General features: G+C 38.2%; 1 protein-coding gene across 1 annotated transcript; it reads left to right on the plus strand.

Annotated features, from left to right (window-relative positions):
• The first annotated feature begins 91,825 nt into the window (after positions 1–91,825).
• On the plus strand, positions 91,826–243,400 carry CNTN1 (contactin 1). Its single transcript, XM_066319035.1, has 23 exons — positions 91,826–91,874; positions 169,642–169,771; positions 177,059–177,188; positions 179,831–180,003; positions 181,946–182,041; positions 183,640–183,846; positions 185,106–185,202; positions 185,358–185,539; positions 186,679–186,803; positions 188,820–188,937; positions 190,569–190,719; positions 191,198–191,325; positions 193,873–194,048; positions 203,447–203,567; positions 206,682–206,840; positions 210,096–210,245; positions 213,278–213,348; positions 216,635–216,869; positions 220,036–220,139; positions 226,324–226,510; positions 227,985–228,097; positions 229,255–229,411; positions 240,728–243,400. Exons 2-23 carry the CDS (start codon positions 169,660–169,662, stop codon positions 240,805–240,807), a joined length of 3,072 nt encoding a protein of 1,023 aa, XP_066175132.1. The 5' UTR covers positions 91,826–91,874; positions 169,642–169,659; the 3' UTR covers positions 240,808–243,400.
• The last annotated feature ends 38,762 nt before the right edge of the window (positions 243,401–282,162 follow it).

Genomic DNA, 282,162 nt, shown 5'->3' on the forward strand with positions numbered 1-282,162 from the left:
GGGAAGGAATAGTTTGATTTCCAGTAAGGAGAGGGAAAATGGCCTTTGCTAGGCTATGCGGTCACCTATAGGCACAAATACTGTATGAAGAAACACAGGAAAACTGGTTACCCTGGCTATTAGTGAATACTATATCTTTAATTTTCTAGCAGTACACAAACACAATTTTTTGGTATAATTATATAACTTGAACAATTAGCCAGCAAGATCTTCTGTTTAGCTGAGATTGTTTTTCCTTCCTGTCCTTTTCACTACAGGTGCTTGGTTCCAAAGTTTTGCTTTAGTAAGGAAACAGCCTGTACAGTTCTACTACAATTAGGCAATGACCATAAATTTTATCAAAAGGGAAACTCATATATATTTTTCTAAAACAAGATGATTAATCTTTTTTATAGTGAGAAGCAGATGAGTCTTTAGTCACTAGCATTTAAGTAAAAATTGGCCACTAGAGGGAAGTTAGAATTGTTGGTTAGCAGAAGCTTGAAGCATCTTAAGTTTACATCCCATGTTAATGGATATAAGTGTGTGTGTGTCTATATATATAAAGGCACTATGAAATAATGGTTAAAAAAAAAAAAAAGACACAGGTTCATAATAGTTCACTTGTTTTGCATAACACATTAATTGTGTTTGTCTATGCAACGATGACATAATTCAACCATTTGTTATCACTGTCAATTGCAGGGACATTTGGGACAGAATTGGTATTTAAAAAGTAAACTGGCAAGAACTATGGGACAGGGATGCTTGGTCTAAAATTCGGCAGATAGCCCTGTCCCAAAGGCTTTTTTTGAGGCAGAATCAGAAGCCAGACAAACGTCATGCTAGGCTGTCAGTTCCCAGATATGTGTCTGTAGGTATGTGTGCCTGGCAGCTGTACAATAATAAAGATTTTAAAAATGGTGTTGACCTGGTTGGTGTGTAGCCAACTAGCTCAGCTTTTGCAATCCCTGTGAAGCCTGTGCTGCCTCAGTGGGTTTGGAAAAGCTTCTGCTGAACCTGTGCAACTGGAGGGAACAGGTTCCCATGAGAAGACCAGGAGTGCAGCCTGGCTGTGCAGTTTGTAGGGCAGTGGTTCATCTCGCTGCAGTACCATACTGGATCTGGTTTCGGGTGTGTCGGGACTGCCTTATGTCAGCGTCCCAGCAGGAAAGGCCAAGGCCTGCCGCAGGACGGGAACATCCCGTCGGGCAGCAGGTTGCTCTGTGGGAGGAGCAGGGTGCGGCCCCGGCTCTGACCGTCGCGGGCCGCTGCTGTTAGGGCGTGTCCGGGACCGTGACCACCGCGGAGTGTTTTGGTCAGGGCACGTTTTCAGTGTCGCAGCCCCAGGAGTCCCGCTGCTCTGAAATGAGATAAAGAGATGCTGAACTGATTCACGTTGTCAGACAGCATCATCTTCAGCGGGACTGCCCGCGGGAACCGGCTCAGCACGTCAGGGCCCATTCATCTGAGGAGGACAGCAGCTCTGCCCTTTGGGATTGGCATCACATCCTCCTTGTGGCGGCAGTGAGGGGTGCAAGGGGGAGGCATCTGCAGGGTGTGCATGGCTTTGTAGCTGGAGACTTGTTGCATGGATGGAGGCAGTAGAATAAAATAAGAAAGCCTGAGGTGTTAAGAAAATAACAGAAGCCTTCTAAACTCTACTACAGAAAAATCATCATATATCAGCATGTTACCAAACAGATGCATGCTGCTTAGAGATGGGAATACAGCCACAGGTTAGTGATTAACGCTGAAGAAAACGTAGCAAGTTTTTTCTTTTTGCTGGTGGTGAGAGCAGAGATGCTGAAAACTGGAACCCAGGACAGATGTTTCAGATGGAGCAGGCAGTCTCCACCCTGCCAAAGCCACTGAAGCTGATTTCATTTACACCAGCTGAGACTAGTGCTTGTGGCATTTTAGGCAGGTCTTCAGGCAGAGCTTTGAATATAATGAATATTTTTTAGTAAGTAACTGTCTAATAGAATGTCAGTGTCTCCACTAATGACAGCAGCCTCAGCCTCCAGTGGGGACATCACAGCCACAGCCACTTTATGTGCTGGAGATAGTAATCTATCAGAACTGTGATTTTTTTTCCCTAAATCACATATTTCAGCCTGCAACTGAAAAACATTCTACGAAAAATATTTAAAAAGCAAAATATTTTGACTATGTACCTAATTTTGGTGACATTATTGCTCATCACTTGTTCACTTAGAATTTGTAATGATAGAAATAATGTAACAGGCCCATTGGAGGAGCATAGTCCATGTTTTTATGAGGCCTGCTCTAGGGTGTACATTTTAATTCTATACATAAAAGCTTGGAGAGAATCACTGCAATATCCTTTTTACTTGTAGATAAAAGTTTCTGGTTTAATGGCTGGAATTTGATGTTCCATGTAAAAAATAAAAGAAGAAACAGGATAAATTTCACTAACACTCATAATCTTTTGTGCAGGTTCAGTTCTGGTTTGGTTGTGTGTCAGGCTTTTTTTTTTAAATACATCTAGTAGGATAGGTTTCAAGAGTGATTTACATCTGTTCATCACTGGATGATGAGGTTCAGAGATGTTCAGAGAAAGATTATTGTATACCATAAGACTGTCAAAAATCTGATGTGACAATCAGTGCAACCTAGTCCTGCATTTAGCAAGTCTTTCCCTGTAACTCAGATTTTAATGTCAAAGGAGCTTTCCATGTTAGACTTGAATTGGTAGTAAAATTACACAGATATTGAATTCGAAATGTTCAGCTAGTTCAAGTGACAAAAGCTAATGTATGAAACACATGGATTGTTCTAGTTCAAGACAAATGAAAAACCAGCAAATTATGGGGGAGTTAGGGGGTTGATTTCTATTGAAGATAACATAAAGTGAAGCATATGGGAGCAGAAATTATAGCCTTGCTGAAAGTCTTGGCATTAGTTTATGTCCTGGTCTCACATCAAGAGCTACAATTCCTGCACACAGCCTTAAGGAGCCAGCTGTGCTCTGAGGCAGGGCTCTCACCCAGGCGCAAATCCTACCACCATCCCAGAGAGGAAGAGTTATGGGGGAGCAAGGTCACTAAATGAAGGCTAATCTCTAAAGCACATTTGATTTTCCACTCCTTCAAAGTGCTAGATGAACCAGGCATGCACTGGAAACAGTTCCTGCAAACATGGTGGCTGTGGCCACTTGGTTTAACTTTATCTTCACAAACATTTTGTTATGTATTTTGAATTTAACTCTATAAAGAGCTGACACATCCTGAGTTATTTATACAAAAGGGAGCTATTTGAATAGAGAGTAAACCAAGGCTTTGTGCACCTTTAATTCAGGCCAGCAAATACAAATAGACCAGTGTGTAACCACATAGAAGATCAAAGACACACGAAGATGCCCACCTCAGTTGGCAAGATCATCCTTTTTCTTTACACAGGGCAGAGATTTGCACTAGCACAGAGATGAACATTTACCAAGGTTAGGAGAGACCAGCCTACCCAATGTTATGAGGCTCCTCATCGTGGGAATGGCCCTGAGCCACTTTTGCACACTCAAAGAAAGTGTGCAAAAAGCATTATTTCCAAAGAATAAGTTAATGTGTTTCCTTTGCCAGTATGGGAAGAGCCTGCCTGGTCAGTGAAAAAGGGGAAACCAGCATCACCCAGTGTCCAGATCTTTCTGAACCAGTGTGATGTTGGTGCTGGCAGTCAAGCTGTCACCACAGCAAGCATCCACTAACCCTGATGCAGGGCAAAAACAGAGGCAGAGAAGGATTTGGAATTATATTCCTGAATCCCTCCTGAATTACTCTGCCTGGAATTACTGATCACACGTGAACTGTGCTAATACCAAAACAGGGTATCATGGTTCCTGAGGGAAGGGCATGCTTTGGTGTGGAGAACCATGTGTCATTCTTGGGTTCTCTTTTGTCTTGGCATAGTGGTTAACCCCCAAGATGAGCTGTGACTTAGGTAAAATCAAGTGTCTACTGTGCTTTTTTGTTAATTCCCATTGTTATGTGTAATAAGTGTGGATGCAGTAGCTGTGGATAGGACAGACAGCCAAACTAAGTACTGAAAATGAACCCCTGAATATACTGTGAATAGACCACCCATTAGTGCTCCTTACGGATCTCGTGAAAAACAGGTTATTTTTACTCCATGTTACACTGTTGTGCTCTTACCTTGCATGCTGGTTAGCTGAACACATGGAACTATTCTGCTGACTTTTGATTTTTTTTTTTTTGTTCTGATAGAGACCCTTGAGACCCATGTAAAGGAGCAGGAATTTAGATATAAGCATGGATTTCCTAAGCACATTAACTTAACAGTAGATCCTGACCTCCAAAAAACCCTTCAGAAATGAGTACACATTTGACTAAATTAGAGTACACACACACAATTTTGTTGTACAAAAAAAAAAAAAAAAGCATTTGTCCTCACTGCATAAAACACTCAGAGAGCTAAATCCTGAGATAGCTTGTGTCATGCTAAATGAGTATATTCCTGAGATGCTGCAGATGGGTGGCTGTGAATCACAGTGCTGCTCAGGAGATCTGTAAGTTTCTCCATGTTTCATTGCTCGTAACAGCAACAGGTAACAAACTAAAAATGCATCGGTGCAGCTCTTCTAAAACTGAATGTCTTTGTGTTTTACCCCAGCTGGCAACTAAGTACCGCACAGCCACTCGCTCCAAATGGTTTGCCTGGATAAGTACGTTTGTTGAAAGGTTACTGTCCAGATTGAATAGCTCCAGGCATTCTGCTTCAGTTTTGGCATGAGTCCATGAATTACCCTTGCAGGAAAGGTTGTCAACTTTATTAATCTATCCACTACTTTTTTTTCCTCCTTCTAAGATACAAGCTGAAAACATGCCTCACCTTGAAGTGATAGCCCAAATCATATTTGGGCACAGATAAAATTCAAATATATACTGATTAAAATAAATTGCACATAGCTGAGCTGCATGTGGTTAAGTGCTAGTAATGTGATATTATAACTACCAATTGCACCCCTAGCTTTTCAACAGGTATTCTCAAACCACATTCAGCATGTATACATATTTTCACTGAAATATACATATACCCAGGTATTTTCAGTCATAATCTCTCAGAACATTCAAACCAGTGCTGAAGCCTCCCCTTGTTCCACAGGTTCAGTATAGCTTTGGAACATGTTAGTTTGCATCATTCTGCATTAGAGCAAACAACTGAAGCTAAGTCCTAATGCAAACATGCATTTAGAGTGTTTCTGACTCTGCACTGGCCTCAGTGGATTTGACTCCACTGTTAATTAGAACCATCTCTGGTCCAGGCTCAGTTCTGGGGCCCCAACCAGCCCCACAGCACTGCTGTCAGCTCATTATCAGGCTGTCTTGAAGGGCTCTGCAAGTGCTCTGTAGGGTCTCAGAGGTACCTACTCCCAGCGGGCAATGGGGACAGGACTGTGTGAGCTGTGGCTCACAGTTAGGATGTGCTACAGTCATGCTGCAGGAAGAATGTGATCCTGTACCACTACCACAGCTTTAGAGTTGGGGAGGGGGAAGGAGGGTCAGACTGAGCCTCAGTGGGGGCATCTAAACCCCTGCAAAGTGGAGTCTACACAGGGTTGTCAACACTAGCTCTGCGCTCCTTGGTCTTGTGGCTGTCATCTCATCCTACACCTTCTTTAATTTGAGGGCACACACATAGCTGCACTTCTCTGGTCCTGTGACAAATATGCCACCCTGAAAAGGGGGACAGGGAGAGAAAGGCAAGGGATCCTCCAGTAATAATTACTTTAAATAAAACACCCCAAAATTACCCAATCATATATTCTGAGAAAATAACTAGTTGGTTTAGAAAACCCATCTCTGCATGAGTACTTTTGCAAGCAGACTGGTGACCATGCCTATTGGAAAGCAAGATCAGACTGAGTTCACCACACTGTGAAATAAAATCCAGAGTGGCTAGTAGGGAGACTATTCCACTCTTCTGTGAGGATGATGACTCTCCCCAGCTAATGACACACTAGAGTAATTGATCTTGTGTGGCTGCGATATTTTACTGCAGTGCTCAGCTTTTGCTCTATGATCACAGATGAGTTTTATGACAGGTTAGTTTTCCAAGGCTGCTTTCTTTTCTGTCTCATATGTCATGATCTATTTCTTAAGATAATATGCAATTAAATTCCATTGTTTGCTTAAGACACAAGAAATCATCACTATTAAAGATGTCTATTTCAAGTTTGTTTCTCAAAATATTTTAGTTTTTAAGGACATGAACTAACAGCAAAAATGAACATGACAAAGTGCACAGATCAGAGAACATGCACGTATTGTATACATAGGGTGGCCAGTATGTATGATGTAGGTGTACACAATTTAAGGTATATTTCATTTATACACTGAATTAAGCATTAACACCCCAACAGAATTCTGGGATAAGTGCCAAAGAAGAGAGCATAGGAGGGGTGAGGATGTTGAGGAAATAGGTAAGCAACAGATCAGAGAAAAAAAGGCAGAGATAAGAAAAGTGTAAGTGACCAAAACAAAACTTTTCTGCTACAGATGTGTTTACTTCTGCAGCTTTGAAAGAAATGAATCTCTAAGATCTTGACGTTTTCTATCAATAGGCAAGAATAAATCCACCAAAAAAAAAAAAAACCAAAAAAAACCCAAAACAACTTTATTGCCACTAAGATATGAAAGATTAGTGAATTAATGGATGTTTCAAGCATTAACAAAACAAAAAGCAAAAAGCTGACTACCCAAGCCTAAAAGGAAACTGCCTGCCCATTGCTCCATGCACACTTGTGTGATGCTTTAAAATGTTTTTTTGTTGGAAAAGAACTATTTTAGACCCAAGTAATAGCCACTCTTCTAGCAAATAGTAGTTAATAAGACATCTATGGAGAATTGAGTTTATTTAAATACTTTATTCTAAAGGGTATTCAGCAATCATGTTCTCACTAAATGGATAATCAAATAAGTCACACTTTCCATTTAGAAATGCAGTCCATTTTTAGCAGACCTTATATCTGAGTGCACACTTTTGTTTCAGAGTCCAGCTCCCTTTGGAGGCTCACACTGTACTAAAACCTCCAAGCTGAAAAAACTCTGCTTTATGTTTTGGATAGTCAAAGCACAAGTGGAAGGTTACAGACAAGTATGTTATCAGCTTCAAGATTAGTAACTTCCTGAGGGTAATAACTTTAAGGATAAATTCAAAATTTATATGGCAGTGAAGTTAATGGAAAAAGATCAGATTTTTACTGTTCATTACCATTTCCTGTGGATTCAGCTTGCGGTTGAGCTGCCCTGACCACCGTGTGCCCTTCTGGTATTGAAAGAGAACAGAGCTACTCGTCAGTCCATGTCAAACTTCTCCCACTGAGTAGGACTGAAAAGGTGGAAACAGACAGATCCAAACTGCTTATGAAAATGAAAAACCAAGACTGTCAGAATTCAGGCAACTCAGGGAAGAGATCTCAACATAAGTCTCTTTTTACTACTCTTATGTCTGTGATTTTTCTCCATGAGATCAGATCCATCACCAGAAGAAATCCTTTATGGTTGTTATTATTTATGTTACAAAAGCACAGTGAGGCTTTCAGAGATCCCAGTCTGTTATGTGATTAAGTGATACTAAAAATGTGATCAGGCCCATTGTATCCAATTGAGGTTGCTTTAAAAAACAACTTAGCTTTTGACTTTAAATTAATCTTTATCCTCTCCAATTGTAAGTCGTGGGCCCATATCTTAAATCTTGCTAAGAGTAAAAATGCACATTATGGACTGGGAGAGGAAATGGAGACACAGCAGGACCCATGGGACTTGCCACTATCCACTTATTTCTCTAGGATGTTTATTTGGATCAGTCCCTCACAGCATGAGGAATCAGCTTAACTTTTTTCTTCCCCAAGAACTGAAAAGGTGTTGCTTAAGGGACAGATTCTTATCAAAAATATATTCACCTCCAGCTAAAAGCAGAAGTTAAGGTACACAAATTTCTTCAGCACTACTGTTTAGAGATCCCTGAGCAAGTTGACATACATTGTAGTTGTCACTGCAAGAACTGTGTGAGGGCTGGTGGAGAAGGGGAATATTGGGGGTGGGAAAGAGCTTTTGGAGGCTAAGGGAAAGGCTCCCACTTTCTTCTACCACCATTCTCAGATCTCTTCTCCTTCCGTGGACTCAGGAAAGCCCTGTTGTAGGCATTGAATTAAATGGGAAAGCTGAAAGCTTTTTGAATTGAAGTTCATTGCTGCAGTTTTACTGCCTGATTGCAGGGGAATTTAATTTGTTAGTCTAGAAATGGGAGTGTACTTTCAGTGTATTTTGAGGATACAGCCACAGTAATACTTTGGTGAAGGCTGGGTACGATATTGATTTGTCCTGTAACTAAAATTTTAGCAAATTAAAATGTTACAGTCTGGAAAATTAATAGAGGAAAACAAGAATTGATCAAGAGATTCTGGGTAGTTTACATTTTAAATAGGAACAGAAATCATGGGACTTACATGTTTTATAGAGTCTGGCTGTAGGTGCAATTAATTATTAATTTGGAATCAGAAAACTCAAAATCAGGAAGATAAATGGGAAACTGCTCAAAAACTCCACTTGTCCTTAAATCACAGATTCTGTAGGAAATCAAATCTCTGCCCTTGAAGAAAGATATTTCAGTCTGTTAAATCCTGGCAAGGGTGATTTGAATCCATCATGTCAGAAGTATACTCCTCCTGCTGGAATAACTCCAGAAATGAGATTAGCAGTTGCTCAAGCAGGAAGTAATAAAAGCAATTCAGCCTCCTCTGGGGAAAGGTAATAACACAACAACGTGATTTTCCTGGGATAATGCAGCATTAGGCTGGTGAATGAGTTGATGTCATTGATAAAAGGAAGCCTGGAAACTGTGGTTACTCCAGTGAAATATTTCATTCTAAGAGAAAGGGCATAAATCATGATATGTACCTGAAAAATAGTCTGACATTATGCCCAGGAAGATAAAATGCCTATGAACACACATGGGTATCATACAAAAATTTTTGAGATTATATTGATGGCAATAATCCATCACCCAGCATTTTAGTTATCAAGTGTGAACATCTAGATACCATCCAAAATCAAAAAATGGACAAAAATTAATACTTCATGAACCTTCTAGTTTTGCCCACACAGCTGCAGAAAGAAAAGCTGAACCCTGAATCTTTGGCACCCTTGGAGCCTGGTTCTGTTTGAATTGACATGGCAGAGAGGTGAGGTCCCACAGCCCTCTCCCGTGGTGGATCCAGAGCTATCAGTGATGTGATTTCAGTCTTGTACTGTGATGAATGGCTGTAGGAGATGTGCAAGTCAGCACCCTATCCTGCAGCTGGACATGCCACTGAGAAAAGGTATTATTTCAAGCAAATGCATGGTATCTTTTTAAATTATCATTCCTAACAGAACACAGAACACAAGAAGAAGCTGAGCCAGTGGGACAGGAAGGTACATACAAACTAAGAGTAAAAGCACTGATGGCAATTTGGCAGCCTAAGGAGTACTGGGGGGATGATAATGAATAGGAACTGTTTTTCCAGGCACTGAATACAACTACTGTGATTCAGATTTGGAAGCTGTATAAAGGTCTATAAAGAGTAGGAAAAAAAACATTATTGAGACTCCAGTTCTGGGCAGATCCTATGTAACCCCAGAGGTCAGAGCTTGGTGCTATGATAACATGTCTGACTGCTTAACTGGAATGTTTCCATAGCTACATATAAGATGATTTCTGGGAAGACAGACCTGCAGCTGAACCATTGTTTATGGGCTGGCTGGGTTCAGACCATGTCTCAGGAGAAAAGATGCTTCCTGTGGCTCTACCTTAAGTACACATATCAGAGTAGACATCCTTTACTCCATGACTGGCACTCTTTCTCTGCATTGGAAACAAAAAAAATCTGTACTCTGCAGTGTCAAAGGAGCCTTTAACACTCTCACTGGTCCAAAACAGTTCCTTTCGAATTTCATGAGCTGTACAAGTGCAGAAAATGTATGGGCCTCAAAAAGACTCCATTTCTACTGTAACAAAGACAACTTTCCTTTTTCAAGAGACAAAGAGATGGACAGAGATTTGATAGAACTACTAATATTTGGAGAGAAAAAAATATGAAGGGGGCAGAGGAGTGCAGCTACTGTCTGGAGCTGTTACTCTGATTCAGACAAGGGAGAGACAAGATGAGACACAAGTCTGAACAGAAAGAGGCATAAAAACTCACATAGGATGGGATACCAAGAAAATATATAATGGTTGATGTGCTGAAAGCAAAGAGAAACTGAGTTGGATGACACTATATTTCTTCTTCCATAAGCGTTGTAAAATCTGTGTGCAGAGAAGTTTCCCAAAGCAAGGAAAAATGTGGGCAGAGTGGCTTTTAGAAGCCTTCACAGGCGGCTCACTTGGTAGAAATGCAGAGGTAAGGGTGAAAAGGGGAGCTACATGGAACAGGCTGAGAAGTCCCTTTTGGAAAGGAAACATTAGATACCAAAATGGTAAAGAGGCCTTGGTATTTCCATTGCATACATACACAATGAAGATTCTTTATGAGTTTATGTGATAAGAATGGCAAACCCCCATTTACTTCTGAATTATTCACTTAATAGGAGTTTCTGCATTTTGCCAGTATGAAAACGGCAATGTAATTAAATGGGTGTATAAACTGAGTAGATATCATGGTCAAGCAGACATAACCTATTGCAGGGAAATGCCATTGAACTTGCCCCATATAATTAAAAACCAATCATCAGCTTGCTCAGGCCCTGCAGAGATGTGCTTTCATTAGCCTGAGCTGGCTATTGATAGCTTCCTGCATTTCCATCACCCCCTGGAGCATGAGGCAGCACTTCACACGTGTCTGTGTTCAGGAATGGTTGGTCAGACATGGGGAAAGACTGCTAGGGGCCAGCTGGAATAATGATTTTTAACAGCTGAACTACAGAATCCAAGGCAATTATATAAAATTAATTCAGTTTGTAAATCCAATTAAAAAAAAAAAAAGTTTTAGCACCACGAAAAGCAAAGCTTTTTACTGTAATTATAGAAATATGCTCATGCTAATTATTTTTCTCACCAGAATGCAAAACAATGTTTGATGAGTATAGTTCTGTATTATCAGCAGTTTACAAATATCACAGAAATTGTGCAGGTTTGAAAGCTCAGCTCTGTTTGTCAGAAATTAAGCAAGTCTAAGCAAGTTCCCACACAGAGTCAGGAATTGTGTCAGGCTTTTGATTTAGTGGCACCAGAAGTTACCAAAGGTCTGCAACCGGTGAGATTCTCACAACTGAAGAAGAAGCTCCTTGTTTAATAATTTTAGGCTGCCCATGTACACTGGCTCATAGCCACAAGTTTGAAAGTAAATGAGTGCAGCTTTTGTGGGAGTGCAGGAGTAGCTCCTAGTGACTGTGTGATTACTGGATTTTGGCATTCATCTGATATACATGATCATGTAGTCTAATGAGCATGTTAATGTCATAAAAATGTGATAAAATAAGCCTTTAGTAGGCCATCAGTGTAACAATTGTTTCTGTTGTAATGTGATATTACATATCTTTCAGGTTATCTATGTGGCAGCACAAAGAAAATAAATCAAAACCCTTTAAAATAATGTAATTTAACATTTCTATGAAACATCCCATTTCCTAAATTCTACAGGAATAAATACAAATTTATTATCCAAATCCACAGACAATCTTGGCAATCTCAACTTACATATCTTTTTCTTCAGTTGTGAGTGTAAGCATTCAGAAAGAGGGATGCTTCTGAAACAGGATACATTTTATTTTCAGGTAGCATGAGCAATATACATTGACCTGCCTTTCTTGAGGTTAAGGTGGCCTCTCTACCTAGATAGAAAAGATATAATAAATGAAGTACAGTTGTTAACTTTTCAGTGGTGTGAGTACATGATAAATGCATTTAAAATACATTGAAAAGATCCAGGTACTTGCTCCGGCATTTAGTTCCCCATCTTTATTCATCTGGTGAAATTTATGGCTCTTTCTGCCTTACTCAACATGGCCACAGTTGCTACACACAAGACACCAATCAGGTGGAAGACTGATATAGCCTTGGCTCCTCATCTTCACTGACTTTTTCTTCTTTGAAATGTCTTTTTATTGTTGGGCTTTCCACAATCACTAAAAATTTTGTATAACATCCCAATACCTTCCAAGTGTTTTTCAGTGTGCCTTCAGAGTCCTTACTAACTTTCACAACTTTGTCCCAGTACTTAACCTACAAGATTCAAACTGTTTCTATCCAAGTAAATATAGAAAATGTTTGACAGTGTTGCCAATCACTTGGTAGCTGAAAAACTGTAAGGACTCATAGGAGAGCTTGAGGAATGTGACACCTCTTGAGAGGATCATTGCATAGGTTGTGTGCCAGTTCTGAAAACTGAAGCAGTCAAACCCATGTTGTTGGGGTTTTTTTTAATGCAGCTGTCTAAAATGGAACTTGAGGTCAGCAGAGGAACTTACTTTTCTCTTGAGTGTTTTCGGAGAGTGTTGTTTCGTCCTGTGCCCAGGAACCATTTGAAAGTTTTGCCTCTGGGACTCCTGGAGTGACAGAGCCAATGGAAAGGGTACACCCACATCTGCACATGGGCTGCCTTCAGCTCTTTAAGATTTGCTGAAAATGGTGGTGGCATCTCAATCCTTCCAGATCTGGCCAATTTCAGGCCTACTCTTCTTTCAGTGTGCTGCAGTAATTATCAGATGATGAGAAATTCTCCAGACACTGCCTCCCCTGGCAGCAAGGCTGTCAGCTTCAGACAAATCTTGGCTGTCTTCCAGTGCAGGGCTGTGAGCCCGGACACTGATGAATGACCCTCTTCTGCCATATAGACACAGGACACGCATTCCTTTTGAAGGAAACTGCTGTGAGGTGAGTTGCTCAGCTGTCCTTGCATTTAGTATGCTAAAATAATGCCCTTGTGTTTTAAGGAGGATGTGTTATGGAGATAGTGGACTTGTTCAATATAGGTTCAAAGAAGCTAGGAATTTTGGGAACTCAAGGAAAGCAGGGCCGTGTATCCCATCTAAAGTGAGTTGATAAAACCCCCAAAATCCACAATTATTTCACTTTGCTATGTATTTACTCCCTGTTAAAAGCACTTTGCAGCTCCTTGACAAGCACTGTGCTAATGAGAACAAGATATCTATGAGGCCTAAAGGGTGCCCGAGTAGTTCCAAAATATCTCCTTCCAAACTGTGGTCAATATTCCTCTTACTCCATTAATTTAAATGACACTGAACTAACAACAGAGGTAACCAAGGGAGAGATAAATGTATGCAAAGAAACAATTTGCTTGGTTTGCATTTTCTAACTCTCTTTCCTCTAAAGAGAATACATATGTATATTGATATATGTTGAAATTTCAAATATACCATACCATGGCATACAAGTGCCACCTATGGTATTTACTTTGGCTGATAGAAGGTGAAAGTGCCAAATTTTTTTTAATCCTGATGTAGACCCTTCCTCATGTTTAGATGGTACTTTGTGAGCATCCAGTACTGTCAGTTCTGACTGAATCCTGGCATCTAAGGACTGTAGCTCTGCTTGCCACTGTGTCCTCCTCTGACTTTATTAAGTGTAAGATTAGGACTAGGTCAGCCTGCTGAGATGAGGGAATACCCAGCTTTATGTATCACTGGCATTTATGGGTTACTGAGATGGCAAAGAAGCTCATTCATGTAATACAGCCTGCACATTTCAATGTGCCTCAAGGGGAGATATTTGCTGCAAAGCACTGCCAAAAATACATGCTTAAAAATTAGTAGCTTTGGGGGATAAAAATTGAACTTGAGCAGCTATAAGGATGATTAGCTCCTTAAATCTCTTCTGTGAATCCCATTAAATCCAACTCCTACTGCCTGAAGAGCTTCTGTCCTCTCCCCCTGCCAGCTCCCTAGATAAAGGGAATGTGTAATGCTGGACAAAATATTATTCCAACAGAAGGCTCCCCTCATAATTAAAATGAAGAAACACTCATCAGTTCCCAAATTACATGGGATTCAGCTCTATATAGAGACACCATTTCTGACCGTTTCTGATGAGTTTTGCATTCCCTTTACTGACCTGCAGAGTTGTTCTTTCAAGTTGAATACTTGAAAGCTATTAACTTCCAAAACAACCTCGCAAGCAACCAAGGAGAATATTTAGAACCACTGCATTTTCAGAGTGCTTTGTTCTTGTCTCTTTGTGTAGAAACAACACAAAGTAGAGCCTAAAATTATTCCCTTTTTTGGGCTTTAAGATATTGTAGTACTGTACAATGGTCCAAATGGTGAGAAAAAGGGCCTGTTGCTGAGAGTATCTGCTCCCTTTCACAAAAGTCTGAATTCACTGTGACTCCATCATCCCTTCTATGTTTAGCTGAGCTATCTGGAACCTGAAGAAAACCTGGAATCTGGACTACCTCCAAGATGCTCTCATGCATACTCAGCTTGTCCTTGTACGCAACCTGAAATCTAAGATGCAGTTTCTCCCTGAACACACAGTGCATATTAACCCTCTGACCTTCCACTGGCACCTGTGGAGGCTTTCCACATTCATTTTGACAAAAAGAATAGACACCGAAGTGTTTAAGGCCCAGATTTTTAAGAGGCATGGAAATCCTTAGTGATGCATATAAATAGCTGTGTGGGGTTCATGCTGCATAGAAAATGACAAGAAGCTGGGATATGAAGTTGGTGAAAAGCACCTGGAAAAGGGTCTTGTGGAGCTGAAAAATGAATCCTGGGAAAAAAGGGCAAACATTTGAGAGAAAAGAAATCTCTGGTTTTAATGTGGGACAGACATTTTGAAAAAAATTGTTTGAGTGGTTATCAGTTGTATTGCTGATCTCTGGTATTTATTGGAAGCGTTTCTCATAAAACTATGAAGTTTGTCTAATTGCTCCCTTCATGAGCATGTGGTCACAATTCATTTGAATTTTAATCTTAACTGTGGCCATTTCTTTCCCAGCCTTGAATCAAGTGTACTTCCCCAAGCCGTGTACTGGCACTGTGTGAACCCCAGGAACACAGGCTGTTTGACTGCCAGCCAAATCCTCCTTAACCCGCTGACTATTCCAATCACATACTGACCAACATATCCAAAAGGGTCAAGGAAAATAAAGGTCAGGAGAGGGTGGTGGTGTCTGCTGATGATGTAAACCTGCGTCCTCACAGTGGCGCTGCAAATTCATCACTGCACCTGATTCAAAAATACACCAAGAGGTATGTGCAGTCTTGAAGAATCTACATTGCATTCTTGGGAGATAAGGGAACATTTTTTTAATGAGGAGGGAGGCTGGGTTTTCCTCATGATATGTGCATGGATAATCCATTTCTTATGGAATTGGTCACTTGCATTGTAAGACTGAAATAATCACCAAATGCCAGATGTGACAAAAAATGTAATCACCCTGGTTTTGACCCCATTTTTAATCTTGTGTTAGCTTTTTATTTAATACACACACTTACGACTGAGCCCAAACAATAAGGAGGTTTTATGCCATTGTGACAGAATGAGTACATATTGTGCCTCCAAATCTCATCATTTCAATAAGGGAACTGATGAATAAATAAAAGTCAATGTAAGCTCTGTATTAAAAAGTTGCCTCCTTTTAAGTCTCCTCTGACCTATTATCTCAGTTATGTCCTATGCTGATACTGCAAAGCAAAGGCTCAATTATATTCATTAGTTTATAGTCTATCTAATGTAGTATTTAAAAGAAATCCAAATCTCATCGGTATTTTCTCAGGTCATCACTTATATTTCCATGTTTAAAGCTTAGTGAAGTTTTGAGATAGTTTGACACAGATTTCCTACCAGAAAAGCAGGAAAGGCTGCTGGAAGATGGTCTTCATTGTGGATGAAACCAACGCTGAATTCCTCAGATCTGATTTTGCACAGAGGGTGGTACCAAACACAAGAGTTAAAATAATTTATCTGAAGGCAATTCTTTACAACTCTGAGCACCCCAGAGAGTCAATGAGTCCTTAATTTTACCATCAGACAGACAGTTTGTCAAATTCCTTTACTGTGTCTTGTACCAAACATAGAATATCTGCTGTCATTACTACTGAACAGCTCTCAGATGTGAGCACTGTGTGTAATTTACAGCCTGTCTTTGTTCTAAACTCATTTTTCCAACAGTAAAGCAACATGCTCTTCAGCATCTTATTACTACAGCTGTAAGTTGGTAATGTCTTCAGGGGCAAACAGAGCACTGCAACTGTACATGTGCCATCATGTACATATACAACTGTACATGTGCCATCAGGCTGCGTTCAGCCTGAAGGATGGTCTATGGTAATTTTGTCTGAAACAAACCAGTAAAAATGCTTAAACTATTTAAACAAAAATACTGTTAACTAAATTTTCAATTTCTAATTGCATTTCCTAGAGTGCTTTGACTTAGCCATAGTACCAGTATGCTCATAGCATCTCTGTAAAAAAAGGGTAAATAAATATTCATGCATTTTATCTTAAATATCCAGTCAGAAAATCTGTTTTAAATTGCACTGTTGACGTGGGAAAGACAAACACTAAAAGGTTACAAAGTGCTAAAATGAAACTTTACTGCTCAAGGGTAATTTGCCTTTTTTATGCATGGATCATAGTGATTTTTACAAAATAGGCATAGACTATTTTCTCCAGCAAGATGTTGTCTCAGTGAGCATATGCTAATTAGTATGCAGTGTAGCACTGTGGACTGGGAATGGGTTGGCATTATTTAACAGGTAATGTTATTCACAGAGTTTCAACCAGTTTTGTGCACCTGATGCTGTTCCCCCTGTCCAGGCATTCCTTGTGTCTCCAGTAGCTCTAACTGATAGCTCTCCGATGTCCCCCTTTAACCTGTCTGGTCCAGTACCACCTTGGTCAGCACATGAAACATAGCAGGTACTCAGTCAGGCTGCTTCTAACACAATACCAGGACCCCAAAATGAGAAAAAGGGTGTCCCGAAATTAGGCAAAAAAAGCAGTTTCAAGGAAAGTTTGGCTTGCTACAGGTAGTTCTGGGCAAACACAGATTCCCTGTTGCTCATGGAACTCAAGCTTGTTAGAGAACAAAGCATGTTCGTTTGTGAGGATGACATATAGGAGCTCTGAGGTCAAAGCTGTACTAGTAAATTAAACAGTCTTGGGTTACTGACGCTCACCTATCTGCACTAAGTGATGGCATAGTTTTGATCTGGACCAACTAGCATTCTGACAAACACTTCACTGGTACCATTCAAAAACTAGAACAGCCAGACACCTCTCCCAGCAGGCAGCAGCAACGAGGCCCCCCTGCTGTACAGAGAGAGATTATAATGATGCCATGGGCAATGTCAGCCCAGCTGGTCTCTGTACCAGACATGGCACATTTAATTTTTTTTGCCTGAATATATTTTGACTAAGTCATGCTTATTGTGCCCTGATACAATACACCTTTAACCTGTAAAACAGTGGCAGTCTTTACTCACTTGGGCAGTCATTTGCCTGAGTTCGACCAAAATTACAGAAGTAACAGTACAAAAACTACACTCCTGTCTAATGACAAAGACCATTTCCAAAGGATAAAGTTCTAGGGTTTCCTAAAGAGAAACATCAGCATTTTAGGAATTTGTTAAAGACTGTATTTGGGCATGGAAAATGTCAAGCTGCATGCCTAAAAACATCCTAGTTTGGCAATCACAGAAGCAAGTTGAACAAAATTTCCTGATGCAAATATAAGGTGACATTGATAGTACAGTTGCTCCAATAATGACACCTTTAAAAAGCTCTTTAGCATAAGGAATAGTAAGACTGTACATTTATTTTTCTTATTTCCACCAGCACAGCAGCAGAGAGCTCATCAGTCTCAGGAGTGTTGAACCTATAGGGTGAGCATCTCATCTGTTCTCTCCAGCACACTGCTGGCTAGTAATTTATATTTGGGATATATTAAAGCCTTAATTTTCAGCAACTTTACTTTCCTTTTGGTCAGGCAGAAAACATTGCATTCCTTCTCCAGAATCCCTCTAAAAGGTCAGCTCACCAAGAGGGGGCATTTGGAAAGCTGCAGGAATAGCATGTGGGCTGCCACATAAGGTGCACACAGCTGGTGTTCAGCAGCTGTGAGCTGAAAACCAGTAAAAAGCTCCAAAAAGACTGCTGCCAGGCTGCTAGCTTGTTGGATTTTGTGTTTGAAGTTTTTTTTTATATATATTTTACTACTTAACGGTGACTTTCTGGTCTTGATTTTTTGCTTTCTGTATATATGACTTTAAAATTCTTATTTGCTATGGGATCATTACTGGCAATTCCATCTTTTATGCTTTACTGTCAGGTTTGGTTTTATGCTTTGATGTCAGGTTTGTACACAGAAGGAGCCTTTCTGGCATGTAGCTTAACATTTTGTGAATATGACTGGGTTTGTTGGAAAGCATCACCTAACAAACAGCATGACAGGGTCACTGTTGATGCCTGAAATATGTCCTCATGTGTCTAAAAATCCTCAATGCAGCTGGACTTAACTGGACACTGCTAACTGGACACAGCTGATTTTCAGGTTCTGCTTGAAAAACAGAAACTGAATGGAGAAATAATGCAGGATACCCCGTCACACATGACCCTGGATCTGTGAGTGCTTTGGGGCCTGTTTGATGGTGTCTCACCACCGGCACTGCAGACATGGGCCAGAACAGAAGCAGCATGGCCACAGCCCTAAGTGTTCATCTGTATCTGCTTCCAAGGCAGTCTTTGTTCTACACAGCAACAATCTGCCTCTTGCTTCAACCTAAACCAAACACTGGGAGAATAAGCAGAGACTTTTGCACTCCCTTCTGATTTGCACTCAGTCTGTTTTCTGATCTTTTATTTGTTTTATATTCCTACTGGGTTATGGAATATCTCAGCTATTTGGGTCTCTCGCTTGGAGCACCTGCTTCTTTTGAGGAGACAATTTAAATCATAGTAAGGGGATATATTGTTGTTATCAGTGTTAACTCCAGGGAGCAATAACCCTGTGCATTCTGGGATCTGCTCATTTACCCACCTGCGCATTTGGCTTTTTGTGTCTATATTGTTTATTTATAATGCAATTTCAGTGACTGCAGTCAGGAGGATGTCAGTTATCTGGAGGTAACTGGAAAATAAATAGATATGCACATTAAATATTGATGAATCATTTTTCCTACTGTATTTAAAATGCTAAGCTGGAAATTAGGAGCTTGACCCAGCAAATTTCACCATATAGGTAGTTTCATTACCCTCACTAGGTTTGCGTGAGACAGTGAAAAGAAGGTCAATAAATTTCTCTAACAATGTCTGAATTTCGGAGCTTAGCAGTTTAGGGGAACTGAGAGAGCTTTATCTGTGATAAATTTTAGCAAAGCTACATTCAGTGTATTAATTTTTAAGAATATGCTGATATTTAGGAAATACTGGCATGTGCTGGCTGAGTAGTTCCAATGCAATAGTGTTGCACACCAAATTTACAAACGCTTCACACTGCAAAAAACATTTAGTATTTTTTTACAAGGAATAATATCTTTATTTTTTTTCTCCCATTTAGTAAGATTATGGGGTTTTGCCTTGGGAAATCCATGGAAACTTGCTGGGGAGTCAAAATTTCATGGAAAAGAACAGGAAAGTACTGTAGCTGTTGCAAAAGGAGTGGAATTAACTAGTATCTCTTTCTACACATTGTCTTTTTTCATCTCAATGAGTTCCAAGAAGCTATCTAAAAACATGTTTACAATAAAGCTCTAGGCACTGCTGCCTAACACCCTCTTGTACAGAGAAAGGTTCTTCAACCTGCTATTTCAGGACTCTAATGCATCTGGGTAATATATATTGAACTCTCAGAAATCTTCTTGTGATCCCTAGTTATTTCATTAACAGAACTCATTCTGTATTATATACAAACTATTTATTTCCTGTAAAACTTGGTGGGGTTTTTCAAGATAGCAAAAAGAAATACAGTCCAATGCTGTATATATTTTCTGGGGTCTGTGTGTAGGGCAAATTTCTAGAGGGTGATCTTTGTTCATCTTGATTGGCTTCTGTATTCTGGACCCTCAAGCAATAAAACAATTTAAAATTTACACACTTGAGGAAGCATTATCTCTAGTACCCCCAGAGCTAAGAGTTTTCTTCTAATTTTTCTCCTGCAAATGACTGACTGAGAATGATTCCAGCGCTGCGGAAGGTAATATTCAGAATGGAACTGGTAACTAAATGCTTCTGCTAAGTGAGTACATATACTGAAATCATTAGAATGGGATCTGACTGTCATAGGCAATCTGAGAACAGAACACTGTAATAAAGAGAGAGAAATATACTGAGGGCAAATGCTGAAGAGGAGCAGGTGAGAAGAAGAAAGAAGGGCACAATGGAATAGACAGGAATCATGGAACCAGTCAGGATGCCTGACCCTTCAAGGGAAGCTTTGGTAAAAATCTGTATATCTTGTAAGGCTTCAATGCTATATTGTTTAATTTAACACAGTTGTTGAGTCCAGAGGAAAAGAAAACTATGTGATCTTGTAGGAAGAATTTGATTTTGTAGAGGAAGGCAGGGTTAAATACTCAAACATTGATGCTAAAGAGTGCATTCTGTTCTTTTCTCAATTAAAAATAGGGTTTTACAGAAAAATCTAACATAAGAAAGGGAGACATTTTCAAGAAAAAAACTCTTAGGCGAGAAGTGCCATGCTCCTTCCTTTTAGATTATTCATAATGATTGAAAACACAATAGTCAGATAATGAATATGTAACTCTAGACATAGCATGAACCTAACCTTCACACTTCATCTGGAGAGCCCAAGGGAAGGAATATTAGGCTTTTCAATCTACACAGTCATTCTAATTCAAAATAAACACCAGTAGACAGCAGTTTCAATCAACAGGCTCTTAAGTTAAAAGCTATTTGCCCTGATTTTACATATTAATTCTCTGGTTTTAACATCATTTGCATGATACTTCCTTCTAACAGGGTCAGTCATTTCAACTTAGTAATTTCTACTTCCTACTTTTATCTGCACTGGACACTGTAGGAGTTAACTGAGAGGTAGAGTGAGGTCTTCCTACTACCTTCTCTTTCAAGCAAGGTCATCAGAGTTGTTTATCTAATACTGTTAGGTCAATACTATTGGACTCTAAATACAGACACACCAAACACATTTTTTTTCTTAGAGAATGAGGATATTTACCATGGAGAATTCTCCATCTGAGCTATTCATCAAGTCTCCCTCTAGTCAATGGAGAATAATAAGCATTTCTGTTCATCTCACCCTGATATAGACATCTTCAATAAGTCAAATGAATTGCATCCTAAAATTGCCTAGTTTCTCTCTTTATCATGAATGGAGATCAGCATGAGTTGTGTGGTTGTAGGCATTTATACAGCAGACACAGAAGGTGGGTGAGATTAATCACTGCCTTGGCATTACCAGCAGTCTTCTCTCTTTCAAAATTGACCATTGGTTATGGTACGGCTGAGCAGGTTCCAGGCAGGGTAATAAATGAAGTAGACACTGTTTGTGTTGCACTATCTTCTTATAGAAAGCAGCAGGTGTTTTTCATCATCATTTAGTTAATGCAAAGTAATAAATTTAATATTTAAGCTGATGCTTCCTAGTTGTAATTTATAGCCACTACTTCTTCTCTACTGTGGGCTTGAACAAGAGGTGAATCTCCTTCTCTTTCACCTCTTCCATAACAGACTGCTGTCAGGTCATCAGCTGTTCTCTAAGCTAAGCAATCCCATTTTGTCTGGTTTTTTTCATGCTACACAGTGACTCTTCTCAGCATGTCTCAGCTCTGTCCAACTGCTCCACATCCATTTGTTGTTATGTCCAAAAATAAACATGGTACTGTTATAGAACCTTGCCAGACCTATGGTGGGTGGAAGGATTGGCTTACAAATTGCTGTTTCTAAGTCCCAGTACAATGTGTGATTTTTCTTGCAGCACTATGACACTGTTTGCCTGTGCTTGGGAATCATCTCAGATAACCCACAGATCTTTTCCTACAGTACACTGATTTTCCTCAGATGGATTCTCCACTTGTCCACTCTACTTTGAAGTAACCTGTCCTCTGTCAAGTTAACTCACTGCCATCTAAACCATCTTTGAATTTATTAAGTGTGATGGATCTTTGCATGCATTGTTCCCCTGGCCCCTCACTCCCCTTCTCCACCTCTGATGGCCAATGTGGTTTGTCCCAAGATGCAAACACCAGGTGGGTATTGCAGGAGGAACCATCTAGGTACTTGCATAATTAACATGCTCCAGTGATGGGGGAGATGAAAAGTTTGCCATTTACTTTGGAGCTTATCAGCCTGCTATGGATATAAAATGCTGCTGGAGACTGGGCCAGTTGGGTAAACTGGTATCCTGAGGTTACAGGCAGCTTCTGTGTGGACTGCTCCCTCCACACACACCCCAGCAGGGACTCCTGCAGAGTGTGTTCAGCCCAAAGACAGGAAACACTCCTTGTTGTATGCATGAACGAAAAGCACCAAGATCCAGTCAAGCAGGAAGCTAAAATACTGAAGTAGCTACATAGATGTTTTGTTGATTTTAATTGTGAATTCTAAAAGGACAAAGACTGTGAACTTGTACGTTTCTAGCTGAGCCAGCTTATATTATAACCCTTCAGAAATAAACTGTTCACCAAATCTGAGACTAAGTGGACTGAGCCACACCTGGAAGTTTAGAAAGCAAGTGGGTCTCACTGAAGCTCTTGACTCAACAGGAGGGACCACAATCTGAGTGCACTATAACCCATGTAATAGATGATAGAGTTGTTATTTATATGCTGCACTAGCAAAATTTAGATACTGTATTAGCAATAAAGCTAATTACAATCATACACATAATCACTGTGTCCTACTTCTCGTGTCTGGCCGAGAGCCTTCTTTCCACTACTCTGCCACTGTAAGCCATGTAGTATTCCCTACTGCACCTCTCAACAATGCAAGTATTAACGCCACTCCAAGGCAGGCTCTTGTCACATCTCTCAGATACCTTCCCATTTTGACTCTGAGTCACTGCTAATTACCCTGAGTATTCTTCTCCACCTGCTTTTGTAGGCAGGCAACAGCATTTTTATCTAAATCATCCTCCCCAGTTTTCTCAGTATCTATTATAAGGAACTTTAAAAAAATCCTAGTATTTAACGTTTATCTTTCCTCAATATAGGTTAGGCTGCTGTATGAGGAGTTTAGACCAGTCTGTTACAATTTGGTCTTGACATATCTGCAGAAAAACAGACAGACAGGTTAACAAAAGGACCTAAGTGCCACCTAACTGTCATTTCAGATATCTAAGACTTGTATCATACAAACTCATAGCTTCTAGTAACTTAAATTCCCTGGATTTTATGTTTCTTGCAGGAAGTGTGTATTTTCCCAAATATAATCTGCACCCCAGTAACACTTAGCTCCTAATTCCAAGCAGGATTAAGAATCTCCAACCGAAGCTTTGTGGAAATAAATGAAGATTTAATGGGAGAGAAATAAAGAAGAAGAAATTATGTAATTTATCCAGGACAGAGACTTTCAATTCCAATTGCTGTTCAGAACAGTTTCTACATGTTCCATTAGAATGTCACTGGATGAAAAAAAACCCAAAACAGATGGATAATAGGCTGAATTTAAATTTTTTTCTTTCCCAACTATCCTTTGAAAAGAGGAATTGTGTGCATTGCAGTGTAACAATGCAGTTTGTTGTGATTAGTCACAAAACAGTTAGGAACTAGAGAGGCATTAATTGTCAACTGTAATTGTTGGGGGGTTTTGTCCCCTGAAGTACTGTATCTGCTAAGCACAATCACACCAAACCACCGAGGAACAAATCCTAACTTCACTGGAGCATTTTATTGCCTCTCCCTTTATTGCTTTACTTTTGTGATCTTTTAGAAGAAAAATACCTTGCTTGAAAAAACATGAGGGAAAAAGTATAATCTTTTGAAGTGGAAGTTTCTGGTCGAGTTTAAAGATTAGCCTTTTATTAGAAGATCTCAACTACTGAGCAACCAATTTGCATTAGTCCCATGAGAATTCTTTACATTAAGTTTTGTCATTTTTAGTTGAAAAGATTAAAGACTTTTTGGAGCTCAAAAAGAGCATATTTTATTGGATGAAAATTAGGACATAGTCTTTTTCATTATTTCCTTCCAGATGAAAATTGTTCTAAATTCATTTGTACACAGGAACATGCATACATGCCTGTATCTATCTCAATATCATCTCTATCTCTATCATCTATCTATATCTTTACCTATTTGCACATGCAGTCAAGACATGGTGAACGAACAGATTTCAGATATGAATGGAGGTTTTGGGCTTGCAGCCTTTTCACTAGCAGCAGCAGGTATGTGACAGAATTCTATGTCCCTCATGTGGCAGCTGTAGGGCTACAGCATGCTTTTCAGCATCTGCATTGTCACATAAAAGTCACCATGGCATTCACACAATGCCCAATCTTATCAGGACACAAAGGAAGAAAAGCTGTAGTACAACTTTTGAACCTGATAAAGCTGAGGTTAGACTACCTAAAACATGGTATTAAGAAAACAAAGACACAGAGAGAATGTGATATTTAAGCAGGGCTGTTCTGCAAATGAAATAAGAATTAAAACCAACTGAAGGTGATGGTAGTCTTTGGTGATGTATTTTGATGCTGCTCCAGTACATCATTTTGATACACTGGTGATCATCAGGCAAATGTGCTGGTAAGCAGTATACTTGGCTGTGTCTTTACCATTGAGCTGATACTGTGGTGGTATTGTTTTAGACATTTGAATGGTAAGATCTCAGATCTTCTGTTTGCAAGCATTGCAGCATTCCAGCCTTGACACAGATATGTCCCTATTCTCCAGCTGAAGACAATGGCAGTAACAAAGAAGCCACCCACTTCTGACCTTGATGGCAACTAACAGCAGAGATAACAGTAGACATACAATTTTTAGCACTAATCTTTCTCCCATTTCCTCCCACAATCAGGCAGGGCTGTATCAGCTTCTGTATCCTGTCCTGTCAGGCAGATTTCAGATAAGATTTGGGAAGTTAAATCCCACATTGATAATAAGCAACGACGAGCAGGCTTGGGCAAATATAAATGTACTAGAAGTCCAAGGCATCTGCCACACTTTAGGGGAAAGCATCCGATATTAATGCTAGAGTATATAATACACAAGTACCTTCTGTGACTGAGAATCTTCCATCAGAAATGCTCCTTCTAAAGAGCTTCTTAAAATATCATCAAAGAATTGTTTAATGCTGTTTGGAAAACTGGAGCATGCTGTAGCCTCTACAGATACGCTGAACCCTACTGCACAGAAATTCCTCTTCTTTGAAGTAAATTAATTCTTTCTTTTTGTATGTCTGATGAATATTTTATTTTAAAAAGTAAACAAAAAGTGACATAGAAATATGCATTATATATTTCCCTCACAAAATGATGCTGAAAGAACACAATAATCCAGAGTCCAAAGTAAAGATTATGTCTGCATTGTTACTGATGTTTGAATGAAGTGACTTTCTTTGAAATCTGTGTATTTGCTTGAGAAAGCCTTACACTGCAGCACAATTTCAATAGCAGAAAGTTCTCAAAAGAAGTTATCAAGACAGGAGAACTAAGCTCCATGTCTTTCACAGTCTAAGTGTTACTGTGCAAGCCACTTCAGTAATTTTTATTTTCAAAGACAGTAGATGTGTTCTTTATTCTCCATTCAACCAGCTTGAAGTGCCAGTCTCAGCCCTGATTTTAGGCAATCTTATCTAACTTCTCCTTTGCCTATAAAGAATATGGAAAATGTTCAGCATTTCTGAAAAAAACCAGGGCATCTAGTTGCTGAGATATTTGCAATTTATCTAGTGATTTCCACATGTTATTTCAAATCTTAGATGCATATACTGAAATGAAGATACTATCTTGTCATACCTGTGTCTTTGGAAGAATAGTTTTGAAAACAGGAATCTTGGAGAACATCAGGAAATGCACTCATGGTCACAATGAAAAAAGAAGAGGAATTTTTACTTAACACCTGTTAGCTGTAAAATATACCTGAATCAGTTGATTGTTTTGGACATAAAAAAATATTAGAGAGATGCTGTGTCACATATGTTCACTTTTTATAGTAAATGAGACACGAATTCTTAGAAGAAAACTCACTAAGCCCTTGCAAAACTCTAATGCATAAGATTAGGATGAGAAAACGAAGGTAACACAATACCTCTTAAATTTAAATACTTGCAATAGCAAGTACTCTTTTTCCATAGTGTTTATGCAGATTTTCACTTACACTCAGAGAAAACTGAAATATTTTCCCTATTAATGAAACTGTCAGTAAACTGCAGAATTTTGTGTTCATGAGATGATGGTCTATCACCTGGGCTAAATGAGTAACTGTGGGAATCAACAGTAATCAATAGAATCAACATCACATATGGAAAATAGCTGATACAGGGCTACACAATCTACTTTCTAAAAACGTTGGTTTTGTTTCCTCCTTTGTTTTGCTGTGAGAAGGCTGTGTCTATGCATCGGGCTATATGCATCCATGGAGTATGGACTGGACTGATGAATGATTGTACTTTTGACTCTGGAAAGAATCTGGGCAATTTCTGCTTCTCTGAAGTTGCACCCGAGTTGCCTGTGCTATGGTATCCTGGTAATCGCTCATAGAGAAAAGAATTTCAAGTGAAAGTTAAATATTTTCATTTGTGCATCGATTCATAGGAAAGTTGAGATCTGCCTGCTGAGAGGAATATCTAATTTTATATTCACCCAACCCATGACATGATGCGACTGCTTCTTAAATGAACTCTGGTGCAACTTTATAGCAACCTAATGACCAAAGTTGGACTGGCATCCAGAGCATATGGGACCAGTCAGTGATCAACAGAATGTAAACATATTATCATGTCATCCTCTCAATTTCTCTCCTGCTCCAGTTCTTTGTCAGTTATTAATATTTTTGTTTGTAAAAAACAAAACAAAACAAAAAAAAACCCACCAAAAAAACAAAAACCAAAAAACCAAAAAAAACCACCACAAAAACAAACAACCAAAAAAACCCACAGTCTGAGCTCTAAGCTACTTGTTTTTTTGCCAGACCTCAAGTTCTTAATCCCTTCTGAGAAGGGATATAGCGACCGTATTCCTGTTACTAGAATGGTTGAAAAAGTTGTTTTTCATTAAAAGTATCTAATTTTATCCTTCAGCATCCTCAAAAATGTCGGAATAATTTTCTAGAAACATTTGATTCATGAAAGATATCAAGCATAAGAAATAACAGCCTCAATGATTAAACTTCAAACTACTGAGAATAGACTCATATGATACAGAATCTAATTTCAACCTTAAGTTTTGCCGTATGTTCTATTTTAAGCTCTATAATTAAAATTACCTTCCTGATGTGTTTCATTCACTCTGAAAAGCTTGGAATTCAACAAGAATAGTGTTCAGCTCAGTTAAGTCTGACTCTAAAACTTCCTTTTATCTGAAAATATTTAATATCATGGGAAATATTTTGCAACATTTGCAAGCAATGAAAAGGAACTTGCATGTGTCAATTTCATGGATGATAGACTTGGGTATAGCCAGAGTTCAAATTATCTCTGCAAATATACATGTAGAATTCAAATAACCAAGGACTTTAAAATGGATTGTTAGCCTTCTTTCAGCAGCATAAGCTGCAGCAAGATTCTTCAAAGGAATACTCTTAATATATTTTAATGCATTACCCTCAACCAGGTAAGACTCCGTAGACACAGAGCTGAAGGGCAAATGAATTGTTTTTTATAAAATTTGCAATTGGAACATGACATTCATTCTTTGATTTTAGTAGTTTCCCAAGGCAGCACTAGAGTAACATATGGTCATTTCTGTATGTTTACAAGAAAAGCCATTTTTCAAATAAACAGCCATTAGCAAACAATAGGGGCTTCTAATCTCATTAATCCTCTAAAAGATTGCTGGAACTGAGTAGGGGTATATAAAGCTCATGCTGGCCTCTGTCTCCATTTTATTACAATAACAGAAAGCTGTTGTTCCTGCTTCATATTCCCTTCCCCCCCCCCCCCCTTCCTCCCATGGTGTATGCTATGAGTATTGTAAAAATATGAAGTGAGGTCAGTGGTTGCTGCCCCTCTGTAAGTGCTGCAGCTGAAGCTGTGTCTACTTCATTCTTATGTTTGGATCCCAAATGACTTTTGACTCTTTCTAGGGAGCAAATCCCTCACAGGAATCAAGTACCCAGGAATCTAGGTATGGGTATGGACAAAAATATACATTGATTGTAGGGAAGAGTGTTATGGAATAGTGAGCAACTGATGATTACAAACATACAGGGTGCTGAAAGCACTCTCCTGCTTTTTGTGTGTCTTCTGTTCCTGTTTTGCTTTACTGAGTCCCTGACTCTAGTGAAGGACGTTTGAATCAAGCGAAGGGAGAGACAGAACGTTCTGTGCAGTGCAGAGACACCCACTGGTCTATTTAAGTAAAAAATTACCCGGCTTCAGAATATCTAAGACAGCCATCTTAACTTCTGGCAGTGAAAATATAAACTGAAAACCTGAATATTAGGGAGGAACATCCTTCAGAGAGTATTGTAAGTGTTAAATGCACAGTGGCAGTATATAGCAGCCTGTGCTGTACATCAGAGGTGACACGTCACAGCACTTCTTCACCATCGCATCCTAGAGCTGACTTTGTGTTTTAGAGCTTCTAGCAGCAAATGCAGCCTGAGGCAACTGAAGGCCAGTTGTAGGACTGCTCTAAATCCTGGCATGGGCTGAAACAGTTTTATAGTCCTCACTATAAGAAAGCAGTTAAGGTGTCTAAAAACTGACGTTCATGTGAGGTCTGTGCCAGAGATTCAAACCTCACTAATGCTTCAAATGCCTTCTGTTTTATGACTATATACTATGCCAATATGCATAACCTGACCTGTTTACCTTAAGATGTTGTTCAGTCTTATTTTCCATTTTTTTCTGCACTTTTGCTACCACCCATTTTTCTACCTGCCATGTAATCTCTGTCCCTGCTGCTTTGAGAGCACACCAATGGTGACTGTGTACACATACAATGGTCAGTATTGGATTAAGACACAGGAATTAAAAGATCCAAGTCTAAATCTCCAACTCTGGAATGATTAAATGACAATCTATTGTGTTGGAGTTTTTTTATGAACTATCTTTTTTATTCTTGAACAAGCTTCTGATCCATATGGTTGTGAGAGTACGAGCTCACTGAACTTGACATAACCGTATTTGGTGCCATCAGCAAACAGTAAAGCCGTAAAATCAGTGCTATCTTGTGTTTTAGAGTTCAAATCCTTTCAGACATGTGAGAACTACCCAAGATGACAGCTGTAAGTGAAGTAGTCCTCTCCTTCTTACTTCAAGTGGCTGGAAAAAAAAAAGGAACTGCAGAAACCTGATTTTTCATACGCGGAAATGTATGTTGCTTTGTGTTACTCCCACCATAAGGATTGATCATGAAGAAACAAGGGGCCTTGGGCAGAGAGCCTTGGACTAGCTGAAGTTTTTCACTCTCTGGTCGTTACTGTCATGCAGGTGGTGCAACCTAGTCAAGTGTTATTTCTGCTGTGCATGCTAGTTACTGTCTTATCTGTCACTCTCTGTAAAGATAAAATGCCATGGTTGCAGTCCCTGCTACCATTAAAAATTGCATTTCATGTACAGGGTGAACTCATGTCTCAGAATTTTCCAGGTTTCATGTTTCATCCCTCATGAGTCCTTCCTTCAGCAGTTCTCACAAATTTGGCAGCTCATGACTCTTCAGTGGATCATGTCTCCACTTCTCTGGACCCATTTGCTTTCTACAAGGGTGTATTTAGCAAGCCCCATATTAGTCTTTTGTTCCCTCTGGGAGTTTTGATTTCTGCAATTTATAATGCGGGCTCAAGGGACAAGTAGATGCTTTCAAAATAAATAGCTAGTCTTTGTGGTAATGAAAGAGAATTAAGAAATATGGTCCTACATAGAAGATGCAAAGTTCAGAAAATAAATTGAGGCTGAAGACAAATCATATCATTTCAAAATCATACTCCTGGGGTGTATGTGAGGGTGAGGACTGAAACTTTGAACCTTGCCGAGCAATCCCTCGGGGCTCCCGAGCATCACGGACTCATGCCCAGCCTTGAGGCTATCCCGTCTCCTGCCTCTTTTTTGATGCGGTCCGTGGATGCCGGGGCAGTTGACAGCCAATCTCGGCGTAGGGGCAGCAGCTTAACTTGGGCTTCACCCGCCCTTTGGGCATGTGCAGCGCGCACGCCTGTGCCCGTGCGGCAGTGTCTGTACCAGTCTGCGCCCGTGGCTGTGTGTCTGTGACTGTGTGTGTCTCTGAGAGAGCAGCAGCCGGCGCCGCACAAGCTCCCTGGACAGCGCGGGGTGCTGTTCCACCTGCAGTCATGTGTCACGGCCAGCGGGACGGACGCGCACGGAGGGACGCCGAGCCCCCTTCGCCCCCGGCCCTGCTCACCTCCGCCCCTCCCGCTCTGCAGAGGCCCCTCATCCCGCCCACCGCAGCCAGGGCTGCCGGCCGGTGGGCGCCTCCGCCCCACGGCACTCCTCACTTTCACCATACCGCTTCCATCACGGCTCTCCTCCCGCGCCTCGGGAACAGGGGACACGAGCACCATTCCCGCTCGCTACCCCGCTCTGCCTTCATCTCTCCCCGCTCTGCCTCACCGCCCCGCTCGCGCGCGCTCCCGCTGGCTCGCGCGCGCACGAGTGACATCACCCCCGTCCAATCAGCCGCCGCCGCTCCCCGCGCCCCGCTCGGCCCCGCTCGGCCCCGGCGGCCCCGCGCGCGGCCGGGGCGGGGGCGCGCGGGCGGCTGTCAGCCCAGCCGAGCCGGGCAAGGGCGCGCCGAGCCGAGCCGAGCCGAGCCAGCCGAGCCAGCCGAGCCGTCCGGGCTGGGCCGTCCGGGACGTGCCCGCTGCGCAGCGGAGGTGGGGACGGCGCGGGGTGACAGCCCGGCCGTGCGGCGGCAGCGCGCAGGTAGGGCAGGGCTCGCTCGGCAGCGCAGCGGGGTCCCGCGTCAGGGCGGCAGTGACAGAGCGGCGCGGCCGCCGGCACCGCGGGGTCCTGGGGAGGGGACGCCGCCCCGGGTGGGTCCCCTCAGCGGCGGCGAGTCACAACTTTGCCGGTGCGGCCGGAGAAGCCCGGGGAGCTTGGGCAGGTGCGGGGCGGCGGGGCAGCCCAGAACCCCGCCAGGGCTCCGGATGGAGCCCGTTCCTTTGGGACGGCCGGGGGTGGCGGCCCTTGCCCGGCACGGGAAGCGGGGCGGGCAGGGGGAAGCCGCTCCCTCCCAGGGCGCCGGCCCGCTGGGTACTCGGCACCCCGGGCTGCCGAAAGTGGGCCGCCTGCCCCGGGTAATCCCCCGGCGAGTGCCGTCCTCGCCGATCGTGGGCTCGGCAGGGGGATGCTGGCTGGCCGAGGGACTGGGATGCTGCCGCAGGAGAAGCCTCGTGCGCGGTTTCCTCTCCGTTCCATACGGCGCACGTATGGATTTTGGCAGCGTGTGTAAAAAGGCATCCGTACCGTGGTCTTCCAGCGCATCATTTCAGCACCATGGTCTGTGTGCCGGAGCAGCCGCAGCTTTGCGCCGTACGCTGATCTGTCTGCGTTTTGGGTGTGTTTAGTGGTGACGGGCTAAAAAGGTTGTTGTTCGGTCTTTTCAGTGCACCTTCTTGCAGCAAAAATAATATTGTTTCACTTTGTTATCTCCTTGTAATATGCTAATAATGCCTTTTTTCAGTGCCGCATTTCCGTAGCTGTCAGTAGTGGGGAGCGGCTGTAGTAACCTGCTGGTGAGGGCAGAGATGCCATTGCTGAGCTCCGCTGAAGGCACCTGGAAGGGCTGAGCCTGCCCGAGGGTGCCGCGCCTGAGCTGCGCCTCGGTCAGCGGCTCTTTAGGAGTTGCAGCGGCTCTATGAAGCGCTGTTTAATTCTGCTTATGAAATCTGCGGGAGATTATCTATGCAGTTAATCAACTGTGCTCCATTTAGTAATGAAATAAACTGTGACCTTCGAGCTGCAAATGTTTTCGAGTGTTACATTCTAGCAGAGTCATAGTTATATAACAATATTATAATACAGTTATATTAAAGCACTTTAAAAAGGGTTTGTTAACGTTTTAAAAATAAGCCATTATGTAATTATTAGGCTGTACAACCTAGGGAAAAATATGCCGTTAAAATGCAGCCACCTGTGCAGAGATGGCTGTATCAAAGAAGGTATTAACAAGTATGTTATTTAGACTCTTTTATAAAGACTTGTAAACCAGTAAAAAACATGAACACAGGCCTTGAAATTGCATAAGATAGGGGAAAGCTCTCTGAAATAACTTGAAGTTATAAAAATTCTCAGTTTTTTTCATCTACTATTAGTAACTTCAAAATGTCCTTGTAGTGCTAATACTGTACAGATCTCTGTGAAAGGATGATCTTTGGCCAATGTTGTATAAATGATAATGCACCAAAATTTCTTTAGTAAGAATTCATTTTAATGTTTCTGAAAACTGTTGCTAGTATAAATCTTTTGTTTGGTCATTCACATTACCATACGTGTTACTTGTAATATGTTAGCAGTTTTTGTCATTAGAGATAGTTGACATAATAAAAAAAAATCTTTTCCATCTCTAAATTTTGCAAAAAGTAAAAATAACCTAAACAAAACACTTATGTCCTGGTCCATATTTGTATTATCCACAGTGCTGTTCTAAACCAGCAAGAGATCTCCAGTTTCACTTTTGAGAGGTGCTAAAAAGTAATGCAACCTCAACACAACTTCATGGTAATGCAAGAACCTACTTGATTTTATAGAATTTTAAATGGATTATCTTAAACATCTTTAGTAGAGAAATCCCACATTATTAAGGTTATGGAACAAGGAGGTTTTAAATGCCTTTTTGAGCATGTACTTCCGATACAGTCTTAATTGCATGATCACATACTATTTTTTTTTTCCACAGGAATCCTGTCTTTCACTGCATGGGATAGATTGAGCTCACTTAAGAGAATTCAGTATTTTTCATTGATCGTTGTGTGAGCCCATGGTTTATTTATTCAGTGTTACTCAGCTCTGCTTTGAAGACAGAACTGATAACATCTGTATGAGCTTTCGTAAAATGCTTATCATTATGTGATCAGAATGCCCCTCGAGGTATTAGTAGTTTATCAAACACTACCTAAGGTGAGACAACACTTCTACAGATGGTGAAAAAAGGCACAAAGAGGGTTAGGTGAAAAGTATTTGCTCATTTTTGGTGTCCAGTTCGAAATTTCTACAATTCTTGCAAATACGTTTGCTCAAGTTACACATTCTACTGCTTTTTGTAACTGTCCTGACTGCTCCATGTCTGTGATTATATCTACAGAATGGATGGGGAAAAAGAGGAATTTACAATTAATTACAAACTACGGAAGTTTTAGGTTAAATGATTTGTGTAGTGGTTTTGAAAGCAAAACTAGCGAGAGGCTCCAAGTCAGAAATACAATTTAATAGGAAGAAAAAAAAAAAAAAAAAAGTAAAATAAAATAAATGCAATAATACAAAACACTACTGAGAGAGTCAGAATACAGCCTGACACCCTGTTCGTCAGGGTGTTGGAAAAAGTCCAAAAGTAAGCCCTCTTGGAGTGGCAGATGTTGTCCTGTTGGAAGTAGAGATGGTCCTGTAGAGAAAAGGGTCCAGAAATGGGTCCAGTCTTCCTTTGGAAGTCCCGTGGGAACACTGGATGTCTGGTGACACTTGTGACTCCTTTTTATCTAGGTGGAAAATGGTTTGGCTCCTCCTCCCTGGGCAGAGCATTTTACAATAGTATGATGTAATGTGTGATGTCATTGGTGAGCTTTAGTGACCCATTAACAGAAGATATCCCCACTGGGGTAGTGGAAGAATGAACAGCAGTAACAAACAATGCCTCACCTGGTTTTAACAGCTGGCTTGTTATCAGAAAGACACCTGCCCCCTCCCTCCTGGAGTTACAACAGATAAAGGAAAAAAACCTTCCCAACTGGGTTTCAACAGATAGAATAGAATAAACTTTTTTTTGGTTAAATAACCCAAGACAGTTTGCTGCAAGTCAGTAAGGGGAATGAGGGAAACTACAACAGAGAGAATGTTAGCCATTCAAGTCTTTGTGGTGTATAACAGAGCCCCTGTCCCTTTTTCTTTCTTCAAGTTCAGTTCTTAAGTAGATAAAACAAGAGTCCTACCTGCCTTAAGTTCTTTATCATCTTCAGCGGCAAGGTAACTTTGAATATGAAACACATGTTTATTTAAGTATTGTGAAAAAACCAACACACTCAAGGGAAGTTAATTACGGTTGCACAGACAACAGTTTGTCATTTTACACTTTTTGAGTGCTTGATTTAGTAACCTTAATAATGTTCTTTTGTGTTGTTTGTGAAGTAAAATGTGTGTCCCATAAATGTCCTTAAAACCTAGAAAATTAATTTTTAGGTAACTAAAAATAAAAATCAAACATGCCAACAAACCCAGAAGATGTAGAAAAAACCCTCAGTTTTCCAAATAAATTTCTTATTGTTTTACTGTGTTGGACCTACAGTGGTTACAAAGAGAATCAGAAAAGTGTCATCCTTTGCAAAAAGCTCCTGAACTTTTACCATCATGAGTGATATTGCAAGAGTGCAGTCCCTTTTATGTACAGCAGTGGTAAAACAGAATGGCGTAACTTGTAGTGCATTTACTTGGGTAGTGGAAAAATGGTGGAAGACTGCAGTCCCTTGTACTGTAGGCTTTGGAATGTGTTGAGGTGTATGAGAGCTCTTTTGCTGGATGTCTGCAAGGACAGTCCTTTGCACTTCATCATTTGTATGTATCCTAATGACAGAGCCTTTATCATCCTATAGCCCGTATTAGTGTTTTAGGTATTCCTGGTCTTGACCATTACAAAGTTTGTTTTTGTATCTCATCCAGCCCTGTCTCCTTGCTTTTCTCCTGTCAGCTTTTCTTTAATTTACTTTGGTTTATTCCTTGGAGTCTCCTCATCCTGATTTGCTATGTCAGCCCAGTCTAGTCTCTTTTCCGCTGTCTCCAGTCACTTTTTCTGTGCTTTTAGCAGACATTGGTCTCAATTTTTATTCCTCTTCAGAGACTTTAAGACGGCTTTTGTTTGTCTCCACTGAAAAAACACAGTACTTTCTTCTTAGAAGTTGGTCTTTGTTATATTTTCAGAGATAAATGAAAGAACATAGCTTTAACTCGAAGCCTGTCTATGCTGTTGGCTTCAATACATAGTCACAAACATTTTTTTAAGAAAAAATATTGTGGTTTTTCCTCCATTGTTTCTTTTTAAAAATTGAAACGTTAAATTTTTCAATGTGGCATGTAAGTATATGTTTAATATGCACTGGCAGAAAGCAAGGACGCACTGAGCACTTTGACAAAGTTATTAAGTAGTAGTAAACTGTAGAAATGCCGAGCAACCTCAATAGCCCTAATTATGCAGAGAAATCAGCAATTCTGACTCTAGCGTATCCTGTCTTTTTGCTTAACTCAGCTAAGTTTTCATGGTGCTGGCAAATAAAATAAAAGATTATTTGGGTTTTGTTTGGATTCATACTGATTTCTTTCATTTTTATCTCAAGGATTTGTTACAACCTCTTGAGACAAATACTTAAAAAGATGATGTAAGCCTCTCACTGAACTGAGATCTGGATAAAACTGGTGGAGTTACTACAGCACCATAGTGGTTTTGTTTTCATAAGGTTGTCTTTTGGATGTGGTAAAATATTATTTGCAGTAACTTAGTAGGTCTTGTGCCTCAGCTATGCTTAGCACTATGGATAGAATAACTAACGTGATACAGTATGTTAAAGTGAAGATATAAAAAAAATTACATATTTGACAAGTTCTTTGCTTTTATTTATGTCATATTTTCATAACTGACACATAGTGGACAGATTATATGTTGTTCCCATGCAAATGAGTTAGCTTGGAGCACAAAGATCAGGATTTAGTCATGAGATGAGTGATCTTTTTATAGCTTTATTGGAAACATCCTATTTTACCATAGACAATTCAATTTTCTCCAGTTCAGCAGGAGTTGAACAGATACGTTACTATTAGTTATTCCTAGTCAAGCCAGTTCTCAGAGTTGTTAGACATGGGCTTGAATTTACTGCTGCATTAGATTCTGCATGAAATTGGTTTTCTTTTCCATAAACTATGAGTAATGCACTTCAGCCTGCCAGCTGCTAAATCTAATTTGTTTGTAAAAATCAGAGAGATGTTGATATGTTGAGTTTAGCATTGGAACAGGTTACTCAGAGAAGTTATGCAGTTTCTCTCCTTGAAAGCTTTCAAGACTGAAAAAATAAAGCCCCTGTAACCTGACCAAATGTCTTAGCTTTCAGCAGGAGGTCGGGCTACAAACCTCCTGATGTCCCTTACAATTTGAATTATCCTATGACATCCCTTATTCTGATTTCTCTTACAGCATGAAATATCCTATACGGTTATTTTGTAATTCCCGGTGTGGGAGGAGAAAGTCAATATACGATGTGAACAGTGCTTTCTGAAAGGATAGCTGTGCCAACAAACAGAATATTCAATGTGTGAATGAAATAATGGTACAGATTGAATTGCCTTTATAGTTTTCCTTAGTAATTGTATTGGAATGCACTACTAGATTTGCTGTGGATTAATTTTATTAGAGGTCTGTTTTCAGGGAGATTATAGCAGGATTGAGAAGCTTTGTCAGTTAACATTTATGTTGCAGAAAGTTGTAGTTCTTCCTCTGTAAGTTCATAGGAAAGAACATTCAAGTCTATTAAAACAGCTTTTCTTTATGAAAATAATATTTTTCATACAAAATCTCATACTCAAAACCTGAATGTAAAATAATATTTAAAATAAACACTGATGCTACTTAGTGGAACAGGCTGTGTATGTTGTCTCAATGTTGTTCCTAGTTGCACTGCTAATCTTTCTGGGAATGATTGCTGCTTACTGAAGGGGGAGATAACTAGGTGCCCTGTCTTAAGCTGAGGGTCAGGACAACAGAAGAGTGACTGGTTCTAAAACGTCAGCTTCAGTGAGATGGGAAATTTACATTTCCACCATCAGGACAGAAATCCATGTAATTTTGAATTTTTGTGTATGGTAAAAACATTTTTTTTATGCCTACTTATTTTTTTATTAATTAATTAATATGTGATGCAGTGATAAATATATAACTTTTTGAAAGCTGTCTTGATTTTATGAGTACCATAAATAAACCTTTCACATATAGTTTTGTTTTTCACTGTCTCTTCTTGAGGCTTTTCATGTTTTATATTCATCAGAGCTTTGGAGAAATAAACCAATTTTTTTTCTTCTGTGAGAAAAGAGAAGCAGTCATATTTCTTGATGAAGACTTCCTTCTAGATATCTGTATTTCCAACTAGAATGCTTTCTTTGAAACTAGGAATAAATGACTTCGTTTTGATAAAAGCAATCAGTTGTCCTGCCAGCTACTCACTGATAAGACCTTAAATAAAGTTAAAAATAGATTAAATGTGTCAGTGTTGTAGAGCAAGACTCCAATTTTCTTTACCAAGTATTATTAGTAAACTTTAAAAAGTGCTTAGAAGGATAACGCATCTGTTGATAAGGCTTGCTTTTTCTACAAGTGTGAACTCTTTGCTATTACTAGTAGTACTTTAGAGAAAGCATTGCATTTTTCCACTGTGGTCATTTTTGAGCAAGGGAAAAAGCAAATAATTAAGATAAATGAGGAAGAGCAACTAGAAATAATACTTTTTTTGTTTTCTTAATGTTGTCTTCTGAAGAATAAGGTCATCTCTCTTTTGTACTATTGCCAGAAGCCCAGCTCCCCTTTCATCAGCAGTCTACAGTTTACTTCTTTTACAAAAATGAACTTCGGAATATTGAACAGTTTCCACTTCAGATTTTCATTATAAAGGAGCTCCCAGGGAGACCAGCTGCCGTTGAAATAGATCTTGGGAAGCCAGGCATTCTGAAACAGTCTTTTTTTCCGCCTTCTTGTTACTTCCTGAACTTGCTTTGTCACTTCCTGAACTTGCTTTGCTCTGTATTTTTATTATATATTCTCCTTCTGACTTTCCCTGACCCTGCAATTTCTCAAAAAATTTTTAACATGTTTTGAAGAAGTATCCAGTTCTGCCACTTAGATTAGGCGTAGCCATGATACCCCTGAAAAATGCATAAACAGGCCACCACAATGGCAGAATTAGTCTACAACTTGACTGTAATAGCGATAGGGTGTTTGTGAAATAAAGTGAAAATTCAGCACTTACTGCACTTTAAAAATTACGTATATTTTTGATTTTGATTGCTTTAATTTCTTTCTTGACATAAGTACTCTGCAAGTATTGTAAAGCAAGCAGATAAAATCCAAACAAAACCATTGAAGGATAACTATTAGAGTGTACCAATGCTGACTTCCACTCTAAACATCTGGGGTGATACTTACACCTTGTTGTTTAAACATTTTCTGTTCCAGTTTTGCATTGGGCCTTGTTAGATAGAGTTTTTTGGATACTGTGGTTGTAGGTTCTTGTTTTAGTTGGTGTTTCTTTTTTAGTCGGTAAAAGTAGGAGTAAAGTACTACTCCTTTAGTAGGGGTAAAGGTTTATTGTCAGAATCTTAAGGGAATGCTGAATAAGGTCTGAATTCCTTTGCCTCATCGTAACAGTTCATAGCTTCTTTAATTTTTTGATGTTGATCTTCCCCATTCAAAAGTAGAGTTTTGCAAACTTTATTAATGTGTTAACTGTGAAAAATGCATGTATGTGGTAATTTCTATCACAGCCAATTTTTCTGATAATTCTTGTGTTTTTATAAAGAAATTATATGTGTAAGCATACAGGAGTTTAGATGAAGAAATAATTTCCTTTTAAATACCTCGTATTTATAAAATAAGTGTCTGGAAAGCATTGGCAAAGTCTAATTAAAATTATTTTAAAAAATTCTTAATGGAAAAAATACTTAACTGTCTTATTTGACACATTGACCTCATCCAGTCGCTATTACATTAACTTATATTCATACACTCAAACATATCTGTGTACAAGGTCTTTCCTCCCAGGCACTCCTATTTGTTTGAAGGTAATGAACTGAAGAAGAAAGTTACCTCTATTAAATACTCCCAAAAACAAAACGGAAGAGAAGCAGATAATCTCAAGTAGGATGATTTTAAGAATTGTGTTTAGAAGTTACTAATCCCATTATTAAAATGTCAGTGTAAAAATTACTTTGACTTAATTGCATTGTATTACTGAAATGAACAATTTCATTTCTACATCCTTTACTTTGCAGAGGATGCTTTTTATTTTTCTGGGGATCTTCTGTCAATATGTGCAAAAATGAGTCATTACTTAAGGAGTTTCTTGGACTGAAGTATTTCTCCCTGTTTCATCTTGGAAATTTCATATTGACTAAGAAACACAAGCAAGAACAATATAAATGCTCCCTCTGGGATAGTAGAGTGGGTAATTGTTTTAAAATATTAAGTAGCTTTTTGTTTTTAAAGTGATGGCTATCTGTGTTTTATTAGCTAAGAATACTTGAGATGACTAAAAGGGTTTGAGTGAAAAAGACATGATTGCATTTTTATTACTAGCGATTTTTCGGTTCATTTATTATTAGTCTGGGTGATTCCAAAATGTGATTTTGGGGCATAAAGTGATATATGTGAGAAAAAGGGTTAATTTGCACTTAACTCTATAGGTGAAACACAGAAAAATGCGAATTTGATTAAACCATGTATTTTTGTTGTTGTGAAAATGGATGTTTACTTACCTGCTGCTCAGAATGGCAGATATTGCTACAGAAACCTAAAAGCATAAAGAAAGTTTTGTAGTTAAAACAGCCTCAGGTTTGTAATAAAGCACAGCTGTTGCCACTTCCGCTCACATTCCTTTATAGTAATACATTCTGTGGCTTCTCTACAGACCAGCTGACCCAGTCTTAAATGTGGCTGAACCATAAAACCTGTTTTGTCTCATTTCTATGAGATCTTATTTGAAGCATTCAAAGGATAAAAAGGCTTTTTTATTTCTTCAGAAAGGTTAACTCCAGTCAAATGTGATGTTTGTATCTGAAGTTACAGCATCTTCATATAATCCAGACTTTTCCTATACATACACTGAAAGAAAGCAAAGAGTAGCTGCATAGATTTTATTAATTTTTTTTTTTTTTTTTTTTTTTTTTTTTTACCTAGGACAACTCTGAAAGAAATATACTTCAGTGAATTACCGTATACTTATGTATTACCTCAGTTTATTTACATTCATTTAGCAGGCTTTTGTGACCTACTAAATATTTTTAGCTGATCTTATCCTTGGCAGTGTTGCTAACATAGTATTTAAAGTGACAGTGATTAGATAAAGCCTGCAAACAGTCAGTAAGGTTTCCCTTGTGTGTGTTGTGTGTTTTTTTGTTTTTAAAAAGCATCAACAAACCAGCCTCCCCAAACCCAACAACTATCAATCATTCTGGTATGGTAGAAGTACCAAGATAAGAAAGGAGAGTGTGGAAGGAATATATGTGGGTTTTTAGCCACTGTTGAAAAAATTCTCGTATACCACACAAACCAATGAAAACAGGTCAGAATTAACTGTTCTGTGATTATTTAATACTACCAAAGCCCCTACGTATTTTATATAACAACTAATCAGCTTTCAGATATTTTTTCCAGACCAGCTTGAAGGAAAACTGGATTAATATAAAGACAGTGAAGGATATAGAGCACCTTGCAATGCAATTTCTATTCCAGAAGTTTGATACCTGTCTCTAGACAGCCACTTCTTAAAGTTAGCATGCTTCTAGGTACAACAGTTTTGATACTTGTTTGTGATTGTATAAACTAAAGCACTCCAAACATTTAGGATATTTTTGGCCTATTTTTCATGGACTATCACGTTTAATGAGGTATTGAACTTTTTTTTTATAAGTACCAAGTGTCTTTCTAGAAGGGTAAAACATTTATTGTGTAGGTACTGGCTAGATACTGTGACATTTAATGGAGTGTGCAAGCAGCCAAAGGGCACTTACTTGGCATTTGTCTTGGATCCATTGTCATCTAAGATAATAAAACAATTAAAAAGGAAATATGGTTATATGTGTAGCTACTAAATTAAATTTTTGAAGTTTTGGTCTACCAGCAGGCAAATTTTAGTTCAGCTTCATTAAAGTTCATAGGTAATCGTTCCAAAGAGTCCAGAGACTAATTCTTGCCTGTTCTGGGAGAATCAGTTGATAAAAACACATTCTCAGTATTTTTTGTGATTGTCAGTTGATCTTCCTCATCTGAAAGTTCCGTTGGAACATAAAATTCAGAATTAAAAATAGGTGAATTTAAATGACTGGACTTTTTGTTAGCTGCCTACATTAGTTCTTTAACCTTTATCATCCAGATGCAAGTTTGGGATTGGACTGAGCTCCCTCTGGGTGAAGATGTTTACCATAGTATAGAACATCAGTATTTAGGTGTTGGGAGTGTCTTCACAGAACACAGACACTTGTGCATCCTCCATCCTTCAGGATGTTGCTAAGCATTTACGTAAAAAGTGTATTTTTGTGGGTTTGTGTCTTTTAATCTTCAGGGTAATTTTATCGATTTTGACATCATTATTCCTGTTCTATGGGATCTTCATCTGGGAGTTTGTTTAGTACATATGAAAAAATGCCAGTCTGTGGATTTGGGTGACATTTTAAAACTTACTCTTCCTGAAAAATAGCAAAATTTTCTGTTGCTGGATATATCAGTCTGATACATTGTTTATACTCATGCTTGTCTCCAAATCCAAGTCTCCTTAAAACTTGAAAACCAGGCTTTCATCCTGGATTGTTCTTTCATCTTCCCTTCTCTTGATGGCCTGAGAACTTTGGTAGATGTAATCTCACATCTCAGGGTAGAGAGTGATGAGAAGCTGGGTCAGAGGAGGCAGCAGCTAACAAGGGCAAACACACATTTCTTAGTTTGCATAGCTTGTTCTGTTCTTCAGTGTGAAGTTGTTTGCATGAGTTTAAAGTCAGATGAACAATTTCAAAAAGTAGTCTGATTTTGCCATACTTTGGATTAGGACTGCTCGTAAATTTGCTGACCATGTTTTTTTCAGTGCAGTGGGATATAAAAGCAGAAATATTTGTTGCAGACTTTTAGAAATACTCTCTTACCGTTTTACAGATCTTTGCAAATGGTGTTTTGGTTAGATTGTTAAAAATTGTTTTATTTAATTTTGTTAATTCTGGCTGCAGAAGTGTATGAAAACATTGCTGTTCTCTCTCTGTTGGTCTAGTGACAGTTGGCAGGTGCTGGCTCCCAGTGAGAGCTGTAAGTTGCACAGCTTGGTAATTGGCATTGAAATTGAGTAAGGAAATTGTCTCCTTCTCTTGTGCTACAATACAGGCTTTCTAAGACAAGTTCTTTTCCTTTTTCACAGAGAATCAGCCATTATTAAATTTTCTCAAAGAAAAAGGGCATACATGTGGGCAGCATGAGGAAGAATTACTTGCTCTCTGAGTGACTTGTGTCAAATAAGAGCCAGCAGTTCAGTCTCAACTATATATCTGAAAACCAGTCTAAGAATGTCTGGAAATTGAAGAGGAAATAGAAGGCAAAAACTTCAGGGGTACCTGCGTGAAATGAGTGGCAAAAGACACTGCTGTACAAGGAAGAAAAAAGTTGTCAGTCTACAGTTACACAAAAAAAGTCTCCTTTCCCTCTCATTAAAAATCAGATTTCTATACTGTGCATCTGAAAATATGATTCTTTACTGCTTCATTTTTATTTTCTTTCTCTTTTTTTGGTTAGTTGGGATTATTTTTTAATGGAGGAACAGTGAAGTTAATAGCGAGTTATTTTGTGGGATATTACTGTTGAGAGATACTTAAAAGTGTAATTTTGCTTTGAACAGCGATTGGAGATTGTGACAGTGTGTACGGGTACAAATCACAGTGCACTTAAAATCACAATTACAGAATTCAGAGAAATCTGTCATTTTGTGAGACTAGTGGAGTCTCTTCATGCATCAGATGTGAAATCTGAGCTGATCATGTCTTGGAGTTTGTAGTACCTTTTCTTCTTAATGAAAGTGTAAAAAACCCATTTATTTGAATACATTTTCAGACACAAGTTGTATAAAGAACAAAATTACACGTTGACAAAATGATCTGTTCTGCAGGTGTTGTAATGCATGTCAGGGTATGCAGGAGATTACATCCTGATCTCATTTAGAACATCCAAACATGCTTGTAAATTTTCTTTTACCTGATAAGGGAGTGAGTCAGAGAGAGACAGATTCCAGTGAAAATGTATTTGAACAATTTTTATCAATTAAGCTTTTACTATGAATAGACTAAGGCTATCATTAAAAACAGATACTTGCACGGTACATTTGCTTTTCTTGTGCTGCTGTTCCCACTGCGCAGGTGCAGTGACACAGACATGGTCACACTGACACCGTCACACAGAAACTGTCACACAGTCACTGTCACACAGACACGGTCATACAGACACTGTCACACAGTCACTGTCACACACACCGTCACTGTCACACTGACACTGTCACACAGACACTGTCACACAGTCACTGTCACACAGACACTGGCACACAGTGTCACACCGTCACTGTCACACCGTCACTGTCACACAGACACTGTCACAGTCACTGTCACACATGCCATCACTGTCACACAGTGACTGTCACACAGTGACTGTCACACAGACACTGTCACACAGTGTCACACACACTGTCACAGATGCTGTAACACAGTCACTGTCTGTCACACAGACACTGTCACACGGCCATAGTCACACAGTCACTGTCACACAGTCACACCGTCACTGTCACACAGACAGTGTCACACAGTGTCACACACACACTGTCACACAGACACTGTAACACAGTCACTGTCACACAGACACTGTCACACATGCCATCACTGTCACAGAGTCACTGTCACACTGTCACTGTCACACTGTCACTGTCACACAGTCACTGTCACACACGCTGTCTCTCCCAGTCCCCTGTGGAGCCCAGCCCGGCTGTTGGCTGCCCAGGGCAGCTGCGCTGTGTGACAGTGACCCCCGGGCAGGTGTGCACAGGGTCCCTCACAGCTGCCCCAGCAGCGTGGGCAGACCTGGTGTCCCTGAGGGTGCACCTGGGATTGGGACTGAGCTGCTCAGCCCCTCGCTGGCACTGACATGCCCTGGGGGCCTTACACACCCGCCACAGGCTCTGGGTTTCTCATTTCTTGAGAAGGCAACAGGACAACAAATCTCCATACACTGTTAGTATTTAGTAGACCCCTTCTCAGTACATACGGTTCTCTTTCTAGTTTGCTCTTTCCTACTGAGTCCATTTAAAGAAATTCCCAGCAAGATGACCACCCTTGTACAACTGATACTTTATTGAAAAACTGCAATGGGATGTCACTGACCTGGGAAACACTTTTCTCAATTTTCTTTCAATATTCTTATTGTATTTGGAATTGAACTCAAATTAGTTTGAATTTCTGTGGAGGTTTTGTTATTTGTTCCACTGCAACCAAGTATAATTCCATTTTCCAATTGTTATAAAAATACTAACAAAAAAAGTGTCATGTCAAATGCATTTCATGACAGTTTTATCTAATCTTTTAGTGCAATTCCAACACAAATATATTTTTTATAACTGATTAAACTATTTCTGCAGAAGCAGTCATCTTTATTTTAAATTGTTCTTCCCCTTTCTCAATCACCAATATTACTTTTCCCTTTTACCAAACTTTTATATTTGAATTTCTGCCATTGAAACTTGTGTTACTGTGAAACTTCCAGTTGATGCTAAAAACGGAAAGAAGATGAATCTAGCGGTTTACCATAATTTAAGTTACATTTCACCCTCTACAGGTTTTCTACTTCTAGAAAAAAACAGAAGAAAGTTTTATGGATTTTCACTGTTATTAGCTGGTTATTAGGTCTGACATTAATCACATGTGGAAGTAAGCATTGGGAATAATTTAGCTGACGTCAAGGGAGTGGCACTGGCATAAAACTGTTTTTAATGAGCTTTGTCTACACAGAACTTTGAAGATGAAAAGTAATTTACATAACATCCTATTTTGTCCACAAAAATGTAGATGAATTCACATTTTTAGCTGCTATTAATTGGACAGCTTTTAAAGTACTGTTTGTTAACTGCAAATAAGATGAAAAGATCTGCCCTGTAAATGTTAAGAGCACTACAATTACTCTTCTGTCAGGGCTGTTCAATATTGCTCTATCAACTAACTTTACTACATAAAATTAATCTCATATATTACATTTCTAGATGCCTGAACAATATCCAAACTCACTCCTAGGATGATCCTTTAATAACCCACTGTTTTAGCTGCTGGGAGGTCATTTTAGGTATCAGGGTAGATTCTTTTAAGCACTGGAGACAGAACATGTAGTGATGATCATCATTATGATCACCATTAGATGATCTCCGAATTTTCTCATGTAGTACTCTTATCACTTTCCATGGATAGATATGTAGACCAAGGATGAAATTGTTTATGATTGTGCAAAAGCCAGTTCACTAGCTCTGTTTCCTATGTTGATTTGGCTGCAAACAGAATTACTATATTTGAAGAAGAATTTTTAAAATACTCTTTATGATCTAATACATTTCATTACTGATGAGTCATAAAAGCATCTCTAATACTTCAGAATGCAGATAAATTTAGGTTATGCTTTTCACCTCTGAAAAAAATTGAATTTCTTTTGATTGTTGGGAGGAGATATCAAGCTAGTTGGATTTACCATTGTGTAAGAGAATGTGTCTGCTTTTTCGTGTTCCTGTTTACTTAATATTTAATATATCCTGAGATATAGACTGAAGCATAGTGTGATGTTTTAATTTAATTTCTAGATTTTTAATTACCTGAACATTTCAGTTGGATCTGATATGTCCCTTTGAGCATATTGGCTGCAGAGTGTTCACTTGATGGTTTCACTGTATGGGGTTGTCAATTTAACATGATGAATAGCTCAGTAATTCTGGAGTCATTCCATACTTCGTAACTCTGAAGTGGGAATCCCATTAATTCTTAAAAAAATCTACTTCAGGTTCTTTCAGAATCACTAAACTGTATTTTTAAATGACATATTAATATCTTTGAATCTAGCATTAATTTTTTAAGAATTAAAATGCAAGTAAATGAGACAATTAGATTTAATGAAAAATAAAAGCTGTATTCTCTCACAGATGTAATATTTGTGTCTTACTTTGTTTTTTTAATTTTTGTTCTGAGTGATTATGTTAATGTAACTAAATAATTTGAATTTGTCACCACTGTTAATATGGACTTGTTATGAATAAGTATTTGAATACTTTGGGAAGAACACACTGATTCCAAACTAGTATCTGAAAGTGCAAATCTCAATGGTCCTTTAACACCAAGTTCCCTTAAACTATACACCAGTGTAATTTATCTCCTTTCTGTTGCCTCTGTAGCTTAGTTTAGCTCACAGACATGCAGAGTCTCACCACATAATCCCCTTAAGACAGTACTTGTATTTGTTATCTTTCTAGGCACAGTGTTTTATCTCCTGTGAACCCATTTGACACGGGTTTCTGGTCCTTGAGTGAGTGATAAACCAAATAATGCCCTTGTACATGCTTGCATGGAGGATTGTGAGCATGCTGTTTTTGTTGATGTCATGTATTTTAGACAATTTCCCCCCCTTTTTTCCCCCCCTACTTAAAGCTATTACAAAGTGTAAGCACAGCAAATAATAGAAGAAAGTTTGAATAGTTATCATAAATGTAAAGGAGGAGGAAATACACTGAATTTCATTGTGTGATGATAGGAAGATCTATTTCAGTTTAAATAACTGATGCTGCAGGGTTGTTTTTTTTTTGTTGTTTGTTTTGGGGTGGGGTGGGTTTTTTGCATAATGGTAGTTTTAGAATGCTTATTATGTTTAATTTTGAGTAAGTTTTATGTTCTGCTTGGGGGTTTTGGTAGCTGTTCAGACAAAAATATTCTCTGTTGACGTATTCAGACAGATGGTTGGCCTGTACAGTATGTGCAAGGATGTTCTTTTCTCAGGGACTAAATTTCAGCTTTGACTGTTAAGAGTTTGGGATTATTTTAATTTTCCTTCTTGGATTCAGATGCTGATGTAGCCCCTGGAGAGTAGTCTTCTGCTTATCACTAGAGGCAGTAAATGAAATCTGTAAAATGGAAGGAAGTAGATCATGGTTTATGTTCTGGTCTTGGGTTTATCACTAAGTGGAGTAATAGAAAAGTCAATGCATTTTGAAACCACAGGGCATCATTTGTTGATACTGATACTGTCACGAGGAGGAGTTTGACAGGTCACTGATTAAGTGTTTGCATGATTGGCTTTCATGAGAAAAGAGATGATGGTGTTTCAACTTTAATTTCTAGTTGAATAGAAGTGAGGGTTGCCTTTGACTTTCTCCCACTATGTAGACATGAAATTGATTTCAGTTTATTTGTCTATGAAGAATTTTCTTTTTAATAGAGATCGCCTTTTTAGTGACTTGGTAAATTCTAGGAAAAATACATTAGAAATCACTTTAAAAAACTGTCACTTTTTACAACTTATTACAGCTTAAGAGACCTCATTTAGAGATCCCTTACAAAAGAGAAAAACCATCCCTGGACTGCTGAAATGATCCCCTCGTAGAGATTTGTTGTGTATTTGTTGATACAAATAAATGTGGGTGAGCCATCTGAACAACCAGCAGTCTAGAAGTCCTGAGGCAAAAAACATGTCCCATTGAATCAAAACAGATGCATTGCAGAGTTATTAAAATATTACACTTAAATTTTACATTCCTTTTGAGTATTTGTGTGGAAGATGTGGAAATATATTCAACCTTTTTTCATTTTTAATAAATAGGAAGATTATTGGTTTGTTGTTTCAATTCCCTAGAAATATATTTGTCCTACTAACAACTGAGAAACTAAATTCTGTTTACAGACTGTGAGTTTCTGTAGGATTTAGCAAGAAGTACCATAAAATTTTCTAGAACATTAATAAGAACTAGTTTACTAAAAAAACATTATAATGAGTTATTTCCATCTTTGTCATAGTGATAGTTTAATGTTTCTCTTTAATTTAGAAAGACAAAAGTTTAAGGAAAAGATGATCAGAGGAGTATTCGGCAAATATGCTTTTACATACTAAAGTTTTAGGGGTACAAAAGATAGTAATCATACATTTGCTCATTTGAGATAAATGTGAATATGTGTTATTAATGACTCCAAAATTTAAGTCATTCCAGTTACTATAATTTAGAACTTTTAAGTATTTTGATTTGGCATTTTCCACCTGCTGATGCAGGTAGCAGTCATATATAAACAGATGTATTTTCAACAAATTCCATTTTCATTGAGCCATGAGAGAATTTATTAATATGTGTTAGGTTTACATGGCCAGATTTCAGTAGTGGGGGCCACAGGGGTAGTTTCTTTGAGAAGCTATCAGAAACTTTCTCTAAGAGAGCGAATGCCGACTATCTCTGAGACAGACCCACCACTGGGCATGGCTAAGCCCAGCAGTGACTCTTCATACCCCATCTCTGATTTGACTGCTAATAAATTAAGCTGATTTCCCTAAAGCTGAGCCTGTTTTTCCTGTGATAGTAATTGGTAAATGACAGCTCCCTGACCTTTTTCCATGAGCCTTTCATTCTATTTTTTCACCTTTGTCCAGCTGAGGAGGGGACAGGGCCAACCCACCACATAAACTAACTTCAACCAGCTAATTTTCTGTCTAAGCATTCAAAGTGATCATAGAATTGAAAGACAATAATGGAAGCTTGTTTGAGTTGGAAAAAAAAAAAAACAAACTGAATTTGGTTTCTGTGGGACAGTGTTGTGTGGAGATTTTCTGTTCTTATTTTGGATATTTGTTTGCGTGGTTTTGCTTCATTGGTTTTTTTTGTTTGTTGTGGTGTTTGTTTGTTTTTTAAAAGACTTCTGCATACTTCTTATCCTGTATTCAGCATAGATAGCAAGCAAACACAGATAACCTAACTTCTGTGTTCTCAACCATAAGACAGCGGGAAAGCAATGTTTTGTGTTCTTGCAGTTGGATTTCTTTGTTTACATTTTTTGGATATGTGTATCTTGAGTTGCAACTTTCTGCTTGGTATGAAAGTATTATTTTTTCATACTTTTAAGCTAGAAGTTATTTCAGTTACTGGAATTCACATATTGCATTATTAGTGTACTGGTTACAGCAGACGAATGGACAGAAATTTGGTATTTTTGTCACATGTAATTGGCAAGAGTTCAAAATACACATGCTTCCTAATAAAACTCTGAGCATGTTAGTATGATAGCATGCTTTGCTTTGAGCTGATCTCCTGTTTTGAATGATCTCTTAATATAATTTGCTGTTTTAAAAAATAAATAATAGGATTATCTTATGACGTTTTCATTTCCTCTTCAGTCTGAGAGTATTTATGATTTGTAGTTATGTGATTTCTGTTTCATAATGTGAGCTGTTGATCTGCCTCAAAAATTGGAAGAGTGCAGACTCTGCAGTGGTTTGTTAAATGCTGTTCTGCCACTGTCACAATTGGCTTTAATATGTAGCCCTGTTTTCTTGTCTTTCTGTAGAGTATTTGATAAATCGGTTTTTTCCATGTTTTCTTCAGGAAACTTTTAACCTGAGATTCAGCCTTTCTTTTTTGCTCTGCTGTAAGGCATTGTGAAGAACAAATAGTGCTGAAGGCAGTCTTGCCCCTGATATATTGCAGCTGTGTTACTTACCAAAGAGTGGGAACAGCCTTGCATGCAGCTATGGGTGTGATAAAGAGTGAGTTAGCTGTAGAGAGTTAGTTGGAGCCTGCTGCCTGTGCTGTGAGGAGGAAGGGACAGGAGGTTGTGTGAGGGACAGAAAGGGTAAGATGTTGTATGAGGAACATCTGGGGTTAGGTGGCCCTGCTAGGGACAGGAAGGAGTTAGCCTGAGCTTCAAAAGGAAGAGAGAAGAAGAGAAAGAGCAAGAGCTGTGTGGAGCTGCCCATGGGAGGCTATATAAAAAAGGTATGAGAGATTTTAGATAACAAGATGCTAATGCTTGAAGCCTTCTTTGATGTCAGTCGTATCTCCTCTATCAAGGCATTAGTAAATAGCTTGCCCTTCTGGTAATTGAGGCTAAGGGAGGGTATGAGAGCTTTCAAGAGATGAGATGAAATCTGGGAGGTATTTCAGAAGAGGGCACTCCAGGGACTTTGTTCTTAAGGGAGATGCCTGTGGGATCTACACTTTGCTGTAGTAGAGCATAGGGCATATTCCTGGGAAGCTGCTGTAATCTAACATTAAATGACAGTTTTTCATCTTCAAAGTACAGTTCTTTAATATTTGTGGAAGTCTCAGCTCCTTCAAATGTGCCATAAACCATGTACTTACAAAAATAGTTGTGTTTTGGTTTTGTTTTAGTACCTTACTTGAGAATAGCGTACTATTTGGTTCTTCCCCGAGTTGTGATACATAAACTTCATGCCTTGAGTCCTTCCAGCTGTATGCAGCCTGGCTGGCTGGACTGCAAGGGAAGAGGCACCTGAGCAGGGTGGCCAGGAACCCCCATAGGTGAGCGACCAGGCTGCTGGAGCAAGACAGACTACATCTGGAGGAGAGGCTGGACTCTGCTTGTGTGTGATGCCAAGTGTTTCTTACATGGAATTGCTTCTACTCTTTCAGATTTGTTTCCCTTTCATTAAGATGATGTTGTTCAGGTGAAATGAATCTTAACTTGCGTGCACCTATTTCCCGTTGTGGGACTTTTGGGAAAAATTGAGTGAAAGGGAATGCGAAGTTAGATACTCCAGGCCATGTGGATTTGCCTGACTTTTCCCCTCTGGTCTCAGTGGGCTCAGCCGCTCTCAAAGTTAGAGTGTGGTTATACCTATCCTTGAATTTCCTGTGCTTTGAGCAACAAATAACTAGTACTGTTCCAATGGCAGCTTTCCAGTAGTACTATGAAAGAAGAATTCCTTCAGGCTGAAAACTCTTCTCTAATGGTTGCCATGGAAACAGAGAACTGCATGATTATATGGATTATTATCTCAGCTACATGTAAATGTTCTGCAACCTTCTCTGCCTTATCATTTAGGAGAAACATCGATTCTCTAACCATTAGTGCTTTCAGCTCTGTTATAGTTTAGACTTGGGCCAAACCTTTAATGCAAAAAAATAGCTATCTATTTAACTAAATGGATTGATTTGAGTCATGCTGCCTGTTCATGAATTTAGTAAGCAACGCTGTTTTTCTGGTGTTGTTGCATAAGGTGCATTTTGTAGTTTAATTTAATATAAATAATTCAAATACTGTACTAATATCCAGGGGATATGCCTACTTTTTCCCGTCATTGCCCCTGTGACATTTCTGGTAAAAAAGATTCCTCAAGAATATTCCAGAGGATGTGTAAGGCAGGAGTTACAGTCAAAATGATCATAATTGCCTCAATATGCTCCTTGTTATTACTCGAGGCAAATTATTCCAGTGCATTCTGGTCAAATAGATGAGTCACCGTGCAGTGTTGGAATGTCAAATTTCTCTATCCAAGGGAGAATTATTATTAAAAAAAAAATTCATGTGAACCTTGACATAATGTCAGCTAGTTTATCTTTAGTAAAACTAAGTATTAAACAAAATTTATTTTTTTAAATTTTGCATAACTTTGTGACCACTAGCAGAATGACTACTGATCTGTTAAATATCTTCATTTCTGTGGAGTTGCTAACATGAAATGTAACCTTCTAAAGATAATTCTAGTCTGATCAATTTCTTTGTGGAATAAGGTTTTAATATATTTTTATTTTATTCAGATGGAAGAATTTTCACTTTGTTCAATAGCAGTGTAAAGGTACCCTTATCCTGAAAGAAAAAAAAGCCTAAAAATATCACTTCTATTCTTATTTGTCATATCTAAGTCTTGCTTTAAAATTGGATTTATTTCTCTAACTGCTGTCTGGATTTACTGAAGATTGCAGTGTTTCCACTGGCCATGCCAGCTCTTGCCCTTTGTACCTCTCTCCAACAAGCACCTAGTGAGTGAGTCTTTGTGGTTTGGTGCATAAGTTGGGTTAAAGTTGAAAGAAATTTCTTCAAGAATCGTAGAAGAAATTAGTTTATTTTGCTTTGCTGGTAACTGAAAACATATCCAAAGTCTGTTTATACTTGTTAGTTCTAATATTTATCCTGGTTTTGGGTTTTACTGTGGAAAGACCAGAAGGACTGTCTGTTGTGTTTGAAATGACATTTTGTAATTAAAAATTTATTCCCTTGTAAAGCTGTGACTGTGGATGAAAGTTTATGTTTACAGAGAAGGTGGTCTGGCCCAGATGACAAGCTCTTTTTATATATTGAGGACAATACATATGATAATGGAGTGTACACAGAGCACAATGACTTCAGTGTGGGGGTCCAGATGTGTAGATATATCTGTAGATATCTCTATACATCTGGATATGAGCTGTATAGTTCTTAGCTGACAATGTTTATTGTTTGTAATGGCATTGTAGTTAGTAATTCAAATGTTAGCTGCTTTTTCATGAGCTAAGAATTCATGTTGCCACTCGTGTCTGTATATTCATGCATGCATGTTGTATGAAAATTGCATATGCTTATTGTTTCCAGATGCTGTATAGCTTTAAGGCAATCTCAGCACTGTTAGCCAGAGTATCTCCACTTTCAAGTGTGGTGACTCTACTGAGGCAAGGTGGGTGCCAAACAAAGTCAGCATCTATATGCTGAGACCACATTGAGATAACATTCAGAATTTTAATGGGCTTTGTAGGTAAAGAAGAACATCTTAAATTCTGTGTGATTCGACTTGTTGCTAATCTGAAATCGGGCGTGCAGCTCCTCTAATGAACAGAAAAAGATGAGCATTTGATTATTACCAGTGAGATTAGACAAAAGTCTTAGACCAAAGAAAAACTGGAGTTTTTAAATGGAAGAAAAAGTACTTTTCACAAATAGTATCCAGACAAAAGACTCAGGGTGCTACCCATGCTCAGTTAGAATCACAAACTGTTAACTGCAGGATTTTTAAAGTACTGGTTCTGCCTAATATGTAAATGTGTAGGAGTAATATTTAGTCTTCATGCCTCTTCCTGTAAATAATCTTAGGAACACTTGCCTTGTAACTGTAGTATGCTAATCAAGAGAACTATGTTCGGCTGCTGGTCCTGCTAACTTGTTACAAGGGTTTCTTGCTGGGACATGCAGGAACAGTGCTGAGCGTAGTTCAGGAGCTAATATGGTCCCAAACCATTTCCCAGGAGAGAGTTTGTGTCTGCTTGGCTCTGTTGTATAAGGTTGCAGTACTGTGGATATGGGCTATGGCAGTGGAACTCTATGTCAGGTAATATGGTTCAGAGCATTTTTAATTTCTAGAGTAGACACAGCTGTATAATACAGATTAACTTGCAGAACCTACCAAATTCTAAAAAATTCCAAGTATTGCTTGCATTGGCCAGATATTTAGCAGAAGTGACATATATATGAAAGTCTTTAAATCTGATTTTGTCACTATCTTTTCCCCATCCCTCAGAACAATATATTTAATTATCTCTTCTTTTACTCTGGAAAACTTTTATTGATAATAAGGCTCTATATTATTCTACAGAAGGCGTTTCTTTGGGTTTGTTGGCTTATAAATGCATATGTAATATAGTGGGCCATCTGTGATTGCTTCAAGTTAATGGCTGAGACAGAGAAACATTTTCTATATTTCCAGACAAAATGCCTGAGCCTAGGTGAGTGTGGATTCATCTGTGCCAACAGCCTGCTAATCACATTTTTCTTTGGGAGTTTGTGCTGAAGCTGAAGAAAGTTGTAGTGACTGGATTGACAGATGACACTTGCAGTTAATCTTTCCCAAGGCAGATCTTCCTGTGTATAGAACAACTTGTTTTCTGATTAAAGAGGAAGAAGTCGTTTTGAGAAAGAAAGTTTGAGTTGTACTTGTGCTTCTGACCTAACCACCTCTTAAATTACTCAGTGACACTGCTGAAGTGATTTACAGGGCTCATGGCAAATCATGGAGTGTGGCATCAAAACATGTGACAAAGTCAAATCCATATCACATATGTCGACAAATTGATATGAGTAGTAGAGTTCCAATATCAGGGGAACTGCAGTGCATACAAAGAAAAAAGATGTGATAGTTGATTTAAGAGACCCTGTCCAAGGACAAACAGGGGAGCATAGTAGATCTAACTGTACTGATTGTGTCACTCAGTATTTAGATTCAGTGTGTTTGTTGGCCAAGCATACACTCTGCATCCGTAATGAAGGCAAAATGGCACATCCCCAGCTATGAGGAAAAAGAAATGGCCACCTCCTGATCTGTATGAACCACATGTCTCTTTTCAGCACAATCTGAGAGACTGCATCAAGTATCCTTAATATTCTCCAGCTCAAGTGGAGTGTAATTCACTGACCACATGCCAGTCATAGGATTTCTATGTATATAAAATAGGGTTGCTCTTAGTAGTTTAATTCCAGTGCAGTATCTTGTTCTTCCTTCCATGTGCCCACTGCCCCCGCACTTTCCTTCCCTCAGTTCTCTGAATGAGTAATTTATTTCAAAGTCTGTTATTTGTTCTGCTTACTATCCTGGAAATGTGTGGCTCCTAGAAAGCTACAGGTGGGGATCCTTTTGATTTAGGCAGTTGTCATCCTTGTTTTGGGAAAAAAAAAATTCAAATGAAATCCTGTGGAAACTCAGGACAATATAGGTGCATAACATCAGGTGTTTTTTCCACTGTCAGAAACATTGCTTTTAGCAGTCATAAACCTGCATGACCTAAGTTTGAATTCACTTAATTGGGTTAATTGCTAAGGAGAATGGGGCTCAACAATAGCGGCAAAATATGCCTGTGCTTCTGAAAAAATTCTTGAGCAATTAGCCAGCAATTTCTTTCACGCTACCACACTGATGTCAACAATGCCCCTAGATAGTGTATGCAGCAATTATAATTTTGCGCAGATCATGTAAGTAGTTTTAGAAATAGTATTATAAAATTAAAACATTAGTTTGTTATAAAAGGATGTCTTTTAACCAAAGCAGATTGGCAGGGTTTTTGCCAAGAACTAACACTTCTGTTTTGGCTTCATCTCCAGGACAGTAACTGCAGTAACTGGGACATAGCCACACAGATGTCTTGGTGACATACTCTAGTATTAAAGGAGGAGACAAGTACTGTTAAGTCAGCACAATTTTGCTTGTGAAAAATTATGGAGAAGTTCCAAATGAACATTTTCAGATAACAAGGTTCCAGGCTTTGTCATTAGTTCATGCAAGCCTCACCCACTAACAAACACCTCTCCTATCTGTGAAGTGGTTTTATTCTTTTTTCCTGTTCAGTTCAGGATGAATAATTCCCATATTGCGTTAAACTGCTCACCTGTGTCATTAATTGTAGTAGTTAGAACCTAAAGACTCTGGCTCAGCCTGACCCTACTACCTTTGGTCACTGCTGGGAAGAACTATTATGCCCTCTGTAGACCTAAGCAAGATTTAACTGTTTCCTAACACCAGATGGAACTTCCAAAACTCTAGCCCTTCCCTGAGTGAGAACAAAGAAAGTAGTCCTAAGTGGGACAAGGGAGTGAAGAGTTGCTTTATTGGTTAGACCTCTCTAGTAAAACCGTGGGGAATAGACTACTTCTTGTAACATATGAATGCTGTTTGGAGAGGGATGCATGGCTCTACTGAAAAGTGGTATGAAACCTTTTGCTCCTAAGGAAAAAGAAGATCTATAGTTTTAGAGATTAGGATGATTCTGGAGATAGAAGAAGAGAATTTTTGCTTTACGCTAGAAGAGGTATTCTGAACAGCACCCTTAATAAGCTGATAGGCCCATATAAAGCCATAAAAAAAGCTGCTATGGAGTAGGATTTCACAGTTTGCAGAAGTTTCTTTCCAGCAGCTACAGATTCATGACATAGGAGCCATCAGAGGACTGTTTGTCTTGTAACAATGTCTCCATAAGACTCTAAGAGAGACTCCTCTCCTAAAAAACTGATATAAGATTATTTTAAATGATAAAACTGACTGAAAATCACAAGTTTTGTCTCTTTATGTTGTTTGTAGGAAAGTAAACAGTTTGTGGGTGACAGAGAGTGCTTTGAAAGTCCCATTTTTGATTATTTTTTTCTTTTTAGTGTGTGTTAATAAAATCATCTGTTTACCTTTAAGTTTAAGCCTACTTTGCTTCTCCTGATCCTGTCTCACAGAGAAAAATGAAAGTAAACACTCAAATCACTACACTAAATTCAGCAAACAGAGACAGGTGAATGTGAAACCACTACAGGAGTGAAATAGGGTGGGAAAGGCAAAAAGGATAAAAAAACACAGGCAGCAATGGATGGATGTTGTTAGTGTATTGGTTGCTGCTAATTTCATTACAAATTGTACTAGATACCCTGCTTTATTGGTGAAGTGTCAATATTTGATTATTTTGTGAACTGGTTGTTGTTTATTGTGCCTTCTGAATTGTAAAGAGGTGTAATAAAAATCCTTAGCCTTGCTTTGCATTGCTGTGCATTTCATTTGTGTACCATTTATTGGTGTTCCTGCAGAGCTAAATGTTGTAGTAAAGTAGAACATTAGATTACCTAATTAAGTATTTCAGAGGGATATGTGCTAAAAATAAAACTTATGAGTGGTGGCAGTTTGCTTTTCTTAGAAGTTCTAAATGTGTAGAATATAGAAGACAACTTCAAGCCTATAATTGAATAGGATTTATTTTAGTAGTGTTACTTACAGTCTGCATCATCAGGGGCACTCTTTCAGTTATTTCTTTCAGAACTGGATCAAACCCAATAATGACTGAACCACTTACAATCTCCCAACACTTTAATTGTCAATTATCTCACTTATTTATGTGGCCTTCAGTCTTTACTGGCAGGAGAGTAGTGGTTAACCCTTCCAGAGGTACGATTTTCCAGTATGTTGCATGCAGCAGTCATGGCACAGCATGGCTCTCAGAGGACTCTCTGACATTTGTTTGCCAGCAGTGATAAACTGTCCATTGTAGTTCTGCTGACAATCAGCAGCATGATTATGGATTTATCTGGTACTGTAGAAATGTGTGGCACATTGACAGCTGCAAAAATGATTTAATTTTGGTTCCATAGAAGTATACAGCTAAGTGTTTAGTAACAAAACAACATTTATAAAGCAAATATTATGATGACTTAATGCACCCACAAAAGTGTAATTCATGTTTCTTGGAAATGAATGATGAAGGAGGAATTCTATCACATGAGAAAAAAACATTAGAAAATTATAAGATACAGGTAGATGAATATGACTAATACTTTTCTTGACTGAATACAACTTGAAGTTTACTAATCCTGTGAAAATGTGGTTGTTTCCTTCAACTAAACAGAGCTTCATTAATTGCATTTAATACTCCATAAATCTATTAAAGAGCTTTAGGATTTCCTTAACAGAGAGGAAATATGATGTGTTGTGTGTTGAAATGTTACTGTTATTTTAATAGCAGTAATCCAAAAGTTATTGTGAATTGTAAGTAGTTGAATTGGCACTGTTAAACACGAAGAGTGTGTGTACATGAACACACATGTATGGGAGTATGTTCACATGAACATGTTAAATCATGAGCTAGAAAAAAGGAGACCTTTTAGCTCCACAGAATATTCTAGTTGGAAGGAAGCCAAAAGGATCATTAAATCCAGCTTTCCTTACAACTGTGTGAAAGCCTACATAGCCTTGTGAGAAGTCTCTAAATTCATTTATCAATTGTATGAAATAATAAATGCCAATTTTATTAAGAAATTTTATTAGTGTTCAGTTTAGGTTTTGCACATACGTTCCAAAGCAAAATAAAATTTTCACTACTGTGAAAGATCTGAAGGCTTATAGCTCATACAAAAATACTTTGTGGTCTAGCAAAAACACCTTGCAGTGACTGACTTAAGAAGCTTAATTTATTTAGTTTAAAAAGAAGAGTTCAGAGTTGACTTAATCAAAGATTGTGAGTACCTGCACTGGGAAGAGAAAGCTACTGTTAGAGAGCCCTTTAATTTGACAAAATGCAGCAGCACTGTAAAAATGGAATTTGAAAATGCAAGAAACAGCAGTAAAGTGCAGTACACTGTATTTTTTAAAGAGAAGGGTTATTTTCTCTTAGATTAACCCTAACCAAAATGAACTATTTCATAAAAGCTGCATGTTAATGTTTTTAGAAGTAATGAGACCTTGATGCAAGAATTACTGATGATAATTGGTGGTATGCATTACTGTTACTATGGCCATTTTGGTCATAGAATCTTTATCAAGTGCATGTCCTAATGGTCCCCTTGTTGCTCAGTTTTGCCGTTATAGAAAACTAAAAGTGTAATTTGTGGTTTACTATCCTTAAGTGTTAACTACATTGTGTATCAGCAAGAATCCCTCTCTCTGGCATATATGGCTTTTCCTAATATATTATGGGAGTATATTGGCTGTTGAATCTGTTTTTTCAAATAACAGGATGGGACTGCTGGGGGACGTTTCCACGAGATTTATTGTGGCATCAGTCTCAGTACAGGGTGAGACGATTGAAAGATGGCAACAGCTCACCTCTTGCCAACTGCAACCAAAATTCTCTTTGTTACAAGGCCTAAAAGTTTTTTAGCCAGTAGGCTAGTGCTAAAATCTTACTAGTTTCTACTTAAGCCAACCAATAAACACTACATGTACACCTCATAGCAGACAACAGTTGCTTGTTTTGTATTTTTTGCAGCTCAGAAACTTTCTATGCTCCAAATATTTCAAGGCCTAAAATTCAGCTCTGTTTCATACCTTTATGTGTGTAAGCTTATTGCAATGCTATGAAAGTCCTTTGCTTTTTCAGTTTCCACTATTTTTCCACAATTGGCAAAGAAAATTACAGTAATAGTATGTTGCTTCATGACTGAGACATACAGGGAAAAGAACTAAACTTGGGTTTGTGGTAATGTTAATCCAAACAGAAAACCAGTTTTGGAAAACTTAATTTCTCAGAAGCATAAACTGTATAAAAGATTTAATGTAATCTATACTATATGAAAACAAATCTAATACCTAACAGCCTAGATTTTTTTAAGTGAATTATTTTCAAATCCTCTATAATGTTGTCTTACTTTACAACATTTTCATTATTTATCATGGAGTGATTAGTTTCTTTCCATGTAAGATTGCTGTAAAGTGTATTGATAAAAGCTTTAAGATCCTTAAATGATAGACTACAGAAGTAGAGAGATGAAGTGTTAGATAGAGGTACAGCTTAAAAATCATATGGAGAGACTTTTCATCCAAGATTGTTCAGGAAACCACTTCATTAAAACAATTCCCATTTTTCCTTCTATTGGCAGTTTTCCAGTAAAACAAACAGTGACAGTATGCAACATCCTCAGCATAGTACAATTTGTGTGACACAGCAAATACCAGAATAAAAGCAGATTATTTCAGAGTAGCAAGACAAAGCCTATAACCCATATTATTTACTGTTGTTCTTGGTGTGCTGTTACAGTTAACAATGAGTTGTAGCAGCTCATGAGAAGTTTTCAAAATAGAATCAGGTGAATTTATGAATTTCACCCAAGTTCTTGGAAGAACATTAGAGTTGTTTAGTCTTCAACCACCTAGTTCAGTAATCTAATAAGTAAGGAAAAGCCTTTATGCTGTAAAAATTACTAAACTGCATGAATCCAAATCAAGTTACTCTTATGTTCCAGTTATGAGTTTACTTGACTGAATAAGAACGTCTTCTCCAGTGTTCATTTATCTCCAGCTTTCCATGCCTATTAAATACTTTCATATGCTTGATTGCTTGAGAGCTGCAGTCAAGTACCTTCAGATCTGTATTCTCTTTCCTTTTAGACATACCCTTGCTCATTAAATTTGATCTCTTGAGAATAATATTCCATAAACAGGTTGGAAACAAATTATGTTAAATCCTTGGAAATATTGTGAAGTTTTTTTACCCCATCTAACTGGGGAAGTGAGAAAAGATTACTTCCATAGTTATGTTCCACAGATTCCTTTTCATAATTAGTTCCCTTAGATGATTTTATCTTCCTCTTAAAGGCAAAAGAGTTGTGTCAGCTGAGTAACAAATGCAAAGAATTTTCTTTTAGATAGAAGCTGAGAAAATCTGGACAGTGTCCACAGTATGGAGCCCCTGCTGCTATCTTTCCCTTGCTTGTGGAAGCCCTGCTGCTCTGCAGTTCTATGCTCAGGCCTTGGGCAGCACGGGGAAGTCTGGGATGTTTTCATGATCCCTCAAAATGCTTCCTTAAATATTTTGCTGATACACTCTAACTCAATTGAGGCATCTACAAGGTAGATATTTGTGTCTGAGTTAATCACTCAGGAGGAGTAGACATAGTTCCCTAATGATTCACTTAACCCAGTTTTTTCTTAACATGAGGTGAATGTAAGTGCCTGAGACCCATGTATTTAAAAAAAATAAATATGAAAGACTAGGTCAGAGGAATTCAAACCTTTTTTTCACCATTATGTTTTGAAATAATCTCTCTCAAACTGCCCAGTGTGGAAATGCATGATAACAATATTTGCAGTAACTGAGTTTACCCAGGTTTGCTGTAACAGTGGGCTGGATGATACTCTTCACTCCTCACTCATGATGAAAGGGAGAGGGACTATGCCAGAGTATGATTTAGCACTAGAAACTGAATAGGAAACACTCTTTCTCCAGAAGAGGGGTTCTGAAGGAAATAAGTTGGTGATAGGAGGTGATAAATGTGCTTAAATACATTGCATTACTTAAACCATTCAGTTTATTCAGACAGTTTATTAGGCTGAAAATATGCAGAAAGTCCTGTGTAGTAACAGTTCTACAACACTGAGTGAGGCCTGAAGCAGGTGTGCCTGGAAAGCAGAAAACGCACTTTTGCTGATGTCTGGGTGCATCTGTACATATCTAAAAGACTATTCCATAATAGAACCTGTATTGAAGGAACTTTCAGATGGATTTGGTTGTGCTCTTAAATCTGAAGTGGAGTGTAGTAGATTTTCGAAGAAGAATTGCTCCATTTGTTCCCCCACCTCACAAAAAACCCCCCAACCAACCAACCCAGCGCTTTTTTTTTTTTTTTTGTCTGCTGTAGTCCAATGAAATTTACAATCTTAAGTACATGAAAATGAAATAGAAAAAGAAATATGTTTAACATAGTCTGAACATTCAGGAACTATTCAATATGAATGTTCAGTAAATGAAGAACAGATATTAATTAATATCGTGGCTATTTGAAAAAACATGTTTCTGAAATGGTCTGCTGAAAGTAAACACAAGCAGACTAGACATTTGTGCATACCGATCTTGTATACCAGGTCTGTTTCAGCATTAAAAATTTAATATAGGCTGTCTTTTTTGTTTTACCCCAGTCAAAACTACGTTAATTCTTTTGAGATTAATAAAATTCAATTCCTACAGCACAAACAGGATGCAAAATGTTCTGCAGGTAAAACACAGGTCCCACTATTAGATGCACACTCTTTATGTTTTAACATTTAAAGCTGTTTCTCTTCTGAGTAATGAATCTGATGCTAATTTTATATCAACAAGGCATAAAAATCAAAGATCATATCCTCAAATGTCTTTTTATATGACACAAAACAATATATTGGCAGAAATATTTTTAGAAATTGCTGAGAGCATAAGGGACCGAAAAAGATCTCAAAAGAGATTATATTTCCCACTCCTTTTTGTATTGTTATTAATGTCTGTCCTCTTTTAGGGCAGCTTACTTATTTGATAAGCATTCCAGAATACATGTCAGTCTTTGTAGCCTGATAGTTCTTTTTGATAAAGTCTTTAGACTTTTAATCCAGATCAGTGGGTTCATAGCAGACCTGGGTTCACCTTTCATAACACACAGGAACCGTCTTAGCCATCAATTGTAGAGCTCTTTCTGTAGGTGGTGGTGAAACTATCTCGTGTTCCACACTCTGAAGTCTGGAGGGGGAGAGCTTCACTGAGATTCTCTCTTCTGCCTTGGATGTGTGATGAACAGCTTTCACCAGACCACTGAAGTATTTTGACTTCTGAAATAAAGACCTGAACTACGTATGGTTATGCTTGCTTTGTGGGTGAGCATTGGAAATTAGTGAAGCAGGAGAGGTATTTAATATTTTGATACTGTGATGCCAGAAATACGACATTTTAATTTCAAATTTTAAACTGATTTTCCAAATAAAATCCAGTGTTCTAAGCTTCTTCCTGGAATGCTTAACCTCATATTGGTGTAAGTGTGCAGTCACTGTTTTCCTATTTCCTAAATAGATATTATTATAAGAGTCAAGTAAACGTATAATTCTATTTCAAAGGAAGTTCATTATCATTCCGTGATTTCAGAAAAATGAAGCAGTTTGAACTTTATTTTATTTTTGATAGTAAATCCGTAAATGAGAAACTCTAGTCTTTGAAGCCTATGTTCAGATAAAACCCATGAAGAGTTTTCTACTTGCACATACCTTTATGTCAGTTTTCCACGTTGAATCTTCCTTGATAATTGCTTCATAATGAGAACAAAGATACCACTATGCTCATGTTAGTCACATGTTTGTAAATGATGAGCTGCCAGTGCCAGTGCTGGCTTTGTTCTGTGTTGATGAGGCCGTGTCGCCGTGCTGTGCAGCTTGTCCTGAATGTGCTTCACTGGTTCAGAGCAAGGCGGTATGAAGGGGAGACTCCTGCTCACACAGCAGACCTCGTGCATGGGGGCTGCCTGTGGCTCACTGTGCGGAGGGCTCTGCAGGAAAATGCAACTTTTCATCTTCAGGCTTGAGCGTGCTAAGTGTTTGATTTTTGGCCTGCTTTGCATGGTGTTTCCAATCACCTTGCTGTGCTATTTCAGGACTATTCACCAACTCAGTTTGGGAGATCCAGGCGCTGGGAGTCTGAATGTTCTTCCACCATGATCTGCAGCTTCACTGCTGTCCATCTCTTCTCACTGCCTTTCCTCCTCTGTTTTTCTCACTGAAGATTTCACTTAATGCAAAAGGACATATGACTAGTGGTGTTAGGAGTAAGAAGTACTTCCGCTCTACCAATCTTTTCTGGCTGGCTTTCTTTTGCATTGTGTGGTTATTGAGGTTTAAAATGTGACTCGACTAAGAAAGATGATCGGAATTTTTTCTGTGTGACCTGGTAAAACATTTCCTTACTGCTTTTCTGTGTGTATAAAAGGCTGCTGTACTTGTACTGCAATTAACATTTTGGATGTACTCCATTTTTTTTTAATTCAGTTATAAGGTGAACAGATATCACCTGCATGATAAATCCTTTAATAATTTTTCACTTAGTACAAAGAGTTTTTAACTATTTATTTGTGCAGTACTTTGAAATTGTATTGAGAATGTGGTAATGTAAGTACATAAGCATGCTTACGTATTACAAAAATACTGTCTGCATAAAAATAGTGCCTTATTAGAAATACATTGTCAGAAAATTAACTGGCATTTTAGAGAAAAAATTTAGAAGAAATATCTATGAAACATTGAGTCTTTTCAGAGCTCTTGCAGCCTGCTTTTTATCTCTGTGTTTTTATGTGATTTTATTAGCACATAAATTTTAGTCTTACAACATTCATGATCCAGAGTTTCAGGATAACGAAGAACCACTTTTAAAATAAGCTCAGTTAATTCACAGAATTTAGATTTCTTTGAAATTTCATTGATTTTTGGTTGATATAGAGTAGTGCTATGCTATGAAAAGGGAAAAGTTAAAATGTTATTTTTGTGAAGGTATTTTCTTTTTTTTTTTCCTTACTGTGCTTTTTGGAGTAAATAAGTTAAATAGTAATGCTTGAGGGTTTATCTGGCAAAGAAAGTAAATATTGTATATTATCTGTTAAAACTGTTTAAGAGCAGTAGTCTAAAAAAAAATTAATGTGCAATGCTTTTAAAAGTTGCTTATAACAGAGTAATACATTTCTCCCCATCAGCAATTTTTTGTTTAGAGTGAACAAAAAGCTCCCATTTTACCAAGACAAGTGTCAGTTACCTCAGATTAAATATTATGTACAAATGTACATAATAAACACATAAAAGCCTATTAGCATTTCTCTTTACTAACAGAAAATTAAACTCTGTGCCAACAATTACAGCATCTGGCTTTGCTCTTTTTGTTCATGAGCTACTATGATCTGGTTTTGTTCATATAATAAAAATTAATGGTAGAATAATGTTCTCTCTGATACATGTTGTCTATGTTGAAAGAATTTATTGGGTAGCTTCAGTTTGTGCTCTGAAGTGATAATGTCATTACTTTATGTTCAATAAGGCTGTTGGGTATTATACAGGACTAATTACTGTCTAAAACCAGCCTAATATAATTTAAAATATGGCATCTCCAAGTATGAGGTCATAATACATTGAAAAATAAATGGTTTAGAAAAACCTTACCCTGGTTATATTTAGTATGTGCCTCAGGGGTTGGTAAGGGATATGAAAAAGAATGCAAATTTTCCCAAACTGCATTCACTGCCTTTTTGAGTGGCATGCACAGTATGTACACTATTGGTAAAAATAATTCATATTTATCTTATCTCTTCTGAAAGTAAGTGCTAAAACTTACCATTTAACTAATTAAATTTCTAGCTGGTGGTTAGGGAAACATACTCCATTGCTATTTTTAAAGCACGACAGTTGCTGCAGAGATTGTGCACTCAATCACATTGAAACATCCTTGTAATTAATTGATTGCTATGAAAATTAGTCTTTTTTTTTATACATATGATCAATTGAATGAATTTTCAATATTACTAAATTAAGCAAACAAATTACTGGTTTTTTAGTGGTACAAGGGCTTGGTACAATGATTTTTCTCCCCAGCAAATAGATTAGGTACAAGTGAATTTGTACCTAATTTACTACACATTTGCCCACTCACATGGTGGCATGAAAAATAGCCTAGTCTGTGAATTTAAGGAAACCATTAAGGGGAGCTTCAGAATGAAATAGAGAAAATTAAATTCACTAATGGGAGTAAATGCATCTTCTCTGTGGGATGATCAACCCTGCATGTATGATTGCTTGCTAAGACAGTAAATGTGGGCTTGATGAGTCTCCTGCCTGAGCATTCTTGGTTACCCCTTGGCACTGAGGAGTAGGGTGAGTATAGTCTTTATTTACAGTTGATGCAAAAACCTAACAAATCTTTTTATCGATTTGAATAGATAAACTCGGGCACTAACAATGGAACATGGCATGAGGTTTACGGAGGGAGGGCTGACGCGTGACTTTTTTGGTCACTGGAGTTAAGGTCCTTAGTTGTGTTTCCGTATGAATGGAACGGAGTGTGGAGGGGAAACTACACTCTTGGGAAGAGAGGAAGTTGTTTTCTTTGGTCTCTCACTTGGGAAACTTTTGAATCAAACGGAGATAAAAAAGGCAGATTTCTGTACAGTAACTGGGAAGCTTGAGGCTTATGCCATGGGCAACATACATGCTTGTTTCATTGAGCTTTCTCATCAGGCTGAGGAAACTACCCTGTGTTTGCTGCTTCCTGTCGCTTGCTAAAGGGTCAGAATACTGAGACTAGAGTATCTTTTTTTGGATCTTTGAAGAGAGCAATTCCTTAAAGAAGTTGTCTAGCTGTCCAGTGTATTATGTAGAATACCATTCCCCCACTGGTACTTCTGTAAGCAGTCAGTATTTTAAAATGTGAATTAAGTGTAACTGATGCCATTGCGCTTGCTAAGCATGTGAAGCTAGATCTGCAAAGCTGCCTCGACAGCTGTTCTGCAGTATTGACTCCACTGCTGGTTTTGTAATTCTTTCTGTTTTCCTGCCTCTCAAAGTGTTTATTGTGCAGATCCAGCAAAGTGTTCATCATCTGTTCCCTTATTTTACTCCTTGGAGTGGGTGGACTTTGGAGGGACCCATGTTTCCCAAATTTTAAATACTATCAGTGGAGTCTGCTTGAACTGAAATGTTCAGAGGGAGTCAGCTACATCTAGCACATACAGCTAGCATCTCATTTTGGCAGTGGCCATTGTTGGAGGTGAAGTTGTTTGCAGAGTTGGAGTACTGGTGTTCTGATTGTCTTCCTGTGCCTGTATTTCCATGTGGTCCTGCTGGCCCCTGTGAGTTGTGCCGGGGCCATGCTCTACTGCTGGTGGTCTGCTGTGAGTTTAGTAGGTGCAGTCAGAAGGTCCTTGCTTTGTGTGGTGTCCTCTGTCTTTCTGGGACTAGGTTCATTCACTTTTGGCTGGAAATTCTCCTGGGATTTGTCACAAAAACTTCTTTATCTGAGACAAGTTGATAGCTGAATACTGTGTTCCCCAGCTGAAGAGCTGCTCTGTGGGGTCTAGCTGCCTACATCTGAGCTACATTTCTCCTGTATGTATGTTTGGATCGGTTTTTATTTTCTAGGTCATGCACCACCTACCAGCTGGTGTCCTCAGTACTGTACTTTTACAACTGGCTAACTGCTTCTCCCAAAAAATAGAGATGTAGGTTTTTTACTGCCTTGAAGAAATTGCAGTTGTACAGCGCCTTCATAGCATTGCTTGACCTGCTGCCAGCTTCCCCTGCCACCTCTCTTTACTCCACCCTCCATGAGGTGTGAACACTTGGACTGCTGGTAGAAGCACTGCCTCAGAGCAGGAACAGGGATTGCACTTCCAGCTGTTTAAGACATATGTGGGATGTTGCCAGTTCCTGTTCAGCTGCACCTTGAGAGTAATCTTACTGTCGCCGCCTTTCTTATCTGCTGAACTAATGTTAGTCCTGTGCCAGGTGTGGTTTGGACGACTTGTGTTGTTATTCACAATCATTTCAGATTTTGTAATTTCCTTAGCTTATAATTAAATATTTAAAATAATACACTTATTTCTGAAACTAGAGAGACAGCCTTGCAGAATTTTGTTATGCCTCTTATAGCTGATAGACTAACTGTGTAAGGCTGTATTTTCACCAGGACAATTTCTTCAGTGACCCAAACTCCTTTCCATTCTTCAGTGTCATTTTAGTCCATCCACCTGCTTAAAGCTCCAAGTTCTACCTTCCTGTATCTGATAGTGCTGATTCCTGTAGCTGATAATGATGCTTTTTAAAACCATCAGGATTGTTTTGTAGAACTACAAAGCTGAGATAACTATCTTTTGTCTGTGAAATAGTGGTAAAGAGTGTAATTATTTATAGATCACTGATCACAATCAGGTAAAATCATAGGATTTGAGTATAATTTTTGGCATCAAATATTATGTTTTAGTATTAGTTAATTAGCTAAACAAAACATCAGAAAAGTTATTAAATTATTAGAAATCACTAAGAAGCAGAATTTCCTACTTATAAGTGGAAACTACTTCTCAGTGAATTCTCTGCTTGTGCAGGCAGAAAGAATTTCTGCTCCAAAAACACTGAGAAAATAATGGCATTCTTTTTACTGTGAGAAGTAATTTTCTTTATTCTTCTATAAATCTGCTCTGCCATCAATAGAGGAGGTTTGGCATCCTCCTTGGTTTGAGCTGGATCTTCTTGTCCTCTGGCTTATATCTGTGTTAGCACTTGGAAGCCTTCACAATGATACAGATCATTGAACTGTTGCAGTTAAAAAGAAAAACAGTTTTGAAAAAGCCCATAGTGCTGGTGGCGACCAGTGACTCATCTAGATATTTAAGCAAATCTTAGTAATCTGAAGGTGTGTGTCCAGCTAAACTGCTGTTCTGTGCTTTCTCTGTAGTCAGCAGTGAGAAGGAGGCTCCCTCAAAGAAGAGCCTTTCTTCCAGACGTTCACCAGTGCAGATGACTAACTTGGATGATGAAGCAGACATCTTTTTTAGGCAGCAGCATTTAGATGAGAGCCTTGCTTTGTACTCAGACTGTCAGCCCTGCACTTTTCATAGTTTTAATACTTTACTTTCTTGAGTAATTTTCATTTTGACGTTACAAATCTGTAACTTGCCCAACTGAACAGCAAGTGACAGAAAAAGGAAATTTTTTAACAATTTGTGAGAAACCGTTTAGAGGTGATGTTCTGCATATTGACTTTTATTGAGTTTTAAAAAGCAGTGCTATTTTCTTTCACTGAATAAAACCATCTACTAACTGGGCTAATAAAATTAATATTTTATGAGTGACTAGTATTTTATTAGTGACTTCATTGCTAGATAATTACATATCATATTTTGAGAAAAATTAATGAAGTGAAGTAAGCATTCTGCTGTTTCAGTCCCCAAGTACACAATCAGAGTCATTTATGAACTGGGTATTAATAGTATTAATAATTCACACATGGTATTAATATTACAAATAATAATTAATAATAAAAGTATTTATAATTCATACATTGGTACTATTCCTGCATTCCTGCTCTGGAATCTTTGTACAGCTCATCATTTTTGAGCATTGCATCTACTGTCCAGCATGAAGAAAGTTATTATTTTATAGTTGAATGTTATGAATAAGGTGTGCTGATTGGCTCATGCAAATGAGGAGGAATTGTTCAGTATGGTGGGGACAAGTTCTGTTGGGGTTTACAGTTCTCTTGGTGTGTACTTTCATTGTTACAGTATAGTTTTGAACCCTTTTCTGTTCTCCCTTCAATCTCCCCTCCTCTTTTGTGGTCACTGCCTGGCAGCTCCAACTGACAGGGCTGTAGAAACATGTGGAGGAGGGAGTTTTGTAATTTTACTGGGTTCAAATTAAATGTTATTTACTTGTTCCCACCTGGGTTTTGAGTCATTTATAATGAGAATAAGAACATATTTTGCCCAATTTTGATATATAATACCTTGTCTAAGGAAATTTGACAAGTTCAGGGAAGATGCGGGTAGCCAGAAAACAATTATTTTATTATTTGCATTTCTACCTGATTCATTGTTAAAGTTTGGCTGTTTCTTGCATTTATACTCTGAAATACAGTAATTTTACCTTAATGGCTTTTGACCATAAGTTATTTATCCTTTTTCTACCTGTCATTATTCATAGCTCCTAAAGATAATTTAAATGAGTGGTTGCATTTTGCAGCTATTTTTGTGCAAAAATAAATATTAATTTAGCGGTAAAGAGATAACATAAGCAGAATAAGATGTTTCAGAGTTAATAGTTGCCCTCAGAACTTTAAAGGCTTTGCACGCTGTTATGAATTGAGTCAAGCACAGGGTACTTACTACATCTGTATCTGCAAATCAAGATAATAAACTGGTTAATTCTAATGTTAATTTATTTCTTAATCTTTTAATTTACTTCAGGAAACAGGCAAAAGAACAGATCTAAATGAGAGCTCTGCCTAATGGGCTGGGTGTCCAAATCTCAATCTCCACTTTAATAGGAGGTTTGTAATACAGTGAATATTTTCTCTGACTGATAATTCCCCAGGTTTCTACACTGATTTTTGTTCCATCTTCAAACATTCCCATTCTCTGCAGCCAATATATACCTAACACATGAATCACAGCCTGAAAGTGCCTGTCTCTCTCCACTTATTACATAATGAGCCTACACGGCATGGTGGCTTTTGTAACTTGGAACTCTCTGTGATGAGATGGGATGCATCTTGATTTAAGTATTGCTTTACCTAAATCCTCTGAAGTCGTCAGTGTCCTGCCTCTGTTCAAAGACAGAACATCTCATGCTTTCATGTCAGAGCAGACCTATGGCAAAATGCAGTATGGTCTCAGCTGTTAGATTTATTTTTTGAAAGAAACAACCTTTTACAGTCAGAGGATAGGTTAGCTGTCTTTTTTTTGGAGAGCACTAAGCAAGAACTGGAAGACCTGACTTTCAGCCCAGTGCAGGTGAGGATTTTCTGCCTCAGATGAGTTCCTTACATGCTAAGCTAAATTATGGGAATGTGCATATGGGGTGACTCCCAGTTTTGAAGACATGTTACTGAGTCAAAAAATAGTCATTTGAGAAGAATATGTAAGGTTCTTCTCTGTCTTCTCCAGTGATGAGTGTATTAATTTCTTGCCTGAGAATATGCAGTGCTGAAACATGGCAGCACAAGTGAATTTCCATTCTCTTTAGAGAGAATGTAGTTAGATGGACATCCATGTAGTTAGATGGACATCCAAATCCCCATTAGACAGTAAAGCTATTGCTTTTTCCTCACCTCTGCTTACCTCTGCTTTTTAAAACTAGGTCCAAGTCATTTTGGTCTGTTTCTGTACCCCACAGTAATTTTTTTTGCTGCCTCATGCAGAAAAAAGTATCTTCTTAGGAGCACAGCAGTACTATCTTGTTATGTGTTTGAAGGTTCTAGTTCACAGCAGGGTCAAGGTCTTTTTGAATAAGAAGAGAAACATGTGAGTTTTACAGTCACTGAAAGTGTCAGAGAGAAAGGGACCTCCTCATAACAGTGTTGCTGTAGTGTTTCCTTGAACAAAATAAGCAAGTTAGAAAGATCACTGTCCCTTTTACCATCCCTTGAAACAGAAGCAATTATCAAGTTATGATTTTAAAGAGATGGGAAGGTAAATGAGGAGGAAACAGTGTGAAGTGGGTCTTTGTAGACTGATGTCTTAGTAATTTCTGAAAGATGTAGATGGCTGGAAGGAAAGGGATTGTTTACATGACCCATGTCTGTTGTGTGAATGAACTGGGATGACATTTTAAGAACTTATTCAGGGGAGGTGATCTAGTTCTGATCACATAAAAATGCCAAATGGCATTTTACTCAAGGTGCCTTTGTCGTATTTTACTTTAAGGTGGAAACAGACCTCTCCACTCCACTGCATCTGCCCATTCTGTTACTGAAAAATTGGCCAAGCCAGGAAGTTTCAGCCAAATGCAGCTTATGGGATGGTTCAAATGTGTCTCCATGGCTAAGCCCAAAACTGCTTGGGGTGGGGGGGAGAGAGCCAGCAGGGCTCCAGTGGCGGTGTTCCACATCATCCTAGAAGCATGTTAAATCTCCCATCTTGATGCGTGCAAAATGTAAATCTTCTACCTGGAAAACAGTTTTCACCTACGTATTGTGCAGTGTGTCTTGTAGCTTTCTGTTTTGCATGTGCAGAAAGGTTTGCTGACTCTCTATTGATGCTTTGACAGCTGCCCATGAATAATGTAAAAAGAGCATTTAGTAAATACCAAAGCCCTTGGTTCAATACCTCTTCATACCATTCAGGGAAGATAGAGCTAAGACAAAGCTGATATAAAGTTACGAAGATAACAAATGGTAGTAGAAAGATAGTGCTTTTACCTTTTCCTGCTTATAACTGTAATGGAAGAAAACATAATAGGAAACTACAAATCATACTAAACTAAACATGATGACTAAGAATTACTACCTTTGAAGTTAATGCACAGTAAGCTGATGGACTCAAGTGACACAAATGAGGGAAGTGACCACTGAGGGGAAAAAATAATGAGGGATAAATAATGACGAGTAATGCTGCCTTGACATTTACGATCATCAGGCTTGAAGATAGGGAGGATGGATTTGTTGAAGAACTCTGCCATGAGTTAGCTGATAATAATCTTGGATTGAAAAGTAGTTCCTGGGAATCAGGAAACAGTTGTCCACTTGACGGCTTTTAAAAGTTTTATCAACTGGTAAATGTAATACAGAGTGTGAACTTGAACCACAGTCCATTCACATGTGGTGGTTGTTTTGTAGAATGACAGAACCTCCAAATAATTTGGAGAAACGCCTTCTAGAAATGTACAGGAGCAGACCTGTACTATATGACATGACAGGATATCTCAAGGTAGGGAGTCTATTCTGGGAAACCAGAAGTGAAGCATTATGCTCTCTCTCGCTGTCAGAGGAGCATTTTGAGGCACAATTAACAGCTGTTGCTGGATGAATTGTTTCAGTATTTTTCTAATACCCATAGCAACACCAAGAGTTGCCCTGAGGAAACAAATTAAAGTACAACTGAGCTATGGATATCACCACCTGTATCTGGCTGTCAGAGGGGTTGACAAACTCCTAAACAGTCATATACACCTTACTTCTGAGACTTTAAGAACTGTGTATTTTCTAGGGTTTTATTTAATAATTTATTTGTTAAAAATAATGTGAACTATGCAAGTTTTACAAGTTCTTTGCCACAAGTGACAAGACTTCATTAAATTTTTTTTGGAACTGCGGTATCTACACAATATATACTGTTTTCAGTTCTGCCCTTGAAATACGTCTTATGAGAGGCTTGCAACCTATGTTTTTTTCTTGTCAGATATTTAAATTACTTAAGTAATTTTAGATATTAAAAACTTGTGCTTTCTAATAGAATTGTCATGGTAGTGTCCTGTTTTAAGATTCAGTTCTCACGAGGGCTAGGCACTTACTGTAAGTTTAAAATTCATTAAGAATACTGCTCAGGGTAAAAAGTTAGTACTAATGAGTTAGGTGTGTTCATGGTAGCCTAAGCTACATACTGTACATCACTCTGGTTTTCTGCAGGTAGAAGTTTAGAAATCTCAGGTAATTTCTCCACTTGTACATTTTGTCACCCTAAGAAGGTTTTCATTGCTCTTAGTATTTTGGTTAATTTGCTCGCTTTGGTTCATTCATGCATTTTTGATAGATTTGGGCTGAGCCTTATTTTTTCATTTTAGTTGTCTTCATCCTTTTGGGTGTTTGATACTTGAATTCTATAAACAAGTCCACCCAGTTAACAAGGACAGTAAGTTCACAGCTTCAGTGCATGTAGTTTTTGTATTTAAATCTCTTTCCAGGATTCTTAGGCATTTGCTAGATCTCAGTAATAGGTAATATTTTAAAAAACATCGGGTTCCTATTGTTTATTTTTGCATCTTTTGCCTTACGTAGATAAATTATGCTGATTTAATAATTTAAAAATCTACAGTAAAAACCCTGTCAATGAAAGTTACTGAACAAGCACTAAATAAAGTCACTTTGCCCATTGCTAATAGTAAACATTAAGGGTAAGACTGACTGCTTTTTTTAGTTCACCTTTTTGTTAAAACAGATAAAGGTTATTTTCATCTGTGGCATTTGCTGGCTGGTCACTGTGTTCCGTGTCAGAAGCAGCCTTGAATAATCTCTTTGAAGGCAGTATTGAGGCAGAGAATTAGCATTCTCTCCAGCCAGACTCCACTGCACATAGGTTGATTTCTCATTTGTCGTGGCAGTGTTTTCATTAGGTCAGCTGAAAAACTGCCCTTCTCTCCTTCAGAATGCAAAATGAGCAAGGAATAGAGCAAAATGAAATTACAGCAATAAACATTAGATAATGTATGTCGATTAATATGAAACCATTGACATTTAATCTTAAACAATTTTTAATAATTTGCTTGAGCATTTAAAAAGCAAAACCACAGATGTTTTGCTCTGGAGTTAGTTTGTCTTCTTTTTGTGAACTGTAGAAAACAAGGCTGAATTCTCTATATGCAGTGAGATTAGGAAGCAAACTAGATGAGGAAGTGATTTATCACCTCTGTTGACTCTCTCCAACCCTCCAAAGTTGCTGCTAACACTCAGATTTGGAAACAGGGAAAAATTTGGAAATGGGGAGGTTTGATAGAAGTTTGATAGGATTGTGCAGAAAACTAAATAATAAAGATGTAGTAATTCCTGGCACAATAGTAATTTAAACTTTCATTGCAAAAACCTATCTTCACTGTTACATTTTCTACATAACAGCAATGGTACAATTCTGTGGGATTTTTTTGTAATAAGAACCCTCCACTAAAATATGGAGATGGTTGCCCCTTCTAATATCCTTATTTAGCTGATCTATGCTTTAAGAGTTCAGTTAAAATACACTGTTTCATTAATTTTGTAAAGAGCATTTTGGTTTTAAAATAAATACTTCACATGCAGGAAAAAAGTACACAGAAACATAATAAGAGTAACAGCTGACTAAGGAAGATCAGATAAGAAATTAGCAGTGTTTTCTAATTCACATAGGAAGAATTCTCTTAAATTTAATTTGTCTTGTTATAAAACTGGTCCTTTGAATACTACCTGAGTTGTTATTTTAAACAAACTATTCTTAGCTAGAAACGCATTAAAGAAACATTTTTCCATTTTTGTAGGAAAAAAATTCATCTTAGTATAGTCTGTGCCTTGGACCTATTCAGACAAAAGCCAGATCTCTACCACATGGTGGATTTTAATTTTGTAAATACTTCAGGCTTCTAAATTACATAAATAGAGCAGGCAGTTGTCAGCCTTGAAAATAACTCTTGCATTCAGCTGGTGGATAGGAAGATGTTTATTTTGGGTTGTACAATTCCCATAATGGAGAAGAAATTACTGTTTTGCTGTCCTATTTTTATATTGCTGATCAATTTTCTTTGCACAGTAAGGATACAGTTCTGATTCAGATTTATGATAGGATTTGATCAGTCTCTTCAAGACCAAAGAGAAAAATCTTCCACGTTACTATTTCATTCTTGGGAGTCAGCTGAATGGTTTAATATTCTTGCCCTTTATTTAGACACAGATTTTGTTTTGGTGTCAAAACCAAACAGATGCCCCAGAAGTGTAAGAGTCAGTGTTTGAGGCTGGAAACACACCTGTCTGCAAAACACCTGGCCATCAGTTCCAGCCACATCTGCCCCAGCTGTCACAGCAGCACTGGAAATGGAGGCCTAGAGCTGCCTGCCAGGGGAAATTTCACCTACCTTCTTCCCTGCCTCATAAGAGAAGCAACACTGACAGAGATAGTCAGCTTTTATTTAGAAAAAGCTGCCTCAGGGAGCTGTGGAATCTGCTGGTGTGGTGCTGCTCTAGAGTAAAACTCAAGCATGCTGTGCTCTCTCCTTGGCAAGGCTCTGTATGTGCTTAAGCCTAAGTATTTGCTTGTCTTATTTCTGCTCTCTGGGGAAGTAATCTGCCCCCTGTGAACAAAAGTGTGAAGAATTCATAACTTTAAAAATAAAATCTGTCTGATCCTATGTTTTAAATACAGTGCTTCTAAGATACCAGAGGCTCTGCATTTAAGAACTGTATATTTTAAAGCCTGCTGGCTTCTCCAGGTCGTTTCTCAGGCAAGAAGTGCCAGCCCTAGCTGTGGAGGAAAGCAGACTCCAAGGTCTGCCATCAGGAGCCATTTGTGATATTCTGTTAAGTCAAGCCTGGTAATTCCACCATTGGTTGCATGCAACTCAGTTGTCACTGAGGAAATAATTGCACCATCAGTTACAAGGGAAAGCCTCCTGAGTGAAATGCTCTTGATATCTGGAAAAGCAAAAATTTCTGGTCATTGTACTTTTTCATCAGAAATTACTAATTACACCTCCCTGAGGTCTCCAATGGACAGATTATTGTGACGAACTTTTGCACCATATTGATACTGAAGAGGATCTTTTTTTTTCCCTTGCCAAGTCGTTGAGCTTTATGCTTACAGGTGTTGTCAAAAGAGCATGTTTGGATGCAAGTCATGTTCCACACTGGCATTTGTGACTGCTAAGACCAGCAAACAATCAAATACTTCAGCCACACAGGGAAGATTGAAACAGGACTGAAAAAAAGGTGTAAGATACAAATTCCCAAGGAGCTTAAGGAATGCTTCACTTGGCTTCCTTCTGGCAGTCAATAACCAAATACTACTTTTAAGGCTTCATATAAAAAAACCACTGTCTTCTGTTTCTTATGTAGACTATAGAAATATCATGAGAATGCTGTGTGAAATTCAGTTACTACAGCACTACATTCACAAGATTCATACAGCTGTCTGGGATGATAAGTATAATTTGACTGCTTTTTCTTCTAATTTCTCATATTTCTCTTTTGATTTTTTATTTCATTTGTTAAATCCATGTGAGATAGCGTAGTGTCATTTATATCTGCAGTTTGCATAGTCCAATTTTTTCTTGCCTATTTTGAATCTTTGTGTGTGTGTGTTAGCCTTGTTGAAGGACCTAACATCTAGTTGCTTTCAAAGAAAGAGAATCGTTTACAGAAGTGCACACCAACATCTTTGTGTACCCTTTTTTTGGTTGTTTATGCTTCCAACACATTCTCCAGTGCACTCAGGAAGAGTGAAACACCAAATATAGGCCAAATTTTCTATGGAAAACATAGGCTGTCTTACAGTGAAAATCCAGTGGATTTCATTTTTATGTATGCATTCATTTGCAGTGACAACAAGGAGCTGAGCATTATCTTCATCATATGAATTCAAAGTATTTTATATCAATGGAGGAAAAATCAATCTTGTTCACATTTTCATTCTTGTAGGCTCTGGGGTAGTTGTGCTGTAATAGAACTGTCATACAACTGCCAGAACCAGCCCTGTAATTCAGGGCTGTTCTGTGTATAATGTGTATTTTGTCAGGGCTAAGTTGAGCAATGTTGTCAATAGTGTGCTATAAAAAAGCTTGTGGTAGCTGAAGCACAGGAGAACTGGAGGAGGGCTGGAGTAGCACTTGCCACTCTAAGGAGCAATCAGAAATAGTTCAGAAACCAAAGAATTTGACCCCACTTAGATGTGAAAAAGGAGTGGATAAAGAAGGACTTTAATCCCTCAAGTGTGATACGGCATCTCTGTGTCTGTGTTTAGCATATTTTGGGATTTGGCACCCTGTGTGTGTCTCTGTGGCAGGACTGGCTGGCTGCCCATGTCAGCCAAAGGCAGTGTAATCCTCCCTCTGACGAGGCACCTGCACTCAGGGACGGAGGGTCCTGCAGCTTCTGCTGCACCTCCTGGTGTCATCAGCCCTTCTTCCTCTCCACATGCTAGAAAGGATTTAGAAATGTGATAACTGATGAGAGGCTTTATAAGCCATTCTTGCCGCATCCTAAATTCATTTGTATTAGTTCATTTACCTGCATAGTCAAGTTTTTATTGCATTATTGAGCTTCTGTGTGAATAAAAGTCTCTGTATGAGGGAAGATACTGTGCTGTCAACATCACTGAAACCTGGGATTTGTGATATATGCCAGAGTCCTGGGAGTTCTTCAACTGGGGATGGTTTGGAAAAGCAGCTGTTGAAAAGAAAACTAAATGAAAATTCAGCATTTGTCAACTCTTGACTGTCAGAATTCAGAGATAGATAGTGCATTGTTATTTAGAACATCAAGAGTTCCTTTTAACAATTAATATTGTTCTGTGCTGACTGTATTCTTGTTACTATTTATTCCCTGTATTCATGGGGTTTTTTTGCAAGGTAGCTTGTGGCCTAAAATAGGAAGCTTTTCTTCAGCAATCTGCAAACTGATGAACCAGTCAGAGATGTAGAGCAGTCATTTTCATAGAAAATACTGAAGGAAAGTTGCATTCTCAGTCTCTAGTGACAAGTGAGCATCTCTTTTTTCCTTTGCATTAAAAGATGTTACAAGGTGATAGGAGACATTACTGCTCCTTTAATAAAAATGCTCTCGAAAAGTACTGCTGAGCATCCTCCTAGAATCTGCTTTTTCCACTTGGCATTCAGGGATGCTACACCTACACCAACCAGTTTATTTCAAAGGCCTGCACAACAGAAAACATACAGCCAAACATACCACAATTTGATATGAAAGTCTGTAGAGTAGAAGTTAAAGTTACAGGCAATTTTTACTGATTTTATATTGGCATTATTTCTACTTTAACTCAAGAGAGAAATAGCTTCTCATAATTTCTGGAAAATATTTAGGGAAAGGTGCAGGGTTACTAACTGAGAAAGGTATATTAGTTTCCTCTCCTTCAGTTGGAGAAGTATGTGTAGTGGAAAATTTTTCATGCAAAGTAAATAGAAGCAGAAGTAAAACAAAACAAAAAACACAGAAAGGGTTGTTTTTTCCAATAGGTTTTCAGGGTGAAAAATGAAAATATATACTGAAATATTTCTAAGCAAGACTTACTTGCCTTACATTCTGATTCTCTTCTCACTGAGCAAAAGTAGGTTTTCTTTTTTATTTAATTCAGATTCTGAGGAGTCGAATGAAAATTGTTTGAGCAGAAGCAGTGCTACTTGTATATATTTAAACTGTGGGAGGAGTTAAAATGCAGACTGTTAGGCATCTCTTGGATGGGTAAGGAATTGCAATTAAAAGGTATGAGAAATAATTTAGCACGTATTAGGGAAGTCTGTGAAAGCAGTTTTTATAAATTCCTATAAAACACAGGAGACTTTATGTGCAATTTTATGGAGGGTCAAGTTGGCAGCTAAACTAGTTAAATATGCTGCATTTAGAGCATCCAAAAGAACACTGCTGCAAAGCTTTATATTATTCCTCAGTGTTCATGGATGCGTTCAGTTGTTTAGTTGGATCTGTCAAAAGTGCAATACAGTTCAGCTCCCATCTATAGTTATAATCTCCAAGGAGATTTTCAAGACAGTCCTTGGTATAAGCAGTGAGATGAAGGAATAAAAAAAAAATTTTTTGAGAGTAAAGCAACTTTAGAAGAATCTTCAGATATTTTTCTATGTCAATTCCAAATCACTCGTGACAAACATAAGAATTTCATATTTGGGGTAGAAAGAGTTCTGGGGTCAAGAAGCCAAAGGTGATGGCTTTAGTCAGTAGTTGAGTTGAACTACACAAATGCAGCTCTGTTTTACAGCTTTAGGCAGTAGACTGCCTGGAATATATTGTCTGCTACTTGAGCTCACCTAGTATCAAACCAAAGGTAAAATAAAAAGTTTGGAGTATTGGTTTCCTACCCAGGTACCAGGCTATTTAGCATATTTCCTTATCTGAAAGTAAAACCATAATTTTGAAATATCCTTGGTTTTGAAAGATGAAATTTAAGGATGCTGAAGTTGCAGGGCCAATGACAACAGGATTCTAACTGTAAGAGTGAGTTCGTGAAATGCTGATACTTTTCTTGGATGACATTGCATATACTGAACTGAGCTCCAGATTTTGTGACATGTCTGTTAAACTGAATGTAGTATTTTAGGCCCTTGCTGTATTTTTCCTGGTTCCCAGCTGTCCTAGAACCTTATTTATTTGAATAGATTTAAGTGTGAAAAAGCCAAGTCTAATAAAAGCCATCCCTGTTGGATTATTACGTAGTTTTAGCAGTGAATCTGTCACTGTGTCCATCTGAATTGTGGCAGGATTTTTCTCCTATTTATTTTCTGCTAGACATAGCTTTCTTGAGAGTTATTTATTTGAATTTCAGAAATGTAGTTTGCTTGCTAGGGAACACCGTGGTCTAGCAAAATGATTTTCTGGTCAAGATTCTCTTAAAACCATACTGGATAGCTGTAGGAGTTGGGCAGTTATTTCCCTCCCTCATTCTCCAAGCTATGAAAAATAAAAAGCACAGCAGAAATTAGATTTGAGGAAAACATGGTCTGCTCAGTTTGATTTTTAAAGCTTCCTTAATAAAATTTTTAAAAGCAGTAAAAGAATAAGCAGATTGGACCACTCAGGCAAATGGAAACAAGCTTTTTTGGGGAGTTTTAACCAAAAATATATAAGTATGGGAGGTAGACTGGGAAAGAAAACTAAAAGCATTTCTTAAACAACTAGTCCTAAAAATAAGTAGGCAAGGAACATTAACCATCTGTACAGATCTTGCAATGTTTTACCTGTAGCAGGCACTTCCTTAATATTTTGTAAACCATTTTGATTTTCCAGAAATTCCCATAAAGTCCTCATTATCTTCACTTTTGGTTTATCCTCTTCTACCCCTCCTCCACTTTCCTCCTAGTGAATGTATAACATACAGGATAAATCTCCTTCAAAAAGGTTTCATTTACTTACTCAAAAAGTTGTTATGTCCCAAAAATCATTCTCCAGTTGGAAAACATTTCAAAATTGTGCCTTTTTTTCTGTCATGTGCATTATTTTTGAGAATTACAGCGTAAACAAACCATGGGAAAATAATGTCTAACCTAATAATCGGAGATCTGAAATAGATTGGAGGAACCAGTTCCCACTTGGAATAAAAAATGATATCTTGACTGTAGAGATGATTTCTTCCAGTATATCAGTTGTGTAAAGCAGTCCCAGTGTGAATAATGTTTCATAACACATTGAAGAAAAAATTCTCTTAGGTTTTTTTTGGGGGAAAAAAGCATGTTTCAAAGTCCATTAATATCTGGAACATGTGACATTTATAATATTCTTCTCTAATGCTGTTTTTGGCTTTTAGCCTTCTAAGTGGTGCAGTGTAGCCAGATTTCACAAGCCATCCAGTCATACCCGGCCATGGCTTACGGGAAGCTGTAATGGAAGTTCACCAGGTATGGTTCAGCCAATTGTGAGGCATAACTCAGCATTGACCCAGAGTTTAAGTTTGATAGGGGTGTAAACAGTGATAAGTTTGTCTTTTGGTAGTGTTTAAAGGCATATTATAACTTCTTTGAAGTTGTTTTGTCTTACATAACCTTTCATTTTGAAACTTAGCCTTGATACATAGACATATTTCTAATGAATGTGTGCTCCTGAGAGGAAAAAAGCAAGCAATAAATCAAATCTAGATTTTGCACATCATATAATCCATCATCTTTGGTTTATACGGACATATGCTCCCTGCTTTCAAGGGACCATGTTGGGGAGGGCAAGGTTCAAAGCACCCTGCTTGAGAGAACGTGAGTTTCCTAAGCACTGCACATCTGTTCTTGAAGTACTTTGGTAATATGCAACCATGAATGACCTTCTCTAAGTTTGTATTTTAAAGGGAAACTTAGGACCATGTGGACACTGTTGAGATTGTACAGTTATTACAGGGTGTTGTATCCAGTTTGGTCAGTGGAAATTTTAATAGTGATTTCAGTCAGAGCAGAATTTGGCTGTTATTTTACAAAGTCTTATCAAAGCCCAGATGGAAGAACTTATTTATTTATTTATTTATCTATTTATTTATTTATTTGCACAGGCTCTCTAGAAATCACTATAAAAGTAAGAGAGAACCTTGTAATATAAACATAGCATCACATAATGAAATCAACATTTACTTTTCCTTATTCTTACTCTCTATAAGATACAAGCACTAGGAGACTTTTCGAGACTTGTTAGAGCCATAGAATATCTGTAGTAAAGGCTGGAATACAGGCAGAGGATTTTGTTTTCTCTTTGTTAGGGAGAATCAGTAAGATCTGATCTCCTCAGAGGTAGGAGGGAGTAGGTGCAGTGAAAGGAATTGCCTTAATGGTCTCTTCTGCAGAAGAGGAGATACATTTACTCAGTCATCTGAACTGTCTCAGATGTTCTCCTAAGGTGGAGGTGAAGGATAGTCTGGGAGAGCTCCTTTCTGGGCAGATGCTGCAGGAGCCATTCAGTCCATGGTGGTAGTGAGTAGCATGACTTTCAGGATGGATCAGAACAGCAAACTTGTCCTCTCGTAAATGGGGGCCACGAGTCCACTCTTGACTTGTCTGTTTTCCCTCCTTCTGACATAAGGGTAAGTTTTTTTAGGATGTGGATCCGTTTTTTGTCAGAAATTAATACTCAGTAATGATGTATTGCTTGTTCTTTGTATTTTTTATTCCTTTATCCTTAACTAAGAGGAGAAGGGATGGAAAGCAAAGCAAAGGTAAATATTCTCTTAACGTGGTAAAGATCAGGGTGTTCTCTGGAGTTTAAAGAGGCTTTCTTCCCTCAGGTGGGCACTCATGGTGCTGTGAGCAAAGTAATGGCTGTCAACAAAGTAAAACAGCTGAGACAGAGGACGAAAACAGACTGGTAATTATTGTGGTTAATTGGTATAATTCATTAGCTTGTTTCTGAAAGCAGTCACAGAATATCTCCCTTGTGAGGGATGAGAGCAAACTAGGAGCTAAATATTCTTTCACTGCAATTCTTTGTAAGACTTTCCTTAATGTTTCATGATACATTGACTAGAAAATATCCCCTTATTATCAGAATAGTAGACATTTTATGGGTACACACACAAGCAAGTTAACTGCTATGCTCTGTGTCTTCATTCCTTCCCACCTAGCATTTGCCTGTCTTGGTTTCTTCTGAGTATGATATCTTGGGAGAATGAACACTGCACTTTGAAATGGCCCAGGCTGTGCTGGATCCAAGTTTCATGACTCATTGGCAGCTGCAGCAATGGAGTTTTAGCAATCCATGTGTGGATAGGAGGAAATGCCTCACTTCTGTCTTGTGCTGGCAGAGCACACAGTGTTGCCCCATTTGCAAGCACAAGAGAAGCATGACTGTTGGAACTGTGTTTACTCTTCAAACAACTGATCTGCATCTTCTGGATCAGGTAAAAAAAAAATCCACAGGCTGCTGGAGGCATCCCACAGGCTGAACTGTTTTGTGCTGCATGACATGACACAGATAACAGAACTCCAGTCTCTCTGGACTCTCTGATCTGACATAATATACATAATGTTAATCAGGAAAGCTCTCATAGTGCTTTCCTAACAATCCTAATCTCATTTTTCATTACATGGGCCCATTTAAATCCCTGAGAGCTTATCTTAGTTTTCTTTCCTGTTAGTGATGTCATCCAAAATACTAAAATTCACTGCTTTATTTATTTTTGTCAGTGGAGAAATCTGTTTTCTATGAATAGTAGAAATGGAAAACAGATGATCAGAACTTCAGCACAATTATTCTCCCACATTAACTGCCCTGTGCTTAGGAAATAGTGCTTATGTTGCCATCCTTCTCACTCTCCTCCAGTTTGGGGAAATTGTAACTGTGGCTGTAAGCTCTGCAGAAAAAAGATAATGTGTGTTCCATCCACTTTTTCTTTCCACCTATACTCACTCAAACATTGCCTTCCTTTGATATAGTCGGGTGTAAAAGCGTATAGTTCTGTCTAGTTTGTCTTGGGGCACAAGTCAGTCTCTTCAGCAGATACTTATTCAGGATCTTACATTTTATTATGAAGCTAATCATAAGTCCAAATCTATATACCATAACGGTAAGATACATATTTTGATGTTTGTATTGTATTGGTTCAGAAGGGAGATGACTCCCTGGTAGTATAAGACATTCTCTAATGCATTCAAGAAGTCCTGTGAGGTTCTGATCTGGCTGCATGCCTAATAGGTAGGTTTCTAACTCAGCTTTTAAGCCCAGCAGGCTGGCTTAATAGATAAATGAGGAGATGCACTTTTAGGCATAATGTAAACAGCATTAGCATTTTCTAGGTCTAGAATGCCAATTCTGCCAAACCATGAAATTATACATACTGATTTTACAGAGGAGACTTTGGTTGATGGGGCACCAAAATCATTAAATCATTCAACATAGAATATATGCTGGCCTTTCAAAAATTGGGGAGTAAGGAAAGAAAAAATATGTTTACTACTGATGACATTTTTAAACTTGAAACATTTTTTGTTTTATGTTTATTTTTAACATCAGAAAATGCCGGTATGGGGAAAGGTAGTTTGATCAGGGAGCACGTGATAGAAGAGAAATTACTTAAATTTTAATTCAAAGTCAATCTAATCCAAGTGATCAGTATCTGACTAGAATGAATATCTGACATTTAGAGATAGTAGTACATCTGACAGGAATTGATGGTATAGTTCATTTTTCAATGAAGTAATTTTACATAAAATTATACTTTCATTAGTTGATTAATTTCAGAGAATTCTTAAAAAGTGAAACTTTTTTTGCTTATTAGCCCAAGAGTAGCTGATTTTCTCTGGCTATATATCAATGTGAGGTTTACATGAATAGAAAGGTAGAAAAGCCCATTACACAGTAAGGATTTCATCAGTATCTAGTTTTGCAGAGAAACATTTAATGAAAAACAAGGCCCTGTATATTGTTAGCCTCTTTTTAAGGAAATGAGACATAGGTGACTGTACTGTGCACTCACTGGTGGTTCTCTGGTAACTTTTGTACCTGTTGCGTAATTTCTAATTCAAGGTTGAGGAAGAATGCATTTTCCCAAAATAACTGCAACTGACCCCAGTAAGGAGGAGTGTTACCTGACCTGTTGTGCTGGAAACACACACACCTGCAGAACTGGCTACAGCTTGTTGAGTTCTTAAATGAGATATGGCAGGTTGTGGGGACACCCAGAGGGTGATTTACAGTGTGGACATCTGTCATAAGTGCTGTGGGATAGTGGATAATTCTGTAGGGCAAGGGAAAGAGCTGAAATTCTTACTGAAGCAAGGCAGACAGGAGAAGTTGCAGGATTCGTGTATCTAAGGCTTCTTCAGTCATCCTCTCATGCAGCAACTTACATTGCTCTGAGTACTTAAGTAAATCCAAAGAAAATTTGCTAAGTATTTTCTGCTTCAGTACGCATAGGTGAATTGTTAAGCAAGATGGAAGCACAAGTCAGATATAAAAGGGGATTTTTGGTTGCTAGTACAGCTAGAAGTATATATTCTTGTGTCTTGTAAACAGGTACATTTTTAATGAAAATATCTCAACAGCATTTTACAAATAAAAATGAAGTGCTTTTAATGTATAATGCTTTTAGCAGCTCTGTTCGGTGCCATGCACAAAAAATAAGAAATAATACCCAAATACCTTATTTCCTTTTTTTAAATTATTTTATTGCATACCATTAAAGCACTAGTAAATTTATTCCTGATGTTTGATATTTGTGGTAGTGGTATTTTAAATATCACATCCGATTTTGCCAGAGAAACATATTAGTACCTTAAGGATAGCAGAATTATTAGGGATTTTGTTTTCTAATCTGAGTTCTTAGCTAAGTTATTTAGAATCCTACTACCTGACAGAAATTTTAAGGCAATCCTTCTCCAACTCCTACTAAAAATTTTTGGTCCTTTCTCTTTTCATAAGTAGAATTAAATCCAGATCTCTTTTTAGGTCTTGGGCATGCACTCACCAGCTGAAAAGCCTGTAATGAAGGATTGGATCATTTGTTTAATGAGTGTTCTGCATGATAGAAACAAGGGCAGATGCAGCTCCTTGCTCTTCCCAGTAAATCCAGGCCTGTGGAACATACTTTGAAGTAGTGACAGTTTTATGTTCTTTGAAGTAGAAATTAATTACTCTTTCTAAACCAGATGAATTAGGGTTTAGAAGGTAATGCAGGCTACCTCTGAAGCCCAGAAGTCGGGAATCAGAAAACTTAAATGATGTAGAACATGTAATTTTCTGCAATATTTCTTTCTATTGATTCCAATGATAATTAAATATGAACCTTTTGGCAGTTCCCGGAACATTTTTATCAAATTTTACAGTGATGGATTGAAGGTCTTCATGTCCAGAGGTGAACAGGGTTGTTAGCATAACTCAGTCTGAGCTGGTTGAATGCACTTTGCTAACATTATTCTCGAGGGTAAAAGATGATTTTCTTTTTGTGTAGGAGAAATGTATTACAGGTCTTTGACAACCCTAAATTTGGAGGCCCTTGATGAATTGTTTGAGCTTGGTTCACTCTGGCAAACCTTTTTGATTTGATGCTCTTGGTTTCAGTAAATGTTTCTGCAGCTTTTTTTTCAAACTGTCCCATTATCTTTCAGAGCAAATACAGTAGTGACACAATACATGAAAATGAGGGAGTCAGTAAATATGTGATTTTTTTCCACTTCCTGATGCATTTTGTGTGAAATAGGAAAGCAGTTTTCAAATCTAGCCTTAACTTGGCTGATAATTGCTCTGGTCAATGTGAAGAACATCCTTGATATTAAATACAGGTTATACCACCCTAAGCTGAAATACTGGTACCTCAGTGAAATTCTTTATAGATGTACCTTTATAATCACCTATTGCACAGAGTGATCTCACTTGTGTGGCTGTTACTGCTTCTTATGTGAATGAAACTTGTTCACAGGAGGGAGTCTGAATCAGCTGTGGTTGTGACCAAACCCAGGTAAGAGCTATGTTGTGCTTTAACCCCTGCAGGCCACTGAACACCAGCAGCTTGGTAGGGTGGGGGCTAGAATCAGAAGAGTCAAAGTGAGAAAACTAGCAGGCTGAGATCAAGGCAGTTGATAGGTAAAGCAGAAGCTGTGTGTGAAAGCAAAGCAACACAAGGGATTCATTCAGCACTTCCCATAGGCAGGCAGGTGTTCAGCCATCCCCAGGAAAGCGGAGCTCCATCACAGGTAATGGTGACTGGAGCAGACAAACTCCATCCCTCCAAACATCCCCCTCTTCCTTCTCCTTCCCTCAGCTCTATGTGCTGAGCACATCACCATGGTCTGGGATCACCCTGTGGTCCGCTGGGGTCAGCTGTCCTGGCTGTGTCCCCTCACCACTCCTTGTGCACCCCCAGCCTCCTCACTGATGGGTTGAGGTGAGAGGCAGAAGAGGCCTTGGCCCTGGGCAAGCTCTGCTCAGCAACAGCTGAATCATCCCTGTGTTATCAACAGTTTTTGCCACAAATCCAAAACACAGCTCCATACCAGCAACTGTGAAGAAAACTTAACTTTCCCAGCCATAATCAGCACAAAATAGAACAAGGGCACCTCACAAAATCTTAAGCATTTAATGCTCAAAGTATAATGTATAAGCAAAATCTATGGCTGTCCAAACATGCTCATTGGATCACTGAAATCCAATAGCTAAATTTTGTTCTTCAATGACCTTGCAGTTTTAAGGTACATGAATGTCACCAAAGTCAGAACTTGAAAATACCACTTAACAAAAAAGAGCTAAAAGTGAATTTCTCTGCTGAGTACAGAATAAAATTTACTAATTCTTGCAACATATTGGTTACCATTTAAATATTCCCATATTTTTTTAAAAAAATTATATAGTTGCCCAACTGTCAATAAATGGTATGTAGGTGGTAAACATAGCTATAAAATAGGAGGATTTTCTTGCTTTTCTGGTGCTTCTTCAGCATTAAAATAGTACAGAAATGTGCTTGCAGTTCAGAGTGATTCTAATTTGTTCCCTGCTAAGACATTTGGAATACTACATCTCACACCCAGCAGACATTGCAAAGAGACTTTTAATGTTTTCTAGTGCTGTGGTGTGTGGTAGGATGGTATCTTACATAATTAAAGTTTATGTTATCTCATGGTTTTTGGAGCAAAACAAGCTTGAAGACTCTCTAGAACAAAGGGTTGTTTAATCAAAAGAAACTTTGTCAAAAAGCAAGCACCTTTGGTTCTTGTTTTTTTACTGTCTTTTTTTGTATTTATAGCAACAGAAATTCATACTTACACTTAGCTTGCCACAGGGAAATATTTTTGGCTTTTCTAGAAGCCATTTCTATCTTGCATAAAGAATGGTTTATGCAGGAGGTTTTGAGCAGAATTTTTGAGCAGCATTGCCTAAAGTGATTAGAGATTTCTTAATACATGGAGGGGATCTCCTGCTGTATTGTTTGGAATAGACAATATACTCTTCAAATGCAAATAGTTTATATTATTTCAATAATACTTCAATATGTTGGAAATCCTCTCAGCAATACTACAGCTAAATTAGTGGTAGAACCATAATATAAAATGAATGACTTGCTATTGAAAGTGGAGGCAGCATCTGTGTGCTGTTTGTATAGGCTCAGTTTCTGAAGAAAGATTAAATAAGGTCCTGGTCCTGCCTGATTACTTACTTGAATAAAGTTCCTGATATGTAAATTTTTCTGGAATAAGAGCTTTTGTAATTTCCCAGGCAGGGGCCATATCTGTCTCTTTCCTTTGTGATACACCTCCAGTATGAATGAACTTTTAATACCCAATTTGAATTCCTTGCGAAAGCAGTGACTTAAGCTTCACCCCTGAGTTAAAATCAGAATAAACAGGGAGCAAGCATTGCAAGAGGTTCTTGGCACACGGGCAGTTGTTCTCTTTTGCACTGTCGAGTTGACTTTTTTATAGCCTGGGTGTGCAATGAGCTCATCTGTAGAAAGGTGAGACCTTGGATCTCCACTGCTCACAGATCTAGTTGCCATTTTGCTGACCTCAGTAACTAATGGAACAGCCTGCAGACAGTAGAAGATGATGAGATGTTGCCATGATGAACCAAAGCAATTTTAAAAATCGTTAATCTCATTGTTACTTGATGGTGGCAGTGGAAGTGTGTTTTTTGATGTCTTTGGTAGTAGCAGCTCTGCTGAAGGCAGGCAGGGCTCTAGTGCTCAGCCTGGGACTGCAGGGGCTGTGCCTCTTTTGCAGGGACAGAGGAATGCTGAGTGATGTGAGGGGCTACAGTTTATCTTTAGCTATAATCTGAACTTTTTAATCGACATACAGCTGTTATTTCAGTCCAGCTCCTTACAGTTACTGATACAGTTAATATACAGACTTTTTAGTGTGTGTTCCATTCTCTGGTGTACACTCACCCTTTCAGCATCCTTTTGAGTCTGCTGGTGACAATACTTCTTAAAGACAACGGGAGGGGCAGATAAGCGAGGTTATGATGAATCAGTAGCACATTGGTGCAAGGACAAGTGGCATGTTAATGGTGGGGGTCCCTTACGGCCTTCTCATAAATCCACTAAGAGACATTTCTACATGTTTTCTAGCATGGTTGGTTTACTTGTACTCTCTTAATTGATTCCCAGTTCCACATTGTACCTTTTCTTCTGTTTACTGCTGCTAAAACTGATTTTACTTGACTCAGTCCTTTACAATATGACTTATGTTTTCTGGCTCAAGCCTTTGGCAGTTTCCTGTGTCAGTGTTGCGTTACACTTCAGGGGTTTTTCTAGGGTTGTAGATAATTCTGTGATTTTTTACTTTCCATGACACTACAGTTAATGGTGTAGTACTAAAGTTTATGAAGGAGCTTTCTCAATATTTGACCTCTGATGATTTGAAATCTTTTATGCCAGTCCATATCTGCCTAGCCTTCAGCATATGAGGTGAGTTAACATCTGAGCTTAAGGAACACTTGTGTGACTTCTAGTGCCTTCTACACAATAGTCCCAGAAAGAGCTAAGCTACATAATGGTTTTTTGCCCCAGTTTTCAAGCCTTTTTTTTTTTTTTTTTTTTTTTTTTTGTATGTGAAGGATGTGTAGGAAAGGCTGTATGTGTGGGAAGAAGAAAAAGATACTTAAAAGGATTAGGTGGAAATGCAGAGGAGGGCTTTATGGAAGGGTGGGAAATTATTGCTAACAGTTTGACAAAAGCTACTAGAAAAATGTCAGAAGTCCTTACTGTTCCAAGTCAGTACTGAAATTTTTATGCAATTTTTACCTTTAGAAATGCTTTGTCTAATGGTTCGTACCAAGATCTTTTTTTTAGTGTGACAAACTAGCATATTGATTTTTCAACTGAACCTTAATATCTCTAGGTAGGCAGCAGGTTTGTGTGTCTTTGAAACATGGAATATCTAAGCTCCTGACCTGCACAAAAAAAACAATGCATTACTTTTATTTGTGCAGGATTCTGCATATTGTATTCCCAGCCAGAAGCCATTCTTAAGTAGATCATGGAGATACAAGTATCTTTGTGCTACAAACCATGTAATTGTCTTCAAGCTTGGTAAAGTTCTTACGTTTTCTGTGTTTGTTGTCCATGGGTAATGTTTTGCATGACATACTCCCTCTATGGTGTCATCCACAATGTATTAATATATGTGACAAGTACTACAAAAGGGCTTTTCTCTGAGTGGAAGTTAATTTATAATGGCCTTTTTTTACCACTGCTGTGCACAGCCAGTGCCTGGTGCTGAACTGATGGCTTCTTTTGATTAGCAAAGTCTGAAAGTGGTGTTTTCGAGGTCACCTTATGATTGCTTTGGCATTACTGTGTTCAGCAGTAATCTCTTCACAGCTTTCCCTCTTGCTTTACAGTGTGATTAGGGCTGAAGAAGGGAAGATGTTCTAAAATTAAGTGTGTTTTTCTATAACATTTCATGTACAGAGATTCACGCAAATCACTTCATTATCTTTTACAGCTCAGTGTGAATGAGAAAAGTAGGGTAAAACTGAAAAAATTATTCTGCTTATCTTCATTATGTTATGAGCTAAAATTGTCAAATCATATTTTCATGACACCTGATGCAGTATTGTGAATACTTGTAAAATCAATACGATCTCTTTCCCAGCAAACACAGTGGCTTGATTCAGGTGCCAGTAGATAGAAATACTTTGACTGCAGTGCTGTTCCTCAGATCTGAAAGAGGAATATGGTTTGATGGCTCCTAGAGTTGTCTGTGGAAGATGCTTATTTAGGCATGAGGAGTGAATGTTGCTGGAGCATGTCCTTCCCTTGCTGTGCCCTGGTATGTGGGCAGGGGAGCTGTTGAGCTTTGGGGACTAAATTTGCTGATTATTTCATTTACCTTTTGGGTTTTTTTCCTTCTTACATTGCACAGCAGTCATAAGATTTACCTGAAATAAATGAATGTAAATCTTTTAACAACAAGTGCAAAGTTTGGTGTAAAATAAAAGGATGATAGAAAATAATACAGAGAAAGTTATAGAAAGACTAGTAGTGTTAGGAAGTTTCACTGAATATGGTAGTAAATAGTTCTCATGCCTTTGCTTTGGAAAAATACATAACTAGCCTAGAGAAATCTAATAAGAAAATGCTTAAAATGCTTGCCATTTCAGAAAACCATTCAGAACCTTGATGCTGGATTTTTTTCTGTTTTAATTTATTTTCCAACCCAGCTAGTCAATTTTGAAGCAAGCATGTAAACCTTTCTTCTATTCAGAGCTGAAGGGATGACAAAATATATTGCATTATTTTGTAGTGTGTACTCAAGAACTTGTTACTCCAAGAACTTCATACTCAAGATAAATATCTTTCTAGAAAATCAGTTTTTAGACCTGTGATCATGGAAATACATACTCATCCAGGAAGTGAATGGAGCTTTATTCACCTAGGCATGGCAAAGTGGGTCTTTTTCTGTCTGTGGCTCTGTAAGAGTAGCTAAAATTACTAAAAGTAGTTTTATCCACATATTCTCTGTTGTAGTTTACAAGGAGGTAGAAATAATAAAGTTTTATAGATGGGAAATACCCTGATATTCTGTCCATGTCAGCAGCAGCAGAGCTTGGGTGTCTTAACATGTACACTAATGATTAGAAACAGGGAGAAGGGATGAGCCTGAAAGTACAGTCGTCATCATCTTCTCCCAGCACAGTGAAAAGTAAGAGTACAAGAGAAACAGAGTAACGAGCACACCCTGACTAAGCTACCTGCAGAGTAATACTCTGGAGCCTGAGTGCCTGGATTTTTTATGGCACTCATGGAATTAGCAATTAGACTTTATATATCTAAAATAATTCCATATCTCACATACTTAAATCGTTGATTTTTGGCTATTAACACAAATTAAAAATCCTATTTATAAAATGAATGTACTACAGTTCAAAATGAGGTACAGAGATAGAAGCAAGCTGAAAACCTGTTCCTTTTATGTAGCAAACTTCTGGAACGAGTTCTTTGTATTATACAATGGTTGGGGTTGCTGTAGGTCTTTGAATGCTTGAAAATTGCAAGTAGTGCTACTGTAGTGTAGTTTCTACCTTTAATTCCCTGATCAAGATGTACAGTGGATGTTACTTCCAAACTGCTAAGAGAGGCAATTGAGATTTGGAGGTAGTTTGACAGCATCTATAGCTGTGAATCAGGAAAAAGTGGGATGAAAAAGTCATAACCAAAGTTGTGTACAATTTTTTTTTCTGGAAAGGCATGCCAAAATTTGATGGATGGAGACAAATATAAGGAGAGGTCAGAAGAGACACCACAGAGAGAAGAATTATGTGTTAGAAAAAGCAGGAGTTTGCTGATAGTATGTGTCTGAGCAGGCATCTCAGTGTAATTAATTTACTTCTGGAGAGAGTTCTAGGATCAAGTATTTTTGAGAAGGTATTATTAACTTGGAAAAGTAGCTAAATCTTCACCCAAGCCAGTTTTTAAAGGTAGCCTATGATAGCTTGTTGTGAAGTAATCAGGAAAAATAAAGCCACACAAGTGTACGCTGCTTTTAAAGTTTAATTTTAGTAGAATTTTATGAGTATGTCCTATCTTTATACAAAAAAAGTGACTAACTGGACACCCAGATATTTATGAATTCTAGAAACATCTGAGAATAAATTAATTGTATAAGAACATTAAGAAAATATGCATAACAAATTCTAACAATTGGTGACTGAAAAACTGAGGATTGAGCAAACAACTGAACCCTGTTTTTATTCAATTCCAGATACTGCCTCTGGATCTGCAGTGAAACAGAGTCTACCTTATTAGAGGTTGGTGATTTTTATTTTTTCAGCTCTTACATACAATTTAAAGTAATCTTTCTGAGAGGCTGAATCTTGGTGTCTTTGACAAGCTGTTTTGTTGAATGTTCCTGTAGGACTTGACCCAAGGGATTTGTGTAATATAAACAAATTACAGTAATTCTTCATATTCATTGTGGTTTGGGATTTTTTTGTGAAATGCCTGATTGCATTTCTGTTTCACATACTGCTTCAGTTAATTGTAACTTAACAAACAAATTAATGTAGTTCAGACTTAAGTTTTTAGTCATCCTTAGTTAACCTGCCTGACAAATAGCCCCCAAATCCCTAGTTTTACTGTTTAATTAATTCTAATAGAGTCAAATATTTTTCTGGATCTTTCATCCATTTCCAAATTACTATGACATTACTTTTTGTATATATGACAGTATGTAGATTATACCCTGTTCATTAATATGTATGTATTGTATAGTATGACATGACTGTTCAATGCTAATGAAATGGCATACATTTTAGGAATTATTTCAGTCTTTGAACCTTGATTTATCATATATTTTCTGAGAAGAGCTAACTCATCTCTTCAGCTGTTTTTATTTATGTTCTGTAAAACTGGTTTCTTCATTAACAAAGATGTAAGTGCAGCTTATTAATAGCTATTTGTGATTCCAGTTGTCTGATCAGAGTTCTGGAAGTTTGGCAATGCTTTTCTATTTAGATTATGATTATGATATCATACCTCACTGTATTAGGTCATGTCCTTACACAGCTGTACTTGGCTCTTAGTATGATTCACATACAAGTGAAGCTTCTTATCAGCCAGATCTATTGGAGCCATTAGCATTTCTCAAACTTGCAGCAAATGCACACAGTTGCAAGTAGATGTTCATAGGGCTTCTGCCCTCTGTCCTTACAAGGGCATCTTTTTTCCCCGTGGAAAAAGTATTTATGAGACAGATCTTTTGTTCTTGAAACCTGTTCTCTGTTTGAGGTGAGATCCATGAAATTCTTCACATTCCTTTTCTGTTTGAGAAAAAGTGTATCCATCCTTGTTGCACTTAGTTTTCCAAGTACATGTTATACTTTCCTTATCAACAAACCCATAAATGGCATGGCACATGCTGTTGCTCTCTTATTAAAGAACTGCTTATTTTTCTGTGTGAATGAGCTCGTGATCCCAGAAGCAGCTGGTTATACCTGATGCTTTTTGTCTTCATTCAAAATGGCCACAGTATCCTGCTGTTTCTAATTTATTTCTGTCATCAGTAAAGATGAATATTACTTTTATTCTTTACCTGGGAAAAAAAAAAAGGAAAATGAAGAACAAAGATGCTTACAGAGGTGTGGAAGGTGTAAGTACAGAAGTGTGCACTTCCCTGCAGTGGAAAATGGTATTGCTTAATCTCTGCTGGGAGAGGGCACCTGCCTGCAAGCTCATCAGGTAGCGCTGTGGTCTGTGCAGCTGCACTGAGGTCAGGTGTAATGTAATTCAGTACTTTTCCCCAGGGAAGGAAGCAGCTGGGAGTAAGCCACTTGCCTCCTGCACAGCTTCTCCTGAGCTCCTGGGATGCAGAGAGGGAGCAGGTCACATGCAAAGCATATAGCTCTGATCACCATCTTGAGACAGTGCTTGTCATGTAAAATGACAAGAGAGGCTGGGGGTAGGGCAGCACAGCTGGAATGCAACACTGCAGCCTCCCTATTATTCTCTGACCTTATGGGATTGGCCAATGTTTGTAGGATCTGCTGGTCGTTGGTATTTTGTTCAGGTCTGGGAGAGATGCTGAGCCATGCTGAGCTGCCACAGAGGAGTACCCTCTGGCAGAACTCAGCACTGAGGTCAAGGCTGCAGGATAGTGGCACAAAGTGTCTGTTGTGTGCATCTCTCAATGTCTGACTGAGTCATGATTCTGTGATAAGACCAAGCACAGTGGCTCTCATGTATTTGAAGAGAGGGTTGAGATGCAAGTCTATCATTCTTCGGGTATTCAGCAGAAGTAATGGTGATGTGTTAACTGTTGCAGAAGCTGTAGACTCTCATCTAGAAGGGCATCTTTGAGGCATGCTATGAGCTAATTAAATATTCAGACATTCAAAACTACTGCTTTTCATATATAGTTGTATTTCTGTGAAGCAGTGCAGTCTCTTTCTCATTGCAGTGCCTCTAAGCATGAAAGATTAGATCTGTCTGGTTATAAGAGTTACTTCAGACTAAATACTTGCCAACAGTCTTGTAGAATTCCTTTTGGATATTTTCAAATTACCAGAAACAGGTCCAAAAAGAATTTCCCTGGAAAGGCCTTCATAGGATAGATTCTGCTTATTATACTTGAATTTCTATAACTATGCATCTGCCTTTTATATTGGAGGCATTATTTTCAAATTACTTAAGTGTTTTGAGATGCTCTTGGTAAAGGCCTAAGCAAAATATAAAGGCCAATCTGTTTTCCACATAGTAGATTGCTGTTCAAGAGTTTGTGCCAGCCAGTACAGAGTGCAATCATGTCTTACTCCTCTCAAGAGAGATGAATTACTCAACTGCCTCGGTTTCTGGTGCTCCACATTCTCAACCTTGTGGGAGTGGTCTGCTCCTCTTGTGGAGGAAACTGGCAGAAATGTAACAGTGCAGGATTGTGGTCTTGATAAAAGATCTTCACCTGTGAGTTGTTTCGCACAAGCACCAGTTTTCCCAACAGTGCAGTTAATTGTGCTTTTGAGATTTTTGTGTTTAAAAGAAAGTCAACAGATTTTTTCAGTAGCACTGTGCACAGCAGTATCTTACAAAACTGCTGCAGATTTGCAGAAATGGAGTTATTGATTGATACACTGATACATTAGAACAGGCCAGGTAATTTATCTTGCCATTTTTCTTGTTAAGAAAATTTTGCTTAGGACTATAATTTATTTAGGTATTTGACACAGGGGGGACTGTGAAAAGATGAAGTATGTCTAGCTAAGGTTGCCTGAATCAATTGTATTTGTGTCTTCGACTAATTTTCTTGTGAAATAGGCAGAACTGTGTGCCTTCGACATTTAACTTTTTAAGAGGTTGTGTTTACTACATGCATACTTCAGTGTAGTTACTACTGCAGTTTCTTAACATGCCTGAGTACTTTTCTACCCTGCTTGGAGTTAAAATGTGACTGGCATGTTACTGAAAGGCATCTCCCAAGTGCTACTGCCACTGTCGACAAAATCCTTTGACTTTGACTAGGTAGGACAGTATGGAAGCACATATTAGCTATTGCCAAGGAGTGAGTACAATCATTGTCAAACCAGCAGAAAATATTGAGTGTCAGGCATAGATATTTACAAGTTGGGGTTGTCCAGAGAAGTCTTTGCTAGAGTGGACCACAAAAGCCAGTAACCATGGAGAAAACACAGTAACTGAAGTAACAGAGATGGTGTATACAAATTCCCAAAATAACTCACAAGCCCTTCCTTTGCAAAAGAAAATTAAACTGTATTTTGCTCAGAAGAAGCACTCTCTACATAAACAGCATAATTTATTGCAGATTAGGGGCAGAATACTTGCTGATTCTCAGAATGTTTCCTTGTTCATGTGTCAACACTCTGCACTCCCTCGGCAGAGCCGGTGGGAGGAAGATCATATGGATATTTGTCTAGCCAACCACTGGAATTGATGCTGGGGTCAAACACCACCTCCTTTTCTTGAGGAAGCATCTGTGTTAGGCACTTAGATCATGGGTGTGCTGGAATCTATTTGAATCAAGGCAAGTCATTAATGCACTTTTATATGTTGCCAGTTTTACAAAGTAATTAAGAAGTGATTCATATGGACTAAAATAGTGTGCCAAATGGCCTTGCAGGACTCTGACATCTTTGGTATGTGACTTTTCACTTTGCATCAAGAACAGTGTGTGTTTTTCATTATGAAGAGACTACTTCTGAAAAACAGCGCTTACTGGAACTTCCAATAATTATGCAAAGCAGTTGTTACTCTCTTTAAGTAACAACTTTTAAGACCCAAAAGCAATTACTAGATAGTTGTAGACCACAGAGCCTTTCCTCTATACAAACATTAATTTGAAATGTATGGGATTTTTTTTAAAGGTGTCTCAGTAAGATGCTCGATTTGTTGATACTTGCGTTATTAAAAATGCTTATTCACGTAAAAGCAACTCAAGAGATCGCAGATTAATGTTTACACTACACATTTTTTAAACAATAAGCTGTATGAATCCTACCCAGAACCACTACATATAGTATGGAATCTGTTATTGTCTGCTGGTATTTGTGGAGTATACAATTTCATCTTAGCTTTCTTTTGAATAACCAGATGGGTTAAAGTTCTTTAGGTCCTGCCTGAGGTAAGTTTGTCCACTGTGACGAAACAAAAACTTTTCATTTAAACATTAAATTAATATTTAAAATTAATATTATTAAATATTCTTTTAAGGTGTTGATTCAAGAACTAAATGCAGAATACTAGTAATGACTTCACTAATATCATGTACTGTCCTAATTATACCAAATACAAAAGCATAAATTAAATATTCATTCTAAGAACATTTATGTGTTATTATATAATCCTGCTGTTTAGCACTTCAAGAATGACTAAAACTGCATACTAGAAGTGCACCTTCAGCTGGTTTCCTGGTCCTTGCTTAGTTTGCTTGAGAGTCTTTTGTGATATAGCTCTCTATTTTAAAGATAAGATTTCATGCTTATTCTTCAGAATAATACCATATGAAAATTGAAAAAGAATAGCAGAAGCATCGTACTTTGTAACTGAGAGCTGGACAACAATCTGATCCAAACATGAATTATAAATGACTGAATAGTGCATACCTGATTTTGCAAATTGCTGAATTACATATGCTCTGCTAATCCTGCGTCATGGTAATTTAAACAGCAGTGCTGCTAGCGATTCCTTATCTCTTTTTAATGTCATCTGCATACACCTGCATGTCTATACACACATAAATTAATGCATACACACAAACAAGAGAGGTTTTAATGGAATTGCTCTCTCCTGGATGATACCTGTTTTAGTCACTCCTGTGGATGCAGGAGGATGGGATATTTGATTTTTCTCACAGAATAAGCTTCAGAGAATCTCAATAATCTCCTTTGAAGTTTTTGGTTAATACAGTGTGTATCCTGGCTACTGTTTTAACTCTTGAAAGTTTCTCCAAAACTTACCAGCATCTCCCTTGGAATGCAGAGCATTGAAAAGACCAGAACAACATAAAGATTTAAGCAATTGCTTCTGCAAATTAGATTACTATTCACTGTGATACTGCTGAAGTAACATAGAAAAAATCTTATATTAGTTGAAATAATGGTGTGGAGGAGTTGAGCTTTTGGGTGTGCATTATGTGTGGACAGGAGAGAGACCATCTGCTGTCTACTCTGTGCTGTTCTGGTGAGAAGATATGCGTGGGGAAGTGATGGGAAAGCAGTGAGTCTGTTTTGGCAGCAGGCAGGTGGGCTGTTCTCCCAGGAAATAAGCTATGGGATAGATCAAATGGATCAGAAAAGTGGCTTCCACAGCTGGAGGTGATACTGGTGTTAGCTGGATTGGCTGATGTTCTTAGTAGACTTGAGTCTGCCATTGTCAGAGTCTGTAACTGCAGAGCACTTCTGGAGAGGCGGTCCCATTTTTCATCTGAGTAGTGGCAAAGGAAATCTGCTTTGCCAGAAAAATATTGCTAGAGGGGATCTTCTCTGCAGAAACAAGAGGGATGTGGGCTGCAGGGACTTCTTGTTTTTACTAGGGATACCTTCATTTTGAAATTTAAGTTTGTTTCTAGAGCTCTGTCAAAAATAGGTAATCAAAGTATGAAATGGTGCAAGGTGATGTATGTATACTGCCGAGGTATACAAACTGATCTAGATGGCCCAAGTGCTTCCTATTTCTATTTTTTCTGTTGATATTTTTTGTTTCATTCTCCTCCTTTCCATTTTACCCCATTTTTCTTAGCTCAGTTTTCTCTTTCTGTCACTGTTTCAATCCTTTTGGAGTAATTGCTTCCAATGAAATCCAATCAATTATCTGACATTAGAAAAAAGAATTTTAGGCCACTGAACTCACACCAGCTATTACTCTCTTCACTTAGGCTTGCCTAAAGGACGCAAAGACACTTTGGGCTCTTAAACCACATCTATCCCTTACAGATTTTACAGATTCCTACCAGCTTGTTCATAACCATAGCAAAAAACTACTGAATGCAGTAATCTTATAAGCAACAAGTAGTCTTCTTCCATAAAAATCACAGGTGTGGAGTACTGAGGTTGACAAACTCACCAGCTACCATCTCTCTACCAGGTCTGCACAGGGAAAAGCAAAAATGGCCAGCACATTGCTTTATGGCTACAGACTTGATTGCATCTTGAAAGTGTTCCTTCTTCTGTTTCACAACAGAGCTTGAGGATGAAAATATTCTTCTAAATTAAAATGTTCTCCTATAGCCACAACATGCATTGGAGTTAATAAAAGATTTAAATTAAACAGTAATAGAAACTGAGAACAATACTGTATGTTTCATTTCATGGTGGTTAAGGAAAGTCAGTCTTATTTATATTTTGAATTCAAACTCAGGTGAAAGCTGTGGCTTATGATTGAAGTCTCCTCCTTGCTGAGACTGTTGAGCCCTGCTCACTGTTGTGTCTGCATGCATGTCTTAAGTACGTTCCAGTTGTGTGTGTGTGACGTTTTTTTGTGGCTGCAATATTACTTTATAAATAATTGCCATTACTGGTTTTTGCAGTGAAATTCAGTTGAGCAATACTGAACCAGCTGGTCATATTCTTGTGTGGTGAAGTCCTGGAAGAGTGAAATTTTTGGTATTGGTATTTCAGGCCTATTGTTTAGGAAGCTCAGGTATTAAATTAGGTGTTTCAGTTTCCTGAGCTGCATTAACTTGCTGTCAGTTACTTGCCTCATGATAACCAATTCTTAGAGAAATTGTCTTGAAGATCATATTTCAGGTGGGAGATGCAACCTGTGTATTTCTGATCTCTCATCCTCTCATTTTATGGAAAATGAAAAACAATCCTTCTCAAAGTGAATGATGTTTGTGTAGGCTGGGAACACGTCTGTGTGAATTTGGTGTTGGTTCTCTAAGCAGCATCTTCATCACAATCTCTGTTTTGACAGGAGGCTTTCATTTAGCTTTGTACAGTCATTTCATAAGAGACATTTGCATGTAATAGCCAAACTGCGTCTGGGAAATTGTGACAGGAGCAATCAGACTATGGATGTTTTTACAGGTGAAACAAGCAGCTGGTTGCCAGCAACACTGCTCAGCCTCACAGAGTAGGGCTGGGAAACCTGGAAATTCCTCATGAGAAGTGCAGAAACCAGGAGGTGTCAAGGGGTTTTTCATAGGCCTTCCCTGAATGGAAACCACCTGAAGAAAACAAGGTGTCTGAACTGCTCAACCCAAACCTGGACTAGTTGTTTCTCAAGGGTGTAACTAAGAAAGGAATGAACAATCATGGCAGTTGTAGGAAGGAAATACTTAAGCAACTCTGGATCTTAAAGAGCAGAGCTGTGATTGTGGTGAAAGCCAGTCCACCTTTGGGGAAGGCATGGAAAAGACAGCAGTAGGGTGAGCACAACATGAATGCTGTTTGACCTTTACTTTCAATACAGAGTAAAACTAAAGCTTCTTTATATTCATCATAACATTTAAGCCAGAAGTAGAAGCTGTCAAGACTCATGAGTGAGTAGGTGACAGAATAGCTCTTGGAGCTGCCTTGTGAACTACTCCAGCTCCTTGCTCTGCCTGGTTTAGGCACAGCCCTTTGGCTGTGTTCAGATGCACCTGTGGTACCAGCCACTGTCAGTTTGTACTCCAGCTGCTCAGCCTTGGAGGTGTGCAAGGATTGGAGTATCTCATCACCCATTTAGGTTGATTTCTGTTTTGGTGAGAACCTACAGCTGAAAAAAAAAAGTCATGAATACAATTCAGATTCTTTTGGGGACTTATTTCGCACAAGGACACATCATATATATAAATGATGGTGTGCAGGGTACATATAAAATTCAAAATAAACATTTTAGGGTGTACTTTTAATGTATATTTAACTACATTATGGCAGTCCTATGTTACATAACTCAGTAAATTTAATAAGCTAATGAAATTTTCATAGAGCTTGTGCTGCCAGCACTGCTAATGTAATGGAACTTCAATTCGGTAAGGATTGTGCAACCGCTTTCTGCCTGTCAGTCCTCTACATCAAGTTTTGAACTGCTGTACTAGTTCCCACTAATAGGAGGGAGGCCTTCTGGAAACCTTGAAGAGAATTAAGTTCTTTATAAGTTTCACAGTGTCTGTGGCTCAGTAAAGAGGAAAAACTCAAATCAGTGCCCTCCTGAGTAGAAAGCTGTTATACATTTTACTTGGCAGCAATCAACATGAACATTTCTTTGGCCTAAGCACAGCAGGTGGTGTCTCCTGCCCAGAAGAGATGTCGGGAAGTACATGTGCTGGGAGAGAAGCTGGAATTATTTTGTTTAAGAAGCATGAGAGAAGTAGGACTTCAGTCTGTAGGAAATCTTGTTTCATTACATCTGTTAAGCACAGAAAAAATTATTACCTTTCTTTTTTTTAATTTCACCATTCATGTTTCAGTTTTCAAGTAAAGTAATTACTGAATTCCCCAACCATGCAGTTTTCGACATAAGATGTCTCAGAGATGAGAATGGGTGGAAAACTGAGTCTCTATACATTTATGCTCAGTGCAGCTAGAGCTATTTTGCTTCATATTATATCTTTAGAATTATTGTCTGTGAACCATTTTTTGTTTCTGTTCTCTGACAGTAGTGTGGAATACAGCTCAGCTGCCCAATGTACAGCTTCAGAAATACTTTTGTCCAGTCTGTCAATGGATTAACATTAGTCCTCATATGTCACTCCAAAAGACAGTTTTAAAAAACCACACTTCTTTATGGAGTCACAGTGAATTTAAATACTTCACATTATGTATTATTTTGGCAGCTAGTCGTTTATGTTTTTATTTTTGCTAGTGTCAATATATATACTTTTACTGTACTGTGACAAAAGGATTTGAGTCCTATGAATAATTTCTAAAAGCAAAGCATAATATTAGTTCAGAAGTTTTGCTTTTATAAAAGCTAGAATGGCCTTTGGCATCAAGCCAGAATGAAGAACAGGAAATCAAATCATGCACCTTATCCAGGAAGAGTGAAGAAAAAAGCCATTATGAGTGCTGTAAAGTTTGTTAAATTCGACCTCTGACTGGCAAGTCAGAGATGTAGATTCCCAGCATGGGGAGATGTGACTACCACTGACCTGCCCTTGTCCTCCTCGATTCACCTGTGTGCCAGACAGCTCATCAGAGAGCCTGTGGTAAGATAAGGGACACAGAAAAATTGGTATTGCACCTAGAGGAGATCAGTTTTAATAAAAATAAGAATACTTTGAACAAAATATGAAGATATAGTGCAAAGAAGAGGACCTAGGATCAAAATCAAAGGTATGTGATCTGTCAGCATAAAGACATAAAAGCATCTGGAACAGGTTAGACAATACCTTCAAAACTATGAATAGCTAGACATTTTAGAGAAATATTTTGATGCACAGATGAACAATTTTGCAAAGTAGTTGTTCAGGACAGTTCATTTTGCAGATGAAATACTTCCAGTGAAGAAGAGAATGATATATTAAATACTTCAAATTAATTGGAGAACTACAATTAGATCAATAGAAGTTGACCATCTGTATATAAAGTTCCACCTAGTTTTTCAAATAATATTAATAGTGACATAGTAATCCGATTATTTCAAAAGTATTTTAAAATTGATAAAAGGAAACATATTTTGCAAAATTATTTCTTGACATTATCACCACAGTCTATTCTATCTAAAGAGGTTAATAAAATTCTAAAGGACAGCCAAAAATTATTGATAGCCCTGATAAAGGGTGTAAGAGAAACACAGTTCTTTGTGTTTAAGGGTGTAAGGTTTGAAAAGATTAAGGACAAAGGTATTCATTGAGGAAATCCAAACACTTTTCTCTTTAGGGTCCTAGTTGCTGCTCTTAGGATGTTAGAGTAAGCTTTAGGATGTTGCATTAAGCTAAGCTTTGGATACCTGCAGCATTTATGCCATCTGTGCTATAATCCAAAATCCTGATCTTAGGACACATGCACACTCAAACAGTCCTCACCTGTCAGACTTTTAATTTACAGGATCTCCTTAAATACAACATGGCTTCTTTCCAGCCTTGATATGTTAGGAAAGTGTTGCACCTCGAGAGAAGAGCGGAAGAAGAAAAAGCAGTAAAGATAAGTTATCATTCAGATATCATCTCAAATTAGGACATAGCTGGAGCATAGCATATAATGTCAACACAGTCATAAAATAGGGAATGTAGTTTGTTTTGTATGAACCAGCCTATACAATGCCATGACAGGTTCAAGGTGTTTAATATGTTTGTGCCACCAGTATGGATGAGGGGAGGACTGTTAGGTAAACTCGTAGTGCAACAACCACATCAGGGCTCTCCCAGCAGGCTGGGGACAGGTCACCTGCTGCTGCTTCCAGAGCTGGCTGAGCACATGGCATACAGATAAACTTCATAGCCTAGACTGTTACGCTGGTTTTCTTCATAAAGCATTTGCGTCAAGTTTGGGAGCTGTATAGAAGTGCATGTAATTAGTGAAATGTTCTTCAGTGGTGGTGTGGGGGTTCTTTGCTTTTATTCCATTTGGTTTCTGAAACCTCCAGGATTAACCTTCAGCCTGAATGAGTCAGGCAATCCACTTTCATTCCACTAGCAGTGCATTATATTTTCAGCAACTCAAATATAATTTGTTCTAGCACAGTTAATGATATATGCAATCGTATTTTCTGGTACTGAGCTATTTTTAATAGAGTTGAAACATCATGCAAAATGTGAACCATAAAATGGCCTTTACATCTTCTCCTGGTTTCCTGCCTCCTCAATATGATGTCCTTTTGTTCTGGTTGTTTTTTATGCTCTGGGTAGGCAGAGGGAGGTGGTATGATTTGAAATTAAAGGTTCTAAGTATGTTATGTTTGAAACTCATCAACATTACTTTAGAAACATCAATAATCTAAGCATAGGTGTGAGGGGTAATTGAAGATGTGTGTTACATGAATGGGAAGTGGTGTGTCTCCAAATGCTGTGTACACTGGAATAGAACCTAGTGGTCACTAGCTACTCAGGGAGAATGCAAGTAAGAACCTGCACTTAAAATTTGGTAGGTTACTTTATAAAAGTATCTGGAACATGGACAGAGCATTCGAAAAGTGATTTTATTCGAAACCTCTCATCGTGTTTCATTCTTAATTATGCTGAGTTCATTTAGAAGGAGAAATCTTTGTCTAGCATAGGGCAAGAGGCATAGGCAAAGGTTTTATTATCAGATACTGGTGCTGAATTCACTGGACTCTATACATAAAATTAATTTCTTAAATATATAACCAGAGAATATAATTGGTCTCAAGAGCAAAAGAAAAAATAAAAGGAGAGCATGATCAAACGTTGTAGAATAAAAAGGCAGCAAGTTGTTCACGTTGTTCTCAAAAACTGCTGACAATTTATTTGGGTTCTTCAGAATACATTCTGCTGCATATAAATGCAGATTAAATTTTATTACAGAAATTCAGAGACACTCTTCCTTGACCACTACTGTTTTCCTGTTTGGTGAAAAAAAAAAAAAAAAAAAAAAAAAGAAAAAAGATCTGTGCTGCCAAAAAAGACTTGTCTAAAGGCTGAGCACTATGACTGGTGATGTTTTGTAAATTTCTAGTATACTGCAAAAGTCTTTGGTCAAAAAAGAACATTTCCATAGGGGATTCTGAAGAGGTGTACTGCTTCTTTTAAGCAGATGGGTAGGTAGCTTCTGGGAGCCTTGACATACTGTGACAAGCTCACAGACTTAAAGGCGGGCACTCTGCATCAGGTAAGATAAAAGAGATTGGATCCCTTCATAGAATCATGAAATGATTTGTGGGGGGACTTTAAAGATAATCTCCTTTCAACTCCCCTTCCTTCATCAGGGACACCTTCCACTAGAGCAAGTTACTCAGAGCCTGACACTGAACACTTCCCAGGAATGAGAAGTGTTTTCTCTACCTAGTTTCTCTGGGTAACCTCTGCCAGTGTCTGATACCCTCACAGTAAAGATTTTTTTCCTAATATCCAATCTAAACCTACCCTCCTTCAATTTAAGGCTATTCTCCCTTGTTCTGTCACTACACGCCCTTGTGAAAAGTCCCTTTCTTGCTTTCTTGTAAGTACCTTTAGATACTGGAAGGCACTATAAGGTCTTCCCAGAGTTTTCTCTTTTCCAGGCTAAATAGCCCCAACTGTCTCAGCCTGTCTTCATAGGAGTGTGCTCCAGCTCTGTGATCAACCTGGTGGCCCTCCTCTGGACTCCTTCCAACAGGGCCATGTCCTTTTTGTGTTGGGGACCCCAGAGCTGGACACAGTGCTCCAGTTGGGGTCTTAGCAGAGTAAAGGGCAGAATCACCTCATGTGGCCTGCATATCATGCCTTTTTTTGATGCAGCCCATGATATGTTTCACCTTCTGGGCTTCATATGCACATTGCTGGGCTATATTGAGGTTTTTTTGTCCAAAAACATACCATTATCCCCAGGGGTAGTCTTGATCTATCCTCCAGAAAGATAGCAGAGGCTTGGCGGCTTGTCCGTAACTACTGTGATCAGCTCCTACCCAGTCCAAAGGCAAATGTCGTCAAGATGTTGAATAAAATGTGTTCTTATGTTTCTTCCTTTTCTTCCATAAATTGCAACTGATCACCCAGTTACCTACCCCAAGTATTTGTTTCTGAAGGAGCTTTTACAACTGCTTATTGGAAAATCTGTATAAAGAAAAAGAAAACACATTTCAAAATCAGATGTGGAAGATCTGATTCAGGGTTTGTTTTCATGTCAGACACTTTAATCTCGGCCTTAAGTACCAGATATGGATCTTGTAATCATCTGGCTTTTTGTTGTATGTTTGTTTTAAGAGTCCTTGGCTCCATAATGGATCTTTTTCTTCTAAATTAGTTCCTATAAAAGTTCTTCATTTTACAAGGTAGTCTCCTAGCAGAAAGCAGCTCCTTGGAGAATGTATGATAATGGTGTAATATTGAGGCAAAGTTCTGGCAGGATTTCATGGACTACTTTTATATAATGTTTCTACTTGCTTTTTCCATTATAGGCCTAACAAAGCCAAGATTATCTTAAGCATGTCAGTCCTGTTCAAATCCAGTTGGTTATTTTTATGATGAAAATTAACATTTTAAAGTGCTTTGCTGGATTGGGGCCCAGATGATTGTTACATCTTCCAAATTAAAGCTTCCTTGATCATCATAATAAGGGAATTATAGCAATAATTATTAATGAAAAGTATTAAAGTGTAAATTCCCCTGTGAATCTAACTGCATATAGGAATTAGAGCGTTGGTTCCAATAGTTTATAAATGTGCCTTAGCAATCTTAGTGCAATTTATTTACTTTCTTGCTTACTGATAATTATTACTATTTCTGGTAAAAATCAATCCTTTGTGACTTGGAGGTGCACTGTTTGTATCACATGGGAGTAGATAATAAATCTTCAAATTTTTCCCTGTTGAGGAAAGCAAGAAAGTCTGAGCAGTCTGAGTTGACCTTTAAAAGGTAAAAAATTTTCTTTTCAAATCTAGAAGAAAAGCAGCAGAGTCTGAAAAGTTAGGAACCTTCAAATGTATCTTGGATCTAGGTCTTTGTGTCAGTGAAAAGGAGAATTTGAGAATAAAAATGACTTTACATAGTGACTAAACCAAGGCTGGCTCATTTTGACAAGCTGTTCCTACTTTTCAGTGAGCATTTCTACAGCTCATTGAGGTGAACATTGAAGAGAAGTGGTAGCACTAACACACTTGATCCTTCCTGGTGGTTTATGTATCATTGATTCATCGATTCTTGACTCTCTGCTTGTGCCATCTTTCTTACAGGTCCCACACCTCCAAGCATTTATACCGGTTATTGGTTTCCTCTAACAGTAGTTAGACTCTAACATGCTTCTTTTTTTGGATGAGACCATATATCAAACTGAACAAGGTATCAAGCATACTTAAATTTTGAGAGGTGTTCCTTGATAACAGAATAATGGACTGAGAAGCCAGAGGATTTTTTTTTTAATCCATTTATATGACAAGCTTGTGTTTGTTTGTTTGGAGAACAGAAGTAAGTAGCAGAGGTTTACCTTCTTCCTATCTGATGAGTTACTCAAGTAGACCGTCGGACTTAAAAGGTAATTTCATTACAACACAAATTTATAAACTGTAATTAAATAAGAAAAGCTGTAGATAAGCACATAAAAATAAAAGGCTTTGAATATCCATCACTCCTGCTGTACCCTTACAGAGCTGGCTTTTTCCCCTGGTATGGTGAAACAGCTATGCAGTTCCCTCTGTTTCCACTGATTTTGTAACTAGATCTGCTCCTTCCTTACCTCAAGGAAGTTCCCGATCCAATCTGGGATTTCCTACTTGATTTGGGCACAGCCCCAGCTTGGTACACCCCTGTTACTGCAGCAGCTAACCCCACACTGCATGGCAGGCAGCTTCTTGGGTGGGTGGCATCCTGAGACAGAGGCTCTCCAAGGTGGCAGAGAGCACCTTGTGAGTTTGTTGAGCTTAGGGAGCTGTGGAAAAGTCATGCTCTTGCCCTCCCTCCCTTCTGAATGCCCCAGATTCCTCTGTGCAACATGTGCAAAAGAAATTGCAGGCAGCTGACTCAATTATCTCAGCCCTCTACAGAACATACTATGCAAAGTATTTGTAGTCTAAACATCATCATTTAAGATACACATACATCACTGAGGAACTAGAGGAGGAGATAGCAGAGCCAGGGAAAGCTCTGTAATTGGTGAGTTTCATAGGGTTTGGGTTTGACAGACTGTGTTGTCCTCCATGCAGGGTGTCCCTTACAAAAATCTTTTTGTCAGAGCAGCATAGTCACTGCATATGATGCAGGACAGTGCTTACCGCTTGCTGGGGCAAACCCACCTCCTCCATCCAGGCTCAGATAGGTGTAAGTGAAAATCCTGCGATGTTACCCTCCCAGCTAGTTATGTTTCCTTTGAAAGCGACAGTGCTGTTCATTGATATCTCAGCTTGTTTATATGGAAATAACAGATAAACATAACTAACTACTATGAAACAAACATTTCCCACACTGCAACAACCCTGCAGTCCTGCTGAAGTTTATAGAAACTGCCAGTAGCTCTGTGGCAAAATTGGAGCCTGTAGGTTAGAAGAAGGATTTTTCAAACCTTGGCCACTGTTTTAAGTTTGTATAATCATTTAAATGTCACTAATTTGTGCTCGATGTTTTGTGCAACACAGCAGCAATTTTTATTTTTTTTATATTAGGAAATAAGAGGAAAATTCTGGTAAGAGACATCTATCAAATTCAGTGCTCCTATTGCAAAAGGTTACTAGCATTTTAAGATGTGATAACATATCAGTGGTCTGGAAATACACTGGTAAGATCAAAATTGAATTGGTTAGAGGATTCCTGTCCTTCATTGTCAGGTTATCTTAGGATATTACTCAATCTGATAGGAACAAAACCTTTTACGTGCTTTTTGGCAGAAAGTGCACTGAAAACAAGAGGAAGAGGTAGAATATGGCCAGCATCTCTTTTAAGTTCAACACTAACTTAATTGGCTCTTTAGAGGTCACTAAATCTATCTATATTTCATTCTCTAATGGATAAATTCTGTTATTTACTTTTAAATTTGTATGCCTTCAGTTGTTTTATTTTAGACTATCTTCATGCTTGAAAGAAATTAATAAATTCGATGAGAAATTGGGTGGAACTTCACTATAATGAAACTTCTCAGAACAGGTGGGCTGTATCAGTGACATTTAGTTAAATCTTAAGTGCCAGATGGTATATTTGCAGTTTATTTCAGGATTTGGCCATAGTTTCATTGTTTGTCAGTACCCATAGCTTCTACTGCTGTTATAAATAAAAACTTTATATACAGAATGGAGTCCATCACTTTCTGTAAACCCTAAAAATTATAGCCCCCCCAACACTCAATTAAGCTAACACAAAATGATAGTATCTTCAGAATTTAGAGTTTTCATGTGGGGTAGCTAGAAGGCTTGCATATTTGTACTTTTTATTTATGTTGCTACTTTCCTTCATGGACATATATGGTGGGTTATAGTACATATCCATTAAGCTGTTCACTGCAGTCTCCTTCCCTTTGAGACATCCTGTGCATTTTTCTTTCAAAAATATAGTCTCTGTATGCCTGCTAATGTCTCAAGTGAAAAATAACTAAAAGGTTAACAGGCAACTTACATCAACTAAAAGACTCAAATTGTTAACTTTCAATTATTCATCTCACTAGTCTGATGGAGAACTATAAGATGGACAACTACAAAAAGGCAGTAATTTAACTGTTTTGAGGGCAAAGGGTGGGGGGAGGTTGACAGTTTTTTAACTTCTGCATCCCATAAGGCACAGTATTTAGTCTTATATGGTGATTCAACTCCTATGCAACATTTTCTTTGTCAAGGACCTGCTGTTAGTTTTTGCAGACCTCAGTAATTAAAAGAACTTTTAGAAAATTTTCTTAGTTTATCTTCATAGGACCATGCACACGTCAGTGCAGATATGTGAGTGTATTTGCAAACAACAGGAGAATGTTCCAGTCCTTTGGCCATCCTGTCATTGGTCATATAAATAAAAATGTTTGGTCTTAGAACAATGTCAGGAAAAAGCCCTAGCCAATGACTATAAAATACTTATTTTGCATTAAATTGCTTAAGTTGTTTTCTTGTTGTTATTTTTTTTATCTGTGAAATGTTTAGCCTGATTTTTATGTATTTAAAAAATGGTGAACATTTAAATGTGTACAAAAGATGTATTTCTGATGCTGTGTCATCATTTTCCTTTTTTATTTCTGCTGCTAAAATCAAGTAAAATGCAATTGGGAATTTGTTTTTAGTAGTATTGCTTTAGCTTCTTCAAAAACAAGCAAAAGAACTTGCATACCCTATGTAGTGGTTGCAACCCCCTTTGTTTTGTAGTTCATCTCATATGTTGTGCTTCACACAAAGTGCTGTCTACTCTTCCTTTGTCTGTTCATACAAAGTTCTAGACATTAGTTTGTTCATTCAGATTTCAGCATCACCTCATGGAAGTAGCCTATTCTGTATGTGCTGGTGAAATCTACTTTTTGTTTGTTTGTTTTGTGAATCCGCTTTTGGGAAAAAAATCACATAAGATGCCAGAAAGTTTATGCAGGATTACAGTTTGGGGAGGAGGAAGTAAAAAGCCATGTAAACTAATTACATTAACATAGGTTAAAAAATAAGGCTTCAAGGAAAGAAGGCTTATCATTCCCATTTTTATAGACCTTACAATCCTGGTCTGGCTTAGTTTTGTGTTTTTCCCCAAAGGTGAAAATTTACATATTTAATTGATTTTCCACTAAATTCTCACTGATAACAGAGTTTTCTGCTTCTGTTGATTGCTAGGCTCTCCCCCCTGCAATCTGTGATGCACATTTAGAGCTCATTTCATATTGTATCTTCATTTGCAGTTAGCAATTTCTCACAGTGCATTTCTAAGTTGGAAGATTAAAAACATGATTGTTCCTGGATTTGGGAATGCATATTATTGCTGGGGAAGATCCTTCCTAGGAGAGCCCAAATGTCTGATTTGGTTTTTATTTGGAGGAACACAGTTGTTACAAGTTGAAAAGAACAACTTTCCTCTATTTGTATTTTTATGTTCATTTTGTCTCTGGTATACAGGGCTAATGCTGTGTGTTGCGTGATGGAGCTGTTGATTCAGAGAACTGTGAACAAATACAGATGAAAAAGTCAAAAGCCATGCTCTGGTAAAGAGGAGAAAGGGCTAGTGGTGAATAGCAGAGGATGATTGTCATGACAATGCAGGCTGTTGGGGGCACAGAAGTAGAAGGCCTTCTATTTTGTGTCACTTTTTGCTTCTTTACTGGCATGCTTCCGATCTAGGTTGACCTGCGTGTGAAAACACTTGGCGGTACTGACTGGGAAGTATGTTTGACATGAGGATGAAGATTAAAAACTGGCTTCCCATTTCAGTTTTCCTGTGATTTTCATGCAGCCAAATGCTATCTCATGCTGCTTATTAGGAATCACGCTGACATTTTCTTCATTCAAAAGTTTAGTATGACATGCAGAATTAGTAGGGAATGGAATAAAATTAAGCAAGCAAATCGTGTATTTCTTCTAGCCGTCTAGTGCAATGGCAAGGACAGCAGTCCACTCTGAAAAGAAGCTGTGCAATATGCTTTCCCTGAGTTTGCAGACTGAGTAGAAAACAGATAAAAATCCGAATGTGCAGATTACAAAGTGAGCCAGAGAAAATGCATTCTGACTATCATGTACTTTGTCATGAGTATTAATTTGCAGAGAGAACATAAGTTGATATTTCTGTGGTTTGGTATCTGAAACACTTTTTCAGGGCACTGGATTCCTGCTCTTTGAATCGGGACCATGCTGTTCCCCAGATTCCTGGAATTGGCAGGGTGCGTTCAGCAGAGAGCTCTGCTGCAACAGACAGAGCGGGCACAATGGGCACTGTCATGATTTCAGTCTCACTCTTCTGACAGTGCTGTGATCTGGGGAGGACCTCAGGCCTGCCCTGTTGCAGTGGTCTTGTCCAGTGATCCATGGCTGCCCTGGCTGCCATCAGCCCAGCCCCAAAGTGCTTGTTCAGGGGCCATGAATTGTGCCTCTGAGGTCAGGGCTGCCTGTGGCCCCTGGCTACCCATGCATGTCCCTGCCCTCACCCAGTGCCCCCTCCCACCCAACCCCAGCAAGATGTTTGGATGCAGCAGTTTGTCTCTTGCTTGTATGGTAAAAGGCTGGTCATTAAAGCATTTCAGTCAGCTGGAAACATTTATTGGCTTGAGCTTCATGCTTAAAAAGAGTTGGCAGCCCTGAACTTGTTGCTATGCCCTGCACAGGCAGTGGCCCTGAATTTCTGCTCACAGTAATGGATACTTGGCTTTTTCTTTACTTTTCAGCGAAACACATAAGTGTTTTCATTCCTGTGGTGTACTCTGAATTTTTGTAGGTCTTTGAATGAGGATATGGGAAGAAGTCTGGCTTTAGTGTAGGCAACCCAACACCAAATTGCTGTCAGATTAAGCATAGGCTTGCTTTGTCCATCTGGTGATGTGAGTTGTTACTGTGATGACCAATAAAGCAAATGAAGGGAGTTCTTAACTAATGATGGCTAGAACAATCAATCCAGAGGTCAGGAACATCGTAGAGGAAGCATTCATAGTAGAGTGCAAAATCAGCAGTATCAAAGATACAGGAAAAAAACATATCAAACAGATTTTTTCTTAAGCTCAAAATCTACGAAGAGGCTCAGTTGCTCTAAGTGTTGGCCAGCTCGCCTGAGGACAAGGATGTGACCAAAAAACCATGTGAAGAGAAGACCTGAAGAATTTTCTCATCAGTATTACAGACAGTCTGTGGAGGAATACACTGCAGCAAGTCGTGCTCCACTTGATGATGGTTTTGGATCAGCAGTGATTTGAAGTAAATCACTCTGTAAACGTTGTAAACCATTTGGAGGGAAGTTTTGTATGTTATCTTATATACGGCCTTTGTTGCTGTTTGAGTGTAAAGGCCTAGGAGAACATGAAAGTAGTACTTTCTACAGCTCTGTATCTGTAACTGGCTCTTGGAGCTCTTGGGACATTTGAAGTGGCATTTTTCTCAGTATATAGAATCTCTTTGCACTTTAAATATGATTGATATGTATAGTAGTCTGTTGTATCAATAACTGTGGTTACTATCTTATTTTATTTCATTTTATTCTTCTTTTATTTTATATAATAAATATAAATAAATAGTATGATATTTTAAGCCTGTGCTATATTACAGAATAAGTATAGTACATGTAGTAGGACAATTATATTGGCATGTGATTTATATAATTATATTAAATGTCCTGATTGTTTCTGGATCATGATAAAGAAAGCATTTTCATATAATTAGTATCTTTGACATCTTGGAACACTGATTTAAATAGTAAAGCAGAACAAGCAGTGTTTTTGTTGTGCTACTTGTTTAGGTATTGGTAGCAAAGTGGTCCACAGAAGATAAAAATCACATTTTCAGCTTAACTGACTGAACTGACAGTCTTGATTTTGTTCAGCCTCTTGACTTCTTGGTGAGAACTGGGGCCCAGCTCAAATTCTATGCCCGAATCCATGGTTTCTATGAGATTCTTTCCTGGTTAAATTTCTGTTCTGTGCCCTCTGGTACTTTCCATTACTGTAGTGCTGAAAAGTCAGAGTCATCAAACAAAGGTCCCTTTGAACAAACAAGAAGTCTGTCCCTCTCCCAGTGAGAATTACTCATAGTAGTTGTGAGTGGAAGTATAACATAAAAGGCAAAGACAGATGGGGAATTGCAAAGAAGATCAGCCATTGAGGATAGTGGCCTCAGCTTTCCAGAGCAGCCTACATGCTGTTAATTTAATTTGCAATTATCATACCAAACAAGATTTGAGAAAGAATTTTAAGGAAGGCAGTGCAGCAACTTTGCAGGTGTTGCTGAGTTCTTCCAAAGTGTGAAGTGTAATGGGAGGAAGCATTGAAGTGGTTCACTGAGAATTTAACAAGGTCATAATGAAAAATAACTTGCAGACTAATTGTAAGTTGGCTGTTCAGTACCAAGTGAGAATAATAATGAGAGTGGTCCATGGAACCAATGGGAACTTGCTTTTATTTGAAATCACACACTCAGAGCAGCAGTGCTTTGATAAGGTGCTATGTTTGTCCAGGTCAGAATACAAGATTTTGGATTAATCTGTTTCTGAGATGATGAGAATCTGGACAAGGGTATTAATTAAGTACATATTAAAAGATTTTATATGAGCAGTGTTACGCAGAAAGATTTTGCAAGTCTGGATTTAATGATCTAAGGATGATTTGGGTTAGAGATAACATTCAGACTGTACACAGTGATTCAGAAAGGATCTGGCAGAATGAGTTTGTGGGGGTGGGTAATGAAAACCCTAATTTGTCTATGTGGAGCCTAAGCTGATGCCTGAATTTACAGTATCAGAAAAACTGTCTGAGATACCGATTTGAAACTCATGAGGCAGTATTGAAGTAGAGGTGCAGCATCTAAAGAGGAGATAGTAGTTGACACTGTCTATAGATGAGATTGTACTAAAGTTGTAGGAGGAAAAGAGACCAAAAAATTCTCCAGAAAGCATAGAAGAAACCATGAAGTTGTTCCTTTAAATGACATCCAGAGCAACAGTTAGGGACATCAGAATAAGACTGTGCCGAGGCAACCAAAACATTAGAAGTAAAAACTCCTAAACATGAAAAACTATTGGCATGTCAGGAAGAATGAAAAATGAGCCAACTTCCTGAGGCCTACAATAACTGCAAATGATAGAGATTTAAAGAGTTTCATTTGCACATTTTGAGTGCAAAAGGTAAAAGTCATGAGGAAAGGAAGAGAAAAACTTCAAGCAGTAGTTTAAAACTATTAAAGAGCAACAGGAAAGCAGGAAGATGTGCTCATGACTAAAGGAAGCACTAGGGCATTTTTTCCTTTGTGAATGGAAAAAGAATGGGAAGAGAATGAAACAGCTATGGGGAAATGAGTTTCTGAAGGACTGGGAAACTCTGAAATGGCTGTGGCTCTCAGGAGAGTGGAACAAATACAGATTGAGTACAACCATTTTCTGTGCTTCGAGGATGGGGCAGGGAAAGAATGGGAAAGCAAAGGAAGAAGAGAAAGCTCAATTTGCTATTATGTCTGTCTATTATGCCATTATTTATATCTGTTGGAGACATAGGCATATGGAAAGAGGAGAAAAAGGAGGATTTGAGCAGTGGAGTTGAATGCAGTCATGGATGTTACAAATAAATGGTAGAATAAAATATTTATACCTGGAAAATGTGAAGGAGAACAGAATTAATTTGTTGTCAAAAACAGGGTCTTTGTTCAGGGTAGGAGGAGGGAAATGATGGTGAGAGGTGGTTCTTAGGAACACATGGTTTAGTGGTGGACTTGGAAGTGCTAGATTAATGGTTGGACTTGATCTCAAGAATCTTTTCAACCTAAGTGCTTGCATGATTCTGGAAATCAAGGCTGACTTGACTAGACTATAGTAAGAGGGAATAGCGAATGAAAAACAGAGGTACATGAAACAGCAGTATTTGAAAAAATTAATTACTGAAATAAAATTAAGAATTATAAGATGTTTATAAGAAATGGCTGCATTCAATGGTTTTGTGGTCTCAGAATATACTCTGCTAAAAATGGGATCCTGTGATTGGAAGACAGTCTACTGTGTAGCATGTCTTAAAACCTTATGTGCCCTGAGTACTTTCCCATTCCAAATTGAAAAGAAAGTTCCCAATTCTGGAGTTTCTAGTTTAAAAGGGAAATTTGCCAGTAGGGCTGGGAAGCTGTGTATTATACTGGAACCGGTTTTCATGATGAATGATAAATCTTTGGGTTTTTTTCTTGTGGGTTTCTGACATCTATCTAGGCATAGTAAAAATGAGAATGTCTCATTTACATGAGAAGTGTGGAATAGGAGGAGTAGAGCAAGGAGAGCAGGGCGTTTTCATTATCTTCTTTTCTTCATTAGCAAATCAGGGAATGCTAAAAATACAATTAAATACACAGAGAAGGCAATCAGCATGGATTGTCATATTGTTACAGCTTCTGTCAGCAGGGATTGTCAGATTTTTTTTGGGGATGCCTGTCTTAACATAGAGAAATACCTAGGCAGTACTTCAGTGTAATGATACCTATAACATTCCTATTTGTGTTTGCTGATGCTAGTAACTTCAAAAAAACACCAGTTTGTCCAGTTTCTAGCTCTTACCCTTGTAAGTTGTAAAACCCTTCTTATCTTTGTTGTTTTCTAAAGAAAGTGTACCAGTTTCTATTTGCATTGTTTGTGCTTCTTATGAAATTCTCTGATAGATATAAGACTTACTTTATCCTCCAGACTTTCTAATTCCTCCTCCAAGGAACCCACCATATTACATACAAGTTCTAAAGTATCAGGCAAGTATTGCAGACATTGTTAAAATGTCTTCTTTTCACACAACTAGTTATTTAACTGACGTATTACAGTACCAATGGCAATCACATGGAGACGTTTTCCATTTTAACTTTTATCTCAAGTTGCAGAAGGTTAGTTTCTTTCTGAGTCAATGATCAAAATTCATATTTTGGACAGAACTGTCCAATATGGCACTTGTGTTGTGGCATTTACATATGAAAACAGGTTTAAACAATTGCTCATTTTCTTTAAGGAATTCCAAACATAGCTTGAATAGGATGAATTATTCTGTTTCCAAAATTACCATGTCTCCTACCCTATGTCCAGGAAATATTCTTGTTAAACCACATGAAGGGAGGATACAGTGACAGAATTAAATGTGTAAATTGAGTGGTCTACATGTTAGTACCTTCATATGATTGACATGCTCTCAGTCTGATCCTGCAGAACAGAAATCTAATTGACAAAGTCCACAACCATAAGAATGATTTAACTTGCTGCCCTTGAATAGACCACAAGAGCTTAACAGGTTCTGACAGATTTCTAACAGAGAATGGGCATCTTACTCTTGCGTAGGCATGTGCTGCTATCTGTCCAAATTTAGGCATCTATCTGGAGCACACTCCCAGCATAGCAAGAAGTGGGAGATGGCCACTGTAATGTAAGTGCAGGGTGAATTAGTCTACAGTGCCTACATGTGCATTCTTTTCACAGTAAACTTCCCACTTAGAACTGATTAGAGTAAGACCAGAGTGAACTCATGGGGATCGCAATGACCTGGGACATGAATCTCCTCTCTGTGAGGTTTATTCCCATTCTAATATGATTAATTAAGCAGTCGGGTGCACAACATCACATTTTCTGATATGACTTGTACCTTCTAGCTTAATGCTTGTCAGAAATTATTGTGACCCAGCACTCAGTATGGTAATGGGTGAAGAATTTGACAAACTAAACTTCTGATTTTGATGTATCCCAAAGTAGTGATTAACTGCTGTTATATTATAGTTTTGGTAGCTGTTGGGAAAGGATATACCAGATAGACATTCAGGAATTTCTTGGAGATGTGTTTGCCAGCCCAATGAAATGTGTGGGCATGCCTTAACATAAGGGAAAGCAGTAGATGCTGGATGCACTGAAAGGTGATTGCTTTGGTGAGAGACAAACAAAAGAAAACTTCTTCCCGAAATTCTGCTGAAAATGCCTCTATTCATTCAAGTTTCCAGACTGTATGCCAAATCCTGCTCGCTCCAGACAATTTTCTATTAACTTACTTGGGAGGACTCTGAATGTGTACAATTGCAGGGGAGTTGATACTTTAGCCCAGATTCAGGTTTTCATCAATATGTGAATGTCTCTGTGTTGCAGTTCCATCAAGATCTTTTGTTTTGCCAGGAATAAATAATTATTATTATCTTTACTAACCTCTTGAATATATTTTAACAAACCTTGGTAAGGGTTCTTTCTTTTAGTGAGGATGATGTATTTTAGTGATTAAGGAGCAGACCCAAACTGTCAAGAGTAAGGAATAATTCCATGGATTTCAGGAAACTACAGGTCTGTGTGGTTCACACACCAGTGACCAGTTGCTGCTTGGCAACAACAGGGTGATCAAAGATCCTTGTTATTTTATTTTTAAATACTGCTTTGGAGTTTCACCTCAGTCATGACTTTATATTTTCATTTTGTCCATCTTTTTCTTATGAAACACTGGCAGTTGTGGTTTTCCTGTGTATGGGAGGAGAAGCACGTGGCAGTCAGAGATGGGGAATGCCCAGAGGCTGCTGAAGATAGAGGCTGAAGACAGGGTTGATATACTGTCAATGAAGCTTGTTTAAATGACAGGGGTGCAGGAAAAAGTAGTATGCTGAAAAGGCTGGAGGATGTTCAGATATGTGGGAAAAAGTAGAAACTCTGAAATGTGTTCTAATTGATCTCACAAATACAAATTATGTGAGTTGTGCTAGACTAAAATGATGTATCTGTGTGTGCCTATACAAACAGAATATAATAGAGGTATGATTCAAGTGAGAATGGACTTATTTCCTGGTACCAACATGGTTCAGGTGTGTATGGGGCAAAGAATATGACATGGGGTAGAACGCTTTTACATCTGCCCTGTGCTCTGAGTTTCACTGTGCTTCAAACACGGGGTTAGGAAAACATACTTGCTTCTCATGCTGCACAGAGTTAAAGGAGAAACGGTCTGCAGAGAATACAGACTTCAAATAAAAGGCTCAGATAACACAGCATTTTTTGGAGGTCAGAGAGATGCAGAGTCTAGATTAAACACTTTGCTGTATGTAAATGCCATGCCATGTATGTTGTAGTTAGGCTTGAGTGCTGCAGGGGAAAGCCCATGTCTGCATCCTGTTTTGGATGGAATATTGTTTGTTGCAGCAAAGCAATTGCCCAGCCCCAATTGTTTTAACGATGAGCTGATCGATACCCCATTACTGGATGTAACAGTTGCTGCAGGAAGTGCACAGAAAATTTTAATGCATGAATTATGCATGCTGTCCTCATTCTTTAGTCTCAGAGCATAGTGACAGAGATTGTAAAGATGACTGGGGTAGTTTCTTGCATAAAGTGACTGCAGTGAAATGCTTCATATTTTCAAGCACACAAGCAGCATTGAGTGGGACGGCCTATTTAAGAAGATATAAATCCCTGAGCTTACAGCACAGAATGCTTGATTTGAAAGCAATGCAGCCATGTACAGAGCCAGTTTTCGTGCTGTCTAAACCTGCTTTCTACTGAAGGTTGGCTGAGGGATGCTAACGGCTGTGCTGTGCTCTGAGGTCACAGTTTGAAGTCCTTTTTTTTTCTTTTTTCTTTTTTTTTTTTTTTTTTTTTTTTTTTTTTGTAATTTGCTTTCTGCCGCAGGAGAGGATCTGCAAAGTTTATTGGTTTAACCATCCTTGTATTTTTTTCAAAGATGCAAACTTGGAATAGTTACTATGAACAAAGGGACAAGAAGGAATTCACCATCTAAGGTAAAAAGGGATTTTTTTTTATTTGTGGATTTGAGTGCAGTAGAGGGAATATGCTGAGGCAGGATTATGATGATGCAGTGTGGTTACATTGACTCAGATACCTGGGCTGGAATGCAGAGTCAGGATTCTCAGGTGGATATAACTGCAGAGATTTTACTAGTCTGATTATTTTTACATGGTTGTTTAAATGTTGCTGAGACTAAATACTGTGTTTGAATCCTGCAGTTTGTTCTAGAGTGTACATTTCTGATCAGTTGTTGTCTGCTATAGATGACTGCCTTGTGGGGAGGGGCAGGGCAGTCACTGAGGTGATCAATATAATAACATGATCTATTTCATTAGAGGTCCTAACTGAATAATGACAATGAAATTTCATTGACTTTTTTCGTCTTTCTGTACATTTTCTGTAACATTTGCAAGCTACAGTAAAATGTGTGCCAGGAAAATGCATTCCAGAATCCATTGCTTGTCTGTCCTGTAAATAACAAAGATGATCATCCTGTTACATTTTAGATAAAAATGTGGGCTTTCATTCAGTGAATAGACAAGTCTGTCCTTACTGTCCTTCAAAAAACTATGTACTCTTAGAAATTTTACATATAAGCTCATCTATTTATAATTATGGTATTTGCTGGAAATAAAAAAAATATTAAAAGCATTTTACATTTTTTTAATTTGACAATTTTGGATGTATGCAAGAAAATTGTATAACTTATGCAGATGTACTGTAAAGATACCACCTTTTAAAAGAAGATAAATTACATTTTTAAAATTAAATTATTTACCACAGTAAATGCTGAAAAATTCTCTATCATTAATATCTTTCACACTTGTAGATTTTACTATTTTGGAAAAAGGAGCACAAATGCTTTAGCTTTTGTGTTCAGTAACTTGAAGACACAGCCATACTTTCAAAGAGATGTATTGTCAGAGGGTATTGAGAAATAGCTAGTTTAATAAACCTGAAAAGCTGTTTCCTGTGTGATCTCAAAGAGCAAGGTATTGCCAGTAAGCATCAGAGGCGTTCACAACAGGATGCTACCCTTCCTTGGGTAAATGCCTTTTTTTTTTTTTTTTTTTGAGTTTACATTGTGAATTTACATTTGCATCTAATAACGCCTGATGGGCCAGTTTTGGATCCCTGAGTCCTTATGCCACGTTTGCACAAGAGCACATATGGAGCCCTGTCTCGGTGAACAGTGTGTGTTTGCTTGTTAATTACGAAATAATCAGCTGGAAGAACGCTGTACCGGGGATCCGACGTCGTTAGTATTGCCCTAGTGAAACCGAGCGATGACGGGGCTGAAGCGGCAGTTTTGAGGCCGCCGTTCCGTCCCGCACATGGCTGGTTGGGGCGCTGTCCCCGCCCGTGGCCCTGCAGCGCTCCGGCTGCGGCTCCGGCGGCGGGCGCGGCGCGGGGCGGCCTGCGGCACGGTGCTGAGTCACCCGCGGGGCTGGCAGCGGCCCGCCGGGCCCCCACAGCGGCGGGACCAGCCTGCGGAGGGAAAACACTCCTGCGGGGAACAGCAGCGTCCGGAGCGGGGGGAGAGAGGGGGTTAAAAATCCTCCCTGCCAAAGCCCGGGTCTGGCGCGTGCTGGATGCAAACACATCCCTAGGCGTGGGAGCTCTGGGCCGGGAACGCGGCAGTGAGGATGCTCTGACAAGGGGGACGTGCATGATAGCTGGGTGCTCGCAAGATGCTAGTCAGTCTTCATTTGCCATGGAGGATTTACTCTATTTTCTGTGCTTCTGCCATGAAGTATTACCTGAAATGCGTAATTTGCAGATTAAGCAGGCTTTCGACTGTGAAAACAGATGTAAAAATGAGAATAACTAACAGCAGAAAAAAACCCCCTTCCTAAGTTGCTTTCATTCAGTTAATTAGGGAATACCTATCTTCAGTTTTCATAGAAACTAAGTAAATTAATGGAAATGTATTTATATGAGAGAAAATTTCGCATGTGTGCATTTAAGGGTTGCACATTCAAATACTGAATTGGGAACATATGTGATTTACTGAAGTATGGCTCAGCTGTTGCAGTTCTTTGCTGATATATCCAGATGTATCAGTGAATGAGCATTCCTTGAACTCTTCAGCTGTCATAAATAAAAAGCATCGCAGCCACAATTACAGTGGCGTGGATCTTATAACAACATTCTCATTTTTTTCACATCGAAGGTGAGGTACTTAAATTACCTGTTTAAGGTGGAAACAGATATATTAATTAAAGGTAAAGAATTGGAAATACGAATATTCTCAAAAAAATAATGGCCGTTTTCCACCACCATTGAAATTGCCTGGGGACCATGATTGTTAGTCACTTTGGCTGAGGTCTTCAGAGGAGCATACATAAATATTTTAGTCACTACAGAGCAAACAGCCTGAATAAAAAGAGAGGAAAGGAAAGGCAGCCCAGAAGGATGTTAATATAGCTAATTTGAGGAAGAACAGATTTTTGTTGTTGATGTTGTTGTTCTGGTCCAAAATCTCCTCAGATAACTGGGTAATTATATAATTTAAAATACCAATAAGGAATCCATGGTGCTATACAGAGAAAAGGGTCAAGATGGGACAATCTTGCAAGCATCTTATTAGTCAGGGATATTGTTGGGAAAGAAAAGCAGCTTAATGTGGATGGAAGTGTCCATTAATAGTGTGTTGGAATATGTCTTCCTTGTTCTCATTATAAAGCCAAAGATTCAATTACAGTACTTGATTTTCTCAAATTATAACTTCGCAAATTTTAACTGGCTTGGACATAATTCTGGAAAATCGTCTTTTGACAAATACATTTACAGTAAGAGAATTGATGCATGCTACCACATCTTACTGATTTTTTTTTTCTTGCCCTGGGCTGTAGAGCAGATCCATTCAGTTCAGTTACTAACTGGAGGGGTGACTAGTAGAAAAATCAGGAGCTTTAAGAGCTGATGCTCAGGCGTCATGTGAACTTGAATGAACACAGATCAGTTCTCCCTCCCTGCTGCAGTTAAGAAGCATTGGCATACTTCTGAGTTATGGCCTTGCGATAAGTAAAAGGAAAGGGGGTTTTTTCTGCTTAATGTTGGTTTTCTTTTGTTTCTATAAAGAGAAAGCAGAATTAATGCATATTAGTAAGAGGAATTAATAACAGAAATTAATGCATCTTAAATTGGTATGTTGGTATTGTTCCAAAAAGTGGCAAAATACTAGATTAGCTGCAAAGAAATATTTCAGCATGTATCTTTGCAAGCAGGAGCATACTTCTAAATTATTCATAACACATTATTTTTTTTCCTGTAATATACTGTATTATGCACTGTTATTAGTAATTTTTTAATATGTTTAGAAGTAATCCCTGAGAATTATGAGATGGCTTTTGAATTATGAAATAGGTCTTCAGACACTTAACAATTAGCAATTGCACAAAATAATTTAAAGCAGATAATGTACAAATACTTTACCAGTGCTTATCAACAGAAAAATATATCTGTATATAATACCTGCTTGCTCAACAAGTCTGTTCCCTAAGTACTAATTTTTCAGCAGTAACTGAGAATAGGCATGTTTTCCTTCTGTTAGCATTTTCCTGTAGATAAAATTAAAGGAATGACAGAGTTGAGTTAAACTTCACTCACTGGTAGCACCAAAAGCTCATTTGACTTGGCTGAGCAGAAAGAGAACTGGAACTGCTCTTTCTCATTTGCTGAAGATATTGTTCACAGTACAGTGATATTTCAGTATTTTAGAAATGAGGTCTTTAGTCTCTTAGGAGAAACTGGTAAGAGAAACCTATGTCATAGGATTTTTACCGGTAGCATTTTAACTAAAAAAAAAAAAGGCTGGCACACTAAAGATTACTTTATAAAAATAATTACTCACCAGTCTGTTGTGCTGGAGGCTATAAATTCATTGATTAATGTGGGTCAGTGAGATTACTTAGAATTTTTCAGCTGCGATTCTTGAGCTACATCACATTCTTTATTTTAAAAATGGGTTTAGTGTCTGAAAACTTGGTCTGGTATGGGTACAGTACAGCACAAAGGACTGGAGGGACACTATAGCAGAAAATAGTCTATAAAATAGTTACAGAGAGGGAAATCTGTTCCTCAAGGTTTGATGTTGGAAGCAGGTATACTACATAACATAATGGCACTGAAATTTACAGACCTTCCAGCATAGGGAGTTCAAACACAGGCCATTATTCTGGGAGCTGGAATATGAGTTAGCCACACTGTTTTTTCCTGTTCAGTCCAGCAACCAATCTCCCATCCTGAATCCTTCTTCAAAGGCATGGGAACTATGATCTTATTCATTAGATGCAAGGCTGTTCCCACTGCACCCTGTTGCAGGCTGAAATAGATTACCCTTGGGCTGTGTGTTTGCTTCTGTGTGGAGAAACCCAGCAGACTGTAAAAATGTTATTGCTGCTCTTGACATCAGATGAATGCCACCAGTTTGACATTTTTGTGTCACAAGACTTCATACTTGTTGTTACTGGCCAGAAAATAGTGTTAGAAATGAAATACAAAATTTCATTGGATTACTAATGGAAATGAAAAATTGTGTTGTTAGTCATACACTTCTAGTTCTGGAAGTGATGTTCCCGTTGATATCCCAGCAGACTTGGGAAAAGTTCAAGCTGTATTTCCTCATAGGAAAACACTGACATCTGAAAAAATTGAGTCTTTTAACTCATTAGACGGGCAAAATAATGAGCTTACATGTTAGACACCATCACCAGAAAGTGCTTAGAAATTTCAGGATCTTGTATCTGGCCTGTGACAGATTCTAGTTTATGCTCTGCAGGGAAGATTGAACTGTTCTTATGGACCAAAATACATAGCCTTTCATGGTAGGACTGGAACCAGACTCTACCTAAATTTGTTCTTGATTCAAGTTTCCAGTTCTGGATGACTGAGTCCCTTTGAAAATGCCCTTAGGGAGGGATGAGAGGGATTTCATAGCTGCAGGGTATGACTGCAGAGTGGTCACAAATTTGGCTAGTCTTTGTCTTCCTCCTGGGGCAGAGCGTGCTGTTCCCTTGTGCTCATTGATGACAATATTTCAGAGACAGCCTTGGGGAGAAGTCTCTGCCGGGAAACAGCCAAGGGCTGTGAGCTGGAAACTGGCAGACAGCTTTCTCTTGCCAAATAGGACCGAAGTATCAGAAAGATTTCTGTTTTGTTTTACTATTTTTTTATTTCTTTTAGAAAACATGTTTCTTAGAGTGACTTGAGTCCTTTCTGCTATATTCACATGTAGTTTAATGAGAATGAAACCAGAAGAAGGTTCCATTGCTGCTATCTCCGCAGTCTTTCAGTGTGATGCAGAAGGAAAAGGTTTTAGAATGGAAAAGGGGAAGCCATACAAGGAAAAGCAAGACCTCCAGATTCCCTCACATCTTATCAGGGTTGTCTGTTTGGAGTGATTGGAAGATTATTTAGGTTGACCTAGGGTTTGAAGCTCTCATAACAAGCAGTTTTGTTATGTGACTACAGTGATGCCTGTTTAGTCTCACTGTTCTCATAATTAGGATCGGGTGTTCTCCAACCTAAATGATTCTGTGAATCTAATATTACAAATGAGGAGTACATGAATTTCTGATAGCATTGATTGGTGTTGATCAAATATTTCATTATGCAGAATTACATTTGTAGAAATTTTGATTTGTCCAGGTAACGCAATCATCTCTTCTGTGATTATTAGATCTTGTGAGAATCAGACACTTCAAAACAAAGCTCAATATGAATAGAAATAATAGCATAGAAATGTAATCTCTGCTTCCCTTCACTGAGATTCGTGGGGGATCAATATCAACTGGCAATGGCAAGCCTCAACACAACATGATGCTGGTTTCCTACCACAGCTAAGGTTTCAGACAACCACATTGTCCATGGAGGCTGTAAGCCAGGTTTAGGAACTGTACCTGAACTAGTTAATGAATTACATGTAGCTCAGGATCTTCACATTGGCTGGTACTGCCAACACTGATCTTTTGATCAGTAGCTTCTGATCTCTTGCCTGCAGCGACATCATACTTTGGGAGTTATGCAGGGCTTTTTTCATGGAAAGGAAGAAAATGTAGAATGTTAACCCGCATAAATAAGTGCTTTTTTGTCTTAAGACAGAAAGAAATCCCAAACTGGCTTTTTAAGGCATTACTACATTTGTGATAGTAATGTAATCTTGTATTAATTATGGCCCCATTTATAGAATTAGTTCTGCGCTTTGTTTCATTACTGGTTTTATACTCATAATCGTGGAAACTACTGGAAGACTACTACTATTCCACGAAAAAAATAATAGTTTTGCTATTTACTGGGTTCAAATGCTTTTTTTTTACCAGAATTGAACATTGCAGTGGAAATAGGAATGTTCTGCCATTTATCTTTTAGACCTGCTTTTTCCTTTTTTCCCCTGATTTGAAGCATCTGTTCGAAAAGTACCTGGGGATGGAAAAGGGGGCATTTGTGCTGCTAGAGTTAGAGAGATACTCGTTAGTTACTAGTCTCCTTAGAGGCTAAGGAATAAGGTGCTATACCAGCCAATGGTGTGTGATTTCCAGGGTAGCAGGTGGGTTTTCTTCCCCTTGCTTTTATCCCACCCTAACTAGAGGAGCACTTGATGCTTCCCAGCACACAGTGTGTGCATGGAATCCATTTAATCTGCTGTGACAGCGTGCTGTAGGCATTGAAACATGTTCAGCAGGGCCAAGGTACCAGGAGAAAAAACTCCTGCTGAGTTTCTCTCCTTCTTTCTTCCTTCTCCTCTCTCAACTCCTCATATTAGAGCTGCTAACCTCTCTTTCTGCTCTGTCTTCTCTGCTCCCCTGTTCCTGACATCATGTAGTGAGAACACCTCAGACCCCAAAGCAGCGCAAGGCATCAGTGCTGGGGCCAGGGCACATCATCCCTCCTTTTGACCTTTGAGCATAAGCTCTTCATCCTCTTACTAGGCAGCTTCAACACGTGGGGAAAGCATGTTACCCCCTCTTCTCTTCCTGTCCTCCTAGCCTGCATAGCTGTTCTGAAATCTACAGGCAGCTTTCCCATCGGAAAAATTAGGCTTTGCTAATTAATAATTTGACACCAATGATGTATGATACTCTCCTGTGTATTTTCTCTTCATGGTTTTAGTAGTAAGAAGCATGGAAAAATCCAGAAAGAGAAATTTATCATTCAGTCTATTTTTAGCATCCCTAGGGTTTCACATGTACTGTATGAAATTGTAGTTTATAGATTAATTCACTAAATAGGCAAGAAGAGTTCTCATCCTGATAGTAGTGCATGAGCAGATGCTACCCACAATACAGCTTCAGAATTGAGACAAGGTAATTTATAAGGAATATCATGTAAGTAAAGTTTTTCAAAGGAGGGTTTATGTCATCTTACGATCTTAGAAAAGCAAGAAAATATAACAGTCTTCTGCACTTGGAATACTCCGTTGCTGGGCATTCCTGCTGACCAAGGGAAGGATACTTTTCCTGTCATGCCCAGGGCTTACCCTAGTTCTGTAGGGTTTTAGCCATACCTACAGAGATGGGGGCAGGATCTGCCTCAAAAATGGCAGGTCACTGCTGAATACAAGGTGCTGAATTCAGCCTTTTCCAGCTGTACTTCAGATAAGTCCTCCAGATTTGCTTTTTTCCTGAACTGGTACTAACACTGGTAGCCACAGAGGGACATCCATGTGTATTTTACAAAAAAATATCTGGCTCTTGTACACTGGAGCACTTAACTCCTGAATTTTATCCATATAGAGCAAATCATTCTCCTGTTGGATTTAGGTATTTTAGTGGCCTTCAGTTTATACACAGGAAGCACCTAACAGAAGTGCTTGATTCATCGTATATAATTTTCTCTATTCCAGTTGTTCATATCTAGTCGGATTATTTCTTTGGTAGTACTGAGAGGAAGACATTGATGTGACATTGCAAGAAATATAAAACTGGAAGAATTTTGTTGTGAAGTGTAATAACCAGACTCTTGAAAACAAGTGAAATAGCATAAATGTAAAGTGTCTTTAGCCTTGGAAGCAGATGGGTGAGTGGAGTGAGGGGAGTATGAAGAGTGTACGGAGGGGAATGACAGTCACTGTTTCTTGTAATTATTTCATTCAAATCTTGCTCTGTAGTGAGAAAAGCTTCAGAATAAGTGAAAGCATTTTTTTTTTTAAGGAGCAGTTAAGCTGTTTGTGTTACTGCTACAGGGAGTATAGGTGCAAAATGTTCTCACACAGGCTGGGAAAGTGATGAGACAAATTTGCAGAGGAGCCATCCAGTCATGATTATTAGGCAGAAAGGTGCTAACTCTGATGGGGAAATTTCTAAAATCCCCAAGTTCTGTAAGGACAGGGGGTTCTGGTGAAATATGGGACAGCATCCTGGCCAGGTTCTGGGGGCCCTGTTATGGGCAGGATAGGTAGATTAGATACACCCTGGTGTATCCTTGCTTGTTCTCAGGTGTTAAGGTGTGGGTTCTGCCAGCGGTGTAGCTGGTGGCCAAACAAGCTGCTGTGTGTGGTGCTGTGGAGGTTCTGGGCAATGAGGCTGTCCATATGCAGGTGATTGCAGGCACTGGGATGCAGCCAAACTCCTCAGGACTTTCTGGGTTATGCCACAAGCCAAAACTACAGGCCAAAATCAGGAGGTTACTATTCCTGGTATTGGTGATAGTTTCGTCAGAGGATGTGTACCTTCTGTCACTTATTAGTACATTTACAGAGCAAGATCATCTTTGTAATTTTGAGGTTAGCATTCTAGATACTTTTTTGCTTGTTTGGTTTTTTTAATGCTTAGCTGTAATCTTACAGAGTAAGTAATGAAAAATCCTTCTGGACATTGTATGTTCTATAAAATAAAGGCATGTTTACATATGGGGTCAGATAAAGGAAACCAGTCCAAATTGAAATAGACACAGACACACATGGATGGGAAAGTACTGCTTACAAATACTGCAGGAGCTATAGTGAAGCTTTATCTAGGATCACATGCTAAGAAGACAGAAACACTTCTCCTCTTCCCCCCAACATCTTCTTTGGATCTCTGTTTGGGACACATTTCAATCTCTATTTGGGACACAAAAATAAAACAGACTACCTTAATTTTCACCCAGAATCTAGTCATTAATGAGGTAACACTTTAAAGAAGGAGACACCAAAGAGTTGAGTACCATCAGGCATAAAATATAGGCCACTCTTACCTGTTATTTCAGTTATAAAGGTCTGCCTGGGCTACAGCAACCAGAAGTGCATTGGTAGCCTGGTAACAATTCAGACCATGAAGATTTTTTTAGATGGGCTTTTGTTGAGAAAAAAGAGAACCATTATTTTCCAGAGTCTGGTTAAGAACCTTTGCCAAGGACTTCATCCAAGTAAGCATTTAGTAGTATTCAGAAAACTGGTAGTGTTGGTTATTTTGCTGACATCATTCCTACAGAGCATCTATACCTATCTAGGACACCCAAGACTAACTTGTCACACAGGATGTTTTGGGTGGAAGTGGATGCAGTTCAGATTTTTTGGGGAGCATAATGTAAGACCATGAGGAGGGCTGTACTGGACCAGACCTCGTCCAGCATCCTGGTTTGAACAGTCACAAACAACAAATACTTCCCCTGCTTTACCTTCCCGCTGCCAGCCTTCAGCTACTCAGAGGATCCCTGATCCAGAGCCAGCTGGTGGGTGTTCAGTAGTCTCTGATTAACCCGTCCACCAGGAATTTGTTTAATCTCTTTTTGAAGTGGTTTTTCTCTTCAAATGCTAAAAAAAGCATTCTCCTGACACTTCTCTCTGCACTTGTAATATGTTCTCGTTTTCAATCCAATGGGAGTTTAGAAAATTCTGTCAAAACTACCTCAAACAGGGGAAGTATGAAGATAAAAGATTTTAAAACCAGAAATATGTGCTTTCTCAGAGAAAATTCATGCTCTTTACTACCACAGTGTGTCTTGGATGCTATAATGTGCTTCCTCTTTGTTCCCCACAATGGTGATGAGTGCTGTGCCTTAGTATTTTTCAAGGTGACTCTTGAGGAGTTTTTCTCTTTTACTGTATCTCTGCTGTGCCTGCAGACACTTCACAGGTGACTTTGTTTTCCTAGTTCTGGCATGCATCTTACCATGAATTACAGAATTCCTTATACTGTCAGCTATTTTAAATGGAGACTGGAGGAAAAGAAAAAGAGAAGCAAATGTGTGTTGCTCATTTCTATACTTTCCATATTTGTTTTCCCTCTTAGCCTGAAAGAAGTATGGACAACTGAGCCCTATATAAATGTAACTATTTTGCACTAATAATTTGTTTATGAAATTCTGTTAAAAAGTGAAAGTCATGATGAGACTTAAGAAAAAAAACCTCCAGACATCTTTTTTCAGGGGTGAAATAAACATTTAATGCTACAGTTTCCATTTGAAGTGGCCTTCTATGCTTAGCCTGATTTTTGTGCCCATCCAAAACTTTTCACTTATATTAAATGAAATTTCAGCCACAACTTATGAAAGAGGTACTTCAAGTGGTTGACAGTAGTGGTTCTCAGAGCAAATGAGCAAATGGCAAAATGAGACTGGTCACTAGAGGTAGCCAGTTGTGAAATGACATCCATTGCCTGCCCAGTGACCTGATGCTATGAACTGAGTAATTAGATGGTGCCATGTAGCTGTGCAGTACAATCCTTCCTCCTGTCTGAGTGAGGAGTTGTCATGGGGAATAAATACAAGGACTGGGCTCTGCTCTTGGTTGCAATGAAGGGCAGATCAAAAATGCTAACCTCCTGTTTTATTCAAGTTCGTCAAATTTAATGTGAAAATAACAATGCTTCATTCTTTCCATGTTTATTAACTTCTTTATTTGGAATAAAATGCTTGGGAAACTATTATGGTTTCTGTTGCATGCAGAACAGCAGCTTTTGGACCTTCATTGGGAGTCTTATGACTGTAGCACAGGTGATAGCTGCCCTTGATTTTTATGGCTTCCTCCAGCACTGGAAGATGTCCGAACTCTTTCTGTGGATATTCTATACATCTTTGCTGGTATTTCTTTCTGTGTGGAGCTCAGCTGGCAATGGTTACATATAACTCACTGACTGTATCTAATTATTCAAAGACATTTCTGCAGTAATGTCTCTCCTGGAACATACCAGATAGAGTATATAAACCATTGGCTTAGGTTTAAGTGTTTATGGAAGTCAAAAGAACAATCAATCAATCAAATATTCATTTATTTATAATAATTTATAAATAATGACTAAGTAAAATATAAGGGAAAGAAGTGATATCTTTGGGGCAGCAGTCTGAGATGAGAGATTTCTAAGATGATTTGCAAGCTTGAAAGTGATGGTTAAATTTCAGGGTGTGGTCATTTCACTGATTTGATCCAATTCCTGTCCTCATTAACGAATACTGAGTAGTTCAATATAAAAAACTTCTACTTAGTCACTTACTTTTTTTTGAGCCACAGGACAAATAACCCGGTTTTGCAGGTTGCAAACTCAGTTAGATGCGCTGTGGGGTCATACCTGGCAGGCAGATATGGCCCGTGGTGTGCTCTGTCACTGGAGTGAGAGACTTTGGGACTGCCACCAGGGTCTGGAATAGCCAGAGGACCTGAAAGATGGTCCTTACGGTCAATGCCATCTTTATTGTCAAACCCTATGACATGCTTGTGTATGACTTCTGAGTGAATAAAACCAAATTTCATCTTCAAGTTGCGTTTGTTTGATCTAATATCAAAAATGTAGCTAGAAATTGTCAATAGCTGAGGTTGAGAGTGGTGTGATGTAGAGTCATAGCCATTTTTTAATGGCAAACTCTGAAAGAAAGTGTGAAGCAAACTGCTTCATTTAAATCCTTTCCCTGTATTCCAGTAAGATTTGCTTATTGGTTCAAATGTATTATAAAAGGTACAAACAACCTAAAACCAGAAATGGATGAATAAGGGGTTTTTTTGACAGTTCAGAAAAAGCTCAAATTAGATAACAATTGGTTAATTTTAAAATTATTCATATTTTGATAGCTTGGGATAAATTAAGTCTTTAAGAGTAGCTTTAAGTTTTTTCCTGCTAATTTCTGTATATAATATTCTTAATATATACATCATTCATGCAATGTAGATCAGTCTACTTAAAATGCATTCAGTTGATTTTTATAAGTTATTTATGATGAGGCTGAGAACTAAATGCCGAACATATTTAAGGCTTTATACCATGCAAATCACAATTTTTGCTCTTTTAATTTCTTTTGATATATAGTTAATAGAACTTGATCTGATTTCATATTCAACAAGCAATACTCTTCATTCTCTCCCCAGAAAGAGTGCAGGATGTGATTTATGCACTGTGCTTAGACATTATATTCTCTATCACTTCATTTAACAATGATGTTTAGATTGTAAATTATCTGGATAAAATTTTAAAAAGATTTGAAATGAAAATTAAGTATTTTGTTAAAGGGGACCAGCATGAAAACTACTGAAAAACCTCTTTTGTTGTCTCGTTCAAGAAATAGTGAACTGCAAATATTGCTATTTTTTAGCCCAAAATTTGCTACTAATAGAAGAAGAATAACTGTAATCAATTAATTAACAAGTCCTTCTCATGATCCAGCACTAAACTGATTTGCAGTGGCCTATTATATCATCTAGATAAATTTTTTAATGTTATGTTAGGTTGTCCTGCATGCTTAATGTCCTGCATCTATAATTAAGATAAATTACTTCCTTGGGAGATATTCCACCAGATTGACTGTGTCCATACGCTTACATTGCACAACTATATTGAGACAGCAACCCTAAATGTTCAGCCAAAAGTAAAAATGTTTATATGACCCTTTTTTTTAATCAATAGTTAATCTTGATTATTCTAAAATCTGTCAGATTTTTTTCTGAGATATTATCTCTCTCTGTCTGCCCCTTATTAACATATGCCAGAAGTGTATCCTATGGCAGCCTGTGAGCTGTGCATATTCTCCATAAATTGGATGTGCAGGATGGAGAAGCGAGAGGAAAGGGGAAAGACTTAAAGCATAAGTCCATGTTGATCCATAGCTCTGAAATGTAGAAGACCATTTCTGTATCCATTTGGTTTCTTCCTGGACCGATCCCCCACACCAGTTGTCTACCAAAGGATCCAGAAGTGAAGGTTGCAGGTTTGAGTCCTCTTGTTGCCTCACCTGCCAGTTTTACTGCAGGAAGGCACATGGTTCATCTTTCATTATGATTATTTGAAGAATGGTGGCATTACTTTTCACCATGACATGAATGATTTCCTTTGGCCTCTCAAACCTTTGATGCATCTCCATGTACTCCCTTGAATAGGAGGTAAGGATGGGGCTTGACATAGTGAAATGGAAAACTGCAGGTGCCTAAGTAAGAGTTTATGGTAATCAAAATCCAGAAACATAAAATGCTTCTGTATTCATTTAACTTCTTTCAAAAATATCTCAATTTTTAAGGGTTGTTGGCTCCTTCTTTAGAAGGTTGTTCCAGAATGCCCCTCCTTTGACTGGTATAGATTTCATTCTATGAAAAACCAGTTTAGTTTTCTAAAACTAATCCCAGAATTAAATACTCTTCTGAAGAGTTATCTGTGAAGTCTGGTTTTGAGAGACCATCCCTGTTCTAATGTGTTTGTTGCCCACATTAATTTACCTTTTATCATATGCCCAGGAGTGGAAATTCTGCTGCTTCTCTTTTATATGTTTTATGTGTATAATGCTATACATTAAATCAGAGACATGGAAAGGAAGAATGCCTAAGCACCAAACCAAGTCTTTTCTTCTGCCTTGCCTCTCAGATATAGTATCACCACCCTCCGGCTTTGCTGTACTGAGATGCAGTATCCACACAGTTTATATGTGCTCTTACAGATTATTTGTTTTAGTGCAGTTTAGTGCAGCACAGCAAATTTTGTGACTAAGATTTTTTAAGTTCTTTTATTGTCCTGCTGTTCCAACTATTCTATAGGTGCAAGGGAGCCTACAACAGAATTTGCTAAGGACAGCATATCTTCAAAGATTACAGTTAAGAGAAGTTGAAAGGAATCTTTCAGTCCCATTTTTATTTGTGTAGACCAGAAGTAACTTTGCTGAAGTCCTTAACATTATATCATTATGAAACTAGCACCTCTTCTTGTTGTTGCATTTCATTTTTACAGCTCTCAGGCCTTGTGAAGTCATTTATTCTAAAGCACAGGCAGGGCCAAGTCTGTCTTTTTCTTGTTGCTGTCTTAGTACAAAGTTGATGGGAGAGCATGTAGTGTTATGCAATATCCATGATAATCAGAGATCAGGAAAATGTCTTCAAGACAGTGGTGTCAACTCGAATATTTTTCAGGTTTAATCTGAGTAGAAATCATTAAGCCACCTCATGGGACGCAGATTGTCCGGTTGTTCTATCCAGGTTCACTGGTGATGTCAGGCATGTACCGATGAAGAGGCTTGTGTTAACCTACCTGATGTTATCAGGGCTCTGAAAGCTCATCAAGCACATTTAGGGATGAGCAGGCAAAAATCCTGTCTGCTGGAGCTCGCTCTGTGGTATTTTGCTTTGTTGCAGTTCTGGAGTCCAGAGCACATGGCACCAGAAAGTGCTCTCTGTCCTCTGAGCCAGAGAAGAATTAAAGACTCTGTGGGCTAAGAATTCCTCTGGAGCCTGAACAATATGACAGTCTTGAAGTACCTCCTGTCTTATTCATTTAGAACTGAGCAAATTAGGCCATCTTGTTTGTACTGAAATGGCACAGTGATGGCTTTTTGTTTTACTCTGTTTCAGTTTGCTGGACCTTTTTCAAACTTTGGAAGATTTCTGTCCAACATGAATACAATGGTGTTCTTTCCTGATGTCCAGCTTATTCAAACACTACTGTAGTTCAGTCATTAAATTCAAGAAAGTCATCCTTTGATTGGACTGTTTGTTCAGCAAGGCTAACCAGTTTCTTATAAAAATCCATATTTGGCTGCTCAGCCTTTTTCAATATATCAAGTTCCAGATTTGTATAGAGTTGAATCAGGTGTAGTGGCCTCCTTAGCTGGAGAGGCATAAAATGAGAGTGGGGTAGGAAACCAGCCAGCAGGAAAGCTCTTTACTGTTTTTTATCAGGTTTCTGAATCTGCTCTTCATCCAAGTCTCTTGGCAGTGCAATAAGCCATCAAGAAGCTTTCTCAGGCTATCAGGACTGCTGGTGTAGCCAAACACAGCAGTTAAGCACTGTGCCATGGCTGCAGTGGCAAACATCATACTTGGTGGAAGCAGATGAAGCTGGTAGAAGGGTAATAAAAAAGAAAAATGGAATTCCTTTTCAGCTTTGAGATACTTGTTATTAACTTGGAATAAAAAATTAAGAATATGAGGAGAAGGTTGGCCAGCTTGATTTTTTGAATCAGAGAAAGAAATAGCTGGACTGGAAGGACTTGAAGGAGTTAAAATGGACATTAGGAAGTAAGTCACAGTATAAAGATGAATCTTAGTCTGGATTTCAGTTCAAAATAATACCACAGGAAAAAGATTTGAAAATTAATTTCAGTACTTCAGTGGCATGCAATTATCTTTAAATAATTTCATTTTAATAATAGTTCTAGCAACCATAAGTTGCAGTGGTCAGAAGGGCTTTTTCATGGTAACTATTATGCCTTATTAAACATTAACAGAAATTCTCATTTATGACATTGAATCAAACTAAGATACTTAACAGATTTAAATAATAAATGTGTGATAAATCAGATCAGAGAATAAGAGTCTTTTTTATTTTACATCATCTAGATCTGTTGTACTTCAGCATGTTTATATACACAAGTTCTCACATATATGTGTAACACATGCTTGAGTCATTTAAAGACTTTGCCTTCATTTTCTGTTTTACTTTTTGAAGAAATGTTTTCTGATTCTAATGAAATGTGCTCAGATTGATTAGACTTTTTTAAAAGAAGCTCAAAGAAGTGCACATTTCTCATGAAATATAGAAACACAATTTTTAAGTGTTGAATTATATTGTTACACAAGCCAAATCAGTTTGCAGAAGTGTTTTTTAACTTCATCAGCTGAAATCAGAGGTCATATTAAAAGAAAAACTTCTTTATTTTGCTTTTAACCATGGTTAACATTTTTTTTAAAGACCTTTAAGAGGATTTCTGTAGCAAACAGTAGTGTACAAGGTAACAGATTAATCTGGCACTGGAAGTGCTGCTTAAAAAAATCTCCCTGGACCTACAGGTCAGTATTGTGATAAGCCAAGCCCATGTTGCCCTACTCAAGCAGAGTCATAATTAAAACAGACATGTGCAGGAAGGGTCCCAAGCAGAGTATGAAAAAAGAAATGGATAGGACAAGAGCAGAAGGAAGTTTAATTCAAAAGAAATGGAAACATTAGAGTACAGCTTCCAGATGCTCTTTGCAGGAGCAGGATGAGGACAAAAAAGAGCTTCCAGGCATTTGGACTGTCCTCCAACCCATCTGTTTTCAATGAATATTAGTTAGTGCTTATACATTAAGTATGTAGGCCATTCCTACACCACACATCACAACCAGGCACAACAGTATACCACAGGAAGCTGGCAGTGCAGTGATGCCAGACCCTGGGTCTGTCTCTTCAAAAGCTTCAGGCTTTTGCCGAGCTGCCATGCTTTAGACTATGTTAGTTCTCTAGGCTGGAGTCCAGCCAGGACTGCCTCTCCAGACTGCAGGGTCTCAAATGATTGTGTGCAGGCAGGTGTTTGGATGATGGTGTTTTCCTCTCTGATCTCAAGTTATATAATGCATCAATATATTCTTCCCAAAATTGCAGCCTGGATGGGTTAGAAATTGCTGTAAGAGTTATCTATGCAGATGTTTGATATTAAAACTTTGTGGAATTAAAAATTACAGAAATTAACTTGTCCAATTGTCCCTGCCCAGCTGACAAAGGGAAGCTAGTTGATGTAACCTTTTTTGATTTCAGTAAAGGTTTGGATACTGTCTCTCACAGGATCCTTCTGGTAAAATGTCCAGCACTCAGCTGGATAGACCCATGTGATGTGATGAGTGAGAAACTGGCTCATGGTTTGGGTGCAAAGGGTTACAGTGAATGCGGTGACATCAGGATAGTGACTGGTCATCAGTGGTATTCCACAGGGCTCCATTTTAGGGCCAGTGCTCTTCAAAATCTTCATAAATAACTTGGATTTGCAAAGCTATATTAAATAGGTTTGCTGATGACACTAAATTTTGAGGACTGGTTGATTCCCTCAGAGGCAGAGAGGCCCTGCAGAGAGACCTCAGCAAATTAGAGGCCGGGACAATCACCAGTTGTATAAAGTTTAACAAAGACATGTGCCAGATGCTGCACCTGGGTGAGGCAACCCTGGATGTACAGACTGGGGAAGGAGGTGCTGGAGAGCAATGCTGCAGAAAGGGATCTGGGAGTCCTGGTCAAGGGAAAGTTGAACATGGGTCAGCAGTGCCCTGGCAGCCAGGAGGGCCAGCCCTGTCCTGGGGTGCACTAAGCACAGCATCACAGCCGGGCAAGGGAGGGGATTGTCCCACTCTGCTCTGCACTGGGGCAACTGCACTTTGAATATTTTGTGTAGTTTTTCGAGCCACAATATAGGAAAATTACTATGTGATTAAAAAGCATCCAGGAGAAAGCTACAAAGATGGTGAAGGGCCTTCAGAGAAAGCCATACAAGAAGTGGCTGAGGTCACTTGGTCTGTTCAGCCTGGAGAAGAGGAGTCTGAGGGAAAGCCTCATTGCACTCTACAACTTCCTTGTGAGGGGAAGAGGAGAGGCAGGCACTGATCTCTTCTCTGTGGTGACCAGTGACAGGGCTTGAGGGAATAGTCTGAAGCTGTGTCAGGGAAGGTTTAGGTTAAATACCAGAAAAAGATTCTTTACCCAGAGGGTAGTTGAGCACTGAAACAGGGAAACGGTCCCAGCACCAATCCCTGACAAAGTGCCAGAAGTGTTTGGACAGTGTTCTCAGGCATGTGTTGTGACTCTTAGGGATGGTCTTGTGCTGGGTCAGGAGTTGGATTTGTTGATTTTTAGAAGATCCTTTCAAATCAGGATATTCTGTGATTCTATTTTAAAATAATAAGTTAAAGATTAATTTCTTGTTACATGTAAATCTAATGATATTGCCAAAAGCACACAGTAAAGTATGAGATCAGTATAATTAGAAAATTGATAGATTGGAAGGGTTAAATATCAAATGGAAGTCTTCCAATAATGAGTGTCTTGAAGATAAATGTCAGTGGATTTGCTTTGTCACCTCTGGACCTTTAGAAGTTGGAGCACTGCCCCTGAGATGGTATTTATACCATTTGCAGCTTCAAGAAGCAAGAAACTTTTCTGAGCCTTTAAAATCAGTTTCTCAGATCCTTAAGTGAACATGATTAGGTTTTCAAAAATTCTGACAAGCTAATTCCATTCAACTCTAAATGGATATGTAGAGTCACGACATTAAAATGCAAGTAATTTTTATATAAAATACATATTTGAATTTTTTACTTACCTTTAAGAAGCCAGGTTTACTAAAACTGGAACTACAAGTTATACCTGACACTGGATCACATATGAGCCCCCTTGTTGGGGCAGTGCAGGCACTTCCACTTTGCTAGTGGAAGTGATTGCCACTTCCAATCACAGAATCAGAGAGTCAAATAGGCTGGAAAAGACCTGAGGTGAAGTGTAATCTATGACCAAATACCACCATGTCAACTTGACCATGGAACTGAGTGTCACATTTAGTCTTTCCTTAAATAACTGCATGAATGGTGATTCCACCACCTTCTTGCACTCTCCATTCACCCTTTCTGTGAAGAAATTCTTTTTAATGTCCAACCTAAACTTGCCCTGGCACAGTTTAAGACTAAGCCCTCTTCAAGCTCTCATTGTTTGGGAGAAGAGCTCAGCCTCCACGTATCCGCAGCCTCCTTTCAAATGGTCACAAAGAACAAAAAAGTCACCCCCAGTCCTTTTCTCCAGGCTAAACAACTCCAGTTCCCTCAGCTACTCCTTGTGGGACACAAGCTCCAGACCCTTAACCAGCTCCATTTCTCTTCTCTGGACACTCTCCAGCACCTGAATGCCTTTCCTATAGTGAGGGGCCCTGGACACAGGATTCAAGGTGTGGCCTCACAATCACTGCCCTTGTCCTGCTGGCCACACTATTTCTTTTGCAAGCCAGGATGCCACTGGCTTTCTTAGCCACCTGACCACACAATGACTCATGTTTAGATGCTGTCCATCGGCACCTTCAGGCCCTTTTCTTCTCAGCAACTTTCCAGCCACTCTTCCCCTGTCCTGTAGCACTGCCGGAGGTTGTTGTGACCCAAATGCAGGACCTGGCACTTGGTCTTTTTCAGCCTCGTGCCACTGGTCTCAGCCCATCAATCCACCCTGTCCAGCCTCTGTCGGGCCTCCCTATCCCCCAGCAGATCAACACTGACCCAACTTCTTGTTGTCCACAAATTTGCCAATGGTAGATTCAATCCCCTCACCCAGATCATCAGAAAAGCTCATCAGTGTTTCCATACACCAATTATCTTCTCAGGCAACCGTTCTTAATACAAATATTTTTGCTGCTGGTCTTTTTTCAAGGTGGAAATAAATTTGTCATTATGTGATAATTAGGAGACTGAAAATCCTTTCATTTTTTTTCTCTTTACGAAAATCTGAGTGGTAAAATGACTGTCTTCAGGGGGAATGCTAGATGTTGGGTTCATATGGGCTTTTAACAGAAGAAATTACTTTCGGTGGCCTGAAATCCATTTGATTTAGTTACTGGCTTTGAAATTGCCTCCTTGAACAGTGGGGTTTTCTCCCCTCCCCCAAAAACCAAAACACGTGTCTTAGAAAATGTTTTTTCATATACAGCTAGTTTTTTTAGAAAATTGTTTTTGACGGAGGACTAATTTTTTGTCACTGTGTACCAAAGGCCTGTCCATCATTGTGTGGACTGTGGTACAAACCTGCTGCATCCAAAGAGTGATTGCAATTGCTTTACAGTGCACGACTCTATTTGAGACACCATATGTAGCCATCCTTTTTCCTATGATAATGCCTGGAGTTCTGTAGTGAAGCTGTGACCGTGTTGTTCCCAGCTTCATTCTCCCTTTTCCAAGGAGCTTGTGTAATCACAGGACAGAGTTCTTGAGAGGGGACAGTGTCCCATACAGCCAGCATTTGGTCATGATGCTAGAAGTTTAAGCTTATGGTGAATACACGACAATGGATTGAGTTCAGTTTATTTTGTCGTTTTAGTACAGACTGAACAGGGAAGAGCACAAAAATATTCTGTCTTGAAAGGAAAAAGGAAATTGTCTGTGTTAGGTAGTCCTTTGAGCATGTAGGGAAGAGACATATATTCCAGTGCAATTGTGGCTAGACTAAGAGGCCTGGTTTTCCTGGCTTTTCTTGACACTGACATTCAAGTCTTTTACTGTGTATAAAGAGGTGTTATAGCATATATATATATATGTATGTATAATAGCACCTAACTTCTGTGCAGTACTTGAGCGAAGTCATTCATCTGGCTAAGGCAGCCTCATCTGGCATGAGGATATGACAAGCAAAGTGAAGTCACAGAAGGTACCTCTGAAAAAGCTCATATTTTGTAATAGAAAAATGAAAGGAAAATGAAAAACTACTGCTTATTTCTTTTGGATGCAAAGGGGTATGTATATAAGATTTACTGGTTTGTATACAGAGTACATACTATCAAAACTGCGCGGATACAGGAATTATGTAAGATTTCAACATAGTCTATTTATCTGGCCTAGTATTTTCTCTCCAGGATTTTGAAATAAAATATAAAGAAAGAAGAGTATAAAAAAAAAAAAGGAAAAGTTTCTGTAATGTACTCCTACACTATTCTGTCTATCCCCAGAAGTTTGTTACTTTGGGAATTCCCAAATCACAACTGTCATCTCTGGGCTTAATTTTGTTTTAGAGATTTCTGTATTGCTTGATTGTGTAATTGCTTTTGAATTAATTCAAAGAAACTTGACATCCTTACATAATCAGTAGTGAGATCCACATTACGCATGCCTACTGTGGAGTGAGCTTTGATAGCAATCATCAGATTTTTCTTTTTCCCTGTAAAGGCATGGGCAGTACACAAATGGAATTTCTTTTGAGGAAACTGATGTGAAACTTGTGCTTCACATGCATCTTTATTTTAAATGAATACTCTCTTTGGCACATGAAAGCATGAGTAACCAGTTCCTCAAGAGACTCTGCAAGCAGGATATATGCAGCTTGGGTATTCCAATTTCTTACTTATTGTATGCAATAGATAGAATTTAAAAGCTACAAAATACCACTCTCAAAAAGATGTTTCATGTGTCCTGATGAAACAGGACACATGTGAGTATCAGCCATGTGGGGAAATGATGATTTGTTATCTTCATTTATCTTCCTGATATCTTCTTTATTATGTTATCTTCCTGAGTTGCCATCTTCCAAGTCCTGTTTTTTTTGCTCTTGAGGTTTTAAACTTTGGGGGTTTAAGCCTTAAAAACCAAATAGTTCTAAACTGTTACATTTTTTTTATGAATCACTGTGCTGCTGTATTTTACCTTCTCAACAATAACACCACTTTCTGCACTTCTCTTACCTCATATTAACTGTAGATCATATAGTGTTTTATGCTTTCCCATCACTCTTCATGAATGAGCTTGAGCAGCAGCTGCACTGCTGGACTGTGCTAAGCTGAGTCCTCAGCAGAGGGTACATGGCCAGGGCTCAGTTGTGGCATTACACTGGAGCTGAGCAGAAGTGGAACACCAGAAGTGCAGGTGGCCTGACGTGTGGGGTGAGGTCCCTTGTGCTGGTTCCTCCTCTCTGCTTCTGGGGTCAGTGCAGGGTCTGTCACCGGTACCCTTCCACCTACAGTGTTTTGGAGTGGAGGAGAACGAAAATCCCAGAACTGTTTGAAGCGTCTATAGCATGGTGTCATGACATTTTCTGATGAGGTTTGGTTCTGGTCTGGTTTCTTTCCTCATAACCCTTAACCAGCTTTCAGTGTTTTTCACTGTTAGTGAGCGGTAAGATGGTTATCTTGTTGGCTCCCTCAAAGACCTTCAGCAGAAATGAGAGGGATAGTTTCCTGCTAGTGAACACAACTAATCTTCACTGGTATATCACACTTAACAAATGCTACAGTTTATATGCAGTCTTGGGTTACCATTCCATTGAAGGTCTAATTTTTAAAAAAATCATTGCTGTTTCTCTCATAACATACATAAATGCCTTAATTTCTTTGCTGGTTTTTTCTACAAAAACCAATGCCATTACATACTGTGTTCAATTCCTAATAATTAACTTGCTCTTACTAAACATGTAGCATCAATGACTGCAAAAGAATATAGCATACATAAGAAATACAAAAATGTGGTGGTTTTTAGTCTGTGCACACAGAATTATTAGAAGGAATACCTCTTATTAGAGAGGATACCTCAGTTGTATCTTAAGTACTGAAAATATAGGGTGCAAAATAATATCTTTTACTGCATTTTTATCAATTACAGTGGTAAATTTCTTAGCCGTAATACATATATATGAAATATGGTCTATCAAATCAATTAGGATGCTTTACCATGAGTCTCAAGTTATTTGTTCTGAGCCGACAAGCAATACAGTAGATTTTGAGAAGCTTTTACAAAGCCACAACATTTTGTGGCCTAAGTTTACAAAACACTAGACAAAACTAGTTTGGTTTTTTTTTTTAAAAAGTTTTAAATTATTAATTGTAACATTATGTAATTAAAAGCATGAAACTGAAGTGGAAAGCAATAAAAACAAATTATTATGATTTATTTTACTTCCTCTACTTCCGTCTGGGGACATTGGAGCAGCTGTAATTACTGTATGCAAGCATTTATGCTTGCCAGGGAAAAGCTAAATACGTGTAATTGATAGCAACAGCTCAGTTTCTCAAGTGAGGAGAATGAGTGTTTGTGCTTACATCCAGTATTTGCAGCCAGTTTTCTCTTCCCAGTTTGCAGCAAGTGACCTTGCCATGGTTTCAAGGAAAGATAGCTGTTTTCTTCATGAGCTGGAGGGGGTAGAAGGCAGATAAAGCCAAATGAATGTGAAGCTTACAGAAATTGAAGTGATCGTTTTCTAAATGAGGAAGCAGAAGCTAGTGGTTCACTGTAGTCTGAATAATATCTCTTTATCCGTGCATGCTGAATTTCACTTAGATTGTAGCCTGTTGTCCATCTGAAAGATGGACACCTAAAAGAATGTGAACTACATGTAAGGAGAGGATGCCTACGTGCATTATGGAGCATTCTCTCCAGTTCCTCAGAACAGCAAGGCACTAATATATGTTTTGCTTAAAATATTTTTCCAGATTGCAGATCAGCAAGAATGCTCATACTAGTTTAACTACACTGATTTGAGAAGGGAAATCGTTGAAAGTGGTTGTTTGGTGTTAGCCCCATAGGCGGCTGTGCTAAGGGCTTTTGGTACGTTGTATCAAATGTTTGGGCAGATGCGGAAGGTTAGATGGCTCTTGTCGGAGGAGCACTTTTGTTTGCAGGTTGTGCAGATAGCCACCAAGTCTTGCATTTGCTGACTCACCAGAGTGAGCTGGTTCCACTGGCAGCGTATGTTTGTGTGAGGAGAGGCTGCTCCTATTCAGGAGCTTAGCAAAGCTGAGGTATTGCTTGAGTAGTAGAAGCTGATGAAAAGTACATGAGGTAGTATCATTTTTCCATGTGGCTTGCTATTCTTAAATTATTATTCTGTGTGGTTTTTCCTGTAAGGCTGTGTCCTAGGGTGACTCTGTGATGCCTGTATCCCTAATGGTCTGTTCTGTGTGTGCTGTATGTTGAGTTCTGTACCTTTAAGACTGGTTCTGAGAGTGAAGCAGGGAAAGAAGCAGCGTGCAGTTTGTTTGAGAAAACAGTGTTCACTCCTACACATTCTTTTCTCTGGGTTCTGTGTGTTCATCAGAGGCACGGACAGAGGCCAGACAGAGATTATTTTTGCTTTTAGTTAGTTTAGCTGGCTGAGGCAAAGAAACTTCCTGGACTGGCTTTTTTTCCTTTTTCTTGGGACTGTTTAAATCTGCTCTGGACTGAAAAAACCCAGAGGAGGACCAAGGGCTGGCACCTGCAGCCCACCGGGGCCTGGACCTCCAGAGGGACTGGAACTGGTGGGAGATGAACAAGCGGAGCTACACCCACGGCAAGGACTTCCTGACTTTTGCCATTTCTCTTTGGAACAGCGAGAGGTTTTATTGTTTCATATTCTTCATTCTTTCTGCTTGTGGGCATTTTGTTTGTTTAAATAAATGTTTTTTTTCCACTTTTCTCTGAGGAAGTTCTTTTCCTGGAGCAGCTGGCGGGGGGGGCCTGTTTGGGTTTGCTCTCTAGAGGAACCCCGTTCGCAGGTTTCCTCCCAAACTGGCCATAAACCAGGACATATGAGATCTGTATATATGACAATGTGAGGCTTCCATCAAAGCAAGTTCATGCAGGGTGTTTGCAGAGCTCATTTAAAGCTGCCCACTACAGTTAGCATACCTAACACCCTCTTTTCTGCTCAACGTGGTGTAACTTCATGCTGTAGTTAAGTTGAACTCAAAATTACAGTTCTCGGCTTATGGTAGGTTTAGAAAGCTGCTGCTACTGCTAAGAGCCAGGGAAGAGTCAGAAAAGTCTGAAGTCTTTAGTTTTTTCTGCTCATGTGAGATAACCTCTGGTTGGGAAACCAAAGTTGCCTTCATATCTACAGGTGGACCAGTAGTATTCCCAAGTTTTGTTCCTTTTGACTGCTGCTGAGAATTGGATTGATATTTTTGGAGACATTACTTGTGCTAAAATGTGGGGGAGGTTGAGTGATAATGGCTGATTTAGATCCTGTTTTTCTGTATGTACAGCTACTTTTCCCAATGTTCATCGCTTGCTATTATCAGAACTGAATTTTATCTGCTATTTTACCATTTTACCTTCTGTAACTTGGTATCATGATCTCCTGTCATTCTTCACAGATCACTTAGATCTTACTGCCTTGAAGAGTGTTCTGTCTTCAGCACTCTTTATCATCTCAGTGTTGTGCCCCCTTTATCACCCTTGTGGATCTGCTGCACAGCAAAATATCTCCCTCTGGTACCCTTGTTCTGTTGTCAAAACCAACCTATTATGGCTACACTTTTTTCCCTCTTATTTTCTACTTATTAATATACAAAAAGAGATTCTTAAAGGGTACAGTATTTTCCAGGCAAGTGCCCTGTTAGCTGTGGGTAAAGCTGCATGTAGGTCTCCAGTATCCTTTGCTTTGTGAGTTTCTGGGTTTGCTTTCTTCACAGAGCCAATCAGCAGAGGAGGATGCTTTAATACAACACTTAGTTATTAGGCTGGTTTTTCCCCCTCTTTCAGGATTTGCCAGTGGACTACAGTAATTAATCAGAAGAGCAGAAATACAAATTTCATTATAGCTATATAATTTTAGGTGAAAGGAAGCTTGTATCATGACTGAATTCCAAAGAAAGATAACAGTAGATGCATAAAGTTTGGTGGTTTGTAGCTTTAGCTGTTGGGATCCATCTGTTGCAAAAGCCTGCTGTTTAGATTTGTGGTGTGTATCACATTTTACCTGGCCAGTAATATTCATGGTGTAATAGAACATGAAGATGCTAGCACATGATAAGGAAATTTTGAATTCTGTGATGAGTAGAGAGAAAAGTACAACAGATGATATTCCAGAAGGCCTGATATACCTACTGTAAAGAAAAACAAAATATAATGTTAGGATTAGGATAATTGTAGCAGTATGGTTGCTTGCTATAAAACTATTTTTTCTTTTTCACTTCTTCAAGTATTATTGAGGTTTCCTGAATAATTTCAGCTTCTGGAGTAAATGGAGAAATGATAAAAGTGAAAAGCAACTGAAAGAAAATTGTTAAGATGACAGTATTTCGAACTCCCAGTACTGCCTTTTCCAAGCTGTACAGCCTGATAAATGCATGTTCAGTGGCTTGTTGTGGAAGCACCAGTGATATCCGGTGGTGGCATCCAGTTAGACAGCTCCCAATCTGCTGACTTGTAAATTACCCAAAGATCTTTAATACTCAGCCATTTGAAGGTGGCAGTTAGGGATTGCTTTACATCCTGACCCAATTCATCTCATCTTTGTTTTGTGCTTTTCAGTTTGGTAGAACAGGATTTCTTTTATTGCTGCACTGCCAATGAGATTCAGTGACTGCCTCCATCTGGTGTTGCCTTTTTTGTTGCTCTGCATGATATCCTAATTGACATAGAATTATGGAATCTGCTTGAGATTATGAACTGTATACTTTAGCAAAAGAGTCTAGGATCATTAAGATTGCATAGCTGACTTCCTGCAGTGCCTATTAGGGATGAATTCATGTTTATTTGTAGTGTTGACAACAGAAGCTGAAACCATATATCCTTCTACTTTACGCAAGAGAAATTGTAAATCTCAGCTGGCTACAAACCATTATTCCTGTATTAGATTTCTCTTCAGGTTTTTAACAGGTTGTGCTCAATTTGGTCTTCTGATACTCAGTGTTAGCATGATACAAATGCAGTTAGGATGTTAATTGTCTTTCACTTACTAGATGAAAATTTCATGGCAGTAACAACTGTCTGGCATTCAGTTGCCCTCTAGATGGATTATATCAATTGGAAGAAGTGACTAGTTTTTAAAAGCATGCATTTTCAAAAATAATTTCAGCAGTTTGTGAGGTTGCTGTTTCCTGTTGGAGATGTAAATGAGAGCAGTTAAAGGCTAGATTCTTCTCTCAGTAACTTAGTCTTGTTGGGTCTTTGTACTACTATCAGCAGAACTAGGAATATTGGATTGTAGTCGGGCTTTGCCTATAAAAAACCCTGAAAGTAGTCTCTTCAACAGAAATTATGGTACTTTATTTGTATGTTCCCTCAAGACACAATCTTATATGAAGAGGCTAGTTCTGCAAAGTGAGAAATCACGTATTTATTTCCATTTTTCAGCTTCATTGTTTTGTTGAATGCCCTATTCTTTTTTGAAGGGGACCATTACTGAGACTGTGTAGAGACAGATATGCTATATATCAGAGAAGATAAAACTGGGAACCAGACCCTGTCACTAAATCAGAAATTATTTCAAAACTATGCTCTTTATAAGCACTTTGTCTGACTCCTTGCAGATATGCTCCTAAAAGGAATAGAGGATACAGATCCTGTCATTTTTAAATATATCAAAATGTTAGGAGCGGGGGAGGAGGCTCATCACACCTAACTTTATCCATCCAAGTGAGTTGCATGAGCTGGGTATGTAGTCTGCTTCACCACTCATAGGAGAGGGCAAGTGAAAGAAGACAATCAAGCACTCACTAAGACTTCAGTAACTTTGGTAGGCTGAGCTGTTTTTGCAGTCAGGAGATTTCTATCTTCTGACTATAGACAGTGTCTTGAATGGCTCTGCTCTTATGTTTGTAATAACAGGGCTTCAGGATGTGCTTCAGAGTATTAGCTATTTCTTCTAAATTATGCAACTGTGAAAGATATGTGTTTGAAAAATCACCCATTAAAATGTGATTTCCCAAGCATTAACTTGATTACTTTATTGTTGTTGTTGTTTTTTTTTTTTTTAAAAAGAAGCATGTTTAAAATCATTAGCTGTTTTTAATTAAATTTCCAAACTATGAATGCTTTTCTTGAATAGATGTTTTACCATAGTGCTGCTTTTCCACTGAGTCTGTATGGCATGCAAATAGCTACTATAAACTATAGGATGTTACATCTGTAGCAAATCTTGGGGCTTGTGCTTAGTGTTTATACCACAATTATAGTGATAACCAGTGTCCTGTACATTTTCTAATGAAGCAGAATAGAGAGTCCCTGTTTATTACTGATTAATTCCTGTTAATTCCCTGACTAAGGGAACTTCAGGTCTAAACTCCATAAATTAGGACCCTGTAGCAATGTAGGTAAGTTTCTATATTATTTATCAAACTTTTAGGGCTATTATATCTGTCGGTGTTGTTAGAATAAATCTTCTTAACACTAACAGTTTATTGGAAAGATGTGTTGACAAAGAAAAAGAATCAAAGCAAAATATAGCTTGAATGTCATTACTGGTAAAATGTGTCACTTTTAACAACACTCAAGTCCACTCATATTCCCAATTCCAACATGGCAGAAAAGAACATTCCAGCATTAATCCTAGTATCATCAAGGTAAAAATCCTCAAGGAGCAAGTTTTTAAAACATATTTGCATTCAAATATGCTAATTTATGTTTATTTCCTAATTATAACTTTTTTATTATTGAATATTATATTTATAATTTATAAATATATTATTTATAATTATTGAAATATCTTTTGCCATGTATTCAGCTCCATTTCTCTCAAACATTTTCAGATGTCTCTCCATAAAAGTGATATTTGCCCAACCAGTTACACACTTCTGAAATTACTGTTTGTACCAAAATTATTTACAGAAACCACGAAGGTACTATTGGATACTGTCAAGAAATTACAGAAATGCAGTTACTAAAAATCACAGTATTCAAAGAAGTGGACTCCATGCTCCTGGAACAGTTCTGGAACTGTTCATCCTCCAGTTTAATGAACAAAGCTCTATTCAAATCAGTTTTTAGCTGTGATTCAGTCTCCAAATTCAGCCTAAATGACTATGCATAAGGATCACTGTAAGGTGCCAATTTTGTGTAACTGTGCCAAGGATAATAAAATGGAATAAAAGTCCAAATGTGAATGGCTGTAAGATAATAAAGCTGAGGCAGTGAAGGATTGGAGGTGCTTTCAGCTAGTTACATAGGGAAATTTGATACAATTTACAGTAAGACCTTGGTCTTTACCATGTAAATGGAAAAGAGTTCCATCCTAGGAAACCCCATTGCAATTATCTGATGTTGCTGACTACAGCAGATGAGATGCTTTGCCAATTGTCTTCTCTTCTTCAGAAGACAGTAGAAAGGGAATTTGGTGGAATTGCCATCAGTGTTCCCTCTACCCACTCAGGTATGTTTTTAACCCACTCAGGACTTCTGTTTCTAGTGCTGTCTAGCACATATGCTAACAGCATATTTAAAAGCAAAATCTGCTTGTGGAAAGCATTGCTAAGGTGGCCTTCAGGCCCACCAAACCACAGTAGATGGGCATGGGCAGACTTTTTTTATCACTGAACAACTCAGTGTGCAGGAAAGTGTGAACTTTGCTAGAAATGCCTGATTATCTTAAGATCCAGCAAAAACACTATCACCATCGTGTCTGATGTACTTTCACAACAAAGAAGTGAACTGCAGAGGCATTGCAACTATTTCCACCATGACAAGAAGCACATTATACTGCAACAGGTGTTGTAAGGCATTTTCCATACCCTCTTGGAGATGGGCAGCCTCCTGGATTTTCTTCCTATAGAAAATGTCCTTTCATGACAGCAGACTTCATTGGCTCTGCATTGCTGCAGTCAGTTCCTGGCAGAACAGTGAGAACTGTCTCCTGGAAGTTAAGTATTGGAGGAGGGCACAGACCAGTCAGGGCTTGGCAGCTATGATAGGGTAAGTCCGGTTACTTCACCACGAGCCTTGGAGCCTATGAAATATTTCTTCTCTCTCATTGCCCAGAACCAGAACAAAACAGATCTAACTTCAGTCAATGCTGCCTTCTTATTTAGTTTGCGTTTGTTTTGGCATTTGTAATGCAGATGATCCCCCTGAACTGAGTATTAATTTATTGCTGCAAAAACTGGAGTTTAGTTTTGAGAGACAAATTGTTGGTTTGTGTGACTCTTTGGTTGCACTGCCAAAACATGTATTTTTTCCTAAGACGGTTTTTCTTTGGGGAGTTACGTGACTTTGTACACATTGTGAAGTGGATAGTGTTCAGGTTTATTCACATGATGCAATTTTATTTTAAATTGTAGAGACAGACCTTTTTATTGTGCTTTTTTTAAATAAGTAGTTGTTTTCCTGTGACATTTAAAAAGGAAGCATGTGTGGGAAATCTTTATTACAGACTGAATGACAAGGAAAAGTTAGAGGCTCAGGAGGGAACTAATAGTCCATGTACCAGTTATCTATACAAAAATAGGTTGGTTTTTTTTTTTTTTTTTATACTACCTTACCACTAAATAAAAGTTTGTATTAATGTGGTTACTTTCCTTGGAAAGCAGTTGTCCATTTCTTCAGGCCTGATTTGGTGTCAAAGAAGGAACAGTGGTGGTGATGATACATAGGATGATGATACAAAGAACACTGAGATACGGAACTGTGACTGCTGATTTTTTAGGTATTCCTGGAAAGATAGGAACTTTAGCAGAGTTTTTAAAGTGACATAACACTTGAAAGAAAAATACAGCATGTGTGAAGATTTTCGTTCAGTCTAAGCAACATAGAAGACTTCGGTTTTTGAAACAAGAAGCAGGACCATAGAATGAATCTGCACCTAAATGAATGTCTCTGTGGATACATATTTTCTTTTTTGAAGAAAGTACTACAACGGCTTGAAAGTGGTTTATAATTATTTGTTTATTGAGTACAAGTATTATTCTAATTCCTCAACGTATGGAAACCAAAAGATTAGTTGATAGATAGTTTCTATCAGTGTGTGCAGAATAATGGCAATTAAGTGCTGTCAGAACATCAGCTTAAAGAGGATACACTTTTCTCACCACTAATGTTTTCCCTTACTTTTTTTAAACTTGTAAAAAAGAGAATAATTTTGTGTGTTACAATGAGTAAAGGTAGAATGCTTTCAACACTTTCATGGTCAAATAAAATGATGGAATTTTTACGAGTAAGATCAGCATTAAACAAGAAAAACACAAATAATTTCGATTTATCTTTTATTGTACATATGTGTTTTCCCTCAAGAAAAAAAAAGTGATAAGGTCCCTTTATTTTATGTGTACTTTTACAGGCAGTTAACAGCAGGGGTGTCACCTGATGTCTTACATACTAGCAGTAGACAACATCCGTTAATGGTTATCTCCAAAATTAACTTTTGAACAACTAACTTTTTGATAAAAATCATCTTCACTTATTGAGCATTTGTGGTTCAGAACAGGCTAATAAAGATGAAAGTGCTGCAGAAAACTAGAAAATAAAGAGTGTGAATTGGTTTTGGTTTGCTGTAACATTCTGAAACTGGGACAAACAAACTTGGCATTGGGGCATTTGGAAGTAAGCTGTCTCCAGCTGCTTTCATGACATAGGAAACTTGCCACACAATTACAAAAGCATGGATAATGCTTCAGTGATTGTCTAGGAGTTCTTCTCTGGCTCTGCAAATGAACTTGAAGTTTAGCTGGCAATGAGCAGTAATAATCCTTTGGATGCTTACAGAGAGCACAGGAAAGTTTTAAATTCTTTATTTCATTTTATTTCCTGCAGACATGAAGAGTATGGAAGTGTCTCATTGCTATGAAAGCTAGCCAGTTGTCTTCATCTTAACTTATGTGTAATAAGCTATTTAAGCTGTTGGATACAATAAATTTAAAATGTCTTTCCTTGACCTGGTAATATCTGATGCTAAATGTTACTTGCTATAAAAATTACCTATTCTGTGTCTTTTCCCGTTGTGTACAAGCTCAGCTCTTTGTGTACTTTCAGAAGGAGGTGATGCAATTTCTCAGGGTCCGGAAGAGCAGGCTGCTCAGCAGGGGAAGGCACTGCATGAGCCAAGGCAGGGCCAGTGTCCTCAGTGACACCAGTGCCATTTGTGCTGCCCACACACATCACCTTGATACAGTCCCCATGTACATACTTAGCCTGCTATGACAGCCTCCCCGCGCACCTTTTGTACGCACAGACACATGCAAACATGCAAATCCTTCCATTTCTTATGACTGAAACCATATTCAGGTACATGTACTTGTGTGTAGACAAACACCTCACTATTTAGAATTGAATAGGATGAGCAGAGGACGTCCAGTGAGGGAAATCAGGAATGAGGCAAGACTCTGAATTTCCAGTCTGGACTGAAGTCAGCAAAGCAAGGTCAGGTTCGGGCACAGGTGTCTGCAGCATTTCTCTGGCAAGAGCCTAAGAGCAGCATAGCCCCTGGCCCAAGTGGAGGCATGAGTGGAGTCCTTGGGGAGGCTTCTCACAGCCCAGTCTCAAAACTGGGTTAGGGGCCTATGGACTGTGTTCAAATAGGTGTGCAAAATACAAAGATCCAGTTAAAGAACAGCAGAAGTTACTTCTATCAAGGGCATTCCCAGAATTTGTGCTAAGCAGTTTTTTTTCTTAGCATGGGGTGGACTCAGACCAGTTTTGTCTGTCTGAGCAATTCACGCTATTCTTCTTAATGGCAAACTTGGCACAGTGAGGTGGTTTGATTCTTCAAGCCCCGAGTCAGCATTTTAATAAACATAAACAGTATCAGTCAAATGAATTTTGAGATTTAAAAAAGATATAGTTTATTTGATATTAATGCAATCTTTCTATACATTGATAAAACAAAATGTTGTATCATATCTGAAAACGTGAATTTGATCAACTTTCCAATTTGTACAAAATATTCTCTCTAGATCCCAGTTTTAAAAACAATAGATATGTCTTCTTTCCATGTAATCTGCAGCCATATGCTAAGAACATAATGCTTTTAAAGACCATTTTCAGTTTGCTTATTTTTATTCAGAAACTTTGTTACTGTTTAGTTTACTGCTTAGTATACTTAGTAGTATACCAGGTTTACTTAGTATACTAGTTTACTATCTAGATACTTAGTACTCTTCAGTACCAGCTCTTATTTTTCATTCTAATAGTAATTTCCTGCACAGCAGTTCTAGAGGCAGACAGAAGCACACCTTCAGACAGTGTTATTTCTCTCATTTTGTGATGATGAGTGAGTGCCAGCCTTGTGTTTCTGTGCTAGAGAATAAGAATACTGGTACAATCTTGGCTTTTTACCTGAAACTAAATTTTAGGGGAAGCTTCTGAGAAGTGTTTTCAGATCTGATAGAGAACATTTTTAATTTTTTTTTTCTAATAAAACATTTTTTTAAAGCTGGTAAGTTTCTGTGATGGAAAGCAGGATACCAGACATATCAGGAACTGCAAACATTTAAATTTCACTGAGAACCTGCTCAGTGTAATTTAACTGCTTCTGTATAATCTGGGTAATATAAGCCACTCCCTCCTGATAGAAGCTGTCTATGTATGAATCCACAAATCTGCTGTTATTTACTGTTGGCTGCAAAAGCAGGAAGCTCAGTGGGATGCTGGGTGAAGGACAGGACCCTGAGCAGCTGATGGGTACGTTGTCTGAGCTTCCTATCATTTGACCCTTGTGCAGGCAAGCCTCCAATGGCACCACTCATTTTCTTTCCCAAATGACTCATATTTTATACCCATTCAAATATGAAGATAAGAGCTGGAAGCAAACTGGAGATTTTCCATTATGTTTCTCTCCATTTTTACATATAGATTAAGTCAAATCAAACACCTTACACTGTGAATTATGAAACCAGCAACACCATATGTCCTGGCATGCTTTCTGCGAACTCTGAAGAAAAGAGACATGTAGGTATTATGTTAGGACTGCCACTCATTAAACTGTCTCTAAATTGGTTTGCCCTAAGCTTTTACATGTGGTAAAATAGCATCTGTGAGAGAGACTTTGTCATCTACCCTGGATGTCGTTGTTTACCCAGCTGAGGTATTGGGAAACAATTTAGGAGCAAGCTTTAGAGTAGTAGGTGTCACATGCTGAGACTCACTGTCAGGACCATGTAGCAGCCAGCTTCATAGTAAAGTTATATCCTTCTACTAAACCCACATTTTTGGATAGCAGGAAACAACTCTTCTCATTTGGCACAAGGCAATGTAAAGCAAAGCTTGGGAAACCTTTGCAGGGAATGAACTGTATCTAATCCAGTTTGATATAGTAGGCAGCATATTATTAAGCCAAATCACCATGTTTATCCCTTTTTTCTTTACACCTTTGTCCCTGAGGCCGGTACCCTTCCCTCCTCTGGGCAAGCTGTGGAGTGTATTGCAATTGGAGGGATGAGAAAGCCTTCCCTCTGTCTCCTCCCCCTCTTCCACTCGTGGTATCACTCAAGTTCATGCCAGTACTTACTGCTGAATAAGAAGCAGCACTCCATTAAAACCCAAATCACTGAAATAATGAACTGTAAAAACTTGCCAGGGGCAAAGTGTGTTTTGTTAAGATACCAGAAAGGACCACAGGGACCTGGTCTTTGCATTTACTTCCATCAAAAAAAAAAAAAAAAAAAACAAAAAAACACCACCCAAGGAAAACAGCACAACTACTAGGAGAGTATCCTAATTTTATTTTGAGACTGCTTGTATTTTCAGCACTGAATCCACTTTTCGTTTTTGTGCAGTTCTGTTGTTTTTTTCCTGTAATTTTTCTGTCATCTTCTGTCATGTTTCATCTTCCTTGCTTTTCTTTTTGGGTGATTGTGGTCAGGTGAAATGGCAATTGTCTCCGTGACAGGCCAGCTCAAGGATTTGCAATTTATTTTTGCCTGTCACCTGTTGAAAAGAGACTGGAGATTCCTTCTCTGCCAAGAGAAGACTCCATTAGTAACACAAAGGCAGCAGCTGCATCACAGCAGGGATGCACAATAGTTATATACATCACTTAGTCTTTATCTGCTACAAGACGTTGGGACAGATTGTTGCCCGTAGTTCTCTACCTAGGAAAAAAAGAGTCCATACAGTGCTTAAAATCATCTGTTTTCTATTTTAACTCTTAAAATGACATTTCTTATCCCACAAAACCTTCTAGAAAAAAAAGTTAAATACAAACAGAAAATTGTATAGCTAAAACATACTTCTAGTACAGTGCTGCACTGTTTCTATTTTTAAGTTGTATAACCTTATGCAGAAGGTGTACTAGCACAGTGGTGAATCAGGAGGCTTCTCAGGACACTTTGAAAATCTGTTATTCACTTAGACTGACGAGTCTGAGAATTCAGATTATAGTCCAAAGCCATAATGGTCTTATTCATGCAGAAAAAGCAGCAGCCAATGTATTCATCATTCCTTTCCTTATTCTCCGTGTGTTATATAGAAACTAGAAACATTGCAAATTTAAATGGTTGTGTTGTATTTCAGTTTTCTTTAAAAGAAGGGAAAACCAATACAAACTGTAAGATTCATGAGTGGGTTACAGCCAAGAAATCTGAAGAATGCTGTGGTCACTTTGTAAGCCTCCTTTATTCTGTTCTTTTATGTGCCGTCACACTGACCTTTGGCAGGTTGCTCCCTATAGAGACAGGTTATTTTCAATTTGGTAGCCATCTCTATTAGTCTTTGCCCAGGGCTGGTTGTGATGGGCTTCAAACATCCTTCCCAGTGATGGAATTTCATATACTCTTTTTCTTTGCTTTTACTCCTTTCTGAAGAAATACTTTCTGTCTGTGTAATGTGGTAACATTAGCAGTGCATGTGGTGCAGTGTGTTGAACTAATTGCCAATTAAATAATAGGGAAGGCCAAGATCTAACAGAAAATCATTGTGCACAGTTCATTAACTAAATTTCACAGAACCAAAAGCATGCCATGCAATTTTTAAAAACAAGTTTAAGGAATGAACAGTTTCTTCCTCAATACTGAGCAGCTGCAATGCAGAATAGAATGGAAAGATAGGCAAACAAGCAGTTCCTGGGTTTTTAGTTCCTCCCCTTCCCTGAGGACAATATCTGTACAATTCAGACATTTCTGTGGATTAGTTTATCATCTCCATAAGGTGAATGGCTTTAAAAAAGACATGGGGAGTCTTGGAGATAGTCAATATCTTAATGCTATGTGTAAATATTCTTCTCTGATGTTCAATTACAGTCTAATAGGAAATATTCAGTAAGATTGAGAAAAGATGCCTTTCAGGCAGATTTTAAAAATATCTGGGTGCCTTCATAAAAAAATCATGAGAATAATGGAAGTATTCAAAAGCATGCCTTATCATAAGGGGTGAATATCAAGGGCTTAACTAATACCTATAAGCAATGGTAAATACTATAGGAGGCAGTTTTTGTTTAGTAAATAAAGATACAAAAAGGCTGGGTCTTGGTGCTCCTGGTTCCTGGCACTAGACAGTTTGCAGACAGGAAATTGAATGAATGTACCTGTGTTTATCTGAATGTGCTTGAAATTAGGAAAAAATGGCCAAGACCAGTCCATATTGAGCATCATCACACAGCACTTGGAAGATGGCCAGGGTATCAGACCTAGCCAGCATGGATTTAGAAGGAGCAGGTTGTGTTTGACCAATTTGGTCTCCTTTAATGACCAGCTGACCCACCTGGTCGATGCAGGAAAGGCTGTGATTGTTGTCTATTTGGACTTCAGCAGGGCCTTTGACACTGTCTCCTGCAGCACACTCCTGGATAAGCTGGCAGCCCACAGCTTGGACAGGAGCTCTCTGTTGGGTTAGGAACTGGCTGCATGGTCGGGCCCAGAGAGTGGTGGTGAATGGTGCTGCGTCCAGCTGGGGACAGTCACCAGTGGGTCTGAGCTGGGGCCAGTTCTGTTCCGTATTTTCATTGATGACATGGGTGAGGGTATTGAGTCTTTCATCAGTAAATTCACAGGCGACACTAAGCTAGGAGCATGTGTCAATCTGTTGGAACACAGGAGGGCTCTGCAGAGAGACCTGGAATGGTTGGATGGATGGGCAGAGTCCAATAAGATGAAGTTTAATAAGTCCAGGTGCTGAGTCCTGCACTTTGGCCACAATAACCCCCTAAAGCATTATAGGCTGGGGACAGTGGCTGGACACTGCCCAGGAGGAAAGGGACCTGGGGGTTCTGGTGACAGCAGCTGAACATGAGCCAGCAGTGTGCCCTGGTGGCCATGAAGGCCAGTGGCATCCTGGCCTGGATCAGGAATGGTGTGGCCAGCAGGAGCAGGGAGGTCATTCTTCTCTACTCAGCACTGGTCAGGCCACACCTCGAGTACTGTGTCCAGCTCTGGGCCCTCAGTTTAGGAAGGATGTTGGGACACTTGAGCACATCCACAGGAGGCAACGAGGCTGGTGAGGGGCTTGGAACACAAGCCCTGTGAGGAACAACTGAGGGAGCTGGGGGTGCTTAGTCTAGAGAAAAGGAGACTCAGAGGGGACCTTATCACTGTCTACAGCTTCCTGAAAGGTGGCTGTGCTCAGATGGGGTTGGTCTCTTTCTCCAGGCAGCAACTGACGGAACGAGAGAACAGTCTTAAGCTGTGCCAAAGAAAATATAGGCTGGATATTAGGAAATTTTTGTATTTTACAGAAAGAGTGATAAAGTACTGGAATGGTCTGCCCAGGGAGGTGGTGGAGTCACCATCCCTGGATGTGTTTAAAAAAGATTGGATGTGGTACTCCATGCCATGGTTTAGTTGAGGTATTACGGCGTGGATTGGACTCAATGATCTTGGAGATCTCTTTGAACCTAGTGATTCTGTGAAAAAGGAGACATAAGAAGTGAGTTGTGTTTGGATAAAGAGTGGGAGTATAGAAGATCTTAGAGTGAACAGCATTTCATTTTGAGTAATGTGATTTGAAGTGTCAGTATTAAATTAATTGGTGGAAATGGGTAAAATGCTTAGGAAAAAAAAAAAAAGAAGAAGAGAGCACCCAAAAATATTTTAAAAATGTTTGAAAATTATATTTTTGATAATAGATACAGAAGTCAGTCTTGAAAATCTTTGCCTTAGCACTTGAAGTATGAAATTCGAAGTTTCTTAGTAGTCTTTGAAATATGGTCTATTGCATAAATTTAAAATGTACCATGAAGCTTGTTTTTTAGCAGAGAAGCAGTGAGATCTATCCATAATACATGAGGTCTGTTCCTTTGTTGCTGATGAAATGGTGAGTGTGCTGGTTGTAAAGACTTTTTTTCTTCAGGTAATTTATTTCTATGCAAATGGAACATCTTTCACCATAATTCATAACTCAGTATCCTCTCCATACTTTTTGTAATTGATGTAGCTATGATCAAGGAGTTTTTCTTTTACAATCATTTCTTTCTGTATTTTTGATCTCCTGATCACAGCTTTGTTTGCAGCTTCCACAGCTGTTTGTAGTATTCAAAAAAGAAGTAGGTTGGAGTATTTTTAATTGTTAAGAGCAATAACATTTGCTGCTCACTAAAAATTAATTACTTTGAACCTCACTGGAGCATGGCACTGTATTTTCTGGACTCACAGTGTCCTTTGCAGAAAACACTAAAAGGAGGTGCTGTAAAATGGCGTTGGGAACAGGGAACAAGGCTTGTCAGTCTGAAAGGATCCCACTCAGGGGAAACACCATGCCAGAATATCATCATCTGCCTTCTGTCTGCAGCTCGAGGTCTTGAAAGACTTTGAGAGCTCTGAGCTAGGTCAGTGAGTTTCAGCCAGCTGCCTCAGTGCTGGTACTTTCTGCCTTGAAAGAAACTGTTTAGTAGTTGCTGAAGACCTCAGGAGCTGGGAATGTCACTGTATGCCTTGCTAAAATTTTACCATACATCCCATCTAAATCATTCTAGAATCAAATTCCAGATTTTTGGTTTTATTGCCTTTTTTTAGAAGATAGTGGTACCCTTTTGTCTCCCATATTTTCAAGCCATACTTATGTTCTGTAATCAGGATATTCCCTGGTCATCTCCTTGGTATGCCAGACAGGTTGAACAAGTAAATTTCTTGCCATAAGGCATTTTCCCACTCCTTTTGTATATACATGTATATTTTACATCTCTCCATGCTCTTTTTTTTAAGTAAGCCTCTTTTAAAAAATCACCCAACATCACAATTATTGATAGTATTCACATATGAGTCATGCTAGTTACAAGCAAATTTGCTTATTTCTACCAAGCAAATTCACATGATAATTGTACCTCTTAGTCATTTAATCCCTAAGGGTCATGCAGTACTTTTAGCCACAGCATTGTCCTGGAAACCTCAGTAAAATTGCTTGTCCAGTATATCCCTTAGATGTTTTTCAGAGTTGCTGCTGTCCAGAGAGCACCCATTCTGGTTTATGACCTCCATAATTTATTCCTTTTTGTTCTGAATGCTTGGGTTTTCTTAACATGGAAGAACACTGTGGCTGCTTTGTACTTACTGTTGTGGTTTTTTTAAAAAAACAGACATTTTTCATTTCCAGGAAATTTTTATTTATACCAGGAATGAATTTACATTTACTTCCAAATGACAGGTAATACCAATCTGAACAGCTCAAAAACCTCCTCTGAAATGTAATTTCTTTTTCCATGTCCTTCCTTTGGCACTATTACATAGGAAAGACCCAAGACTTCAGAGTTTTGCTTGTATCTTGTAGTTGTGTGCTTGCCTGGCAGCATGAACATCAATAGAGTTCTGAAAGAGAAGACATCAGAAAGGAAATTTCCTGTGTCAAAATGACTCTGAAACATAGGCTCAAAAAGATATACTTTAAAGTCTCTTGTTGAATTGAAGGAAACTTTTACAATGCCTGTTGTTAAGAGCTGTTAGCAAGAGCTGTCAGACTTCTTCCACCTGAATGTTATTGCAATATCTAACCTGTGTCTGTTGGGAATTAGGAAGAGAAGTGAGTTATACACCACATAGGAAATGAAAAATTAAATGTGCAAAATCAATAACAAAAAGCTGGTGAATTCTAACACAAAACAACTGCTTAGTACCATCTTCAAGGTACTTACTCTGTTTTGAATACAAAGTTATTTAAGTATCTTCAAAATATATACAGATTTTAGTAAAATTCATTAAATTGTTTCACAATAGCAGATGATCACTTTCAGATAACCCTCAATTTATTTTAATTCATTTTTATGTTTTTGCATTTTGTTTTAGCTAAATGGTTTCAATATAATTTATGACCCATTAGATGAGTCACGTTTATTTTAAAACATAATGGAGTCCAAGAGCTCTTGATATTGGTCACTTAGGACCATCATCTGACCATTTCTCTCTGTATTTGAGATGCATTTGGTGTTATTTGTAGGTTTGTACTCTGCAGGATAAATCCAAATTGCCAACCACAAACATTTTTTTTTAAAAAAATGCTAATGGTGAAAGAAAGAAGAAATAATCTTTAGATATGCCATGGAGCAAAAAATTGTGGTGTTAACAGGAGCACTTAATGAAATATCTGACACATTATATGTTACAGACACAGCAGTATAATATTTTTTAATAGTAAACTTGTCCACTAATGACTCTTTTCATCAAACTGTATACTGGAAAGCAAAAATCAAGACAGAAGAAGGTTGATAGTAAGCAACGGAATTAAATTCCCCTTACTTGTTTTTTTCTCCACCATCTAGTTGTTTTTATTCTGATGAAGACATGTAGAAAACTATGAAGTCACACAATTTACTGAAGAATATAGCAGAGTGTCTTAAATAGTTTCCTCAAGCGTAATCTCAGTTGTCAAATATGAGAGCAAAGATAAAGAGAATTTTTCTTTTTCTCTGTATTAGAAAAAATCTGTTCTAGACCATGTTATAGTAGTCATAGACAAAGGGGAGTTTGCCCATGTAAACCAGGAAGAAATCTAGCTTTTATTCAATTCTCGTGTACAAGAAAGGAGTATATTAATGTACATTATTTCTCAGTTCTTTGGTATATGCTCTATTAGGGGATCTCGTGCCTCCTGGAGTAAAGTTTGGTGCATGTTCTTCTGAAGCTCATCTTTTCATGATAATCTAGAACACTTTTATTCCCAGAGAAACCCTAACCTTGGTCCTGGGGTCCTAAACCATCATGTTATTTCCTTTGTTCCACTGTGCATCTACTTAAGTCCTTCCATGCCGATATGCCATACTGACAAAGCAAATAGTCATGTAAGGCATATCTAAGATAATACTGACTTACTGTCAAATTTCAATGTCTTAAAAAAGGATTTTTTTTTTGTTATACCATCAACACAGAAGCTATCTGCGCTGTGACCTAGAGCTTCTCTGTAGCTACTCTTTTATAAGAAGAAAAAGGCGATATATAAAACTGTGATACAAAATGCCTGGTTAGTTTAATTGTGTGTATTAAATACTTTGTAGTTACTTTCCCCACTAGATTTTTTTCTTTCACCAACTAGATATTGTTGGTGGTGCTGTAATGGAAATTGTAATTTTATTTTTTTTTTTTAACTAGAAGAAGGCAAATATCCCCAAAGAATGTTACAGAACAGACATTGTACATTGTACATTTAAAAGGTGATTTATTGTAGTATTTTGAGAACTGGAAATACTAAATGGCTACATTTGTGTTGCTGTAATGATTCATTTGACAGATGCATTAGCAGACCACAGAATGTGATATACATGAGTTCTGGGTAGCTACATAGCCTGTTAAAATATTCTTACACATGCTAAATTGTGTTCTCATATCTCCATCAGTATGAAAGTACAGAGATTCCAATGAAGGTAATGATGTTATTTAATTTTTGGTATTGGTTACTGTGAGTAATACTTTGTCTGTTCTCCTGTCATTTCAGCTGTATACTGGGGGTAATTTTATCAATTTTTTTTATTAATAAATTGAATGCGAAAAATACTTTACATGCTTCTCCATTTAAATTATATCAATTAAGAAAAGTTGAGCACTTTGGGGAGAAGGTCAAGGAAGAAGGACAAAGGCAGCCTATCATTTTCTATGATAGAAAATAGGTGTAAAAGTTAATGGATTAAAGCATTGATAAATTGTTTCCTTGAAAGACATTAAGGTGTGGATGTTCCTAATTTGTCGATCCACCAGCATATCACCAGAGATATTAGAATATTTGCTGATTACTATGCTTTTACTGGGTAGAAAAATGTCTGCAGATAAATCTGTGCTTTTTCTTTTCCTTAGGTAATGGGTTTCTTGCCCTTCAGTTGTGGTAAGAGACAATGAAAAATCAGAACATTAGTATTATGTGAGTACTTAACAGCGCAGTTTGAATCACCAGACTTGCTTGTTGAGTTGTTTTGGTGATATATAACCCCAAAATAAAACTAAATAATTGGAATAATAACAATAGCAATGACAACAACAATACTACTACTAATAATAGAAATTCCAACGTATATGTGTAAGTTTGAAGTCAAGAATTAGGAAGTATTGCTCTTTGGCTAAAGATGAAAAACTCTGAGTCATAATAGAGAAAATAAATAACATTTCAGTGCATATTCACTGTCTGTCCAAATTTTACTAAGCAGAGACTATAAACATGGTATGTTTGAACTCTCTTCAGTGCTGAAAATCAAGAGTAGTAAGCACAGAACCCTAACACTACTACATACTTTCTCATACTTTCAAATCAGAGCTATTATTCAAAACAAGTAGGATTCCTATTCTGAAAGGATTATCTTTTTCAAACATAATTTGCCTCAGTTTTTATTATACCTGTTCTGTGAGAAGCTCCTAAACAGGGAAAGCAGCCCCCACATTGGAGGCTGTGTCAGGTCCGTGCCAGAAATGCAGTAAACAGAGATTAGCTGTGCAGGACCTGCAGGCAGTTGTTTAACAAAGTCTGTGGGGACTCTGTTCCATTGCATGGAAAAACATTGAGTTGCTTCAAGATATGACAGCATGACTTTGCAATTGGCACCTTTTGAGTGAGGTTATTTTGATTTCTTGGCTTATCACCATAGTGAAATAGCATCTATGAGAGAATGTTATATTGAATAGAATAGTTATCAGCTAAAACATTTTTAATATTTGAAATTAGTCGATGGAAGTGGACTTCCTAATGCAACTTTGATAACTAAAGAGAAATGTCTTTTTTTCTGGCAGACATGCCTAAGCTGTATTTATTTGCATACCAAAATATATCTTTTGACACCAAAACATGGGAACAAGATCCCTAAAATGAACTTTTCTAGGCTTCATTCCTGCAAATTGGTGACTGCCTTTTGTGATCTTGCTGTATATTTTCATTCTAAATTTAAGTATTTGCAGACATGTCAGTAGATCAGGTTTTTGGCTGTCATATATCTGTATTTTTTTTTCTTGATAGTGAAGTGTAAAAAGCAAAGCAGAATGTTTTGCATGTATAAAATCAAACAGTTCTTTTTTGGTTTTATTTATAGACCTGTTATTGCTTAGGAATGATCTTCAATAGTTCTCTGCATTCAGTAATTAAACTGATTAGTCATAGTTCTTATAATATAATTCTCATGCTTCATATACAGACAATATTGTATTTCATAGGTAAAATTCTGGCATTTTCAAATGTATTGCATTACAAACATAACACATTCACACTCTCAACTTGTCCGGTTGCCACCACTCAAGACTTCTGCCACGTTCTGTTGTCTCCTGCTGCTGCCACCACAGAGACCTTGGCTCATGGTTACATACCAGTGTTGGGCACTCGTGCATCTATGCATGCACACAGAATAGGGACCTATCACCCAGAAAAGTCACAGTCAGACCCTTTTGTCCAATTGCCTGTCCATTTTTCCATCTGTTTTCTTCCTTGAGCCACCTTGATTTAATCCAAGTGCAATCATGAGATCAAGACTCTGAGAAGCTTTGGGGAAATACCGTTTCTTGTGTCAGGTGTAGTGGTTCAGGCACAGGAATTTCCAAAGGCTGTTCTGATGGTATATGTCCTCGTGTCCTTCCTTGTTGACTAAATGTTAAGAGAGATTTCTGTACATGCTGTGTGGCTCTGAGGCTCTACTGGCATCAATAGATAACTCATGTATGAAAAGTGTCATCTGACAATTAGGAGACAAGAAATTAAGCTTTCAAAAAATTAGGTTCTGTCTTTTTTTCTCCCCAAAATTCTGAAGACTACAGAAACAATGCTTTAGTTGTAGGTCATGAAACCAATAGAAAGAAACCATTGCTTGTATGCTAAAATCTTCAGAGTACAGCTAAACCTACTCATGAGTATGTATCCTTGAAAAGTATCCTTTAAAACACAGAGGATCTTTAAAATGGTGATGGCAGCTAAAACCTATAAAAAACGCCAATGGATCTCACCAACATCTGTTCTGAAATGTATAAGCTTAAAACCAAAAGGCACAAATAATGTATTGTTCCAAAATCCACCAGCAAGTTCTAGTAAACGTTGAATTGATTTTCCTTTTTTCTCCTTTTTGCAGCTGCTAGTCTGATTCGAACTGTTTATTCATAGAATGAAAGAGATGTTTTTAAGTATTCTCAACAGTTCCAAGCGATTGATGTAAATTTAAAAAATGCTACTCTGATTTCAAGAGAGTTGCTAGGAAACATGCATTTTGAAGATGAAATCTCCCACTGAGCTTGTCTTTGGCTGTATAATAAGAAGTATGTTATAGGGTATCCTGAGTTACAGATTATATGGATAAACTGTTAAATTTTTATGTATATAAATACATCTGCTCTGAACTTATTGAATATATATGATTCATTCCAGTATCTCTATTTACTGATGAATAACAAGGTATTACTAAGTTCAAAAAAAGTGAAAATCAAATGAAAATGCCAAGAGCATGATAAACATTTCTATACAGTCTTCATTTCATTTTTCTGGAACATAAAATTTTTGTTTCTTCTTAGAAATGGATCTCTTTAAGATTTACTATCAATATGATGTTCTGGTTAGTATGTTTTTTCTTTTATAAACTTTAACAAAACTTAAAGCTCAGAAAAATAACAATAATTATACACTTTATTTTTCTGAAGAAGTTAATGTGTCCTGTCCCTTAAAAATTATTGGCCAAAGTAACCTAAAAATCTAAGTCATCATGAAGGAATACCCAGTTATAGTATTTAGTATCCTCCGGGATGCTCAGGACTTGGAAGGAGGTTTACTGATTTTTGCTGCTGAAATATTTTACCAGGCAGTTTTTAAGCAAAGCCCTTACAGCAAGCTTTCAGAAAAATGAGTAATGCCTGTGAGTTATGACAGTAGTAAGTGATCTTTTTCTTATTTATTACCTTAGAAGAAAGAGCAACTAGTTGCTGAGAGAATAAATAGTGTGGATAGGGACTGTCTGTTGGACCCTTTGTTGCTGACATGATAATTCAAGACAGTGTGTAAGCACCACTAAGCAACACTTCATGATCTGAAAAGTATTTCAAAACTATATTTTTGCAGCTGATTTAAGAAAAGTAACTAAACTGTATTAATGATGAATGGTAAAGATGCGTTCTTCAGTTTGCCACAAATTAGAAGATGCCTAATGTTCCTGAAAATACATGTTTGTAATGGTATTACCAGATGACCCTTTGTTATAGAGGTGGTGATTAACTGCAGGCTGAGACAGATGTGTGACTGCTCTAAGGACTTTGTAAGGAAGAGAATTAATGTTGATTCATAATGAAACAGTGAATGCAAATAAGAAAAATAAGACATATTACTAGTTGTGTGAACTATAAGGACAAAATAACAAAAAGACAAAACAGAGAGAAATTGTGAAAATGGGAAGGATGATACAGCCTGTGTTGGTGCATTCTTCCTCAAGTGCAGGAACCTGCATTTGCCTTGATTGAATTTCAGACAATTATTCCCTGTCCATCTCTCAAATCTGCTGAGGCCCTTCTGAAGGGCTCACAGAACTCCGGGGTATTAGCCCTCCTGTCAGGTTTGTGTTGTCAGTGAACTTACTGAGAATGCATCTTCATGCAAGTCATTGATGAATCTGTTAAACCATACTGGGCCCAGTACTGAACCTGTCTGACAGTGACAGGACTCCAACTAAATCCTGTGCCATTTATGATGACACTATGGGATCTGCTGTGCAGCCAGCTCTCAATCCACCTTGCTGTTCCCAGATCCAGCCTGTGCTTTCAGAATTTTCCTATGAGGTTGTTATGCAAGACAGTGTTGAAAACCTTGCTGAAGTCGAGCTAGAAAATACCCACTGTTCTCCCCTCATTCATCCAGGCAGTTATTTTATTGTACAAGGCAATGATGTTGGTCAAGCATGATTTTCCTTTAAGGAATCTTTGTTGCCTGCTCCTGATGGCTTTCTTGTCATCCATGTGGATAGAGATGGCCTCCAGAATGAGGCACTATATCAGCTTTCTGAGGATTGTGAGGGTGACTTTTTTGAAGACTGAGGTGCCCTTTGCTTTCTTCTGGTACTCAGGGACCTTTTCTTATCACTACAACCTTTCAAAAATAATTCCAAGCAGCTTTGTTAGGGTGTCCATCAGCACTCCTTGAGCATCCTCTTGTAACCAGTGTTCCCACTCCATTTAGCAGTGGACCCACACTATATCTTTTGTTTTCCTTTAGTTATGGGTGCTGTTGAAGAATCCCTTCTTGTCTTCCTTGTCATTTTTTGTCCAAATTTAATTCCAGATGATAGTAAATTCCAGATCCCCTCCAAGTTACTGGTTCTTTGTATTTCCAAGCCAATGTTTATTAAGCAAAATCACAGAGCTGTTTTAGTTATGCAGTAGTAATAGAATTGCTTGCTAATTTAGCCTATAAAATATTTTAATGAACCAATTCTGGGTTTGTCTTTTTTAAATTATTGGTAACTTAGCACCTGTAACCAGTTAAAAAATGTTGAGTTACTGGAGGGGAAGAATTAGACTGCATGTTGCTCTAACTTTGTGCTTTTTTGTTATGTCATTGCATATTGTCCTTGAAATTGTAAATTCTGCTCAAGAAGAGCATCTTACTTACGGGCTATCAGCTTTTTAGCTGGACTTCATTCATGTGAAAGGGAGAGTGTAACCATATTCTTTGTATAGAGTGAAGTGGAAAATATTAGAAGCACTACTGTTCCTGATGGACTGTTTGGGCCAGTGGGCAGTACTGTGAGCGGTGGATTTGAGATTCCATTTCCACTTGAACAAATCTGTCAAAAACAGGGATTATAATTGCAGAAATCATAAGGAAATGAAGTATTTCTACAAGCCTTTATGAGGGGAACTAAAGTCACTTTTGAACTCCTAAGTGAGAGCCAGCTAACACCTAAAATCTTCTGCAGATGCAGCAGTGCTGTAAGAACAGGGCTGGCTTGGAACTTTGCTTACAGCAATCCCAGACCACTGGAATGAGACAAATCTGTGCAGTGTCAAGGAACTTGACTGTCATTCCTTTTCCAGTAATACAGAAAGCTATAAATGCTAGTGGCTAAAGAATTGGCTTCAGAAGTAAATTGGATTGTGTGTGGGTGATGGTTGAGAAGCCAGACTTGGGAACAAGATTCAGTGCCCTTTTTAATGGCACATTGTTACCTAGATTGTCAAAACATGTTCATTGATCACAAAATTAATTTGCAAAGGCCAAAATAGCAGAAAAGGACCAAAAGTGGTACAATAAATGATATGCAATGTACATAATTGTTTTCTTAAGTTAAAACGTTTTCTGGTATTTCTACATACTGAGCAACTAATAAAATCTGTGATGTGTAACTTATCATAGAAGAAAAGGCCAAGTCTGTTAAGAAAATAAAGACGAGGAGCAATTACATGCTTACAAAAATCACTGAAAGAGTCTGAAGTAAAAACAAATACAAAACACTGATTAGGCTGAAGTATTGTGTGACTCCTAAAAGACTTTGATTATGACTTGCCACTGTGTTAATTTGCGAGGGAATTATTGCAATTATATATATTCATTTTTTGAAAAAGGGTAGAGAACCACACATTTCTTCTAGATTGTTGTATCTATTTACAGTCTAATCTGGACGGAATCTCTACCAATTCTACAACTTGAATGTCTATAATTATCATAATATACCAGGAAATGACGATCATAACAAGCATCTTGATTTACTTCTTCTAGCTAAGTGTACCATGCCAGAGCTCTTAACACTTTCTTCTGCCCCCTCTCTTCCCCTTCAGCACTTGGGGTTTCTGACTGGAGCCCAGAGTGGATGCTGGGGGCTGATGCAGTAATCATACTGCTCCCACACTGAAAGTCTTGGCAAGCAAGGTTCAGGGAAGGTCTTCCATTTTAAATGTTGAGATTTACTGACAGAGGCAACTGGTAATTCTCATACACCTTTATCTACCAATATCTTCTTCACTTTCCTTTTCTGCCTTCTTTCCTACTGGCCCTTTTGGGGCTTCCATCTTCCCACAGATCACTTACATGTACCACATGGCATGCCTTCCCTCTGTAGTGTTGAGATCTTTTCTTTCTCTCTTCTTCACCCCTTCAGCATCCCTTACTGTTGCTCTACTGTCTCCTGTCTATCCCTATCCCTCCTTGATTTCAAATCTGGTAGATTATGTACCTTTATTTCTACTGCCTTTGATCTTGAAAATCTTTATTCAATTGACTTCAATTACCTGCTGTTTGTAATTTCTTTTTGTGCCTAGCCTATAAATGCTTTATGTCCTTGCAAAACGATGATGTCATCTGCATATTTGGATTTAGTAGGGAAGTGTTGGAAAACACTGTCCACTTCCACAGCTGTAAAATAGCTATTCTTGGTGTCATTTTCTTTTTAATAAATGCCAAAGTGCACTGAAGGTCTGAAGAAAGCCACACAGGATACAACAGAAAATGTAGACATTTTTGTAAAGTGCATTTTGAGAGATGAAAGAATCGTTACAATTGAATACTATAGAGAGACAGGTTTATCCTTGTGTCCTGGGAACACTTCTCATCCTCGTGAAGCATCACGAGACACTGCAAGCCTCCAGAAGCACTCTGGCTGGACCCTGTGTTCAAACTGGAACGGGCTTCCCATTCAGCAGCCAATGCTCCAGTTTTTTCCACCTCCTTTGGGAGGATTGCACTCCAGACAGCTCACCAGAAATTGTGTTTTTTCAGTCTAGCAAGGGTTCTGTAGTGGTGATTGGGTCTTTTGGGAAACTGAGCAGTCAAAAGGGACCTAAGTGTGTTCATGAGCATTAGTTAGTAATTAAACATGGCATGGTTGCAGTTAAATGCCTGCTCATTTTATTACATATTTTAAAATGTCTTACTTGTTTGCTGAAATTGTGATGCTTTTATTGGAAGAAGAAAGATCATGTACTGTGCGGACTGAAAGAAGTATGTCTGAGTATGTAGTCACTCTGCTTTTTCAAAGGAAAAAAATGACTCAGCTGAATGGGGAATGATTTTTAATTAGGCAGCAATATCCTTCTCACTCTGCAAAGAAAAAAGGCTGAGAGCTGTAAAGCAAAAGTAGATCATGTTGCCTGAGCACTGCAGCCTGCAGTGCTGCCTCCAGCACCAGTGCTGCTACCTCGGATACATCAGGATGACTCCTTGGGCAGTGGGGTGGTGACACTGCACAGCTATGCCACCTCACACACACAGCAATAACCTGCCTGCTGTCTCATCTCATAGCAGCCTGTTCTGCCAAAATTCAGCAGAGCAATGTGAAACAGCTTCTCACCCACAAGCTGAGATGAATCAGGAGGGATGGCTCTGCTATATATACAGAATCCACTCAGCCGAAACAAGTGAGAGTAGGGAAAGGGTTTAAATCCTGGCAGGGAGGATATTGACTCTGAATAAAACAAGGTATTTATAGAATTTACTGACACAATTTTTGTTTACTGCTGTTGGAGCCATTGTTCAAACCATTTTTTTTCTGAGCCAGCAAAAAGGGATTTTTAGAGAACTAGAGGACATTGTATTTTTCCAAAATCGAACCTAAATTCTGCTGAAGAGAGGGAGGAGGGATCTTCCATCTATGACTATAATGTCAGAGAACACAGTGCTCTTAACAATCTCCTCTATCAATACACTTGAACACAGTTATTATCACCATGAGCTGCTGTGTAATTACCGTTGTTCCCCAAAGAGTTCCTGTTTCTTCACTATTTAATTATGTGCATTGTTTCAGCATAACTATGCAATTTAATGGTCATTTGGAAACAAATGTTTCAGGCAAGGCAATGTTGTATCACAAGGATGTCATAGGCAGGGCACGGCTGCTGGAGAAGTATACAAAGTCATTTCTTGATCTAACCTATCACTATCATTTGGATGAATCATACAGACACACTAGTTCATACATTGGTCAAGGTAGATGCCTGACATTGTTGTGAATATCCTTTGTGTGACAGAATCTGAAGAAACTTTAGTGCCAACAGAAGGGGAAAGGTAAAGACATTTAGTACATTTTTCTCCTTGGATCCAGCTACAGTAAGCATATGTGTTTGTTACCAATGTAAGAGCCTTTTTCAATGAAATATTTCTAAATGAATCTCAGTTCTGAGGAATCAGTTTAACTCTTGTCTGTGTTTTGCTGAGCACAGTTTTCATCTAACAGCCATAATTGTAGGGTCATGTAGCTTTTAACTTTTTATTAAGCATTTATTCTATTTTAAAAAAAGGGGAAAATGTGACATGCAACAGCTCCTCTAATTTCTGAGCTGGAAGATTTTCTTGTGATATTTCTTGTCATTTTTCTGTAGTTTGAGTTTATCGAAGCATTTCTGAAACTCTATTCTAAGAAAAGTTCACTGTTTGAGGCATGTTCAAATGAACATCTTAGCATTATTCTGAGAAGGAGAGGACAAGTAAAAGGCCCCAGTGACCAAGACACATTAGTTGCCACCTCAGGGGAAAACATGAGACAAATTTGTACTTGTGTTTTGTAATTTAAAATTGCCGATTTCTTGTTGTTGGAGGTGGGAAATGGGGCAGTTTCAAAACAAGATCTAAAATATCTGGATTTTAGAAATTAATGATTTAGTAAAAATTTTTATGTGGAAAGGGCAAGAGCCATGGTAAAAGGTGGACATCATAGCCAGAGTCATTGATTCCTGGCCTGAGAGGTTGGAAAGCAGGAACATGGAGATTACACCTTGCAAAAAGTGGCAATGCAATATTAGAATCATAGAATCACTTAAGTTGAAGAAGACCTCTTGAGATCATTGAGCCTGACTGCTAAGCCAGAACTGCCCAAGTCCACCATTAAACAATACCCCTAATCTACGAGTCTTCTTTTTTTAGCATGCACCATATCCTGAGATGCATTTTACTGAAGGGTGTTTAAGTATGTATAAGCATATTTTATAATGAAGTAGTAACAAAATTAATATACCGAGTGGACTGGATGATACCAGCATGTGCCTGAAATACAATATTCTATCAGTGATAAGCTGGAAGCCTTGCTTTGTGTGAAGTTCTTAACAAGTGTTGGCACAGGAGCAATCAAGAAGCAAGAACAAGGTGTGATGGATGTAAAAGATGTAGTTATATATTCATGACAAGAAATCCATCAAAAAAACCTAGAGAATTTCACGCTGCTTACATGATGACAAATACAAACATTTCCCTAAAGAAATAGATAGTAGTCCCCAGAAAGAAACAAAAAGCTAGCAAAATCGGCTGACTGAAAGTAGTAACAAATTTTACAGAAGTGTCTGAAAAATAATTTATAAAATCTTAGGATGTTCAAAAGAAGCTGCATGCTATTTTTTCCATGGTTTTAGTGTACAGGTAGAGTTTCTCCCATATCAAAAAGAGAAACCTTTGAAAACGACATTGCAATAATGATTATATTCGGTATTTAAAAGGAAACTTGTAAAAAATAAAACCACCTGTGTAAAGGACCATTAATTGTATATTAAAAATTTAAAATCAGTTTCACTGTAGTCTTCTTTTTACAGACTTTGAAGTCATTAATTGAAATGTAGTATTTACTGAGATGGAAGATGGAATCCAGAAGAGAAATGTAAAAAAGGATGTTCAGTTTTAACATTTACCATATTATACTATCACCAGAAAATCTGAGTACTCCAAAACTTTTATTCAGAGTGCTCTCTGAATAAAAGAAAGAATTAATTTGATCCAGAAATTCTGATGATGCATTTATTATTCAAAAGATTCTCTCCTATGTTAACTCTTCAGTTTTCAGTTTAGTGGCATAATCTGCCAGGCCAAATGTGATTGATAAAGTTAAAGCCTTATGTCCGAATAATTCACTCTCTCTTCTTTTTTTTAACAGGAATTTTTAGGTCTCTGAATGATGGTATTGCAGTGCACAATTCCTTTTGAGATAATGGCTGAACAGAAGATAACCATTTGGTTTTTCATCTGTCATCTTATTACACCGTGTTTTGTCTACTCCCTGACAGGTAAGATGATCTTCTGTGTTAATTCATTAAAGTAACTGTTGTTAGTTTCATGTGTTTCAAGGAGAATTAGAATGTTTGTGTGGCTTTAATTTATTTGTGCAGACACAACAAATTACTAAATGTGAACAATGAAACTGGCAGGAAACATATTTATTAGAATGGCTGTCATAATAATAAGTTAGAAAAAAGACAGATCTGAACTTTAAAGTTGGCATTGTCTAATTTGATATACAGAATGACATCTTTCTCTAGATTATAAAAAGGATGTCAGTTTTCTCTTGTGCAATGATAATCAACATGTTTAGAATAATGAAAAAAAATTCTATATTATGGACACCATCTAAAATGCATAATTTTTCAGAAGCCCAGTGTAGTGGTAGTTTTTATATGCAGTGGGGTAGTTCTGCATATTCTGACTTCAATTTTTAATTAAAAATTATAAAATTTTTCACAAATAGAGATGGGGCCATAAATAATAAAACATTCTGGAGTCATATTTCTACCATCTGCATTTAGAGAAATGTTTGCAATTAAAATTTTAATTCAATTTTTAGAGATAGAGGGAAGTCTGTGAAAAGGCAAAATTCCAACTGTTCCAAACAACTTCGAGACTTGTTTCAGATTTCCATGCCGATTTAAATGAATGCTGGGTTTCAGTTGCTGAGGTGAATTTTACTGTTAGCGTAAACAGAGCATGCACAAAATATTGACCAATCTTTGAAAAGTGCAAACATTGTGTACTAATGTTTTGGTTAATTTCAAAGTAGGCTTTAGATCCTTCCCTACTTTGTGGGTCACAGACTTGCTTAACCTGGGATATCATTTCAGCCATTGCCTCTATTTCACTACCATGAGACCATATTCCTTATATTGAGTCAAAAAATCTGATTTAAGCTGTAAGCTCCTTGCCTTTAAGAAATTAGTCCAGAGGTCACAGGAATGATTTCTGGTTTAGCAGGAAAATTGCTTTATTCTGTGGTTTTGAATGCTGTCTTTTACTCCATGTCTGAGTCTGACGGAGGATTTACTGATGCTTGATAAAAATCAATACCTTCACAATATATTTGCTGTGTATTTCAGTAGTTTTTTCCTTTGTTAAGAGGCTTGCTGATAGTATCAAAATTAAAAGTTTAAACTCAACACTATAATTCAGAACTGGGCTTTTCCTGAAAGAATAATAATAATAATAATAATAATAATAATAATAAAAGAATGAGAAATGCTGTCAGTAATGTTACACACATGATTTTGCTCTGGACCTGTTGATATCAAGCAAAACAATCAGCTGCAGTGGCCAAATAAGTTCTGGACGTTGGTTAATAAAAGAGGTGAGTCAATCAAGGAAAACAAATGTTCAGGTAACTCCCTGATGGGCAGGACCTGATGATTAATGTTACTGTATATTCTGCACATCACTGTTGTGCCTATTAGCCAAAAAACCTTGGCACCAGAACATAGCTGCTGGCCAGTGCCTGAGGGTGGCAGTGGAAGGTTGTGTGCTGTGAGGGTCACAACTAAGGGACATAGGAAGAACAAAGCATGCTGTCATGACACTGCATGCAGTGTGAACACACACTGACACTGTCATAGCAAGGTTTGTTTGATCTCTCACTGGACTGTTCTTGGCACTCTTAGTTTCCCACAACAAGATTGGAGCCATTGGTGTGAAGGATTGTGAATCCAGGGCAGGTTCTAATAGTGCTGTCACCATTCAAAGAAATTTCCTAACTTATCTTCAGCTGTGGAATAAATACTTGCTTGCATTTTTCATCAAAAGCCAAAGTTAAGACCTGTGATTATCTCTAAAAGTATGGCACCACCCTCCAATGTAGAAGATTCATAGTTCTATAAAATCAGAGTATGTTTGTTACTGCCAGTGTTCTACTGCGAGGCTGAGTAGTGCACATACTCTCTGCTCCTGAACCTGCTCTACTTCGCATAAATCATTAAATAACCTTTTGAGTGGAGAGAAAATCTGCCTCTGTCATCTAGGGTTTATGGCACCCATCCAGGTTATATAAATCTAGTGTTGCAGTCTTTGCTCAGCCTCAGCACTCAAATGTTGCTGGACGGTTTCTCATTTCAAATGGGTGTGAGAGCTGCTGGCAGTTAGTCTTACCAAATTTTCCTTTTGAATATATTTCTTCGCAATGAAAATGCCATTGTATCCAGAAAATAAGTATCTGCAGTAACCAAGATGAAATAGAACATGTTGCTTGGAAGTACTCTCAATGTGGTTAAAATGTGAAAGATACTGAAGTAGAAGAAGGAGCACAAGTAGAGTGATGAAGCGATCAGCCCTAGGAGGTGTTCTTTCACACGTGATATTATCAAGGGGGATGCTGGCAGTGTCAACAGTAATGGAGGATGTGTAAACTGGGGACAGTTTTTGAGTGAAGATCATGAGTTCTCATTTAAATATCTAGAGAGACCAAGTTGCAGAGTGAAGAGACAAGTTAACTGGAAGCAGATGTTTAAAGCAGAGTATTTAAGAAGTTGTTTTAGAACCTTTTAGTAAAACTCACTTTCTCTGGAAGTAGATTTGTCTCCTCTTGCCTTCTGTGGTGCTGGATCTACAGTTCTAGGTGGTGCTACTCTGTAAATTGCCTTTGGCAAACTTATCTATGACTCTGTAATACAGGTTTTTGCAATCTGTTCTTCCTAAATCGACCTACTATTATATTAACTGCTCTGGACCCAGGAAATGGATAGCTTGCAGATACATTGTGTTTTGAGCTGTCTCACCCTATAGGTGTCCCCAGGTTCAAAGATACCAGCCAAAAAACCTGAAAGTATTCAGAATTCATGTATTTGACTGAGCATTGAGAACTTCGAGGCTTTAACAGCTAGAAATATTTGGGAAACAGAGAGCTGCAATACCTGAAGCTGCACTGACTTGAGATGTTCAGAATTGGGCATGAAGTGATGACAGGTATTCTGAGCTGATTTCAAATGGTTGTTTTTCTCACTGCAGGAAATTCTAAAATAAGTTTCCTAAAGTGAAGTACATACGTTTCTAGAAATTCTGAGTTTGTTTTGGTGTAAACACCTTGATTTTTTTAGCCAGTTCTATTTTGTGGTAATCAAAAGCAGAAATTGAGAACTGTTGCATTGGCTGGCCATTTCTCATCAGTGGTGAATGTTCACTTACTTAAGGGAAGCAAAGATTTTATGAGTCAGTGCATCAGAGGTATAGGGAGAGATCATCTGCAACGAGACAGGAGCAGTATTTATTTTCCAGGTAAATAAGTGCTTGAAATGTAGTCTTGCAGATATAAGCTGGTGAAAAAGCCATAAATAATTCGGTCTTCCTGTTACTGATAAAACAGACAGTTGTTACAAGGGTTGCTTTTCAGAGTGCACTTTGAGTAGTGCAAGGCAAATGAGAGCAGCAAATCACTCCTCAGGGAACATGTCAGTGATTGTCAGTCCACTGCCAAAAAAGTTATTTCATGCCTATTACTGATAATATTTGACTCTTCTACACTTCCCCCTGACATTTCTCCAACACTCCAATCAAGTTGCCTTTGATTCCCCATTAGATTCATGTCCCAAGTCTGAATTTCAAACTTTTCTGTCAACCGCTACTTCCCATATAAATCAGTGAACTAAAGTGCATCTTCACTTGGGATAATAACCTATCACCAAAATAATTGACTGGTTTTCAGCTACAGCTTGTTTTTTCCATCCAAAAGACTAATCAAAAGCTGCAAAGACCCTCTATTTTATTATGTTTAATTAATAGTAGATTACATTTGGCCATGAAAGGAAAAAATAATGAAAAAGGTCCCTCTGATAATTTATTTCTCTTAAAACTGTTCTACTTTTTACCTTGGGATTTGGTAGTACAGAGCCAGACAGTAACTGAGTTTGGGTCAGATCATGCCTTAGAAGGCAGGTTGTCACTGGTAAACAATTCTGAATTGTACAAAATGAGGCAGTAGTCCAGGGGTAAAAATGTCAAAAGCCCTTCTGCTTTTTAGGCAACCAAATTTCCAAAAATCAGAAGGAACTGAAACTTTAGAGAAGGATGGTTAAGCGAGAAAGCTAGTAAGATGCAGAGCCTCTCAGTGCAAGTTAGTTGTTTTGATGACTCCGTGGGGATGCTGTGAGTCAGCATGCTGAATTTCTGAGTGTGCTGCTGGTATTTCATATGCACTAGACTTGTGTGGGGAGATTGTGCAGAATTGCTACTGCACTTTAATTTCATCCCTAATTTTCCAGTCACTAGCTCTCCCATAGGATCAACATGTAAGGAGGATCTTCAGTGACTTTTGACTTAGAATTTTAAGGAAGAACCACCTAAAAAATTAAATATTGAATTGGCAAATGGGAATATGTTTAAAATACAGTCATTGGTATTGTCTGGTACTCCTCTTGGCAGTATGAGAAGATAAGAAAACTGTACCTTGTTAGACAAAAGTGGAGAAACTTGCTCTGCCAGGGGCTGAAGCTTTTCATACTTGAAACTTGTTATAAAGGAGAAACTACGTCATTAACTATGAGGCTCTCCAATGTCCTCACTGGCGCATATGAAACAGAAGTAATTCTGCTCCTTTGGGTCCAGAAAAATAGAGGCAGCCTTCCCAAAGACAGTCGTAGTCTTTCATATAATATGAAGTGGGAGTGCTGGAGTGGTTACCTTTTCTGTTTGAGTGCTGACTGGCTCTTGGAAAATTTTTTCCCTTTAGGATCTTGATGACTTGTGCTTGTGATGTACTCTTCTCTATCTTGGTGAAGGCTACGCTGTGAATTTTTTCAGCATGAACACATTACTGCTTCAGCACCTAAGCTTCCCGTGAATGCCAAGTACAACTTTTCCCACATGATTGAGAGAAGTAAAAACAATCAAGCCCCCAAACCTTAAATTATTCATGCTTGGACATTTTCCAGAACAGTAGGTTCAGAAAAGCATTTCTGAACTGATGACTAGAATCTACATTATTTAAAGCTTTTTATCATAGCATACAGAATTATTCACATTTTCTAAAGAGAGGTAATAATTTTCTTAAAAAAAAAGAAGTGGATGGATGTACTTAGTACCTGTTTACCTTGTCTGTCTTGTCACTGCTTGGAACCTAGAAGACCATTTCACGCTACTGCTGAGCGTCTGACATTCGTCAATAAATAATCATAATGTATTTGGTGATCACAGTGCTCAAAAATGTGCCCTGTTTGTGTTCCTGCAGGCCTGGTAGAGATACTTTGGCTCTTTCCCAGACAATCTTGTTTCTGAGCATGAGTGTCTCAGACACGAGTGGGTCCTCATTTCCCTGACAAACTGAAAACAGTATGAGATCTACTTCTAAATATCAAATGGTTTCTGGTCTTGCAAGGCTATTGCAGAGCCTGACAACTTAGTTAAACTGATAATGAATGACACCAAGGCTCTTTATGTTCAGCATCCTTTAGCACTCCAGATTAATCTAGCCATGCACCATGTCAGCAGAGCTTTGTCCCTCTCTCATGTTAAAATATGTAACTGGATACAACACTTCCAGGTAGATCAATACTCACACCTAGCAACTGTCTCGGGCAGCCGCTTTTGGCAACATTAAGTGCCAGGGAAATAGATAGGTGTACAGGAAGCAGAAAGAGAAGGAGAAGACTCATTAGAAAATGTCACTTAGAGAACGGATGACAGGACCACCTTCCAGAGAGAAAGATTCTTATACAGGCTCCATAATCTCATCAGTTGAAAAAAAAAAAATTCTTGACCTTTACATAGATTTCCTAATATGTTTTAGCACTATTGAGAGGTCTAAGTCTTGTTTTCAGAATTCACTGAAGAATGCCCCCAATAGTCAGGTGATAGCTGCTGCTCCAATTTAAAATACAAATCACAAGAAATTTACCCAAAACATAGGGCACTGTTTGAGATACTGTCAGATATCCTCTTGTCTAAAGCAGAACCCAAACATAGGAAAGGTGCTCTTTATCACATCCTCAGTTTGCCTAATATGTCCATTTTTTTTCTTTCTCTATTTCTCTTTTTCATGTAGGCACAACTTCAGTGAGCTGATGCTTTTCCTTTTACTCTTAGTCTTCCCTTTGTCACTCTCCAAATTTTGTCACACAGTCGTGGTTCTTCATTGAAAGTGTGGGTATTTCTTGCAGATCTTTTTTCAACCCCTTTCTCTTCTCTTTTTTCTCTTTTCTCCAATGTGCTGTTTCATATCAGTGGTCCACACTCTCCTTGTGGCAGAAAATGAAAGGTTTATTGTTTGCCATACCTGAAATTCAGTGTGCAGATCTTATTCTGCTCAGAGAGACACCTGAAACCAGATTCATAATAGATTGCAGCAGAAGTGCACTTATAAAGCACATTTGATAGGTGTGAGAAGCAGGCGTTCACTCAGTATAATTAATAGTGCTGGCCACATTAAAAGTGCATGCCATGAAGTGCTTAAGTGCTCTGTACTGTCATTTGAGTCCTAAGGGGAAGAGTCAGCTGCATATGATACGGCTATTTGCTGCTAGAGGCTGTTGTTATTTTGTATTCATATTTAAGAACTGCACAGAACGTGCCATCAGGTTTCTGGCTTAGTCCTTCCAGTCTCTGAGCAAGTACATGAATCTTGCCTTTTCAGTCTGAAACTAGTTCTTTTGGTCTAGCAAGAGGTAGATTTTTATATCATGTTGTACTTTAAAGTATGAAAGAAGGCAGACCATTGTTCAAGAGCTGTGCCTTTCTAGCTGCTCTTTTTCACTTCTTTGAAAGAATTCTTATTACATGAATTAGTTTTTAAAAACTAAGTTGCCTGACCATCTATCTCACAGCGTAACAGTGTCTTCTGTACCTGCTTCTGTCCTCAAGGGAAATGGTGACTTTTTTCCCCAGATTTGAAGCCAAAAGGGCTTCTGCAATGGTCTTATCTGCAAATGGTCTTCTTCTAGTTCTGTAATCCAGTTTCCATCTATGAATAGGGAATTTAGAAACAATGAAAAAGATATCTTCAGAAAGAGTGTTTTATGTATGTGTGGTATTTTCACACTCATGTAATTCACATTCCTTAGGTATATAGAGAGATTCTTTCTTCTTTTTTGAGGTTTCCTAAAAACTGTCTAATTTAGTCTAAAACGCTTTAGGACCAAACGCAGTGCTTTTAAGGGCATGAGTAAAAAGTCATAACTTGATTTAAGTTCTGCTAAAGCACGCAGAATTTAACTTCGGGTGACTGACTGTTTTACCTTCACATTTTGATTCTTGAATGTGTGATGCGAATTTGTCTTCAGTTTGACTGCTAGTTAAAAAGTGATTAATTTGAAAGTCTATTCTGTTTTCAGAGGAAGGGAACAAAGGTTATGGACCTGTTTTTGAGGAGCAGCCTATTGATACCATCTATCCAGAGGAATCTTCAGATGGACAAGTTTCAATGAACTGCAGAGCTCGAGCAATTCCTTTTCCTACTTACAGGTAACATCTCATTTTCAGATCTTCTGTATTTTATTCAGCAGCTATTTCAGATTGTGTTATTAAATGATTGACTGTCTTAAGAGGTTGGAGCAAAGTCTTCAAGGTGTGAAAAAATTGAAAGACATGCAATTCTTGAGTAAGACTCAACCTTGATTTGATTTGCCAAAATGTCTAATCAGGGTTAAAAACAGTATATTGTGTTAAATATTTTAGCGTTTGAAAGAAATACTGATCTGTATGCATTTTTTTTTTTAAAAAGTGACTTTAAAAAAATTCAGAGGCTGTCTTTACAGCTTATGCTGAGGTTGACTGAGATTTGAGTCTTTGTTCTTTTTGATTCAGAATGGCTTTTTTAATTCTATTTTGCTTCAAAATGAGAAGTATTGATTGTTAAACCTGGATATTCTACATGCCATGTTGGTTTTGCGTCCATTGTGTTGCAGAGCAGAGATCAAGAATGTGTCAGCTATGCAACAGAAGACATTAAAAACTTCATTCTGAAGAAATATTTCAATTAGTTTTAATACAGATTCCCATATGACTTATTTCACAATAATTATATTATTGTATAAAGCAATGCTTTGTTGTGAGTTCTTATGAGTTTGCCAGCCATTATCTGCTCTTTGTGTAAAGAGAAATGTACTTAAGATTATCAGTATTAAGACCGTGACTAAATTACAGCCTGATCATAGGCAGAAAACTGCTGTCATTGCACTAAAAACAGGCACAATATCTTGCCAGCAAAAGAGATCCACTTCAGTAAATTACCCTATGACCTGCCCTCAGTACTCACTTATGTGTGCTCCCAGACTGGTTTCTAGAACAGAAAAACCGATCAAGTCTTCCGGCAACTCTTTTAAATCTACTACAGTATTGTGGTCAACTATGGTATTCCTCCATCAAAACAGCTTATTCAATCTTCATTGCCACTTTAAAAAATATGCTAACAGGTTGTCTACCTGTACAGAACCACCATTTGAATATGATCCTGCTACATGACATTTTGTTGTACTTATTTCCTCTTGCCATGCTTGGAAAGTGTGGAGAGATCACATATGCTAAGATTTGATACCCTTTGATGTATTTCCCCATCCCTTCCAGTTGGTCCAGAGACTCCCTCAACCCTGTCTGCAAGACTGTAAACACACCATCTATAGATGATTTCAGGCTCTAAATAAATTTTGACTTTCTTCTTTATCTGTTGTGGGCTCAGCAAAATCTGAACTAGTAAAATCATTCTCAAAGAATTGCATTGCACCTCCAGAGCTTCTCTGTCGAGGAACAGATCTGACAATTAGCCCTGATAGGTGATATGAGGATAATTTCAATACAGAATAAGGCCACATTTCTTATTTCCTGACACATAATTTGCAGTATACCTCAATACACTATCTTCATCCCAGCACTCTAAGAGTTATTGAGCCAAAATTCTTCTATCTCGGAGATAAATAAGTCTTTCATGCCATTTTCATTGCAGGATGAGCTGTCATTTATACCTAGATATTTCTGAACAGAGGATATATTTATTTTTTCTAACACAGACATATAATAGTATGTCTCATAGGACTAAAGTGATACTTCTAAAATTCTACATGATCAAAATGCTATTTGCTGCATCTTTAAAATTCTTCTATTTCATTAGATTTTTAAAAAATTATTATTTTTATTCATGCCACTCTTTATTATTATTATTTCTTTCTATGACAATTGCAAGTTCAACTTCCAAATGAGACCCCTCCATGTTTTGGTACATCTTCAATAGTGAATGAACAGGTGGTGTGTATGTTAGGATTATCAAATACTTATACCTAATTTTACCTTATGAAAAACTAAAATATTTATGCAGAAATAATTTTATGATTTTTAAACATATTAAAGTTGCATCTTAGCTATTTGTGCATAGGAACCAGGCAGTTCCTTTCTAAGGTAACGGGCTCCCTCTCGTGGACACAGTAACAGACACAAATATAAATCATGAGCGCTGGTACCTGCTCCATATTTTTTAACATTTCTTAAAATAAGTAGATATCGGTCAGAACTGGGCCACCAGTTTCTGTCATAATCCCTCGAGTTAAATTTTGGTAATTCAGTGAATTGGCTGTGGGGTTTTACCAGAACTAAGGGAAGAGTGTCCAGCGATTTACTGGAGTAGTAGTAAGTAGGTCTTATTTGAAGCATGCCTGTTTTTTTCATTGACTTTACTGGCACGTTGTGTTTTATAAAACATCTGCAGCAGGTTTACAAAACTCTCATTACCCCATACTTTAAAAGTGTAAAGGGAGTATATTTTTATCCAGTCTGACCTTAGATATTATTTGTGACGTGTTTAAAATCCACGTGTTTGCTAATTGGCTAGCTCATTCACAGCCAGCCCAAGCATCTCTTACTGCTTGGCCAGCAATTAGGTTTTAACAAACTGTGTCACATCTCTAAGAAGGAAAAACTGACACTGTTACATTTAAAAGACCTCTGGAGTTCATATCTGTGCCTCTTGCTGAATGAAAACTTAAGACTTTTATAGAAGTATATTAATAACTTCTGGCATAGTTTTTCAGCATTTATGAGTTATTTTTCACATCATATTTCTTACCAGGTTTGCTTTTTGGGGCCAAATCTTACATCTAGCTTTTCTTTTTTAATAGGTGGAAGCTCAACAACTGGGATATTGATTTAACAAAGGAGCGCTACAGTATGGTGGGAGGCAGACTTGTTATCAACAATCCAGAGAAATCAAGGGATGCTGGAAAATACGTCTGTGTAGTGTCAAATATCTTTGGAACTGTCAGAAGCAGTGAAGCCACTCTGAGTTTTGGATGTAAGCCATTGTTTATGTCAGAATATAGAAAAATTATGGTTAGGTAGGAATAGGCAGTGTTTTACACTGCAGTGTATTCTGCTAACGTGTACTGTATCTGTATTACTCTGTAAAAACAGTATCTTAAGTGCCTTAGTCTGGAGAGTCTGGAGACACAAAACAAGTTTGGAAGCATTTTATAATCTTTAGCATTCAGCTGATGTAACATAACAGCCTTCCCAGTGAGTTACTGTTAAATTATTAACTGAAGTGACTCGTGAAGCCAGAGATAATAATGTCCAGACTCTTTTAAAGTCATGGTGGGACCTGAGGGGAAATAGTCACAGAAGAAAGACTTGAATTAGGGCATATGGTGATGAGGTGTAGTACAAACACAACTGCAGGAGTAAGGCACAGTACTTGCTAGTAAAGTATGCCCTGACTCCTAGGCTACAATGAAAAAATCACTCTGGGGGAAATTTCTGTCAGCTTCTGACAATCATGAACTAGTCTTGTGAAGACATGTACGTGTACAGACCTGCATATCACCAAATACATTAATTGTAAAAAATGGATGTACTAAATGAAGATTAATGCAAAATTTTATGGACTTAAGACAGTGTTTTGGATTTTTGTTTTATTTTGCCTTAAGTTGCCTTCTCTCTGGGTATATTTTACCATCAGCGGGCAAAAAAAAAGAATCCCAAAAAAAAGGAATCCACTCTAACTGGGGCCCATTCACAAAGCCCTGGGTGCCCTGACACTAAGGGTTTGATGCTTCTTTAACCAGCCTCCATAAGTAGAATTCACTCCTTGCTGTAGAAGATCAGACATCAAATGAAAACTTAAGCTTTCTGATAGTACTTGTGAGACTGTGGGACCACAAATACTGGGGAAAGTCAGAAGCTATAATGAACTGATGGATCATATCATCGTTGATATAGTCTTAATCTGTATTTACCCAGTGTATCTTCTAGAAAAAACCGTTGGTGGCCAGGTTGTTACTGCCTTTTAATGGAGAAAACATCAACATTCTCTTTATGAGATATTAATTTATACCTAAAGCAGGCTTCGGTCCTGTCTATCCTGAATTATCAGTGGGATAAAAAAATTAAGACAGTAAACCTAACAGATGAAAATAATAGAACCAAAACAGTTTGAGGCGTGTTTTCTGCCCACCAGCTCACTGGCTGCATGAGCTGAATGTTGATAGTGTACTGAAAAATTATGCTAAACAGAACTCTGATATACAGTGTTTCAATATGTAAACTAAAGAGGTAAGGAATAGTGAAAAGATAGCCGAAAACTGATAAATATCTGTTTTAGAAAAGCCTGCTTTCATTCTTTATACTGTTGTACTTCTTCCTTCCACCTTTTTAATCATCACCTGTAAAAGACCATTTCTTTCTACAATCACTGTTTCTAAAGAACTGAACAGAGTTTCTAAAACTAATCTAGAAAATGTATGATCTTTAATGTAAAGTTTTTTTCTTTTGCTTATGCATAAACTGATTGAGAAATGTCAAGCACAGTTTAGAAGAGTTCAAAAGTCTTGACCAGCTGTAATTTTGTTTTGCTGTCAAATTCACTGAAACTATGGAACAAAACCCACATTCCCTCATGTACTTTATCCATTGGCCCATCTGAGAATACTGTGCATACTTTTTAGATCCACTGCCTTAAAACACATTAAAGTATTTTAAACTGAGCCACTTCTAGGGATAAAGCTCACATCACTTTTTTCTTTCCCTTGGCATTTACAATTATGATAACGAAAATACTGTAAAAATTCATTTGGTAATGACAAATAAGCAAAACTGGCATTAGGGGTCAACAAGTTTCTATCTGCCATGTATTGATGTATTTCTAGACTAATCTCTACAGGATTGAAAGTAATGGTAATAATAAAAAGTTACTGTAGCTAAAATCCCTATTCTCCTCCCCTTTCTTTTTAAAAAACTAGATCTGGATCCTTTTCCACCTGAGGAGCGTTATGAGGTTAAAGTGCGAGAAGGTGTTGGAGCAGTGCTTCTTTGTGAGCCCCCTTACCACTACCCAGGTAATTCAGCTAAAAGTGCTTCATTTTCAATGTCTTAAGAGTAAAAGATAAATTAATATTAACTTCCATGCAGCTGGAGAATTACAATTTAGGTTAGGTTTCTGTTTTGAATATGTTTGTTGTTGACCATATGTTGACAATTCATTCCATCTAGAAAAGTCACATCAACTGCTATGATTCTGTTAAAATTGTGGAACATCAGAAGCACCCCCAGAGGGTCAAAGTTGAGGTTATTTATTCTCTGGAAGTGACTTTTTCTCATCATTAGCTACTGAAGAGCTCTGCAGGCATTATCCTGTAATCTCAAGCATCTGGAGTTGCATCATGAGAGATGAAATTGGCCGTTAGAATCTCTTCTACTTTGTAAAATGGAATAATGATTTAGTTTTCATGCTGTCTTGGTTTGGAAGACAGGTATCTGCCAGGGAAAGCTGGAGTTTCCCTTCGAATGGAGAATGTAAACCACCTCCCCTTTCCAATTACAAATTTGCAATTAGAGGCTTTCAGGCGAAGATTTGGGAATAGGGATAACAGTTCTTTATTAGGAATATTAAGAATGCAAATGTAGTAGTACCAAAACAAGAACAAAAACAACAAACCAAAAAAAAAAAAACCACCAAAAGCAAATGAACAAAAATCCTAGAAACCCTGACAGAATCAGAAATACAACCTGACACCCTGTTGGTCAGGATGTTGGAAGCTGTCCAAAGTAAGCCCTCCTGGAGTGGCAGATGTGGTTCTGTTGGAGTAGAGATGGTCCTGTAGAAAGGGTCCAGTAATGGTGAGATGGGTCTGGTCTTCCTCCAAGAGTCCAGTGGGAACACTGGATATTTGGTTTTCCTATGTCAGTTTTTATCTAGATAGGGGTGGTTTGGCTCCCCCCACTGGGTGGAGCATCTCACAATGGATGAGGTGATGTAATGTGTAATGTCATGGGTGAGCCTTAATGTCCCATTAACAGAAGACTTCATCTGGAGGGTGGACATGTCATGGAAGAGATAAGAAACACCTGGCTTTAACAGCTGGCCCATTACCAGAAGGCAGTCGCCTCGTTAAAAGGCATTAACCAGCCTCCATAGTTAAAAGAGATAAAGAAAACACCTCCCCAGCCAGTTTCAACAGATGGAATAGAATAAACATTTTTCGGTTACATAACCCAAGACACATGCTCAGTTTAAGCATTGCAAGGAACTGAAGAATGGAGACATATTACTAGTTAAAATACTGTAAGGTTTTGTCTAAATCAGACTGGTGAAAACTTCATGGTTTCTCAGTTGCATAAGGTCAAAACCCAGCTGCCTCTCTCATACCATAACACTCCAGTTCCTGTGGGATCGTTGTGCCCAGAGCAAGGTACGCACACTGTACCCTGGTCTCCAGTAACCTGCACTGACAGCAGCAGTGCCCCAGTGTTCAGTGTAGACAGGAAGAAGCTGGCTGTAGAGACATGTATAAATCTCTCTCCCACAGCTGCCTCTCCAAAAACAAGATCTGTAACCCAGAAATCAGACTCAAATGAGTTATATGCAGACAGTATTCTGTGATTTAAATAACTGAAAGTGTTGAGTTTTAATATTGACTAAAATATTTTCTTCCAGATGATCTCAGTTATCGCTGGCTTCTAAATGAGTTCCCAGTGTTCATTGCTTTGGACAAACGACGATTTGTGTCACAGACAAATGGCAATCTCTACATCGCAAATGTGGAAGCATCAGATAGGGGCAATTATTCATGTTTTGTGTCCAGCCCTTCCATAACAAAGAGTGTATTCAGTAAATTTATTCCACTTATTCCGCAATCTGATCGTAAGTATTTATTGGAAATACTATGCACAGCATTCTAACTGTTTGTATTAAGATTTTGCTAATTCATAACTACTTTCATTTCTGTAAGGAGAAATATATGGAAAGTTTTAATGGCTACTGCACAATGTTACTTGGTACAGTACAGAAGTACAAATCATGCCCATACACAGTGAAAACTTTGTGAAAGAAATCTCCATGGATTATTTCACAAACTTCCTTTCAAATCATTGAGAACAGAGTTCTTATCTCCAGAATCCCCATCTCTTTTATGCGATAAGCCTCTGATCTCATCCCAAAATCTTCAGTATGTTTTCTAGTCTTGGCATTGGTTCAAAGGACTATGACTGGAAAGCAGAAACTTCATTCAGATGTTGATGAACGCTTCAGGATTTATTTTTTTTTTCCCCCAGAAAATCCTCCATGAAAGAGGGAAATCCTTTTTCCCAATGAACCTTCCTATCCAATGGTGGCCTAAGAGCTTTTTGTCTCATAGTCAATCTCCTAAGACATCTCTGTGGTTTTGTGTTACTTGATTATTTGTCACCGTTTCTTCAGGAGAACCGCATGTTTTCCAAAAAGGAACCAAATTCCCTTTCCCACTTCAGATTTTCAGTCACTAGATTCTCATAAACAGATCATCAATTTCTCAGCGACCCTTTTATCTGTACAGTTTTCCAAACTATGGATTGAATTAGCATAATTTCAAATTAGCAATCTTTGACCAGTATTATTCCATTGTTATGACCAAATATTCCAGTATTCACATTGCCATCTTCATCTAGAACTGCAAGAGGGTTTCTACAGGGATTCCTAGAAAGGAGATTTGATTACATTTACATTCCTGTGTGCTTATTAAACTGTAGATGTGCTTGCTCTCACTCGTTCATACCCATACTGAGAAAAATTGAGCTTAAATTTAAAATAATTCAAAATATCCAGTAAAAAACCTGTGGAAAACAGACTCAGGTTTTTGTCTACACACACACAGAGTACATAATCATGCTTCAAATGCAATTAGAAATTCTGTAAAAGATGTTAGGATTTGTCATCCAGAGAAAGATAACTAGTTGCTGAGTAAAACAATTGTGCCTTACTAGTAAAAGTTCAGTGCTTAGTCAGACGTTATGAATTGACAGGCTTTTTATTCAGTATAAAGAATTTTGTCTGGAATTTTAAAAGTTTTGCTGAACTGTGGAAATTGTAATAGCTGTATAATTTTCTGACATTCCTTTTCTTAGAATCTTTTTTTTTCATATTAGGAGCAAAAGTATATCCTGCAGATATCAAGGTGAAGTTCAAGGACACATACGCTCTCTTGGGGCAAAACGTGACGCTGGAGTGTTTTGCTCTTGGAAAGTAAGTGTGTTTTAAATTTATTGTACAGCACGAATTGCTTTCATATTTCAGAAAGGGAAAATACATATTTCATGATCAAATGCTCTTTTTGTAGTCTGCAATTTAACCACCAGTTCTTGAGCATGCTGATTTGTACTTTACTGTGCCTTTTCAAGTCCTGTTCCTGAACTCAGATGGAGTAAATACCTTGAACCCTTGCCAGCCTCTGCTGAGATAAGCATGTCTGGTGCAGTTCTTAAGATCTTCAATATTCAGTATGAAGATGAAGGACTTTATGAGTGTGAAGCTGAAAACTATAAAGGAAAAGATAAACATCAAGCAAGAGTTTATGTACAAGGTAGGAAGAACAATATTCTTGGTGATCTGTGTTGCTTTTACTCATATTGGAAATATCTGTGTTTTCACAGTTGATGTCAGTGTTGATTTGTACTATCATCCCCACACACTGCTGTTCAAGTTAATAGAACAGCATCAAAATTCTTGCATTAACTGCCAGGCATGATAGTTACGTATTAATTGAAAGACTACTCAATTTGCCTGGTTATAATAGCTGGTATATATTCTTCAGCAGTTCTGTGTTAACATATTTATGCATAATGTAAATGAAATCAATTTATAGTACTCAAAGTGAAAGAACTTCTGGGAAGAAAAAGAGACCATTAGGTTTGTTAGGATTTCTTGGTTTCTCATTTTATTTGTGTTTCTGTCTTAGCTCTCTGTCACACTAGCTATGCACAGTTCTTTATTCCTCTGCTCTCTGTCACTTCCCTTGATGCATTTGGTTAAATTAGGTAACCAAAAATTGTATCTTACTGCTCATAGTGAAATCATCCCAAGTAACTTGGGTTCTTGTCTGAGGGTCATGCCACAAAACCATGACATGAAAAGGTCACATGTAACATCTGAACCACCCTTAGAAGATTTATGTGTCTTTCATTGGCTGTACAGAAGATCTTCTGAGTTAAGATCCTCAGTTAAGTGCTAGAACTTCAGTAGATCAAACTCAGAATTAATGTGGGATAGTTATTACTGCTTATAATAAGTAAAGCTAATAATACTTGGTTTGTTTGCTTAGCAAAAGCAAATATGCTGGACTATTTTCAATATTAATTTCTTGCATATATTGTTTGGACCAAGAGACATGTCATTTAATTATAATTTTCATGGTGCTACTGAGTAATTTCCACACTGAACAGTCTACAGATCAATATAAGTAGTAATATCTTATGTCTTCTGTCATTCAGGAACCACTATTTCAATTCCATATTTTCGTCTCATAAAAAATAGTTTGAAGCTTTTTTGAATCTATTTTGTAAGACAAAAACTTCTTTTTTGTGCTGGTGCATTGCTGAGTTATCATCATTACTTAGAGTTGCCTGTTTAAGTATGATGGAATAAGCAGTGGAATTAATACAACATAATGCTAATTAAATATGTATGCTGTATTTACAATGCATCATGTATTTTATTCTGCAGCTGCTCCTGAGTGGGTAGAACATATCAATGACACAGAAAGGGATATAGGCAGTGACCTGTACTGGCCTTGTGTAGCTACGGGCAAGCCTATTCCAACAATTAGGTGGCTGAAGAATGGTGCCTCGGTGAGTGTATTGCTGTAGGTAACGCAGGCTTGTGTGGCTAGCTCATGGAAACAGTTTTTTAAAGCATGCATTCTGAAAAGATTAGAAGAAAATTAATTATAATGATGCAAATATTTACTGATGCCACTTGCATGAGGCATTAGTATTCAGTTTTTTAGTATTCAACTTTGAATTATGAACGTAACTTTTGACCGCACGTTTAGGAGGTGGATATCCCTTTTTCACCATGACTGTTTAAGTAAATGATCTTCACTCTGGAGGAAATATCCATCGACTTCTCTTTAAAATTTATCCTTTTTACCACATAAAACATGCCTTTAAAAATAGAAGACAAAATAGTCATTGGAGATATGACAGTAAAGACTATTTTTTAAATTATCAGTGCTCTTTCTCTATCCTGTATTTTTTTCACATTTTTTCTATACACAGAATGTTGCAAATGTTTAGGTGATGTTTAAAAGAAATTTAAAGAACTACTGTTTAATAATTTAATTCTATTACATTGGATATTTGGTTTAAACAAAGTAGATTTTCTGCCCTAGAATCATGGAATCACAGAATTGTTTGTGTTAGAAGGTGCCTTAAAGATTGTTTAGTTCCAACCCCCTAGCCATGCACAGAGGTACCTCTCACTAGTCTCAGTTGCTCAGAACTCCATCCAGCCTGCCCTTGAACAATTCCATGGATGGGACATCCACAGCTTCTCTGGGAAAAACTTGTTCAGGCATTTCAACAGTGTATTCAAACTCTATTGCTTATACTATATGAAAAGCCATTAAAAAACCTAGAGAATACAAGGGCACAATGCAGCTCTGCATCTGCTGAGCTGTGATGACTCTTGTCTTGGCAAACAAACAAAAAAGACAGTGAGGCAGCTTATTTTTCGACTGTATATCTTAAGAAACATGTATGATGTTGAAGGGAGAGCAGGGTGGAAGCACTCCTTCTACTATATGGAGGTGGCTTAAATCTAGAAAAACAGTGCTTTTGTCTAGCTTTGGTAGTTATTGCAAACAAATAATTTAACGAGTTACTTGCTGCCCACTAAATTTGGCTTTCACTGACAAAATCTGCATACTGCATTGCAGAACACAGTGGGTAAGTCTCCAGTAGTACACCAGAAGATTATGCTGTCTGACACTATGATGATAAGATGATTTCGAAGAGGAAGATAGCAAAAATATGTTAATTGCCTTGAAAATGAAATTTGTTTCTAAATCAGATAACTTGTAATTAGACATTTCATTTAGCACACAACAAAGATTCTTGCATAAAATCTGATTAAAACATTTTCACATAAAAGAGTCAGAAAATGTTTCCTTTAATCTTTTCTCTTTTCCGCCAAGCACAATTCTGTTCATCTCCACTGCTCCATGCACTCTGGTGTACTTAGATACAAGACTTAAACCTTTCAGCTAGATTTTCAAAACAAAACGGAACGCGTTAATAACATTATCTTTCAAAAACTGATTGACATCTATTTGTAATTTACAAACTACCCCACCTAAACTGCCTTCTTTTGATTGACTGTTGTTTGATATTTGACATTAAAACAAATAGAAAATAGTTTGGACTATCTCCCAGAGGAATCTTCTGAAAATCTCCTACTTGCTAGCTCACTGAGACTTGCTTTGACTTTTTCCTGTTGTAAAATGATGTAACATCAGAAAGTACTGACCACTGAGCATGGCATAACAAAGCTTATGTGCATAACAGTAATTTACTTGCTTGTTTCTTATTCCTGAATTAGTAGTGTTTGCACTGATATGAACACAGGGGACTGGAGAGTAAATTTGCCTACTGACACTCAACTAGGACTTTTCCAGAAACTTAAGTATTGAATGACAATGAATCTTTCTTTAAAAAAAAGGTGAGCCCAATGTCACTGAAAAAGGAAAAAAAAAAAAAAAAAAAAAAAAAAAAAAAAAAAAAAAAAAAAAAAAAAAAAAGAGAGGAAAAAAAAGAATGTGGATGGGTGTAGTAATATCTTGTTATTTTATTGATTCTGTGTTTTAGTTCCGGAAAGGTGAACTAAGAATGCAAAGTCTGACCTTTGACGATGCCGGCATGTACCAGTGTATAGCAGAAAACATGCATGGAATTATTTATGCAAATGCTGAACTGAAGATTGTGGGTCAGTGGGATTATTTCTCTATTTACTGTTTCAGGGTTGAGTAAGATAACAGTTATATTTGCAAGTACTGTTTGGTAACATTCCTGTGAGGATGAAGCTAAGAACTCTCACTCAGTCTAGGTGAGATGGGGTTTATTTGAGCTCTCTGGATGGTTTTTGACAACAGCTTGAGGAATAAATTTGCCAACTTGTGGGGCATGTTTTCTGTTTGTATTTATGATGCTTGTTTCCTTCTGTTCCCGCTCAGAGGAACTGATAGTGCTGAAGTTATATGAAGCACATGGAGTTGCAGCCTACACTTTTAAGTCTGCAAAACTGGTTAGGAAGTATTTTCATTTTTGCTCACATATGATCACTCCTCTGTGAGGCAAAATCTGCTTTTTGAGAAAAAAGAAAATGTTGTCACTTACTTGGCCTTTGAAGCTCTTTGTCTTTGCTCTCGCCTTTGGTTTTGCTTTCAACAGCCCATTACACAAAAGTCACAATGTATGTATGCAATGTGGCTGTGCCATTTGATGGCTGGATGTAGTTACAAATCCATTTTGTTTACCTACTGAATATCCGGTTGAAATTTTCATTCTCAAATCCAGAGTTCTCAGCCTTAAAACAATTTCTGATGTTTTTACTGGTTTCATTAGAGCAGACACACTGGCTCTATGACATATTTTTCTAGATTTCCCTGTGGTAGTTGCTGTTTTTCCCATCTTGCACTTGCCTTCAGACTTCCCCAAGAACTAAACTATTCTTAGTTTTCCCAACCCATTGTACAACAATGCTTTATTCTACACTGTTCTTCCGTTACTATGTATTCACTACCAGCTTGGTTTACCCAAAATGAGCACTTTCTATGTGTATGTTTTCAAAATTCAGTGTTGGTAATACATGGATGGATGTTAGTCAGAGTTTTGCTCTGTACCCCTGTAATTAAATAATAGCTTTATTTCCTCAGGCTGTGCACACACTTGGTGGCATGATTAACGATGGTATGCCAAGATGCAAAATAATTAAAATATTTTTTTTCTTTGATTTGGTTTCAAATAAAGAGAAAATCAGTAAGCAAAGATCTGACCTCAGAGACATAAATATGGTGCTTATGACAGTCATGTCATTAATATTCTTGTACATCTCAGAGTGCACCTAAAGCCAGCCGGCCAAACAGAAAACCACAAAGAATAAGAAGGGCACAATTTTAGTTTCTAGAATGGGTTAAAACCACTGAGAAGTAAACCCAACTATTCTTCGGAATTGTGACTGAGTGAACAACTTGTTTAAGGAATTTATCTCCAGGAATCTGAATTTTTTTTTGGGACAGATCAAAAGGCCTTTTGAAAGGGGGGAACTTTCAGTGGACTTTGAACTTGTTAGATTAAATTCAGATAAAAGTTCAGAAATCAATAGAAAGAAGCCTCTAGTGTAACACAGCACAGAAGTACATCATGATTTTCATGTTTCTTGTTGATCACCATGTACTTCCCAGTACATCTCTGTATCATTAGTATTTTTCTCACTAGTCTGAATAATGAACATTTGTAAACAATTCTATAGTTCTGTCTTTTGTTGTATGTTGCAAACAAATTCTGTTTTGCAGTAAAATCACTAACAGCAGTATTTGTGTTAATTTTTGATTTCAGCTTCACCTCCTACTTTTGAACTGAACCCTATGAAGAAGAAAATCCTAGCAGCTAAAGGGGGACGTGTAATTATTGAATGCAAGCCTAAAGCTGCTCCTAAGCCAAAATTCTCCTGGAGCAAAGGAACAGAATTGCTTGTAAATGGGAGTCGGTTAGTATTGACTGTTAGTGAACCCTTTGAGCATTAAAAATATAACCTTATGTATCTGTCTATCCCTTAAGATGATTCTCCATTTCTCAGATTTCAGGAACAGGAGAATGTGTAACTTCAGGAAAACAGTATGCCAAAATGTTGCTGGCAGTCTGGATTCAAAGAGTTAGCAGGGTATCCAAATTTACCCAGTCTGGTTTAAGAATTGAATTGTACCATAAAACTCTAAGAAAAATACTTAAATGAGTACAGGTGAATAGAAGTACATTCTCTTGCTCCAGCAATCTGAGACATCTAATCATGCCACAGTCTCTTCAAATATTTTTTACTGTAGGCATGTTTATAAATCCAGTAGTTAAATGTGAGCTTTTGAATGATGTTTGTGGTTTGTTCTTTCACTTACTACAGTTCTACAGGAAGTATTGTTTTCTAATATAGAATCTAATTTCTCTTAGTGTATTTTTTGTACTTTCCATAGCATACGTATCTGGGATGATGGGAGCCTGGAAATTATCAATGTCACAAAGATGGATGAAGGTCGCTACACCTGTTTTGCAGAAAATAACCGAGGAAAAGCCAATAGCACTGGTGTCCTAGAAATGACAGGTAAGCCTCAGGTAACCCTTGTTTGGGATAGAATCCCTTAATTCAAAATGACTAATTTTTATTCCAGCACTGCACTACTTTTTCAATCTGTTCTACATCTTTCTAATTTAATTTCTCATTAAGACTGAATTGATGCTTTTAAAGCATATTGCTCAGTTGAAACTGGGTATGTTTGCGTCAGTTCTAACACTATATCTCAGTTTTCAGGGTTGATCTTTCCATAAGAGATTACTAAATAAGATACATTAAATCTGCATATTTTAATGTATTCATCTGTTTGGAAGCTTAGCACTCATGCTAAGGTGTGATTCTGGGGCCATGACTCAGACAAATGGGGCTTCTGCTGACCTTCCTTAGTGTTGTGGGTTTTTGTTTTGAGGGGGGTTTGGTTTGGTGGGTTTGTTTGTTTTGGTGGGGGTTTTGATGTGGTGGTGGTATAGGCATGTTTGAGAGAGCGTTGCTGTTAAAGAAACATGCATGAAATTTGTGAGATAGGGGCATATATCCATATGATTGCACTTCTAAATTACCTTCATTTATCGGTATTTTTGTTTACTGATTGAGTACTGATATCCTTAATTGTGTATTTTAAATCTGATGTCAAATAACTAAATAAGTGTTGGCTACAGACAGGAGGGACATCATTCTGTAACACCTATGTCTGTCAAGTACCACTAATAGCAGAAGAGTCATTTGTCAAATAGGTTTTTAATCTCTGTTCCAGGCATAATGCTGGATATGACAGCTCCGTGTTGATGTGTTAATGTAAGAGTTAGTCTGTAGCATCACACGAAAGCATTTTCTGGCTGATACAGTCCACATTTATTGTACCAAATGAAATGTAAACCTGTATTTTGATGTTTACAGTTACTTTTTATTATCTTCTGCTGTTTCATATGTCTTAATATTACTTTCAGGCATTTAAATATTTTGAAAGTTTATGTAAATAGGTATACTCAGCCCCTTAATTGTTTTATCACAGCTTCTAAAATCAGGAAGAACATTTGCCTACTAAATTTGCACAGTGAAACAAAAACCAATATGTTTGTAAACCTTATAAACTAGTATTAAGGAATTCTGAATTTCGAAAAATTCTGCTCTGATTCATCTAAAAATGAGCACCAAGAGTATAAGACAGCAGAAACAGAAAGTCAGTTGACTTATTTCAAAATAATTTTCACATTATGGGCAATGATCAGGGTTAATGAAGAATACTTTGAAAGCAGTGCTCCCGACCACATCGTGTGGCCCATAAAACTTACCAGACATTGCACATGACTATAGGAAATTAAAAAGGTAAACCTGAAGCAGACAGGTGCTGCAAATGCTGATGGTTTTTCTCAGTTGCTGTTCATTCCCTGCCACTGGTCCACTCTTTCAGCAGCTTTTTAGACTGATACTGGTAGTTAGCACACAGGCACCACCACACTGGAGTGGAGCAAGTATCCTAACCATATGTCCATATGTGAGGCTCTGGAGACCAGATATTAAGAGGTTGCTCCAATGCACTGTGAGATGCTCCATATTGCAAAAGGCAGAAGTTGTGCCATCCTCATAGTCTTGGTATTAAGCAGGTTTTAGATTACTAGAGCAGCATCTGGGGGAGGATTTCTTTCTGAATCAGACCGACAAAATACTGGGCTTACTGAGGATACTTTCTTTTTCTGTGTATGATGGATTGGAGGGTGCTCCTTGAAGCAAGCTCAAGCCCAGGTTATAACTAATAGCAACAACTCTTTCCTCATGGCTAGTGCCTTCCAACTTTTGATACTCTACTACCACTCTCCTAATGGTGGGACAGATATTACTTGTCATGGCATAGGGAAGGTATTTTGTGGCTTTTTGTTTTATGATAATAATTGTAAGCAAAGGAAAAAAGTCTCACCGATCCAGTGAGATCCTCCCAGAGTAGCTGCTCATTTGCCATATGAGTTTCATGTATGTGTCAAGAGCTCAAACAAGTGTCATGAGATGTCTGCTTTCTTTTTTGCTCCTGTAATAATAAGAGACATTGCTGGGGTATATACAGCTTTCTTCCTTTCTTGTATTGTTTTCTCTTCTTTTTCACGTGTAGCTGTTTACAAAATTTGTTATGCATTTATTACATCGTTTCTCAGTAGGTAAATTAAGATCACAGTACCTGCAGTGCTCTAACAAAAATCTGACTTAGCCTAATCAAGTAAAACTTCTCATTCATTAAAGAGACAAGTTTTAAAACATAGGTAATACTATAATTGAAATAAGAAATGCAACACAAGTCACATAAGATTCATCATGTGTCTTCTTTCTACTTGAGACATAGTCAGTGAATAATAGTTACAATGTAATTCAGAGATTTTAACAGCCAAACAGAAGTCAGGTATTTTAGTTGTAAAATGATTTCTTTGTTGTCTTCAGTTTGGTCCTTTGAAATATAGTTATATGAATAATATGTAAATTAGACTTTGAGTCTAGTTTAATGTATGATCAAACAGTTATGGAGCTGAGCTTGTATATGAATAAACATTTATTTATTGGAATTTTCCATGTTTGCCTTTAACTTCACAGAAGCCACAAGGATTACTTTAGCTCCGTTGAATGTTGATGTCACTGTTGGAGAGAATGCTACCATGCAATGCATTGCATCCCATGATCCCACATTAGACCTGACATTTATTTGGTCTCTAAATGGCTTTGTAATAGATTTTGAGAAAGAACATGAACATTATGAACGGAATGTTATGGTAAGATACTATAGATCCTTATTTAATACATAAAAGCTTAGTTTTCTTTGTCATGAATAGTTGTCTTTTTTTGTGTTGGTTCAGGTCCAGTAGGCCAAGAACATAAAATAGAATTACAATTCCGACACCTTACAGACACATAGACACTTGCAGGCAGATGCCTGAAATCAGATATCTAAATTGATGTAAGTATTTTGGTACCTCAGATAAAACTCACTGTGATTATTAGTGAAAACAGCTAGTAATTAGATACCCTGATTGTAAACAGGGTGCAAATTAGTTTGCATATGTATTCATTTTTACTTAACCATGTTCTTCTCATCAACATTTCTGGAATTTGGCACAAAACTGAGCCAGATGGTGGATAGGAGTCAAACAGTCTGTAAACACTGTGAACTGAAGAACAGTTTATGTGAAGGCTAAACAAGTTAATACAAAGACACTCATTTTGGCATCTAGAACAATCATAGTTCCTTTATATTTGCATGTGTGGTTATGTTTTTAGAGTCTTCTAGCAGGTTCATTTAAAATTAATATCTCTATTAGAAATCCTTTCTTGTTGTGCAAATAGTCTTTGTTACTCTTTCACAGGCACCTTGGTCTTTATCTGGGGCAGAGGGGACAGTAGGATTGCATTTGAAGCCTGTATTTGTAGGTATTAGGTGGTTCAGTGCTTAAGTAACAACAAATGCAGATTTTTTTAAAAAAAATCAGCAAATCCAATGCAGTGTTTTGTGTGGGGTATGATTAAGAGGAATGTTCTTCCTGTACTTCTGTTCTATTTGTTCATTATTGTTGCATTCAGGGTTTTTCTCCTTCCTGGGCAAGCAAAGAGATTTTCTGTTTTCTCCTGCCAGTTTCCCTCTCCCTGGCAGTTCTGAGCTGAAGTCACTGGGTGGCAGGTTTGCTCAGGCTTTCTTGGATGTGAAGGGTGAGCTGGTTTACACTTGACAGCAGCAGCCTGAACTGCTGAGCTTGAAACGTGCTCACCAGCACTTCACAAACACAAAAGAAAAAGATATTCCACTGCGAATATTAAGATTACTGGGTATATGGAACATGTGCTCTGTGCTATGATTTCCTGTTGATGAAGGGTCCTCATCTGTCCCTTGGATAATATCACTATTAATTTATGTGACTCTGCAGATCAAGTTGCTGAAACTTGATAGAGCCACAGTATTTTAGTTCTCAAAATAATACTATTAATGTCATATAGACATAATAAAATGCTAATTAAATTCAGGTAAACATCTGCATAATTCCTCTTTCTTTAAATGCAAGCTTTGGTATCTCCATCATTGCTGAAGGCAAAGCTAATTTGCATTACATTAGTACTAAAATTAATTTCTCAAAAGGACATTTGTCAGTTCTGTTTTCATTTCCTGTGACACCAGAATGTAAAGAGGAAAAAAAGAAAAAAGAAATTAGTTAGCTTCCAAAGAGTCAAATGGAATCTTCAAAATCTTACTATTAAATAGATTACTTTCAATGTTATGTATGGTTCCTCTGATTATTTGATCAAGGGACTGACTAAATATTAGTATGTCTTGTCAAGTCCCAAAAATATGCAGCTCTTCAAGTAATCTGGAAAACTCTGATGTTTGTTTGTTATTTATAGATCTGCTTTTTGTCATATATTTTTAAAGATTGAAAATATTACTTTTAAGATATTTATATTAAAAATACATACAGTATCCAAATAAGAATAGACCTTTGAGTTTATTACAAAAAAATAATCTTTTTTTTTATACTTTTGCGTCCCACTAGTCTATTTGTATGGATATTCATGAAAAGGAACTCCATAATTTAACTGGTTCAAGTCAGAAGCTTGTACATAGACTTAGGAAGAGTTCAAAATCAGGCTGTAGTTGTCTTAGTGACATAATGACACAAATACATTTAAAAATGCTTTCCATACCAGCAGTATTTCTGTTTGCTACCTTATTTATTAGCTACATTAGTTGTCTTAAGTGATATCAGTGAACCTGAAACCCTGATATTTTTATCACCATTTTATCTTTACTAAGTTAAATTGAATTGCTGTACAAGTGTTCCGGAAGTTGACCTGCTTGGAAATAGCTTTCCTCTTTAAGTATGCAAAGAAAGAGTAAGTGATGATGGAAAGATGGAAAGTAAAGCCAGATGATGAATTTTGTGCTGGAGACAACTGACGTTACCTCCTCCCATTTTCTCATATAAAGGGACATTTCTCAAGCTGATGCTGGCACACCTCAGTGTCGTGACTGCTACAGAGCAGTAATTAAGACCTGCTGAATTCACACTGACTCTGAAGTGTGAATTCTGAGTTTGCAGTTCTCTCCAGTGTTCATAGGTGGAGGGACACAGCACAAAGGCAGACAAATATATTCAGCATAGAACTTGCAGGACCCATAGCTCAGGCTCTATTCAGCTTTGAAGTAGCTTCTGAATCCAAGGTGTCTGTGCATAACCAGCTCTGTATCCCTGGAGCTATCTTGTGGTTAGCCTGCAGTAGTGTAGACTTCTCTGAATACTGAAAAGCTTGCTTTTTTCCTTATGCAAATAATATTCCTCTTACTTTATCTCTCTTTGAAGTGCAGAAAGTTTTGCAGTCTTTTAGGATGACACTCAATATTCTGGGCATACACGGCCAGACAGGTACTTTTCATTTAAGTGCAACATACATGGAAGAGCCTGTTTCTTTGTTTAATTGTTAAAGATGGTTAGTCTAGATACCAAAATTCACACTGCAGATTTCTAAAAGGGGTGAGATGAATTCTGGATTGGAGACAGTGTTTGTCAAAACACTTTGTTTGTTTCTTCTCCAAAACTGATGGTTTTGTAAACGATAAAGAGCAAGTTGAACTATAGAAATGAGATTAGAGGAGTAGAGATTTACTACTGCCAGGTTTTTGTACATTATTTTAAATTGCAGTTCATTGGCTGGACATGGATAGACAAAGTTATTCTACTGCATGCTCCTCCTTCAACAGATTGCTATGGAGACACTTATTTTTATTGTATAAATCTGTATTCCAACTCAAACTATTTTATGATTCTGTGATTCCACTGTTAACCTGTAGCAGAAAATTTATAAGGAGTTTAATATCCATTTTCCTTCACTGCTTTCCCTAGTAATCCTCCTTGCAGAGTATTTAGTCTAGCTCCAGCTGTAGACCAGGAAATTAATAAAAACTTCAAGAGAATTGAATAATTGGAATAAAATATTTAGATAGAATTGCAAAATCATAGAACAGTTTAGGCATTGAGTCTAACTGTTCACCCAGCACTGCCAAGTCCACCTCTAAACCATGTCTCTAAGTGCCACATCTACATATCTAATTACATCCAGGGTTGATAATTCAACCTCTTCCCAGGGTAGCCTGTTCCAATGCCTGACAACCCTTTCCATGGAGAAATTTTGCCCTTGTTATTTGGGAGAAGAGACCAATCCCCACCTCACTACTTTAGGTAGTTGTAAAGAGTGATAAGGTTCTGCCTGAGCCTCTTCTCCAGGCTGAACACCCCCAGTTCCCTCAGCTGCTCCTCATCACACCTGTGCTCCAGCCCCATCACCAGCCTTTGTTGCCCTTCTCTGGACTTACTCCCACACCTCAACATCTTTCTTGCTGTGAGGGATCCAAAACTGAACACAGTACTTGAAGTGGCTCCTCACCAGTGCTGAGTGAGTACAGGGGGACGATCACTGCTCTGGTCCTGCTGGCCACACTTTTTCAGATAAAAGCCAGGATGCCATTGGCCTTCTTGGTCACCTGGGCGAACACTGGCTCATGTTCAGCTGCTGTCAACCAGGATCCCCAGGTCCTTTGCCACCTGTCCACTTCCCAGCCACTCTTCCCCTGTCCTGTAGCACTGCCTGGGGTTGTTGCGACCCAAGTGTAGGACCTGCACCTGCCTTGACCTCATAAAATTTGCCTTGGCTAATTGATCCAGCCTGTCCAGACCCCTCTGCAGAGCCTTCCTGCTCTCCAGCAGATCAACACTCTCATCCAGCTTGGTGTCATCTGTGAACTCACTGAGCATGCGCTTGATCCCCTCATTCAGATTGTCAATAAAGAGATTAAGCAGGACTGAGCCCTGGAGAGCCCCACTTGTGCCCAGCAGCCAACTGGATGCAACTGCATTCACTGCCACTCTCTGGGCCTGGCCATCCAGCCAGTTCCTTCCCAGCAAACTGTCCACCCATCTAAGCCATGGGAAACCAATTTCTCCAGCATAATGTTGTGGCAAATGGTGCTGAAGGCTTTCCTGAAGTCCAGCAGACAATATATGCAGCCTTTCATTCACCCACTAAACAGGTCACCTTGTTGTTGAAATCAGGTTATTAAAAATAGGAAAGCTCAGTTACATGCTGATTAGGAAGATGAGGTTATTTATGTGGTTTTTATCTATGAGGTTATCTATGAGTTTTTTATTGCATAGAGCAGAGTTGTGAGCTCATTTAGTACAGTTTTTTTGAATGCATTAAGGTAGCAGGTGATTGTTGATGAAGCATGACCAACCAAATCAGTTGCTTACTGGTGCTTCTTTTTTTTTTTTTTTTTTTTTTTTTTTTTTTTTTTTTTATGAAAGAGAATTCCAGGACTCTCCCAAGGTACTGTCTCGGTACACTGCTTTCAGTGCCTTGATGTATTAGGGAGGTGCTTTAGACATGAGTGAGCTGAAGTCACTCTAAATATTACTCCAAAGCTACCCTGTTTTGGGTAGGTTTGGAATAATATTTAGAGGCAATGGCCTAATGATAACCTGGTGAGCATGGAATGAGATGGATGGAGTCAGTGGTTAAGAACAAGGAGGGGAAGGAAAGCAGAAGATATAATACTGAGGGCAAAGCCAACAAGCAGTTTTCTCTGGCAGAAGACTTTGGGGAAACTTACTGTACTTACAGCAAAAAGGATTGCAATTAGTTTAGAAGATGAAGGTCTGCCAACTCCTGTGCCAGAATTAAAAATACTGTACAGAAGCAGTATGAGTGTAACATTTATGTACTTTTGAGACTTACCAGGCTACCAAAATTCATGTACCATCTATAGTTAGAAAGCAGGAGCTGAGAAAGCCAGGTGTGAACATTACTCAGAGAAATGTAGTTTGCAGTGTATTGTGAATTTTTGTCATCAGCCATAAAGCTGTGAGCCATGAGCATAAGTGAGACAGTAGCTAGGCTATTCCTGCTGTTGTAAGTGAAATAACAAGGCCCATTACCACAAGGATGCTGGTACAAAGCAAATGTCCTCAGGAATTCTCAGTGGTATGCTAAATGGAGAAGAATAATATATTTTTTGGAAATACTTCCCGATCCACATATCAAATGTAGAAGTAACAGTGTATATCCTTTACATATAAATACAGCTCACTGAAGGAAAAGTTCCTTTAGTGGGAATGACTGTCATTATTATGCAGCTGAGTTTTTTTATTTGTGTGTAACTATGGCTTATGAAACAAAACAAGGTCTCAGGTGAATAGGATTAAGACAGTAGTGTTGCACTGGTGGTGGTGTCCCCATGTCTCTAATGTCAATATCAGGAAAATATCTATGATCATATTTACATCAACATACTTCAGCAGCTGTTGGATTATCTGTTCTGGTTTCAGCAACCACACAGCTAATTTTGTACTAGCAGGATCAAACCAATTCACATGAGCTCATTTTAATTTTTTAGAGTTAATAATTTTGGGTACAGGTAGTAGAAAAAGATTTTTAAAATTATTTCTAGCTTTGGAAAAACTGATGTTATCACCAAGAATCCCATCTCTTCCAGAGTACTTCTTGTTGATTCTCTTACCATTGTACATCTACTGTGTATTAAAAATGCTGAAGCTCAGATGTCTAATTTTAGAATCTGAATTTCAAAAAAAACACTCTGTCTCTGCTTACCAGGTTCTTCTATTTCTGCCAAGTTAACTTTCTTATTACAAAGCGCTTGTAAGTCTTATATTAACAGAAGTTCCTTTATTGTCTCTGAGGGCCCAACAAAGTGGATAGACACCATTTTCAATCAAAACACTAGATTCCTGTAACTGATACTTAATTGTAGAGAGGCACATTCTGATGGCTTTCAGCAATTTAGTGCACTGACAAAGATGATGGTGAAAAAAGCCAGTGACTATCAGAAATAGGTCATAGAATGCTATTTTTGACACCACTATTAAATCATAAATATAGGATTTACATGATGAAAGTATTTGCTTGAAACTTGGTAAATACTGAGTGGTGAACCACAGATGCCCTGGACCATCCCTGAGTATTGCTATCACTATTTCCAGTGTGTGATTCAGTCTTCTCTGAGTTAAGGAAGGCATTTTTAAACATAGCCAAGCTGAGGTTTTTGGATTAAAACATACAGTACATTCATATCTAATTTGTGGACAGAATTTGCTGATGCCTGTGCTCTTTATTTGCTTGGTAAGCTCTTCTTTTACCACCAAGAACTTAGGCTTCTTCTGAGGTATGGAAAGCTTCGTTACCAACTACATAAAACCTTGCTCCAGGAAAGCTTCTGAAGCAAAAAGATACAACACCAGATCTACAGGTTGATGATTTTTAAAATTATGTTACATTTTTTCCATCTGTTTTTTTCATCATTTAGATTATAAGATCACATTCCCATAGGGGAAATTATTGTTAGGGCAAGTATATGGGCACATCATTAATAAATACAATGAGGTATTTAATTAAAGTGCTAACATAGAAATTAATCAGTACTAGTCCTAGTAAGAATTTGTGATCATTTGTTATTGAAGAAATATGATTATGAGAATTCTGGTCTGTTTCTAAACCTTATTGTTTTGCCCAGCATTTGCTTAAGTTTATTTGGAGATAAAAATTCAAGCAATGATCAGAGAATTACAGGCACTGCAGTTTGTCCTAGGATGGCATTTTGTGTTAATAAACTAATACACAGCAGTCAAATAGAGAACTGTTTGTCTTTTGTATTAACACCAAAACCAATAAGAGCTGAATTAAAAAAAAAATCAACAACAAAAACACACACCAAAAAATCAACAACCAGATGAAAAACAGGAACTCAAAGAGTTTGAGTTTTGCAGCTTCTTTGTTGTAATTTTTTGGAGGACAGAGGAGCAGGTAGCTGCCTTCTTTGTTCCCATGGAGCTACTGACATTTTGACTGATTTTTTTCCTGGAAGCTGTTGACAGAATTGCTCAGCCCACTGTAGGGTTCACATGTGATTAGTCAGGTGTTCAGCCAGACAGTGTTCACTTATGCAGTAATTCCAGCAGATTTTCAAAGGATGCTGTCTGTGACAGCAGTCTCCTCGGAATTCTCATGAATAAACTGAGGAGGCATGAGCACAGAAATGACACTATCCCAGACTGTCCTCATCTCTGTAGGCTGCGTGCACTTTGAGAAATCAAAAGCTGTGTCATATTAGCCTGGAGTGAAAAGTGTGAATATATATATACATTTGCAAATAGTTTAATAATAACTAGGAGATAAATTATCTAGAATATATCAGGAATACTTGATTGTTTACTGATCCAGCAGATCTATTTGATCCTTGCTAGCAGCACTCATGTCACTCAAAAAGAGAGAAGGCACAGTGTAACCTGCCTTTCTTGCTGACCCTGTAAGGCAATCTGCTGAAGTATTGCTAGCCAGAATCAAGAACTTTCTTTCATGTGTGCTTGATTCTTCTTTCATACAATTATTTATTAATCACAGTCTTTTCTTAAATATGTACATTCTTATGTTGGACCTAAAAAAATTGATGTTAACAGATTTCAGTTTGTGCTGAAATTTACTGCCAGCAGAAATTGAAGCTGGCAACCAAAATCCTCACTGGAGTCTGGAAAGGAGAAGGGTAATGTTATCTGGGTATTTTAATCTCCTCTAAATGTAGACTATAAGCTCTCATTCTAGTTTCAGAGCATTTGGAAAAAATTGAACCTTATTTTCTTCCCCCATCCTTTTCAATCAGGAAACATAAACTGGATGGCATTAGCTTTATTTCATTTTTTCTGAATGTCTAAATGCAGAGACACATCCTATAATATTCAAGATTGTCTGGAAGGTCTTTTTTGTTACCCAGAATCTGTAATGATAATAACACTAGTTCTTACACCTAAATTTTTTGCAGTTTCTTTTTGTACATACCATTTTACATCCAAATTGCTTTAATTCCTGCATGTGAAGGTGTATGCATTGCAGTAAGTTATGTCACGGTTACATTTTGGGGAGGGGTTTCAGTTATATTTTTGAGCAATGTTCAGTGAATTAGGACATTTGTATGTTGGCCCTAATTATGTATGGTATAAACCCATGTGTTAATTTTTTGTAGCACTTTTACTCCCATAAAACTTCAGATGTATTTTGAAGAGAACACGTGGGGTTTTTTGTGAAATCCCTTTAAGACTAGCACGTGTATAACCCATTGATTTAGCCTAGTAATCTGGATAAGAAGTAAGATGGATAAGCAAAGTATTTTAAGTGTGTCATTTTTAACACTTAGGGTAAAGTCTTCACATAAAATGTGTTTTTCATTAGGAAATAGCTTTGGTGCACATAGCTCTGTTCTACTTGTTGTTTTGCAGGTGCACATCTAGTTACTCAGAAGTGTTACAGGATAAAAATGCTGTATTTTGTTGCCTCTCTGCACAGCCAAAGGTAGCCAATGGCCCACACAGCCATCTGAAAACATGGCTATGTATTTTCCCATAGTCTGGCATTGGTGAAGAGTGTTAAAGAAGGAGTAGGGTCTGGGATGATGAGTGTATGAGCCCTGTTGAATGTTAAAGTGCTTCTCTGGGGTCCTGCAGTTTGCCAAGGACCTGTGAGAGCTGAGCTAGGGGAAGAGCATGTCCAGCCTGACAGGGGCCTCAGCAGCAAGGGAGGGCAGAGGAGTACAGGGCAGGTCTTGGTGCACATTTGTTTAGGCTGTGCTTGTAGCCTCTCTGAGGTAAAAACTCAGCTAATGCTTTAGGATTAAAGAGGAATAGCCAAACAGCATTCTGCTTTTTTAGTAGGACTCTGTGATGTGCTATCTGTCAATAACTACTCCTGTGTTTAAAAAAAATGCAAGTAATGGTGCAGAAAAATCATCTGACTGTGCTTTGTGAACAAATCCTTGACTCAATTTTGCGTTTGGGTGTGGGCTTCAAAAAGTAAGAGGGAACTGTTGACTTGTTAATAATCATTTACTAAAGTGACTGGTTTTGTCATGTCCAGTAAAGAGCTGCAGTTCCTCAGGAAACACAGGACACTTTCAGCAGCTGTCCTGTAACTCAGATGTATGTTTGAGAGTGATCCATTCTCAAAGTAAGCACTTAACTTTTTTAGGAATAGCAACCACTGTAAGTCAGTTGGGAGGGATGTGTTGACAGGTATCTTGTCGCTGCACAGGGATGTTTACCAGTTTCATTAAGTGTTGTTCTTGTGACAGATTAAATCCAATGGTGAGCTGCTAATTAAAAACGTTCAGCTGCGGCATGCGGGGAGGTACATGTGCACTGCTCAGACAATTGTGGACAACTCCTCGGCTTCAGCTGACCTTGTGGTAAGAGGTAAGCTTCTCCAGGTAATACAGAAGTGTGGCTGGTTTTCACCTAGACAAAACACCAAGACAGGAGTGTTTCTGATTGTTTAGGATATGTGATTTCTCATCAACAGATGGCAGAAATTAAAATGGGAAGTGCATAAATGAGCAAAATCATAAAAATCTACTCAGGGTACTGATTTGGTTGCAGACATTTAGAGGTCGAACTGAGCATGCATTTTCCTGAAAAGAAATAAGGATTTTTTGATTATGGGTATTTTTCTTATGTGAAAGCAATTTTTTGATAGTTTAATTTGGCATTCATTATTAAAAATAGATTTCAAGGTTCATTTCAGTGTATCTCCTGGATACGTTTCTAAGTCACGTCTCATTTTTCATAAAGCCTTATGGATTAATTATTGTATGTAATACTAGGCCTCCATTAAAAGGATTCTGAGTTTTGAAATTACAGAAAGCAAGACATCTGAGGTTAAGTTTATCACTCAGTTTTTATCTGATTCATATCTGTTAAGTGTTACTGCAGTCTCAAAATTATGTTCTTGCTCATACAGTGTGTATCCTACAAGATCTGTTACAACGTGAAGTTTTAATAGTGTGGGTTAATGTCCTTTGGGCATTTTGCTCTCTTTTATGCCTATGGGCATAACACATTCTGAAGTGCTAATGCTCTGTTTTACTGACAATTCAAAGCCAATGCGACTTGTACGTTGAGTTGCCTTGCTGTTGTGTTTTTCCCCATATTCGAGTAACACCACAGAGCTATGTAGCAGCTGAAGTATAGCTAGTGTCATGGTTCTGAACTTCTGTCATCTCTGGTTGTTATGCAGTTGAATATTTCTGCATTTATTTTTTGCTGGGTATTAACAGCCCATGAAATGTCATCGATTTTGGATAAAATGTCAAAGCAAATATGGTAAGTGATGAAACTACGGAATAGATCTGCAAAGTAAAAGTAGGATCTGTTCATATGCCTTAGTGTTATGTAAGCTCCCTTTTAAAATTTATAGGACAAGGTGCTTTACCAAGCTTCTGATTACCCTTCCAACCCAGTAATTAGAGTCATTGCTAAGAGACTATTTTGTAGAAAAAATTAGCATTCATTTTGTTCACAAAATTCAGATTTTAATACAATGAACACAGTTCTGCTTACAGCTGCCTTTTTTGTGAGTGTAAGACTCAGCATCTTACCGGGCATAGAGTATATATCTTATGAAATATGACAAATATGGGATTGTAGTTTCACTGCATTGGTACGGAAAAGGCAGAGTATGAAAACAGCTGTGTTCCATAGCATCTCATCAGTGGAGTGGTAAAGGATAGCCACTGTCACTGCAGGTACATGAAGATGTTTTGACTGTCCACAAAAAAAATTACAGTTCATATGGACTGTTCTGTGTGATCTTGTTTGGCTTGCTGGTGACGTTAGTACACTGAAGACTCTGCAGGCCCCGTGTGCACCTACAGACCTCACTGGCCCTGTGTTGGCCTCCCTGGTGTTACAGATGTGCCTGCTTCCAGCTCTGTCTCTGGCCCTGCCTCCTGGATGTGCTTCAGGCCTGTGCTGTGGGTAGCTGCCTGCTGGATGGACTGCTTGGATATATGCAGCAGTTTGTCACCTGGATGCACCCATTTCACTGTCCCTGGTACCTGGGACTACCACATCAGCACCCGGCTCTGCCCACTACATTTAGTGGAACCGTGTCCCATTGCTAAAGGAGCTACCAACCTTGCAGTTACTTGTGGATTCAGTATCAGCTTTCCTATGGAGCCTTTTCCTATGGCCTTTGGTCTTTCCTGAGACATTCCATTTTCAGAAGCTGATGGTGAGGTGAGAAGCTGTAAGAGGTTTCTTATGAAGAAAGAAGTTGTTGGGACTGATGAAACTTTCCATACCTTCCAGCCTGAGGGCTTCTGAAATGAACAGTCTTGGAGGAAAATGGGCCGCTCATCCGACCTTGCCTATGTATGTCCTTAGAGCTGGGACAGGAAATACACATGTTACCAGGGTGGAGAGTTGACCAACAACCTTCATCTTAAAAAAATCAGCTCTTAAGAACAACTTCTACTTCGTGCATCCTTTGTGAAGATAAGAAGCTGTTTCCCCATGCAGTGAGGTATTTAACCCTTACCTTGAAAGAGATGCCCAAGGAATGAAATTGCTTGCTTGAAGGATGTATTCATTGAAACAAAGGAACAACAATATATGCTAGTATATGATTTTGATTCAGTTAGTTTCATTTGAGTCCTTTTGCTCAGATGTATGGAGAAAATAGAGCTCAAGAGCTGAACATACATTTCGCACACCATGTATTTAGATCTGATGTAGAAATCTCCTTCCATTCTTTTTTTGTTGTTTTGTTTTGATTCTCTGTGCTTTCTCTGTAAATAGGGCAGAGAAGTATATTATGGTATTGTTGGGGTTTTTTTAATATTCTCTGGGACATGTGCAATCAGGTTATTGGATAATTATCTGGATTATGGTGGCATATTGTTATCTCTGAATGTTGAAGCAGAAAATATGTCTCAGTAGTCCAAATGCTACGAATCTGTTTTTGCACAACAGTTAATATATACCAGATAACTGTGTATCATATAAAACAGAAGCACAATAAAAAAACCAGAACGTTTTAGGAACTTTGAACCTGATGAGGGTTTTACAAAATTTGGGTATGAAGGACAAGAAAAATGGGAAGAGATCTATAGAAATCTCAAATAAGGTATGATTTTTCTCCAACATAAATTACAGAGGTTTCCACATAACTTGCAGCCAGGGCCTATATGGCACAAGCAGAAGTGTAGGTTAAAGGTGGCTGCCCAGTGAAGTCATCATTAGGTGGAATTTGAGAAGAAAGATTTTTTTGGTTTTTTTCTGAGTTGAGGCTTTTTTGGTAAAAAGAGCAGCAACATTTTCAAAATATCATCTTTTCACATAAGATTATCTCAATAATCTTGCCATGATTAGGCAAGAATTGTGGACGTTTTATCTGGTAGTTATAAAATGCAAGAGCAGCTGTCCTCTAAATCATTCTGTACAGTATTAAAAGTTGATGAACTTCAATATTTTCAGCGTATTTAATTTCTTAATTGTACTGTTTTTTGGGTTTTTTTTTTCCCATCCCAGGTCCTCCAGGCCCCCCTGGAGGTATAAGAGTAGAAGAAATTAGAGACACTGCTGTAGCACTTACCTGGAGTCGTGGAACAGACAATCACAGTCCTATTTCTAAATACACTATCCAGTCAAAAACCTTTCTATCTGAAGAGTGGAAAGATGCCAAAACAGGTAAGAGTAATGCCAGAAGTAATAAAGATAATAAGTTTTAAAGTATGATTGTTAGAAAGTTTGATTAATCAGAAAGTAATCACAGTAGAAGGAAACCAGGGATGCTATTAATGTCTGCTGCAGGTTTACTGTCCTGTCAGGGTCTTGTCAACACTTCTGATCCCAGCATTTGGAGGGTCTGAACTGAATATTAAGAAATGCAGAAAAGAACTCACCAGAGTTGCTACCTGGTTTTTTGCCTCTTTCCTTGATGCCTGAGATATTCAACATCAAATACTGTAATCAAAAAATTTATTTACAGGATAATTTGGATGAAAAATGGTCTTCGTTTCTGTATTTGTTGTGGAGAAAGCTGGTTAAAATTGTCTGCTTTTTTCTTGGAGCAGACTAAGTTCCAATTGCATTAAAACTGGCACCCCTAGAGGAAACAGCAAAGATTATCCTTCTAACCACTGGATGTCATCATTGTGCCACAAAATTGCCGTTAAAGAGTAACCTACCTGAGCACAGGACATGCTGACGTAATTTATTTTTTTTTTGCAGGATTTAACATAAAAGCATAAATTTTTAAATATTTTTAATCTGCTAGTATCTCTGAATCGGTAATGAAAGATAGCATTGTCACAAGCTATATAGAATTTTTCCTGTTAATATGTTTCATTATCCCAACCTCTAAAAATTACAACTTAAGTGCTTTCCTGTGGAATTAAGATATCACATACTCAGCATTTCTAAATATTAAGAATATTAATAGTTTCAGTGCTTGTCTTCCATTTAAGTTTTCACTTGAAATGACGGATGTGTAAGAAATAGACTGACATGTTGACCTAAAAATGTGTTACATTTTTTAGAGTAAAAAGTTAGATATAGTAGGCCTTCTGTCTTATATCATATTTTTCTTTCACACTATGTAGTCTGTGTAGTTCTCTTGGATATGATTGTCTCCATCAGCCAGCACTGATATTTTTTATATCAAAGTATCTTGGAAAATAAACCCAGAAGGTTTCCCAGCCCCTTCTTATCTCTTGTATCTTGTTTAAAGGCTTCCATAGAATAGATTTATTTGAACTTAAAAAAAAAAAAAAAAAGTAGAAATTACAGCTGTTCAAATAACTGATTATTTGGTTCAGTAACAATATATTCAGGAAGGAGTTAGACTAGCCTCTGCTTTTCTCAGGATAAGTTAATTTTATTTCTTATTCATTCTGTAGCTTTCAATTAAAGAAAATAAGGAAATTTGAAGAATTTCAAGTGGCAACCGATACTGTTTTGTTTTGTGTCTTACTGGAACTGGAAATGGAGGTGTAAGAGTTAACATAAGTGTTGCTTTCACATCTTCATTCTGTTTGATTCAGAGCAGAGACTTGAAACCACTTTTCTCACTTCACAGGAAGGTTCCCTACTTGCAATGTTATAGCCATGATAGGATGAGATTCTCTGCATTTCTGAAGTTCTCTGCTTTCTCAGAATTACTGAGACAGTCTTTGAGACATGCAGTCAGACTTTGAATCTTACCCTAAAGAATGCTGAGTGGAATTTACATCTTGGGTGGGACAGTGAGAAATCTAGGTTGTTGAATTCCTTTTTAAAGATGCTAACACGAAAGATACGTCTTTATACATAATTCATTTCTGAAAAGTTGGAAGTAACTATTCTGGTGTTTTCAAAATCCTTACTTTTTCATTTGAACCACACTTAGGAGTTTTGATAAATAGATGATTCCCTCAAAATAGGTAAAATCAGTATAGTAACCATCATTGGCATCACTGCAAGCTTTTACTTAATTGCTGAGCTGCTCCCATTTTGATTCAGTGTTAACTTTCAGATTAATGAAGCATGATGAACAGTTCAAATTGATCTGTCACCAACTGTTTAGGCTATCATTTAATGCTGCTAATTTTTGATGTGTGAAACAAGAAAATATACTTTGGCATTGCATTTTGGAAATATTACTATTATTCCTAGCATTATTCTCCAAACCAAATCATTCATCTCAGGTTTCATAATACTAAGCGTGTTTAGTGAAAGAAGTGTGTTCTATTTGACAGTATGGAAATATGTATGAATGGATTATGTAAGAAATTGTTTACATTTATGTTGCTCCTTCCAGTTAAGGAGATCAGATTCTCATTGTGCCAAGTGTTCATAATTGTTCTGGGAATCTGTGGGGCAGTAAAATTAAATTAAGAGATCAGCTGTCCAGAAAGGACATTGAAAGAATGTCAAATTTATATCCCAGCTTGGGTGATCTAGGAGGTTTGCAATTAGTCTAGATTTTTCCATCTAGTCAGCTTTACTGGCTAGATGGAAAAATAATTTGGGTAAGGATGAGAGAGTGTGGTGGGAACGTAGAAAGAAAAATGGAAAGTGTGTTCCTTTCTCCTTCAGGATCTCACTTTAGAATGAAATTTAATGGTGATTAGGAAGAGGGAAGTTCTGTCACCATCTAGTGCTTACACTGTTGTTGCCTGGCCTGTTTTTGCAGGTGTTGCATTTATATTTCAATTCCAAACCAGCTGCCTTTCCAGTGGAGAATATCTCAGTTCTCACCCTGGTCTGAACACAAGACTAATTTGACAAACATTTCTCGTTTGTATATAAATGAAAAATCCTCGGTCTTTCCAGAGCTTCGGATAGCTAATAGAAACAACTCCTATTATCTGTGAATTGCAGACAGTCATGAGTTACTCATTTTATTTATGATAGAAACTCATCCTTATGACAATAACAGTCTTTTCACAGGAATTATAAGAACATTTACTTTTGTTGATCAGAACCAGATAGCAAGTTATAACATGCTCACTAATTAGGTGCACCAAATTAGGACCACATTTTATAAACCACTCTTCATCGATTGACTGAACCCTACATGTGTAATCCTTGTCTGTCCTTGTAATGAATTTTTATTTTACTATTTCTGCATTACAGCTTTCTCATTGCATTTGTCTGTAGGTAAAATTAAATTCAGTTACAATTTGTAATTATGAAGGAAATCTCACAGCTGCATGTACTAGTTCACACCCAGTTAAAACTTAAGACATCAGTAAGGATTTATCCAAGATAATGTCATAGTTTCCAAATTCCCAGTCACTGCTGTGGGTACTCCTTGTAAAATGTGATATTTTACAACATCAATTTTCCTTTAGTTGTCTATTTGTGGTTGCAGAATGCTGCAAGTTTTGTCACAATCAACCACACTGTTGCTGATCTAAGTGTGAAAGTGCTGTTTCCTGAACCATTTAATCTTTTTTTTAGACCCATCAGATATTGAAGGAAATATGGAATCAGCTACAGTGATCGATTTAATTCCATGGATGGAATATGAATTCCGGATAATAGCAACAAACACTTTGGGGACGGGAGAACCCAGTATGCCATCACAGAGGATTAGAACTGAAGGCGCTCGTACGTAAACAGAAAATGTCAGGGTTTTTTAAAATGTGTTTCTTAATTTTTTACATTTGTGTTTACCAATTTGGTAATTTTAGGTTTTACTGTAAAAACAGGAGTTTATAAGATCCAGTGTGCAGAGAATGTATTTTCAACCAATACTACAGATTGTAGTAAGCAAGTACCAAAGTATGAAGATGTGACAGCATCAAAGCAGACAGAAAAGAAACATCATGATATGGCAAATTTGTCTCCATTGCTGAAACATAATCATTCTGCATCTTTCAGAGATCCCCCACTGTATCTGTCTGCCAGGCTCTGTGTGTATGAGTGCATGCACATATTTGGGATCACGGTTCAGGACTTAGGGAAAAACATTCATATATTTAACAAGGAAAATGTCCATTTGCCATTTGGTTTATATTCTAACTAAAGAATACATGACAGAATGTGTGCTGTTCTACCGGATAATGCCAATTTTCTGTGATTGCAGGTTTGGTCTGGTGTCTTACTTCACATCACATATGTGAATACATTGTCCAATACAATGTATTCTCTTACCAGTCTGGTTGCTCAGTGTTAATAACTCAGAGCTTATTTATTTAAGGATATTCTTTAGGCTTAGGCGCATTCTTTCTATAATAAATTCTCCAAAATGAGGAATTAGATGTTACTATTCCAGATAATACATTCTGGTTTAACTGTACAGAAGAGATAGCAGCAGTGTTCTAGGGGGTAATGTATCACTGCACAAAGACTCTGTCCTACAAACCTTGTATACCACAGAGTGGCACCCACTTGCAATCTAAATTTCTTTACAATTGTTTACCATAGCTTGAGTTTTGAAACTAATAATAAAAAAAAAAAAGTGTGAAAAACAGTTTGCAGTGTGCCGTGTTCATGGCATTTTTGCATCCTCTTCAAAAATGGCATACTTTCCAGTTTTGTAGCAGGATGTACTTCTTTTGCAAGAAGTGGTCTATTTAGTCTGTTGTCTGATTCCCCAGGCACAGCACCATGCTCTGGCACACTGTGAGACAGTTTTTGGTAAACCACGCAAAATGGTAATGTAGTCTTCTTAGGCATCAGCACTTCTTGTCATGACAAAACAGGGTATAAATAATTTACAGTTTGCAGATTAACTTCTGCACCCAAGTGTCTTTTCTGCCAGGAGCTGGAATTTGTTATAAGCAACAGTAGGATTTGGGTTGCACAGTCAATGTCAAGGGTACTTACAGAAGCAGTATGCACAACTGCATGGACATTTTCATGTAATTCTGAAAAAGGTAAATAACAAACAACAAGCCATGTCTACATGTTGTAGTTATTGTCAACATTTTCTGTGTTATACAGCAACAAACAGTGCTGTGTCTTTGTTGCACTGTGTGGGTGACAAATAATGCCTGTTATGCTTAAAAGTTGTCAGTGTCTTTTTCAATTTTTAAGTCTCTCTTCTGGTAGATAACTAATTTCAGTAACTTACTAGCATGCTAAGACTGTGTGCAGTGGTTGGGGTTTTTTATTATTTTTAATGAAACAGCTTGCTTCATCAACATTTCACAGTAATTTCTTGAAACTCAATGTATCAAGGTCTAGTTATGTATTTTAGCTCCTGAGTGCATTAGAGTAATTGTCTAAGTATAGTTGTCTAAGTTAGTTACCTAGTCTTAACAGAGACAGGACACTAGGTTTAATGGTTGAGAGAATGAGGAAGATTCTCCTGAAATGAATGATTTGTTGGACTTTAAACAGTCAGATTTTTTCTGTTCTTTGGCAGCCTGTCTTCTTTGACTACTTAAGCATTCTAGCAACCCTCCATTTCTAACACAGCTCTAAAGCTATATTTTTATAACAGATAGTGTGACTACAAGGTCAAGTAACAAACTCCAACTTTCTCTCAAATTGTCATATGTATGTTTAGTCGTCATCTCCACTAATTTGTTTAAAGAAGGGCCAGAAATAAATAATGCAAACCATGCATTGAGTGCTGATTTCAATTTCAAATTTATTTTTACATATTTTTATCCTGTCTGAAAACATTAGTTCTGCTCTGCTTTGTGTTCCTCTTCAGCTGACCCTCAGAGAAGGCCTCAGCAAACGTCTTACTTACATTGCACTTGAGCACTATGACTTACAGCTTTCACTGATTAGTGGAAAAAAATGCCTGACCCTATTCAGAATTTTTTTGTGCGAAGAACACATTAATTTAGGTAGGGCATAGCACACAGCTCATTGTATGTAGCTCATAGCACATCTGAGGCATGTTTAATGCCCTTTAGGTAGGCTGTCATGTCCTAAGTTTTTAGTGGTACTTCAGTGTGTCCATATTGAGTGAAACAGCAGATAAATACACAAACACCACAGAGGGTAGCAATAGAATCATTGCACTCAGTGCAAAGAGTCTAAGAGAAATGACAGCATAGGAATGATTTATAATGGAGGCCTTGAAGGTATGCTGCTTTACCACCCAGCTGTGCACCAATGATAGATCAACAGAATATCAGTGTAAAATGCAATTAATAAATTTTAAACTGCTGTGCCAGTTTTCCTTAGGTACATCTACCCATCCTGAACGTGGCTGTCAAGAAGATGTGCCACTAATCTAGAATGCAATTAGGCTGCCAGTGCTTCAAAGACAGACCCATGGGCTTAACCTTACACATGGCAAGTAAATCCATTGAAGTAGGTGGGACTGATCGCTGTGTGTTAAGGTAATTACACATGCAAGTCCACAGTGCTCGAGCCTTTGGCATAGCAGCATCTGAGAAAGCACAAGAAAATACACAGTGTGCTTCCCTTAGGATGTACAAGAAATTTTCCGTTCCAGAATGTTCAATAAAATATTTGTAGATCATACAGGGAGAAGGAGGAATGATTGCTAGCTATGGTTACAGCTAACACATTTCCTGAAGCAGTAGCTATACATTAGTCTTGGCAGATTGCACAGCATCATTACCTTATTTGTGTGTGCCACATGTGCTCACTGGCCTTGCAGCTGTCTGCTGCATATTTTGTAGTAATTTTTCTTGTCTCTTCTGTTTCACTAGCTCCTAATGTGGCTCCTTCTGATGTTGGAGGAGGGGGTGGAAGCAACCGAGAGCTGACAATAACGTGGATGGTAAGTATTGTGCATGCAAGATGGCATGAAACCTGTAATGTCTTATATCTGATGTTGCTCCTCCTGAAACATGTGGATGGTTTGTCTCTGGGACTTGTGAGAACAGGACTTGTATACAATGTATAGGTTTTCAGACTTTTCTCATGAAAAAATACATGAAAAGGAATGAGGAAGAGAGTACCTTAGGGGTTTATGTGTTGGACATTTCTAAAATATCATCTGAAACATTCTAAAACAAAGAGATTGAAGCACACACTAACCATGACAATGCATCGTTAAAAGCAGTCTTCATTCTGCTATTGAAGCGATGTTTTTGAAAACTTACCTATACTGTGGATATAGGTAAAGCAAGAAGGGAAAAGAAACTCCAAGGTATGAGGAAAGAAAAACTGCAGCACAGGAGAGGATAAGGGTTTGTAAACTGAGTTGCATAGGCAAAAGTAGCATGGAAGAGAGAAGAGAAATCCACTGCAAGGTATTTGGAAGCTAGGGAGAAGAAATAAATTTAAAAAATAGTTGGATTCATGACAGAACCTATCAGTATCCAGTAAAAACAGAGTTACAGCAGCATTACCTCTGGAAAAGAAAGATGGTTATGATATGCTTGAGAATATTACCAAGTTTATTTTCTGTTGACCTCTGTTCACTGTCATAAGGCTATGAGATATATAAGGTGCATTATGCCATTTGTCTCATTTGGGGAAGAGTTGTATCATATGTAGGCAGCTGTTACCTCTAGGAAGAGTGCTTTTTATTGCAGGAAGTAATGTAAAGATGTCATAATTCCAATAGCATGCATTTTTGTATAGGGATTCTCCTTATGAATATGCAGATTTGAATCCATATGCATATTTTCTTCTTTTTGTACTTGGGATTGATCATATGTCTGTGAAACGTCTCAAGTATGACAGAAATAGCCAGCCATATCTTTGAGCTATCAGATTTGGGCTTTCGTGCCTGGGTTTTGTTGGGGGGGTTTGTGGGGGTTTTTTTGGTTTTTGTTTTGTTTTGTTTTGTTTTTTTGACTGAACACAAAATATTTATTCAGTCTTGCTAAGTATTTTAGCAGTGAAGAAAACATTTATAAGTTTCTGAAAAAGAAGGCCCACACTTCTGCTATGATATGTTGGAAAGGTTGTGTCTTAGTTCCCCTAATAATAGGTTGGGAAGTAAATGTATCCTAATTGGCCTAATTCTGGTCTCTTGTTTTTGAAGAGCAAAAGAACACATGCAATGGACAGGTGCAGAAGACCTAGATTATTTTATTTCACAAGCTTTTTTTCTAAAAACTTTAACAAACTATACAGGTGCTTCTTGCACTGCATGTAAAGACTGGTACTCATGGCATTTCCAATACAGTGATAACTTGGCTTTGACCAAACTAAACAAAGAAAATATAATTGGGAGGATAGTGACTAATGCAAGATCAGAAGTACAAGACCACTTTAGTATTTCCTGTACACCCAGGCAGATTTGTATTTTCATTATTTCTCTTTCCTAATATTATGCTTTTCATATCTGTTCTGAGTAGCTCCTTTGGTCAGAAAAATGAAGCACGGCTTCAGGTGTTTATTTCCCAAGAATCTTCTATGCTATGTCTAGCAAGGGTTTTTGAATAGAGACTGTGCATTCACAGAGTCTGACAGACAACAATATATCTATCTCTAATGCCAAGATAAAAATATATATTCATTCCCCAAATGTGTTGACATTTGCATACTACTCTAAATAGTCCTTAATTAAGAAGAGAAGAACAAAATGTATGGCAGGTTCACATGTTTCTGCCAACCTCTTTTCAGCTTCTGCTGTGATTCATAAGCCCAGGTTGAATGAGACAGCCAGAGATGCAATCAAAGCTCTTCTAAGACTTGTTTTGAAAGAGGAACTGAGAAGGAGAGCTAGGAGTGGCATGCCCATTCTTCCTCATTTTTCCCCATTTGTCTTTCCCACTTTCTTTTTCAAAGTTTTCAGTAGATTCTACAAACTACTAACTTACTTATACCTACTTATTATGTGCAGCCAATCGAGGGAAAGCTGCTTTCAAACTTCATGTAAGACCTTTCAGAATATAATTTTAAGTGCCAGTCCTGACTTTATAAAGTTTGCTCTGGCTGAAAAGCATTCTGAGGCTAGGGCCTCATCCAGTCTGCTTGCTTTGGCATATGAGGTTGAATTCTGGTTTATTTTAAGCAGCTAGTTACAGTGATAGATTCAGAAGATCAGCTGCACCAAAGTTTCATGAAACCTTGTTCAGAATATCTCCACACATTGGCTGAAATACTGAAACACCTAAGGAGAACAATTACTCTCTGTGTCACTGCTCCAAGACCTTTGCCTCAAGATAAGCTATTTCATCTCTTTTTCCATTAGGGAAAAAGGTGACGCAGGAAGCTTATTTTCAAAGAATGCTCCTGGTCCACCTCCTGATGCACAGATGAAGGATTTGTTTTTGGCTGGTTGGGTGCAGTGTCTGTCTCATAGTTGTGGTAAAAGCTCCATGGACTGAGAAGGGATCACTGAATGTAGAGCGTTGGTAAAAGAGGAAAAATCCATTATGGCAGATTGTCTTCCTTAATTCCATATTTTCCAGTACTCCTAGGTACTGGAAATTAGCTATAGTTTCAAGAAATATTTTGGATAAGTGCCTTTAATACCTGTACTGAAAGAGAGAGTTGTATTCCTAAAAGATTTACTAGTTAGAGGCTAGGCAGTCTCTAAATCAGCAGCTGGATCCCCTCGATCATCAGTGAAAAGTGGTAGCATGCGTCATTCTTCGAATATGTCCATCTTTCTTTATCAGCTGTGCCAGTTGCCTAGGTAACAGACTTTCAGTAAATTAATATAATTTGGCCCAGCCACATAGATTTTCTCTTCACTGTGATTCTTTTGCAAGAATATCTATATCCACACATACATGGACCTGTAGACTGGCACAGTATGTCTGTGTTATATATCTGCTGTGCCTCATTCCGTAGATCGTTTTTGCTAGCTACAGCTGTTTTATTACACAATTATTCTTGGTTTCTTTCTGTGGGAGGTAACATGATGTGTGTTACACTGAGTTCGGATGAGGAAAAAGATCTTAAAATGTTTTCCTAGCAAATACAATAATGCTGCAGATCTAAGAGGGCCTATTTTTAAAGGAGGCGGAAATAAGCTGTTGAAGGAAACCATGACAAAATGGAGGTTTAATTCAGTGGTTTTAAAATGTACATATCAATGCATTTTTTATATTTCATTCTAGGCCTAGCTGTTTTGCAAAAACTGATGTTTTTTGTCTCTACAGCCTTTGTCAAGAGAATACCACTATGGCAACAACTTTGGTTATATTGTGGCCTTCAAGCCATTTGGTGAGAAAGAATGGAGAAGAGTTACAGTGACTAATCCTGAAATTGGCCGATATGTCCACAAGGATGAATCAATGCCACCTTCCACTCAGTATCAAGTAAAGGTGAAAGCTTTTAACAACAAAGGAGATGGGCCGTTCAGTCTCACTGCTGTAATTTATTCAGCACAAGATGGTGAGTGTTCCAAATCAGTTTTACGCTGTGGGTCTAAATCAGCGGTAGCAACATCAGTAGAATCTGGTCGTTGACACTCATTTGTATAGCAGGATACATCTTCAGCAGGGAGGGTGTGCACTGCTCACTCAAAACACTTGTTCTGAACAGCCAGCTTCTACTTTCTGCTTTCTGAGTGATGCAGAGCACTTGGTTGTACTTTACTGGCAAGAAGAAAAACACAGCAGCATGCAAGTTTCTTCACACGGCTTGTTAAAAGATTTAAGAATATAGAAAAAGAAATTCTTATCTTCACAGTGGTTACCTAAAACATCTAACATATGCCTAATTTTTTTTTCTTCTTAACAGTCCACACTAAAGCCTAGTATTTTAGTAGATCAGTATCAGAATTTAGCCCAAAATTTTGAAGGAATGATAGTTCAGTTGTATCTAGTTACATTCCCAGCATGTTTGCAGTCTCATATAATTTATCCATGTAACATTCTTTATTCTGGTTTGCATGTTAGAGCTATCAAGTGAGTAATTTAATAGAAACCTCTTTCGCGTTCCATTAAAATATTTTTCTTAATTCTTCCTGTACTTATTTCACATGCTGTGATCTTTAGGATTGAAGTTTAAATGGCATTTCCAAACTTAGCAGAAGAGAGAAAGTACTGGAAGAAAGTTTACCTTAAATCAGAAGAAATATATACAACATTTTTAATTGCATTGTCATCACTCAAGCCTGTTCTAAAAAAAGTGGCTTATTAATTTCTGCCAGAAACCCAAAGAATTGCTAGTATTTTTCTTTCCATAGAGGAAAATCTCCTTCACAAAGTCAACAGATGTAGACCAAAGAGCCAAGAGGAGGAATATGATAACAAAGCCACATTCTCACACTTCCGATTCTGTTCTGTACTCTGTGTACCTTATGGAAGATTTATGTTTATGGTTCCCATTAGCACTAATGAGAACTTCACTCACAAATCGGCCACACACAGAGAAAAGACAGAAGAGTCCTTAATACCAAGATGGCTGATGAGGATAATGCTAATCTTTTTTTCTCAGAAAGCGCACCTTAGGAAACCATCGTCAACAGCTGCTGCAGCAACACAGAGGGGTTTTTTGCAATTGTATAAGTAGTTAGTCAACTATACTAACTAACTATAGCTGTGGTATAATGAAAGCAGTATCAGTCAAATAACACTTAAGTGTCCATCCTTGCTCAGAGACTTTATCGACAACTGACTGATAAGCTCCCATGTGTTTATGTTAGGATTATCCATACCATGTCAGGAGTGGCAAGTGTGTTTGTATGGTCTCTAAGTTCAGGGACATGGTAGAGCCTAGTAGCTCAAAAAGCAGAGGAAAAGCAAATGTGCAATAGTGCCAGCTTCCAGATAAGGAGGTCACTTGAGTGGCTGTTGATGTTCTAACACAGACTTTAGCAAAGTCCAGACACCTGGTAAAAAACATTTGTGGTTAAATGATGCCAGATGCAGATTGCAAAAGAAATAAAAGCACAGTGAACCTACTTCTTCAATTTCAAGCACAAGAGTACAAACCTTACCAGTAGTGCTCACAGCTGTGTGCAGCTGTGACCCTGACCACTGCCTACATCCAGTCAGGAACTTCAGGGCAGGTTAGAAGGAATTTCTCCAAGAGACATAATGGAAGTTACTTTGAAGAGCATTGAGTAGAGAGTTGTCTTCTGGCATCAGAATATGAACAAAATCACTTCCATACTTGGTAGCATGCTTACTGGCTGCCAGTCTGGACTTTGTATAGCTTTGCTTAGAAGATAATTGTGTGATGACCACTGTATTTTCAGTGAAGAGAGCATATTGGTATGACCACATGTTTTTTTCCTTTTACTGATAGAAATACTGAATTAGAAGGCTGGAAGAAAGCAACTGATACTATCTTTCTGGCTTAGGAGAGGCTGGAAAATATTTATAGAAAATATATGACAAATACAGATGTAAACTATTTGCAGCTCATAAACAAGCATAAGCAGATGAAATATTGTTAGAGTTTTGTATCCGCAAAAGCCCTGGCAGCTGAAACTTTTCAGTATGAATTTTTTTGGAAAGTTCTGTAATTGATGAAATGGAGAAGAGTCTGACAGTGATTTGGGAATAGATTAGATGATCACAACTATTCCACCTGTACTTCTGTACCTTTGAGTCAGCAAGTGATATTATTACTTTTAAACAATACAACTTCTCAAAGGTATTGGGGAAATCTTAAAGCAATATGGCCATCCAATATTCCATACAGGTATCTATAAATGTCCATATATACATAAATATAGTGACAGCTTTTCCACTAAGTTGTGTATTCTATATAAGATCTGTGTTTCTCTAGTTGTGGCTGTGGGCATTGTTATTCCCTTCAGTGACTGGGAATTTCTCTGTTCCCACGTGTAATAAGCCAAGTTCCATGTCTGACAACTGCTAGTCATATCTGCCATTGCTAGTAGTGAGTAATGGTTGCTAGTAATGAGTGCACAGGCCTCTTGCTTATCTAAATTCCTGTCATTGTGAAAACAATTTTGCAATAATGTATAATTTTTTAATTAGACATTTGCATTATTAACAGCCACTGAAAGACAATTACAAAAGGTAACTTTGCATATAAGATTATTTTGTTACCTAGGATACTTTTCATGAAAGATGTTAGTGATTTTTTTCTTAATAGTGGCTGTTTTGATACATAGTTGACTGGATGCCCAGTTGGAAGATTAAGTATATGAAAACTTTCCTCAGCTAGGGCTGCCATGCCTGTCTGTTGCAACTTGTTTCAAAAGATTCAGGACAGAGAACTGTTGTTAGCTTGGAAAACTTTATCTTTTACAGACATTGCTAAGTTGATGCCTTTCTTAATTCCTTACCTCATTTAAAATTCAAGCAGTAGTGAAATGAAACTAGACCTTAGTCTAAGCCACGTAACAGGATCATTGCTTTGTTTTTACAGAGTTGTTTTCCTTACAGGTCATCACTGGATTTTACTCAAGTTTACTCAAGAAAAACCAGATTAAAGACTAACATTTGGCTCAGTGATGTCAGGAAAATTATATAAAATGCTGAAAATATTATAAAATACTGAAGTGAGAAGAGTCCCCGTAAATAAGTATAACATTACCACAGGATCAGATTGAATGTTTAACATATGTTTCATCTTCCAGCTCCAACTGAAATACCTACAGATGTCAGTGTAAAAGTTTTGTCATCTTCTGAAATGTCTGTTTCTTGGCACCATGTTTCTGATAAATCCGTGGAAGGCTATCAGGTGAGCTAAGTTCAACACTGTCAATCTTCTTATTAATTTACTGTCAGTATAGCCAACAATAATTCCTACTCTGGCATTCCATCTCTTAGGGTTTACTTCTGTTTAGTTAGCATGTTCTGTGCAGATTTTGCATCTTGAGAAACAGATTATTTTTGGTTTATGTAGTTCATTACTAAAATAGATAAAGAAATGAATGTTTGCAATTTTAAAGTAACAAAAGGTTCCATTATTTCATGAAAGAGTGTTGGCACTTATATGTAATTGAATGCCTATCTGTAACTTCTTAAAACATATTGAAATTGTAGGTGTAATTTTCAACACATATGCAAAATTGTAACTAACTCTGGCCCACTTAAATTAACAGCAGTTTTTAATATATTTCACCCACTAACTCTCTAGTAAGTGGCACTTGACAAATGCCCAAAATCCAGTATAACAGAGACACTGCTATTGTGCAAGATTGTGATGTTTTCTTGATGGTTTCTATTCTCCTCATGAATAAGAGTTTTGGGTCATCTTCCATCTGGTCCATCTCAATGGTATTACTGGTGAAAATTGTTCTTGTCCTTCTGCAGAGATGACAACAACCGCAGGCTGGGTGCAATGAGAAATGGCCATGTAGTCTAGCAGGGAAGTCTTAACACCATCCATGCACAGTGGATGCTGACAAATTCTGCAGTGTACAATCTGCTTACTTTGGCTGCGACCCAAAATAGGGGTTTGGAGCTTTAGTTCGTTAGTGACCTGCCTTGTGATTTAAGTTTTCAGCTACTCAAAGATATCCTCTATGTTCCAAAATAAGGACATACAAATAAGGAGTAATCTCATGGAGTGTGGGGGTTTTTTTAAATTAAAAACTATCAATAAATAAGTCATACTTGGTTGTTTTTTTTTGTTTCTTGATCTCTGATTTTGTCTCCATGAGAATTTATGTACAACTTAAGTGATACTGTAAGAATAGTGTTCCATGTAAAGGTCGATTCTACACACTACAGACATAAAGTCTTAATATTACAAACAGAGGACACTAGAGTTTGAAATTAAGGCACTAATATCAGTGGTAACTCCTAATTTACTAAAGCAGCCCACTGTTTTGGTGTCTCATAGGGATTTTGCAGCTAGAATAGGCTGGGCAAATTGATGGTCGTAGATGACATCTGTGAGCTCAGCCCATAGCAGTGTTGCACTCCCAGGCTGGACAGTCTCCCCAGGAACTGAAGCCTTTACATGCAGAATAACCTGAACACACACTTGTCAGGCACACACTGGGGGCCTTCTGGGAATGTAGAGGGTGGCAACTGGTGAAGAGTGGCAACTGCTCTCTCTGGTGGAGAGAGCAGCAACAAGGAGTGCTGATAGAGGCTGGGATTACAGCTGTGATAGACCATGAAGATGGATGTTCAGAGTGTAGTAGGGAATAGGGTAGGAAAGCAGGAGGGACAAAGATAAATGTGGAAAGAGCATGGTAGGAGAACATGCCCATTGGCAACCCATGTTTGGCCTTTTTTAAAATTCTACCTTATTTTACATAAAGACATCTGAGTTGTGTCAGGGGACATCAGGGGAAGAAGGGAAGAGCAAGGATTTAGCAGGAAAGATCAGGATGAATGGAACAGTCAATAATTTAAAAAAAGGAAAAAAAAAAAAGCAGAAAGAAATGTGGGGGGTCTTTTGACTGGAAAGAGAGTAACTTTGAGAAAGGTGGGATATCCTAGGAATGGACCATCTGTTACATGGACTGTGGATGTTCAGGATGTGGCTTTGTTTTGGTAGCTGTAGTGTAATTTCTTCTACCTATTCCTGGAGAAATATACTTTCACAAATCCAGTGTGAACTGACTGGTTTGTACATGTACAGTGAGCAGCAGCTACATTAGAATATAGATTTCTCTCTCTCTCTCTCTCTCTCTCCTTTTTTTTTTTTTTTTTTTTTTTTTTTTTTTTTTTTTTTTAATCATTGTATAAGACAATCTTACAATTATCAGGACTATTTAAAAATTCCATCTGGCTAGACCATAAACAGCCCAAAACTACTGCCCCACAATGCTTAATAAGATGTTAATTCTGAGATCTTTTTTCCCAGGGCAATCACCTGTCTCACTCTAGTAGAGGGGAAGGCACCAAAAGGAAAGCCCATGTTTCTTCACTGAGAATAAAAAGAAAGACTTGTGTTTCCAAAGATCAGAACCCCCATGAGTCCTGAAGGAGCCATAGGACAGGGAAAAAAATAGAGAGGGTTGTTCTGGAAGGTTAAGGCCACAGATAGCATTTGTGAAGTTGCAATAAAAGTTGTGGTGGAAGCATTATAAATTCTAGTGACTGTCTCTGGAAGGCTCTGTGTCTTTTGGCATTGGTAAATACTACAATACTACAATAGTTACATTTAAATTGCTGCTTAGGTGTAACACAGGTTAATAGAAACCATCATTCACCAGAGCACCTTCTCAGTTTCCTTTTTGCATAATTGACTTTTGAATGCTAAAGTTTAAGAGGTGGGAGTACCCTGAGCAAAGAACCTGAGGTATTTCGCCTGTGACACAATGCTTCTCACACCAGGAGGAGTCAGATTTTCTTGACACCAATGCATACTGTCAGGATGACTGCCCCCATGGTGATGAGTGTGAGCTGATACATTTTGCCATTACAGAGGAGTATCCTCAACTCACACTTAAAGAAGAGATAAAGTCTGAAAACTCTCTATCCATATAGAGAATTTAAGATTTATGAGTTCTTACAATAGACTTCTAATAGCCACATTCTGCAGTACATGCAGCACCAGCGACAGTATCCATATTTCATACTGCTTCTATGCAATAGGTGTAGGTTTGTTTTATTAAACAAATTTATCTTGTGGACTGAAATATGCTATTAGCATTCTTTCTTAATGTGAATAAAGAATATTTTTGTGTCAGTCCTTTGTAGAACTTTCAAGAATATGGACGCTTTTGTTTCACGACACTTACAGAAACAGCTTCAGTATATTAAAGTTTGAATAGAGGAGAACACCATTAAAGACGTATTTTTCTCTGATTTTAGCACAGAGAGCTGCACTAATTCATGATGGCTGAGGCAATCCTTTGCACAAATCACAGTTGGCTTATTTCCCAAAAAAACTACAGAGCTTGGTTGAAGTCCTCTTCTGAGTCCTCTGGGGATTCATTACTTATGGATTACCCTAACAAAGTAAATGCAGAGCACCAGGTATAAGAAGGCTATCTGGGGCTACTATTTAAGGGCTTTAAAAAAAGAGAGGGGCTACTCAGTAGAGTGGGGAAATGTGACCTCTGGAAGCAATGTGGCATTTAGTTTCAGAGGCAAGAAAGAAATTTCCAAATTATTTAAAGAAAGTTTGAAATTATTTAAATATAAAGTGAGAAAAGTAGGTATAGTATGAAAAAATAGTAGTTTTCTTAGCTGTCAGAGAAGTATTCTTTTTTCTTTTCCAGGAGTAGTTACAATGTTCCAAATATGTAAATATGGCTGTGTATTAGAGAAGAACTTTCTGTATTCATGACATACAGCTCACACAGTATAGGAGTAAAGTCCACAACATTGCAGCTAAGAACAATTGTATTTAGGATTTAAATTTTATTTAAATTTTTTATATATAATTTTATATAATTTTTAAATTATATTACTTCTGTCTGAAATGATATATGTTCTCAGTGAAGAAATTTGCATTTTCATTCATTGTTCTCACTTGTCTTGTTTGGTGCTGTGTTACTCTTGTATTACACCATTAGCACCCTGTACTGCAAACGAACATTAAGATTGTAAAAAGCTTTGCAAGGCAGAGGAATTCAAAAGCTTTCAGAATATGCCACATGATTTAAAAAAGCTTCATACAAAGTGTGTTTTCCATCTTTATGTAATTCTATTACCGAATTAACATAATAGATCATACTGAAAATTAATTAATTAGTTTTCAATGGCCAGCTAAAATCAACAACAAAGCTACTATTGGTCTTGTCATGGTTAATAAACTTTTGGCCACCTAGAACTTTACAGATATCCTTTTGCTGCAGGCTAGAAACTTGTTTGAACTTAGAGACAGAGATAGACATGACGTTCTCTGCTCCTGATGTACACACCCTCTCTCACCTGAGTCAGCCACTTACAGTTAACACCTTATGGTGTACAGCTGGTTGCATTCAACCAGACCTGCTTATCTGCAACAGTGTGTTAATTATAGTCATGTAGAAGAAACTCTGACTTGAAGATCACTATCAGACCTTCAGCTGAAATGGCTGTCACAGTCTCAGATCCATATCAGTTTGAAACCATTCATCCAGTGGAGGTTACCACTGCTGCTGAAGCCTGCAGAATGGACTGGGTGCAAAGTCCTCACTCATTTTAGGGTAAAGGCTGTTTACTCAGGAAAATAGATATCTTTTAAGTATGAATTTTATGAGTGTGATTGCCTAAATTACAATAAACTGATGTTTAGGATGGTAGCGAACAATACTTTCTAAACAGAATGCAGGACATACATTTATAGAACTGAAGAGTATCTTTTTGTGCCTGCTGAAAATCAGGTGTGCATGCTGAACTTAAAAAGTGAAGATAACATTGTCATTCTCCCTGCAGCAGGAAAGAGTGACAAAGGCCACTAAGACGTCAGAGTGAGTAACCTGTAACACAGGAGGGAAGGACTGTGGCAAAAAACATTGACAAGAGACAAACTACAAGAAGTATTTAGTTGACAGTAATCTCTGTGTTGTGGTACTGTTCTCATGTCCAAGGACACTTGAAATAAGTTAAGAGCAATCACCTACTAAATCCCCTGCATCTCTCCTTATTCAACCACAGCATGTGTTCTAAGATAAAAAAGCAATATTTTTATTATTGTAATTTTAATGTAATTAAGAGAAAATAAAGCCTCACCAAATAAGGGTTGTACCCACAACTTGTAAAGAAGAGAACTGTGATATTAACACTTTGACAGACTATCAGTTCTTCTAAACTATTCCTTAAATGACATTTTCATGGACAACTAATGTTGGAAGAACAGAAGGTTAAGGTAGTTACTATTTAAAAGACAAGATGACAGGATACCTCATGTCACCAATAATGTCTTACAAAGTAAGATTTTTCATAGAGCCTGAATTTACCTACAATATTAATTTCTTCCTAAAAGATTTATAACACCCTCATGTAGCATACACAAAAATCATTATGAAATCAGGCAGAAGCTGAGCAAATATGCTAGGCATAAAAACACCCAGAACCAAAATGCAATGGGCACAGCTTTCTGCTCTTTCAGGTTTGTGCAGTAATTTAGTTTTATGCAAATGGTTATAAACCAGATAAAACCCAGAGACTGACAGTGTTTCATTCACATTTGCATCTCACAAGGCTATTCAGAATAGGACCCTATGGATGTGAGGGACTGTATGGAATGGCATCACTCCGTAGGAGTTAACACTGTTTTCATTTGGTGCTTTGTAATGCAATAATAAATTAAAATAGGATGGAACAAGTTCTTGGGGAAAAAAAAAAAAAAAAACAAACTCATGAAATTTTTGTGAACATTTAATTGGCTTGGGTTTTTAAGGTGTCACAAGCTTACAGTCATGTTTTCCCCCATATTTATTAATTTCTTGTTCTTCTTCATCTACTTTGACAAATGTCATATTGTGCTATGAAACCTGATTGAATTTAGCTTAAGAACTCTAGAAAATGGTTACATACACCTATGCAGACCTACACATGCAGCTAACATGACTGATTACTTTGCATTCTGTAGATAGAAGTACAAAAGGCCTAAATTTGTAAATCATTCAAAACAAAACACACCAAAAACATTATCAGAGTTTTGTCTCTGCTAGTGTAAGAAAATAATACTAAAGTTCATGGTAGAATGCAAAAATAAAACAGCAAGAGGAAAAAAGGTCTTGTTCTTTGAAGGCATTATTAAGCTCCCAGGCATCTAGTGACTTAGCTGGGAGCAAGTTAAACCACTGTGAGAAAAGTTTACATTATAAATTCTACATTTATTTCTGTTTCTTTATGCCTATACACAACTTTGTTAAAATCACAGCCTGTAGAAGGAATTCTATGCTATTGCTGTTAGATTTCTTTTAGCTGGTTTATGTCTGAATATATAGTATAGAAATACATCTGTTTTTATAAAAATTCTTTTTTATTAAATATGTTACATAATCCTGCAATTGGCTTACTTACAGATTCGTTACTGGGCTGCTCATGATAAGGAAGCAGCTGCACAGCGGGTACAGGTGAGCAATCAAGAATATTCAACCAAACTGGAAAACCTGAAGCCTAACACTCGCTACCACGTAGATGTGTCTGCCTTCAATAGTGCAGGCTATGGACCTCCCAGCAGCACCATTGATGTTGTTACCAGGAAAGCACGTAAGTAAATGGAGCATTTGGTTAAGTATAATCATGTCCATCAACAAACATGGCTTCTCATTCATATACCAAATGTTCTCTCCTTATGTGGTATTATTGCTTCTTAGTTTGAAAATTTCTTGTAAAATTCTCCTTCCTCTCTTGTTGCCATGGATAATGGGGATATCTTACAAAAGGCAATAAAGAGGCTAAGATTATAGCCTCAAAGGAGGGTCATCTGCAAGCTCAGGTCAGGTTGCTCAGGGATTTATCCAGCTGGATGTTGAAAAACCAAAGGGACAGAGACTGCACAACCTCTCTGAGAAACCCACTCCAGTCCCTGACTTACTGTGAGCCTCTAGTCTGAGACTCCCAATCAATACTGTGCATTTTTGTTACTCGTCCTCCTGCCATGCCATCCAAGAGGCTGGATCCTACTTGATAAGCTCTCTGCTAGGACAGTGGACTCTTAGGTCCCCTCCAAAACTGTCCTTCAGGGTGAACAAGCACTGCTCTTTCACCCTTCCTTCACAAATTAAGTATTCCAGATCCCCACCAGATTGGTATTGCTCAGTTGAACTCACTCCAGATTACTAGTGTCTTTCAAGTATTGAGAATCCCAAAGCTGGACACAATATTCTAAATGATGAGCAGTTGAGACCAGCTATTACTTGGGCATCTACACACTGCCTTTCTGTTTAGTAAATAGGAAGAAGGATTCTGGTGATTAAAATGTGACCAACTGCCATTTTTATCACCAGCAGAGGAGCAGATTCAGGCAGCCTTGAGAAGTGAGTGATCTGAATCTCACCCTAGAATACCATAACAAGTTTTTTGAATATTGCTCCTGACTCAGTGAGGATACCTAGCACTAGCATTGACTGAGCAATGTAAGAAAAGCATCTTGTGTATTTAAAACAGTTATCTGGGCTAAAAATGCATGCAACTAATTTGAGGATTTCTGTCTGTAAATAATGTATTGTATAACTTGTTCCTGCAGGGCTCATTAATAGGAGTCCATTTTATTAGCTTATTGTGCAAGTTATAATTAATGATTTCTGTAGTGAGGTACTTCTGTCTCTGCTGAACTGAGTTAAATGATGTATAAAAGGCTGTAAATAGTTGATTAAATATTTGATCTGAATGAATAAATATGACTTACACCACATTTCTGGGAGTTTCTGAAGATAGTTGTATGCCAGCGAATACTTGTGATCGGCAACACAGTGAAGGGTAATGTTGGCCACTTCCATTCTGGCAACACAGAAAGGCAGACCCACAATGCAGCCAATGCACAAATCCAGAATTTCTGGCACAAATCCAGAACAAATCCTGGCTGGAGCTGTAGCTGTTCATTCCAAGAAGGAGACTATCCCTTACTCATATATATGGCAGCGTAATATCCATTTTCATATTTTTACATGTCTTAATAAAAACACCATTGAACATTATGAAATCTCATTTACGTATACATTATATATACATTGCTTTTCAGCTCCAAGCCAACGTCCAAGAATTATCAGTTCTGTAAGATCTGGTTCAAGATACATTATCACCTGGGATCACGTAAAGGCGATGTCAAATGAGTCTGCTGTTGAAGGATACAAAGTATGATATCTGAAAATATTCTTTATCTTTATGTATGCTTCATGTAGTGCATTTTATAGACAGTGTCGAGTCCTTGTACGTAATCAGACTTATACTTAAACTTATGTATGCACACATACATGAATGCTGAAGAGGAAGGTATCATGCTCAGCAGTTGCAACCATCCAGTAGGCCTGGGGCAGAGCCAGTGGCCTTAGTCAATATGATGAGAAAATGTTGGGGCACCAAAATTCCTTTGGGTGGCAAGCAATATTATGGGAAAGTTCATAGCAGTGATGGCAATAACCTCATTTCCCATATGATCACATTTATTGTGTGATGGCTTAAAATGGTGCATAGAAAAGTTGTAAACTTTATATTTTTTTCTTTATATCAGTATGCATTGTTCCAGTTTTTCTTTCCCGTCTCCATGGGGGCTACAGTTCCTGGAACATGAACTTTTAAATTCTGGGAGGGTAGAGGAAGCGAAGGGACCTCTGCCATCATTAGATGCAGTTACTCTCTAACCACAGCAAGTGTATATACTGACTATAGGGCATATAGAAAACTTCAGATATTGATTCCTGTTAAATGTTGCTGCTTGCTTGGCAGTAAGAAAATTAGTATAATATTCTTCATTTGCAAATTTGATTGAGGGGTTGAACTCCTATCTGGGTTTGCTAATAGTGCTTCACAGAGATTATTTCAGAAAGAAATTTAATCTTTTCTAAAGGTCCCACAAGACATATACCATCCCATTTGCAATAGTTTAACATCATCGAGAGTTAATAATAAAATTGATTATTGTTTCATTTATGAAAATGATTATAATTTTTATGTCAGGAAACCCAGCTGAGTTCTCATATTTTGATTTGATGGTCTCTGCCACCCTACATTCTCTATCACTTAATTATTTCTTTTGAGTGTAAGTGCTGAAATTAGTTTCCAAAAGGTGGCATAATTTTGTAACAGAAAATGAGAAAACATCATGTCTAGATTAACTTTTCCACTTTGTGGAAAAAAGTTGTATTAGCCACTAAGTATGTGTGTGTGTGTGTGTCTATATATATATAATGCTTTATATGAATAAAAACCTAATACTTTTTCATTGACACACTGTACATATATAAATGTATCTTTGTGGAAATGTAACATTTCAATAACTATGGCTTTCATAGGTACTGTATAGGCCAGATGGACAGCATGAAGGCAAGTTGTTTTCCACTGGAAAGCACACGATAGAAGTCCCAGTCCCCAGCGATGGTGAATATGTTGTTGAGGTGCGAGCACACAGTGAAGGAGGAGATGGAGAAGTAGCCCAAATAAAAATTTCAGGTGAGCCTTCCCTTTTTCTTTGCTACGCTTCTTGGAAATCTTGGACTGGATGTCTTCCTCCAGGCTGTTGAGAGATGGGCACATCCCACGTTAGAATGGTAGCCCATCAGCAGTGACTGCACTGAGAATAAGAGTATAACTTACAATATTTCTGAGGACTCACAGCACACACGGGACACTTCTGTAGCAGTCCAGCTCAATCCTGGAAGCACTGCCAATCTTCCAAATACCAGACTGGTATTTCACTGGTGCCCCGGTTAGGCTGCCACTTCTAATAGTGCCCTGCAAGCATAACTACACAGTGCAGGCCTCAGGATCTAGGTGTCAGCTTGCAATAACCCCATAGTTCCTAGTACCTTTTGCCTCTATCTCATCCCTCTGTCAAATGTCACTAAAATGAAAATAATAGAGAAAAGGAGTGGTCCACAGTGATGCACAGACCATTTGCTGGGGAAGTTCCGCTTCTCAGTGAAAAAGGGATCTGTGGCACAAATATGACTAATTAGCAATGAGAAACTCCAGATGCTTTAATTCAGAGTGGTCTGGATGATTGGTGAACAAGAGAAGGGACTGTGGCTTAGGATAATTCAAATTGGGCTCATTGTCGACTATAAATACAAGTTCAGACATGTTCTGCACATTTCTTTTGTTTTTTTTTATCTTAAGTAGTTCCTTGGCACTATTTGCTATGAAATAGAACATATGAATAGACATCAAGGAATTGCATAGTGTCTTTGCAAGGTTATTATTCAAACACTTACACTTAAATTTTTATTTTAAATATTAAAAAACAATATTATTATTTAATTTAAAAATTTAGAAAGGATTAAATGTCAACAATATTCTTGCCACAGAAGCAATGCAGTCATTGTGGCGTAGAAAGAAAAAAGCCTATGCTGTATTAGCTGTACTATGAGGAAAGCTGCCCATTCCTAAAGGAGTGGACCTACCATCTGCAGCTTTTCAATGATATATACAGCTTATATCACCTGGTGTGAGCTCGTGAGTATCGCCAATTTTGTTTGTATGAAGTTTGTATTTTGTATGTCTTTTCTTCTAATGAACACCTGCACAGCTGAAATTTTTTGCCCAGCTTTATTACTTGTGTTTTTCTGGCTTTCATGTCTGGGCATTGTTTTCTTTTATAGCTGTTGTTAGATTGAAGAGTCTTTTTGTGTCTAATATATTGTTCCCATTAAGACATGTATCTATACTAACCAAGGGACTAATCAAATGTTAAAAAAAGACTCTATGTCTTGAGTTTCTCCACAATTACATTTTCATCAAATCTTAAATAATTTCATCAACTGTTTTCTTCACCTCTCCAGCTTCTGAGACTTCCTTTAGGACTGTAGATACTATATATGCACTATTTCAGCTCAGCTGTCTGCAGAGATATTCTTGTCTCCCCACACTTAACTACTTCCAGTATTATTCATGAAAAGCTTTCATTAGCCGTTTATTACCTTGCATGGGGCTATGAAATGATGTTCTTCTTGTTTGTCCAGCACCATCTCTAAGTCCTTCCTGGAACCCTTGCTTTCCAGCATAGTGTCTCGTTTTCAGAGTCCCACCACAGTGTCATGTCTCTTTTAAACTTTGTGTTTAATTTTTCCTGTGACTTTGACAAAGCCTGGCTGGTTTGAGTGGTTCAAATCCCTGTGATGTCTGAGTTTTTATATGAATGTGTTGTTGTCTCTATTTGCCATTTTGGTTCCATAGGTGTTCACTTCTGCTGCTTTTGAACAGCAAAATAAAACAAATCAAAATATTTGGATTGCTTTCAGTCTACAGCTGTTCAGTGTGTAATTGACTAGAAATTCAGTGGCCATTCTTCAATAATTGTGTTTTGAAATCTGCTGGTGACTGAATTCTTAATCCATTTAGCATACATGTTAATTGTGTGTACCATGTTCTATGAGAATATTTTGGGGTAGTAAGTCAACCTCTTAAAAAAAGCTGAAAGATACTGTGTTGTATTGTCATACACCAGGACAATCACTTTTAACATATTTTATAAGCTTCAAAAAAGTTAAGGCAACTGCTGTCTTCTGGACATGTCCTAAAGATCTTTGTATCAAACATGCAATACAACCTGCCACTGGTGTGGTGCAAAGACTCTAGGTGACAGCTGATAGATTACTTCCCAGACCAAAAGCATCATGTCAGTACAATGTCAAGCCCGGGCTGATCAGTCTTGCCAAGACTCTGACTTGTCCTAAGTATGCCTGTATAGAATTAGCACCACTGTAGAGCTAGCACTCTACAAATGCTGGTTTGCAGAGTTTTGCACTGAACTGTCTTCCACTTTGCAGACAAGTTCTCATTCATAAATTCTGCCAAACACCAGCTAGACAGACAGGGATTGTGCCTCTGGTGACCTAGACAGAGGCAGCATTCCCTGGACTCGGTTTAGGAAAGTTTGAAGAACAGACAAAAGGCAAGGTAATCTCTTTGCAATATATAGCAAAATGGGCAAGAATTTCAGGTTATTTCTAGGCTGCTTTTCTGAAAAGCAGAACAAAGGATAGTTTTAACACATACACATGGAAAATTATGTCTGCTAATTTTTATTCTAGAAGAAATCTTCCAGTAATGAATTAGGGTTTAGAATAATTGCCCCAAAAGAATGATAGTGAAATTTTTTAATTAAATTATGGTTCTTCTCAGAGAATTTCAAAGAAAAAATGCAGTTTGATAGGAATGCATGCTTTAGTGCTTGACTGACCAAAATGGAAGTCACATATTTACACAGAGATGTAAACAATAGCTGAAGCAAAACATAAGGCATCTTACCAAACTCAGAGAAGAATATTGCCTTACATGACCTTTAGACATCTGATTCCAGAGTCTGCAAACCTACCTAATTTTGTGCAGAAGTGAATGGGGAGAATCAAGCAGATAGGGCAGAGGTCCCAAATAGCCTATATGCTGATCAGGAATGGCCAGATCTTAGACAAGGAGTGTCCACAACACTAGTGTGTCATCCAGATGGGTGTTTTCCTGCTGTTCACTGGGTATTGAATCCAAAGTAATCTACATATTATGGCTGAGTTAGGTGTCTAAGCTCCCATTTTAATCAGTTGTTGTCTAGAGTGTAATTCAGAATGTTAAACAAAGCCTGTAGCATTTGAGATGCCTCAGTATACCAGGGACATCCACACAATTTTGACAGGCATGGCATGAAATACAGGGGACCTGAAGCCTTCTGAATAGGCAGTCATCTTGGTTTGGGACAACTTTGGAAGGGAACTTCCAGAGGGATGATTCCTTAAAGGGCAAAATTCAGCGGTCCTTCCCTCTGCCTGTTCAGGAGATAAACTTCCTTTGAGAAAAGTGGAAAAAACTATTTATTTAACAACCTAAGTATTTATAAGCATAAAAAATGAATAATATTAAACAATAAAACCTTTGGCTGTTTTGAAGAGAGGCAAATTGAGAAAGTCCTCTGTGGTTGTCTTTTGGCTCACCGAGTGTCTCTCAGTCCCTCTGGTGCTGGAATGCAGCATTCTGGGCCCCCAGTGGGCCACAGGCATGAACTCCCAGTGTTTTTTCTGGGTTTTTGGTCCAGAGCAGGTTTGAACAGTTCCAGAAAAAGAAAAAGCCACAGTCGAGGAAACTTCTCTGCCTCAGCTAGCTAAAAAACTGACTAAAAGCAAGGAGAGCTCTAAAGGAGAGCTCTCTCCTGCTCCCTGTCCATGCTGTAGACAACATGCATCAAGAGAGAGCTGAAGCTCTTAACTTTATGTTCTTGAAGACAGCCATGAAAAAATTCCACTGCTTTTCCTTCTCTCCCATTTTGCTCTCAGATCTAGTTTTAAAGGCACAAAACTTATTTCTGGGCTAAACAGATGAATGGGAATAAAATTCAGCATCATGAAGTCACCCCAGGACACAGGTGGAGACCAGACAGGACACCAGAAGATATCTTTTATCCTATATGTCAGGTTCAGGAGCACTAATGGCCTTGGGGTCGTAACATAGAAACCAAAATTGTAGCATGTTTTAACTGACATAATTACATTTGAAAGTCAAATGGAAAAGAAACTAGAAGTAGATTATATTTCTATCTCAATTCCTTGTTTAAGGGAAAAGCTTCCTTTTTGTTTCCTCATCCTCTTCCTCATGTCACAGAAAACCCGGTCACCTGCAAAAGGGGGAGGGAAATATCCTGCATCTACTTTGCTGTCATGTAACCAGTCGGCTTCCAACAGGATACCCTATTTAGGTGAGAGTGATATAAATGAAGTTTACCAAACACAGCTATCTCACTTGCACTTCTTTGTAGTGAACATCTTGAAATAAAAGTTCTTATCATAAAATCACTCTCTGTATATGTGCATTCCAGCATGCAGCTATAATCAGTGTAAAATACAGCCATGATCTTTTGTATTTTATTAGCCAGTGCCTGTTGTAAAATAAGGAACTTGGGGATATTTTTCAAGCCCATTATAGTAAGTTAATGAGCTACACAATTTAAAATTCATTCTTGAATTACCTCAACCAGATGAAGGTTGGAACAACTTGTTTAACCAATGGAGTCTTTTCAACAGTTAATAATAGGCTTATCTGTTTCCTTTGAAATAAAATAAAGGCTGAGAACTTTTTTTTGTCTCTTGCATGATTTTTGGGTTGCAGTGCTTTGTCATATTACTAATATTAGTATAATCAAAACAATCTTGCAGTCAGTAGGAACTAAAACCATATGATGCTTGGTTCTTTTTTCTCTTCACTTGTGTAACTGGTGCAGTTGCTTTATGCCAGAGTAAGGAAAAATAGAATCAAGCTCTCAAGTTTTTAAAGTTTCATCCAGGGTTGGAGAGAGGGGAAGGTTACTTTTCTCATTTGGATAAACACTGGGGAAGAAAGGAAAATACCATACACCTTCAGCTTCACATATGAAATCAGGTTAATGTCTCAGTTTAAATAGTGACATGGAGAAAGAATAATTTATGTACTGTATATGCTTATAGCAAGAGAACAAAACTACAGTTTCTCTGTGTTCACTGCACATATATATATACACATATGAATTCTATTTGCCAGAGGCATGTCTTAGGATCCTGAAATAGTATTTACTTTGAAGTACAGCTCTTTCAAAGGAAAATCCATAAATTTTGCCTGTACTAATTTACACAATCCTTTTAATTATTTATCTTTTAATTTTTTCAATTACTGTTTGAAAGGGGACAAATGTTTATTGCACATATTAGTGTCAGGTAAGTCAGCTGGTCATTCCCTTTTCACGTGGTATAATCACGGTCTTTTGATTGTGGTTTGAAAATGTCCATCTGTTACAAACATTGATGTAGTGATAACAGGAAGAAAACACAGGTAAAAATCGTAAATAATACTGAAGAAAAAATATTCTATCTAGCTGAAGCATGACAATCCTTTGTTACTTGCCTTGGAACTCCTTATGCATCTGGTACAAGAATATAGCAAAAACCTTCTACTAAATTAAAAGTACATTTCTGAAAAAGCTCTCCTCTGAAAGAAGAGTAACTTTCAAAATGCATTTGCTGTTGTCACATGACTCAAAAATTATGTAGAAAATACTCAGAATGCCCTCTAACCTGGTACATACATGTGCTTAAATCAACATATTTTGTTATCTGGTATTTTTCCTGATTTTTCTTCATCACATTTTGTTTCATCACAATTGTAATTTATTGGTATTGCCTCCTTCCAAGCCTTAGTTTGATTGAATAAGGTGACAGTTCCATTTATTACAACATACTCAGTGATAGAACAAGCGTTTTCTTGAAAAGCTATATTCCCATTAATTCAAATTTTTTCTCTTTTTCTTCTATTCAAACTCAAATGTTGGACAGATAATGGGAATATTTCCATATCTAGTTATGTTTTCTTAGTCTGCACTATCCTGTGATAATCCCTGTTTCCTTTCTTCCTTTCCGCAATGACTTTAATGCCCAATTTAAGGTTTTTTCTGTCTTGCTGAAAAGCACAGCCAAATTGAAGCTGATCTGTCCTGTTGGACTAATTTATTTTCTTTGATGCTTCCAAGTCTATTATTTTCATTGTCTGCATGTTTTTCATGTTGCTCTCCAGCCCTAGGTGCTGCTTGTTCCCACTGATCATTCCTTGTGGTGCTGCAGTACTCAGGGAGCAAAAGGAGGGAGGCTGTGCCACAATTTTGCACCTGAAGAGTTTCTTGTCCATTGCACCATGTGGTTTTTTAAATAAGTACTATTCTCAAGTCAAAAAGGGTGATGCTTCTGGTACATATAGTTGGGCTGAAATTATTGTAAGGAAAATTCAGAAATCTCTATTTTCTTGAACAAGGAGGAGTAGAATCAGAATCAGACCTCACTCAGAAATCCCCAGACATGCCAGCTGGCCAAAGAAGATCCTCTGCCTGGGTCACAGGAGAGTCTCCTCGTGCTTTTATCTGTTGTGTGCACAACTTTAGAAGAGTAACTTCTATAAAAAAATATTACCAGTGGTCTTCTACTTTACTCTGCATGCAGAAGAATCTGTAATGAATATTAGAATGTGTGAAGGGGATGAGGTATTTAAGAAATAACGTATGCTTATTGACATCTAAGTAATAACCCAATGGCTGAAAAACTTCCGATTTTTCTTGGAGTTCAGGTCATCTTTTCATGTTGACAGCCCAGGTCTGTGGTAGGGCTAGAGTCAATGAAAAGAAGCCCCAGCTGCTGCCTGCTGACAATGCCAAGGTCCCAGGTGCTCTTGCCAGAACAAAACAAAATGTTTCCTTGACTTTGAATTTTCAAGTAGGAAAGGATAGACTAACATCATGGAGTGGAAAAACCACCCGGATCATCAGCAGCAACTCAAATAGGCTTTTCTTAGGATAGTTGAAGCTGTTTAGCAGATGGACAGCAAACTTAGCAGAGCACAAAAGACGGGCAGATGGACAGACAGCTTTGTTTCCATCCCATACATCTACTCTGCTGCAAAAACAGTAAATCACAGAGTTGTGAATCACTCCATGGTGCCTTTCTTGAAAGGTTTATGGCACAGGCAAGAGGAAAATTTCCTCGTGCACAAACAAAGGTTTCCTAGACAAGGGAAAGTTGGACACGTGATTTAGTAATGATGCCAGTGATGCAAGATAAGTATATTATAATTAGTTCAGTTATTTTCCATTTACCATGAATAGGGATAACAGCATTTAAATCATGTCAGCTGATACTACCTATTTCTTTTGCAGTAGTCTTTCATGGAGACAGTATTTCCAGCTGGGACAAGAGCAATTTCTTTTCAATAGCCAGTTGAAAGAACAACAAACCCACTTTTATGCAGTTTAGTTTAACCAAAAGAAATTGTTGCTCTTCCCCGTTTCTCTTTTTTTGTTCTACGTGAGTAAATATGAAAACACTGAGAAAACAGATACAAATGAAGCCTAATAATTGATGAAGAAACAAGTGATTGGAAAAGTCAAAAATTCCTTCATTTTTTCAGGTGACCTATTTTTTTTGCACAGTAGTGGACAAACTTAGACACAAGGAGAAACAGAATATGAGAAAGCTTTGCCATTAACTTTTCTAATAGTAAAAAGGAGAGATAAAAATGAGACAGCCTAATGGAATATAGGTCCTTGGATCCTGGACCAAAAGGAGAGTATTATCTACAGGAAAATGGGTAGGAGTTTAGTCATTCTTTCAGAAAAAAAAGGAAATCTGTTTTGCAAAACAGACACAAAGGCAGACTGTTGTGAATGAGTTTTTAGGTTTTTCGAAGAGTCGCCAGCAAAGATATCAACAAAAGCAGATTTAATGTCAAAATGAAACCATGACAAAGTTTACCGGCAAAGTTCACTCTTCTACTTTCTAGACAGACAAAACACATAGAGAAAAATCAGAACAAAATCTAAAATCAATCAGTCTAAAATAAAAATCAACCTAAAATTACCTACACGGAGGCAGGGAATGGAAAAAGGTATGGATAGGGAAGAGTAAAGATAAAAAGGAATAAGGGAGACTCTCTGATTGTGTCAAAAGCTTTCAAGGGGACCCCCTTACTAAGCTTACCGTTGGCCAACGGTTTAGGCCAAAGGTTTTAGCAGCACTCAATCAATAGCCTAACTTGAACAATTTAAGGAAGGATTCTGTAGAATTTACTGTAAGCACATCAGTAACTCTCTTATAGGCTTGACTTACAAATTTAACGTATTTACAAATCTAAGAGAGCAACATTCACAGTACATTTTCTGTGGCATATCCACACTCACATGCACACAGACCTAAAGGAGTATGTGAATAATTCCCATTGAGTTCAGGGAAGAGCTCATGTTGAATGCATTGGCATCTTCTCAACAGACAAAGGGTTGAGCCTCAAGGAGTGGGATTATCAGGCTCTGTCAATAGTGTTCATCAGCAGTCCTCTGAGCATAGCAAACTTGAGAGTTTGCTGGCTCTGCGAGGCCCCATGCAGAGGGAGATTGGAGCTTGCTGTAATCCAGGAGAGCTCAAAGGTCCTTTTTTTTCACAATCCAATATGAAGAGACAATGATGTTGGGAAAAGGGCCAAAATATCATATATAAAGATAAGTAACATTTAAAGAAAAGAATGATGCAACAAATTGTCACAAAGGCTTAGGAAATGCATCACTGCTTTAATGCCTGTTTCATTTAGGCATTGATTTCATTTCTTTTGAGCATATTTGGAAGACTGTTGCATACTGTTCAAGATATCAGTAGAATTTAGGATCTTCTTTCCTAAGTGTAAAAGCTTCATCCTGGATGTTATGTGATTGAGATGGTAACAGAGAATTTAAAATACTAATAGAAAACTGTGGATTATTGAGACTTTACAAGGGGATCCTGTGATACGTAAAGATCTTGCTGAAGGAAAAGCCATCCAGCAGTTCTTCTTTTCATTTACTCATACAGATAAACAACTGTTTGTGTGAAAAAGGCTCCTGAGACTAGGAGACAGGAAAAAAGTTAGTTAACTTCATGTATTGCATACAGATTTCATTTGATGTTAAATGATGTTCTGACTACATGTTTCTGTAGATACTTTAGTCCTAAACTTTAAAGTATCAACATCAGGAATTCTGTACCAGACAGTAGTAAAGCCTGTGTAAGTTTTCATCATTTTTGCTTGGGACTGTTGAGGGGGGAAAACAAAAAAAACAAACCCCAAAAAACCCCCACACACCAAATCAAAAACACCCTCAAAACCCACAAAAAAACCCCCACGAACCACAAATAACCAGTCAAATTTAAGGACATGTGTGTTGTTTATTTAAAACAATGAGAACTCTTGATAGTAATTTTACACATGGTGCATTACAGTGGTAGTTGGGTCGTGTGATGCTGATTTGGTTTTGACACTTAATTTGATGGCTTTAATTTGCAATTGCTTGCACTGCGGATACATAAAATGCTGGTTGAGAGGAGAGATCACACATTATAACACTGAGAAGAGAAAGAATCTTCAGGTACTACATATATCCAGCTCATACCTGGCTAGACTTCAGAGAGAGCTTAATAATCCTTCTCTTTTAATTTACATCCACATGTTTATTTGTACACGTCCATTAAGTCTTTATTTATTTAGGCATTTGTCTAGCTTTTAAAACGTTGCTAGAACTGACAGATCACAACTGCATTACTGCACAGAATTAAATATTGTAGTCTGTTCTTAGGCAAAACTTTTCTTAACTTTCATTCACAAGCTACGGGAGTGTACTAGCAATGGCAAATAGTGTCTCCAGTAATGGATTCAGTATGGAATCTCACATGTAGGTCAGTCATCTAACAAGAAAAAAAAAGATTATCTGTATAATGTGCATTTATCCTGCTAATGTTCTGTTAATGTCCTGTCCAAGGGTAGGACTTGCTTTATTTAAGAAAGTTGGTAAATACATCTCTGCAACAGTGCCTAAACCTTGTGAGAACTGCCATAATGAGGTAAATTGCTAACTATTCTGGAGTCAGTAAGCACATCTCAGATTTATTATTCCTTTCTCTGTAGAATAGCAACACGCAAACAGATGTTTCCTCATACTTGCATATCATTCAACTTCACTCAGCAACCTTTTTGTCTTGTTTTCCTCTATTAGAAGTACTCAAAATAATTATTTTGGGTCTTTCCAACTGCATTATCTTGGTCTGACAAAAGCAGAATACATTTTCTGCGGATATTCTTAAACACAAAACCTGATTTTTTTTCCCCCTATGGCTTCATTCATTAAGAACCTCTGCTTTGATGCTTAGGAATAAAAATGAAATATTAATATCCCTCATAAATCACTAAAAAATAAGATGAATATGCCCCTATACTTTCACAGTTTGTTGTGCTGTGCTTCTTTTTAGGCCTGCTGAAATCACTGTGGTTCAGTTTGTGTATTACCTTCTCAGTATAATTTTTCTTCATTTAACATTTTCTGGAGAGCTGTCCAGTGGGCCTGTTCCAGCAGCACCTCAGGACTGTCAGCACCAGCTACAAGCACTTCTTTGCTTAGTGTTCAACAGCAAGCCCAGCAGTAAGCTGAGTCCTGACTGCCCATCTACCATCCTGTTACAGACAAGCCCTCTCTGGGATGAAAGAATAGCCAGTTCTCAAGGTCCTTTGGCCCATCTCCAAGACTGACAGACACACACAGCTGGGCTGGGTTATTTTCTCACATAGATGCTTCTTAACAGGGAGCTGGACCATCACAGCACAAACCGCTTAACAATAACAATTCTTATTTCTGTTTGCCAGAGTCATGTAAAGTTTGTAAACCGTAGCTTAATATTTTATGTCTTAAAATATTTGTTTAAGAAATAGCCTTGTGGCTTTAACAGACATAAATGCCACACTGCTAGAAGTCAGCCATCTGGATTTTGTAATCTGGCAGGTAAACAAACGGACCAGGCTCTTTGACATCTCTCAGATTATTGCTGTTCATATGAGCATTAACATTTCCAAAGGTGTCTCTTTGCTTTGTCACATTTCAAAGGCTCCATTAATTTTGTTTTCACATGCTTAAATATTTATTTTGACCTTTTGCCTCCTGGTATAATAACCTCCTGGTTTGTCGGACTGGCCAAATCAAAATATACTGATGTGTCCTGAATGGCCTTGTTTCTTATATAAACTTGCTGCATAAACAGGCAGCTCTTGCAGAAGAAAAGAGTGAGTCCGCTGCCGTACTGTAGCAAGTTTCTTTGTTCCTTTCAGATTATCCTTACAGGTAGGAGCTGTGCTGAGATATGCCAGCTGGTTTCCAGCTTCCATACTGTGTGGACTTCAGGATTATTCTCCCCACTGCAAGTAGTGCTGAAGTGGGACCAAGTAAGACCAATATTGTGTTGTTTTCTGTTCGATGCACAGGTGCCACTGTTGGAGTACCAACTCTGCTCCTGGTCCTAGTGGTGCCTGCCCTGGGTGTCCTTGCCTGCTCGGGATTCTGAATGTAGCTGGATTCACCTTGTCCTCCACCTAACACAAAGGACTCCCTATGAAGATGAGGACCACGATTCTTTTCGATTCCTGTGGCACCATCCTAAGCCAAATAAATTACACTTTAAAAAGAATTACCCTACCAATTTCCTATGAACTTTAAGAGGACTGAGGCATCCAGGAACTCCTTCATAAAGTAAATCAACTTTTGAATGGCTAAGAAATATTTTTAACTTGTTCCAATATGCCTTATGAAACACTTATGCTGATCTGTGACAGTTGCATGATTCGGTCCAATGGGGCAAGTTACAGTGTTAAAACCCAATAACATAGGCTGTACAGTGAAAGTAAAATCACCATACGTAGGTGCTTTAACTTGAATAACAAATTGTGAAATATAATAGAGATTGAAATGTTGATTGTATGTGATAAATGTAAGAGTACTGCGTCTGTCTGTACTATCCTATATGTTTCGTGTACTGCATATTTTTGAATAGCCCCGTCATCATTTATTGAGACTACTGGTTTTTAGAGAGACAGTCAAAGCAAAAACATTTCATTATTTTGAGCTATATTTCTTGGGGTTATTGGATAGAATTTGAAGGAATTGAAATAAAAGTCAGTGGTAAGGATTTTTTTGTTTGTTTTAAATATATTCAGAACACACAAAAAATGGATAGCATGCTCAGCTTAAAGGAATTTATCTGTGCTTCACTGACCCGAGATTTATTATATCCTTTTCTTAAAAGAATTCTGTTGAAAAATTCTGTTAAGGTGATTGTTGCTGGTTTTGAGAGTCAAATGTCAGCTTTCAGGGAAGCAGCGTAATGTACTGGTTTTGATTTAGTCTTATTCCTATTGTTATTATTAAGGTAGCAATATAACACTTAGGAGTTTGGAGATGAAGTCCATGCAAAGATCAGCCAAGTGGACCATGAAATGGTAGGAAACGTATGTTATTTTTTAAAGTGAAAAGATTTAAAATATAAAAAAAGAAAAAAAGATATACAATAAATGGCAAAAGCAGAGTAGCACAGTAAAAAAAATTATTATATTTACATTTTTATGCTGCAGACACCAGGTGTTACCTTCCTGTATTGAAGGCGTACATTTGGGAGAACTATATGCTTTTTCAAGAACTTGATATTATTCTAATGTTCATAGTGTTGTAAATAAGAGTTTTAAAGTTCTGAGACCATTTCTCTATTTGATAGAGTACTGGATGATCCAACTGTGTGTTAGTAAGTGAAAGTCAGATCCCAACTGTTAGTCAAAGCTACGTGTTTACTATGGCCTTTTCAAAACGGGAACTCTATTAGAGATAGAGAATGTTTTTGTTCTGACTGTGTCTAGAGTGTTTCAGTGCTGGGTTTCTTTGTTGGTTTGTTTGGGTTTTTTTAAGTTGTTAAAGAAGTGCTCATTCCTTTCATTTTCCATGGCGTGCTGGGAATTAGTTTGAGTGTGAATGATGAAGAAACATGGTGATGTTGAATCAGCTGGCTCAAGTAATAGTGCAATGTCTGATGCTTCAAGAATTATAAGCTTTGAATCATATTTTATTAGCACAACCTTGCTAGCTACTTAGAAATAGATTTTATCTTTTTAGAACTGATACTGTAGAGGTCCGTAATAATATTTACATGAAGCAAGGATAGGTCTATTAATAATTTACACTCCTTTCTTTTATTTGTATAATTTTGTACTATATATTTACATGTAAAAGTGTAGAGTCTTCATTAATAAATATCAACAATACAGTTTTAGTTTCATTTAAACTATTTGTTACAAGATGAAATTTTTTTAAATATGCAGAAGTGGTAACTCCCCTATAGAGGAATGTCAAAGTGTCAAACACTACTGAGTTTCATAAATTGTATAATTATTTGAAAGAGAAATGAGCTGTCTTCATACATAAGAAACTTATATGCTATAAGCCTTCTGTACAAAAAAAAAGTGTTTCATTGTGTTTCATTTGGTTTTGTTCTTTTGCAGTATGACTCATTTTTATATAATATACAACCACAAGTACATCTTTTGCCAAATGCATGATTGCCTTTTACTTTTCTAATACATGGTGTAAGAAGCAAAAACTGTTTCATTGTTGCATGGAAATGACCTGGGAAGGAAAGCCACTTCTCTTTTTTTAAATCAGCAACATGGATGAAGTAGGTGTCACATACTGATCAGATAGTTGGAGACTTTTCTGTTTCACGTAATTGTGTAAATTTGACTGGGACCTTCAGCTTCAAATTGTTGAAATTGTCAAGAAAAACTAACTAATGTATCATCTGCTTTAAAATGCAAGGTTCTTAATTAAAGTTTATATAGATAGACATATTTGTTGTTTCTTTATATTTCAGGAAAATTGATATTGCTATTATTTGATACTGATGAATATTGAACTGGTTTTTTAGTTCCTTTTTATCTTTTCTTTTCAAATGAGTAGAACAGGACTGTGCTTTGTCCTTTTTATGAATGAAAAGTAAATGACAATTAAATAAATGTATTAATGTTACTCAAAGTATTATAACTGTCTTTTGAATTGGAGCTTTCTAATTTCATAACAGGGATGTGGTAATCTGTGATAGTAAAGGTGTGGATAGAATGAAGTCCTGTGTAACCCTGCCCTGTCTTCTTGTGACTATTGCTGGAGTTAAGGAGCTTTTCTGGATGATTTGCTCTGATTATAGGTGATACAGATAGAAAGATCTAAAATCAGTAGTAGAGAGCATCCTGACAGCTTTTCGGCACTTGTGGAAGCAAGAGATAACTAAAGAGAGTATTTTTTCAGGCAGCGTTTTCTCTTCCAGTATATATATGTCATGATTTAATCCCAGACAGCAACTAAGCCCCACACAGTTGTTCATTCACTGCCTAATCGTGAGTGGAGAGAAAAATCAGAAGAGTAAAAATGAGAAAGCTCATGGACTGAGATAAAGACAGTTTAACAGGGAAAGCAGAAGCAGTGCACAGATGCAAAGTAAAACAAAGGATTCACTCACCTCTTCCCATGGGCAGGCAGGTGTTCAGCCATCTTTCCCTGCCAGGGAAGCAGGGATATGTCATGGGTAACAGTGACTGGGGAAGACAAATGCCAACACTCCAACTGTTCCCCACTTCCTTCATCTTCCCCCAGCTCTATATGCTGAGGATAGTGTCGTATGGTTTGGGATAACCCTTCGGTAAGTTTGAGGTCAGCTGTCCTGGCTGTCCCTTCCCACCTCCTTCTGCACCCTTCTCCGTTTTTCTAGAGATGATCCATTTGTCTTTTTAACTTTTCTACCACTGATTCTTTTTGCTTTGCCATTTAAAATTCTTATTTCTGAAAACAGAAGAAAGGAGAGAATGCACAAAAGTCCTAATGAATGGAAAATAAAAAATGCTATTCACATCTCCAAGAGAAGTAGCACTGTCTTGTCTTTTCTTGCCAGGCTAGCACATTCATCTTTTACCTCAATGCCAATCAACCAAGTCTGAAGATCATAAAAAGACACATGAAAAGTACCTCCTTCACCTCAGTTGGTCTTGACTCTGGTTTATTCTCTCGGTTAATAATAATGATACTGGAAACTATGCCAGTTTTTATTCTCCAAAACACTTAAAATCTCATGATTTATGTGGTAACCTCAACAGGCAAGCCACAGTGAGCACTGATGACTGGATTCTTCTGGTCTATTTTTAAAGAATCTAATCTTTCTTTGACACCTGATGTCTTTGGTCTTCACTGTGCTGTCACAGCCACCAAATGTTGGCTTCACAAAAAGATATGACTAAATTTCTTTCTCAAAGCAGGCAGCAGCCATGACAACATGTAATATCATCTACTGGCAAAAAGACAAATCCAAACAGAGAATACAAAGATACTGACTGGGCATCATCCCTTCATGGCTGTCATGGTGCAGCTATTTACCTATATCACCTCTGTCCTTCAGTTATTTGATGCCTGCAGAAAACAGCACATAGAGAAATGTTTCCATTGCATTGAGATAGTCCAGCTCAGGCAAGTTTAGTGGCATGCAGCTCCAAATGGCCATGGGCTGAATGGCACCAGGGGTCATTACCTAACTGCAGGCTGATCTTAAATCCTTCCAGAAGTACCCAGAGGGTGTGGCCCCAGGGCATTGGAGACCACACGGGCAAGCAGAGCTGTTCTCAGAGCACAAAGCCTCTGGCCAGACATGGTAACAGTGCCCGGCCCTCAGAAATGATACATCCAGCACAAGCCACTGAATTCTCTTCAGTGGGAGGAGAGAAGCAAGTATCTTCCAGCATATAGGTCCATATGATGTTAACAGGGAGGATTTCAACATCCAGTGAGCCCTGAAATGAAGAGCCTTTGGAAGCGCACAGCAGATTGGACCCACATGCGAATAACTCTGCTAGCTGCACATTGACATTCATTTCTGATTCTTACAGGGAGAAACACATTAAAAATAGCAAATTTCCAGAGGCACTAAACTCAGGGAATGCATCCCATCAAGACAGCTCTCAATGAACAGCTGCCCTGCAGTTGCCTGCAGTGTGGTAGCACTCATAGGATGTGGTGGGTGAATTGGACTAGTGGAACCAAATGGTGCTTCCAAGCTGCTCAAATCTTGTACTACCCACACCATTTATTAGGCACTGTTCATTGCCAGTGCTTCTCCAAGGACTGGTTTTCCAATGGTACAACCTTGAGCCACGCCAGAGCCTCTGGCAACCACTTGGCAGTGGAAGAGTCTGTGTCCCAGGGCTGGCACTACCAGCTGCAGGTTGGGTTTGTTAGTTTTCAGTTTAAAATCTTCAGGGTTACTCTAGGTTCTACAAAAGCTCCATCGTTACTACTAATTTATCTCTATCTGCAATTCAAAAGGGAATGGAGACATGCACAGGGCTTTAGGGAAAGACTCTTTGTGATGAGGCTTTTGCTGACCCACCTTTTGCACTTCAACATCAAACTGCCATTATTTGTCTTGTGAGTCTATGACAAACCAATAATACTCATGAAGTCATATATTGTTTTATCTGTTCAGAAAGTTTTTCGCTATAGATACTGAGAAATAAGTGTCTGTCAGATCTCTGTGACAGGACTGAAGCAGGTAATTTTAGATCCTTATTGAACTGTACTCTGACAGAATAATGCATATCAGACTCCCTATGGATCTACCTGTGACTCAAAGAGCTGCTGAAAATAATCCAGTTCTCCATGATGCTCCTCGGAGCCTGCTCTGAAAGACCACCAAAGTACCACTGCAGGCCTCTGATTTGTGTGCCCAAGCCAAAATGATGTCTCCTCTGGCATCAAATCATAAGACCCTTCAGCCAGCTTCAGTACCTGATTTATCCCTAGTAAAAAGCTCATGATGGAATGATACAAAAGGGTCTGCAGAGGGTGGGTGTATTTATATATGTGAGCCTTGTGCAAGTAGGTTAAAGCATGCACTGGGATTGTAACATAATCTGACAAAAATTAATGACTCAAGCACAAAAAGCTCAGAACAACAGAGAGGAGCTCTACAGTTTTTTGTGGGAGCTTTTATACAGACAGGTTAAACTTTGTGCTCCAAGAGCCAAGAAAATGCACACAGGGTGATTCCACTGGGTTCTGCTTGACAAAGGTTTCTATCATCAACCTACAGCTATGACTTTAGTGATGCTACAGAGGTGATGACTTAGCAGTACAAGAGAAGAGAGTAAAACAATTCTATGTAAGTAAGGGAAAAATCAATAATTCAAACATCCGAGATTGAGCCAAACGTGCAAATACAAATGACCTAGAAAATAGCATTAATTTTCAGTGTTAGTGTGTTGGCATACAAAAATTAACCTGCTCTTTGGAGTTTATTAATTCTGGGACATAGGAAAACAGGATTTTTTAAAATATAGAAACAGCATAATAGCTGGCTATGTCTTTTTCTAATCAATACTGAGCAAGCTAGAAGCTTTCAGTCTGTCAGGAACACAGGGCACAAGGAGCATTAATTTAGTTAACACAGTTTATTTCCCTACCTAGCATCTTCCAGGATGTCCTTGCTGCAGTTTGATAACCTGGTGGCTTCTGACCAGCACTCTCCCGGCACTCAGCCTTTAAGCAAGCATAAACAAAAATGGATACTTCCATGATCAAAATACTTAGCTTTTCTTTGTTTCTCTTTTTTTTTATTCTCTCTCTCCACTTTTCCTCATTTGCCTTCCCCGTTTCCCTTCCTCTCTTCCTTTTCTCAAAAGAAAATCTGAATAGGAACTTGAACACTGGTAATAAAAAGCCATCAGTAGGGAATATTATTGCTAGTTAATCTCTGAAACAAGGAAAATCCCTTAATGACTATCCAGGTGTCCAATAGATTTTGCAAGCACTCAATTTCATGAACAGTTCTGGTACAACAAAGAGGTAGGTAAAAACAGCATGACTTTTACTCCATCAAGCCCTACATGGGCTTCTTCCCAAAGTTCTGAATCAGATTTGGAGGATCAAGGATATATTCCAGTGATTTAAAAAGACATGACATCAGTGTCATGGACATCTTAAAGAACTTGAAGCCCCCTGCTCTGAAAAAGAAACAAACCCACATCTTATGCATTACCCAATGACTAACATGCAATTTTTAATCTAGTTTCATAATGAACATGATAGATATTTGGATGCCAGCATTTATTCTAACATACAATGTAGCAGAATGGGGGAGAATAAACCTAAGTTTGGCTTTGTGTTGAGTGACAAGGTGTTTTCATAAATAAAGGATTCACAGGTCATGGACCACTTATTCCACCCCAGCTCAGGTACCTCCATGACCAGCACTATGGGTGGGGAGCCAGACAGGCAGGCTTCAGTGAGCCACTGAGCCCTGAGATAGGCTGAGCACCCTCACCTCTGCTTGTGGCAAGCAGAGCTCACCTCAGCTGTGCTCCTTGCTGAAGTGAGGTAGGAGCAGCTGGGGAGCTGGCTTCCTCCTAGGGCTATACAGGAAATTGAGGAAGAGTGTGTGCCCTAAGGAAGGCAGCCAAGGTATGTATTTTGGAGCTTTTTTGCTTCAAGATCTTTAAATGCTGGAAATCAGGTTATCAGTGAAATACTTGAACCTTATTATACCAAACGTAAAATCCTGTGGGATGTCTGCTCAAGAGAAATTGAGTTTGTACCATCGTAGCACAGGTGAAACTCAAGACAATTGAAATGAAGGAGTTACTACTGTGGAGTACACCACTAGAGAAATAACAAACCAAGAAGTAAAATGATTCTTTCTAATGATACCATTGAAAAGGCAAAGTTTTGTTGACAGTATTAGCTTCTCAAAAATTAATGAACTAGAACCTACTGTGAGAATAATTGCATATGAGTTATGATAATGTTGATGTTATGCCAAAAGCAGTCATGTCTATTGAGAATTAGTATAGAAAATCAAACTCCAGGGAAGTCAACTCTATTTCTCACCTTTAAAAATGCAAGTAAACACAGGATGAAAAAATCTTATGAAAAAGAATATTTGTAAAAATATGATGGGGGATCTTGCATCTAGTAGATCCTTATCTAAAATTACAAATATGTGATCATTATTTTAAGCTTTACGCTTTTCATGTTTATTTGTACAAAGGGATGGTGTCTCTTCTGATTTCCATATTCCTGATTTACTAAATAAGACTTTTTCACTAGCCTAGTGTTCTCTGATGACTTCTCGGGATAATTATGAAAAAATAAACTAGATCTTGCAGCTCTTCATCCTATGAGTAGATACTGAAAGGACTTGTAAGTTAATTGTGTGTCCAGAAAGTTAATTTTGTGTCCAGACCACTGAAAGAACTGTTTAAAGGGATTAAATAGTAGCTATCCCAAATATATAATCACCTTGCTTTTCTCTGGTATAACTGCAAGCGAAATCTAGATAAAGCAAATGTATCCTTCATTAAGGACATGTGAAAAAGCATTACGTGTTTTTTTGACAATACCCATTTCAAATATCTTTGATTATTTTTTACTTCCTTTGACTCATAACAGGAAGCCTCCATTATTTTTCTTTGCAAAATGTGTGCTCAACTGGAAGTAAAAAGTAACTCACTAAAAAAAAAAGAAAAAGAAGGAAAATATGTAGAAAGAAGATGTTAAAAAATCCTTCAATTACTGATGCTAATGTTTCTGTCCATTAAGCATCAAAAAGTAATCTTCTGTAATTGATGTATTAAAATTAACTCTCATTACAAGTTGATGATTGCCAGATATTAATAAACTATTTTAAATGCTTATCATTAGGTATTATAATGACTAAGCTCACAAAGTGTTTCATGCTTACGTGCCTGTAAAACGCAGTGTGGAGAGCAATGGCTATATACTCTTTAAACAATAAAGCGTGAACATAGAGTCATAGAATGGCTTGGGTTGGAAGTGACCTTAAAGATTATCTAGTTCCAACCCCCTTTCATGGGCAGAGACACTAGACCAGGTGGCTCAAAGCCATAAGAAAACAGTTGATTTCTACCTGCCAATAAAAGGAAAAACTTTCACTTTGGCCTAGGGTAGTGTAAGAGCTGTCATGGGAGCTTTTCCACCACATTTTGTGACCAGTGTTCCACCTACAGGTAGATTAATTTCTTGGCTAAGCCTCCATCCATTATTTAGTCAATGCCTGTATGCTGGATCAGCTGTCAAAATATCAGCCTTACTAATGATTGGGCTGGAGGGGAATAGCATTAACTAGCACATTTTTTACTCTATTCATCACATTATCCATTTAAAAAGACCCTTCCCAGAAGGGCAACATTGCACCTGATCCTGCCTAAAGACATTTGTGGCAGTTGCTGACTGTAATGACAGCAGACTGGGACTGAGATTGCTTCTGGAGGATGCATACAGCAGAGGTATTGAAGAATTGCTTCCCTCTCTAAAACATTTATTTTCTAAATATTGTGCTATTTTTATGACTCTCCTGCCTTTTTGTTTGTTTGTTTGTTGGTTTGGTTGGTTGGTTAGTTGGTTGGTTGGTTGTCATTTAACTTCCCAATCTGTGCACCCCAAGCACTTTCTGAGTAACTTTAAAAGTCACAAAGGGGTTCCTAAATTTTCATTTTTGTCATGCTGCACTCTTTGACAACTTGGAGGCACAGGAGAAACCTTGAACCTAACTTCTTTCCTGTAATGCATATCAGGGAATTTAATTTGTCAAACCCTGGTCTATTTAACTTTGCAGTGAACTCAGTAAAGCTGGCTTTCATTCCAGTTTGATTGAGTCTACCCAAGAGCCAGGGGAGTTGTGATCCCAGCTGACATCTCACAGAGCCTCACCTGCAAGGCTGAGGAAGCCTTTGCCCTCCTGGCCACAGCTGAGATTTGTTGTGTAATTCTTCTGCAACTCTCTGGGCACACTTCTGTAGGAAGGGAGAAGCTACAACTGCACAACAGGGAACAAAACAAGACTGAAGCACCAAGTTGCTATCGTTACTGGGAGAGAATGGGATTTGGTTGGCATTTGTGCAAGGAATGACAGGCAAAGCTTTCCTGGGAAAGGTCTTCATGTCTCATGCTGGGAACTCTCCCTTGTGGACAGCAGCAGCAAGCAGGCTCACTCCATTGGGCCATGCCAGTAAAAGAGACAAGAGAGCTCTATGTTTTCAGCAGAAGGAGAAATAGCCATAAGAGCCTGCTTTTTCCTCCACTGAAACTGCTATCCCCACAACATATGCACTAGAGACAGCCCTGCACATCCACAAGTACACTGACCTCAGGGAATAGCTTTCATCAGCTTGAAATTTCCTTACCTTGGTAGCTCAGTGCCTTTCAGTTATACTCAGAGACCTTCAATTTTCTCATGTATGGTCAATGAAGTTCAGCAGCTACACATTCTTATGGAAACCATTAAAGAACATATGGAAAATCTAATTTTCTATATAATTTTGATTGGTTTGCAATATCTTAAAAGAGCTAACAGAGTAAGTGAGTTTTTAGCTGGAATAATTTATTTAACCACTAAATTCATTTTAGTGCTGTATTTTCTGTTTACTCTTTTCCTCTGTGTAAAATTTCTCTCCTTATTCTTTCTTTGGATCAAGTACAGCTGGCTGAGCTTAGAAGGTATGCTAAAGACCTGAACGACATGACTGACTAGTTTAAATCCAGTCCTCAAAGTCTAAAACCCTTGACTCTAAAAATATCATTCTTCTTCCAAAGGAATATGGAAAAGTACAGGAAAATGTGGAAGTAGTTCCCTATGGCTGTCCTCTTTGCATGGCACCCTGGGATTTACTTGGTGCTGCTCAGGTTTCCAGGTCCTTCTGGAAAGATGGGCAGGGGCTTCTGGCCAGTAAATGCCAAAGATGCTTCATGCAACACACTTCAGACAATAGCTGGGAATGGGAGGAATGCATGATTTTTCCTGTTATTGAACTGGTCAGTGTCTCCCCGGTCTGTCACAAGGGCAAATATGTTTGATGGAACCTTTTCTTTTAATTGCTCTGAGTTTCAGATCACAACTCCAGCTCCCCTGGAGACTCAGCAGAGCACTGATCATTGCTGTTGTTGTGAGGACTTGCAGCAGTAGTGATGAGCATCAAGTTTTCCCCTTGGAAAGTCAGCAGCATTAGGAGAAAAGGAAAGAGAGGGCAACGGATGCTCACAGCAAAGAGGAGACAGTGAGTCAAGAGACACTGCCCAGACATGGCTGCTCCCCTTCCGTGGGGCACAGAGCGTACATTGCCCTGGCCCAGGCTGAGGCCTCTGACCTTCTCCTTTGTCCTTCCTATAATGTCCCCTGTACTGAGATTACCTGACACCTAACTGAATGTTCAGGGGTCCAGATATGGGATGGATGGGAAAAAGCCTTCCTAGATGGGAAAGTCCTTGCAAAAAGGCAAGTGTTTCCCCAGCCAAAATTGCTTGCTTCTCTCCAGCTAGGCAGGCACATCCTCTGCATCTCCACACGGGGTCCCATGAGCTGAAAGCCAGCTTTTCCAGCTGTGACACAGTGGGGACCCATGAGTTTGAAATTGAATAAGGCCTCAAAGTGTCTCATTAACTTGTAGGATGATGTCAGCAAAGCCTGTTTATGCCTACTGAGAGAAATCAGACACCTACCAACTAAAGGAAGAGCGAAGCAATGCTTTTTTGAAGATAGCAGTGGCGCCTAACTGGTGGGATCAGGCACCTACATACCTTTGAGGTACTTGGCCGAGGAGATTAAGTGGCTTGCCCACGGTCACACAGGAAATCTATGGCAGAGCCAAGAACTGATCCAACTTTCAAATTACTTAACCACAAGATTATCATTCTTCCACGTATTAAATTATTAATTCTGATGCTTGTCAGCAAGCCTGAGGCATAGGACGGGTGCTTATTAATTGGAGCCAGACACATAAACATGCACATTGATTTATGTATTCATATATTTAAAACTGGATGAAAGAACTATCTGGTATCTCATTTTGAATCTTTCTGTAGTTGCTCACCTCCTGGTTTACATAGAGTTGAGGATGCACTGGAAAACAACCAGTTTCCTCCCATATAGGGAGCACTTGCTTATGGGCCTATACACGCCATAGGATTCATTAGAAGTGGAAGTTTGGCTTTACTGTGTATCATCCCAGTCTGTCTTCCAGATTTAAACATTGCTGTCGCACATTCCTGGCCAGGGCTTGTTTCTCCATTAAGCCAATGTGGCAAAAGTCTATTTTCTCTAGTCTGGGTTTAGTTCAAATGCTGGTAATTCCTGCAGTTCTTTCACTATTTATTATTCCCTTAAGAAACTAAAATAGAAAATAACCAGGGAAGATGGAAAACAGTAAAACTGACAAGGATTATGCACTGAACTGGGATGCCTACATAGAGAAATGTCTCCCTCTCCTCCCTCAGATTCAGAGGATGTGGGTAACACCTCTAGGGGTGACTCAGAGAGGAGCCATGGATATAGGCTCTGACTTGCCCGCTGGGGGAGACGCTCTGTCTGCACTGACTATCAAGGGAGGCCAGGGAGGCAAGGCTGGCAAATGCAGGCATTTAGGCATTCAAATATATATGCTTTTAATACATTCCTCACACCCTGCACACCTCCTACTTATGCCTGTGGTACAGTGCTGAGGACTGTGGAAATACTGGATTTCCATTAGATGTTGTACTCTGAGCTGATACACAGATAGAGGGGGATAAGCCAGCAAGACTAAACTTACCTGTAATTATGTTCCTTTGAACAGCACGTGGTACATTCCAGTTCTGGTCTCAAGAAAAAGAGGACAGTCAAGGCTTTAGTAGCACTTCACCAGAGCCTCCCCCATTGACTCCCAAGTAAGAGAACAGAACACCAGCCACACGCTGGGCAGGAAAGGGTGGTGGCAGTGGGAGCATTCCTGAGGCAGAAGGCTTTAAGAAAAGCAAAACTCAGGAGTGTGAGACCAGTGCTGAACTTATAGCTTATACTACAGGGACTCTAAACCTCTGCCAGCAGCAGTTCACTGTGTCACAGTCCACTCCACAGCACATCCTAACAAGCAACCATGAGTTGTATGTGGTCTTTAGGTAACATCAGTCACTGATCTAAAAATATCCAGAGGCAACATATTTTGGGGTTTAGTTGTATTTTCATCAGATTATAATAATCAGATAAGTAGGTTTGGTAAACCAGGTTGGTGACTTTTAACTTATGTATCTTGGTAACAAGCTATGTATCTGGGTATTTGTCGTTAGTGCTTTACAATGGTGTGGGAGCATTCACCATGTGTAATGGATTTCACCCTGCAAAAGTTCAGTAATGCAAGGAATTAGAATTATTATTCCTCATAGATAAGGGCCTGAAAGACTGAAATGAAAGCATGGATATTATTTCTAAAAGGTGGAGATTGTACATTGTTTTCCCTTACACAGGATAAGAAAAAGTACCTTTTATATACACAAAGCGTAGAATATCTCTTCCTTGTGCAGCTGGCCAACAAAATGCAACAGGCTCATGCTTCAGCATCTGGGCTATTTGAATAACACTCTGTGCTTTAGCATGGCAAACACAAGCATGATATAAGGAAGGAATGAGTAATCGGTAGATACTGTGACAAGTAGCATCAAATAGTGACTGAGGAAAATATATTTAATCAGCTGTTACATTCAAAGCCAGTGTAATCTTGCCTTTTTTGTGTGTGTCTCTTACTTGAGTTTGGATTTACTGTATGCTCAATCCTTCTGAAATTTATGCTACGTATAAAGCATCCTAGCTTTTGGGCTCTCTTCTGGACATATTTTCACCCAACTGTTCTGTGATACTGGTAGGTATTTTCAGATGTCAGGTCTGCATATACATACCAAATCTTTATTTTGGGTATCTATTGAGACACTTTTGGGTGCTAGCTAGCTACTCCACAACCATCACTTTTGTAGAAGTTTCTAAGGGAGATCTTTGGAAAAGTAAGAAGGGAAAGGCCTTGGATTTGGAAAGTTTCAAAGGTGAGCAGCACAGCTATTAGAGAAAAACCTGGAGATTAGTTTTGGGAACAAAATGTTCATAAGAGCCAGGAGGGAGAGAAGTACTAGGTTGTGGTGCTGGTCTAGAATTTAGTAGTAAAATTGAGACAGGAGGAGGTTTACGTAGTGGAAAAGATGAAAATAGCGATCAGAAAAGGGCATGGTCCAAGTTTTCTATTTTGGAGAAATTTTAACATTTTTCAGAATCTTGAAAGTCCAAATACAGCTTCCCTCTAAGCTATAATGAAATAATTGTATTCTGGGAGATCCTAGTCTTTAACCAGTTCATCCTATTCTTCAGCCAGTGTGTCCCATAAGGAGTCTGTGGCTCAGCCAAGCTATTTTACCCTGGCCCATAGACACTGTTGCAGACAAACCCAGCATTTCCACTAGCCTCAGGCTGGTCAGACATAAACCAGGTTTGGGCTGAGAGCTCTCCTCACAGCTGCATCTAAATATGAGCACAGTGCCATGATAACACAGCCTTGTAGCATTTCCCGTGCTTTTGTGTCGGGTCAATGTGGACAGCAGAGGTCACACTTGCCTGCCCACTGCATGGCCATAGCTTTCATTCCTGTGATGGCTCCTCTTGGAAGAGTCATTCCCAATGCTCAATGACTACAGACTTGTTTCTAAATACTCTTCCCATTTCCTGACTACTTGTAAAATCCTTTGGATTTTCTATGTGCGTGTGCGCTTTTTTGTTTTCCTTGCTCCATTTCTTGTGCTTTCCCTGTGACAACAGCTCTCTGTGTTTATCCTTACTTGGCTGCTGCCCAAAATGCTACCATCAAAACACATCTGTAGAGTAAGTGGTGAGTTTTTTGAAGGAATGTAAACAGCCAATGAATTGTTATGGGTTTTGCCCACAGAATCTATGCCTCTTTGATTGTTGGTACTTGTTTTATTTTATTTAATTTGTTGTTGGAAATGTTTTGGGTTAGTTTTTGCCAGATGACTGCTATGAGCCCCACAGAACAAGTATGACAATGTAACAGGCAGTTTTGGGTTACTTCAGGCAAAACTTTAGGGCTGCTGAGAAAGTCCTAATGGGAGCAAACAGGTCAAGACAGGTTGATCTCTGCCTTTGGCTTCTTTGTATGTACCTACAAAAGTGTCACAGCAGATTCAGGCATGTGGATCAACTAAGAAATCTTGTGGTTTCTTCCACATAGATTTCTGTAAACTTGGGGCAATCCACTCTTGTTGGTACATTAATATTACTGACAGAGAGAACAGGTTGCCTACCTGAAGAGTGACAGAGAAAGGGAGGAAAGGCTTAATCCCTGCCAGTGGTGGCTACTACAAAAGGATGATTGCAGAAGTCAGGGGAGGAGGCAAAGAACACTGTAGGGACTTTGGCCACAGTCTTCTCCATAATGCAGAGGAGTCATTTGTTCAGCTGCGATTGTCACAGGTTCATACAGATTCCAGAAATACACAAAAACAAGTGTATAATCTCCTTCTGTGATCATTCAGCTGTAAAAGATGCTGTAAAGGCTGTACACTGCGGCACAGTAGCAGGACTAAACCTTTGCAAAGGATTGTGCCACAGGCTGTCCACAATCATATGGTCATTGGATCTACAGCTGTAAATGTTGTGGCCACTGAGGCTGGAGAGTCAAAGAGAAGTGGCTGAAGGCCATTCACAAGGTGCCACTTGTTTCAAAAAATGATTCATCAATCACAGTGGTGTAAAACCCAGGCTGGACTTCAATGCCATGACCCCTACCAGGCCCATGCTGAGTGCCCTCCACATATGCTGTGGCCAGCAGCCTTCATGTGCTCCCTGCAGCATATATTTGCTTGGCTAATTGAAAATTCTTTTTACACGAGAATCAAATGAGAAGCATATCTGTGGGAAACTGCTCTCTTCCGTACTAATAATGCTCCTGGTGGTGCTCAGATAATTGATGGCTATGGAATGTGGGACAGCATGTGTCTTTCCTCAGAGACACTTAAGGTGGGACAAGGAATATTTGCCCACAGAGAACACTTGATTAGAAAACTATGGTAAGAATCTTGCTCTCCTTTAGCTGTAGCCATACCCTTCTAGGAAAAGAGCCAAATTCTTAAATTTCTGTTGACAAGCTGAGGAAATTCAGATGTGCAATTGAGTGCTTTGGGTAATATATTGAAATACAAGAGAAGTAAGGAAAAGACCACTTCAGAACATGCATGAAGGTCATTTTTTTGCCACGCTTTGCTATGTGTTTCCTGTTTCTAACTGGATGCATACCTGTGGAACATGAAAAAACCAGAGGCATCTGTGAGGCTTGTTCTCACTACTATGCTATAGATCTTTCTTCTCCACCTGACAAGAAATAATGGTGTGTTAGAAATATGTTTGTTTCCAACCAGTTGTTGACATAAAACTTGATTATTATTTTTCTTTTCCTGGTGCCTAAGGGCAAGACAGAGATTGCAACACATGAAGCAGACAGCTACAACAGACAGAAAGAGGTATCTGGCAGGAAAATCCAGACCACCTAAGTAAGACACTTAGATTTTCTACTCAAGGAAAAGTTTCTGTCTTTAAACCTTGATCCAGAAAGCCTTACATGTCAAGCAGGGATCAGGAAAAAGCAACCATCAGGACATGGTAGGCAAAGGAGTACACCTGAATTTCTGTCACCATTTTGCCCTGAAGCACCTACTTCAGGGCTGTGTTGTGTTCTCCTGTCCATGGAATGTGGAGACTTTCAGGTTCATGACAGGGTTAATGGTCTCCTATGGGAGCAGAAGTGCTGAGGTTGCTGGTGGTATCAGCTACTTCCTCAAACAGGATCTGATCTGCAGCATCTCTTAGGAAGAGTATCTGGATAATCTCTGTTTCCTAAGGAATTATATTGCCTCTTTTTAACCACTGTGCAGTAAAACATCCTCAAGAGGAGACACAGGGAAGGGACCATATCCCATGCTTCTGTCAGACCTCAGCTCCTGCTGACAGAACCATAAGACTCATGGAGCAGGAAAATACCAAGTGATAAGGAGTCTGATCCCATAGGCAGTGTCCCAGAGTGTGCTGGGGTGGGGTGCTGTCCCTTAGTCACCCCCCATCCAAGGGGCAGGTAGCGGGACTCCTCTCAGAGGAATCTGCTTCTGTCACCAGGGAGCAGGCAGGCACCCAGATGGCTCCTCTCTGCAGGAGCTGCACACAAAGGAACTGGCGGCAAGACCTCACTTCTCCTGGCCCACAGCTCAAAATGGTAATTAGAGGAAAGAGCCACTCTGTATATGGCCAGTGTCAAGCCTACATCCTACTACAACAAGGAGCTCCCAAAGAGAGACTTGGTGCTCTCCTCCACACCCAGCCAAACCCAGATTATTGAGAAATTTTCCATGTAACTAGAGAGCACCTGCAGAGCTGCACAGCTGCACTATCCCTCCTGAGGCACAGATTCACCCAGATTGGGTCCAATAGACAGGCCAGGCCAGGACAGAGGTGAGTCTGATAAAGGGGGGTCATAAGGTCTGTTTGTCCCTCAGGAAAACCAAAGCTGTTCTGGGATGACCTATGAAAGGTTTCTGGTTTTTCCTTGCAGATGGGCTAGCAGAAATCTTTTGGGGGAGAGTGATGTAGCTTATGTGGAGTTTGTGGGGTCCTACCATCCTGCTTTTCTCCTTGCTGAGGGAGAAGGGAGAAGTGCCCTGTGTGTCCCCAGTGCTGTCACAGGCCACTACACCACTTCACTGATGCTGCTATCTGAAAACACGTGTCAGCATTTGGGCTGCAAAATATATCAGAAGTACACTTTCCCTTTCCAGCACTTTTCTGTCTCAATTCAGAGCTCTCTCTCAGCTGGTTGGTGTGTCATCTAATCCCCTAAACAAAAAAGGAGACCAATTAAGTGACAATCTGCACAGGAAGTGACAGGGCACAGGACTTGTAAAGAGGTCTGCCTCCTCCTGCACTGCATAAAGTAGTTAAAAAAATTGGACACAGTGCATTTGATGATGAGTTCAAACAGTAACAACAATCTAACAACTCCCCTTTCTGGGGTCCAACACCTGTAATTAAAAATACTCAGAAATAATCACTAGTTTAAATAGTGTCACATTACCTGTGTTACCTGTGTATCATGTTCAGGTTTAGATTTGGCTCTTTATGTCCTTTGAACTTAAGGGTCACTAATTTTGCCTTTAAAAATTCAGTAAGTCTTCTATCAAAAATGATGTCAAGTTCCATACAGACTAAAACACATAAGTTCATATATTCAGTTCAGGAGTACCACTGCCTTACTCTTGCTTACTTGCCTTGGTAGGATTGGACCCACAGGCATTACAGCAATGCAGTTTATTCAGGTAAATGGAGACCTTCAGACATATTTATGAGGACCATCCATCTTACAAGGCTTTAAAGTATTTTCAGCACTAGGTTTAGTTTCCAATTGGTCATATGAAAAAATGTGGTATTCCCTAGTTTTTCTAAGCTATTTCTCATTTTCTTTATTGTGGTTTCAGTATCTGTATATAATATGACATTTTTACTGTGATTTATGGCTTTAGGTGAACAATATGCTGTATGTGGTGTTAATTGCAGTGGATGGAATCCAGAGGCATTAAAATGCTCATCTTCCCTCTGTGCTAATGAGCTTTGATTTCTAACCTGTCAGCAGGGATTACGTATTAGAGCATCATGTTTATGATTCTCCACAGCAGCTCAAGTGTCAACACTATCATCCAAGCACCTTTCATTCTCTCCTCCCCAGACTAGTTTTGACAAAAGAGAAAAATTGATTTGTTCTGAGACTTGGCTTAGCCAGTGTCTGAATACAGTAAGGGTATAATGGAAATAAATACGACAGCTCAGGAAAGGGTTCCAAGAGAGGAAATGGTCAGTTTGGGGGAAAATACACTTTTTAATGATACTCCATTCCAGAGAAGAGGATATTAAGTATTTTCTTTGAAGTGGGTAGCATCATTCTGTCTACAGATTTGAGCAGGTGGTGAGAAATACAGAGCTTCTGACAGCTAATAATAGTACTGAAGGAGTTTTCTTCTTTGGCTTTATGGTAGTCAAACAATCTCCATACTTAGGTTTCCCACTTCTCAAAAAGGGCTAAATGCTTCCTACTTGTCTCAGGTAAGGATAAGTTAATTTGTTAATATCCATGGAAGAGACATACTAGATAAAGCTACGTAGTAGCTTCCAGAGGAAGCCTGGATTTCCTTCTCAGTTAGTTGAGAAAAAATAGCTTTGACTTTTTCTGATCAATTTGGGCATTACCTCACACAAGTCTGTCTGATATTTGACAGCATTTCTATCAGACATTTCTATCAAACTTGAAAACAAGTCCATCTATTCTCTGAAAAGAAACTAAAAACCTAAATTAGAATGTCAATGTACTAAGACTTCAAAAATTAAATGGTAAGACAGGACATGTAGGAAAGCAAATGTAATAAAAGTAAATTCATCTGTCAATTGTTTCTTATGACATGCACTTGATATCATCAGATGCAATATGTTCTGCTGCATATTTAACTGGAAAAACAGGAATAAAAAAATAATAATGATCAACACAGCTGCATCAGTGTTTCATCTGGTTCCTTATAGAGTAGCTGATACAAAATTTTAGGACTGTTTGTTTTTAATTATCTTGTTAATCCAGTAATTTTTTCCAATTTTTTGGAAGTCTGAATATTTGTGTTTCCTACATTTTCATTTTTTTAATTCTGTAGCTACAATATTGTACTGTCATAGGGTTTTTTATTTAATTGCCATGTTTGTTTTGAATTAAAACCAACCTGTCTGCACTTATTAATGCAAACAATTAAATATTCTCAGCAAGATTCTCACTGTGCCAGCTGAGCGTCCTCAGAAGATTTTTTTACCTGCTTTATATGTTGCTTTTAATTACATTCCTTTCCCAAGCGATTATATCCTCATATAAGCCCCATTCCTGCAAGCTATCCTGGCACAGAAACAGAGAGTTGAAGGTAGAAGACTACTGGTAAGGACTGCTGGGGAAAAAAGCCTTTTGGTCAAAGCTGAGGAACGCCAGGAACACTGTAGGCCTTGAAAATGCTTCTCTCTGGTAAAAAAGCCAAGGAAAAGTCAAGTAGTTTTGGAGGCACAAGGAACCAGTAGGCTCTGGTTACCAACCTAGACTACTTCTAGGAGGACCAAAAGAAGATATGAAGTACAGGAAAAATCTTCCTTTTGGGAAGGAATGTGCCTGATGCTGGGCCCCCTGAATTTTTTTTTTTCAATCGCAAAGTAATTGTTCTATGGTTTCTTGAGGACAGAGGTGTGAAAGTGGCATTGTGACCCCAGGGGAGACTTTGCAGAGAGGAGCTGTGATGTGCAGGAAGAGCCAGCACACATCACTGGCTGCAAGGCTATGACTTGGAAAGAAAGCAAGACTATCAGGGAAAAGTCCATGCTAGTCACCCAGATTTTTCCTTAGAGGGTATAGAACTGCTGTAACCAGGTCCCATTCCATGCCAGGACTAAGTGTTGTGAGTCTTTGAGGACTTGGTTCAGCACAAAGAAATAGCTCAGGAGTTTTGGCCCCAAATGTGTCTATTTTTAATGGTTCCCCAATGCAGGCCTTAATCTCTGTGTTTTAGAAATGCCAGCTGGTTATAGTGATTTGATGCACAAAAAACCCTTCCAGGTTGCAAGATTTGGGAGACACGGCTACAGCTGACAGCTGGCAAAACTGAATACTTACCAGCTGACACAGAGGATGAACTTCTCTTATCCTACTGGCTGGAGCTAAGACACCAAAGATGGACAGCTCCAAAACTTTACAGTTAGGTGGGACTATCCCAATTTACTCAACATCTACTGCACTAGCCTTCGTTTCCCAAGCACAGACAGAAGATTGAAACTCTCTTGGTAACAAAATTGTATCTTCGTATTAGAAACTGTCTTAATTTTAGCTACTGCTTCTTGTTATATTTTCTAAAATGAAAATGGTTTTGTTATCTGTATTTGGTGTATCGGAAGCATGGCAGGTCCAAGCATGATGAGATTTAATTAAATAAAAACAAGGTTTATGTTTTCAGATTTTTTTCCCTAGCAATCAGAACTAGGCAGCAATATGTGGTGGAGAGTTGTTTACCTTTTAATGCAACTTGCAATTCTGACATGACTGCATGATTCTTGGAGGCCAGGCAAAAGCAGTTGACTATTGAGTTATTATTTTTTAAAGCAATGTACTATTTAAAAATGTTCTCATTCATTCCTGGCTTCCAGTTGGAGTTTCTATTTTTTCAGCCAGACCTTAGTAACTGAAAGGGTTAATTTCAAATTCTGCACAAATGCATCATGAAATCAAGATCAGCCTTGCAGTAGGAGAGCATGATTAGCTCCCTGGTACTGATGACCCTTAATGTAGTTATTGATTTCCAAAATACAATCACCCTTCTGTAACAGTAACCTAAATTCTTGTGTCAAGGTTAATGACATTATGTAAACCGTATTCAAGTGTCTATGGTACAAATTATCAAGCAATACAGATTGCTCCCAAGTGTCGCCTCTTTATTTAAAGCTAGCAGTCATAGTTGATTTTTGTAATATTTTTAAAGCAAAGCTTCCTCATAAGTACTAATGATCTTGGCTGGAAGTGGATATGAGAGAACACAAGGAAGAAAATGATGCAAATTTTAATTCTGCCTTTCTTCCTTTGACTTTTAACAGATGAAAAATAGTTTTTACCAGGTGAGATGGTGTTGTCTTTATGGAAATAATTCTTGGAGGATCTCCTTGGCATAATTTGTCCACCTCTTAATCAAGTTTTTCAAGGAGTACAGCCAGTGCTGTGATCTCTGTCTCAGGTTTAGTGTCTAGAAGGTAAAAAAGAAACAAAAATGAGATGTGTTTTCTCATTCTGCAGTGGTTTTCTTCCCACTCAGTGGTTCAGTGAAGAGACAGATGCTTTTGATTTATTCAAGGACTCAGTTATTTTGCTAAAGGAAAGATTACTTACAAAAACATAAGTGCAGAGCTGCTGTACAGTATTAGATATGGGGAAACAAATTTCTTTTCTGGTAGTTGCTTACAATGAGAAAGAAAAGCTGCAGCACATGAATCTAAATGTGGGTCCTCTGTACAATCCAGCTCTGAAAAGTGAGGCAATTGCACCTCTTTCTTTATCCAAAGGTATAGAAGAGTTCAGGTCCCTGTTCTGGGACTGTTCTGGGATGGGATGTGAGGGCCAAGGCTATTTTTCTAATAAAGGCTTTTTCTGCAAGAGTGAACACCAATAAACAGAAGAGACTTGTCACATTTTTTTTACAAAAGTATGTAATGTCTGTTTTTTTCCATAATGTTGCTGTAATATGAACACAAGAATGCATTACTATTTCTTTGTAACAATACATCTTTAAATGCATCTTTAAAACAAGAGTTTTATGAGTTGACATAGATGAAGAGCATAGATACATATGTATCTATATTATGTAATAGTTGAATATATGTACCTACAAAAAAGCATGCTTTCTATCTGGCTTCCACATTCCTTTTACCCTTCCACATTGCTGTTAGTTGTATGTGCTGTATGCTGCAATAAGAGGAGAAAAGCAGCTGAGTTGTCACACCCAGAAGGTTTGTGATGCCGTGAACTCAAAAATTAAGATAACAGAATTGTAGTCATACTGTATAGAAGAAGCAGAAAATATAAGCCCATGACAAACAATTCAAAGACTATGTCTAGTTTCTGTGTTGAATCATGTATTTACCACATATTAATACATAAAGAGTCAAAAGAGGGAAAAGCAGGTCCCTCTGCATCCATTCATATATGAATTATTTTTTGTGCTGAATATAGATGTCCTTTAGCCACATAAAAAATTGGGATGGAGCTTATGTTTATAGCCTTTGGACTGTGCAGTAGTCAAGATTTTTAATTTTCTTCATTTGACTATGATTCTCAGACTGAAAAATTTTCCCCTTGTAAATAATTCAGCTTCTCTTCCTGTGACTGCAACAGAAGCCTGCTTTTATACCTGCCAACACTTATGTGTACAGCACAGTATGCAAAAGAGTGCCCAAATTAAAAATGTTAAAATTTTTTGCTATGTGAAACTAAAAATGCTGTGAGCACATTTTCTTTGTTGGAAATGTCCTTCCATAACTTCATTTTGAAGACATTTTTTGTCCAACACTGTAGTGATGTATAATTTTGTGTTTTAATACCTTAGGGTTTGTTCCCTTTCCCCTCTGCCCCTGGGGTGGTGGTTTAGCCTGGGTTGTGTCCACCCACTGTGTTGTTAGTCTTCCCTGACACATACCCCTTATTCCTGAATGTTCTCTGTCAATTCTCCCTGGTACCAGCCCCTGCCTGGACTGCCCCTTGGGAAATCCCCTATTAATCGAGGCTCTACTGATCTGTTTATATAAATCTCCTCACATTATCCTCCCCAATCGGTTTGTGTTCTGTAAACCCCACCTTGTGTCCCTCCACAGTCTTCTTCCTGTTGTCCCCTTCACCCTAAACTCCACCTTGATTCTGTCCCTTAAAGCCCACTGTCCTGCCTTTGTTCTGGGTCCTCACATCTGCTCTACATTCTAGTTATGTTATGTTGTCCTGGTATAGGGCAAATTTGGGAGAAGACAGCTGGAACAGGGTTCCTCTGGAGAGGAAATCCAAACAGCCCCTCCCCCCAGCTGGTCCAGGAAAAGAACTTCCTCAGAGAAAAGTGGAAAAAACTATTTATTTAACAAACAAAATGCCTACAAGCATAAAGAATGAATAATATGAAACAGTAAAACCTCTCATTGTGGAGTGAAATGGCAAATTGACAATGTCCTTGCTGTGTGTTTAGCTCATCTCAGTCAGTCCCTTATTCATCCCTCCGGAGGTCCAGGCCCCAGTGGACCACAGAGGTGAGAGCTCCCCGGTGCTCCTCTGGGTCTTTCAGTCCAGAGTAGGTTCAAACAGTCCCAAGAAAAAGGAAAAAAAGCCAGTCCAGGAAGCTTCTCTGCCTCAGCTAGCTAAACTAACTAAAAGCAAAAAAGATTTCTGTCCAGCTGCTGTCCATGCCTCAGATGAACACTATCCTGAGAAAAAAATGCAGAGGACTGAACACTGTTTTCTCAAAACAAACTGTGCATTTCTTTTTTCCCTGCTTCACTCTTAAAACCATTCTTAAAGGCACAGAACTCAACATACAGCACACACAGAACAGACAATTGGGGATTCAGGCATCATAGAGTCACCCTAGGACAGTAATAAAAGCTCTTCTCTACACTGACCCTACAGCCACTGCTTGGGTCTCTGGGGACCCTGGGGTTGTGTCACTCCCTGGCCAAGCATCGATCACCAGGCACGGAACGACACAGCACATCCTTAAACGTACAAAACCGACACTCACTGGACTCTGCTTCTGCTTATCTGGTGTTATCCAGAGCAAAACCAAATACACCCCCTGGGATGTGGGGGGAACTCCGGGACAGACCTCTTGGCAGTGGAGATGCAGGGAGTCACGGATTGCTTTGTGGGAGTGCTGGCGTACTCTCAGGAAGCCCCAGGAGTGCACCCTTGGCTGGGTGCTCACAATGGCCCTGGCAGTGCTCCCATTTGGGGACTGAGGGTATAAATGTGCTACCCAGGTATCCTGGCAGGTACAGTAGCTACAGCCTCCATCTCAACCCTGGGAAGCAATTTTGCAGTTTCTCAATAGAAAAGGCCAAAGACAGTCAGGAGTACTTTCCAAGAATCTGTTAGAGAACCATGGGAGCTGACTGTTCAAGTATTGAATATGTCTTTTTACTATGAAAAAAACTCACTTTTTTTAGGGTAAAAGAAGGCAACTCCTGTCCCAACTTCTACTACCTTCTCCTTTTGACAGGAGCCAGTCTTTTAAGCCATAAAATGTCTCCAGCAGGCAGAAGTGCTGCAGGGGCACTGTGAGTGAGAACAACTCTGTGGGATGTGGATTAATGGGATATTGTATGACACTGTGATGGGGATGTAGCAGCAGCAAGTTTCAGAGGAGTAGTGCCAGTGGCACTCGTGTTGCAGGGCTGGTTGTCAGGTGAGGAAGAGCAGCAGGGCATTGGTTTGGTGGTTGCAACTGGCTGTGTTGAAATGAAGCCACGAAGACCATGAAGAAGAAGCCATGGAGAACATATTTTGAGATAGAGTTAATTGTTTGGGTCTTGTATCTAGAAACAGAGATGTGAATGCTTTAACTGAATGTAGTTACAGACCCTATATATTTCATATACTTTGAGAAAGAGATCTCCTTTCTAATTCTCTCAGTATAGGCAGTGAGCTGTGAGTGATACTTAAGCATATCTAACTACTGCCTGAAAGAAGCATTTCAAGACTATTGCCAACATAGGTTGGAACAACAGTGTGACATTTATTCAGGTTTTTAAAGTTGATTTTTAAATCATTATTCTTTCCCAAATTAAAGGAAAGAAGAAATACCTGTTTACGTAAATCTTTCTTTCTAAACCTAGCTTCTTCTACTCAAGAAATATCGCTTGTTCTTCATCCCTAATTTGGTTTAGTTTTCTACATTTAAGCAGCATGAGGGAAACTTTCAGTATTTCTGATAAAGTTCTCCAGAAAAATGAGCCCAGCACACTTGCTGCCTGACACTGCCTGGCATACATTCAGCTGCAAGGATACAAAAGCTTTTATCCTAGTACTAGTAAAGTAGATCTCAATCTTTTGTCTCACTAAGCAGACAATGGGATTTGTCTTCATGCAGTTATTGGGAAAATATGGGGAACACATTTTAACAAATCTCTGACAAGACCTCCAATCCTGATGTTAATTGAATGTTTTTTCCAGGATATATTTTCAATGTTCTTTTTCTCTGCTTGTCCAATTTGTATACTCCTAAGAGCAGAGAGATGACAAGAATTAATGCCTGTTTGCATTAACCCAAACTTTATTCTCACTTAATTAACCATGATTAATGTCAGGAGGCAAAAGAGCAGCATCAAGCTATTTTCAACCGTTCTGTACTGACGAGTTCAGGGAAAAAAAAAAAACCAACCCACAACCAACTAGTGCCATTTCAGTGGGTTATAATAAAACTCAGCCAAAAGCTGAATTTTTTTAAAGGCAAGGTTTCTTCTTCAGCCTCAGACAACGTCCTGGTAAATTGAGAGTGACTATAACCCTTTGAAATCTCACTTAAGAAGCTTGAATCAAAAATATAAGAATTGCCCCCCAAACCAAAAAACAAAGAAAAAAATATAACCCAGAATACTTAGTAATCATGAATCTGTGTAAGCTGTACTTGAGTAATATATTCTCAGTTATATCAGAGAAACAGAAGAACTCAGTTCTATATTGGCACTATTCCTTATTAGTCTCACAAGATGAATATACAATTTTTATCCAATGCCAAAAATAAATCTCAGATAGATTAGGGCACCAGCTAGGTCTCACAAAGGAGACCAAACAGCTGAAGGCCAGTGGGAAAAGCAGCAGATATGACAAGCCTGGCATTTGAACTGAATTGTTAGAAAACACTAAGCTCTCTAAGAGCTCTTTTTCATATCATTGCAAGGGTTAAAAAAAAGTTACCAAAATCAAGTTAAGATGGATATTGTAACTTTCCTGAATTCTTCATTGGGAAATCTGGAACTTGCAACAGCAGGGTGGCTGTCTGTGCCGGGTGATGATCTAATCTGAGGAATTAAAGTAAATGGAGTGATTTGAAAATAGACAGAAAACTGATGAATTATTTTCTCCAGTGGATGTGACTGTACAATATTTCTAAAGGTTTGGGGAAAACTACATCTGTTCTTCTTTTCCTAGAAGTGAATGTTCATTTTTCTTGATGTCCTTGTGGTCTGGGACCTCCATGAGGGATCTCTTACTCTCTTTTTCCTCCTGTATAGGGACAAGGGGGGAATGAAGTAAGACTTTGTAAGCTGCAAGTCCTTGAATGGCAGCAGCACAAGGCAACAGATGGGTGGGACTTCTACTTTTCCCTGTTTCCCACAGGAGTTTGATTTTGTATGTGCTCCTGTCTTTCCTTTCTTCTATGGCAGGGCTAAGACATTAGCTCATGGCTCCTCACTAGCAAAGGAAGAATAGAAAAAATGACACAAAATATAGCAGCCACAGATGAAAAAGGGGAGGGATAGAGAACTCGAAAGAAGAACTGGGCATGTTTAAGACTGGAACAAGGATGGTCGAGGACTGGTACAGGGAAAGGCAAAACAATTAGAGGAAAACAAGCAAATACTAAGATCCTCAAGAAAACAGAAGAGGAGTGGGAAAAGTTTGAATGAGTAAAGGAAAGCAGAAATTTCTAGGTGTGATTTCCCGGGTCTCTGTTTCTAGACTGAGTTTAAGATAGTAGATTTTTTTTTTTTTCATTGAAAGCATTTTCTCTTGGTTTTTTTGTTGCTTGTTTTCTTCTTTTTTTTACTCGCATTTTTAAGACTAAGTAGCCTTGCAGTGCACTGAGAACTGGAGATTCAAAATTTTTTGTTTGTTTAAGGAGAAGACATTTTTAAAAACATTTTATAGGGTGGTATTTTCATTCTAACATGAAATGGGGAGCAAAAGCTAATTTTTTAAACTAATCAGGAAGGCTGATCTTGTCCAGCCACTGAAACCAGCAGTTCATGCTCTCCTTTTGTTCTGATTTGCCCAAATTCTTTCACATACAATAGGAAATTATTTCTCTGAAGAATCCATGCCATAACAGTAATCTTGCTATGAATAAATCCCTTGAGAAATTTTCTTATTTACTCAAGGAGTGAAGTCCTAGTTTTAGAAAAGCTTTCGCTGGCCTATTCATTTCAAATGGGTTTTTATGCATGCAAGGAAAGAAAGCTCTTTTCTTTGCAGATGAAGAGATAGGAAATGGCTGAAGGAATAAAATTGTCATGGGTGACCACTTACTGATGTCACTCTTCTCAGGCATTCAGCAGAGCAATCATTTTAGGGAGAAACAATTTGCAAGTAGCACCGTGTTTTCACTGGACTATGGCCTTGCCACTTGTAATCTCTAGGTATGGTTTTTGGTTAGGAGGTCCACTGCCCTTGGTGGGTTTCAGTGGAGTCCAGTAGGCTACTTACGTAGCTTTCAGAGCATTCCAATCTTACCCACATAATTATAATGTGCTTTGTCTTCTGGCCAGCTTGGGGAGAGTAGCTGGTATGAGTCATGTGGATTAGAACCTGATATTTCATAATAACATTGGTGGTTTTCGAACAAATTTCTCTCTTTCCCTCCTTCTGTCTCTCTCCCCCTTTGAAAACAATGACAACCAGTTTTTCTTTTCCGGAAGTGAAGAAGATAAAGCAGTCTGTCCTCTCTCAGCCCCCAATATGGGTGTGGAAACCATTGCACAACATTGTAGTAGAGTGAAAAGGTCTCATCTAAGTGTGTGACATGACTTTGTGCAATGCTTAAATGAACCAGAAGGAAATTGTATTGCTTACTCAGCATTTATTTAACTATTTGTAAAATTATATCCTTGGACAAATGATGTCTAATTTAATAGTAGGAATGATCTTATAAAGTTTTAAACCCTCATTCTAAATAATTATGCTGCTATAAACATGTACTTTCTTCCTCTAAAAAAAAAAAAAAAAAAAAAAAAAAACAAAACGAAAAAAAACAAAAAACAAACAAAAAAAAAAACCTAAATGAAATATTGTACATACAAGAGTTTGAAATAACAAACTAGGACAGTTAAATTTTATCTTTGGTGAACAAATAGAAATATTACCATCAGTAATCTGCAGAGCAAATCTTTGTCTTCAAGGTTTTCACAACTTCATTTTTCTTTCCAAAGTAAAGCAAAAGGTGTTCTCAAGAAACCAGACAGTCAGACACATGTCACAGAAGTCAGGATAGATTTAGTTCAGGACTAATAAAAATTATCCAAAATATGTATAGTGCTCGCCTTACATGTTTTAATGTGTCTGCATATAAGTCCACTCCAAACGTGACATACCAAATCAGACAAAAACACTAAGATTTCTTTTCCCTCTTCTACACCTATTTTGATATATAAACCATACTGACAAAGGTACAACACTTCCTCTGGGATCCCTGGAGTATTTCTTTTGGTCTATTTCACGGCAGAACCTGACATGAGGCTTCCCAAGACATAATATCCTATATGAGAGATAGGAATAAGATTTGTGGACAGGTGTTGAGTAGATCACTGGCTGAAAGCACAGATACCTAAATAAAAAAGATGAGACTACATATTCTTTTTATCCAGCATTCTTTAATTTCTTTCTTTTTTTTTTTTTTTTAATCCTGTGACAATTAAATTTAGATTTTTTTGTGCCATTTTATCTCAAAGTGCCTGCAACTTCATCCAAAACCCAACTTAGAGTATTCCTATGATAGATGTGGATAAGGCCCATGTTTTCTTCCCAGCTACAAGTTTTATAGTACAAACAATGCTTTGAGTAATATTTTCTAATTATGAATGCAATTGGTCTCTATATGTTTGTGTACATGTTGTATTTACAAATATAATTTCTGTCACAGGTGCCTCAGTAAAGTTTGGTTCACACATGCTGTGAACCACACACTTTGCAGTTATTTTTGGGTCCATATTAAAAAATGGATTAGTTTAATATCATGTTGTTCCCCTCTTAGTTAAAACACATTAAGGTATAATACAAAGAATATTATGGCAGTTTGGCCATTCTAACTTGATAATATTTTACTGTGTTCCCACTGTTATCGTTCTACTCCATGCCTATGAAAGCAGTTTGCTTCTGAATCACAAATGGTGTACTGTTTTTAGAGGGGGAGGTAAAATAAGACATCATTGCAGAAGCCTGAGGAATAAAATTTGTAGAAAAATTTTCATTTTTACATAATCATTATGGTATATTGTAGCCATTCATGTTTGTTTCTAAAGACACATAAGTAATTTTTCACGTTCTTCTTCAGAAAAAGTTCCTCACAGACAGTAGTTTGATGAGCACAACTTTGTTCCAAGAAATCTTGACTCCATAACATGAGACATTCTTGAGCATATGTGAATTATCATTATCGAAGTCTTTCTTTGTCATCTGTGTGCAAATACAGGATATTTGCTTTCCACTGTTTATAAATCACCAGATCCTCAAAGCGACTAAATTGCCTTAAAATTAGGGCCTCTGCTGCAGAATCCAAAATCTTGTAGTGCTTGTGTTACTCCTGTGGTGCATGGGGAAGATCAGACACCCCAAAAAGGACTTTGACATGAGCAGAGGCACGAAAGGTGATTAAATTACACACACCCCTACGTTCTGGGTTACCAGGAGGAAAACTGTGCTGGCCAAAGCACCATGACAGCAGAGCTGTTTGGGATCCTTTAGGACAAACCTCACTGGGCATCTGCTAAGAGATAAAGTAACTTGTCTGCAGATCTGTTCTGGGGAAAATTTCCTGGAGCAAATATAACAATCAGTGGTGGAACAAGAAGTGGAGAAAATGTCAATGGGCCAGTACCACACAGCATTAGAAAAGCTTTCACATTTTCCTACCTGGGTCTCTGCTGTCCTTGCAGGACAGTCAGTATCTCCATTTGAAGGAAGGGAGAAGGCCTCTGGAGTTGAAAATCTGCATCTAGCACAAAATAACCTTTTTCTGCTCAGGACTCAATCAATCATCAGGAAAATACCTAATACAGAGATAAAAGAATTGCTATTCAAAGAAATGTATCTTAAATCTGGAATTTACTGCTGCTACTAACACAACCTGGTCAGCCTTTGCAGCCATTAACACTCTCTTCCAGGGAGGCATTTTGTATTATTATTCCTCCTCCCTTTGTAGTTACTGCTTTAGAGTGATGGGAAAATAAAAGGCTTATCCAAATTTCCTCTACAAACTTGAAGTTTTATGACTGGTCTTCTTAAAGAGTGCCCTCACCCCCATTTGTTGGCTGCCCTAAGACCCAGACACAAACTCTCCTTCTACTGAAGCTGAAAACAAGATCAGACAAATCCCATTCTTATCAGAACAAAAAAGAGGGTTTCACTATGTCTTGTGTTGCTGAAATCAGTCAGTTGAATAATTGCATTTTATTCAAACTATCTTGGGAAAAGCTAAAAATCCAAGGCACCTGAAGAGTCTGGTACCTACAGGGGTATGAAGGGGTTTGGCATGGCAGCTTTGCAGTTGTGTTTGTAAACCCACACTAAACATTTGTGTGCTTCTTTCAGGTGCATTACCTAAGCAGGAGTCTTTCACAATTTTATCAGGAACAAGGGAAACCTTTCACTGGAGACCCAGTCCTACATCAGTGGAAACAGTATCTCTTACTCATGTTCATGAGGAGACAAAGTGTTTGTGTGTTGCATTTCACAGACCTTAGTTGTGCTGGAAGTATAACGGGGAGCTGGCCAGGTGATCCCATGAAAGGAGGAAGAAGTTATAAACTCTTAGGGATTTGTGATTAGTGAAATGCAAATGAAATACAAAGCATAGCCCAAATGTCATGCATAATAGCTGCATTGCTTCTGGCAGGGCTTATCTTAGATGTATAACCCAGATATTGAAGATTTTGTTTCAGTTCTGATTTCTCTATTTTGTTTCCTGCTCAAATTTCCTTATAGGGAAATGAGTCAGGTGGCTTCAATGTGAGGGAATACATATTCTAGTCCTTTGGACTGGATGATTCTGTTTATTTCTGCTTCATTGTCTATTCTGCAAAGCTTCTCAATTCTTCTTTGTTTCTGCTTCTGACTGTGCTTTTATCAAATTTGCTTGCTATATAAAAATATGGCTTTTTTCTGGACCTCATCCAAAGGCCACTGAAATCAGCAGATTCACAAAAGTTTCAGAACCAGCTAGCACCAACACTACTTCCATCCATGTTCTTTTCATGTAGCATATTTTGCTTTTATAGTGATGTTCTCTTTCACCAGTACTAAAACAAAGCCTCCATCACAGAGCAGTCTATTTAATATTCATATTTTTATTTTCCTTTTAATAAGTAACAGCTTCCCGTAGCATTCCTTATCTTCCTGGGAGATGGTATGTGAATCCAGTGGGTAGTATGATAAATTGCAAAGCACAAATGGAACTTTAGTTCTCAATGTCACTGACTAATGTTTTGCTGCTTAAATAAATATTACTGCAAAATGATTTATTATGTCTGTACTGAAATAGATAAGAAGTGCTTTTCTGACAGCATAAAAAAAGTGGCAAATCCATTCTCTTGGATGTGGGGAATCAGCATTCAGAACGAATATATTAGAATGTTTGGCTCATCCTCATCATTAGACTTCATTGTTTTGAAACAGAAATGTAAAGCTTTGATTTGACTTTATTAAATGAGTAAAGTGAATTCTGCCATGCCAGATTTTTTCCCTTGCATTTAATCTTTGCATCTAAACCCAAGAACATAATCTGCTCAATGTTTCATTTGAGGTTGCTGTTGAAGTTCCCTATTTATCTTTGCACTCTTCAGGTCCCACCTGTTACAAGCCATCATTCAAAAAATTCTCCACTTAATACATTAAACAAGTAGACTCTACTTCCTTCTGCTCCATTCAGAGGGAAGAGGCCAAACAAACCTGAACAGCCTTCAGGACTCTCCACATTTCGAGTATTTCACAAGAGCTTCAAATTTTATGGGACACAGTGGGTCAAAGAAAGAATAGTCTGGCGCGTTACAGGACCAGGCAGATACCCAGGGAGATGCCAGTGCCACAGTGCACTGGCACTGGCTGCTGGGAGCAAGATCAGTGCCAGCAACAGCTGTGTCCATCAGAGGACATCCAAAACAGCCTCACTGTGCCCAGAGACCAGAGACCTCCCCACACTGAATCTCGATTTGCCTGTAGATCCGTGGGCTCCCACTAAAGTCTCCCCATTTGAAGCAACAACCAGTTCAAGCTGTAGAATTTTAAAAACACTTCTATCTTTTTTTCTGTACACAAGTCTACAAACCCCCAAAGATTTTCATCTGCTTACTAGCATTTAATTATAATACTGCCAATAGGTTCTATTACTTGTCCAAAAAATGCTGGCTGTTGTGTAATTTTTTAACTGTGATTGATGAAGCATATTTGTGTAACATTAGGTCATGTTTGTCAGAGTTTAACTTCTTATTTGGCAACTACACCATTAATTAGCAATATTGCTGATAACCTCCCTTTTATATAACCAGCAAACTTTTTTTTTTCTGTATGAGCTGGCAGTGGAAAACAAGAAGAGGGTTTTTGCATGGTGCCACAAGTCTGGATAAGAATGATGAGAGAAATGCACACAACATTTTATGGAATTACTATCTGTTAAATATTCTTTATTTTTTGACAAGCATTATTTTCTTAGATGTTCTTTTTGTGATTTTCTCTCTTTTCAGCATTACAGTACACTCTTTTTCATACCTTTTTTGATTGCTCTCTGAGTTTGCAGTGAGGCCAGTAGCATATTCCCAAAGTTGCACATTTCCTGTTGCAATATCCCATTTTAGCTTCTTACAACTCTTCCAAACTTCCTCCATGTGGAATGCAATTTTCCATCTAACTCCCACCTAACTTATTTTATTTAAAAAAAAAAAATCTAAATATTTGGAAAAGCTAGAACTGTAGTGCCAGTGTTTTGGGGATAAAGAATGTACTTCTACCTGTCTCAGAACTTCACATATTCTTTTACTTTAAATGTGGTTTCTTCTAAGATTTAGTGCTATGATATAAAGTTCCACAAAAGGATAAACCTTATACTAGAAGCTTATCTTTCACTGTCAGTATGAAAATTCAATTTTGGTAAGAGACAGCCCTTTGAAATAGCACATTTCTATGGAGAAGTCCAAAACATTTCTGTAGAAAGTGGTTATGATTCGCCAGTGAAAGCCTTTAGAGATGTGACTTCTCCCTGCCAAGGCTTCCAGAGCACATCCAAGGGCCTTGCAGCCCTAAGCACCCATATGCTGCTCAATTTGATATTAGTCATTCTGCACCACACTTACATACCTTAAACATGGGAAAAACACTAAGTCCACGTCTCAGAGAAGCTTTGTGAGACCAGATTACAAATGACAATGAAGCACACACATTCTGTGATGAAAGGCACTGTAAAGAGCTCTTGAGGATGTGGATAACCCTACTTTCACAGCACAGCTTCACGGAGAAGAAAGACAGCTTGGGTCGTTGCTGTGGTTTAACTCCAGACAGTTTGTTCACCCCCACACACCCTCAGTGGAATCAGGAGGAGGACTGGAAAAATAAAGCTGGTGGGATTAGACAAGAAGATTTTAATAATTTTAATTTTAATAATAATAATAGTAATAGTAACAAAAGGGAAGAGAACAAAAAGATAAATAAAACCCAAGAGAAATAAGTGATGTGCAATCCAGTTACTCACCACTCAATGAACAATGTTCAGCCTGCCCTCAAGCAGTGATCAGTGCTTCCTAGACAGATCCCTCTATGTACTTGGCCTGATGCTCTATGGTATGGCATACCCCTTTGGCCACTTTGGGTCAGCTGTCCTGGCTCTGCTCCCTCCCAGCTTCTTGTGCCTTTCCCCCCTGGCAGAACATGGGGACCTGGAAACTCCTTGACTCAGAGTAAGCACGGCTTCACAATTAAAACATCACTGAGCTTTCAACATTATTCTCATGATGAATCCAAAAACCACAGCACTGTACCAGCTATTGAGAGGAAAATTAACTCTATCCCAGATAAAACCTGGATATCCTTGCACTGAACAATGGAAAGAAAATAAAATTGTGTATTATTACTAATTCAGGGTTTTGCACTAAGAAAGAACCCATGGAAAGGAAAAAACCATGACCCTGTGATGAAAGATGGCATCCTTGCCATGTACACTGCCTTGCTGGTTCACTTTCTAACTTCTGAATTCTTAATAATGGTCTTTAACATAATCTCTGTTAACTATCTCACAACAGGTGAAGAATAATGTCTTTGTAGATAAAGTGCTGACCTGGGAAGAGAAGTCTCCTTTTTGGAGACTTCCCACCACGTTTGTAGGTGTTTATAGTAGAAACAAAATCTATAAAATAAGTATAATTTTAAATATATATATAAATTTATACTTATAAATGGTTGGTCTATTTGCCTTTTGTCTATCACACCTATTCAATGCTCATTTCAAAATTTCCTGGAGTTCTTGGCTCTTATTCAGTATTGGTCAATCTCAGCTGAGGCCTCTAGCTGTCATTTTAAGAGTAACTTTATGAGCTCTGTTCAAAGCTCACTGAAATTTACGACAGCTTTCCCAGAGAATACAGGGATGCTCATGATGGCTGTGAGAATTTCTCTATAAGCAAATCCCAAGTACTGCAAAAGCTCTTCTCAAAAAACATACAAAGACAAGAAATTGATCTTTTTACTCTGAGATGCAGTTAAGAGGTTCAAAAGTAAATTAGATGTGCAGTCATCAGTGGATTGATTACATGTAATACGAGGCAAAATACTTCACTGCTTATTTGTGCAAAGAGCATGGCCAGGAAGCCACCATTAGCTTCGCTTAAGGCAGAGATGGAGCTGGGGGTCACAGGCACAAAGTTGTGCCACAGCACTGCCCAAGTGTGGGGCACTGTCACCACTGTTCAGAGCTGAAGCCTTGGGTCAGCCTCCTGCAGCCTCAGTACTCACACTGGGCCCTGCTCTGCTTGCGTGACTTCATCAGACATTTCAGTGTGCTCTGGTAACAGTGCCTGTACACTCAGAATGATGGGGAATTGCCTGTTGGTGGTGGACCTGTGTGTGGAGAGCATTCTCTGTGTTTTGTCCTAGGCATGGACAGGTTTTGTTAAATTTTCTTTGAACATTTGCGTTAACACAGAAGAATGCCTGTCTCTCACCCTTTTATTCCAGTGATACATGTACTTAAGATTCAGTTAATGGCCTTTGGTTGACTCCTGATAGAGAGGATGCAAATGGTGTCACCCTTTTCTAGAAAAAAAGTATGATAGACTTTTCAAAATGTTGAGAGGGTGACATTGGTATTGTTTTATTATAATTTTATTGTAAACATAAATTTTATAATATTTAAAACTGGAGGCACTTTTCAGGAGGTATACAGTACATAAAGGAGAATGATTCATAGGAAGGGAGAACCAGATAAACAGCAAGCATTAGGGTATCTGTCACATGCATTATACAAACCTTTCCTTGCACAGCAGTCAAAGCAGTGCTGTGAGTTACAGGAGAAAGAAGAAGTAGATGGTATCTTATCTTCAAATTTTAGTTTACAGCTCAGCTCTGATGACAGGAATTCTCTTTGCTTAAATGGATGAGCCAATAAAAATATATATCCTCTGTTATTCACAGACTATCTATTGTAGCAGCTAGATAGTGTAATTTATTGATAAGAAGAAAAAGTCTCTGATGGAAAAAATTCCTCTGTTAGTACTTTTGGGAAAGAACAGCAGGAGGACGTCACTGGGTAAGCAAAGGTACAGTTCTGTTGACTTCAGCACAAGCTCGCTCATGCCTCTGTGTCAGACCATTTTTGTTGTGACTTGATGGTGCTGAGACACCTCTCATCAGCTATTCTGAGGACCTCTCATTGTAATCCTTCACATACACCTCCTCCTTCTGCACACCCTTTTTGCTTTATGTAGGCAGATTTTGTAGGAGCAAAGGGGACAGAAAGGAGGAGGTATGGCGGCACAGAGCAGCATGTCTTTCACCTCTTGGGATATAACCTTGTCAGGGAACAATGGGGAGGTGTGCCATGCCAGAAGAGCCACTGGAGAGATTACATTTTTGGCAGAAATTATGCCTCTGTACTTCCTCAGTATGAAGTGGGGCTATAAAGGTTTCCCTCCTCCTGATCCTTGGGGCAGCCCAGCCTGTCTGCTGCCTACCATGCGCAGCTGATTTTTCACTTGCACACCTGTCCCAAAAACATCCTGAGGAAGCTGCCCTGAGCCTGTGAAGGCTTCTGATAGGAACAGCACAAAGGGCTCTTTTTCCATCCACCTCCATCCCAAAGACAGGAGCATGATGCGTTGGTATTTCTGAACCTCATTGAAATCCTTTTTTAATTCTTCTGGAAATCAAGAAGCCCAGACTTGCTCCCAACAAAACCAGTGTCAAATCCCTACGATAATAAAGTGAAAAGAGAAATCCCTTAACAGGTGTTCATTTTCATTTTCGAAAGGAAAGGTGCAGAGTGCCTTTGACAGTTTTTTAACTAAAATGAATACTCACTTCAACTTATGTCTGAATGATTTTAAATACAGCAACATCCCTTTGCTCTATTGTAGTCAGGCATTCGAGATCCCAGCAAAATATTTATTTTGGATAGTCTCTATATCCAATTCCTCTTTTTATCAATAGAACAATATTTTTAAAGGTCAGGCTGCCAACTTTGCCAGACAGACGCCCTTTGCATTCAAGAGAAAACATGATTCATCCTAGGAACAGGATTTCAGCGGCAAATTAAAACTTTTCTTTGATAGACTGAAAGAGACAAGTCAATAAAGGAAAATTCTTGATAGCTGGAAAGGAATGTCTTCTTTGAGACTGCCAATGTTTAGTTCTGATCATTAATATCTTAATTGATGGATGAGTTTGTTTTTTTTTTCTTTATCTAATTATATGCCAGAGGCAATGTTTAAAAGAAGTGGAAAGATAGCTATAAACAGAATAAATAGCTGTGGTACATGAAGGTATCAGCTTCTTTTTGTTATCTCTTTGAGACCATGAATATCTTATAATGTATTTGTGCAGCACACAGGACAAAAGTGCTCTGATCCAAACCTGGGATTCTCTAGATATTGCATATAATTAGTATGAAGCATAGGAAGGGAAATAGCAACCATGAAAAAATCAGAGATAAATTTACAGACTTATGGCTTCTTGGTTTTCAGTGCACCTTCATATCACATGTATGAAAATAGATTTACTGTAGTAGCCACAGTGTGTGACACAGTAGGAAAAAGAACCTCTATGCTGGATGAAAAAAAATCAAAAGGTTTATTGAGCCTTGTTTTTCAGAGCTGTTACTCATGGTCTTTACTGCAGGTATCCAACAAAGTTATTTCTTGACTCTTATTGAAAATACGTAATATATTTTTCATCATGTACCCTTTTAATGATGATTAAATATCACAACCCTACCTTTCAACTAATTGTAATGGCCTTGTTATTCTTGGTTTTGCCTGACTATGATTTCAAACTAATGATCATTAGTAACAATAATAGTCCTCTACACTTTTATCATACCTTACATCTGTGGGACTCTGTGTTAAGCATTACTACGTGCATTACACCAATGCTTATGCTGAGTCACAGAGGTTAATTAACTTAATAAAAATCTTAAGGCATGTCAGAGGCAGAATCAGGAATAAGGAAAGTCAACCCTGAGCTCTGATCTCTCTGGCCTTGACAATGTGACAGTTGTTACTAAAGGGTTAGACAGACTGAAAAATGCTAATAATCTCCAATAGCCGGACTTCTTTAGGAACAAATTATTTGTGTGGGAAGGAAAGGAGGGAATCACTTTGTTGCTAAAACAAAGCTGAAAGTGGGACTAATGGAAAGAAAAGTTCCTACTTGCCTGAATCACACTGCTTGAAGGCACTGGGTACTGCAGACAGTTGGTACTGTTTGTTAAGGATATCATGTTCACAAAACCAGCCTGAAGACTGATGTACTGAAATTCAGTTCCCAAACAGTATAAAACCAGATTCCAATGTAATTTTAACCTCACTGAAGGTCCTCAGCTGAGAACCTGGTAATAGGACAGCTCTTAATATGCAGGCTGCCAAAAGATCATGTTCATCTAACTTTTGCCTCAGAGAAGATTGCCACTTTTGGCCCCTGTCCTAGTCAGCAGTGAATCACTACTTGCTCAAACACTAAGCTGGGTAAATTCTGATGTTGTAGAGAGCAAGAAACTTGGAAACTTTTAAGTCTGATTACTACAGAAAAAAGGTGTTTTCTGTGTCTCTCCTCTTCCCAACCACCATCCTCCTTTATTTTAATGTGAGAATATTTTACAGAAGCTGTTAATGCTGCTTCAGATTCTCATGGGATGGAGACTGAAATCAGTGAATTTAAAGTGGCATTATTATATCCTCATGGCATATTAATATGTATGATCCAGGAAGGACTGTAGCTTTTACTACATTTTGAATAACTACTAATTTTGGAAAATTTTCTTAAAATGAGATGTAATAAATTTCAAACCCTGCCTCTGCATATACCAGATAAGACACTTGCCATCTACATTTTCCCATTTAATTTGAAAGGCTAAATTGTCCCAAATCTCAGCTTATATATCTTCTGTTTCTATTTTAAAGAAAAAAATCATGATGGCAAAATATAAAATTAATAGAGAACATCTTGCTATGCCTTGATCCATTTTAAAACATAACCAAGGGCCAAATCCAGCTTTTCTCACTTAGGCAGGGAGCCTCTTAGAAGTTGGGATCAGACTCCTACACTAAATAATATTTTATTGATTGGAATCTTTGGTGATACTGATGAAGCAGAAACTGATGCATCTATAATACAGCTCAAGCATGGAGGGTGGAAACACTCTAAAATATATCTGAGTGGGCTGAGCAGAACAATAATAATAGGTATGAAGAGAAAGCATGTTTATCCTGTCTAAAAGTGCTCCTGATTTGGACCTGTTTATTTCCTGTTTATGTCACTGAAGCACCTTGCTGCTCAGCATTTCTAAAACTCGGGCTTCTTTTTTGAAAACCTTCATAGGTTAAAAAAAATAGTGATGTGGTAATACAGCAGGTAGGAGCTGCATTTGCGCTTTGACAGAACAGCCCCTGACAAGACTATCAGGCTCTACATGTCAGTCTTTAGTGCAGCAGTAGGTAGTCGTTAGAAAGTTGCATTAGTACACCAGAATTAACATTCATTAATCCATGATGATAGGCAGTTTAGGAAAAAATGTAGATTTATTTTGTCCAAATATGCTTTAATGATGTCATCTCTGATCTTTCAGGTCTGAGTCTCTCAAAAAGAGGAGTAGACGTTGTTAATCAAACTCAAAATATTTTTTAAAGGTTTTCAAGCATCAGAAAGTTATTTCTCTCTTTCTTTTCTATTAAACCATGAATTTTCAAATTTCTAATTCAGTGCTCTTGACATTTCCAGAAGCAGAAGCCATCCACTTCATTTGAGAACAATCTTCCAGGAGATGTTCAGCTAAACTGCACTTCCTCAAGTGCTAAGATAAACAACCACAACATCTCTACTGTGGTTTTACCTGTACAGATTATTTCTTAGTTTGGTCCCTCAAGAAAAGATATGGCATTGGCCTAATCTGTGTGTATGCATGCCTGTTTGGCTGCTCTCTTTAATTATGTTTAAACTAATTTCTTTCAACCACATCTTGCAAATGTGTAGGAGGCAGAAGGATCCTAGAAGTTAAATAAAACCTGGCAAACTGCTAGAGGGGAAGGCCCTTCCCCCTGGGTCCTCCAACCAAAGGACACAACAACATGAACCCCACTGTCACTGAACATCAGAAAATCCAGGCACCATCCATAACTCTCAGGACAACCACATTCATCTGTTATTCCAGTCTTCTGCCAGCCTGGGGATGCCCTCCACCCACAAGAACACTGGGAGACCATGTCTTTACTCTGACAGCTCCCAGACAACACAGTTAAAGACCCACTGTAGCCCTCTGCCTGGCCTGAGAAAGAGAGAGGGACGGGAAGAGAAAGCATGGAGGCATCAATAATGGAGGCTGATCCAAGCTCCCTGCAGTTTCTTTAGTGCTTGCAGATGTAGAAATACTGTATAATGACCCCATCTCTCAGAGGAGATCATGGTTTCCAGCCTTGCTGAGGGCAGACAGGGAAGACCTGTGTGAAATAACAGCAGATATCTCACACTGACAAGGAAAAAAATTCACAGACTGGAGCAAACTCTTTCTACTTTTAGTGAGGGTGATAAACAAGACATTCTGATAGAAAGAATAATGCTTAAGATGTGTTTTTAGAATAGTCAAGGTGGTCCTCCACATAAGAGCAGTACAATAAATTCTATTTATAAGTTTAATGAAATACAAGCCATTAAGATGACTTAAGTCTACTTACGAAATAAGCAATTGTATGTATTTTAATTCAGACTCATTAATAAATACTTTTTGAAAGCATAATTCTAGGAAAAGAGGACTCTCAGGAAAAATAAGGCTAAAGAGGTCAAGAGCTGGAAAAACTGAAAAATCCAAACTCATACTTTCTTCTTGCTCATAATATTTGCTTCTATATTATTCTGACATTTCTGAAGATTAACTACTATAAATAATTACTCTGTATTATTTCTACTGTCAAATGCATACATGAAACTTCAATGTTTTAAGTATCTCATGGAGAAAGTAAAATATATCTAGGAATCATGTTTGCTAGTGCACTAAAATACTTAATTATATGAGCAAATTTTTCTTTTTTAGCACTGCATTATATGTGTTAATGTAAGCTGAATCTCAAAAGGACTGGCCTTGGGGTCAATTAAATATTTGGAGTATCAGAGCTTTCATATTTGAGGAACACCAACAGAGTAAAGTGCTCCTTGGCGATTTCTGTTTAAGCTATTTTGTACATGGGGGCAACAGGCATGGCATTTAAGAGGGTATTCTACACTGCATAAATTACACTATGTCTAACAAACAAATAGAACATATAGAAGAATCAGAAGCACATTCTTATATGCTTATCTTATGGCCCATATGAACAACAAGCTATTAATTTTTCATTTCCCTTTTTGTTTGTTGCTTCCATACTTCTAACTTTTTTTAAAACTGTATTATGTAAGAGTTTAACACTGGAACAGTGCAAGGATTTGCATATTCCCATGCACTGATTACCACTGGCTTCTTTCATTTTTCACTTGTTTTCTTTGACTTACTAATAGCTTTTCCCAATCTGTGTCATTTTAAAATGCATAAAGTAATCAAAATTCTCTGCACACATTTCCTAGTCTGTTCACCTTGTTTAAAGTAAGACAAGCCACATTCTGGTGGCAATGATATTTAACTTTAATTTCAAAGGCTTAACTTCAGGTATTTAAATAAAAGTTCTGAAAATCCTACCACAAAGTTCCCACATTTATTTATTTTTAGT

This window comes from Sylvia atricapilla, chromosome 5 (genome assembly GCF_009819655.1).
Source record: "Sylvia atricapilla isolate bSylAtr1 chromosome 5, bSylAtr1.pri, whole genome shotgun sequence".
NCBI classification, from domain to species: Eukaryota; Metazoa; Chordata; class Aves; order Passeriformes; family Sylviidae; genus Sylvia; species Sylvia atricapilla.

Excerpts from the sequence above, each read along its gene's own strand:
- CNTN1 (XM_066319035.1), top strand. The coding sequence starts at position 169,660 with ATGATGGTATTGCAGTGCACAATTCCTTTTGAGATAATGGCTGAACAG. Across the intron at positions 169,772-177,058 it reads TTTTGTCTACTCCCTGACAG|AGGAAGGGAACAAAGGTTAT; the intron begins GTAAGATGATCT and ends TTCTGTTTTCAG. Across the intron at positions 220,140-226,323 it reads AATCCGTGGAAGGCTATCAG|ATTCGTTACTGGGCTGCTCA; the intron begins GTGAGCTAAGTT and ends GCTTACTTACAG.